This window comes from Adiantum capillus-veneris, chromosome 19 (genome assembly GCF_014529385.1).
Source record: "Adiantum capillus-veneris isolate H3 chromosome 19, ASM1452938v2, whole genome shotgun sequence".
NCBI classification, from domain to species: Eukaryota; Viridiplantae; Streptophyta; class Polypodiopsida; order Polypodiales; family Pteridaceae; genus Adiantum; species Adiantum capillus-veneris.
Genome location: NC_140949.1, coordinates 47,066,312 through 47,340,962, shown reverse-complemented (window position 1 = coordinate 47,340,962; position 274,651 = coordinate 47,066,312). Strand labels below are relative to the sequence as shown.

At 42.2% G+C, this 274,651-nt stretch overlaps 3 protein-coding genes and 1 pseudogene across 7 annotated transcripts; 2 read left to right on the top strand and 2 right to left on the bottom strand.

Annotated features, from left to right (window-relative positions):
• The first annotated feature begins 75,553 nt into the window (after positions 1–75,553).
• LOC147433951 (Protein kinase superfamily protein) lies at positions 75,554–151,753 on the top strand. Of its 2 annotated transcripts, none has more exons than XM_086490571.1 (9): positions 75,554–75,730; positions 75,908–76,070; positions 98,044–98,134; positions 98,207–98,278; positions 123,778–123,866; positions 123,985–124,103; positions 124,228–124,368; positions 125,508–125,584; positions 151,514–151,753. In XM_086490571.1, exons 1-9 carry the CDS (start codon positions 75,616–75,618, stop codon positions 151,658–151,660), a joined length of 1,014 nt encoding a protein of 337 aa, XP_086346697.1. In that variant the 5' UTR covers positions 75,554–75,615; the 3' UTR covers positions 151,661–151,753. The 2 variants fall into 2 exon arrangements, with proteins under 2 accessions (XP_086346697.1, XP_086346698.1); XM_086490572.1 differs by having other exon boundaries at positions 75,593–75,730; positions 75,931–76,070.
• A 9,619-nt stretch (positions 151,754–161,372) lies between these two features.
• LOC147433950 (uncharacterized) lies at positions 161,373–166,184 on the top strand (annotated as a pseudogene).
• Positions 166,185–170,970: 4,786 nt separating this feature from the next.
• On the bottom strand, positions 170,971–199,966 carry LOC147433949 (putative N-acetylglucosaminyl-phosphatidylinositol de-N-acetylase). 3 transcript variants are annotated; one of them, XM_086490568.1, is made up of 10 exons: positions 199,504–199,966; positions 199,356–199,418; positions 173,122–173,194; positions 172,940–173,012; positions 172,797–172,841; positions 172,473–172,553; positions 172,183–172,250; positions 171,590–171,656; positions 171,287–171,441; positions 170,971–171,223 (listed from the first exon to the last, which is right to left on the bottom strand). In XM_086490568.1, the coding sequence occupies exons 1-10, from the start codon at positions 199,610–199,612 to the stop codon at positions 171,154–171,156; spliced, it is 804 nt and encodes a 267-aa protein (XP_086346694.1). In that variant the 5' UTR covers positions 199,613–199,966; the 3' UTR covers positions 170,971–171,153. The 3 variants fall into 3 exon arrangements, with proteins under 3 accessions (XP_086346694.1, XP_086346695.1, XP_086346696.1); XM_086490569.1 differs by having other exon boundaries at positions 172,940–173,004; positions 173,122–173,195; positions 199,358–199,418; positions 199,504–199,962; XM_086490570.1 differs by lacking the exon at positions 199,504–199,966 and having other exon boundaries at positions 172,940–173,004; positions 199,356–199,404.
• Positions 199,967–244,151: 44,185 nt separating this feature from the next.
• On the bottom strand, positions 244,152–249,780 carry LOC147433948 (protein trichome birefringence-like 14). Of its 2 annotated transcripts, XM_086490566.1 has the most exons (5): positions 248,601–249,768; positions 247,552–247,617; positions 246,400–246,459; positions 245,975–246,173; positions 244,152–245,531 (listed from the first exon to the last, which is right to left on the bottom strand). In XM_086490566.1, the coding sequence occupies exons 1-5, from the start codon at positions 248,746–248,748 to the stop codon at positions 244,661–244,663; spliced, it is 1,344 nt and encodes a 447-aa protein (XP_086346692.1). In that variant the 5' UTR covers positions 248,749–249,768; the 3' UTR covers positions 244,152–244,660. The 2 variants fall into 2 exon arrangements, with proteins under 2 accessions (XP_086346692.1, XP_086346693.1); XM_086490567.1 differs by lacking the exon at positions 247,552–247,617 and having other exon boundaries at positions 248,601–249,780.
• Between the last annotated feature and the right edge of the window lie 24,871 nt (positions 249,781–274,651).

Genomic DNA, 274,651 nt, shown 5'->3' with positions numbered 1-274,651 from the left:
ATATATATATATATATATATATATATATATAGTATATATTTTGAGGTGCAAGAATGGTAATGATCAAAAGCTTTCAAGTGTATTTGACGGACGCATTAGATTTGTCATGGTGGTAAATTTGGTACAATCAATGATATTATAGGTCTTTTCACTTGTGGATAGTAGATATTTTGGTTTTTATAAAGAAAAGAAGTGGCTTAATTCATGACGATGTATAAGCGGGGTAATATATGTTGAGCACCTTTCGCAATAGAACATCTCTTGAAGCAGACCCCCTTGGAGGTTACATCTTATAATTATCAAAGAATGTGCTAATAAGATGTTATGCTAGCTATCTATGGAACTAGCTTTTTCTCCTAGTCCAAGCTTATCTGTGGTACTAATCGATGGTTTTCCAACTAGTTGATTGGATTATTTTAAGGACATCTAATAGATTTAGTATGTCTAAGTAGTTCTTCAGGAACATTGGTAGATTTATTTATTCATTCTTTTAATCACTATTTGGTGGACTTTTTAGAGTAGGTACTTGTTGTTTGGTGGACTTTGCTTCACCTTAGCTTGTTTAGACTAGTTTCAAATGCTTTGTCGTGATTCTAAAAGTTTATTCCTTGCATGAACTATCCTTCCTTTCCACATTTCCTCTTCCTAGTTGAGGACCCTCTCTGTAGGGTAGTTTTGACAATGGGAAATCCTTCACTCTATATTAAGATCATAAGTGATGAATATTGGAGCACCAAGAAGCCCTTGGTTGTTTTGCTTCCTTGGTTTTTTCCATCAAATGCAAGACATGGGACTCAATTTTTATTAAACAAGCCTTCTATCTGGGCTTGCACTATATTAATTTGAAAGTATGCTTTTCTTAAACATTGTAGGTTGAATGTTGTGTGTGGATTGCATTGATTGCATGACATGGTTCATGGCTGGGGTTTGTTGTTTTAGCAAATCCAACGCAATGGCTTCTGTCGAAATGCACCACATATACTCATATTGGAACGTGCAATGAATTATGCTACTAGTTAATGCTATAATGGCGGAGTTAATCAAGCCTAGGGGTGAACCATTGGTTGTACTACCACATGTGATTAGAAGCGAGAGCGTGTTCCCTAATCAACAATGGTGTAGCATCAAGCTATGGTGGATGGAGCCTTAGCTTAACCATGGTGTTAAGGTATGGGTTAGGGTTAGAAAAATGAAGATTAGGGTTAGGCTATAGCAAGTGTAAGTGCATTGGGGTAGAGTATAGATACAAATCATAGAACTCAAAAGTGCAATGGATTCATTAGAGAACAGCCTCTTAAATAGCCTTAGTGCTTTGGAATCATTGGCTAGAGAGGTTGCACCTTCTTTCTATTGAACCATGTCATCTTCTATCCTTTCCTAGGTGTCTAGGACTCTTTCCCATGTGGTGCCACAAGTGTGGGCTTACCCTAACAGGGGTTGGGGTGATAGTTTTGAAGTTCTAAGGTTGAATAAATAGGGATCACTCATGCTAATGACATTGTGTGTATACGTGTGTACATGTCAGATTGTGAGAGTGTATGTTTGTGTGCATGAGCACACGCACACAGATGCATACCTATGAGCACACTTCTGTGTGTTCTACATCTCTCTCTCTCTCTCTCTCTCTCTCTCTCTCTCTCTCTCTCTCTCTCTCTCTCTCTCACACACACACACACACACACACAAATTAAAAGTAGAAAGAACCCCAAGTCTATAGCTATCAACAAAAAATATTTTTCTTGATAAGACATGATACCGCCAATTAAAAGGAGCCCTTTTCTTTTCTTTCCTTTCCTTTGCAAGCGAAGTTGAGCAACTTCATTCCTACCAAGTCCCTTTTTTGGTTTGAATCCAATCTGTTGCCAAAAGAGATAATAACAAATGCAATAGGGTGTAGAATTCTTTTAATAAAAGGAGACACGAAGATATGCACCAACGCACCACCAAGCCAACCCCAACATCTTATAGTAGTAACAAACAATCATGAGAGGCTTCTTAGCAACTTCTAATCATCACAAAGCAATAGTCGCTCAACCTCTAGCCCTGTATATCAATTTTATTTTAATTCCACTTTGGTTTTATGGAAAAGTAAAGAGGACGGGAGTATTCAATATGTTTACTGTCAGAATATCCAACATAAATTTTAGATCAATACATATGACTAGAGTTTACAAGCAAGTTTGCTTATATATATATATATATATATATATATATATATATATATATATATATATAATATATATATATATTATATTTTGAGGTGCAAGAGACTCATGCATGCATATAACATCAACAAGAAAAAGCATGAGTGACCATTACCAACTTGAAGTATCATTGCCAATGATGATGAAGCCAAGAATGTTAATGATCAAAAGCTTTCGAGTGTATTTGACGGAAGCATTAGATTTGTCATGGTGGTAAATTTGGTACAATCAATGATATTATAGGTCTTTTCACTTGTGGATAGTAGAAATTTTGGTATTTATAAAGAAAATAAGTGGCTTAATTCAGGACGAGGTATAAGCAAGGGAAGGAGTTTATCTAATATATGTTGAGCACCTTTCCCAATAGAACATCTCTCGAAGCAGACCCCCTTGGAAGTTACATCTTATTATTATCAAAGAATGTGCTAATAAGATGGTATGCTAGCTATCTTTGGAACTAGCTTTTTCTCCCAATCCAAGCTTATCTGTGGTACTAATCGATGCTTTCCCAACTAGTTGATTGGATTATTTTAAGGACATCTAATAGATTAAGTATGTCTAAGTAGTTCTTCAGGAACATTGGTAGATTTATTTCTTCATTCTTTTAGTCACTATCTGGTGGACTTTTTAGAGTAAGTGCTTGTTGTTTGGTGGACTTTTCTTCACCTTAGCTTGTTTAGACTAGTTTCAAATGCTTTGTTGTGATTCCAAAAGTTTATTCCTTGCATGAACTATCCTTCCTCCCCACATCTCCTCTTCCTAGTTGAGGACCCTCTCTGTAGGGTAGTTTTGACAATGGGAAATCCTTCACTCTATATTAAGATCATAAGTGATGAATATTGGAGCACCAAGAAGCTCTTGGTTGTTTTGCTTCATTGGTTTTTTCCATCAAATGCAAAACAAGGGACTCAATTTTTTTAAAACAAGCCTTCTATCTGGGCTTGCACTATATTAATTTGAAAGTATGCTTTTCTTAAACACTGTATGTTGAATGTTGTGTGTGGATTGCATTGATTTCATGATATGCTTCATGGCTGGGGTTTGTTGTTTTCAACAAATCCAAAGCAATGGCTTCTCTCCAAATGCACCACATATACTCATATTTTGAAGGCATGTGGAATCATAGCTAAATTTAACGTATCACCACCAACCTGTTGAATCTTAGGTTGTTGCTATGTGTGGAATGTGCCAACCTTATGATAGTCTTGACTTTTTGGATTAAAAATTGGTATGAAATCCTATATGTTAGAGAAGGATTCTATATACTTTAAATTAGTAATATATTTTCAAAAGATTGTGGTGCATTATCATAGGTGTGCTAACTTTGGGTTTTAGTATGTTTTTTCTAGCTCTGAGGCCTGAAGTATCTTTCATTCAAAAAGCTACTCACAGACAGTATTGAAGTTGAGGAGCCAACTCCTCAAGCTAGATGGAGTTTACCCACAGTTACTGCTAAACAGGTATACAAACACAACAAACTCTTTTCTTTATTAGCAAACACTTTGTACCATGAGACTCATGGAAAGCTTAGCATCAAGGATAGTGATAATGATGATCACATTATCCATCTGTTCGAAGAGCTAGCAGAATTCAGAGAAAAGGCTTTAAAAAGAAACCATCAGTTTGTGCATATAGGGTATATAGCGGTAGGCATCATACCTCTCTTCCGTAAAGGACTTAATGTGTCATGCATAGGAGATTTACTAGACGCTAGGCACAAGAACTTGAATGATCAAACTATTAGCATCCTGCAAGGAAGCCTGTCCAATGGACCTATATATATCGAATGCTTCCCTAATTTCCCTTGTAGTCTATTTGATAGATACTTCAATGAAGTAGTATCTTTGTTAATCAAGACCAATGGTCTTGATATGAAGAATATTGCTAACCACTTGCAGATAGCCTATAGGATGATTGTTCGCACTGTGAATACTTGCATCCCCTCTGTCTACAACTCTGGATATTTACAAAGTTCTGAATCATCCAAAGGACTGAATATAGTTATGAAAGTAGATGAAACTACCATGGGCACTCTACCTAAAATGGTAGAATGGCAGGAAGTCCAATTTCCTGCTGAATGGAAATTAAATATTTCCAAAACTCTGATGAATGAGGTGCAGCACCCTGAGCCTATGAAAATTGAGCGATTGGGCTCTACAGATCAGTATAAGGTTCTGGGTAAAACAAAGTCAAGGCGAGAACTTGCTTTTGTTCTTGCTCCACCACAGACTAATACTACATCGACAAGTTCTGCAGTATCTTCAAGCAAGGGTCGTCAAAGCTAATGTGTATACATCCAGAGACCTACAAAGATTTTGAAGGTCTGTTCAGGTGTAAACTTTGCAATCGTATAATTGCTACCGACTTTGCTATCAATGGGATTGAATGTCTCACCAAGGAGGCAATCAATGACAAAGATATGTCTACAAGCCAACCATACATCTTGCCCTCTTCGAATTCAAGGTTGCAACCATTGGAAGCTGCTTCTAATTGGCACACCAATGCCATCAAGGAACTGGCTGCTTTGCAATACCAGGTATTATCTAAGCTAGCAGTCTTAGAACCTCCAATGTCTCTTGCTCGACAAGTCTTTATCCCTGAATCTAAGATTCAGCAACAACCTGCTATCACTTTGGGTGGCACTAGTGAAGACAAAACATTCCCACGGATGTTTTCTGCAATTCAGCAAGCGCTCGTAATTGAATCTATTGATCAATTCCCAGCCCACATATCTCCATTTATCGACGAGGATCTTGCGGATGGCTTTGATCCTAACTTTCGTTGGGAGAAAATGCACAGGTTCAGACATGAGCACAAAGGCAATAGCTAGGAGAAGAGATTCACAACATCCTACCAGAAGATATCGACTGGATTATCCTTCAAGCCGACTCCTGCGTCGGATATGAAGAAACAGAATTAGATGAGATGGATGTGTAGATACCTCAGATATTTCTAGATCTGACAGCATCTTCTGATGAAGACTCATATATCAGTATTGATGAAGAAACCAGAATTATAAACCTTGTCAATAGAGAAATAGGAAAGATGAAGGTAGAATCTCCTACTTTTTCCTCTACTAATTTGAAAGGTGTAAGCAAAATTGGGGATATGACCATCCTAGACATAGATGGCCTTTCTCAAGAAGAAATCTGGAAAGTGTTTGAGTTTATATATAACTCTGCTCATTATGGCATCTTGTATAAGGATTTAACACAGAGACAATCTGTCTCTATGATTGTGGCTGTATTTCAAGGTATGCTGAGAACATGGTGGGATGACTTAAGTGTGGAAAGCAAAACCTATATTATGCAGGGAGGACCCGAAGGCAGAGAAAACTTTGATAATGTTATTTCTTTATTCTTTGCTGCTCTTGTCATGCAATTCTTGGGTTCTACCAGCAAGATCCAAGATTGTAACCGTGAAGCCTTTTTTCGAAGTAAGCTCTGTGATCTTACCCTAGTAAAGAAATATCAGCATAATGCACCAGTTTCCAGGTGGTTACTTTAAAACTGAGTATAAGCAGTATTATGTGAATTCTTTTCCTGAATCTTTTGCCAATTTAATTAAGGAAAGAATTAAAGCTGTTGGATTACATATTGATGAAAACATCTCTATCGCCCAAATCAATTCTTTCATCAATGAAGTTACAGATCTTGAGTGTGCTCGACTGAGAGTCAAACGTGACATCAAACAAGTCAAGGGATTTAACTCCAACTTCTGCACCAAGGAAACTAAAGCCCAACAATTCGGATGCAAGCAATCTGAAGAATGCAAATGCAAAGTCACACTACATCGAAATAAGTTTGGTAAAAAGATCAAGGTAGTCAGAAAGAAGAGAAAGCTCAACAAGGAAGAAAGACAGCAGGTAAAATGCTACATTTGTGGTAAACCCGGTCACATCGCTCCTAACTGCCCAAAGAGAAAGAAAAAGTTTGGGAATGCTATGTTAAAAGACAGGTATGAGTATGAAGTCGTCTACTGCAATGTCCTACAGAAGAAGGACTTTCCTATCAAGCAGTACTCATTATACGACTCTGATGACTCCGACTCCTCTACTGAAGAATCAAGTGCTGAGCCTACCCCCACTGAAGAACCTATTTTTTATGATGACAGCCTAGCCAATGATAGCTTCACCAAAATGTCCAACATGGTAAGGAAGCCTTATCCTTTCCCTAAGTCTGTCAGATATGATTCTTCTTCAACAGATGAAGTTACAACCAGTACCAACGAAGAATTAGATACATCGCAAAGGGGTTCAAGGCCCATGAAAATGAATTTGTCAAAGAAAGAACAACAACGTTACTGCCACTGCCTCTATTAAGGCCCATGAAAATGAATTTGTCAAAGAAAGAACAACAACGCTATTGCCACTGCCTCTATTAAGGAGTATGGTCGAACAAACTGCTAACATTGTCAATCAACCTGAATGGAAGCAACAAATGAATCAACGATCTACTTTTGTTGGCCAACCCTCTCCACCTGTACAACCATCTGGAGCTACTGAATACACATCTACTTCAACCTCTCTCCCTCGACAACCACCTATGGAGCCTGCTTCTACTGCTGTCCCTCGTCATTCGCCAATGGAGCATGCAACAAAATTTATTCAGGTATACAGTAAGAATGATAAAGCCATTCTAGATGCTATCCAAGCTATACATCTAGATTGTAAAGAACTGAGTCAACGCCTAACCTCCATGGAATCGTAGTTGGCTGCTATTGAGGCAAAAATGGATCAGACCTATGCTATTGCTACTAATCTCTCTGATATGGTACCCATGCATCAGATAGCTATTGAGCCCGTAAGTGATTGGGTACCTAATCACATCATGAATGTTTGTGACGTCATTCACTTTGATGCTAAATTCAATAGAGCATTCTATTCTAAATTTTGGATTAAATTCCCTCACACACAATCATTCCATGTGGATGCATTATGGTGAAGGAGTACGAGCGGAAGTGTGACGCGAGAGAGAGTGCAAGAAGAAGAGCACGACGATATGGTGAACTCGCTCTACTATAATGTGTAGAGCATAGTGAGTTCTTATTAGGTTTTTACAAAAGAATATGTGTGCATACCTGGCGGCCCGCCCACTTACCTGGGCGACCACATTGGGCTTTATACCCCAACAACCTCCCACTTAAAGTCTAATGTGGTACTTTAAGTGTGAGAGAAGCTACTATACAAGCTAATATACAAGAGATGTAGAGAAGTGATGTACTACCCTACACCTAACTGCTTGCGAAAATGCGCAAAGCTCTCTGAGGGAAGTCCTTTTGTAAGTAGATCAGCAGGATTTTCTGTGGTGTGAACTTTGACAAGCTGAAGTTGCTTATCCTCGAGCATTTCCCTGATGAAATGATACTTCACATCCACATGCTTTGTCTTTGAATGATAAACTGGATTGCGAGCCAATTGTATAGCACTTTGACTATCACAATATAACACAGGCATCTCTTCTTTGATTCCCAAATCTGTTACTAGTCGATTAAGCCAAATTGATTCTTTGCATGCCTCTGATGCTGCAACATATTCAGCCTCTGTAGTAGACTGAGTAACACAATCTTGTAATCTAGAATGCCATGATACTACTCCACCAGCCAATGTAAAGACATACCCTGACGTAGACCTTCGGCTGTCTAAGTCACCTGCATAATCTGAGCCTGTAAAACCCTTTACACTTAGCTCCTGACTCCCATAGCATATACGCATACTCTTTGTAGCTTTCAGGTATCTCAATATTCCTTTCACTGCCTCCCAATGTTTCTTGCCTGGGTTTGACATGTATCGACTTACTACTCCCACTGCAAATGCAATGTCTGGGCGAGTAGCAATCATTGCATACATCAAACTACCCACTGCAGACGCATATGGAATCTTATCCATTTCAGCCTGTTCTTCCTCAGACACAGGACAATCTTGTTTGCTAAGTTTCACATATGGGGGCAATGGAACACTCAATGCCTTTCCCTTCTCCATATTGAAACGTTGCAAAACCTTGTCAATATACTCTGTTTGAGATAACCAAATCAACTTCTTTGATCTGTCTCTCTCAATGCGCATACCAAGTATATGACTTGCCTCACCCATGTCTTTCATGTCAAACGATTTTGCCATCTTTGACTTCAAAGCTGAAATTTCTTCCAAGTGCTTGCCAGCAATCAACATGTCATCCACATACAACATAAGGATCAGCCAACTACGACAGTGATCGAACTCACTACGTTTGTAGCCGTGAGAAAGCATAAACTTGTGGAATTTATGGTACCATGCCCTCGGTGATTGTTTTAAGCCATAAAGACTCTTTAACAACTGGCATACCCAATCTTCCTTGCCTTTCTCAACAAACCCTTCTGGCTGCTGCATGTAAATTTCCACATCTAAATCACCATGCAAGAACGCTGTCTTGACATCCATTTGGTGCAACACCGAATCTAATATGGCAACCAATGCAAGAAAGCATCTCAATGTAGTCATTTTGACCACCGGAGAGAAGACTTCATCAAAGTCAATGCCTTGTTCTTGCTCAAAGCCCTTGGCAACAGGCCTTGCTTTGTACTTTGGCAGACTATCATGAGCGGTGATCTTATACCTGTAAACCCATTTACAGGGTAGAGCCTTTTTGCCCCGTGGTAATTTAACTAGCTTCCATGTCTGGTTTTTATGCAGAGTTGTCATCTCTGACTGCATGGCCAATTGCCAATTCCCGGAGTCCTTCATTTGCACTGCTTCCTTGTAACATGAAGGCTCATTGCAATCAGTCAACATGACATAGTTCATAGATGGAACAAACCTATCAGGAGGTCGCGTGACACGTCCAGATCTATGCACAATAGGTGGCTCAGGCTTAGCCACAACCTGTGGTTCCACTCTATCCTGTCCTTGCTCCTCTTGAGCCCTGACATTTTGTCTTGCACGTGCAGGTTTATCTTCTTGGAAGACAACTCTTCTAATCTCCTCAACCCTCTTTGGTTTAGAATAATATTTGGATTCATTAAAGTGAACATCATTGCTGCGGACAACCTTTCTCGATTCGGGATCCCAAAGTCTGTACCCCATCTCACCAGAATTACCATAGCCTAGAAAGATGCACTTTCTACTCTTTGGCTCAAGTTTGTTCCTGAATTCCTTTGGAACGTGAGTATATGCCTCATAGCCAAAGACTCTGAGATGCTTGTATGAGGGCATTTTGCCTGACCATACCATCTCTGGCACTGAATCCTTCTGCAAAACCTTGCTAGGAGATCTATTTACAAGATGAACAGTTGTTGATACAGCTTCAGCCCAAAACCCATTTGGCAGCTGTGCATTAGACAACATACTTCTGACCTTCTCTTGTATGGTCCTATTCATCCTCTCAGCAACACCATTTTGAGGAGGATTGTAAGGAGCAGTAAGTTCACGTTTTATACCTTTTGACTCACAAAAGTCCTGAAAGGCTCCACCATTGTCAGTGCGTAAGCATTTAAGCTTCTTGCCACTCTGATTCTCCACAAGTGTCACAAACGTTTTGAAAACACTAAACGCTTCATCCTTTTGCTTGAGAAAGTAAACCCATACTTTCCTCGAGTAATCATCTATAAATGTCATAAAGTAAGAAGCTCCCCCTAGAGATAGGTTAGGCATAGGTCCACACAAATCACTATGAACAAGTGCCAACTGTGTATCTCTTCTACTGCTTCTATGCTTATGGGGATGCTGTGTTTTCTTACCATACAGACAATGTTCACAGAATTCAAAATCATTAAATGAAAAGCCAGGCAAATAACCAAAACGAGACAAGATTTCCATTCCCTTCTTGGACATGTGTCCTAACCGGCTATGCCACAAAGAAACGTTCGGCTGCTCGGTTACATTGATTACATTTTTAGAGACATTTGATACATAAATCATGTAAAGTCCTCCAGACTTTACTCCATGTGCTACTGTCATAGAACCCTTGGATATCTTCCACATGTTCTGTCCAAAAGTTGTGACGTAGCCAGCATCATCAAGTAAACATGTGTTGATCAAGCTCTTTGTAATTGCGGGAACATGTCTCACATTCTTCAGCGTGAAAGAAGAGCCATTCTGAAACTTCAATTGAACATCTCCAACACCTAAGATCTCACATGTCTGCCCATTGCCTAGCCGAACATGATCTTTAGTGGTCACATAAGAGGCAAACCACTCCTTGTTTGGAGACACATGAAGTGATGCCCCTGAGTCTATAATCCAGTCACTCAGTGCATTTCCATCAGATGCTGTAAGAAGAGCTGAGTCCATTTTATTCTTCAAGAAGTAGATGTCTCCTGACACTAGACTGTCATCCTCTGCAATAGTGTTTGTCACATTTATTTCTTGAATCTTCACTGAGGACTTGTTCTTCTCACCATGGTCTTCAACTTTCTCTTTGCCTTTTTCTGCTTTCCATTCTCTGCAGTCTCTTTTCATGTGACCCTTCTTGCCACAATGGTAGCATTCTATGTCACTCTTGCCTTTAGCACTGCGGGACTTGCTACGAGACTGATTCCTCTTTCCACCTTTGTACTTTTCTTTGGTCCTTCCCCTGACAACTAAGGCTGTTCCTTTGCCTTTGTCCATTGTCTTTCTATTGGTTTCTTCAGTAAGCAGACTTCCTTCTACACCTGCTATGTTCAAACCATCTGGAGGTGCAGAATTACTCAAAGCTGTGCGAAAAGTGTCCCAACTTTCCGGCAATGTGATCAACAGGAACATAGCTCTAACAGGTTCATCAAACTTGACACCTTGAGTTGACAACTGACTATAGATTGTGTTGAATTCATTCAGATGATTGGACATAGGTGCCCCTTCTTTCATCTTCAAGTCAACAAGCTTCTTAAGCCAGTATACCTGTGAAGCTGCACTCTGCTTCTCATAAAGATCACTCAGCTTTAACCATGCTTGATAAGCCGACATCTCGTTTGCTACATTGAAGTAAACGCTTTCTGCCAAAGTCAAAATAATGGTAGAAAGTGCCAATTCATCCATTTCGCTCCATTCATCTTCGTCCATATCTTCTGGTTTTATCCCCTTGAGCTTTGTAGGTTTTATCTGCTTCTTTTGTACCAACACGTGCCAAATCTGCTGCTTCCACAATGGGAAATTGGTTCCATCCAGCTTCTTGATATTGTAAAGAGCAGTGTCCTGTGATCCAGCCATAGCTACGCTTCACAGTAGTTTACTTTCCTGGGAAAAATTCGGCAGAGTTTCCCCTGTAAACTGACCTCTGAACCAATATCAACCTGTCAAATGAACCAAGAAAGCTCTGATACCAGTTGAAGGAGTACGAGCAAAAGTGCGACGCGAGAGAGAGTGCGAGAAGAAGAGCATGACGATATGGTGAACTCGCTCTATTGTAATGTGTAGAGCATAGTGAGTTCTTATTAGGTTTTTACAAAAGAATATGTGTACATACCTGGCGGTCCGCCCACTCACCTGGGCGACCACATTGGGCTTTATACCCCAACATATGGAACTCCGGGTCTGTGATGTCCTATATTAATCAAGATTTGGTCCCGCCTCACTTGGTAGAATATCTACCTTCTGGTATCACAGTTTCTTATGCAAATAATACCAGAGGCATAATTCAAAAGGTAGTTTCTTGTAAGATTGCTTTTGGAACATTTAAGTTTCTAATTACACTATATCTGCACCCCCATCCAAATACCAATCTTACCCTTGGCATAGATCTAGTCTCTGAGATAACACCTTTCTCAGTTTTACATGATCTCTCTATACAATTTCCTGTTCGAGATGTTGCTCACCAGGTAAGCACTAAATCTAGAGGTGCTCTTCTTTTAGGGGGGATGATTCCAACTCTCCCAAATCTACAAGATTTCAGCAATGGTTTCTATCGGAACGAAGTAAATACTCCACAGAATTAGAAGCAATCAGAGAATTGCTTACACTGCATACTAGTGACAACCCACTAGAATTCTAGGATAGAGAAGAGTACTGGGTGTCTCTTCCTGGAGACCCTCCTACTGCAGGACTGAAAGCAACCCAACCAAGCATGTCTTTAGAAGATACTAAACTCTACAATGAGGAGATTGGATAGCTGCTAAAAAATGGATTAATTTCTCCTAGTAACAATGCCTTTGCTTGCCAGGCTTTCTACGTCAATAATCACTCTGAGCAAAGCGAGGAAAAAAGCGACTTGTTATCAATTACAAGCCGATTAACAATTGGCTTGAGCCTCGCAAGTTTCCTCTACCACTTAAAGACGATCTTCTTTGAAGAATTAAGAGCTGTAAAGTTTTCTCTAAATTTGATCTCAAAAGTGGTTTTTGGCAATTCAAAATACATACAGCTGACAGGCACAAAACAAGTTTTATAGTACCCCAAGGAATGTTTGAATGGAATGTTCTGTCTATGGATATTGAACATGCTCCTTCTCTATGTCAAGAACGGATTGAAATAAATTTTGCAGATTGCAAGGAATTTCTACTACTGTATATTGACGATATTTTGGTATATTCCAAAGATGTCAATAGTCATATCAAAAATTTGCATCTGTTCTTAAAGAAATTGCAGAACAAAGGACTTGTTTTAAGCTTAAAGAAGATTGAGCTTTGTCAATCTCAGGTGGCTTTCCTTGGAGTAGAGATTTTCTCAGGCTGTATCAGAATGCAACCTCATGTCCTTGACAAGCTACAAAGTTTTCCTCAGGTTTTTACTGAAAAGAAGCAGCTCCAATCCTTTGTTGGTTGCTTACAATGGATAGCTCCCCAATATCCTCATTTAGCTAAAGATCTCTTCATCTTTAAGGAATTGGAACGCAGCACCCAATTCTTTTGGATTGACTAGATGACAAGGACGGTTCAACAAATAAAGAAGGTTTGCAGTCATTTACCACCTCTATAGATCCCATCCAATAAACCTTTGGTGGTATATTCAGACGCATCTGAAGAAGCCTGGGGTGGCATCCTCTGTGAAGAAATAGAAAATGGCCCTGTCATCTATCGATGGACATCTGGACGTTTCAAAGATCTAGAAGTCAAGTATCATTCTATTCATAGGGAACTGTTAGCAGGAGTCAATTCAGTATTGGCTTTCCACTTATTTTTTAAGGGGATCCCCTTTACCCCTCGTAGTGACCTTAAGCACTTTGGAAAATTTATAGAAGAAAAAAATGCTGGAAAGGTGGGTAATACCCACATTTTTCGATGGTCCTACAAACTCAGTCACCTCGTTATTTCCTACGAGTATGTGCCAGGTCATAAAAATAATATCGCCGATTTACTCTCGCGAATCAAAAAAGGGGAGGAATGATAACTTCAACTTTTGGCAATATCAATGTCCATTTCGGCAATATCAATGTCCACCTCAACAGTGTCCACCTCAACTTTCGGCACCTTTCGGCAATAACAATGTCCACCTCACCACCTAGGCATCCTTTCTTTTTACACCAGCTGGATCCCACTTACTTTCAGCTGTATTGCACCTACCCACTTTATGTAACACACTTATTGTGTCTCTAACACAGATGTATCCCACTACCAATAATATATGTACTATCTTTACATGTGTCAAGTGGTACCTATCCTCCCGAATGTATATAAGGAAGGGTTTCGTTCGTATAAGAGCGTCTTGAATAAGCCTTCTATCTGTAAAGTTTTGAGAAGCTCTGTTGTATTCACAATCTCTAGCCTTCATCTTGTAACCTTCATCTTCTATGCTATACTATATATAAATATATATATCTATCTATGCAAAATTGCTTGTAAACTCTAGTCATATGTATTGATCTAAAATTTATGTTGGATGTTCTGATAGTAAACATATTGAATACTCCCGTCCTCTTTACTTATCCATAAAACCAAAGTGCAAATAAAATAAAATTGATATACAGGGCTAGAGGTTGAGCAACTATTGCTATGTGATGATTAGAAGTTGCTAAGAAGCCTCTAATGCTTGTTTGTTACTACTATAAGATGCTGGGGTTGGCTTGGCCGTGCGTTGGTGCATATGTTCATGTCTCCTTTTGTTAAAAGAATTCTACACCCTATTGCATTTGTTATTATCTCTTTTGGCAACAGATTGGATTCAAACCAAAAAAGGGACTTGGTAGGAATGAAGTTTCTCAACTTGGCTTGCAAAGGAAAGGAAAGAAAAGGGCTCATTTTAATTGGCGGTATCATGTCTTATCAAGAAAAATATTTTTGTTGATAGCTCTAGACTCGAGGTTCTTTCTACTTTTAATTTGTGTGTGTGTGTGTGTGTGAGAGAGAGAGAGAGAGAGAGAGAGAGAGAGAGAGAGAGAGAGAGTGCTCATATGTATGCATCTCTGTGCGTGTGCTCATGCACACACACATACACTCTCACAATCTGACATGTACACATGTATACACACAATGTCATTAGCATGAGTGATCCCTATTTATTCAACCTTAGAACTTCAAAAGTATCACCCCAACCTCTGTTAGGGTAAGCCCACACTTGTGGCACCACAAGGGAAAGACTCCTAGACACCTAGGAAAGGATAGAAGATGACATGGTTCAATAAAAAGAAGGTGCAACCTCTCTAGCCAATGATTCCAAAGTACTAAGGCTATTTAAGAGGCTGTTCTCTAATGAATCCATTGCACTTTTGAGTTCTATGAGGTTTATCTATACTCTACCCCAATGCACTTACACTTGCTATAGCCTAATCCTAATCTTCATTTCTCTAACCCTAACCCTAACCTTAACACCATGGTTAAGCTAAGGCTCCATCCACCATAGCTTGATGCTACACCATTGCTGATTAGGGAAAACGCTCTCGCTTCTAATCCTCACATGTGGTAGTAGAGCCAATGGTTCACACCTAGGCTTGATTAACTCCGCCATTATAGCATTAACTAGTAGCATAATTCATTGCACATTCCACACATAGCAACAAACTAAGATTCAACAGGTTGGTGGTGATACCTTAAATTTAGCTATGATTCCACATGCCTTCAAAATATTAGTATATGTGGTGCATTTGGATAGAAGCCATTGCTTTGGATTTGCTAAGAACAACAAACCCCAGCCATGAACCATATCATGCAATCAATGCAATCCACACAGAACATTCAACATACAGTGTTTAAGAAAAGCATACTTTCAAATTAATATAGTGCAAGCCGAGATAGAAGGCTTGTTTAAAAACAATTGAGTCTTGTGTTTTGCATTTGATGGAAAAAACCAAGGAAGCAAAAGAACCCAAAGCTTCTTGGTGCTTCAATATTCATCAATTATGATCCTAATATAGAGTGAAGGATTTCCCATTGTCAAAACTACCCTACAGAGAGGGTCCTCAACTAGGAAGAGGAGATGTGGGGAGGAAGGATAGTTCATGCAAGGAATAAACTTTTGGAATCACAACAAAGCATTTGAAACTAGTCTAAACAAGCTAAGGTGAAGAAAAGTCCACCAACCAACAAGCACTCGCTCTAAAAAGTCCACCAAATAGTGACTAAAAGAATGAAGAAATAAATCTACCAATGTTCCTGAAGAACTACTTAGACATACTTAATCTATTAGATGTCCTTAAAATAATCCAACCAACTAGTTGGAAAAGCATCGATTAGTGCCACAGATCAGCTTGGATTGGGAGAAAAAGCTAGTTCCATAGATAGCTAGCATAACATCTTATTAGCACATTCTTTGATAATTATAAGATGTAACCTCCAAGGGGGTCTACTTCGAGAGATGTTCTATTGGGAAAGGTGCTCAACATATATTACCCCGCTTATACCTCGTCATGAATTAAGCCACTTCTTTTCTTTATAAAAACCAAAATTTATACTATCCACAAGTGAAAAGACCTTTAATATCATTGATTGTACCAAATTTACCACCATGACAAATTTGATGCTTCCGTCAAATACACTTGAAAGCTTTTGATCATTACCATTCTTGGCTTCATCATCATTGGCAATGATACTTCAAGTTGGTAATTGTCACTCATGCTTTTTCTTGTTCATGCTATATGCATGCAATCTTTGGCATGACTCTCTTGCACCTTAAAATATATACTATATATATATATATATATATATATATATATATATATATATATATATATATATATATATATATATATATATATATATATATATATATATATATATATATAAGCAAACTTGCTTGTAAACTCTAGTCATATGTATTGATCTAAAATTTATGTTGGATATTCTGATAGAAAACATATGGAATACTCCCGTCCTCTTTACTTTTCCATAAAACCAAAGTGGAATTAAAATAAAACTAATATACATGGCTAGAGGTTGAGCAACTATTGCTCTGTGATGATTAGAAGTTGCTAAGAAGCCTCTTATGATTGTTTGTTACTACTATAAGATGTTGGGTTTGGCTTGGTGGTGCGTTGGTGCATATGTTCATGTCTCCTTTTGTTAAAAGAATTCTACACCCTATTGCATTTGTTATTATCTCTTTTGGCAATAGATTGGATTCAATCCAAAAAAGGGACTTGGTAGGAATGAAGTTGCTCAACTTGGCTTGCAAAGGAAAGGAAAGAAAAGGGCTCTTTTTAATTGGCGGTATCATGTCCATTCAAGAAAAATATTTTTGTTGATAGCTCTAGACTTGGGGTTCTTTCTACTTTTAATTTGTGTGTGTGTGTGTGTGTGTGTGTGTGTGTGTGTGTGTGTGTGTGTGTGTGTGTGTGAGAGAGAGAGAGAGAGAGAGAGAGAGAGAGAGAGAGAGAGAGAGAGATGTAGAACACAAGAAGTGTGCTCACATGTATGCATCTATGTGCGTGTGCTCATGCACACAGACATACACTTTCAGAATCTGACATGTACACATGTATACACACAATGTCATTAGCATGAGTGATCCCTATTTATTCAACCTTAGAACTTCAAAAGTATCACCCCAACCCATGTTAGGGTAAGCCCACACTTGTGGCACCACATGGGAAAGAGTCCTAGACACCTAGGAAAGGATAGAAGATGACATGGTTCAATAGAAAGAAGGTGCAACCTCTCTAGCCAATGATTCCAAAGCACTAAGGCTAATTAAGAGGCTTTTCTCTAATGAATCCATTGCACTTTTGAGTTCTATGAGTTGTATCTATACTCTACCCCGATGCACTTACACTTGCTATAGCCTAACCCTAATCTCCATTTCTCTAACCCTAACCCTAACCCTAACACCATGGTTAAGCTAAGGCTCCATCCACCATAGCTTGATGCTACACCATTGCTGATTAGGGAACACGCTCTCGCTTCTAAACCTCACATGTGGTAGTAGAACCAATGGTTCACACCTAGACTCCATTAACTTCGCCATTAGAATATTAACTAGTAGCATAATTGATTGCACATTCCACACATAGCAACAACCTAAGATTCAACAGATCGGTGGTGATGTGAGTGCGTGGATGCGATGCGCTTGTGCAGAGAGTGCGAAGGGGAGAGAGGGGGAGAGAGAGCACCACACAAGATGTGGGTGGAGCTCCCAAATCTCACTGTGTGAGCACCATGTGAGACTGTGAGTGAGAGCTCCTTATTCTTTGGATGTATAACGAATAAGGAAATAAATGTGGGCAGTCGGACACTAGTCGACGAACACAGTGAAAGCACGCTGAGGCACACCGCCTTTACCTAACATTCTCCCACTAAAGGCTGTGTGTCGATAAGTGGCGAGAAGACTAGCCTACAGCTAGTATATACAAGAGGTGAGAGAATACGACTCTCAACCTATGCCCACTGGCTCACTCCAAACATGCTCTAGTGTAGATGCAACATGCATACCACTAGGGCTAGAGTTACAATGACACTCATGATGTAGGTATCGAGTGACGACCTGCATGGCTCCACAATGCACAATGCCAGTGTCAGTCATCGCACGACTGACAACTCCCACTGCAAATGCACCAACTGCATAAGCAAGATCAGGTCTCGAAACCAAAAGTTCAGACATGAGAGACTCGAAAGCCGACGAAACATGCACTATGTGTGCCAACCTATCCCTGTCAGCAACCTCAGTGCCATATGCATCCTCATCAGAAACCACTTGACTATGCATCACCATGTTAGCATCATCTAGCAAAGGCATTCCTGCAAATATGATTGCAAAAAAGCATACACACTTGCAATACACTCTTCCCTTAAGCTTGGGAATGTCCTTCAAGCTTCCATGAGCACAGATCTGGTGGTTGCTCACCGATCTCAAGCGTCCACCGAGAACAAGCTCACCATAGCCAAAAACTCACTTCTCTGTAGCACTCAATTTGTCACGAAGCCAAAGCTCTGATACCAATCGTGAGTGAGGGGATGCAGTGCGCGTGTGCAGAGAGAGGGAAGGGGAGAGAGGGGGAGAGAAAGCACGACACAAGATGTGGGCGGAGCTCCCAAATCTCATTGTGTGAGCACCATGTGAGGATGTGAGTGAGAGCTCCTTATTCTTTGTATGTATAAAGAATAAGGAAATAAATGTGGGGAGTCGAACACTTGCCGACGGACATGGGCGAAGCACGGTGAGGCACTCCGCCTTTACCTAGCAGGTGATACGTTAAATTTAGTTATGATTCCACATGTCTTCAAGATATGAATATCTGTGGTGCATTTGGAGAAAAGCTATTGCTTTGGATTTGTTAAAAACAACAAACCCTAGCCATGAAGCATATCATGCAATCCACAGAAAACATTGAACATACAGTGTTTAAGAAAAGCATACTTTCAAATTAATATAGTGCAAGCCCAGATAGAGGGCTTGTTTAAAAAAATTGAGTCCCTCGTTTTGCATTTGATGGAAAAAAACCAAGGAAGCAAAACAACCGAGAGCTTCTTGGTGCTCCAATATTCATCACTTATGATCTTAATATAGAGTGAAGGATTTCCCATTGTCAAAACTACCCTACAGAGAGGGTCCTCAACTAGGAAGAGGAGATGTGGGCAGGAAGGATAGTTCATGCAAGGAATAAACTTTTGGAATCACAACAAAGCATTTGAAACTAGTCTAAACAAGCTAAGGTGAAGAAAAGTCCACCAAACAACAAGCACTCACTCTAAAAAGTCCACCTAATAGTGACTAAAAGAATGAAGAAATAATTGTACCAATGTTCCTGAAAAACTACTCAGACATACTAAATCTATTAGATGTCCTGAAAATAATCCAATCAACTAGTTGGGAAAGCATCGATTAGTACCACAGATAAGCTTGGATTGGGAGAAAAAGCTAGTTCCATAGATAGCTAGCATAACATCTTATTAGCACATTCTTTAATAATTATAAGATGTAACCTCCCAGGGGGTCTGCTTTGAGAGATTTTCTATTGGGAAAGGTGCTCAACATATATTAGATAAACTCCTCCCCCCGCTTATACCTCGTCATGAATTAAGCCACTTCTTTTCTTTATAAAAACCAAAATTTCCACTATCCACAAGTGAAAAGACCTTTAATATCATTGATTGTACCAAATTTACCACCATGACAAATCTGATGCTTCCGTCAAATACACTCGAAAGCTTTTGATCATTACCATTCTTGGCTTCATCATCATTGGCAATGATACTTCAAGTTGGTAGTGGTCACTCATGCTTTTTCTTGTTGATGTTATATGCATGCAATCTTTGGCATGAGTCTCTTGCACCTCCAAATATATATATATGTGTGTGTGTGTGTGTGTATCTAACTAAGAAAACTTGCTTGTAAACTCTAGTCATATGTATTGATCTAAAATTTATGTTGGATATTCTGATAGAAAACATATTGAATACTCCCGTCCTCTTTACTTTTCCATAAAATCAAAGTGGAATTAAAATAAAATTTGATATACAGGGCTAGAGTTTGAGCAACTATTGCTCTTTGATGATTAGAAGTTGCTAAGAAGCCTCTCATGATTGTTTGTTACTACTATAAGATGCTGGGTTTGGCTTGGTGGTGCGTTGGTGCATATGTTCATGTCTCCTTTTGTTAAAAGAATTCTACACCCTATTGCATTTGTTATTATCTCTTTTGGCAACAGATTAGATTCAATCCAAAAAAGGGACTTGGTAGGAATGAAGTTGCTCAACCTGGCTTGCAAAGGAAAGGAAAGAAAAAGGCTCTTTTTAATTGGTGGTATCATGTCCATTCAAGAAAAATATTTTTGTTGATAGCTCTAGACTTGGGGTTCTTTCTACTTTTAATTTGTGTGTGTGTGTGTGTGTGTGTGTGTGTGTGTGTGTGTGAGAGAGAGAGAGAGAGAGAGAGAGAGAGAGAGAGAGAGAGAGAGAGAGAGAGAGAGAACACAAGAAGTGTGCTCACATGTATGCATCTGTGTGCGTGTTCTCATGCACACACACATACACTCTCAGAATCTGACATGTACACATGTATACACAATGTCATTAGCATGAGGGATCCCTATTTATTCAACCTTAGAACTTCAAAAGTATCACCCCAACCCCTGTTAGGGTAAGCATAGACTTGTGGCACCACATGGGAAAGACTCCTAGACACCTAGGAAAGGATAGAAGATGACATGGTTCAATAGAAAGAAGGTGCAACCTCTCTAGCCAATGATTCCAAAGCACTAAGGCTATTTAAGAGGTTGTTCTCTAATGAATCCATTGCAGTTTTGATTTCTATGAGTTGTATCTATACTCTATGCCAAAGTACTTACACTTGCTATAGCCTAACCGTAATCTCCATTTCTCTAACCCTAACCCTAACCCTAACCCTAACCCCATGGTTAAGCTAAGGCTCCATCCACCATAGTTTGATGCTACACCATTGCTGATTAGGGAACACGCTCTCGCTTCTAAACCTCACATGTGGTAGTAGAGCCAATGGTTCACACCTAGACTTGATTAACTTCGCCATTAGAATATTAACTAGTAGCGTAATTGATTGCACATTCCACACATAGCAACAACCTAAGATTCAACAGGTCGGTGGTGATGTGAGTGCGTGGATGCGGTGCGCGTGTGCAGAGAGTGCGAAGGGGAGAGAGGGGGAGAGAGAGCACGACACAAGATGTGGGTGGAGCTCCCAAATCTCACTGTGTGAGCACCATGTGAGAATGTGAGTGAGAGCTCCTTATTCTTTGGATGTATAAAGAATAAGGAAATAAATGTGGGCAGTCGGACACTGGTCGACGGACACGGAGAAAGCACGTTGAGGCACACCGCCTTTACCTAACATTCTCCCACTAAAGGCTGTGTGCCGATAAGTGGCGAGAAGACTAGCCTAGAGCTAGTATATACAAGAGGTGAGAGAATACGACTCTCAACCTATGCCCACTGGCTCACTCCAAACATGCTCTAGTGTAGATGCAACATGCATACCACTAGGGCTAGAGTTACAATGACACTCATGATGTAGGTATCGAGTGACGACCTGCATGGCTCCACAATGCACAATGCCAGTGTCAGTCATCGCACGACTGACAACTCCCACTGCAAATGCACCAACTGCATAAGCAAGATCACGTCTTGAAACCAAAAGGTCAGACATGAGAGACCCGAAAGCCGACGAAACATGCACTATGTGTGCCAACCTATCCCTGTCAGCAACCTCAGTGCCATATGCATCCTCATACGGAACCACTTGACTATGCATCACCATGTTAGCATCATCTAGCAAAGGCATTCCTGCAAATATGATTGCAAAAAAGCATACACTCTTCCCTTAAGCTTGGGAATGTCCTTCAAGCTTCCATGAGCACAGATCTGGTGGTTGCTCACCGATCTCAAGCTTCCACCGAGAACAAGCTTGAAGGACATTACCATAGCCAAAAGCTCACTTCTCTGTAGCACTCAATTTCTCCCGAAGCCAAAGCTCTGATACCAATCGTGAGTGAGGGGATGCAGTGCGCGTGTGCAGAGAGAGGGAAGGGGAGAGAGGGGAGAGAAAGGACGACACAAGATGTGGGTGGAGCTCCCAAATCTCATTGTGTGAGCACCATGTGAGAATGTGAGTGAGAGCTCCTTATTCTTTGTATGTAAATAGAATAAGGAAATAAATGTGGGCAGTCGGACACTTGCCGACGGACACGGGCGAAGCACGGTGAGGCACACCGCCTTTACCTAGCAGGTGATACGTTAAATTTAGTTATGATTCCACATGCCTTCAAGATGTGAATATCTGTGGTGCATTTGGAGAAAATCCATTGCTTTGGATTTGTTAAACACAACAAACCCTAGCCATGAAGCATATCATGAAATCAATGCAATCCACAGACAACATTCAACATACAGTGTTTAAGAAAAGCATACTTTCAAATTAATATAGTGCAAGCCCAGATAGAAGGCTTGTTCAAAAAAAATTGAGTCCCTCGTTTTGCATTTGATGGAAAAAAACCAAGGAAGCAAAACAACCGAGAGCTTCTTGGTGCTCCAATATTCATCACTTATGATCTTAATATAGAGTGAAGGATTTCCCATTGTCAAAACTACCCTACAGAGAGGGTCCTCAACTAGGAAGAGGAGATGTGGGGAGGAAGGATAGTTCATGCAAGGAATAAACTTTCGGAATCACAACAAAGCATTTGAAACTAGTCTAAACAAGCTAAGGTGAAGAAAAGTCCACCAAAGAACAAGCACTCTCTCTAAAAAGTCCACCAAATAGTGACTAAAAGAATGAAGAAATAAGTCTACCAATGTTCCTAAAGAACTACTTAGACATACTAAATCTCTTAGATGTCCTTAAAATAATCCAATCAACTAGTTGGGAAAGCATCGATTAGTACCACAGATAAGCTTGGATTGGGAGAAAAAGCTAGTTCCATAGATAGCTAGCATAACATCTTATTAGCACATTCTTTGATAATTATAAGATGTAACCTCCGAGGGGGTCTGCTTTGAGAGATGTTCTATTGGGAAAGGTGCTCAACATATATTAGATAATCTCCTCCCCTTGCTTATACCTCGTCATGAATTAAGCCACTTCTTTTCTTTATAAAAACCAAAATTTCCACTATCCACGAGTTAAAAGAACTTTAATATCATTGATTGTACCAAATTTACCACCATGACAAATCTGATGCTTCCGTCAAATACACTCGAAAGCTTTTGATCATTACCATTCTTGGCTTCATCATCATTGGCAATGATACTTCAAGTTGGTAGTGGTCACTCATGCTTTTTCTTGTTGATGTTATATGCATGCAATCTTTGGCATGAGTCTCTTGCACCTCAAAATATATACTATATATATATATATGTGTGTGTGTGTGTGTGTGTGTGTGTGTGTGTGTGTGTGTGTGTGTGTGTATCTAGCTAAGAAAACTTGCTTGTAAACTCTAGTCATATGTATTGATCTAAAATTTATGTTGGATATTCTGATAGAAAACATATTGAATACTCCCGTCCTCTTTACTTTTCATAAAAGCAAAGTGGAATTAAAATAAAATTGATATACAGGGCTAGAGGTTGATACTATTGCTCTGTGATGATTAGAAGTTGCTAAGAAGCCTCTCATGATTGTTTGTTACTACTATAAGATGTTGGGTTTGGCTTGGTGGTGCGTTGGTGCATATGTTCATGTCTCCTTTTGTTAAAAGAATTCTACACCCTATTGCATTTGTTATTATCTCTTTTGGCAACATATTAGATTCAATCCAAAAAAGGGACTTGGTAGGAATGAAGTTGCTCAACTTGGCTTGCAAAGGAAAGGAAAGAAAAAGGCTCTTTTTAATTGGCGGTCTCATGTCCATTCAAGAAAAATATTTTTGTTGATAGCTCTAGACTTGGGGTTCTTTCTACTTTTAATTTGTGTGTGTGTGTGTGTGTGTGTGTGTGTGTGTGTGTGTGTGTGTGTGTGTGTGAGAGGAGAGAGAGAGAGAGAGAGAGAGAGAGAACACAAGAATTGTGCTCACATGTATGCATCTGTGTGCGTGTTCTCATGCACACACACATACACTCTCAGAATCTGACATGTACACATGTATACACAATGTCATTAGCATGAGTGATCCCTATTTATTCAACCTTAGAACTTCAAAAGTATCACCCCAACCCCTGTTAGGGTAAGCATAGACTTGTGGCACCACATGGGAAAGACTCCTAGACACCTAGGAAAGGATAGAAGATGACATAGTTCAATAGAAAGAAGGTGCAACCTCTCTAGCCAATGATTCCAAAGCACTAAGGCTATTTATGAGGCTGTTCTCTAATGAAATTATTGCACTATTGAGTTCTATGAGTTGTATCTATACTCTATCCCAATGCACTTACACCTTCTATAGCCTAACCCTAATCTCCATTTCTCTAACCCTAACCCTAACCCGAACCCTAACACCATGGTTAAGCTAAGGCTCCATCCACCATAGTTTGATGCTACACCATTGCTGATTAGGGAACACGCTCTCGCTTCTAAATCTCACATGTGGTAGTAGAGCCAATGGTTCACACCTAGACTTGATTAACTTCGCCATTAGAATATTAACTAGTAGCGTAATTGATTGCACATTCCACACATAGCAACAACCTAAGATTCAACAGGTCGATGGTGATGTGAGTGCGTGGATGCGGTGCGCGTGTGCAGAGAGTGCAAAGGGGAGAGAGGGGGAGAGAGAGCACGACACAAGATGTGGGTGGAGCTCCCAAATCTCACTGTGTGAGCACCATGTGAGAATGTGAGTGAGAGCTCCTTATTCTTTGGATGTATAAAGAATAAGGAAATAAATGTGGACAGTCGGACACTGGTCGACGGACACGGAAAAAGAACGGTGAGGCACACCGCCTTTACCTAACATTCTCCCACTAAAGGCTGTGTGCCGATAAGTGGCAAGAAGACTAGCCTACAGCTAGTATATACAAGAGGTGAGAGAATACGACTCTCAACCTATGGCCACTGGCTCACTCCAAACATGCTCTAGTGTAGATGCAACATGCATACCACTAGGGCTAGAGTTACAATGACACTCATGATGTAGGTATCGAGTGATGACCTGCATGGCTCCACAATGCACAATGCCAGTGTCAGTCATCGCACGACTGACAACTCCCACTGCAAATGCACCAACTGCATAAGCAAGATCACGTCTCGAAACCAAAAGGTCAGACATGAGAGACCCGAAAGCCGACGAAACATGCACTATGTGTGCCAACCTATCCCTGTCAGCAACCTCAGTGCCATATGCATCCTCATCAGAAACCACTTGACTATGCATCACCATGTTAGCATCATCTAGCAAAGGCATTCCTGCAAATATGATTGCAAAAAAGCATACACACTTGCAATACACTCTTCCCTTAAGCTTGGGAATGTCCTTCAAGCTTCCATGAGCACAGATCTAGTGGTTGCTCACCGATCTCAAGCTTCCACCGAGAACAAGCTCACCATAGCCAAAAGCTCACTTCTTTGTAGCACTCAATTTGTCGCGAAGCCAAAGCTCTGATACCAATCGTGAGTGAGGGGATGCAGTGCGTGTGTGCAGAGAGAGGGAAGGGGAGAGAGGGGGAGAGAAAGCACGACACAAGATGTGGGTGGAGCTCCCAAATCTCATTGTGTGAGCACCATGTGAGAATGTGAGTGAGAGCTCCTTATTCTTTGTATGTAAATAGAATAAGGAAATAAATGTGGGCAGCCGGACACTTGCCGACGGACACGGGCGAAGCACGGTGAGGCACGCCGCCTTTACCTAGCAGGTGATACGTTAAATTTAGTTATGATTCCACATGCCTTCAATATATGAATATCTGTGGTGCATTTGGAGAAAATCCATTGCTTTGGATTTGTTAAACACAACAAACCCCAGCCATGAAGCATATCATAAAATCAATGTAATCCACAGACAACATTCAACATACAGTGTTTAAGAAAAGCATACTTTCAAATTAATATAGTGCAAGCCCAGATAGAAGGCTTGTTTAAAAAAAATTGAGTCCCTCGTTTTGCATTTGATGGAAAAAAACCAAGGAAGCAAAACAACCGAGAGCTTCTTGGTGCTCCAATATTCATCACTTATGATCTTAATATAGAGTGAAGGATTTCGCATTGTCAAAACTACCCTACAGAGAGGGTCCTCAACTAGGAAGAGGAGATGTGGGGAGGAAGGATAGTTCATGCAAGGAATACACTTTCGGAATCACAACAAAGCATTTGAAACTAGTCTAAACAAGCTAAGGTGAAGAAAAGTCCACCAAATAACAAGCACTCTCTCTAAAAAGTCCACCAAATAGTGACTAAAAGAATGAAGAAATAAGTCTACCAATGTTCCTGAAGAACTACTTAGACATACTAAACCTATTAGATGTCCTTAAAATAATCCAATCAACTAGTTGGGAAAGCATCGATTAGTACCACAGATAAGCTTGGATTGGGAGAAAAAGCTAGTTCCATAGATAGCTAGCATAACATCTTATTAGCACATTCTTTGATAATTATAAGATGTAACCTCCAAGGGGGTCTGCTTTGAGAGATGTTCTATTGGGAAAGGTGCTCAACATATATTAGATAATCTCCTCCCCTTGCTTATACCTCGTCATGAATTAAGCCACTTCTTTTCTTTATAAAAACCAAAATTTCCACTATCCACGAGTTAAAAGAACTTTAATATCATTGATTGTACCAAATTTACCACCATGACAAATCTGATGCTTCCGTCAAATACGCTCGAAAGCTTTTGATCATTACCATTCTTGGCTTCATCATCATTGGCAATGATACTTCAAGTTGGTAGTGGTCACTCATGCTTTTTCTTGTTGATGTTATATGCATGCAATCTTTGGCATGAGTCTCTTGCACCTCAAAATATATACTATATATATATATGTGTGTGTGTGTGTGTGTATCTAACTAAGAAAACTTGCTTGTAAACTCTAGTCATATGTATTGATCTAAAATTTATGTTGGATATTCTGATAGAAAACATATTGAATACTCCCGTCCTCTTTACTTTTCCATAAAACCAAAGTGGAATTAAAATAAAATTGATATACAGGGCTAGAGGCTGAGCAACTATTGCTCTGTGGTGATTAGAAGTTGTTAAGAAGCCTCTCATGATTGTTTGTTACTACTATAAGATGCTGGGTTTGGCTTGGTGGTGCGTTGGTGCATATGTTCATGTCTCCTTTTGTTAAAAGAATTCTACACCCTATTGCATTTTTTATTATCTCTTTTGGCAACATATTAGATTCAATCCAAAAAAGGGACTTGGTAGGAATGAAGTTGCTCAACTTGGCTTGCAAAGGAAAGGAAAGAAAAAGGCTCTTTTTAATTGGCGGTATCATGTCCATTCAAGAAAAATATTTTTGTTGATAGCTCTAGACTTGGGGTTCTTTCTACTTTTAATTTGTGTGTGTGTGTGTGTGTGTGTGTGTGTGTGAGAGAGAGAGAGAGAGAGAGAGAGAGAGGAGAGAGAGAGAGAGAGAACACAAGAAGTGTGCTCACATGTATGCATCTGTGTGCGTGTTCTCATGCACACACACACATACACTCTCAGAATCTGACATGTACACATGTATACACATGTCATTAGCATGAGTGATCCTTATTTATTCACCTTAGAAAACTTCAAAAGTATCACCCCAACCCCTTTAGGGTAAGCATAGACTTGTGGCACCACATGGGAAAGCTCCTAGACTCCTAGGAAAGATAGAAGATGACAATTCAATAGAAAGAAGGTGCATCCTCTCTAGCCAATGATTCCAAAGCACTAAGGCTATTTATGAGGCCGTTCTCTAATGAAATTATTGCACTATTGAGTTCTATGAGTTGTATCTATACTCTATCCTAATGCACTTACACCTTCTATAGCCTAACCCTAATCTCCATTTCTCTAACCCTGACCCTAACACCATTGTTAAGCTAAGGCTCCATCCACCATAGCTTGATGCTACACCATTGCTAATTAGGGAACACACTCTCGCTTCTAATCCTCACATGTGGTAGTAGAGCCAATGGTTCACACGTAGACTTGATTAACTCCGCCATTATAACATTAACTAGTAGCATAATTGATTGCATTTAATCTCTTGCATTCCTAATAAATCCACTCCCAAATCATCACTTGGGTTGTGAGAATGCTCCACTACCAATGATAATTTGGTGAGAGGGAGTTGATTTTCCATTGCTCAATGTTTTTTGGATTATCTCCACTAGCTTTTCACTTTCAATTAGCTCTTTTAAACTCACATTACCTTTGCATTGTGCATGTGTGGAAGAAGGCCTTGACAAGAGCTTTTCATAGAGCTCTGTTTGGTGGACACAACGGACTGACATGTAAAAGGCGGATGTACACCAAACCTTGTTGTACTCGCTCATTTTTTTTAAAGAAGCGGTGTAATTCTGCTAATATGGATTCCCAATTGTAATATATTTTGTCATGCCCTCTTAGCTTCTCTGAGTCTACACCCTTGTAAGTGGCCGAATGGCCGTGGGAAAGTCCCCTTAGCTCTTAAGTCAAAACCCTTAGCTTGGAGTAACACATTATCATTAGCTTGAAGAAGTATTGGACGTCGACTGTGAGAACTTCTTGCTGCTACAATTTGTAATCCGCTTGTCTCCTTGTTTGGTAATCAGAATTCAATTCCCTATAGCACATTGTGTTCCTTGTCTCTTGCTCTACAATCTTAGTGTAATCATTCTTGATTTTTCTGTGGTTCGTGACATCTTATCTGTGAGCTAAATCCACTGATTTGAAGTCTTAAATGGTTTCTTTTTTATGTTTTGACCTTGGATAAGCATTTCTATGCTTAAGGGGGCCCTTTCTGTGTAGTAGGTGTTGTAATACCTCTCCTTAAGTTTTGTTGCATTCCAAAGTCGTTTGCATGCCGAAAATGCGTGATGACATAGAGCGGTGAGATCAGACATAGACAATTTTTTCTGACTAGGAAGTGGTTGATTTGCTTTTGTTGTAGTATGAACAGCCCTCTGAGTTCACTTTGGTGAGATTGACACTCTCATTAGGTCTCTGTGTCCCATCGCGAGTCACTTCCTTGCATATTGACATTATGTTAGTACAAAAAACTATGTTGCAAACGTCCGTCGCGCCGATTCGCTAACATTGGCGCCGCTGCCGAGGAAGTCGATCCTCAGGTGGTGAGTGACTAAGTTGTACAAAAAATCCCTTCCAGAGCTTTTGACACCCATTCCGTTTACACATAGACAATAAAGCATCTAGACGTAGGTTTAGTGCTTAGTAGAGATTGGAGTCTCAGACTAGCCAGTGCTACTCCTTATGAGCAATAAAAGCTATGAGTGAAGTACAAGAGAGTATTTCGTTCTTTGATTTTCCCATGCTCAAAAAGGACTGTTTCACCACACACTTCGTTGTTGTTTCTGTATATTGTTAAATTCATTCATGTTTTGCATCTATTTCAATTTATAGGAGTAGGTTAAGTAACAATTTCCACCATCAATTTGGGCCAAAAGGATCAAGGAAAAAACTGTCCAAAACCTTATTTTGGTGCCGAAGACCATGACACAAAAAATTTGTAAAAGTGATGGTGAGAGCCTCAAAGCTGAACCAAAACCAACAAAACTTGCAAAAAGGGGATATACAATCTTGCTAGAGATAGACTGTGCATAATTTTTCCAGCTTGCATGTCCAACATGGATCACAATCCAAGTACCTTTCAGGCAAAGTGAGCAAAAGTTGTTTCCTTTGCTTAGAACGGACTTTCAGGCATCAGAACCTTGAGTTTGGCCAAAAATGGAGTGCTAAAAGATAATCTAAATCAAGAAATTGGGTTAAGCAAAGCAAAACCTTGAGAACTGAGAAAATTTGGGGAAACTGAACTTTTATTTGTCCAAATTCAAAAAGAGGTGGGAATTGGGATCAACTAGAAGCACGGAACCAACATGACAAAAAATCATGACCAGATGCTGCCTAGCATGGATTGTGATCCATGTTCCTACTGGACATTTGTAAGGGATATTGGACCAGTGCACTCCTGAGAACTAAGGGAACAACTTTTCCAAAAGGAGCCACAACAATAAAGTGAAAAAACCCGATCAAAATATCAAAATAGGAGTTGTTTACAAAAAATCGCAAACAGACACAAAATCTTGCTTTTGATTGAAAAAAGTGGGTCAAATCCAAAAAGATTTAGGGAAGAGCATCACCATACCTTCTGTCACAAACTCACCAAAGGTCATGCCAAAATCTTGCCAAGCATAGATCGCGATCCATGCACCTTTTTGGAATTTTGAGCTGATAATTGGCAGATAGAAAAGCGATACCATTTGAAGTACTTTCTCCCAAAGAACCTTATAAAAAAAGGTCAAAAGGTAGACCAAAATGGCATAAAACAGATCAAGGGGGAAAGCATTGAAACAGACCCTAAAATTGATTTTTGGTTGATCTAAAAAACTCCAAAACACTTAAAAATCATATAGCCAGCATTAGTAGACCAAGGACTAGCTGTGTGTCAAGTTTCGGTACATTCTGGCACTGAGGTACATGGATCGCGATCCATGTTCCTCTGAATAAGAATAAAAGCAAAATTTTACCACACAGAGAGGTAGTCCACATGAACATGGTGGCTTTTTCAAAATTGAAATTAGACCTGAATTGTTAATGTTGTGACCGAAATTGTGTACTATAGAAAAACCTTGCTAAATTTTGTCGATTGAAAGCTAGAACTAACAGGAACGGTTGTAACCTCACAGCTATTGACAGATTGCAGGTACTAGAGAATACTACCCAACAAGTAAGATCAAAACGGGGAATTCAGGCTAGCTAATGAGGTAACCCATTTTGGATTTTGCAATACCAATTCTTCATGAATTTGCGATCATGAAGATTGTGCCAGAATAGGAATCCCAACATCATAAACCAAGTGAGCAATCATTCAACTGAGGGTAGCGTGAATCAAATACCACTACATCCTTTAGAACCCTTGTAGAGGAAGGCTTTTATGACACCTCGTCAGAAAGATCATGCAGCCTAATGATTGAGGACTCCAACAATTTGAACCCTAAGGAAACAGCTTCCATGGAGGCGGGTCCTTCTTAACCTGCATCTGACGTAAAATTGTTGTACTTGAAGTTTCAATTTGAAAATGTGCTTTAAGGCCAAAATCTATAAGGATGCAATGGACCGCTACTATGTTAAGTTTGAAAATAAGCCAAGCGAGTTCAGAGACCTTGTAGATGTGGATTATGACGGGGATAGATATTTCAACAGAGAGGGAATGATGTACTTAGTGGTTCACAACACCCAAAATGGATAAGCAAAACGCGGTGCTCAAACACACCAATGAGATAGAGCGGCTTAATACAGACAACACTTATGTGAGGCTATATAAATTCAATAATGGAGAACAAACACTCTATTATAGATGTGATGAACCCTGCATCAAGGAACTGACTAACCACAAAAAACTATACGTTTTTACTTACACAGAGGGGAGAAGTATTCACGTGGTCATAATGGACAAGTATGACCGAAAAAATACTCTCCTATGGATCGTAAGGAGTTAGAACAATATACATATTTTGGGGGACCACTCCATCAATACCTTGTAAATCCAAAAGAAGTGAAAACCACGACTACTCATAGGAGACCAGAAACGGGGCACGTAAGTGCACTGACCCCATCACCCCTTCAATGCACCACACATGGCATGCGTAGCCTCCACATCCGAGCTATCGAACCACCCGCCTTCACGCCACAGCAAGAAAAGGCCTAGCTTAATGAAGCCCCTCACTTTCAAGCATACAGTCTATGTGTCCTGCATCCATTCAACTCGCATCTACGGTCCACGATTTGCACCTAAAATCCACGCACCCTACTATGGCCTTCTGCAGGCCAAAAAGTGGAGTCGCCCTTAAGCTGATACTTATTTTTCCCAAGTTCTACAAAGAAATAGTAGAGATGCCTTGTCTCTTACAATGGGCCCGATTATACACCAAGGTGAAAAGATCACATTGGCATTCTAAGATAAAACAAAACAAAAAAAGTAAAATAAAAACAGCAAAATAAAGAGATCCCATTACAAACTAAAAAGTAGATTTAATAAGCATAGATAATAATAAAATAATTTCTTAAGAAAAGGTAGGTTTAATAAGAATAAGAAAATAAAAAGACATTTTCATGTTAGAGGCCTTAAATGAAAAGATTCTTTTACAAATCAAAATATTGCAATATTTCATATCATGGGATCAAAATTCTATGAATGTACTTCTAACGCTTTTTTGTTTAAGGCTTTTTTAAGCAGTCCAAATAAACAAAGACAAAAAATTAAATGAAGGTACCAAATTACGATGATGGAAAGATCCATTTACAATTTAAAAAGGAAGATATAATGTTTAAATCAAATCTAATGACAATCCCATCATGCTTCTATTTTGAGAAAACATGAGAAATCACTCAAGTCTTAATCAATTCAATCATTACTCAGAGTAAGATGATGGCTTGCATCAAAATTCATCGTCAACATGAAAACTGGAGAAGAAATTATAGCATGCTTCTTTCTAGGGAACAAGAGAAAGCAGCTATTTCATATCAAACCAATCATTATATCAAATTGAGAAGATCACGTGCATCAAAAACTCATCATCATCTAAAAAGTTTCACCCCCATCACATAGTCATTTCCTTGGAAGGCCAAATATTTGAGTATGAAAAATATGGATTTCTCTCTCTTTGTCTCTTGCTCACAACTTGCACGAAAAATGCTCACAACTTGCACAAAAAGAACTTTTGCTCTTCCAAGGAAGGACTGTGGAGGGGTTAAATTTTAGGGAAAAAAACCAAAACACCCTTGTAATTTGTGGAAATTCCCAAAATATCCCTCAAATCTAAAAAAATTCCCAATATACTCTTACATAATTTTGGGATGTATTTACCCCAATTTTTTGCATAGTCTAATGTTTATGATAATGGAGATCTATCTTTTTGCATGTTAGACAAAATTATTCACCAATGAGCTTACAAACAAAGGCATTTGTGCTAAAAAATGATGAACAATTTCATCTGAAGAGTCCTCAATACAAATTAAAATCCTAGTTCTATCATCTTAGATTATGGAGAAACAATCTTCATATGAAGAGTTTCAAAAAGAAATTGTTTTAAGAGATGTTTGCAAGGTCAATTAGGGGTATTTTGGAAATTTGAGGGGTACATTGAGAATTTGGCCAAATATGAGGGGTACATTGAGAATTTTTCAAATTTGAGGGGTATTTTGAGAATTTCCACAAATTACATGGGTATTTTGGTAATTTTCCCTAAATTTTACCGAAGCGAAACATGATGAATAGTTTTTTATGTGAGTTGTGAAATGATGATTCACTCAAATTTTTTCTCTTATTTCTAGATGCACAATGAGATGTACTTTAAGATTTTGTTAAGCATTTAAAATGAAATTGTTATTTTGTCTATTCTGCTTATGATTAATAAATGATAAATTTGGTTTCATTCCATATCATGTACTATTTCATTTTTTGATTGAAAGTTTTGGAACATTAAGCTTATGATGTAAGATCATGTCTATGGATACACGTTCATTGTATGATGACTTAGGCTCTACCAGCTCAATTACTAGAGTTGTTTTTCATACTAAGCTCGCACATTGAGATACTAGTGATGCACACACTCATGCATTGATTGTGATCTCAATTAACCGTGTTACTAATCCATACATTGTTTAACAACAATAGTAAAATAAGTAATGGGATAGATTAGCTTCCTTATATGCAGGATGTATTGAGGCAAAAATTGCTTAATTATTCAAGCAATTAGAATCAAAGATTGCGCATGAGCCCTGTATGAGGAGGCTGATATTGATGTTTTTCTTTTGTAGTTTAAAGATCTTAAGGAGCAATTAATTTTTTATTTTGATGTTATTCTTGACAATTTCCTTGTGCAAACAAATCTTGATGCATTGCCAGATTGGTATTAGACTTTTGCCTCCACTTGGAGACTTATAACACAAAATAACCCTCAAACTCTCAAGTTTGATGGTCTTTTCTTTGCATTGCCAAAAGAGAGAGAAACCTTTTTTTGGGGTTGGGCCTTGTCTTTATATTGATACACCATATCCAATTTAAAAAAGCATGGCTAAGAAGTAAGTTAACCAAACCAAGCCTTACCAGCATACTATTCAACAAGACTTTTTGGATGTGTAGTAAAAGAACAATATTATTATTACTACTACTAAAAGCTATTGCTTCTTTAAGTTTGAGAAGTCTGGTAAGGAAGGCAAGGAGAAGCTAAAGTGCAATAATGATAAGGAAAGTAATCACCTAATCAAGCAATGCCCTAAGCTTAAGGCTAAGGAGGCTTGCAAGAAAGAGGAAAATGCCTTGATTGCATATGCTTCTTCAAATGCAAAGTTGGAAAATGTTGTGTAGGATGATGGGAGTATGAATATAAGCCCTACTAAGTCACATATAGGGCTTATGCATGTTTCAAATGACGTTATGGGACAACCAAGTACTAATGCGTATTTATAGGATGTAACTGATGAGGATAAGCTTGAAAATGATCAGGCTAGAGGTATGCCAAAATGGTTGGTGCAAACTTTAGGTGACCGTAAATCAAATGCACCTTTGTCCTAATAGTATTTGTTTAAGTTCTCATCATGTCTCTCATGCATATGATTGCTATGCTTTGATGGTCTCTAGTGTGTGATGAGAAACAACATCTTGCATTTGTGAAGTAGAAAGTTCAAAAAATTGGTTGGCTACAATGAAATCAAGTATAAATGTATCATCCTTTCATAGCATTGTGCATGGGTAACTCATAATGGTTGGAATGTACATATGTTGGGACATAAGTATGTAGCACAATCTAGTGCTTTTGTTAAAAAGGCCAAGAAAACAAGGTATGGAAGTTTAAAGTGGCTTTGCATGGTTTGAAGCAAGCTCCATATGCTTGTGTGAAAGGATATATGCTTATTTTGCTATGAATGGATTTCAAAATAGTCAAATTGAGAGCACTTTGTCTACCAAGTGTCTCAATGAAGAACTTTCAATAATTTCTTTGTATGTTCATTACATTTTCTCAATAAATCAAATGAGGAAGATATTGCTAGTCTTAAGGCTGATTTGTATGCCTCATTTAAAATAAAAATTTGGGGCTAGACCATTATTTGGGCATAGAGGTTCAGCAATGTGATCGAGGTAAAATATAGCGAGCTATTGTTGCATAGATTAACTTTGAGGACTTCGCTACTCCTCCTATGGAGACAAGGTTGAGTCTTCATGATGATCAAGATTACTTTGCTATCACCCTTTTTAGCATACTATTGGTTTCCTCATTTACATTGTTGGGAAAACTAGAGCAGGGGGCACCCACAACAATGTCTCTCAATAGCATTCAAGACACAAATTCAACACCACAAGCTGTATCAAAAGAACTCCCACAACATGACAACCCAGAGGTAAGTGATCCCTTGGGAATTTACAAGCACACGCCCACCCAAAAGACCACCATGGAAACTAAGAAGCATATACCCTGGCATGGAATTACAACAGACTCCAACCAATGCACTTGAGGAAAATAGATTCCCCCTTCACCAAATGGTTCTTCAAAATCACAATTCTGAAGTGTATACACACCACAAAACAATCGAGCTTCCACAACTTACCCTACACCAAACTGCCTGCGGGCTACCATATCATGTACCCACGAGAAAAAAACTGTATCTCCCAAAACACAACTCCAAAAGGGATGCTTTCAAGCCTCAAAAATTCTTTGCATTTTTTGAAACAAAACTTTTCAAGACCTTAAATTTCAATTCTATGCACCGATACGTGCAAAATCGGCACAAATAGCCAGATGCCCTAGCACAACCACACGTATGCAAGGCTAGTCGAGGGCAAAAAACCTACAGGAGAAAGCATGAGGGGGGCATGAGGCATGCACAACGAACAAAAACCTACAAAATCTTGATATTTTGCTGAACTTTTTTTTGTTTTTACATGAGCATTTGTTATATACAAGTGACACTTCAAAAAACTCGCAGTCAAGGCAACCCGTCAAATGGTGCTACAATGGCGAGTTGCACTACATGTACATGTGCTTGCTAAAGCAAGCTAATAAAACCACAAAAAGAAATCTTGCACACCCTTTTGACACATGGTCATGTCCAGATGTACAAATTTACAAAAAATGGGGTGTTCAAAAATGCGTGCAACATAGTTTGCCACACCCTAGCGTGCTATTAATGATCAGTAGTAGAAAAGAAAACCCTATGCTTCTATGTCTCTCTCTCTCTCTCTCTCTCTCTCTCTCTCTCTCTCTGAATGCAAATGAGCTTATGTTGCCCCATTTGGCTATATATTCCTAATCTACCAGGACTGTCCCATTCATACTTACCTCCATTGATCATATCTTGCTAATCATATCATCCGCATTTCGAACCATTCTTCATTCTAATATCCAATCGACAAATGGCCTTCAATTCTGCAGTTTTGATCCTTTACTCAAAATCCGTCGTGTGCTGAATCTTTCCATATTTGCCATGTTCGAAGCCCTTGCTTTGAAGTTTCGGCATTTGCTTTTAAAAGTCAATTCCGAGTTTCATGGCTCAATTTATTAATTTTTGTTGATTATTTGTCGTTTTTAGCTTTTTAGTAAAGGAAAATTAGTTATACTTATTATTAGTTGGTATACATTTTGCCAAAATTAGTGTAGTCTCTCGTATATACATATTCTTAACCTGGCATTTAGATGGTGTCAATATGGCTAATGGTTATGTCTGCTAAGAGTTAAAAAGGTTTGAAAAACTGTTAAAGGAAAAGAAAAGAAAAAGAAATGATGCTAATATATACAAAATGATCATCTTGCTGCACTTTTCCCCCTTCCTAGAGTGAGTCGCCCTAGACGAACATGTGTTAGAGTGCATGAGAACAAAGTATGTGTCTATGCATAGCCGTATATTGGGGCTCTATGATGCGAATCGAGGATATGCATGTGGTAACAAAATGATGTGCAAGATATGGGTTTTGAACAATAAGTTCAATGGTTTTTGATGGTGAGGTTATGCTGAAGCTGCATGGTTTGAACAGAAGTAATTGTAGAAGACACACCCTTTGTTTGACAGTGGCCTCTAGAAGTTGTGACCCTGCCTTGTCTTGTGATTGAGGGCTCTGTTTTGGTCGCCACTGAAATTGCTTGCATGTGGTCTTCATTGTCAAGGCATCCGGTGAGCTAGTCTGTTTTGGTTTCCATACCCACTTGACTTCGTTTGGTTATCGATGTTGAGATTGGATTGGCCTAGGTTGCTTGATAAAAGCCTTGGGCAGTTTGGCAAGGTCGGGTTTCAGGTGATGCATCGTGGGTGGGCTTGCATTGCCATGTTGTTTGGGTATCCATAATTTCTTCGGATTGGTTTACATAATGGGCTTTTTAACCCAGATTTTCCTGACCATCATTGGAGAACATCACTGGATTGGATCAGGTGTTGATTGGAGAGGTTCCCATACATAGTTTGTTTGTACAAAGGGTGTGGCGAAAGATTGGTCATCTTGCCTGAACTGCAAAGTATTATCATGCCAGTTTGGTGTGGCATGATAAGTGCGATCCACGGTACTCCCAAAATAACTGCATCGTTAAGATCCTCATCTTCAACCACATGAAACTGATGAGGATAAATTGTTCCATCAACAGTTATTGGTAAATTTACATGTCTCAGACTGTCCATTGTGCCTTTGTTTGCCACTTTGAACCCCATAGTATTTGGCATTAAAGGTTCCTTTGTTAATTTCCTAAAAGTGGAGTTGACAACATTTGCTCTTGCCCCAGTGTCCACTAATGCATGCTCAGTGGTGCCATCGTCAAGCTACAGTATAATGCACAAATCCATGCCACCTAACCATGTAGCCTCCATTTGTATGGATACTATTGGAGGGGAGTTGATGCAATTGTTATGTTGAGCCTTTCTCTGAAGGTTTGCCTGTTCCTTCCACTTTAATATTCTGATTTTGGCTTCTTGCTGTGCCTGTTCCCGAAATGTCATGGGCTCGACTTCTGCGATAAGTTGCAATGTATTATTTGGAGTTCTTTTGGTGTCATCGGAAGAAGATATTTATTTAATCTGTAGCCACTCATCCAATTAGGCATATCCTCTCCTGCCAATGTTGCAAGCTTGATGGCACCACTTTGTGATATATCATGTATTACAAAAGGCCCCATCCCTCGCTTTTTGAGTTTTTTGGAGTGTTGTTTGAGGGTATACACCAAAACGTAATCCCCTTGTTGGAACTCCTTGCTAATCACATGTTGATCATGGAAAGCTTTCATTTATCTTTTCTGAGCATATATCCCGGCTACCGCTCTCAATCTGGTTTCATCCAATTTCTCCAGAGTGTCTAGTCTCTCCGACAGCTCGTGTCCCGTCCATCCTAATTGTGTTGCTACTCGTAGTGTTTTAATTAAGAATTCCATGGATAGAATTGCATTAATACCAAACATAAGGTTAAAAGGAGTGGTCTCGATGGAAGTTTTTAAAAGCTACTCTGTAAGCCCATAATGCAGTGTGTAGCTTTTAATCCCAATCATTTCTTGAGTCACTGACTATTTTGGTGAGCACTGTACATAAGATTTTACTGGTGCTCTCGGCTTGTCCGTTAGCTTGTGGGTGATAGGGTGTTGATTTGCAATGGATCACCATGAATTCGTCAAGTAAGCTTTGAATGACGTTGTTCAGAAAGTGTGTTCCCCTATCGCTCACTATTTCAATTGATAGACCATATCTGGTAAAGATATGTTTGAAAAGGAACTCAGCCGTAGTCCGTGCATTGTTTTTCTATGTTGCCTTTGCTTCCGCCCATTTAGTCATGTAATTTGTTGCTACTATGTTATATTATGCGTGTGACCTATATGCAAGAGGTATCATGGGGCAAATAAAGTCAATGCCCCATTTGGCAAAAGTGTGTACTCCCATCATTGGTCTTAATGGCATTTCATCTCTCCGTAGGAGTGGTTTTGTGTGTTGACATTCATCACATCATTTGACATAGGCCTCTGCATCCCTAAATAGGGTTGTTGGCCACCATACGCCTGAGTGAAGTACTAGCTTTGCCATTTTATCAGCAGAGAAATGTCCCCCTGGCTGGCCCGAGTGTGTTTGTTTTAGGATACATAAATTTTTGCTTTTTGTAGCACACAACCGTAGCTGTTCGTCCTTTCCTCGCCTATACAGTTGGTTTTTGGCAATTAGCATATTATTTTTTGCTTCTTCTGCTATAGTTCTCATTCGTGCGTTACCCCATCTCTCTGGGAAGGTCTTGTTTTTTAAGTATTCAGTTATGTGAGTACTCCATTTGGGTGCTTGTACTACTCAAAATAGGGTGGCATGTTCCAATGGAGGTTGCTTTGTACAGATATCACATGATTTTACATAAGTATGGACGTTGTTTTCCATTTGTTGCCAGTAGACTCCTAGTCTCTTTAGTCTTTGGTAGGTTTGCGTTTCTCCATTGTGAAACCCCGTATGTTGTATATGAGCCTGCTTGAGGCAGTATTCGTATTCTTCTGGTTATACACATAGTTTTAAAATCCCATCCTTACCGTGCTTGTACAATTGTCGTGCTAAAAGCTGGAGATATCTTGTTTGATATATTATTGATGGTTGTCTTTCCACCTGTTAATGATCCGATTGTGAGTAGAGGGATGATCTCTTCACTCCACCTCGGAACCATTTCAATGTTAAACAGGTATGAATCTGGAAGATCATCATCGATACCTTCGAGTGCTTCCCCATGGAACAATCTCGAAAGATGACCTGCTCGCGCGCGCGCGTGCGCGTGTGTGTGTGTGTATGTGTGTAGTCTCCTTTTTTATGACTATTGTGAAGTCAAACTCAAGCAATAGTATAAACCAGTGAACAATCGTTCCAGTGTTGCAAGGTTTGTTTACCATATATAACAGTGCTTGGTGATCTATGAAGAAAACAAACTTGTTTGCAAGCAGGTAGTGTGTAAATTTTTTGACAGCATATATCATTCCTAGACCTTCTCTTTCCATAGTGGTATAATTTTTCTCCGTGTTTTTCAACTGCCTACTAGAGTAGCAAATGGAAAAATTCGTTTTCTTCTCTCCGGGCTGAGCTAATATGCATCCTATGGCATATGCTAATGCATAATGAACGTGAAAGATCTTGCTCCAGTCAGGGGCTTGCAAAATTGGAGCATAAATTAATTATTGCTTCAATTTGTGAAAAGCCTGCTCGCATTCTTCGGTCCATTCAACATTAGCAATGAGGACATACAACGGCTTAGCTATTACACCATACATGTATATGAAGCACCTGTAATACCCACAATGTCCCATAAATGCCTGCACTTCTTTCATTTTCATTGGTCTCGGTAGTGCCGCAATTATTTGTATCTTTTCTTGATCAGTGAAAATCCTCTTTTTGGACACAATGTGGCCCAAAAATTTACCTTGTCTTACCATGAAGACACATTTTTCAGGGTTTAAGCAAATATGATAAATTCTGCACTTTTCGAAGGCTTTCCCTAGATGTGTTATGTAATCTCTTCTCAGGTGAGAATGAACACAAAGATCATCCATATATATCTCTAAAAATTGTCTGATATATTCCTTGAATGCATGACTCATTAGTCTTTGAAAAGTGGCAGGTGCATTGGTCAGGCTCAAAGGCATATTACCCTGTATGCAAATATGCCCCACTCTGTTGCAAAAGTTGTCTTATGTTAATCTTCTGCTTTGATCGTTAACTGGTTGTAACCTAAGAACCCATCTAGAAAACTATAGTCCTCCTTTCCCACAACTCTCTCAATATCATGATCTATTATTGGTAGGGGATAGTTGTCCTTGATGGTGGCAGCATTGACATGTTTGAGGTTTACATAGAAACGAAATTTGCCATTCTTTTTAGGTACTACCACAACCGGGGACACCCAATCGGTGTGTTCAATCTCGTAGATAAACTCCACATCCTTCAGTTTGTCTATCTCTTCCTTAATTTTCTTGGCAAAAGTCTCATTGAATGTATAAGGACGTTGTCTGTGTGGTCTGGCATCACTTTTAAGGGGCATCATGTGCCGACACTGGATCTATCCCCTTTAGTTCTTTGTATGACCAAGCAAACACATCTTTATACCATCTGAGTGTATCTATCAAAAGCCTCTCTTCTTCTTCGGTGAGGTCCGTGGCAATGTATGCCGGTTTAGGTTCCTCGTTTAGTTTTGCTAAATTTATGCATTTGGCTTTTTCAGGCCAAACGGATGAAGTTCCAAGCTCTTTTGGGTCTCGTTTGGGTTTCTGCACCACAATTTTTCTATCTTGAATAGTGTACTTCTTGTAGTGGGAAGGTGCATCAAATTTATCATCGTTTGATTTCTCATCAGTTTCCAATTCTGTTGTCCAAACTTCCTTCAAAGCTCGTTTCGATTCATTGTACTTGTTTTTGCGCTCGGTTCTGGACAACTTCGTTGCTTTTGCGAAAATGCTCTTCGTTAATGGTTTTTGTTTGTTCTTCTTTTTCATTTTTGTTTTGTTTGAGTCACGTTTCATGTACCTCTTCAATATCACATCTTTAAGGCAATCGATTGCTTCAACCAACCTTTAGTACTAGGTTTTGTCGGTTAATAGAGATACTGAGTATTGTTTTGTCTTGTTTCGTTTATTTGTGCGTTTATTCCGATTTCTACGCTGTCTTTTAGGATTTTGGTTCGGAAAATCATAGTAGATCACTCGATCTTTACGTTTGATGTTTTGATTTGAGCTACTAGAAAGCTCGTTGTTTGTGTTGTCCTCTAACAGCTTATCCGTGGAGTCCTAGAATGCTTCTTCATCCGTTTGGTCAAGGTCCCTTACTGAGATCTCATCCACTATGCGTCGACAATCTACAACCCCTTCCGTGTCAGGGACTTCCAATTCTGATTTTCGATTTAGGCTGACACTCATCATCTGGAATGGAATGATATAATATACTTCCTCATCATAGAATTTGGTCAGGCTCACCTCATTCACACATACATCAAGAGTGGCCAGTATCTGCTGCCATACAAAAGGTTCAAACATCTCTTTTGGAAAGGCTCTGGTACATATGCCTCGTCTTGTGTTGACCTATCATAAATGCAATCCTCTTTTTTTAAACTACCACCTTCAAAAGCTTCACATGTCCAATTGTGAGCTTTGTTTTGTAGCCAAGCCGATATTTATCCTTCTTGGTCAGTTGTGGAGTTTAGTTCCTCTCCTGGGTTCATTCCACATCTCTATAGCTATGGTCCATGACACTGATCTTCGTAGTGACATCCTTGTTTCTTAGGTAGATGTAGTCATGACCCCAATCTTGTACCATTTTGAGCTGACGCATAAACGGTATGCCCAATATGAGATCGAAATTGCTGCTCTCATCAAAATTCATAATGACAAACGTATGTTCATATGCAATTCCCCAAGAGGTTACTATGATTTGCTCCAAAATGCCAATAGGCCTCTCTAGATACCCATCTACTAATTGAAGTTTCAATTTAGTTTTTCGGAGAGCAGGTTTTCTCCTTTTTTCTACATTGCTTTGGTGGCTATGGCTATTCCGGCTCCAATATCATTGCTATCGACTTCACGTCTTTGTACTCCACGGACAGGGTAGTATTTCCTTCTTCTCCTTCACAATAATCTCCTACCTTGTTCACTGGCACTTGCTCATGTTTAACTTGTATAGAGATTTGGGTATTCGATGTTTTTGGAGAAGCATTTGGTGGAGAATTACCAATTTTTTTCCCACCTCTGTCCAAAGATGAGGTCTTATATACGGTAACTCAGATAGAGTTAACACACAATGCATAGGGGATGACATCAGGTCATGAAGAGTTTTGGTATCCATCATCGTAGGATTAGCCTTCCATTGAGATGGTACTTTCTTTACCTCTGATCTGGTTTCATGGTTGACAATAAATGAAGGTAAAGTCTTCAATGATTGAGGTTTGCTATCTTCTGATATCTCCATACCTATATCACCATACAATGATCGAATATCATTTAGGTAGAGCTCATGTTTGAGGTAGATCTCCGTGATAGGGGCTGACTGAAGCGTTGCACTTTCATCTTTTCTGTTTCTGATATGCTCCCACAAATCCTGTGCCATTGTTCTTCCACCTTAGGAATTGGCAGAGGTGCTTGCAAATACATTCCATTTATCGCATTGGCTACTATCCTCGTATCCAATGGCGTTTCCTTTACAGAATCTGTTTGGTTTCCATCTCCGATTCCACGTTCCTTTAATGTTGGAATTAGGGTTGCAGAGAAACGCACACAGCTCGGAGAAGACGAAGGAAGCTCAAGGCACACAATAGAGAGTGTGTTACTTAGTATGCAATATAAATATTGATAGCCCTAGAGTGATGGGCGTATATACAATGCTCGGGGAAAAAAACCTCCTAAAGAGGGGAAAAATGCCCCGACAGTCCTAGTGTGTTCACACACATCACTACCTTATGTATATGGTAACAAATCCCCCCCAGAGTGATACGGTGAACGAGAGCTGGCACATGAGTAAAGGGAAGTGCCATGCCCTGAGGACATGATCAGTCCACAAAGGGGAGTAAGCCCAAAGCTTTGCGGAAAGCTTCAAGCTTCTCACGAGAGCTTGCCTTTGTGAAAAGATCTGCAAGGTTGTCCTGTGTTGGCACATAAGCCAAGCTGATCTCCCCTGTCAAGAGCCTCTCCCTCACATAGTGGTAATGCACCTCAATGTGCTTTGTGCGAGCATGAAAACTGGGTTCCTCGCAACTGCCAATGCGCTCTGTCTGTCAGTGTGGATAGTGTTGGCAGTGTCGTGTCCAACACCCAAATCAACCATAAGGCGTCTGATCCATACACACTCAACCGTAGCTGTGAAGACTGCCCTGTACTGAGTCTCACAACTCGAAGTGGCCACAGTAGGTTGCTTCTTGCTCAACCATGATATACATGAACGCCAAGCATGAAACAAAAACCACTTGTGGACACTGGCGTGTCAAAACAACCAGCCCAATCTGAGTCCAAAAGAGCTTGTAAGTCTGGCAGCAATGATCCCCCCTTGGGATAAAACAATCCAAGATGTAAACTACCACTAAGGTAGCGGAAAATCCTCTTGATAGCTTGCCAATGCTTAGACCCTGGGCTATGCATAAATCTGCTGACCTGTGAGTGCAAACTGAATATCTGGCCTCGTGTTGAAGACATAAATGAGGCAACCAATAGCAGTTTGGTAAAGAGTGACATCAGCAGGATTGCCGACATCATGTAGACTCAACTTCAAGCCTCTTTCCATGGGAGTGGCAATAGGTTTGCAATCCTCAAGTCCAAACTTACATAGCAATGTCTCTATGTCACTTTTCTGACACAAGGCAATACCACCATCACACTGCTTAAACTGTATACCCAAGTAATGATGCAACAGCCCCAAATCTTTCATCTTGAAAGTAGCATTCAAATCAGCCTTAAATTCAACAATATGTCTCTCATTTGGTCCAATGATCAGCAAATCATCGACATAAAGAACCACAATGAGAAGTACATCACCCTCACGCTTTACATACAATGTGCTTTCTGTTGGACTGTTACGAAAGCCTCGTTTAACCAAATGAGTGTCAGCTTTCTCATACCAAGCAAGAGATTGCTTCAAACCATACAAAGCCTTCTTACATCTGCACACTTTGTCCTCTTGTCCTTTTATGACAAAACCGCGAGGCTGCGTTACATAAACTTCCTCAAATATGTCACCATTCAAGAAAGCAGTAACAATGTCTGATTGATGTACATCCCAACCAAAATGAGCTGCCAATGCACATAGAAAACGTACAGTAGTCATACGACAAGTGGGAGCAAAAGTCTCTTCATAATCAATGCCTTTTTGCTGTGCATAACCTTTGCAACAAGTCGAGCCTTATGGCGATCGATCTCACCATCCGGCTTGCGTTTCAGCTTGTAAACCCACTTCGTACCAATGGCCTTTTTGCCTGGAGGAAAATCACATAAAGTCCATGTGTCATTTTCTATAAGTGCATCATATTCTGATTGCATGGCAGCCATCCAATTTTCTGAATTCTGTGCTTCATCAAAAGACAGAGGCTCCTCAACATCATGTAAGCTAAACACAGCCAAAGCATAACAATCTGATGCATAAGATGCATGGCGAGAGCCTGAACGAGTACGACTAGACAAAGGTGCATCCAATTTACTGTCACGCAAAGTGTGCACCAGCCACTTTGGCATACCTCTAGCCTCCTCATTTTCATCCCTTTCCTCATCAAGTACATCATGTACATCTGCATCAGTAATAGGCTGATCTGTAACATTTTCAAAAACCCCCATAGGCATACGTTTGCCTCATTGGAAATTACATTCGTATTTCCACCACTGAAAAGAGGCAACAAAGTGTCATAAATGTCCTATGAGCTTACATTACTGTCTCTAGTACATGACAACAAGGGCTGAACAGAATCTTTCACAAACACTACATCCCTACATGACAGCAAGGTCTGAACAGAATCCTCCACAAACGCTACATCCCGCGAAACCAGAATACACTTTGTTTGCGGATGGTATAACCTGTAACCTTTGCTTTCAGCACTATAACCAACAAAAATACATTTGACAGCCTTATCATCCAATTTTTTGCACTGTGTTTGTGGCACCAAAGCATATGCGAAACAGCCAAAAACATGCATGTGCTCAATAGAAGGCTTTCGATTATGCCATGCTTCATATGGAGTAATAGACTGCAAAGCTTTCGTAGGACATTTGTTAAGTACATAAGTGGCACACATGATGGCCTCAAGCCAAAAAGAATGCGGCAAAGCTTGACTTTTGACCATACATCGTGCCATTTCCGTCAGTGACCTGTTTTTCCTCTCAACAACACCATTTTGCTGAGGTGTATAAGGCACTGTCTATTGGTGTTTTATCTCACGACTAGCCAGAAATGCATTAAATTCATGAGACATATACTCTCCCCCTCGATCGTAACGGAGGGTGTCCATAGTACATTTCTAGACATTTTCAGCCATAGCCAGAAATTGTTTGAAGCACATAAAAACTTCGGACTTCGCTTTAAGCGAAAATACCCATGCATGCCTGGAGTAATCATCAATGAAAGTCACGAAGTAAAGGTAAATGCCCAAGGACGGAGTTTGCATGGGCCCACAAACATCACTATGCACAAGCTGCAACTGGCATATGGCCCGAACTGAACCATCCTTTGGAAACTTAGAACGTTGCATCTTACCCAAAATACATCCTTCACAAACATGTTTGACAGGTGCTTCAAGAGGCGGCAAAGAAGCAACCATATCAGATTTCTGTAAACACAGCAAACTGGAAAAATTCAGATGATCAAAACGTGCATGCCAAAGTTTTGCATCTGAAATAGCCCTTGAATCTGCAACAACATTTGCAAAATTTAGTCCACACTTGTCATACAAAATGAGCTTATACAGCCCACGGCCCAAAAGGCTAGATGCAACAATTTCATCACCAAAACTGAGATCATGAACTGTACATTTGTCATCCATAAATTTGACTACAAGTCCAAGTCTAGCAAGTGTGGATACAGACAATAGATTCTTCTTGATCCCAGGTACATAAAGTGCATCAACAAGTGTGAAGGAACTACCATTTGCAGCAGTAAGAATAATCTTTCCAACTCCTTGAATCGGATAAGAGGCATTGTTGGCACAAGTGACTGAATTCTCATGAGGGACAAACTCGAGAGAAATAAACAATTCACGATGCGAGGTAATGTGCTTTGTAGCACCACTATCGAAATACCACACATGTGAATCTGTAGCAACCGACAAGCATGCGTCATGGACAACAGGATTGTAAGTGCACTTCGTGCTAAAAGCCCATTCTGCATCAACATCAGCAACACAATATCCTTTCACAGAAGACTCAACAATGGCTGCATTTGTAGTGGAACCAGCATTTGCAGTGGAACCACCCTCTTTCTTCTTAGCCTCTTTGGCCTTCAACTTAGGACATGACTTGATCAAGTGATCATTAGCTTTACAATAATGGCAACGCATCTTCTTTTTGCCCTTATCACCAGAATTTCTAGACGAATTGCTGCCAGCAAAAGCATTAGGAACATAAGTTTTTCCACTCGCAGTAGAACCATAAGAAGTGGCCGCATTGCTGTTATTACCCTTTCTTTGAGAAGCAATAAAAGCCTGTTTAATTGCACGCTGCCTAGTTCTATTTTTTCTAGAAAGTGACTCTTGCAACAACAATGTGCATAATGCATCAAACTTGACAACTTCAAGATTTCCTTGGGTCATCAGTCTCCAAGTACTAGCAAAAGTCTGGTAGGAATCTCGTAAGGCATCAAGAACAGTCTACACAAGGGAACTATCTGAAATGACTTCACCTGCAGAAATAAGTTGCTCATTGATATCCTTAACACTAGCAAGGAAAGTGTCCATGTCATCTTCCTCATGCATAATCTTCAACTCCAGCTCTTTACACAGCAAAGCAATTTTAGCCTCGTTGCAGCTTGCATAAAGACCTGCTAGAATATCCCAAGCCTGTTTTGTAAATTTTGCTGAACGAATGTGAGGAACAATAGTGCGCTTCACAGACAACGCAATCAATGCATGAGCCTGCGCATCCTTTACATCCCAACGAGCTTGTTCTGTCGTAGGCAAAACAACTCTAATAGCAGCAATCCTTGCAGCAAGACCTGCAACATCCTCAACATCGCCTACATCCTCAAGACTAGGACGTACATCAATGCCCTCCACAATGTTCCATACGCCCTTTGACACAAGAACATGTTGCATCATATAAGCCCACATAGGATAGTTGTCCCCATCCAACCTGTCCTTAGCAGCAAACATCTTGAACACATTTGTGTTGTTGTCAGCCATGGTAAATGCTGCACCTGATGTGAAAACTGCCCGAAAATAGGAGAAACGGAGCGGGAACAACACGTGCTATATAGCACAAACCGTAGAAGACCATGAGGCACCTGTTATGTAGAAAATGGCACTAACACATATTCTGCACAAAATGACAAAATAGCCTGTGCAGTATTTCCTGTAGTGGAAACGGAGGCCGAAATGAGCCCAAAATTTTTGTCGACCTGCGAACGCTAGCCAAAGATCACTAAAATCAGAGAAAGTGAGCAGGCATGTGCTGGAGCAGCTGGCGACTAAGCTCAGGAGGATGCAACCTGCTCTGATACCAATTGTTTGAATAGGGTTGCAGAGAAACACGCACAGCTTGGAGAAGACGAAGGAAGCTCAAGGCACACAATAGGGAGTGTGTTACTTAGTATGCAATGGAAAGATTGATAGCCCTAGAATGATGGGCGTATATACAATGCTCGGGGGAAAAAACCTCCTAAAGAGGGAAAAAATGCCCCGGCGGTCCTAGTGTGTTCACACACATCACTACCACATGTATATGGTAATATTTAACTCTTGAATTTTTTCGTGGATTAACACCTTAGTTTTTGGAGCGGTTCAAACTGGTGGTTCCATAAGCACTTGAGCGGCTTGGATGAGCTCCTTGCAGATCTTTAACCTCTCTTTTTCATACACTGGGTGAGGGTACGTTAGCCACCTATCCTCCTGGGTTTGGTCAGGCTTTAACCTAGCATCGTAAGCTTTTAAGATCATGTCCAAGGGTTCAAAGACCTTGTCCACCAAAACATAGCCTCTCGATGGTATTGTTGATGGCTTTGCTACATTGTCTTTTCCCTTAAGGTCTCTTTCCATCCTTAATCGTTTCTCTGTTTTTGCAGTAATTTGGTTTTCAAAGCCGTTTTTTCTTTCTCTCTTTTGGCTTTTATCTTGTCTCGTTTTGCCTTCCAGGATTTCTTAGGATTCTAATAGACAAATTTTCTATCTCTGTTTGGCTGGCTGGGGCGTTCCTTGCAGCCTCACGTGCTTGGGCTCTCTTTACCGCATTTATCGGAATAGTTGGTTTTGGTTTTTATCCACTTGAGCTTGGCACAATTCCGATTTTGTTCGTGGTTGCTTTCCCTTTGTTATCATGGTTTTTTGGACAAAGTGAAATGAGATGGTCATTTGTACACCCCTCACAGAACCCAAAAAGTTTGATTTGTTCTCCTTTGTGTGGACAAATCCTTGCCCAATGATCACCACCGCATTCATAGCATGGTCCTACAGGTGGTGGGAGAAGCTTGTGGAGCCCCCATTGGTTGTCCTGTTCTAAGAGGATATCCCCTAGGTTTGTAGTTCTGGTTTGCCATCAACATAAGCATTTTTTCATCGACCACGTAATGGTTTTTTGTTGGTTGTGCTATGTATGAGGGCTTTGGCATCTCTTCGGGAACCATCTATGGAATTTGTCCCTCCGAAGCATATGCATGCCCTTCAAACCCCCTCTCATAGGTATTTTCTAAATCTTCTCGGTATGAAGCTACCTGGACCATACTTTGATCCTGTCATAAAATCTAATATCTAACCAACCCAAATGATTTTCTCATATTAAATTGATCACTTAATGTGGGAGAATAAATGGGAACAAGTGTTAAGATAAAGATATGTGCTTATAGATCTATCTCAACACGGGGCCAATAGTAAAGGGGCCCAAATGGGAGATGGTCTATCAAGAGCAAGGCTAACCAATGGAGCATAAGACCTTAGGGTTAGCTTCATTGAAGACCTTCAATAATGTGTGTAAAAGTCCTTTGACCTTAGGTAAGCTAGGGCTGAGCTTGAGGTGGGAACCTGACCCAAGCTCAAGGTGCTTGTCGTGCTTGTCCTGCTTGAGGTGCTTGTCATGCTTGAGGTGCTTGTCATGCTTGAGGTGCTTGATTAAGATGCTTGAGGTGCTTGACTTGGTGCATGATTAAGGTGCTTGAGGTGCCTTGAGAAGCTTGCCTGAGATGCTTGTGGGAACACCCCCTACTTCAAGTGCTTAGTCATGCTTGATGACTAAGGGGCTTGCTCATCCAAAGTCAAAAATATCCCTACAAGGAGGGGGGCAAGACTACGAGGGGGGGGGGGGGGGGGATGAGAGAGAATACACACACACGCACACAAGGGAAGCCCCAGCTTGAAGAGGCAGCAAGGACACTTGTCAAGTTCCTCCCCATGTTGCCCTTATGGTGTGCCTCAAGCCTATTGGTTGGCCACCCAAGGGGTCCAATGATAATTTAGGATATTTAATTAATTGATTTTGCATTTATCAAGTCCTCTCTCTCAAAGGGGAAAGGGGGACACTTGTCCCAAAGCTACCCATGTTACTTGTAATGGCTCTTGCTTGTGATTGGCTAGGCCTGGAGGGGTCCAATGAGCTTCAAGCATGAGCTACAAGGGGGGGTCGACCCAAGCAAGCTAGGGGGGTGCTTAGGGGGTATACTCACCCACACACACTCACAAACACTCTCATTGTGTACAATGCAAAGTGCAAGAACTCCCTCTCCTTCTCCAAGCAAGTACATGTTGAGAGCCTACACCAACACTCTTGGCTATGGAGTGCAAATCCATCCAAGATCCATGCTTCAATGCTTGAGCTTGCCATCTATTTCTTCTTCATTACTATGCTATTATGTATGCTAGCACAAGAGTTATGATAAGGGAGGAACTAGCTCTTTCTCGAATGAAATGTTTCTTCTTCCTCTTTGTTAAGGCGGTTACGTCGCTAGCGGAAGCTAAATAGCGAGAACTCAACCAACAACAGAATTTGTAAGACGAGGACGGAGCTTGACCCGCAAGCGCATGGAAACAACTAGGTGGGTGTCAAATCACCTACTCGACCTTCTAATGACAATCACTACTAAGGAAATCAAATCTAAGTTCTAAAATACGCAAGTGACTGAAATCCGTACTACGAACGAATGCTATACGAAACAGGATCTAGAATCATTGAATCGATCTCAAACTCAAGGGGAAGTCTATACACTAGGTAAGAACAACACCCTAAAGACTTGAACTGCAAAATCAACCTATAACCACTCCGTGCGGTAAACGCGTATGAAGACAGGCCGAAATATATAGGTGACCGAAACTTGACCCCGATGGTACTAATGTGTAGCTCTACTCGTTGTGGTTCTATAGATATGCTGCACGCTCAATTCCGACACACGAGTTGGAAGAAAACTCACACCGAAGCTCGTAAGAACTTACCACACATAGAAGCCGATAGCGCGCACTCTTGGTATCTGTGCGTAGCTCTCGCCGTTGCTAACACAATGGCGGTGTTGCTTCTCCAATGGTAGCTCCGTAGCTTGCGTAGCAAGTAGATAAGACTCTCTCTCTCTCTCTCTCTCTCTCTCTCTCTCTCTCTCTCTCTCTCTCTCTCTCAGACACAGTCACGGCGCTCAAAAACTCACTTTGATTAATAATCTGAATTCCTAGGTTACAAAAACTTTGGCTTATATACCTCAGCCTTGGAGGTGAGAACATCTCTAACTAATTACATCAGCAAGTGAAATTACTTCGGGATTACAAGCTGGAAACTCAATTGAGTCCGGTTACTTAATGAATGGTTGAAATCAAAACTAATGTCGGAAAGACATTTATTACAATCAATGGTTACAAAATGATGAGTGTGAGCAAAAATGTGGGTGTGATCCTCTGCTGGCTCAACACTCCCCCCCCTCCGCGTGCATGTCGTCCCTGATATGACTTTTATGCTTGGTCAATAAAGTCCTGTCGTCTTGAGCATCTGCAAATGTGATTCGTATCGTAGGTTTTCGATGGTCAAGGTTGGGCCGAATATTTTGCTTTCGTGGGTGAAAAAGCCGGTGTAGAAAGCTTCTTCGAATGTTTGCATGTGGAAGCTAGGCAAAAACATAATCCTTTGGTATAGGAGGTGTAACACTTTTGGAGAAGGCTGCAATGAAAGATCGTACATCATATCAGACACCGTGTCGGCCGTCGATAGTAGACTCGAGGTCGTGGATTTATCTGGCGCGAACACTTCAATGCAAGCTAAGAGAGTCCTGCAGATTTTCTTGAGCATCTGACATGAAAGGTCAGGAGAGCCAGTAAAGAGCTTGATGGTGCCCGTTAGGGTTTTCACCATGTAGGCTTTACCTATTCTCTCTCCTGCCTTTGGTCCTGGCATCCTGGGATAATTAAGCCAATTTAGCTTCTTTTCTGCAATCCTGCCATGCTCTTTCCAGTTTCTGACTCTTGGCACCGGGCAGAAGGTTGCATCCTCCCGGATCTCCTTTGGTGCCTCCACCAAGTAGACGAGGTAGGCTGGGTATTTGTTTAGCCAACCTTTCCTCCATCTAGGTTGTGAATCGACTATCTTCTTTGATTGTTCCTCCTTTGTGATGTCGCCTTCGTAAAGAGCGACATACTGCTCCCCTTCTAGTCTCTTTTTCGTCTTTAGCACTTCAAATTTCATCAAAGGGAAAGGTAGGCTGGGTTGCATCCACTGTTCATGGAGCACTTTTGTGTCTAGTCCCTGAAGTCTAATGGAGATTAGGAGTCTCCTCTCCCATTCCATTTCCGCCTTGGCACTCTCCTCTGCTGACTTTTCTATTTGGTCATGGAGCCTTTGTTCTTCTTCTTCAGAGATTCTTGAAGTCGAGGCCACCTCTTGAGCTGGGGCTGGATCTTCAATTGTGGTTGCCTCTCCAGTTTCTGGTAGCTCTATGGCTGCTCCACCTGATTCTTCTTGTGGTGTCTCTGTCTCTCTCCTTTGTTGCTCTTGTAGATCTTGGAGCTGTTTGCGGAGGGCCTGATTCTCTGTCCGTAGTGTTTGATTTTCTAATGTGAGCCTCTCCTCTGCGGCCAATTATCCCTCCGCAATGTGCAACCTTTGCACTTGCTCTAATCTTAGCTCTCTTTGTAAGCTTCGGACCTGGTCTTCCAAAACTGGTACGATAGCTCCCTCTTGTTTGGTTCCTGCTCTGCTAGCTCTAGGGGTAGACCTGAGTCTAGTGATTGTTCTTTCTTGGAGCTCGACTCTTTCCCTTAGCTGAATGAGCTCATCCTTAGCCACCTCCAACTCATCCTCTATCCGCTCCCTTGCTTCCTGTGCACTTGTTACTTCTCTTGAAGCCTCGGCTAGTTGGAGTATCAAGCCGTCTCTCTCGTTTTCCGTGTCATAGAGTGATGCTTTATGACTTTCAGATTCAGTCATAGCATTCTCTAAATTTCTCTGCAACTCCGCTTCCCTTTGTTTGGCTGTCTCAATCTCTACTTCCTTTGCCTTGGACCTTTCTTTTATCTTGCTGAGCAGTTCATGCACCATGTGCATGTCTTTTTCATCATCATCTGTCAACTCTAAAGCTCTTTCCGCCACCACCTCCACTGGCTTTGGCTCTTCTAGTATTTTCGGTTCGTCCAGTTTCTCTTCACTTTCTTTTTTACTCTGTCTTTTTCTCCGTCCCTCTCTGTTCATCTTGTTTTTGTAGGGTGATCCCATAAACTGCCTCAAGGGCCTCTTCTTCGGTGTATCCTATCTCTACCAGATCCTCATAATCATTTCTCTTTTGCTGAACTGGATCTATCTTCTTTTCTTTGGTCTCGGCTTCTGGCTTTTCCAAAACATCTGTGTCCACCTCTACTGTGGTCTCTTCCACAATTTTTTTTCGTCTTCTTCGGGCTTGGTACATCAGTCATAGAGGGATGTTTGTCCTCAGCTTCCTTGGCTTTCCCTTTGTCGGCTTGCCCATCTTTCGCTTGAGGCTTAGTAGACCCATCTACTTTCCTTTTTCCCTTGTCATCTTTTTTCAGCTCAGCTTTTAATTGTTGTACCTCCTCTTCAGTGTATGGCTCGACAGGTTGCTGCTCCAAAATAGCCCCTGACTCCTCATAAGCTTTAATATATTGATCGTATTGATCAATATGTGGCCTGGCCGAGCTAGTTCTGACTTTAGTGGGGTCTGGCACCCACTTTTCTTCAAAGTCACCCTTTAGAGCTCTTTCCACTCTCAACTGCTCCACTAATCTTTCCATTCTTGCCGCTTTCTGACTTTTGGTTTGCTTGGGAGCAACCTTCTTCTTTACTTTCTTCTTAAGTGGCTCGTCCACATCCTCTTCAGGTTCTGAAACTACTTCTAGTTTCCGGCGTGCTCTTGTGGATGCCCTCTTGGATACTTCGGACTGTTCTTCCTCCTCGTCGGCTTCTCTAAGCCACTCATTCTGGGAGGGAGCCTTTGGCCACTAATCTCTAGCTCCAATAGCTTCATAAGCTATTCTTGTCAGAACTTCCGCTCCTCCTATGTATTTTGGCTTCTCGTTGCGCATGGCAATTACTTGCTCGTGGATGTGTTGAGCGTAATTCACCTCTTTTGGCATATTGCTCTTTAATGCCCATGTGATGGTGGTCGCAATGGCTGGGGTGGTATCGTATACTTTTGCGGTCTTTTACTGCAAACATGAAGAAATTGGTTGTACAGTCGGCAAAGGGTTGCCGCTCTTGGGTCCTTCATATCTCCATAGATCGTATTCTGTTTCTTGGGCCCATAGACCTCTATGGCCTCCCTTCTTTCCCTGACCGAGCTCCCTTTGTTGTGCAGCTTCAATGCGTCTGCAATTAGCTGTGGAGTGATCTGTACTTCTACCTTCTCTCCATCCATGGCTGTCAATGTGGCTTTTCCATCCTTCTGAATGGATGTTGCCAACTCGTACACTCTTCTTGTATCCACACCTGATGGTCTCGAGGTGAAGAAACTGTGCAAGTCTGCCCTTTCCAGGTACCTGCTGATGTCTTCTGACCTGCTATAATCTACCAATTCCTGTGGGATCATCGGTACATCCACTGCTTGCCCTTGAGGATCTCTGAAAGTCCCCTGGTAGATCTTTATTCCCTCTTTCTCCAATACTACTTCCTCCACCCAAGTTTTGGTTGGCTTGAGGGTTTCTGCTGGAATGTCAAATGGTTCCGCTTCTGCAATAGCATCTTTGATTGTCGGTCTTTTTCTCTTCGTTGCCGATGACTTGGTGGAATCCATGGATCCTGTAACTCCAATTTCAGAAGTTAGCGTCTTTTTAGTACTTAAAGCCGAAATGAAGCTTTTAACTATCCAAATGACTTGAAAATTGAAACATGAGCTATTCAGGGCCTAAGGATGCAAGGTAGGTGAAAAAATATGCAAAGTGGGCTCAAAATCATGCTGGAGACATCATACGCGTATGATGTCTTTTGTGTCAAAATGACTTCATATTGGTTGTGCTTGTAGCTGATAGTGTATACATGATTATCATATGCTTGGATTTGAGTTTGGATCCCATTTGGTCAAGTTTTGGCCAATTTAGTCCATTTCCGGCTCTTGGCAAAATTTTGAAAGGGAATTGGATTTTATGATCCAAATTGGATAAAACTTGGTGGTTCACTTTCAAATGGCATGTAGATCACTTCTGTTTGGTGGTTGAAGCCCTGAGGTGCCAAAATCACATAGTGAGACATCATACGCGTATGATGTCTTTTAGTGTATTTTTGGACCAAATTTCTCTATAAGCTTGGATTTGGCTTTAGATAGGCTTATTCAGTGGATTTATGAAGTTTGGATAGATTTTGGGCTAAAAATGGCTCTGGAGACATCATACGCGTATGATGTCTTTTTCATCAATTTTGCATGGGATTGGTTTTGTGGACTCCCCATGTACTAGTGAAGGACTGTTCCTACTCAAATCTTGGTTTGGACTTGAGTATGTTGGATTTGGGCCAAAAATAGGCTTTAAGTGAAGGATTTTCCCTCAATTGGGCTAATTGGGTGATCCTCTTGACCAAATGGTTCCAAATTTCATATGTAGCATGTATTAGATATATATAATGGATGTATGATGACAAATGAGCAGTTTTGGCTCTGTAAGTGCAAATAGACATCATACGCGTATGATGTCTTTTGTGTCAAAATGGTGCTTTTTGGTTCCAGATAGCTTGTAGATGTGTTTAACAACAATCCTACAAAGTTTCAATGAGTTTGGAGTTATTTTGACAAAATTAGGACCAAAAATCAATTTTATGGCCTACTTTGCGTTTTTTTTGTTTTCCTTGGGTTTTCTAACTCCAATTCTCATGATACTTGGTTCATAGGATGTGATTAACATGTGGAATGAGGCTATGCACTCAAATGTTGAAATGGATGTGAAATTCATGTTGTGAGACATCATACGCGTATGATGTCTTTTCTTGAAATGTTGGTCTTTTTGTGCAAAGAATGCTTTGTGCTAGTGCCCTAAGCCCTGCTAACTAGTTTTCAACTTAAAAAGTCATCAGTTTAGCTAAAAAGCCCCCTTATAGGCATTTTAGTCTCCGAAGTCGTCTTTTTGCCTTGGAGTTGAATTTCTTCAACTTTTCTTCTCGAGAGTTGCATTTCCAGCTCATTGGATATGTTGTGAAGCTATCTATTTGGTTGAACTTGACTTTGGCTCCCCGTTCTCCATCTTTCTCCCTTTGGTTTCCCGAAAGCGTCTTTTCCACCATCGGTAAGTGAATCAGCTTTCTTTTGGGTTTTGCTTGCAAACATAAGTCATCGATAGTTACTTGAAGCTGCTTGTGAAGTTTCATTTCATTCGGTCGTCAATTTCAGCCGTTATGCCAAAATGACGCATTGTGTGTCCGCAGCCAAATCGGTTGTTCCGACCTACTTTTTGTGATTCAAACTTGGAGATATTCTATGGTTGCATTGTCCTTGATGTGGTTGAACTTCCTGTGAAGTTTCGTGTTGTTTCGACAACTTTTTCCTGTTTGCCTCTTGCAGGCTCTGTTGACCTAGGGTTTTTCCAGTCGTTCTTTCTCGAGCTTTGAGTGTTAGAAACCCATCTTCTATACTAGGGTAACCCACCTATAAGTTCTTGCAAGGTTTGGTTAGGCGGTTGTGCCACTACCTAGCATTCTACCCCATTCCCCATCTGCTCTTGTTTCTTGGTTTTGGTCAGTTTTCGCGACAAAAGTTAATGATAAGCATCAAAAACTTATGGCAACGAGTCTACCTCTCATGTCTGGTGTCCTCTGAGCTCTCGTGGAAGTCGTAGAAGGTCGTAGAAGATCTGTGCTCCTGTGGCTCTCTGCTCTTCTCCAAGAAGGTAATAGTGTGAATGAGCTTGAAAGTGATGTGAAAAATACTTGACTTCGGAATTCCCGGTTCACTTGCCACCAAATTTTTCATGTGCTCCTATCTCGTTGTGAGATGCGCTTTAGGATCTGAAATTTCCCAAATCGGACTCCGTTTGAACTGTTTTCTTAGAATTCCGTCCACTTACCAAAATTCTGCCGTTTCGGACTTTCCGCAACTTTTTCAGAATTGTACCCAATTTTTACCATGGGTTTCCCTTGTCATTAGGACCATCACCGTCTATTCTTTTCTTTTTTTCGATCTCATTTCACCTGCTTTTTTTTTTTATTTTTCTTTTACTTTTATTAAGAAAATCATAAAAAATAAAGGAAAATAGCAAATTGAAGCCAAAAAATTCCAAACATACACAATAAATAGCTGGTAACCCTGTGTATATGAATATACACTTATTTGTGATTTTTGGACTTGAATTATCACTTTTTAACTCCAAAAACACTCTTATTTAGTGATATTTACACGTCTAGAGACCCAAATTCATCATTTGATCTCTTCTTGTTGCAATCAAGGTATATAAGGGCATAAATATTATCAATATCCGCAATCAAACATAAAAATTGCAAAATCATGTAAGACACTGCCCTTGTAATATAATTTTTGTTTTTCTTTGTTTTTGTCGCTTGTAGCTGCTTTGTAGCTCCTGTATACCTGTATACCTCCCCCCCTCCTAGTCTGAGTCCTCCTGGACGACTATGAAGTGTCTGTGGGCGAAGCATTGTAGTTGTTTTGGTCATAAGTTCCCAATGCAATTGTAGAGTGATGATACAACAGTCTTTCCAATAAAGCTGCTGTTTGTTTGATTGAAGGATTGGTGGTCGGGTTTTGGGTTGGTTTTGGCACTTCGGTAGTAGAATCAGTAGATGGATTCTTCTTTACCTTGTTGTTCTTTTTCACAATCCAAATCTGCTTCCGCTTCGCTTGTGCTTGCCACAAACTCTTTGCGACCCAAACCTGCTTTGTTCTTTGTGTTGATTTCCTCGCCTTGAAATACCTAGGAGTTTTCGTGGATTGTAATGAAGGGAGTTCCTGTTTACAAATCCTTGGGATCCAAATTTGCTTGCTATAGCTTTGTGCCCTCATGAGCTTTTTTGGAATCCAAATCTGTTTCACTGTCCTTGATTGTCTAGAATCACTCTGTTGTCTGGTATTGAAGACTCTGTTTTCCACCTTTGTGTTCTCTGACACAACCTTTTTTGGTCTCCATACCAACTTTGACTCAGTTTTTTCCCAAGGTTGAGCTGTTATATTATTGCTTGTCTTTCTTATCCAATGTTGAGAATTCCTCGTCGAAGAGTAATCCGGTTGTATAGAAACTTTTGGTTGCCATTGCTTCTTCTTTTTCTCTGGTTGTTGTTTACCTTTGTTCTTGGATTCTTCCTTTGGAGTTGGCTCTGCTCCTTTGGTGAACTGAACTGATAGACTTTCACCTTCGTATTTGATAAGCACTGATTTAGAACTCCAGTCAATCATTGCATTGTATTGCTTCTGCCATGGTTGTCCTAGCAATAATGGATGTTGTGTAGCTTGGTCTTCAACCACGTAAAACATATGAGGATACACATACTGGTTAATCTGTATATGTAAAACTGTGAATCCGACAGTTTTGATTGAATTCTCAAAGTAACTCTTTAACTCTTGCTTGGCAGTTTGTAATTTAGTGTCATTTGTCAATTGTCTATACAAACTGAGTGAAAGTAGGTTAGTTTGAGCTCCTGAATCCAATAGTGCTCTGGCTTTGATTTGGTTGGTTCCTACTTTGCATTCAATGATGGGTTCTTCTTTGTCATTATCCATTTCTGTTATACTGACTGCGTTTATTAGTATTGCTCCTTCATTGCGCTGTTTCTGACGCAGTAGTCTTCTTTTCTCCATTCTTTCCTTCGCCTCGGCTTGCGTTTCCTCCACAATCTTTTTCTTTTTCTAGACACGCAGCTTTTCTTGATGTATTTTGAGAAGAATGTCTTGGGTTAGCGGCAAAAGATACTTTTTCACTCTCTATCCACTAATCCAATTGGGCATTTCTTCTCCGTCTAATGTAGCAAGCTTGACGGCTCCACTTGGTGATAGACCTTTAATCACCAGAGGTCCCATCCCTCGCTTTTTAAGCTTCTTAGCATGCTGTTTCAGAGTGTAAACTAGGACATAGTCCCCAACCTTAAACTCTTTAGTCCGCACATGCTTATCAAAAAATTCCTTTTGTTGCCTTTTTTGAGCGTAGATAGAAGCTACTGCTTTTAGGCGAAGCTCGTTTAGCTTTTCCAGGTCATCTATTCTATCAGTTTCTTTTTCGAGTATAGTTCTCAGCATGAAGTACGGAACCACGTCGTACCCGTCCTTGTCGCAAAATTTCGTTGTGGGACCATCCGGAATTGCACAAACATCTAGGGTTGCTAGAATGTGTGTCCATTCTAATGGTTCAAGCGTGTCCTCTGGAAAGGGTTCTCCTATATAAGTTTCGTCTTCGATAGCCCTTTCTAAAACATATTCTTCTCGCCTCACACTTCCACATTTCGAGGCTCCACACATCCATAACTCCTTGGGCTTACCTAACCAAGCTGGAAATTCGGATCCAAAAAGTAGCTGAATCAAACTCCTCTACCGGTGTTCGGTTCACATCTTTGTAGCTATGGTCTCTCAGGTTCACACGTGTAGTGGTTTCCATATTTCTCAGGTATATGTGATCGTAGCCCCAATCCTGGACTATTTTCAACTATCTCATGAATGGTCTTCCCAGTATGATATCATAGTTATTCTCCTTGCCAAAATCGACAATAGCAAAAGTATGTTCGTATTCAATGCTGCAAGAAGTTACTACGACTTTCTCTAATAACCCCATAGGTTTCTCCATGTGTCCATCTGCTAATTGGAGTTTCAACCTAGTCTTCCTTATTGCTGGTTTCCCCCATTTTTTCCAGATTTCTTTTGTAGCAATGGCTACCCCAGCTCCGCTGTCTAGTATTGCCATCGTGTTCACTCCTTGGAATTCAACTGGTAAGGTTGTATTCCCCTCTTCACCTTCGCAATACTCTCCGACCTTGTTTAAAAGTACAGGCTTAGCGTTCTTTTGTGGTTTGCTCAGCTCTTGTATACCCTCTTGCAGTCTCGATGTTGGGTCTTTTATCCCAAATTTCTCCAAGCATTTTCCTACAGTGGTCCACATATGTGGTCTTAGCCTCAAAAGCTCAGCTAGAGTGATAGTGCATGTCACTGGTGTTGACAAGATCTCTATCAATCCTTGCGAGTCCATGACTTTTTCTGATGAGATTCTTCGTGAGGGAAGTGCTCTAATCTCGGATTTTGCTTCATACTCTCCTAAGTATGAAGGTAAGGTATTCAGTGAATGAGGTTTGCTCTCCATTGTTCTAACAGAGTCCCCATCTCCCCAGTAAGATTGCAGATCCAAGTCCACTTGAGATCCTGCCTCAAATTCCACTATGGGACGATTCCTGATGTCCTTTTCCCAATTTGTCTGATTAGCTTGGCAACTTAGCTCGTTTACAAAGTTTGCCTCTCTCACTTGTTTCCAAAATTCATTGTAATCCTTATCTCTTCCGTAAATCCTCTGTATGACTGGATGAAAACTCTCTATCTCCTGATCGGTTGTGTTCAATACTATGCGGTCATCCTTGTGTGTATTTTCAGGCTTTTGTGCACTGGGAGTCTTTTCAGCTACCCGTGAAATGATAGTCTCTTGCTGAATTGGGTTTTCCGTTCCACAATTCATTGTTTCTCTTGGTGGTTCTAATAAGGCTTGTGCAGTCTCGATCATTCTCTGACACATTTCAAGTCTCTGCTTTTCCAATTCCGCGTTTGGGTATGTCATCCACCTCTGTTCTCGTGTTTGGTTGTTCTTTAACCTAGCTTCGTAAGCTCTCATCAGTGCGTCCAATGGTTCGTGTACTTTGTCAACTAGCACTAATCCCCCTGAGCTTAAGCTCGTTGTTTCTTTGATACTCTTTTGTTTCGTTCTTTCCGGGCTCATCTCTCGTTTCCCGTTTTGACTCTCAAGTTTTTCTAATCTATCTTTAGTTCGCTTTAGTTCCTCAGCTAGAATAGCGTCTTCACGTTCTTTGCTCAACTTCATGCGTGCTTTTCTAGCTTTCCATGTGTTTCTCTGACTCCGCGGTCCTTGACTAACCACTTCAGTCGCTAACTTTCCATTCTCAGGTTCTCTAGTGGTTTTCTTAGCTTGAGCTCTAGTAACAACCTGCGTTGGTATCAGAGTTTCATTTTCGGACCCACTGCTGGTAGGAATAGTTTATAGTATATTCAATGTCGTCTTTTGCACTTTGTTTGGATTCTTTGAACAATTCTTAATGAAGTGAGTAACCCCACACTCAGTGCAATAAGCGTTAATTCTAATGATTTTCGTATGTGGACAAACATTCATCAGATGGTCACCTCCACACTTGTAACATGGTCCTAGTGCTGGTCTAGGTCCCACTTGATTCGTCCTTTGTGGATAGGATGGTCTTTGTCCTGTTAACCCTCCATGAGCTATGAACATTAATGTTCTTGCGTCCAAATTGTATCTCTCTTCATCAGAAGCACTTGTAACTGTTGGTGTTCCAACATTCCCAATCATGCCCCATGGTTCTGGTTGTTTGGGTTCTTCTGGTGGGTAATACACAGTTGGAGACATGTGTGCACCAGATTCTTCATAATAGGCTTGAACAGGCACTAAGGCTTGTTCTTCCTGATTCTCTAAGGTTGGTGCATATCTAATGCCCACTGGTCTTGCTCCTGGTAAAGGTGGTTGTTGTCCCAATACCGGTTGCGGTCTTTCTATCCCCATAGGTCCTGGTACATTTCCCATTGGGTATCGAGGTACTGGATGTACCTGAGGTGGTGCTAATTGAGCAAGAGGTGCATACTGACGCTCCCTCACATACCCTTTGTTGTAATAGCACTCCTCTGTTGGATGGTTTGTCCATTTTTGTTCAATAGCACACCATTTCAGTGGTTTTGGCAATGGTTTTTGGTATGGTGCCATCCTTTTTAGAGCATCTTCTATCATTTGCTCTACATTTGGCATGGTTGTTGTTTGAACAATTTTTTTAGTGGTAGTTTCGCTCGCTACGGAGGAAGAGCTACTGGATGCAAAATCTGTATCCGCTGACACCTCTCCATAAACCGTACAGTTATCCACTAAGTACAATGCTTCTCTCGTTACTTACTCGAAACTTGTACAAGCTTTCCAGTGCAAGTCCTTCTTGAGAGTGTCGTTTCTCAATCCTTCAATAAAGAGAACAGATAGTCTGTTATCTTGTGATCGTTCACGTACTGGACATCTCTCAATGTATTGTTTGAAGCCAAGTGAAGCTTCCTTCACTTTTTCGTGTTCTCTCTGTTTAAAAGCATATATTTGTGAGACCGTATTGTGCTTAATCCCTCGTTTTGAGAATTCCTCAGCAAACTCTCTTAGCAAATGGTCAATGTCATGGAATCCCCCTCTGTTCAGTGGTTGAAACCATGTCAATGCCGTACCTTCTATAGTAAGACCAAATCCCTCGTATTGTGTATGGAAATCTGTTATCTGCTCAGCTCTTAAGACTTGCTTAAAGAGTGATACATGTGCATACGGATCTCCTGAACCACCATACTTCTTTGGCATATACTTGGCTACTTGAGATGGTCTCATACGTCTATGGTCTACTACCAATCTCATTGCTCTTGTGTCCCGGCTAAAGCTTTCTCTAGCATCATGGACTTCATGGGTTACCCTTGTCAATTCCCTTGCCCTGAGTCTACTACTAGGAGGTAAATGTGATGGTTCCGCTTCGAACCTTGGACCTGGAGTGGTATATGTGGGGATTGGAACTGCACTACCTCGATTCGTATCCATTGACTCTCTGGAATGTAATGATCCCATTGGTCCGAGCTTCGAGTACTGAGGTTGACTGAAAGAGTCAGCAGCCTGAATTCTTTGTCCTCCTGTTGTCATTGGGTTTTGCACTCCATTTGTTGGTGCTGGTCTTTGTGAGCTAGAAGTAACATAATACTGATGTAGTGGTCCCCCAAAGTATGTATATCCTTCTAATTCTTTCTTGCCCATTGTTGAGTATTGCCTCCCATACTTGTCGTAAGCGGCAATTTTCACTTTCGATCCCTCTGTGTAGGTAAAGACATAAAGTCTTTTTTGGTCTGTCAACTCTCCAGTGTAGGGTTCTTCACATCTATAATACAGATCTTGCTCCCCATTATTATATTTGTATAGCCCCACATAGATGTTATCAGTGCCGATCCTTGTAGTTTCATTCTCTCTTCTTAACCTCGCATCAGGGAAGTTCATTATTGGTGCTTTCTCCTCAAGTTCTTCATCTACTTTGGCTTTGGTGCCCATCAATCCCCACTTGTCCACAATGTTAGGGTTTAGGACTACCAAATACATGGTACCCTCGTCATCTAGATATCTATCTCCGCTATAGCTCATAGGCACTAAGTCCTTGAACTCACTAGGTCTATCTTCTATCTTTACACAATAGCGGTCCATTCCATCTTTGTAGATCTTGGCACCTTGCTCATTGTCGTACTGGTATTTTATGAACAATAGCTTCATTGTGGCGGAAGGGTTTGATGGTCCTGCTGCCATATTTTCTCTGTTGTTCAGGTTCAAGTGTTCCAAGTGTTCGGTGAAAATCTCGTAAGATGAAGTATCAGAAACACTTCCTTCAAAGATCGGCTCTAATGGTTGCACCCAACTTTGGTTTACACTTCCCTCGGTTGATATGACACTTGCTTGTTCCCCTTGTTTTGGTTGGTTATTCTGGAGATTCCTGCCCGATCTCAAATTCATCAATTCCCCTAAAGGACTTTAACTTTTCCATCTCGGCAATTTGTTTTCCCAAGTTTTTGTGGTCAGAATTGATCCAAACTGATTGATACTTGGTCAATTGTTTAATCTTGTCAGTTGGACAACTTCTGTTTCATCAAGTGAGAATTTTGTTGCAGTTATGTTGAAAAAGACATTATACGCGTATGATGTCTTTTTTCACAGATTTGTACTATTTTGGTTATGCTCACTCTCAGTAGCCCCCTTATGCTCTGCCCACTCACAAAATTCAGTTTGAACTCTGTTTGAGCAAGTTATGGCTAATTTAGGCTTTTCTTGGCAATTTTCCGCTTTTGACTTGTTGTGGGTCAATTGTGATCCAAATGGGATGAAACTTGAAATATAACCTCTAGACAGCTATTACAATGGATCTGTGTTGGCAAAGTATCAAAATATGTCCAAAATTAGGTCAAAGACATCATACACGTATGATGTCTTTTTCATCAATTTGGGTCAAGACTTGATATTTATGCTTTCTACAGTGTTTGTAACAATCTTGTCAGGTCAGATATAAAAAATAAGCAGTGGATGTGCTAAAAGACATTATACGCGTATGATGTCTTTTGTCCCAGATTTTGACTATTCTTGGTTTTAAGCCTTCTCCAATGTTTATACTTGAGTTTCAAGTGTTTTTGTCAGGTTTGAATGTAAAAACAAGATCTGAATCCAAAATTTCCTATTCTTTGCGTTTCTTGGACTCCGACTTGTCTTTTTTGGGTTTCTTTGAGTGTTAATGCTCTTGTTTTTAGTTGAAATTAGGGTATAACCCCCCTTTTGAACACTCTGGTAAAGTTAAAATTTCTGTTTTGGTCTCTGTTTGGTCATTTAGACATCATACGCGTATGATGTCTAAAGTTGCAGATTTCCAGTTTTTTGGCACAGAATCCTTCCTAAAGCTTTCTTAAGTGCTCAGCAACACCCAGATACACAGAAAATTTCTCTGACTTTTGTTTATTGCAAGTTTCACTACTAACTCAACGGTTTAGTGATCTAACATGCAATCAACCATATCAAGCAAATACTCCAATGATTACTAGCTCTAGATCAGGATCAAATGAAGTCCTACCTAAACTATTCCTAATCATAAAATGGGTTTGGTAATTGTGATTTTAAAGAGATCCACTGCCGCTCATGGACTAGTAAATTCTTCTTCTATCAACAACTACTCAACACCAACAAAACAACAAACAAATCTAAGCTAAACTAAAAATATTGTCAACACGGAAGACCCAGGAATACCCCACTTCCTAGTATCTCTCGAGATCTTCGAAGTCCACCACTCCTAGATCTTTTCTAACTAAAGTATACAAAGTAGTTTATACGACTCACCTCGTAGGATTAGTCTAAGGTCACCTACTTAGGGCTCTCGTCCCCGGCAGCGGCGCCAAATGTTAAGGCGGTTACGCCGCTAGCGGAAGCTAAATAGCGAGAACTCAATCAACAACAGAATTTGTCAGACGAGGACGGAGCTTGACCCGCAGGTGCATGGAAACAACTAGGTGGGTTTCAAATCACCTACTCGACCTTCTAATGACAATCACTACTAAGGAAATCAAATCTAAGTTCTAAAATACGCAAGTGATTGAAATCCGTACTACGAACGAATGCTATACGAAACAGGATCTAGAATCATTGAATCGATCTCAAACTCAAGGGGAAGTCTATACACTAGGTAAGAACAACACCCTAAAGACTTGAACTGCAAAATCAACCTATAACCACTCCGTGCGGTAAACGCGTATGAAGACAGCCCGAAATATACAGGTGACCGAAACTTGACCCCGATGGTACTAATGTGTAGCTCTACTCGTTGTGGTTCTATAGACATGCTGCACGTTCAATTCCGACACACGAGTTGGAAGAAAACTCACACCGAAGCTCGTAAGAACTTACCACACATAGAAGCCGATAGCGCGCACTCTTGGTATCTGTGCGTAACTCTCGCCGTTGCTAACACAATGGCAGTGTCGCTTCTCCAATGGTGGCTCCGTAGCTCGCGTAGCAAGTAGATAAGACTCTCTCTCTCTCTCTCTCAAACACAGTCACGGCGCTCAAAAACTTACTTTGATTAAGAATCTGAATTCCTAGGTTACAAAAACTTTGGCTTATATACCTGAGCTCAGCCTTGGAGGTGAGAACATCTCTAACTAATTACATCAGCAAGTGAAATTACTTCGGGATTACAAGCTGGAAACTCGATTGAGTCCCGTTACTTAATGAATGGCTCAAATCAAAATTAATGTCGGAAAGACATTTATTACAATCAATGGTTACAAAATGATGAGTGTGAGCAAAAATGTGGGTGTGATCCTGTGCTGGCTCAACACTCTTCCCTACCCTCATTCCCTGCTAGCTCTCTCCACCTTCGAAGGTGTTTGAGGTCTTGGGACTGAGGCTTGGTATAGTTAAAGCTTTCTTCAAGTTTAGGTTATGCTATGATGGTGATGCATGAAGCTTTCCATCTTCATTGCTTCACCTAGGTCACAAGGAACGCAAAGAATGTATTGTAACAAGTCTCTCTTTATGGGAGAAATCATAATACAAATGCCTATTGGAGGGGGGACCGGCTCCACATAAATCCGGTCCTCAACTGTTGTCATGTTCTCTAAATTCTCTCTCTTGCAAAAGTATTGTCCATGCCAAGTTAACTAATTGCTATAATTATGTTGCTATCTTCAATTATGTCTACCCGCTATGCTCACAAAATCATTTCTTGAAAGTACTCTCATTAAATTCTGCTACTCTCAAATTGAATAGGCAAATTCCATTACAGATCCAATAGGTTGAGACATCCTTACCATGGCCCTGTTTTCCTAGGGTAAAGGAGGTCGATGCCCCAACACAGGTTGAGGTTTTCCATGCCCTTGGATTGCACAGTTGGGTTTTGCCTGCCCGAATTCATTGTGGGCTCACTAGTGGTTGAAGAGGTGCTACTCATCCCTTGGTCTGTGTCTTCTGCCACCTCTCCATATGCCTTGCAATTGTCTACCAAATACAACACCTCTTTCGTGACTTGCTCAAAAGTAACACATGTCTTTAGGTGCAAGTCTTTTTTGAGAGTGTCATTTCGCAATCCTTCTATGAAAAGAACTGACAATCTCTCATCCTGAGGTAGTTCTCTAGCAGAGCAACTTTCTATGTATTGCTTGAAACGAAGCGAGACTTTCTTCACCTTTTCCTTCTCCTTTTGTCTAAATGCATAGATCTGGGAGATAGTATTATGCTTAATTCCTCTCTTTGCAAATTCCTCAACGAATTCTCGAAGAAGTTGCTCAATACTCGGAAATTCCAGGTTGTTTAAAAGTTGAAACCAGGTCAAAGCAGTTCCTTCTAAAGTCAATCCAAACCCTTCATATTGAGCATGGAAATCAGTTACTTGTTTCGTCCTCAACACTTGTTGAAGATTGAAACATGGGCATACGAATCTCTTCATCCACTATACTTTTTGGGTACACATTTTGCCAGTTGAGATGGTCGCATGTGCCCGGACTCTGCAACCATCCTCACCACCCCTGGTCCTCCTGGTGTGGTCTCTCTAAGTTCATAATCTCCCCTTGGCACTATAATTGGTATCCTATCGGCTATACGCTCATCAAGTTGATCTCCTGTAATAGTCGGAGGGATTCTAGTTGTGTAAGTTACGTCAGGTGGCACACTGCCCCTATGTGTGTTCATAGAAGTCCTAGACCCCATTGATCCCATAGGCCCTATGTTTGGAAATCTATCGTTCAAGTCCAAAAGAATCTTCCACTGTAATTCAATGCAAACATGGGCAACTCTAGGCCTCTACTCCATCGGCAAAATCTGTCCCACTCAAAAACTGTCTGTATCTCTCGTCTAGGGGTAGAGATATTACACACAACTATCGAATTTACGAACACCATAACCATTGAGGTCACTTCCCTTTACAATTCCCCCGCAACAGCTTAAAAACATTGACTAAAAGGACTTAGTTATATATGAGCAGTCACATTTTGGTTTGCCAAAGGAAGGATTGGGGGGGGGGGGGGGGGGGATTCTTTTTGCTAAGTCCTAAATGATGATGAGTTTTTGATGTGAGGTATTCTTTCAAATCAATATGTGATTTGGATGATATGAATTTTTAAATGAGGTGCTCTATGTTGATTCTTTAAAACGAAGCATGATGGCATTGTTAGCAATAAAACCTCCTCCATGTGCTTGATCTCCTATAACATGCAGAGCATGCACCATATATTGAGTGGTCAGGGATTGGAGGTTGTAGATCAGTTCTAGCATGACACTCTAAGGCTCTATAAATGTCATAGTGTAGTTTTAGTTTTTTTATTATAAAAAGTTAGCATTGCACGTTCAAAGACTCTATCAACCCCCCTTCCCCTCCCCCCCCCCCCCCTCTCTCTCTCTCTCTCTCTCTCTCTCTCTCTCACACACACACACACACACACACACACATCTTGATCATGTGTCCTTCTCCACCTCTGTTCACCGACATCGAATTAGAGCTGGTGAGCATCCTCATCTTCCATAGCTAGCCATAGGTCGATAAGTTCCATCGTGGGAAAGACCTCCTATGTGTAGGAGAAGAGTAAATTTGACCTGCATAAAAGTGCTTACAGCTGGTGTCAACACAGTGGCACCCTAGCTTCCTAGAGCTTTTTTCATCTCCTAGTTTGGTTTCTACAACCTGCTCCAAACAAAAACACCATTGGTGCAATTATCTCCAAACTGCATGTAGGAATTTTGCCATCTATTGTTTTGAGAGTTCATATTTAAAAGTTATTTTAAGATTTTGGTCTCCTAATTTGGGTCTTTTGCCTTGATCAAGAGCCTCTTCACCCCAATTCAACGTCTCGATCCCCTCCTTGGAAATTTCCTTATCAGAAAATTAATTGCTTAACGTTTCAACATTTATTTATGTCCAACTAGTAGAACTTGAAGTACACACATTTTAAAGATTCTGATATTTCTTGTTGTATTATGACTTTAAAAATGGCATCCAAAGTGTATAAATTCAATGACATGGATTCCATACTTGGTAGACAAAGATTAGAGGCTATTTAATGTGAAAGAACTTATGGATGACTGCAAAGGTTATGGGCGATTTAATGTGAAAGAACGTATGGATGGTTACAAAGACTCTTAGATTGGATCCCGGTATGTTTGTTGCTATTACATGACCTTTATTTGATGAACATCAACGATAGGATGGGCTCTTGGTATCATCTTAACTGCTCTTGAGGATGATATTAAACATTCTTTTGATGATCTGGATTTTGTCTTCATTGGTTGGACTACACCAGAGAACCTTTTTAGAGCTAAAATCAATATTTAATATAAGTTTAAAGATAGATTTATATGATTTAAACATGCAGTCTGATGAGAATGTTGCATCCCTTGTCAATCGTTTGAAGAGTCTTAAAACTCAATATGTTAAAGCGCTTGTCCTTGATGAAGATCTTGATGCAATTTTAGTCAAAAGTTTGCCTAATAAATTAATCAAATTGTTATTGTACTCAAGGAAAAATATCCATTTCTTAAACTGGATGGAATAGTCAGTTCTTTACAAGTAGAAGACAATAGATAATTGCATGGAGGTCTACGTGGTGGTAGTCCACATCTTGTTTTGTCCCTTGCTTATGTTGGAAAAGTGACACCGACAAATTTCTGTTCTATCTATAGACAAATAGATCATAAAGTGAAAGACTATAACTCTAAGAATTGGTGTGCGCCCTGTGTGGAAAGACCAATCATCTATCAAACAAAAGCTTCAAGAAAGCTAAAGTGAATTTTGTAGATGGTGGTGATAATGAAGAAGTTACAGCTAACATGGTCATGAATTCAACTATTGCTAGCTATGCAGTCTAGCATATAGTTGTTTTGGTTTCAAGTTCACTCTCCAAGTCATTTTATTTGTGTCAATAATGTGATGGGTTTAAATAGTTCCCTGGCATGCTTAGTCAAGGGTAGGACCACCCAATTTGTCTTGGTTAATTGTCATGTCTTGTGGATTGAGTTTATGTTGTCTACCCTTCCATCTTAATTCTTGTTTGTGGATAAGAATACACACACCCTATGTTATGGTTTGGGGGGGTTTCTAATTTATGTGTCTAGGTGGATCATATTTACTCCAATTTGTCATATTCATTCATCAAGCCTTATTTGGTAGATAGGCTTAAAGGGGGGGAATGTTAGCAGGCACCATTGGTTGAGTGGTTAAGAATTGGATGGTGTAGGTTCAGGATTTATACAAGTCATTGTAGAGCTTCATTTTTAATATAGAGATTTAGTATTGTACATTTAAAGAAACCCCCCCCCCCCCCCCCCCCCCCCCCCCCCCCCAAAAAAAAACTCTCTCTCTTGTGCACCTTGATCGTGCTCTCCTTCTCCACCTTTGTTCAAGAAGCACTATATGATATCTTCTAAGATTTTAGAATCATTTCTCTTGGCTCAAATGAGTGATTAGGCTTGACAGGTTGAAGATGAGTTCATAACTTTTTGAAAGGAAAGTGACAACGACATCTCTTCCTGTATTTATTTTGTTTTTTTGCAATGCTCACTTAAAGTGAGCTAATCTATATTAGCACAAAACAATCACATACTCAGCTTAGTCACTACAAGTGCTTTTAGGACCACCACACAATATCATGGCCTTTACAAGGGGCCTACCCATCCTTACAACTACATAATAGCACATCCTTTACGGGGGGCCTACCCATCCACAAGTACACTACAACAAAACAACACCATCAAAAGGACATTACTTGCCGTCAAGTTGCCACTGACACCACACCTTCTACCACAAGGCATGCATTGACTGAAGCAGGATTGCCTCTTTAAGAACTAGCTTTGAAGGGACCTCGCCTTGCCTCCAAAACCTTATTCAAACCTTCAAGACTGCAAATAGTCTAGTTTAGGAATTTATGGTCTTACTATCATTTTTGTTTCATTTTTCCTTTGACATGAGTCTTTTCTTCTTCGTATGTGTGGTACTTGTGTGTGTGTGTGTGTGTGTGCGCACAACCACACGAGAGAGAGAGAGAGAGAGAGAGAGAGAGAGAGAGAGAGAGAGAGAGAGAGAGAGAGAGAGAGAGAGAGAGAGAGAGAGAGAGAGAGAGAGAGAGAGAGAGAAATGAAATGAAATGTTATATTAACGTCTTCAAAAGGCCAAAGTGACCTATGAGACCAGAAAGTTACAATGTGGTGGATCTGATACAAAGTCAGAGTAACAAAAATGACAAAATATATACTATGGAATCCTAAACTACTAGCTGTGAACTAAGCAGCTAGCTGGGATAGCTAAATCACAAGAGATCCAGCATCAGTCAGATCTCATCAATCTCCTCCATGGTCAATAGTCTGATCGAGCGTCGTGCATGTGAGGCCAAAGTGATCCGAATCCTTTGATGTAGCCTCCGTCAATGCTGTGTAGTCCTACGCACTCGTGGGCATCTGGATCTCCCCAACTCGGTCGCTCGTCCATCATTGTGCCTCTGGTGTGAGGCGATGAGCTCTCCTATGGTAGTAGCTCCTCTGGGTGTCCAATGTCTTCTCTAAAGAAGTATGTGATCCATCTCTGGAACTGGCTAGCCTCTCCCCTCATCATGCTCTCTTTGTGTCTGTGAAACTCAAGAAAAAACAGACCCAGGCATCTCTGTTCCTTGCACCTCATGACTCTAGAGAGTGGTCCAAAGCCCTCTCTGAACAAGCAGTGGAAGCGGCCTCGTATCTCGTAGTAGACGGGGCAGTGGTATGTGTAGTGCAACTTTGTCTTAGGCTCCATGTCACACAGGAGGCATGTCCTGGCCTCTGCTGGTACTCTGCTGTACCTCCCAGTCTCGATCCGTAGCTAGTGAAGATGTGAGTATTTGGCCAATAGCACATCGTATCCCATGAGACAAGTGGGTGTCCATGTATTTGGGCCTCGTCACAAAACCATCCTCCATAAGCTGGAGAAGATGCCCTCTGTAGAAAGCCATCTTCGTGCCCAGCTCCTGTGCTGGCTGTATCCATGTCCTCCTGGTGTCTAGCTGAGTCAGGTCCTGGCGGATGAGCCTGGTGATCTCGGACTGTGTAAGAGTCAGAGAGGGTGCATCAGTGAGTACTGGAAGGGGGGCAATTTGTCTATGCTCAAGTAGAGACATATCTGTCTATGATCTGTCTAGGATAGATCATAATCTCACTCTAATTAAATCTATATGAATACACAATATGTATAGTGTGAGCGGAGGTTGCTCATGTATAGTGTAAATGAAGTTGCTCATTATCTTTGCCTATCAAACATGTTTGTAGTTTGAACATTGCATCTTCAAACACAAAAAAAGTCCTTATGACTGCATTTGCCAAAAGCAAGTAGATAGTTCTTTCACGTTGGAGGGCCTTGTACTGTAAAGAGCACCCTTTTGAAGAAGATGGCAAACCTCATAAACCCTTCAACAATAGGTCAATGCACATAGGTTGTGTGAGCTGGCAATAATAGCTCTCCTTTAGGAGAATATTTATTCGCTGCTAATAATTGGTTCTAACCTGTCAACTGGTGCTTCTCTTGCATAAGGGCTGGTTGAAGCACCCTCAACAAATCACCAACATCGAAAAGTGGATGGATCCATTTTCAAGGCGGCCAGATCTCGAGCAGATATGGGGCTATTGTTTTTCTTTTCAAGGGCTCTCTAAAGGCATCGTTAGCGGGCCTCTAGGGGAGCCCTCTAAGTATCTCGCCTCTGGCTAGAGCACTATGGCCCGACTTTTCACATGGTGATTCGTGAGCATGAGTTGGACACAAGTTGTATGCTAGCCATTTTGTTCCTTAATGTACCATGGATCTCGTAAGACTCTAGTTCTATAGGGAATTTTCACTTGCACTTGTGTTCGCCACACAATCTACCATTCAATGCTACTAGTTCAATATAGTACTAAATGAAAAAGATGATGACCATTGGCTAGTAAAGCACTCTTGGGTACGAGAGAGAGAGAGAGAGAGAGAGAGAGAGAGAGAGAGAGAGAGAGAGAGAGAGAGAGAGAGAGAGAGAGAGAGAGAGCGAGCTAGTTGTGTTTCCTCCATGAAAACGATTATCTTGCTAGAGGAGGGGTGACACGCTAGGCAATCGCCATCATAAAAAATATACCCTTTATGTAAATGATACAAGTCCCATACATATGGTATAGCTTCCATATACACATTTGATAAAAATTAATGTGTTTTTTTGAAACATCAAGTGAAAATGTTTATGATTATCATTTTAATTGGGCATGCCTCATGATTTTGTTACTTCTATGGAAAAGAGAGTAAACAACCATCTTAGATATTGCAAACTCAAGCAATGATTTGTTGAGTTAAGAGAAAATGCTACACATCTAAAACTCATGATTACTTTGCACTCACTCAAAATAATTTCACCCTAGTACATAGTAAGCCGAAAACTTGCAAATAACATTTTCATAAAAAAAGTTAGGAAAAATTACAAAATACCTTGAAATTTGTGGAATTTTCCAAACACCCCTCTTTCAAAAATTTTCAATGTACTCTTGCATCATTTTGGGATGGATTTACCCCAAGTTTTGCATAGTTTAATGTTTAGGACAATGGAGATCTATCTTTTAAAGCCTTAGACAAAATCATTCACCAATGAGCTCACAAATAGGGACATCAATGTTCAAAAACGATGAACGGTTTCACATGAAGAGCCCTCAACATAATCTAAAATCGTAGTTCTCTCATCTTATATTGAGGAGAACTAATCTTCCTATGAAGAATTGCAAAAAAAATAGATTTTAGTTATATTTACGAGGTTAATTAGGAGTATTTTGGCAAAATTGAAGGACATTTTGGGAATTTTTGGCCAAATATGAGGGGTATGATGGGATTTTTTCAAATTTGTGAGTATTTGGGGAATTTCCACAAATTACAAGGGTATTTAGGTAATTTTTCCAAACAAGGTGGAAAATCACAATGGCCTAGAAACGAGGATGAGAAAGAGTGTATTGACCCACTACTTAATGACCCGCTTTCGAGAACAAACGCTGACCATCTCTCACGTTGGCCTACACGAGACAACCTTAGTTAATGTCCCTCTAGCAAGAGATAGAAAGAAAGAATTTTTTCTTACCATTAACTTGCCATGCGACACTTATCAGCAAGCTTTATCTAACAATAGACAATTTCTGTCAAGAGTCTAATTTTGTACTAAGCCCTTATATAGGTTAAACAAGTGATAAGATCATGAGGCTTGCCTATTTGAAGAAATTGAAGCTATCTCAAGTGCCATCGATTACATTTTAAAGTTCAATATTTAGAATATGGGAAAGCTATCTTAAAGTATGAAAAATACTTTGTATTCAACGATAGTCTTCATTGAAAAACTAAAATGTAAACATCACACCAACTAAGGTGTGTGTGAGAGAGAGAGAGAGAGAGAGAGAGAGGGAGGGAGAGAGGAAAAAAGCAAAAACTTTTGGAAGGATTGTATAGTCTTATCCAATGATAGTTTTGTAACTTTTGTTTCTCTAGCAATAATGAAATTTTTAAGAATAGCATTGAAATGTTAGTCTTTCAACCAAGCCAAAAATTGTGAAAATTCACTATGACTTACATAAGAGTATTGAGAAGAATTTCATAATTAGAGACTTCTTTGTGAGTAAGAACAAGTGAAAGGGTCACGATGGTTTTCAAAAACAATAAGAAAGTGATAAAATTGTTAGGTTGAATTAAACTGGTATCAATGTTTGGGAAAGGATTGCCTCAACTTAACCTTGAGCCGATTGAAAATCGAGACTAGCTAGCTGCAAACCATGGTAAACAGAAGAAAAACTGATGAAATATATGAGAAAGTCGTCCAAAAATTATGTAAATCTCAAAATTTTTGCTAGTATATCCGGTTTTGTTCTTTGTGAGGAAGAAACTTGATCAGCAATCGCTTAATAAAAGAGACTTTCTCGGACGTTAACACTGACTGGAATCAAGCTATAAAATGCAAGAAATGTAAATCCATGTGAAGTTGTGAAATGAAAGGTGAAATAAAAAGAACTAATTAATATATGTGTGTGTGTGTATAATTTATTAGAATTATGCAAGGTGAAGCTTCATTTTGGCATTCTAAAACAATAGAATGCAAAAAAAACATATATGTATGTGTGTGTAAAATTTACTCAAAATATGCAAGGTGAAGCTTTACTTTAGCATTCTAAAACAATAGAATACAAGAAAAGTAAAGACATGTCAGGATGTGAAATGAAAGGTAATTCTCCATCATGCACTGAAAACTATGAAAGTCTCCCTAACCCAACACAACACTAAGGGTTTCTTTTAAAAAGCCAAAAATAGAAAGTGACAGCAGCATTTTAAAACATGTGTTATATTATGTTTTTTTGGAAACAAAAGTGTAAAGATGGACTATTTAGATCACAATATATTTCATGATAAGCGATTTCTTTGTGAGAGAGAACAATAAATAGTGACATTAGTATTTGAAAACATGTGGTATCACAATTAAATATTATGTTAAAAAAAAAGTGCAACAATGAATTATTTACATCAAAATATAATGCAAAAGCACACAAATGTCAACACCCATGCATAAAAAAAAAGTTTATTATCATTAGCCTGCCATGTGGCAATAATCCGCAAGCTTCTTCCAATGGTCTAGATATGCACCCAATATCCAACGCTTTACTAAGGACTACTTATGTAGTCCAAAAATTACTTGCTGCATCCTCTTTTTGTAGCGAGAGAGAGAGAGAGAGAGAGAGAGAGAGATACCTGGCCTAAGTAATGGCCATGCAAACAGCAACTCTCTTTTCTTTCTGCAGTCTGGGTCACACGTCCTCCCTCCAACTCTACCCCTGCCACAAAGTTTGCAGGAGAGTTGGCAACAAATCGCTCATCAGTACGTAACATTGCTCTTTACGGAGCTCCCCTGTTTTCCATTTTACCAGATGCATGTCCAGGAATTGTGTGAACTCGCTGGGATTCTGGTCCAAACAGAAAATTTCAATCAATTACGTCTGCATAGCTGCCTTGGTAAAGGACTTTGTGAAAAATGTCCCTTTTCTTGGATTTACAGTGGCATCAACATCATCCTTGCAGGGGGATCCTGTGAGAGAGTGGATAATAGGCGAAGGGGGTGCTTCGAAAATCACTAAAGTCAGCTCAGTGGGAGGCGGGTGCATCAACAACGCATCCCAATATCAAACTGATGTGGGCTCTTTTTTTGTCAAGACCAATAGGCAAGTGGAATCCTTGCCCCGTTTGGATTATGCATGAGAAACCTATATGTTTTTGATATACACATATTTGAATCTACCGTATCTGTTTTCAAGCATTGCTCCCACATTATTCGATAGTGTCTGTTATCAGATTTCATTGCATCAAAACAAATCCTCTCATAGTTTCATACTCTTGTTGGTTCTAGACATGCTGGAATATGTTTCTTTCCTTTGGGTAGAAGAAAATACCGTAAAATGATAGAATACTTTTCGAGTGTGTGCCAGAACAGGTGCATTTTTATTTGTTGCCAAAATTGCATGCCATACATCAATGATGTTGGGGTTCGTGGGCTTTAGCCTATGTCTTGGTATGTATCACCCTTAGTCTACTCTACTGAATGCTTAGGTGGCAGGAATCATTTTGCTAGCATGTGGAAAAGGTACCTTGGGTGTTTGGGTAACCATGTGGGGCATTTCTAGAGGGTGTGGATTCACTTAGACTTAGTAAAAAGGTTCATAAAAGGGCCTAAAAGAGTACCCACCAGTCCTCTAGTAATTTAGGCTGATTTGGGGCCTCTTATGATGTGACGTATGATGCCATATGAGATGCTTCGGCTAGCTCTATACAATGAGTCTCTTTGTACTCGTCTTGAATCAATCTAGTTCTCTTTGTCTCCAATCTGTATTGTGTGATTAAGTAATGATTAGCATGTTAATACCATGAATGGTTCTGTATTTGTGGTTTGCTAAAGGCCTTATTGCACTATGGGTAAAGGTCGTTCAAATTTCTTTGCTTGACAAGGGTCCAAGGGCCTTGAAAGTCTTGTGAATAGAAACACATCATAGTCTTTAAAATGCTTTTTTTCAAATGTGCATTCACCTTTTTGGATGAGAAAGTGTATTCATAGGAGATCGATCCATGTTATACGTATTGAAAAAAGATTTTTTCATTTAAAAAGTCTATAAAAATTCATTTCACTATCTTGTTATATTCTTTTTATTTTCTTTAATGAAAAAACACTAAAATAATTTTTATGTTTTAAATTTAAATTTTATTGTTTTCATTTCTTTCTCATTTTATTTTATTTTTAAATGTTGATATGCAATGTGCACCTTTCACATTATTTAAGTCGAGTTTTTTGTAATATGTAAACTACTTCTAATTATATATGTGTAATAGATCATAAAAAAAATTACCAAAATATCTCTCTAGTTTGTGGAAATTTCCAAAATACCCCTCGAATTTCAAAAATTTCCAAAATACCCACATTTATCAAAATTCCCAAAATATCTGTGGTTGTGATAGTAAATTTCTCCAAAAATGAATTTTTTTGTAGATCTTCATAAGAAGACTGATTGTCTATCATACAAGATGCTAAAACTACAATTTGAGTTGGTTATGTAGGCTTTGGAGATGAATTGCTCCATTATTTTTAGACATAATTTCCTTTTTTGCGAGGTAATTTGTGACAAATTACATGCTAAGCACTCAAAAATGGATCTCAAGCCAAAAAAGAATAAAGATGAGAAAATCTTAACAATCCAACCAAAATAGATACAAGGATATTTTGAGAATTTTGAAATTTGAGGGATATTTTGAGAATTTCCACAAATTAGAGGGGTATTTTGGTAATTCTCCCTAGATCATACAATTTTATGTTTAAACACAATAAAAAATTCCATGTGATTATGGACACGGATTTAAACTTACTCTCCTTCATCTCCCCTTAACTTAGCAGTCCTTCGTGTCTCCTCACCTTGTTCTCCAAATGGTATTGGAGTTTGTAGCATGATTAGCATCCCATAATCATTAACTAGATCTTTAATCAATGATGGGAGTGCGATCGTGCTAGCTAGCTAGGGTGGATGGAAGAGAAACATCGTGCACACAAGTGAGTGTGTTGGATAGATTATAAGTCAAGCGAATTAGGTTCCAAGATCAATTAAGGTTCCAAGATCAATTAACTTGGACTCATAAACACGATCTTGAGTATTTGCTAAGCCATCACAAACTCACCATAAACAAGGGAGATGTAATGCAAAATAGACTTGTTTTATTCATTCATGAAATGAGCTTTAAGTAGCTATACAACCTTGCACCACTGCATGTGGGATAATTCCACATGTCTTCTCCTTGACTTATACTCTTGTACTCTAGGACAAAGCTTACACTTCACAATTCTCCCCTTGAGGTTTGGACTAGGAAGAAACTGAAGAAATTGATATCTCTGGTACACTCTAATCTAAGAGCAAAAAGAACATTTCCAATCCAGTAGACCATCCTCAATCCAGGAGATAAACTATCTCTAATCCAAGAGACACTCAGCATCTCCCCTCAAACAGATGTAAACAAATACAATTGAAGAGGAAAGAAAAAAAAAAAGCTAGAGAATGTCGTCGTAGACGAGAAGGCTATTGCTGCCTTCTTCATCTTCATCTTTGTCTTCTTCTTCCAAATACATTTTAGGCCTTGGATTTCTGTTGGTGTTGCCGTTGTCCCTTTTGTAACACTTCGAAGGAAGGTGACCCTTGTTCCCGCAAATGCTGCAAGTCTTCGATGCTAGACAATTCTTTGCTATGTGCCCTTCTTTGCCACACTTGAAACAAGTTTTGTTACTAGAGCCAACTGCAAAAGCTCCTCCCCTTGAAGAAGCATTCCTCCCTTGCTTCTTCTCCTCGGACATTAAAGAGTTGATGACATCTTGAAAATCTGGTGTTGGATCCTTCTCCTCAACGATGGTCATGATCTGGTCAAAGCTAGGTGGTGAGGCTGCTAGAAGAACTGCAATTTTTTCCTTCTCTGGTACTGCGCTGTTTACATAAGCTAGTTGTGTGGTCATACTTTTGAGGCGATTGACCAAGCTTGCAATATCTTCGTTATGTTCCATTTGTAATTTGTATAGATCTTTCTTTCAGCTCACTTTACTCCTCTTTTTCTTAGCTCCAAAGTTTTTTTCTAGTGGTTCCTATGCAGTTGATGAGGTATCATAATTGTCATGTAGTGCAGTGATAATGATTTCTAATGTCTGCTCGTTCTTGGATTGATTTTGTGCACTCATAGCTCTTGTTAGTACTTGTGCACCAGCAGTGGATGTCGGATCATCAGTGAGTGTTGGTTTGATTACTACCCACAATTGTTTTTTCTTTAAGTAGCCTTTCAACTTGGTTTGCCAAGTATGGAAGCCCTCCCCGTTAAATTTCCCAAGCCCCTTCTCTTCCATTGCGCTAATAGAGGGGTCTTAGCTTAGGAGACTCTCCTAGCCAATGTCTACCTCTTTACACGAGCACAAATACCCCTTAGGAATGATAGAAATTCTATTTGGAAGTTATTGTGCTTGGCTGCAAGATTTTAGGCTTTATTGAGAGAGAGAGAGAGAGAGAGACCGAGGAAGCTAGGGACATGCTTGGGGGGGGGGGGGGGGGGGGGGGGGGTATACCCCCACACACACACACCCTCATTGTGTATTCTGCAAAGTGCAAGAGCTCCCTCTCCTTCTCCAAGCAAGTAGAGAGGTTGAGAGCCTACACCAACACTCTTGGCTATGGAATGCAAATCCAACCAAGAGCCATGCTTCAATGTTTAAGCTTGCCATCTTCTCCATCTTTATTACTATGCTATTATGTATGCTACAAGAAGAGTTATGATAAGTGAGGAACTAATTCTTTCTCCTATGAAATGTTTCTTCTTCCTCTTCCCTACCTTCATTCCCTGCTAGCTGTCTCCACCTTCGAAGGTGTTTGCGGTCTTGGGACTAAGGCTTGTGACAGTTAATGCTTTCCACAAATTTTATGTTATGCTCGTGATGCATGAAGCTTGAGAGAGAAATTCCTGTGATTTTGTGAAGCTCCTCTTCATAAAGTGTCCTCTGCTTTGGATGCTTGAATTGAAAACTTTCTTTGAATGCTTGATATCCTTGATTTATGGTCGCCTTTTTGAAGCTTAGGGCCTCTGCCTATGGGAATGTTCCCTTGGTGGGTGTGAGCCGACTTCTCAGCCGGTGTCGCCACAGGAACGAGCTCTTTTGTAGGCTCTGATGCGATAGGGCAGGAATGCCTCCTTAGAGAAATTTGTGGCCTTGGAGGCTTGGCACAAGGGGCTTACAAGGCGACAGCACCAGGCAGCCACGGGAAGAGGGGCACCGTAGGGAAGGACAAAGTCTTTAAGTGGGTTGAGCGCGTGGGCGCCGGATGGCCGGAGCAGGCGAGAGCGAGTGCGTCGGTCGTGGACGGTTTTTGGGTGAAAAGGCAACAAAAATGCCATCGGACGGTGCTTGTCAAGGAAGGGGCGGTCGGCCATGGTCCAATCGGACCCGAAAAAGAATGCAATGCGCTTGAGCGCTTCACTTGGAGTCCGCCGGGCGGCTGCGTGTGTGAGCGGCCTTTTAGGCTTTGACCGCCTTGCGTGGGTTCCCACCAAAATAGGACTGGCCTTGGAGTTAGTTGGGGCATTTTTTTGACAAAAACTTGGTGGGCATTAAATGCCTTTTAGGCACAGCTTGAGGTCTGTTCAAAGTGTTAATCGATGAAGCCTAGCTCAAAGTTGGTGTGTATGGGCTTGATTGAAAGCTCTCGAGACAGGCTACGCGCACACACCAATTGCAAATGCCAATTTTGCTAAAATAAGGAGCAGCTATTGAATGCAAATTGCAAGTTTCTAATGGCAAATTAATGAACTCTGACGCTAATTAAGCTTCCAATTAGCTAGTGAGTAGTGGCCCAAGAGATTTTAACTCAAGAACTAGCCAATGGAATACTTATTAGGTATGCGATTTAATGTTTCTTTTAGTGCTAGGCTTCATTATGGCTGAGTCTGCCCTTGATCTCTGGAGTCATGACAGAAACTCAGTACGCTGAATTATGTGTTGATGTATGCTCATGTGTGTGTGGGTGTGGTGTGTGTTGTGTTTGGGAGCATATGTTAGTACCTAGTTCTACACCCACTATTGGGCACTGACGACGTTAGGGGGGATGTCGTGGTATTTAGTCAATGCTACGCATGATGAGCTGATGGTTATATTGTCTTGTGGGTGACTACCATGGGTCTATACCTTGCACTTTCCTTAATAGGTGAATCAAGGCTTATCTTGGATTCATCTAGGTATATTTTTTTGTCGTATAGCAGACATGCAGACTTCACATTGTGAAGTTTTCGTCCGAGTTACGACCAGTTGATATTGTGCTAATTCTTTCTATCTTTGTGGTGCGTATGCCCTATCAACTCCTCATTTTTTGTGCTAATTTTTCCGATTTAATGTTTCTTTTAGTGCTAGGCTTCATTATGGTTGAGTCTGCCCTTGATCTCCGGAGTCATGACAAAAACTCAGTACGCTGAATTATGTGTTGATGTATGCTCATGTGTGTGTGGGTGTGGTGTGTGTCGTGTTTGGGAGCATATGTTAGTACTTAGTTCTACACCCACTATTGGGCACTGACGACGTTAGTGGGGATGTTGTGGTATTTAGTCAATGCTACGCATGATGAGCTGATGGTTATATTGTCTTATGGGTGACTACCATGGGTCTATACCTTGCACTTTCCTCAATAGGTCAATCAAGGCTTATCTTGGATTCATCTAGGTATACTTATTAGGTATGCGGTATGCAATAGAAGATCAAATCTAATGAATCTAGCTAATGATGATTAAGGAATGCTAATTGTACAAACACGCAAATGCATAATAGCAAACCTAGCTAGCATACTCGTGGCTCTGATACCACTTGCTGGGAATGCGATTGTGCTAGCTAGCTAGGGTGGATGAAAGAGAAACATCGTACACACAAGTGAGTGTGTGTTGGCTAGATTATCACTCAAGCGAATTAGGTTTCAAATAATTTAACTTGGACTCATAAACACGATCTTGAGTATTTGCTAAGCAATCACAAGCTCACCATAAACAAGACTTGGACACTGCTTTTGCCAAGGTTAGGGAGGCTGTAGAGAAATCTCAAGAAGGCAGCAGATCGACACTGTCGTGATTTGAAATTAAAGGAAGACGATTGGGTGCTCTTACGTTTTGAGAAGACACGCTTGAGAAAGAAAAAAGGAAAGGAGCTGCTTTTTCCAAAGCTTAGCATGAGATACTATGGACCTTTCCAGATAAAAGAAAAGATAAATGAGGTCTCCTTTAGACTGAAGCTGCCCGATACTTTGAGAATTCACAATGCTTTTCACGTGAGTCTCTTGAAGCCTTTTAAAGGCGACGTGCCCGATGATGGGGAGCCAGATGAGCAACCCGAAGTGGAGGAAAGCGAGGAGATACTCGTTCCAGAATAGATATTGGCACATAAAGATAGAAAGATTAAAGGTAAAGTGATGAGGCGGTTCTTGGTTAAATTCAAGAACTATCCCGCATTGGATGCGAAGTGGATAGAGGAGGACCTAGCAGATACTCCTCAGATTGTGAACCTTTACCTTGAAGCATTCGGTTTAGCATAGTCTACTTCGATAGAACCCGATTTCAGCATGGGTGAATCTAGTGCAGCGGGCGGGCACAAGAGGGGAGTCACTCCGCTCCTTTGTCAACAGATTGCTCCGATTTTTGATAGAGTCATTGATGTCCCTTTGGGTTTCAGGGATACTGTTGAGCTGACAGTATTGTGTTGTATGACTTTATGAATTGGAATAATGATACTGATTGATTTGTACTTGACTTCTTTAAGTGTAGGAACTAATAGACAAAATGATTGCAGCATTTCGGTCTCATAAATCTCTATAGACATGATTGCAATATGGCATGTGTGAGGTCCTGATTGGATCTAGATGCGATTGCTAAATATGTTGTCGATTAATCATGGTCTAAGATTTGGAATGAATTTTGAATGTAATTTGTCATGTGATGTCTTGTGATGTCAAGTGATGTCCTGTGATGTGACTGTCCATTGGTACATGTGCTAGATGTGTTGTGCCTAGTGTGTCGGTACTAGCAGTCAGTGTTTGCTAAGACAGTTTATGGCCTTCGTCTATTTGGCAGGCGTAATTGAGGGCGATTACAATGCTTTCAAGAGGGGGGTATGTCACAAAATGGTGACGTGGCCCGGACACACCCCGACTGGCGGGCAGTACACGTGGCAACAATAGAGAAGTCCCGGAAATTCCGGTGCAAAACATGCTAACAAGCTGACGTGGCACCCGTACGGAATCTCTGTGAATTGCGGCGCAAAAAGCGGGCAGCATACGGAAATCGTGCTTTTGCGCCGGCTGAAAATTACTGGCAGCTTTTGGGATTATTGCTTTATTTTTAGAAGCTTTTGAATGACAGCTTTTGGGGCTCTGCTTTTGGGCATCCTTTGTAACCAATAAATAAGTGGTTAGGCACTCACTTCTCAGAGCATCTGGACGCAGAGTCTGAGAGTGAGCACCTACCCACTCTCTGTGTACTTTTAACACAGATTAATACAAAAATAAATACCGAAAGGGGCGCCAATCTTTGGGGACAATATCTCCAGGCACGGAACTACGCCGGGCCGTGTCGACTCAAGTGTGAATTGTGAACTGTTTTGAAGTGAATCTCTGTTGTGTCGCGGTAGAATCTTGACTTGGGGTGTCCAAGTTTGTTACACAGAGATCAAAACATGAAAAAACGTTACCGGGGAGTCTCGGAACTCGGAACGCAACTCGACCTCAAAAAGCAACTCCGTGGAAGAGATCTCTAGGCGGAGAACCTTCTCTTCCAATCCTACACACAAAAGAGGTGTGTTCTCGAGTTCCTTCTATTGAATCAGCCCTATCTACAACGTTGGCACGCTGAAAACAAAGAAAAAGAGCAACTTGTCGCGATGGAAACACTCTTCGTAGGCACTTCTCCACGATGGAACTCGCCTACTTGATCTTTGCAACATCTCATGCACTTGGGGCAGCCATGGGAGTCATTGGCGGCTCCATCTTTGCGGCTTAAATCTGCAGAAACAGGGGCTGGTCTGTAGCATTTTGTCACGTCACATGGCTGTGGGTGCCACGTGGACATGCTTCATCGACTTCCAGAGCCAATTTTGTAGCTATCCCTAGATAGGAGTGTCTAGAATCCTAGGATGATTAGTTCCGGTATTTTGTGAGCATGTTTGCAAGGCGTGCATGTTTGGACGAGTCCATTAGATTAGGTTTTCGAGCTTCGGAACCCTCTTGCATAAATGGATTGTACAAGCGTTTTGATAGATGTTGTTACACTACGGTGGACATCTGGCATGACGTGCATGTAGTTTTAGGTTAGAGGAATCCAACGAGCCATTCCCCTCCTCAATCGGATTTTCGGGTGGCCTGATGTGCAACTATTTCACCCAGAAAAGGACAAGTTTATTAATAAATCATTTCAAATGATTTATTTTTATAACTTTGTCTGCCAAGTTTGCCCTACCTAAGTCCTAAAAAGTTCATAAGCAGTATTTTGCCCTATAAAGGGAGCAGATCAGCGAGCGTTTTGGGTTATTCTCAGCCAGGGCTAGAGATTAACTAACACCAGGCATGCGCCAGCATTTTCCTACAGATCAGCCCTAGCGTTTTGCTTTCCTTCACAAGCCATCAGCCCCGAGTAGTAGATTAGCCCAGCGTTTTCAGTTTTCAGCCCTCTTTCTCGCCAGAGATTGCGTGGATCTACGAATGCTATCTTCCCTGTTGCAGCCCGGACCTTCAGCAGCCGATTGAGACTCTTCTCGGCCATTCCCTCGCCGCATTGAGTGCTCCCACTGCTGTCCATTATCGGCTTCATCATCATCTGCGTTTACAGTCCTGCTTTGCACGTTAATCTGCTGCGTTTTTGCAGCTAGCCTTTAGCCCTTCATTCCTCTCACACCGGGAGTGCAAATCAGCCCAGATCTACCCCTTGGTGGCCATTAACAACCCCTCATTGAGACGGATCCAAAGGTGCATCAAATCAGCCCCGGAGGTGCTTCATTTTGAAGAGTTACCGTGGTGACATTCTCCATTCTCCATTTGAGGTATTGCATGTGTGTTCATTCCATTTACGCAATCAAAAGCAAATACCACATCGGCAACGGTGTGGGGGGTCCTTGAGAGGGTTGGTCGGGACCCCATCGTGTGTCATTCTCTCTCTCCACATCTCTACCCCTCTCATCCTCTCTCTACAAGGAAATGAAAGGATCCATCATTCAAGCTAAGTAGCACACATTCAAGCAAGGAAAGAAGTAAAGATTTGTGGAAGTGTAAAGTCTAGATCTTGTCACCATTTTAATTGCGCTGCATGTGACACGCTGGCTTTTCTTCCTCCTTCAGAGTAAGAGAGAGATTCACTTTTATAGCTCCTGGCAATTGGTAGAAATAGATGTCCTCCCGGCGAGAATAGGACTGAGAGAGGGGCGCCTAGATGAAAGAGAGAGAGAGAGATTTCTTTTTCTCTGCCAAAATAGAGAGAGAGAAAGGGGGCGCTAGGGTTTTTGCTGCTTTTTTCTCCTGTGGCTGCCCACTTATGAAGTGGGCCGCCGACCACTTTTCAAAATGGTATAAACCTACTAAAAACTCAATAAAACTTTACAAGCTGAAAACAATGCTTACACAATCACAACCCAAGCGTCTCTGGATGCAGTCTAATGCACAGATGCAATGCTAACACAGACCTCTTTACGGAAAAGCATTTGCTTTTGCGAAAAGCAACTAGCTTTCTTAGAAAGCATTTGTATTTCCTCGAAGTTTCCTTTGAACCCATCTTCATTCAAGTGCTTGCTTATTCAGAATGTGACGATGGAATATTCCCTTTCGGATGCTCCCGTCACCCACCTTGTGATGCATGAGGAATACCCATCACATAGTCCTTTTTCACCGAACTTGTGGTAAAATCTTCTTCGCGATGCTCTATCACCCATCCTATGACACATCAAAGATGTTTGTTCCGGATGGTCGAATACTTCTTCCCGATGCTCCTTGTCACCCATCCGATGTGACACATTAGAAGTACCCGTTCTTGGTGGCCCTACAAATATCTCCGTTCTTAGTGCTCCCGTCATTACTCTAAATGACGCACTAGAAATATATGTGCTCGGATGTCTCCATTGAGAAAAACCCTCTCACATATATGATATAATTTCAATAATTCATGTAGGATTTATTTTCCTTCAAATAAAGCCAATTTAGCAACATGCCTCTTACTTATAAAGAGTTGTTCTCAACTATAGTCCAATTGAACCGCCCGGGAAGAATTCGGGAAAAATTCCTCAATGCTAAAGGAGCTGGTCCTTTCTCAAGAGAGAACTATTTTTTCCCCCCAATAGTTCAATACTTACCTTATCGGTTTGAAGATAGATGGTGTCACAAACGGGAGCGCATAACAATATAAAATACATTCGGATAAATAGGATTTATCACTTATTACTAAAGCCAGAGGATATAGAGAGAAATAAATAGAGAGAGAGATAGAGAATGAGAAGATCGACACAGTACTGGGGACGAGAAGATGGGCTGGTCCCCCCCCGTAGTAGTATCTTGATTATTGAGGAGAAGTCTATACAAGCACTTGAACCGAACGTATTACCACGTTCGTTCTAGAATAAGACTTGATGGTTCCTGGAAGCCTTAGCTTCCGATTCCTAGGGCAAAACCCTATTCCAAGGAACTTCTGTTCCTTATTCCAAATCCTTGAGAACCAAGGTTCTCGCCTCTGGATCTCACCTTCCAGACTCAGGGCATGACATCCCTGCAACTCTTTTCTAACTCTGTTTCCAGAGTCCTCTTCCTGCAGATTAACTCCGCTTTCCTGGACACGAAGTCCTTCCCTTGGGAATTTCAACTTCTGGATCACATCTCGAGAGTTTACCTCTCTTCGATCCGTGGATCTGCTTCCCAAACTTGGGTACGAAACCCTTGGGCTGATCTGGCACTAGTTCCTCAGAGCGCTTTTCTCTTGTAGAGGCTCATGCCTTCCTTTGCTCCTACTCCCTCACGAAGAGGAAGTACACCTGCAATCAAATACTCAAAGATCATAACATGAAAAACGTTACCTTCAAAGTCTCGACGCTTGAAACGCAACTCCGTTCTCGAAAAGCAATTCCCCGGAAGAGATCTTTACATAGAAAAATCCTCTCTTCCAATCCTACACACAAAAGAGGTGTGTTCTTGGGTTCCTTCTCGTAAATCAGCCCCGTCTATGACGTTTATGGGCTGAAAACAGAGAAAAACAGCAACTTGTCGCGATGGAAACACGCTCCGTAGGCACTTCTTCGCGAGGAAACTCGCGCACTGGGTCTTGGCGACATCTGGTACACTTGGGGCAGCCATGGGCATCACCGGCAACGTCTTCTTTATGGCTGAAATCTGCAGCAGTATCTCCTCCTTGCAAAGATTGGTCCTCCTCTCTGAGTGAGGGCATGTGATGCTTTTATAGCTCCTAGCCACGGGCACGAATAGCTGCTCGCGTAGAGATCGCGGCCGTTTTTTTTTTTAATAAATAAATTATTATTTAATTTTTAATTTTTTTTTCGCTTTTCTGCCAGAAAAAGAGAGAGAGAAAACGTTGACTGATCTGTTGCCTTATTTATCAGATGGCTGCCTACTTATTAAGTGGGCGGCCGGTCACCTTTAAAAATGGTATGAATGTGTCCAAAAACTCAAGAAAACCTTATAAGTTAAAAACAATGCTTTCACTGCACTTGCCAGGCGTCCCTGGATGCAATCACACGCACAGTTGCAATGCAGACATAGACTTCCTCGCGGGAAAGCATTTGCTTTCCCGAAAAGCAATTCCGCTTTCTCAAAAAGCATCCGTTTTTCCTCAAAGTTTCCTATGAACCCATCTTCATTCAAGTGCTTGCCTTTCCTTGTGCACAATTCTAACACAGTTCGGAATTTCCTCCCGACTATGGATATTCCCTTTCCGATGCACCCGTCACCCACCTTGTGACGCATCAGGAATACCCATCACCTAGTCCTTTCCTACCGAACTTACGGTACAATCTCCTTCGCGATGCTGTATGTCACCCATCCTATGACGCGTCAGAGATGTCCGTTCCCGGATGGTCGGATACTTCTTTCCGATGCTCCTTGTCACCCATCCGATGTGACGCATCAGAAGCACCCGTTCTTGGTGGCCTTACAGATATATTCCTTTTTCATAGTGCTCCCGTCATTACTTTAAATGACGCACTAGGAATACTCTGTACTCGGATGTGTCCAGTGAGAAAAGCCCTCTCACTTAAAATTCCAATAATTCATTTAGAATTATTTTTCTGTAAGATAAAGCCAATTTAGCAACAGATGGGGTACTCAACTCCATTAGGAGAAATTCATGTCTTTCCTCTAGTTCCTGGAGGGTATCTTTCACCAATTAGCAATCTTACGAGTCACGTAGGTAACTTGTCATTCACATCTTCCAACAGATCGGAAGTTTTATCTGAGAATCTGTTAACTCAATTCCGCCTTCTCAACCTGGAGAAGGATAATCTTCTTAGAAATCAATTTAAGTATCCGTGCTTATGCGTAATCTTGCACGTATAGTCTTGAGGATATTAAACCTTTTAATTTTCTCCCACATAGAGCATGTCCCAATCATAGAGCATTCATCTTGTGTGAGCATGTCTTCCTTTGGCAAACAGAGTCTGCTAGCTCACTAGAGAAAGTTCTTGTTTTGGGCCTTTGCTCACGTAGGCCGATCGTTCCGATTTGAAGATCCTTTGTGCACTGCGGCACCTCTTTTTGTGTTGTCCTCCTACGGGTAACTACCACTGATAGTGTTGTTGTGACGCCCGATTGATGTATGTTCCTTGTGGAGGTCATCATGAATGTTCACCTTGCAAGCATCAAGGAGGGCTTGCAAAATCTTAGATAGAGAAAATTCTAGCCTTAGCATTCTTTGAACGTACGTTCGAACTCGGTTCATATAAGAGCTTAGGGATGTTCTTTCATATGTGGTGAAGGTAGTTCTTCCCGTCTTGGAAGGGCTGACAGATCATTCACAGACGAACTAGCAGTCTTACAGTATGCTAACGGTACTGGTGATGTAGTAGAGCCACCCAGACAAATACGCGCATGTATTAACGTGGTAGACTGTACGGTAGTACTCGGATTTTGCGTTGACAAGTGCCACGTGGGAGCAGTACGGATTTTCACACAATGCGCTGACAGGATGACGTGGCAGCAATACGGATTTCCATAATTTGCGCTACTTGTTTTTTTGGGCAGTTTTTGGAGCCTGAAGCTTTTGGGACTTATTTGCTTTTAAGTTGAAGCTTTTGGAACTTTTGCTTTTGAGTTTAACTAATTTTGGGGCTCTGCTTTTGGCATCCCTTTGTAAAAATAAAAGAGCCTTAAGGGCCTCACTTCTCAGAGCATTTGGACGCAGAGTCTGAGAGCGGAGGACCCTGCGGGAGTTGTACTTTGCTCGAAGATTAATGTAAAAGAAATATGGAAAGGAGTGCCAGTCTTTGGGGCCAATCTCTTTGGGCACAGAAGTACGCCGGGCCGTGTCGACCAAATTGGATTGTGATTTTCAAGTGAATCTTCCTCGAATCGCGACAGAATCTAGACTTGGGGTGCCCAAGTTTGTTACAGTGGTATCAGAGCACGGCCGATTTCTCTTCTATTGGGAAATCCGATCCTCCTTCTCGCGACACTTATGGATTCCAACAAGAATTAGTCGACTTCTTCTGCATCTGCTGATGCAGGAGGAGACCATGCAGAAGATTTCAACGATTTAACAGAGGAAGAGTACGGGCCACCTCGGCCTACTCAGTATGAACTTCAAGAGATGCACCGTCAACAACAGGTTGACGAGTGTACAAAACAGATGATTCAATTTGCAAAAAACCCTCAGTTTGTAAAATTTTTGTCTCAGCAATCCATCATTGAAGTGCACATTCAGTGGCAGAAAACCACCGAGCCACCAATCAAACCGGCAATCAAGAAGCCTCCTATCCAAGAATGTTTACTGAAGAAGAACTCTATGATGCGGTCCAGGCCCAAATCAATCAGCTTCTGGACCCGACGAAGCGATCGGAAAAGCAACTGAAGCAACGTAACAAAGGAACTAATTTCTTGGGTTACTTGGGTCAAAAATCCACTTTTGAAAACGCCAGAAAGCAGAAGAAGCATGTACGCTTCGAAGGATTGCTCAATTTGTCCTCATCTTCTTCTGACAGCTCGGACAACTCATCTTCTTCTCACTCGAGTGATGAGGACAGAAAGGGGAAGAAATGACAGAAAGATCATACGTTTTATGCAAAAAGAAAGCACTTTTACAGAGCCAATCAATATGATTTTCTCGACGACAAAGGCAAAAAGCCCAAAGAATTCAAAGAGGGAGGACAAGCAGTGTAAAGTTTGAGCACTCTTCAGGGTTTCGAGATGCTCGCAAGGCTTTAGCCTTTGTCCAACAGTTTGACAAAGCATTTTCTGGAGGCCACTATACAAAGCACTCCAAGATCAAACGAGCGGCGTCCTTTCTGAAAGGCAATGCACGGACATGGTGGTCCACTCTGTTGTTAAGGAAACAAGCGCCGACAAAGTGGTTGAAATTTAAGAAACTCTTTATTTCTTCATGGCTCACACAAGAATACGAACGAGACGTGATTACTGATTGGAACCATGTTCGGATGGTCAAGACAGAATCTTTCGATTCTTACTGTGAAAGATTTTGGGAAATTTTTCTACCCGTTTCATCCTATACGAAGATTAATTTTAAGGAGCAGATTGAACGATTTTGTTGTGGGCTTCCCAAAGAAATTCGAGACTACTATCTCGAAAGAAAGTCAGAGTCTATACAACAGTTGATGGGACACGTGAAGCGAGGATTTGCTATACATTCTGGTAACTTGACTTACCCATGAGATTAACCTTCAACAAGTCAAAGCAAAAACAATCGAGGAAGAGATAGACAACCTTCACTCATAGAAGACCAAAGAGATGAATATTTCAAAGCAAGAAAGTGTTTTGAATGTGGAGAACAAGGACATATTGCTACACGGTGCCCCAAAAGGGCACAAGAATCAGGATGACTGGCACATTGAAACGACAGCAGGACGAGGTGATACTCGTTTCAGAATAGATTTTTTAATTAGCATTATTTTGCTTTATGAATTTATGAAACAAGACTTTTTGGAAGATGAATTTTAACTTTTGAATAAAACTAATGTTTTATGAAAGAATCTGTTAATTCTGAAAAAGGAGCAGAATTAAGAATGGAATGGAGTAGTGATAGCTCTCGAATGAACCTGATATCGAATCATGAATCACGACTAATTCAATGGAATGAATGACTGGACCACTCTGTTCAATATGAACTTAGTGATGGATGGGGATCCCGGGAAATGATTCTCGCACACGACAATGCTTGAGGCGACAAATTCTCACACACTACAATGCTTGAGGCGAACGATTTTCGCACACGACAGTGCTTGAGGCAATTGACTACTTGCACACGATAGTGCTTGAGTCGAAAACTCTCTATAGACATGATCGCAATATGGGATTAGCTAACCCGACATCAATGAGGTCCACGAAATGCATCTAGATGTGGTTACTAAATACGTTGCTGGCAGTCATGGTCTCAGATTTGCAATGAATTTTTCTATGATTGATTTGTCATGTGATGTCATGTGCAGTGGTGTGATTGTCGTTTTGTAAATGTGCTAGATGTGTCGTGTCTAATGCTAAGACAGTTTATGGCCTTTGTTTGTTTTGCAGGCGTAATCGAGGACGATTACAATTCTTTTAAGAGGGAGGTATGTCACAAACTGGTGACGTGGCAGAGCCACCTGGACAAATACACACACGTGTTGGCATGGCATGCAGATGTGCTGACGTGGACAGACAGTACTGATTGTTCGCAAATCACGCTGACACATGATAACGTGGCCGACTGTACGGCAGTACTCGGATTTTACATTGACAAGTGCCACGTGGCAGCAGTACGGATTTTCGCATAATGCACTGACAGGATGACGTGGCAGTAGTACCGTAATTTGCGCTACTTGTTTTTTTGGGCAGTTTTTGGAGCTTGAAGCTTTTGGGACTTATTTGCTTTTAAGTTGAAGCTTTTGGAACTTTTACTTTTCAGTTTAACTAATTTTGGGGCTCTGCTTTTGGCATCCCTTGTAAGAATAAAAGAGCCCTAAGGGCCTCACTTCTTAGAGCATTTGGACGCAGAGTCTGAGAGCGGAGGACCCTGCGGGAGTTGTACTTTGCTCAAAGATTAATATAAAAGAAATACCGAAAGGGGCGCCAGTCTTTGGGGCCAATCTCTTTGGGCACGGAACTATGCCGGGCCGTGTTGACCAAAATGGATTGTGATTTTAAAGTTGTGAAGTATTTTAAGTGAATCTTTCTCGTGTCACGACAGAGTCTAGACTTCGGGTGCCCAAGTTTGTTACAGGTACTGGATTGCTTATGGAGAAGTGTATGCTGCAACCATAACTTGCCACTTTAGTGGTGAACACATCTCAAATAGAGATTCTTGTGTCGGGATATCATTGCGCGCAAAAAGGCGCTCGAGAGAGGTATCTCAAATGCCAATCCACTTCCTGAAAAAGAAGTTGGTTCATCTCATTCTATTTAGCAAAAAAAAAGTTCGATTGGTAGTCGACTTACCTTGACAACAAGGTCTGCATCTTCATGCATCATCCATGTATCCAAAGGTGTACATGCTGTGTTAGAGCTTGGGTGAACTTTGGAGATTTCCCTTCTTGTGAAGATTCTTAGAGCGAACACGCTCAACCTGATGATCCCTTGACTCGATCCTAGAGCAAACCCGCCCATCAAGTAAACTGGGATTTCAATCTTGGAATTCATTGAGCATAGGCCGCAGCCTTCACTTACTCCTTTCCTCATAAAGAGAAAATTCATTCACTAATGCGAAGATATCTTCCCTTACCGGGTAGGAGGTGTCCAAGTAGAGGGTACTCAAGCTTAGTGAAAGCTTTTCTTTGCTTGAAAGCTCGGAATGATACAGCCGTAATGTCCTACCCGCAGAGAACTACCAGATACCAGAGCAATTAGTGACCTTCTGGATGGTTGAGCAAACAAATTCATCACATTTGTCCAATTTAAATTTACTCTCATAAACAGTCTAGAGTGATCGGTCTTGATTGGACATATCTATTTCTGTGCAAAAGAGCAAATAAGCAAAACGCACTATTTGATTTCCTCAGAGATGTAACTTTGATCAAAGACATGCCCTCTCGCTTAAACTTGAGGGTCTTCTATTCAAAAACTATCTCCGGATAACAACGTATCCTTCAAGGAGAGGCAACAAAAATTTGGTGTTTCATTGTTCAGTGGTTCCCATCGCACTACAAGGGGATTACATTCTTTGTAAACTGAGGTGTACACTTTTAGCTTGCATGGCTGACTCCACCATCCGCTGCAAAGTATCGTGCAGATATATCTGCATGCATCTACGAAGTTTTGGTAAAAGTCCTTCGTTGAATTTCTTTATTTTTTCTTCCTCAGAGAGTTTAAAAAATGGAGCCACCTTTGAAAGAGTGAACTAATACTTGTTTACGTATTCGATGACTTGCTCGTGCTCTTTTTGGGAAAACCTATCCCAATCTTCTCTGATGTCTCCCTCAAAGTATAGAGGACAAAAATTTCTTGGAGAACTTAGCCTTGAATTGAATCTAGGTCTTTTCTCGAGTTCCTTGTAGATCTTTGGTATTCCATCAAGTACTCGCAGTTCCCTGAGATGCTTGGTCACATGCCTCACCTTTGATGCTTCTGAGAGATTGTCATTTGCAAAGGAACCATTTGCAAAGGAAACTTCAAATTGTCCAATGAAAGTGGTAGCTTTCGGGACGTCTCTACTTTTGTCAAAAGCATCAAACTTGACTGCAGTGTTCTCAGGTCTAGAGACCTTCTTTATATCCTTCCCGAAATGACCGGATTTCTTGGCAATGGTTCTAGAGTGGATATTCAAGGGTATTTTGCAAGAGGAGTGAGGTGGAACTGTGGATGATAGGGAAAGTTCTTTCTTATTTCTCTGAATTGAAACAAGTGGATTCGGCTCACTTCTCGTTTTTGAAGGATCTCGAGCATTCCGCTCCTCGGATTCTCTAGGTTCTTGAATATCATGCTCTTGTTGCCTTCTCAGAGAATCCCATGTCTCATCGACTTCTGCAGAGAGAATTTCTTTTCCAACTCTGCGAGCTTTTCCTCCAAGTCTTGAGGTTCCACCTGCTTGCTTCTCTCTTGGCTTGTCATGGCTTCTTCCCGTATCTTCCCAGAATGGAGGAGACCATGCTCTGATACCAATGTCACAAACGAGAGCGCATAACAATATCGAATATGACGGATAAATAGAATTTATCACTTAATACTGAAGCCAATTGATATAGAGAGAAAGAGGTCGAAGATCGACACACTATTGGGGACCAGAAGATGAACTGCCCCCCCCCCCCCCCCCCCCCCCCCCCCCCCCTCGTAAAGTACCTTGTATTGGGGAGAAGTCTATTCAACCGAATGTATTATCATGTTCGTTCTAGAATGAGTTAGAGAGAAAATTAGTAGATTCTGGAGACAAAAAATCAATGTGGGTAGAGGATTTAGCTCTGACAAAGATTGGCATGAACCACCTTTCTAGAGAGAGTCTTTGATTGGCCAAACAAACGCAACGATTAGTTTCGTCTATGACGCCGATGCAAAATCCGTAACCCTAAAACCTGTCACAATGGGGGGATAAAAGAAATACCTAGGGGGTGCTGATTCTGGTTGAGGTGTAAAGGACAACACATTGTCTAGGACTTGCAATTCAAACTATAGTCCCCTATGAATTTTGTGGGTAATGTCACAAATTGTTGACATGTCAAGCCACTGAAGAACAAAGCCAACCTTTAGATGCCGGCCGAGGGGCTTAAACCCTAAAAAGAAGCAACAAAAGAAGTAAAAGTTCCACCAACTTTTGGGACCCTGTCCAATGGGGCCCAGAGGACATAAAGGCATTAAAATAAAGTTGGATCCACAAAAAAAAAAAAAGAATAGCGTAAGAATTGATGACGTGGCAACATGTGTAGATTTTCGCTTTTTGCACTGGCTTGCTGACGTGACAGCCTGTACGGATTTCCGTGATGTACATTGGCAGCTTTTGAGCACCTGTTTTTGGTTCAAACGCTTTTGAGTTTGCTGCTTTTCATGTAATTGCTTTTGAGGCCAAGGGCCTTTAAATATGTGCAAAGGGTCATTCTCTGGCATGCATCAGTACGAAGGTGCAGAGGGTGGAGTATCGACATTGTATTGAGTTCAAGTAATGTAAAGATTTACCGAAAGGGGCGCCAAGGTTTGGGGCCAATACTCTTTGGGATCAAGTTCCGCCACTCCATGTTGCATCTGCTCTCTCTATCTTTTTTAGTTCAGTTGTTATTGAAGTGCTAAAAGTCTGTTCAGTCTGTTCTTTTCCGTTGGCACGTGGTGCCCATCTTGTGATAGTGGTGTCAGAGCTTCAGGCGTGTGCTTTTCTGTAAGCATACCGGTCCCACCAAAGAGCAGCCAGAGCAAATTGGCGCTTCCAAAGTCTACTGGAATTGAATTTGAAGAATCTTCGTGTCCCGACCTGACTTATTAGCCACTCCCACCCTTACTTCATCGCGCATCGGGCGCGCTCCCGTCTTCATCGCTCATGTCTTACAGGGCATAAGCCATAAAGAATACTTGCAGAGAAGGATCAAAACTTTTTTTCAAGCTGCCGTTTTTCTCAGAGGCAGTGCCATGTAGTCTATAGCTACCAAGCCGCATGCTCCAAGGACTTGGCAAGCTTTCAAGAAAAATTTTGCCTGAAGTTATATGGTTTCTGACAACTTCCTTCGGAGTGCAACTTCTAGCAGAGTGGGGTATCCTGAAATGCTTGCCATGGAAACCCTAAAAGATTATAACTTGAAATTTCTCGACATCTATTAGTAGGTGTCTCTTCTTGAGCTGATAACCTTGGAGGTCCCATGTGATTGCTTGGGACTACCATTACCACCACAAGAACACTATCTGCCGAGGTCTGTTTCGACTATTCGAGAGCTTATGGACCATGTTGCGGTCGGCTACAACCTTTTGAAAAGAACCCAACCCTAGTTGTTGGTGCAGGTTTCAAAATGGAAAGCAAGTCGAATTTTGAGCTCGATTTGTCAAGATTGCTTTTCAAGTTTGAATTTTGTGGGAGAACTTGTTTGATGATCCTCTTTGGAATTTGTTTGAAATGGATGGTATTTGTTTTGAACCTGTCTCGGTGCCGATTTGAACCATTTGAATCTGGTTTGAATACTGGTTTCAATGCTTGGTGATTTACTCCCGGGTGGAGTAGTGAGAAATTATGTTTGAGAATGCTTGCACCTACTCATGGCTCGGACCCTTGTGGTTATTTGGGGGGCGGGAGTATTGAATGCTCAAAAAATATTGTTGTTGTTACTCCGGGCCCGGACCTGGATGGTTATGCGGGAGGAGTATTAAGAAGTGAGCAGTGGTTACTCTCAGCACCCTCAAATGACGCAAGCTGCGGTCTAGGGGGCGTTTGGTTGTAAAAGGCCTCTATATCTCCCGGCCCGGACCTTTTTAGGTTACGTGGGAGGAGTGATGAGGGAGTCATTGAATATCTCCCGGCTCCGACCCTGTTAGGTAATGCGGGAGGAGTGTTCATCGACGGCTTTATGCTTTTATGTCTTGTAACATGCATATGTGAGCATTTGTGTTGCATTGTGATGTGCCAACCATTGAATATTCCTTATTGGATGAGATACTTTTGGAAAGTCAACGACCCAGGATATCAAGAGTTCCGATCTGGAATGAAACTCCTTATTGGATGAGATTCTTCTGGGAAGCCAATGACCCAGGAAATCAAGAGCTTTGATTTGGAATGATAAAACTAATTATCCCTCGGAATGACCCTCAGAAATTTTTGAGCTAACTTGAGTTGTTTTGCAGATGTCCTGTAATCGCGGACGATTATTTTCTTTCAAGAAGGGGGGATGTCACAAATTGCTTACGTGTCAAGCTACTGAAGAACGGAGCCAACCTTTAGATCCCGGCCGAGGGGCCTAAACCCTAAAAAGAAGCAACAGAAGAAGTAAAAGTTCCACCAACTTTTGGAACCCCGCCCAATGGGGCCAGAGGACATAAAGGCATTAAAATAAAGCTGGACCCACACACACACACACACACACACACACACAAAGAAAAAAGAAAAAGCTGATGACGTAGCAACTTGTACGGATTTTCGCTTTTTGTGCTGGCTTGCTGACATCGCAGCCTGTACGGATTTCCGTGATTTACGCTGGCAGCTTTTGAGCACCTGTTTTTGGACCAGATGCTTTAGAGTTTACTGCTTTTCATGTAACTGCTTATGAGGCCAAGGGCCTTTAAATATGTGCAGAGGGCTTATTCGTTGGCATGCTTCAGTACGAAGGTGCAGAGGGTGGAGTACCGGCATTGTACTGAGTTCAAGTAATATAAAGAAATACCGAAAGGGGGACCAAGGTTTGGGGCCAATACTCTTTGGGGTGGAATTCCGCCACTCTGTGTCGCGTGTGCTCTCTCTATCTTTTTAAGTTCAGTTGTTATTGAAGTGCTAAAAGTTTGTTCAGTCTGTTCTTTTCCATTGGCACGTGGTGCCCGTCTTGTGACAGGTAATTGAAATTTAAGAGCAGTGAAGATTAAGAGTCTTGCTGAGGTTGTACATTTATTAAGAGGATATTGACCTCATGTGTTTTAGTTGAACGGCCACAAGCATGAGTACAGCACAACTGGCCATCCTACCATCTTTTTTTTTTTTTTTTTGTGTGTGTGTGTGTGTGTGTGTAGAGCTGAACATTATTGGCAAAGATTTCTTTTAGAGAGAAGGCCTCTAATTAATACTTGTGGAGCATATTACCATTGGGTATAGGCAATATTTGTGGAGTATATTACTGCATAAAGATGTTGCCCAATCCTTGAGAGAAATTTTAATCCAGAATTTTGAGTTGTAAACTGGTTTGTTGTGCATATCATTTTTCTGAGGTATAAAAGGAGAAACTAGACATTATATATTGTTTGAGAAGTTGATTATTCGAGTTGTCAACTTTGAAACGAGCTTTTGGTGCATGTTATAAAGGAACATAGGACCCGCTATGTTTGAAGCAGAGGCAGTTGGACTTGATGCAATGCATTTAACCAACACCATAAGAGTGCCAAAGCCGTTTAAGGTGAAGGATGTTTGGTTGTTTACTGCTTAGTCACGTTCCAGCATTGCATTTTTAAGTTTTTTCATATAACAGGCAGGACCCTTACCAGGAAGAGGATCCTACATTATTATGGAGTACATTGAATTTGGTGCTTCAAGAGGCCAGGTATGTTATGCTTTCATCCTTTGACGTCCTAGCAAATAACAGTTATGTACACAGAGTGCATCTTCTACACTCGATCCACCACTGTATCTGCATGTGCACTTGCCTTGTGAAATGTGGCAGATATTTAGATTTAGATGTATTAATGTACTTTTTGAAGTTGTGAATTTTATAAGGAAAATAGAAAGATTATTAGATACACATTCATTGATTCTTTTTCTCAAGTTGCTAATATAAAGCTCATCGAGCACATAGTAGATTAACTATTTATGTGCTAGTTTGATGGCTTGAGTTCTTCAGTTTGATGACATGAATATTTTTTTAGTGGGCCATTCATAGTAAACAAGGCATCTTTTTAGGTAAACAGATTTTGTAGCTCCCTTTTATTCATGCATACACGCTCGACCAGATGTTTCTTGGTGTAGGTATCAAAGCAACAAATTTGGTCTGCAACGTGACCATGCTTGTTGAAATCTTTTGAACAGTAGTTTTGAGTAATTATGTGTACATTGATAATTCTGCCCACCTTTGCTTGAGGGCATCTGCCACCAGAAGGTGTTTCTTGCCTCTTATTTATTTGATTATTTTTGCTTTCTTTCATTTCCCTCAAAAACTCGTGATATGGGCAAGTGGAAAAGACCTTGAAGTGTCACAAAATTGATGACGTGGCATGATCTAAAAATTGTTGACGTTGTGTCTGTACAGCTCCGCACTCTGTGCCGCAAATCATGGGCCATGTGGCAACAAATTTTTGGTGGCTATTTTTGGCAGATTTTGGAGTGCCAGCTTTTGTAACAGTTGCTTTTGGCTAGTGGCCTTTAAATATGTGCCTTGTGTGGGCACATAGAGCACAGAACTCTTTCCTGATTTGTACTCTGTTCTTACCAATACAAAAAGGGAGTATGGAAAGGGACGGTAGACTTTGGGGCCAGTTGTAGCAAACCAGCTTGTACAGTCAAAAATGTACATAGTTTTCTCTACATAAAGTTTCTATATGATGTAACAAACCAGCTTGTGCAGTCAGAAATGTATATAGTTTTCTCTATAGTCAGCAATTTATAAAAGTTTTCTCTGTATAAAAGTTTCCATTTGATATAACAAACCAACTTGTAGAGTCAACAATGTATATAGTTCTCTCTATATGAAAGTTTATAGAGCCACGCTCATTATTGCCATTAACTACATGTTTCTTATCAAAAGCATAAAAAAGCTGCCACCTAGGAGAATGTTGGGCACAATAACGAAGTAGTAAGACAACATACATGGAAAAAATGGCTTCCGCATCGTGGCCTTTTATAGAAAAATTTAGAGGTTATAATTATATATCAATATAAGATACAAAATCTACATAGCCTTAGAAATTAATAATCGAGAGAAGACTGCTCTGATATAAGTGTAACGGGCTTTCTAGATACCCACACTGCCCCCATTCGGCAGGCGTTCCCGGCGGCCATTGGTAACTGTTTTAGTAAAAATGTCTGAGACGCGTGTGGCATCTCAAAGGTTGTTTCTGTGACGAAAATGCCTGTATTTCTTCTGTTTAAGTATACCTTTTGAAAGTCAGAACTGTAACGACTACTAACGAGGACATCATACGGTTGTAGACTCAGCACAGCGTACGAAAATCTTATACATTGTGAAAGGTTGCTGACGTTGGAGAGTGTATGGATTTTCACGTTTTATGACAGAGTTAGAGCAGTGCCAGCTTTTGGAGATCAGAGCTTTTAGAAGTTGAAGCTTTTCACTACTGACTACTTTTGGGAGGCCAAGGGCCTAGAATGCTAGCTTTTTTCTCTGGCATTCCGATTGCAGGAAGCAGAGGAGAGCACCCAATCTTGTACCTTGTGGAAGCAATATAAAATATTTCCAAAACGTGTGCTAGGGTTTCGGCGCGAGTGAATTTGGGGGTGGAAGTCCACCACGTTGTGTCTCTAGCATGGGTTTTTCTCTCTGTGTTCAAGTCGTTTTGAAGTGCTAAAAGTCTGTTCTAGTCTGTTCTTTCAGTCGGCACGTTGTGCCGCCCCGTTACAGTTCCACAATTAGATTTTCATCTAGTCATCTCATCCATATCAGAGTTCTTGGTATTCTAGCGTAGCAATGTAAGCCATCACACCCAAACCGTGCTATCTTTAAAGGGGTGTCTCGATGCACTAAGATCCAATACCTAGGCAATCTCATCCAGCTTGGAATTATTGATGCACCTGATTCAAATGCTTCATAAAAATGCTTTACACATGACACAAAGTTTACATGTGCAAATAGGTAATGTAAAACATCTAGATACAAAGAAAAACTAAAATCATTCGGGGTTGGCTATTATTAGTCAAACTTGAAGAACGATTGGTTTGCCATCTTGCAATAAATTGATGGTTCTGTTCAGGTTGCAGCATTGTTCTTGTCGTGCGAAGGCATGCCCAAAGAGCATTGCAATGCCTAACCTCATGATGTGGAAGTGTGCCTTGCCGTGGTACCCTTGAATGATGACAAGAAGGACATCAATGTGCTTGAGGAACCAGGGTTTGGGGCCAATGCTCTCTTGGGGTGGAACTCTGCCAATCCGTGTCTCGTGTGTCGTGCATCTCTTTCATTTTGCTGTTTTGAAGTGCTTAAAGTTGTCTCATCTGTTGTTTTCTGTTGGCACGTGGTGCCCTCCCGTTACAAGTGCAGATAAGTGGAACTCTACTCGCAGAAAGAGCCGGACAGAGCTCTTGAAAAGAAGGTGAATCAGTTAAAGAAAGGCTCGAAGCACTCTTGGAAGAAGAAGAAATCAATGGATTTCCCCGGTTATTTGGCCGGAAGTCTACTTGTGATGTGGCAAGCAGATTCAAGAAGCGTGTTCGTTTCAAGGAAGACCCATATTTTTCTTTGTGTTTAGAGAGTTCCAATAGTTCGTAGTCCTCTAGCTCCAGTGAGGATGAGAAAAGGCGGAAGAGACGGAGAAAAAGCGATAAATTAGGTCTAGAAGGCATGTGAGGCCATCTAGCAGTTCAGTGGAGGAGAGCTCGTCCTCTTTTGACAATGAGAAGAGAACAAGAAGACCAAGGAGTTCAAGGATGGGGATCAAGCCATCAGATTTGACACGTTTTCAGGCTACCAAGACACTCATCGAGCCCTTGAGTTCATATAGCAGTTTGACGTCGCCTTCTCGGCAAGTCGGTTCTCGGAACGCTCCAAGGTGCAAAGTGCGGCATCTTTTTTTTTTTTTTCCCGAGAAAGAGATCTTTCTATTAGTTAATGAAATTGCCCATAGGGCTACAACCACCTCTACAAGAGAGGGCTACAACAATCATGAGGGGGAGACTCTCCCAATGAAAAAAAAAACATATGCAATGAGGCTAAATCAAGAGATGGGAGGAGGAAGAGCCACACAAGTGGACGGTAGTGCCATCTGAGCACACCCTGGACCATGGTGAAAAAAGGCCCAGGACGCCAGAGTCGAAGGAAAGCCTCTTTGCGCTCCTGCATGCGGTCGGAGCTGCCCTGGAGTCTCTCGAACTGTCCTCTGAGAGTATGGATCAGCTCTACCCAAAGATCCCGAACAGTCTGTGCTGGTGGTATAGGGAGAGCCTCGAAGATGCACAAGCAGCAGGCCGGCCAGATGAACCAGAGTTTCAGGCTGCAGATGAGCTCCCAACACTCCTCTCTCACTGCACCACTCCTGTGGAGTAAGCTCTGTATAGCAAGCTGGAGCGTAGGTCGACCCCTTTGCATCACTATCATCCTACAGGTGGAAGATAGCTCAAACTGAAGTGCCGGGCCCGTGAGAGTGGACCAAGCAGCTGCCCCCCAAGTATACTGCCGAGCTGTGGAAAGAGCTGGCATCAGCCAAAGAACATGAAGCCAAACCTGCTGTGCCAAAGGACAGTCCCAAAGACAGTGAGGTTGACTCTCCACAAGATGGTCACAAGTTGCGCATGCTGCCGAGAGACCACTATGTACAAGCCAACTCCCAACTGTTGTAGCTCGATGTGCAACTAGCCACTGGAACAGAGTGACTCGCCTCGAGTGTCTGGAGTCCCACAACCTCTCCCAAAAAGTTGACAAGAACTTAGGTGTGAGACACTCCTCTTGCCAATGAGGTGCTGCAGAGCAGGACGAGCCTCTCTCCGTGCTGCCAATATGTGACGTCCCACTCGAACAGTGTATTGAAAGAAAGGGACACCTAGATGATCTGCTGAGGAGAAAGGGTCCCTCCAAAACCACTCTCCAGGATCTCACTGCACTCGTGCTAGTGGACAGCTCTCCCAAACCCATAGTCTCCAGTGGCCAGTCTCTAGAGCACTCTGCCACCTGTGGGGCCTCTATTGAAACTCGGTGTAAACGACCCACCCTCACCTTGTAGCTCTAAAAACAGGGAGGGTACAGTCTCTGAGCAAGCCCGAACTGCGATGAGAACCTCGAGTTGCGTGAAGGCCCCCATCCATCCGGGCGCTACTGACTCGAGAGTTGCAAGCCACTCAGTTGGTACTGCCTCTGAGATGTCCTGGCACATGCTTTGCACCCCTCTCATGCTGTGTAGCTGGATGCCCCGAAGCTCCTCTGACAAGCCTGAGAATTGTAGCCAGTCACCTAAAGTGCATACTGGACCCTCTGTCATGGGACCCCAGGAAACATGAGGCCTACTACCAACCAAGTGGCCTCTCTGAGTGCTAACCATGGGGTTCCAAACCAAAGGCTCTCAGGCGCTCCTCCGTGCAAGTAGGCTATCGCTGCTCCAAGCCTCTCTGCAGTTGCTCCCAGGATCGGAGCAGACTCACAGCAACGGTCCTCCAGTCTCCTGCTCAAGCCAACTCTACACATCTCTGTGAAAATCCATGTGGTCAAAGGTTGCCAGGGGCCTCCAACCTGAGGCACTCTAGCACTAAGCCGTTGAAGCAAGAACTCCTTCTAGGGCTCCTCTCCTGGAAGGAGTCCTTTGATGATAAACTTCCCAAGAAGGGCTCTGCTCTGCTGTGTTGGGTCTATGATCCCCAACCCTCCCTGAGAACAAAGAAGAATGATGACTTGCCATGCCACTTTGGCCCGGGCTATTTGAGTGTCACGCCCTGACCACAGGAAGTTCCTGATCAGCCTTTGACTGATGCAAGAACTTGAAAAGATCCAACAAGAAGTGATGTACCACATAGTAGCCAACAACACCTTGTTGGCCACTACGACTCTGCCTGCCAGAGAAAGTCGTGCGGAGCTCCAATGCAACAACTTCCTCTTGATGGACAGGAGGAGGGGAGCAATCTGCTGCTTGGGAGACAAGTCCAAGCCAACCTGACAGCCTGCTCACACCTGTGAAGGTTGGCCTCCTGGCCATCCAAGTACAAGGCTGAGTCATCTGCAAACTCAACATCAAGCAGCTCATCTCCCCGAATAGGGAGCGCTAAGCCACATAAACCAACTTGCTGTGAAACCAGAAACCTGCTCATCGCCTCAGCATAGAACAGGAAGAGGAAGGGGCAAAGAGGGCAATCGTGTTTAACCGATCGTGTGAGCATGAAATGATCACCTCTACCTCCTGACAAAAGTACCTGACTGTGTGCCCGTCTGTACAGAGCTGTCACACCTCTGACCCAAGCATCTGAGAAGCCCATCCTGTGGAAAGTGCCCTCCAAAAAGTCCCAGTCAACTCTATCGTAGGCCTTCTCAAAATCGAGAAGAAGTATCGTGAGATCCTCACCACGGAGCTGCGCGAGGGCAGAAGCCTCCCAAAAGGTGAAGATGTTGTCAAGGATACTACGCTCCTTGACAAAACCTGTCTGTGTCCCATGTATAATGCTCTCTAGAGGTGGCTGAATCCTCAAACTCAGAGCCTTGGCAAGAATTTTGTAGGATAGTTGAGGATGGTGATGGGTCGCCACTGTTGAATCTCATCCAAGGAGCCACCCTCCTTGGGAATGAGGTAGATGAGGCCCTCATTCATGCTGCCAGGCATCTCTCTTGTGTGCAGGATGTGCTGAAAAACGTTGCAGAGATCTGAGCCAAGTAAGTCCCAGTACTCCAAGAAAAAGCTGGGAGTCAAACCATCCTCACCTAGACAGCTACCACGGGGAAGTGCTCAAAGAGCTGCGTGTAGCTCCTCTAGCTGAAGAGGCAGCTCAAGCCTCTGGTGCATCTCCTCAGTCACAAGACAAGGCATCTGTGCCCACACCTGCTCTCTGCATGCATCCTGACGCTCTGGCTGAGGCTCTGCCGCTCTGCAGACAATAGATCATGGTAAAAGTCATTAGCAACTGCACGCATGTCCTCTGGCTCTGAAGCAACTGACCTGTCGGGCCTCCTCAACTAACTGACCTTGGCATACGTATGCCGGGGTTCCACTGCCTCAAAGAAAGCGCCTGTCACTCTATCACCCACCTGGGTCCACTGAGGTGCCTGTCGATGGAAAGCAAACTCATGGCGCCTCTCCTCTGTGCTGACAAGCTCCTGGCGAGCCTACTGCAACTGCTCCTCCAACCAGGACTGTCTGAATGCTGCTCCTGCATCCTCTGCAAGGAGGCAACGCCCTGTTGGAGACGCTGCTCCTCCTCTGTCGTTGCAGCCAGGCGAGTCGTGAACTCTTGAAGAAAAAGTCGACTATGCTGAGCAAGTCCTAAGGCCACTCCGTCAGTAGGAGAATCCTGCATGTCTAAGGTCTCTGTCCAAAGAGCCACAACTCGCTCTCTGAGCGCAGAGTCCAGCAAAACCCTCTCATGGATGCGTAGCATCGTGCTCCCCCCCCTTCCGCCTATCTGTCTCACTGTGAGGATCACTGGTGCATAGTCTGAAAAGGAAGTCCCAGCCAGAATGCCAACTGTCCCACCCAAGTCACAGAAGTGGTCACTAGTGTAGAAGCGATCTATCCGAGATAGATTCACTCCTCCCACTTTGCGTCTGAACGAGAGAAGGCCATGTTGTCTGGGGGCCTCACAAAGCTAGAATGCTGCCTCACATCAGAAACCCGGAAAATCATACAAAACCTCTCCCAAGCTGCCAACTCAACTCCATGCATAGTAGTATGGCTACCTCCAATCCTGTCTAAGGGGTCCTCCAACATGTTGAAGTCACCCCCAATGCACCATTGCTCTGCCCGCGGCAGAGACTGAACAATCTAAGACCAAAACTCTGCACGTGCACTCGCCACATTGGGCGCATAGATGTTCAAGAAGCCCACGAGGCAACCCTGAACTTGAATAGTGATCCGCTGAGCCCTGCCTGGCACAATAGTCCCTCTGCCCACAATCGCCTGCTGCAAAGAATCCGCAATAGTCATATATACCCCGCCCTGGATGCCTCCAGGTCCAAATGTAGCTGACCAAAAAGTCTCATATCGTCCACGCAAAAGCTGACCACAACGACTAATTCGGCTCTCACACAGATGATGCTCCTGTAGCATAAGAAGGTCAATCTCTCCTCCAACAAGGCATCGCTGAAGCTCCTGAGGCAGTCGGCCCCTCTGATGCTGAAACTGGGGCCCACCTAATCCTTGCACGTTCCATGAGACGATCCTCATGGGGAGCAGAAAGAACTGATGTTGCAGCAGTAGCTAACGGTGCTATCTTCAAGGCAAGCTTGGATGGGGAGTAATCTGCATCCGAGTGTCCCCGAGATAGGCGTGACTGCAAAGAGTATCTGGCCCAAGCCCAAGTAGAACGAGCCCTGCACAAAGCAACCTCCTCTGTCCGGGAGTCCTCATGTATGTGTACATAACATAGCAGGCTCTGCGTGTCAGCAAAGAAGTGAACCACAATGTGTCTACATTCTATTGCTTCTGGAGGTGTCACAGAGAACTTGGCCAACGGCCACAGAGTCTAAAGCAAGTAGAACGAGCCGTGCGCAAAGCAACCTCACCTGCCCAGGAGTCCTCATGTATTTGTACATAACATGGTGGGCTCTGCATGTCCAAAGAAGTGAACCACAATGAGTCTACATCCTGCTGCATCTGGAGGTGTCACAGAGAACTTGGCCAACGGCCACAGAGTCTAAAGCAAGTCTGTAACCCCTAGTGTCACGATTGTGACTATGTTGCAGTATTACATCTACTCCTAGTTGTAGATACGCGAAGTGCCATGCCAAGGAGGACCCCTACGCTTGGATGGTCACGACCCTTTGCTCAAGAGACCCTTCGCCAAAAGCCACACTCCTTCGACGACTCGTCACACCCCTTCGCTCTATGGTTACGACTCTTCGTCCAATGGTTGCAGCTCTTCATCAAAAGGATGTGTCTTTACGTCTAAAGTCGTGTCTCTTCACCATGAGATGTGTCTTTTCATTTGTGTCTCTTCGTCTCCTATATAAGGAGCCTATTGTACTCTGTTTAAGTCTTAATCATGAGTTAAGTACTTAATTAAGGATTAGTACCTAGAATCCTTACAGTGGTATCAGAACAAATTTTTTCCCGGGACCCGAAGGTTGTGAGCCTCTCACCCTCGCCGCTACCCTCTCTCCCCCTTCCCAGAGTTGCATGGAAGTAGAAGAAAGGTGGTACACCCACACCCACGAGCATGAGGTAACATGAATTTTTCTATTCCAATTACATAAATAACAGATAAAGACGCAGATGTGTGTGTGCGGCATGCCACGTACCCGGTGGTTTTTTGGGAAAATTTCGTGCTGGTGATTCTTTGCGTACCCCATCCCTCGGGTGGTAACCCTTCGAACCTGCCCTCTCACCCCTTCCCGCGAACGGGCACATCAACGGGCACCCCTTCACTTTGCTGGCACCCTTTCGCATATAGAAGTACTTATTTGCTGGTGTGGCGCTCTCTCTGCTAGCGGCTGAATACCTTCTCTGGTTGCTGCTCATCAACAGGCACGCCTCTTCGTGAAAGGGCACCATGGAAGGACACCCCTTCACTCACGTCGCACCCCTTTCTCCCAAAGTTGCTACTCACCAAGCGATGGAGTCCCCAGCAGGCTGCCTCTTCACACGGGCTGAAAACTCCTCACGCTAATTTGCTGAATCGCTGGCTGAAGCGTTGCCTTCTTTCGCTGGAGTTTTTACGCTAAGAAATCAGCAGCGTTACTTTTAAACCTACATTAACACACCCTAAATTTATTAAGCCCCTAAGTGGCCGACCAAAATTGGCTGCCTGCCCCAAACTTACCCACGTGTGAACATTTTGAATCCTTCAGAGTCCAAACCAGCCAGTAGCGCAGCAGATGTCGCACGTTTCAGCCCTCTTTCACCCTCTAGCGTTGGCTCTCTGGCTCCCCTCTGCGGGCCGTCGGAACTGCACCCATGGCAAATGACAAGTTCTGGGTACCCATCCCTTTCCTCATACATAGATGAGGTTCCAGAGGAAAGTTTGCCAGAGAACCACCTTCTTGGCCACGATATAATTGTTATTCCGACACTCAGACGGCCGAAACAAAACCCGTCCCGGTTCTTGAACCAATTCTGGAGCCGAAGTATATACTAGTTCCCTAGCCGGCATACATTCTTATTATAGATCCTCCAGAACCCGTACTCGCTCTAGAACCGGTACCCGTTCTTGTGTCTCAAGTCGTGCCGACACTACAGGATTACGTGGTTTATGTCACCTATTGCCAGGAAACTGAGTTACAGGTGTGGGTGGTGTGGCACATCTACTAGCGTGCAAGTCTCGTCATCTTCCACACTTCGAGTACATCCTTGGGCGGTACCCTACTCCTTGACAGAGTGCAGATTAGACACAGTCAACAACATTATCTTCCTCCAATCCCTGGTGCGTGTTCACAGCGAGCTTCTAGTCTCGGATTACACAGCCCGCTCTAAAGGAGACACCTCCCATCGATGAGGTTGAAATCTCCATGTCGACGTCCAAGGAAGAAGATGGTCAACAGACGCAGACGCTTGCCCTTCTCAAAGCTCAAATGGAAGCTATGCAACAGACTTTCTCAGCATGTCTTGCTTCCATCAACACTTGCTTGGACAAGTTACAGATGCAAACCTTTGAACCGACCAAATCGGAGGTTTTGCAACCAAAATTTTCTCACCCAGAGCATGGTTTTTCAGAGACGACTAGACACAAAGTACCTTCGTGCGAGCAGCGAAAGTCTTCGCATGAATATTCTTGGAAATGCTACAGTTCTAAGCAACCAACTTCTTATTCGAATCATCAGCAACAAATGCAGCAACATGAAGCTTCTAAAGGATCTCATCTTAAAAAGAAATCAGCCATATCAAGATGGACGGACTTAGTGGCACATATATCCGACCCTAGTCGAGTACTCGGTCGTAAATGCCGCGACGCTAGACAAGATCCCCCTCGCAAGCCATGCCCTACATTTAAGTCTTTCTTATCTGATGGTGGTAAAGTCGAAGATTTATTGATCCTTTCCTTGTGCAAGAGGATCCTTCAGAGGTCTAAGAGGCAACAACTTCCTCAACCTCCCCCTTCTCAATTGGAAGCCTTAATACCCGCTGAGAAAGTTGAAGATTCAAAAGATCCAAGTTCTTATGTGACAACCAGCAAGCACATAACCCCTTCTTTGGCCGTGATCCAGGTAGGAAAATTCGCCTCGTCATTGCCCTTGCAGAATACAGTCTTTGTCTCTAAAGAGATACCAGATGCTATGGTGAATGATAATTCTTCAAACTTGAAGACTCCAATCCTTGCCTTCAGTGGTGCAAATGATATAACAGATACAGACTCTTGCAGCACGACTTCAGTCGCTGCAATTATCTTTGGACACAACTTATTTGAGTGATAAACCTTTTTAGATGGATATACCTCCAAACACTACTCAGTCTCAGTCTACAAAATCCCTTCAGGAGGATTTTAGTGTTCCAGACAAACCAATGGGATACCTTGCGGATTTCAACCAATGGTCATCACTCAACAGAAAACTCAAGTCAGTTTACCAATAATTTCACTCGAAGCAGATACAGATTCAATCTTTTATTGGACAAAGCTCGAAGTTACAAATGACTTTGACAAAGACACTTATCAAGTTGCAGATGTGATATACTTTTGACAAAGATGAGACAAGTTGCAGATATGATGAGTTTTCAGATTGGAAAAATAGTTATGGTCAATAACAGTGTCATGACATGGGACTTAACAGAAAGAGCTTTGGATGCAGAAGCACAACGACAATACATTTCCTTCTCCCGGAGTTTCTACAACTACCCTGGGTTTTATTCAAAGAGGGAGGGAATGTCACGATTGTGACTATGTTGCAATATTACATCTACTCCTACTTGCAGATACGCGAAGTGCCATGCCAAGGAGGACCCCTGCGCTTGGATGGTCATGACCCTTCACTCAAGAGACGTGCCTCTTCGCCAAAAGCGACACTCCTTCGACGACTGGTCACACCCCTTCGCTCTACGGTTTGCGACTCTTCGTCCAATGGTTGCAACTCTTCGCCGAAAGGATGTGTCTTTACGTATAAAGTTGTGTCTCTTCACCATGAGACGTGTCTTTTCATTTGTGTCTCTTCGTCTCCTATATAAGGAGCCTATTGTACTCAGTTTTAAACAATTCAATCAATAAAACATAGAGTCTTCTGAATCTTGTTTTTGAGTTCAGTTCAAGTTTCTTATGTCTTAATCATGAGTTTAAGTACTTAATTAAGGATTAGTACCTAGAATCCTTACACCTAGGTCTCCCATGTGATGAGAGAACTCTAGGGCGTGTTTGCAGCCAGACCACTCAGCCTTGTCCTTGCCGCATAGGGGAAAAGAGAAGCCAACTGCTGTGTCCAAGGCCTCTATCCCCCTAGGTGCAAGGAACAGAACATGAACTCTGAAAAAGGCTACCTCAAGGTCTGGTGAAGTGTCGCCGAGAAACCGTGTAAAGTCGTAGGTAAAGAAATCCCAACGACGACGAATGTCGAAGCTCGTCAGACCACAAGGAACTGCTGCAAAGGGGGACGTCTGCACCAGAAGAGGGGGTCGCAAGAAAGGCTGTCCCTCTCTCGCCAAACGACTCGTGGCAAAAGCGCTGCCAAGAGATCTCCTAGCAGCCGAGGAAGGCCTTGCCCCCTGGGACGGCTGCGGGGGTGGAGCGGGAGGAGGTGAGGGAGAAGGGGGGCGCGAGGGAGAAGGGGGACGAGGGGGAGCGGCAGAGGGAGGAGGCCGAGATTGAAAGGAAGAGGGAGAAGGTGGAGGGGGGGCGGGGGCGGGGGGGGGGGGGGAGCGGAAGAGGAAGGGAACTTGGGGGGAGGAGGGACTGTTGAGGGCGAGGCTGAGGTGGAGGCTGGAGCAGGGACCTCGTTCTGCTAAAGAGGGTGGAATCGGCTCAATGTCATGACATGGGACTTAACAGAAAGAGCTTTGGATGCAGAAGCACAACAACAATACATTCCTTCTCCCGGAGTTTCTACAACTACCCTGGGTTTTATTTAAAGAGGGAGGGAATGTCAGGATTGTGACTATGTTGCAGTATTACATCTACTCCTACTTGCAGATACGCGAAGTGCCATGCCAAGGAGGACCCCTGCGCTTGGATGGTCACGACCCTTCGCTCAAGAGATGTGCCTCTTCGCCAAATTCCACACTCCTTCGACGACTGATCACACCCCTTCGCTCTACGGTTGTGACTCTTCGTCCAACGGTTGCAGATCTTCGCCAAAAGGATGTGTCTTTACGTCTAAAGTCGTGTCTCTTCACCATGAGACGTGTCTTTTCATTTGTGTCTCTTCGTCTCCTATATAAGGAGCCTATTGTACTCAGTTTTAAACAGTTCAATCCATAAAACACAGAGTCTTCTGAGTCTTGTTTCTGAGTTCAGTTCAAGTTTCTTAAGTCTTAATCATGAGTTTAAGTACTTAATCAAGGATTAGTACCTAGGTCTCCCATGTGATGAGAGAACTCTAGGGCCTGTGTCCGCAGCCACTCCAACACTGAGTCTAGAGCCTGGTCCCTGCCGCATAGGGGAAAAGAGAAGCCAACTGCTGAGTCCAAGGCCTCTATTACCCTAGGTGCAAGGAACAGAACATGAACTCTGAAGAAGGCTGCCTCAAGGTCTGGTGAAGGGTCACCGAGAAACCGTGTAAAGTCGTAGGCAAAGAAACCCCAACGACGACGAATGTCGAAGCTCGTCAGACCACGAGGAACTGCTGCAAAGGGGGACGTCTGCACCAGAAGAGGGGGTCGCAAGAAAGGTTGTCCCTCTCTCGCCAAACGACTCGTGGCAAAAGCACTGCCAAGAGATCTCCTAGCAGCCGAGGAAGCCCCTGCCCCCTGGGACGGTTGCGGGGCTGGAGCGGGAGGAGGTGAGGGAGTAGGGGGGCGCAAGGGAGAAGGGGGAGAGGGGGAGCGGCAGAGGGAGGAGGGCGAGATTGCAAGGAAGAGGGAGAAAAGGGGGGGGGGGGGGGGGGGGGGGCGCGCGCGGAAGAGGGGGGGAACTCGGAGGGGGGGGGGGGCGGTCGAGGGCGAGGCTGAGGTGGAGGCTGGAGCAGGGACCTCGTTCTGTTGAAGAGGGTGGAATCGGTTCCCCGTGGGAACCCACTGCTGCTGGGCAGGAGCCTGGAGACCACTCTGAGTTTCAGGCTTGCGCGATGGCCCCTGCGGACGTCAACCACGAACCTGCTACCATCCCTCCTCCGCTTGAGCCTCATGCTTGGAGGGTGGCACTGCCTGCGTACTCTGTGACTCTGTCTGCTGCTGTTGGCCAGCCCTCAAGGGCTGGGGTTGGTGGGCTTGTGGTGTAGGTCGGGGTCTCCTCCGTGGACAGGCCTTCGCAAGATGGCCCATCTGTCAACAAATGAAACATTGATTCGGGAGGCCCGAATACTCCACGCTCTGTCGAAACCACCCCCACTCACTCGAGGAAGTAGGATGACCTTCGAGAGAGTGTGAGTGTCCCTAACCAGAACGCGTACTGAGGGGATGCCGGCCGCCTTGGCAGCTACTGAGGCTGTTGTGCGCGGTGTCTCCAGGACAGTCCCAATCTCTGAGCCTATCCTGGACAAAAGTGATAGGTACTCCCTTCTCAAACCAGGAAAGCAGACGGAGATGGGAAGGTTTGCCTCCTCTACCAGATTATCTGTAGCTGGATCAAAACCATGTCTCCACTGTTGAAAGTGGGCACGAACTGCTCGGATGGCCAAGGGGCTCATCCCGATGACCTTGGACGCCATCTCGGAAGTCTCGAACTCTATGTGGCAGTAGCCGCGTCCGAGGAACTGAACATCCAAGATCTTGCCCACCTCTGCGAGAACACACAACTCTCCTCTGCTGGGTCTGGTGCCAAGAATCTTGCAAATGACGGAAGTCGTCTGAAGGCGTTCCACCTCTGCGGCTAGGCTCGCTTGCTCTATCGGTGATGGGACTACATTGGAGTCCCTTTGTGGTGGAGCTTGAGCCTCCATCTGTCTCTGCTGCTGTAAAGAAAGGGCAAAGAGGCATTGGCGAACAGAAACCTCCTGCTGGACCGAGCACGTCGAGTGCTGTCGAACCAGTCAAGCAGGAAAGAAGAGGACGAGGAGGAGGATTAGGGTTAATTTGCAAGTGGGCGGGGGAGCGGGCAGGTAGGCGGGTAGGGCAGGCGGGCAGCGGCTGGAGAGGCAGGCGGGCAGCAGCAGTAGGGCAGGCGAGTGGGCGGCGGGTAGGGCAGGGTAGCGGTGAGCAGGTAGGGAGGGGGCGCGATGGCGAACAGGGGGCGGGAGAGCAACAACGAGCTCCTTCGTCTTCCTGTGAGTTCTTCCAAAGGGTGGCATCTTAGTTAGATAGGAAATGCACAGACATGGTGGTCTACTCTGTTGTTACGCAAAGAAGCACCTATGACGTGGATAAAAATTCAAGAATATTTTCACGACAACTTGGATATCGGAAGAATGTGAAGAAGATGTCATCACGGCTTGGCATCATCTGAGAATGACTAAGAAAGACACGTTGGATGACTACTGCCAAAGGTTTTGGGTACCTTTTTGCCAGTGTCCTCGTTTCGAAGGATCAATTTGAGGGACCAGATTGAGCGGGTTTGCTGCTGTTTGCCAAAAGAGATGCGACAGTACTGTCTGAAATAGAAGTCTGACTCTATTCAGAGACTTATGGGACATGCTAAGCAAGGTTTTGGAATGCATGCCGACTTATTGACTTATCCTACGGAGAGGTTACTGTCCACCTCAACAAGGCAAGAGTCTTTCAGTGACGAAAACGAATCACGAGAAGTGGATGAAAGTTCATCAAGTGACTCGAGAGAAGAAAGGGAATCAGATGATAGTGTATCCAAGGGTTCCGGAACCACGTAGGGAACCAAATGCGAGTTCATCAGAGGATTCCGGAGAAGAAAGGGAATCAGATGATAGCGCATTTGAGGGTTCCCACAAAGCAGGGGAATCAACTGATGGTTCCTCAGAGAATTTAAATGATTGAGAATGAGGTGCCAGGAGACAGGGGAGGCCAGCAGAGCTAGCAATAGGTCAGAGGACACAAGAACGGAACAAAAAGGTAAGCTAGGTCCACCGGATGATTTGGTCAAGGGTACTTTTTGGCCCTCGATGCAAAGTGGATGGAGGAGCAGAACATCGCAATTTCTCTTTAGAGAGAGCTTCACCTTGAAGCTTTTGGGTCATTAGCAATGTGTATGCCAAAAGTCAACAGGTTGAATAGGTTGAATCTGTTGTGATGTGGACTGCACAAGAGGGGAGCCACTCCACTCCTTTGTCACATATTGCCTAGATGGAATAAGTTACTAATTTCTTTTTGAGATTTTAGAGGTACTGACAGGTTGATTGTTGATAAATTGGCTTTATATAACAGAAAAAATCATTCTAAATGAATTATTGGATTTTTAAGTGAGAGGGTTTTCTCGCTTAGGTCACTAGAAAAATAAGTCTAAATGAATTATTGGAATTTTAAGTGAGAGGGTTTTTCTCACTAGAGACATCGGAGTACAGATATTTCTAGTGCGTCGTTCAGAGTAATGACGGGAGCACTGTGAACGGGAATATCTTTAAGGCCACCAGGAATAGGTACTTTTGATGCGTCACATCGGATGGGTGACAGGGAGCATCGGGAAGAAGTATTCGACCATCGGGGAACGTACATCTCTGATGCGTCATAGGATGAGTGACAGAGAGCATCTCGAAGGAGATTGTACCGTAAGTTCGGTTCGAAAAGACTAGGTGAGGGTATTCTTGATGCATCACAAGGTGGGTGACGAGGGCATTGGAAAGGGAATATTCCATAGTCGGGAGGAAATTCCGAACTGTGTTAGATTTGTGTACAAGGATGAGCAAGCACTTGAATGAAGATGGGTTCAGAGGAAACTTTGAAGGTGAGATTCAAAGGCGAGAACCTAGATTCTCGAAGATTCGAAATAGGGAACGGAAGTTCCTTGGAATAGGGTTTTGCCCTAGGAATAGGAAGCCGAGGCTTTTGAGTACCATCAAGTACGAACGTGGTAATACGTTCGGTTCAAGTGCTTGTATAGACTTCTCCTGAGTAATAAAGATACTATTACGGGGGGGGGGGGGGGGGGGGGGACCAGCCCATCTTCTAGTCCGAGTACTATGTCAATCTTCTCACTCTCCATCTCTCTTGCTCTATCTATTTCTCTCTATATGCTCAAGCTTCAGTATTAAGTGATAAATTCTATTTATCCGAGTATATTTTATATTGCTACGCGCTGCCGTTTGTGACAGTAATATCAGAGCATGGTCTCCTCTCTTTCTCTGTAAAGGAGGACGACTTTGGGAGAATACGGGAAGAAGCCATGACAAGCCAAGAGAGAAGCAAGCAGGCAGAACCCTAAGCCCTGCAGGAAAAGGTCGCAGAGTTGGGATTTTTTTTTTCTCTCTGCGGGAAGTTGACCAGACTTGGGGATTCTCTGAGAATGCGACAAGAGTATGATACTCAAGAAGCTAGAGAATCCGAGGAGCAAAATGCTCAAGATCCTTTAGAACTTAGAAAAATATCCATAAACATCAATCAAGAATCATTGCAAAGAAATTCCTCATTTCGGAAAGGATATGAAGGTCTCTAGATCTCAAAACACGTTTGATACTTTTGACGGAAAGGGAAGATGTCCCGAAAGCTACCGCTTTCATTCGACAATTTGAAGTTGCTGTTTCGAACGTCAATTTGTCAAAAGTGTCGAAGGTGATGCATGACTGCGAGTGCTTGGTGGTACACCAAAGCTCTGCAAGGAATTCAAAACAAGACTTGGATTCAATTCAAGGCTCAATTTTTTTCCCTCTACGCTTTCGAAGAAGGCATCAAAGAAGATTGGGATCTGTTTGCGCGATAGGAGCACGAGCAAGTCACGGATTACGTGAACACGTATTGGTCTACTCTTCCAAAGGTGGCTCCACTCTTGAACCCTCTTTGAGGAAGAAATTCAACAAAGGACTTTTGCTCAAATTTTGTAGACGCATCTGCAAGATACTTTGCAACGGATGGTGGAGTCAGCAATACAAGCTGAAACTGTATACCTCTATGTACAAAGAAATCTAATCCTCGCAGTGGGACGGGAACCATTATAACACAGAAACAACGAATTTTTGTTACCTCTCCTCGAAGGATACGTTGTTATCTGGAGAGAGTTTTGGAGTACAGGAATTCAAACTAATTCCTGAGTTTTTGAACAGAAGACCCTCAAACTTTAAGTGAGAGGGCAGGTCTTTGATCAAAGTTAAATCTGTGAGGGACTCGTAAATTGCGTATTACTTTTACGCACGAGGTATAAATATGTCTTAAGCAAGTGTCACAAGACGGGCACACGTGCCAAGAGAAAAGAACAGACTGAACAGACTTTTAGCACTTCAATAACAACTGAACTGAGAGAGAGAGAGAGAGACGACACGTGACACGGAGTGGCGGAATTCCACCCCAGAGAGTATTGGCCCGAAACCTTCGCGCCCCTTTCGGTTTTTCTTTATATTGCATCAACACAATACAAGCCGGAACTCGAGACTCTGCACCTTCTCTAGGAAGCATGCCAGAGAATGAGCCTTAACCTCATATTTAAAGGCCCTAGGCCCCAAAAGCAGTTTACAATGAAAAGCCTTCAAACTCAAAAGCATCTGGTCCAAAAGCAAAGCCAAAAAGCTGCCTGCGTAAATCACGGAAATCCGTACAGTTGCCACGTCATCAGCCAACGTAGAACGCGGAAATCCGTATAGCCTGCCACATCATCAGGCCAACGCAATTTTCAGAAATCTACCATGTCATCAGTTTTTGCGTGTGTGCGGATCCTGCTTTATTTTAATCCTTTATGTCACTTGGGGGCCCATCGGACGGGGTCCCCATAAGTTGGGAGGACTTCTTCTGTTACTTGTTCTTCTTAGGGTTTAGGCCCCTCGATCGACATCTGTAAGTTGGCTCCATTCTTTAGGCTTTGACACGTCAGCAGTTTGTTACAGCAGGACCGATCACTCTCGAGTTTATGAGAGTAGGATCAAGTTGGAAAATTGTTCTATGAGATGAATTGGTTTGCTAAACCATTCGGAAGGTCAATAATTGATATGATATCTGGTACTTCTCCCAGAGAGTACCTACAACTGCGGGTAGGACATTATGGAGAAACCATTCCGAGCTTTCACTAAGCATGAGTACTCTCTACGTACACACTCCTTACCCGGTAAGGGAAGATAAGGTAGTGCCTTTTACACAAGTGAATGAACACTCTCTTTATGAGGGAAGGAGCAAGAGCCAGCTATGGTCTATGCTCGTGGAATTCTAGATTTGAAATCTGAGTTTATCTAATGAGTGTGTTTGCTCTGGAACCAAGTCGAGGAATCACCTAGTTGAGCGTGTTCGCCTTGAGAATCTTTCGAAAGGAAGGAAATCTTCCGAGTTCACAAATGCTCCAATACAACACGAGTATTATGTACACGTTTGGGTACATGAATAACGCATGAAGATGCAGACCTTGTTGTCAAGGTGAGTCGACTTGCCAGTCGAATTTTTTTCTCCTAACCCGAATGAGATGAGTCGACTTCCCTTTTAGGAAGTGGATTGGCATTTGAGATGCCTCTCTTGAGCGCCTTTTTGCGCGCAATAATATTCCGACACGAGAATCTCTGTTTCAGATGTGTTCGGTTGCTCTGAGTTTCTCTACTGAGAAGGGGTATTTTGATGCTCGATGATCATCAAGTAGCAAGTTATGATTGTAGCATATGCTTCTCCATAAGTAGGTCAAGTACCATTAGCATACTGCTAGAATGAACATGAACTATTTTGTTCGTGCATGTAATGCTCGGCCAACTGTTCCAAGACGGAAAGAAAGACCTTAACCACAAATGGGAGAACTTCCCTGAGATCCAAAGTGTGTTCGCTGTATTGTGAACCAAGTTTGAACATACGTTCAGAAAATAGTATGGCTAGAATCTTATCTGCCTAATATTTGGCAAGGCGTCATTGATGCTTGCAAGGTGAAACGTTTTTGATGGCCTCTGCAAGGAAGAGACGCTAATGGGCGTCGGGAAAGCCTGCTGGTGTTAATATCCGCAGGAGGAAAAGATGGAAAAAAGTGCCACCGTGCACAAGGGATCATCAGATTGGAACAATCGACCTACAGTGAGCGAAAGCGAAGAACAAGAACTTTCTCTGGTGAGATGGCAGACTCTATTTGCGAAAGGAAGCCATCCTCACATGAGATTAATGCCCTATGATTTGGACATATCCTATGTGGGAGGATACAAAAGTTTTAAATACTCAGGACTAATAGCGCAAGATTACGCGCACGGACAGATACCAAGATTGATTTCTAGGAGGATTATTCTTCTCGAGATTGAGAAGGTGGAATTGAGTTAATAGATTCTTGGATAAGGAAAATTCCGATTTACTGGAAAGACGTGAATGAGGGTTGCCTACGTGACTCGTAAGATTGATGATTGGTGAAAAGATATCCTTGAGGTACTAGAGGAAGGACATGAACCGGTAAGGTAAGTATTGAGTTTTTGTTTGATTTAAAATTTTAAGTTCTCTTTTGAGAAAGGACCAGCTCAACTCACCATTGAGCAAGATTTGAAATCTTTCCGGTTTCTCCCCGGGCAACTCTAGTGGACCTCTACAGTTGAGGACAATTGTTTATAAGTTAGAGGGATGTTGCTAAATTGGCTATATGACACAAAGAATATTTTTTTTAAGTGAGGGTTTTCTCACTTACGACACTAGGAAAAATAATTCTAAATGAATTATTGGAGTGAGAGGGTTTTCTCACTGGAGACATCCAAGTACAATTATTTATAGTGCGTCGTTCAAAGTAATGACGGGAGCACTGTGAATGGGAATATCTGTAAGGCCTGGTTTGCTTGATTAAAATGTGAAATGAAAGGATATGAATTTGATAGTAACAAGATTTAGTAGATCAAGACATCCATGAGAAGATCATGATTTGTATTTGAGACCCTCGACATAAATGTGATTGATGAGTGACCGATGTCTTTGTAATAGTGCTGGATTGGTGGTGTCTGGTGCATGGGTATATAGAGTCGGTGTCTACAGAAGAAAGTTTCTTTCCTATGGCTACTTTGCAGGCGTAATCGAGGGCGATTACAATTCTCTCAAGAAGGGGGAATGTCACAAAGTGATGATGTGGCGTGCCGACACGGAAAGAATTGGCCGAGAGGACAAGAGAAACTGAACTCAAAGAAAAGAGGAAGTTTGGAACTCAAAAAGAATGGTAGAGGGGCCTAAACTTAAACAGAATAAGGGATTGTAAAAATCCTAGTCCCACTTAACTTAAAGTGTAAGGTGTAGCAGAAGTGAATGTTGAACTTTGCTCAAGATGAGTGCTCCGAATTGTGCTCAAGGGTTCCTTTTACTTACGGAAGTGAGAGAGTGCAAATGATCACAAACAAAGTGATTGACACTGTGAATGAAGGGCTGATACTGAGAGATAGAGAGAGAAGAATACGACACCAGAATGATGTCAAACCCTCCTCCAAGGGCCCCACTCTCTATGGCAAGAGAGGTCTATGCTATTGATTGCACAAATCTGGTACAATGGTCTTGATGCAATGGACTTGCCGACGACTATGATGACAGCGACGAGACGGGCTGAAAACTGAAAACGCTAGGGGCTGAAATCTGCAAATCTGCTGAATTCTGCAACTGTGTCGGCGAGGACGGTGATGGTGACAACGCGACGACGATGCGCTGAAAACGCAGATGCTGAAATCTGCGAACAGCGGCTGAAACTGAAAATGCTGGCTGATCTGACCGTGCGGCGAGGATCTGGTGCGGGAAGGTGAGATCTGCGAGGTTTGGGGCTGCTATTGCGGAGTCTAAGTGCCGAAGATAGTAAACGTTGATGGAATGGCTGATCTGATGCTGGGAAACTGCAAAACACTAGGGAAATCTGCAACTTGCAAAAACGCCAGGCTGATGTGGTACTGCTGAAAACGCCAGGTGCACATCAGCAAAAACGCCAAGGCAGATCTGCTGCAGAAAATGTTGGAAGTCTTGATGGCTGAAAACGCTAGGGAGTTCCGCCGGTCTTGCTGAGAAGGTGCATTGCCAGATGCTGGATCTCTGTTGCCTCTTCTGCCAGAAAGTGCTAGCGCTAGGTTTCTTTTATAGAGCTTAGCAAATTTGCCCTACCCAGTTTCCCAACAAAGTCACTTATTAATAATAAGTGAAAAATGGCTAAAATAGGGAAAATGGGTTCTGTGCACTGTAAAATTCTCATGGTGGCTACTGAGTGTAATACTGATGATCATGCTGTGTGCAATCAGAGGATATGCAACTACTCTAAGTGCCTGGACATGCATGGGCTGCTCACAAGCTCACAAAGGTGCCAGAACACTTCCTAAGCTGACCTGAATCCTGGACCTGAAGTAGCTTGTCCACATGCACATGATGCAATGGCTGATCTGACACTGAGAAACTGCAAAACGCTAGGGAAATCTGCAACTTGCAAAAACGCCAGGCTGATGTGGTACTGTTGAAAACGCCAGGTGCACAATAGCAAAAACGCCAAGGCAGATCTGCTGCAGAAAACGCTGGAAGTTTTGATGGCTGAAAACGCTAGGGAGTTCCGCCGGTCTTGTTGAGAGGGTGCATTGCCAGATGCTGGATCTCTGTTGCCTCTTCTGCCAGAAAGTGCTAGCGCTAGGTTTCTTTTATAGAGCTTAGCAAATTTGCCCTACCCAGTTTCCCAACAAAGTCACTTATTAATAATAAGTGAAAAATGGCTAAAATAGGGAAAATGGGTTTTGTGCACCGTAAAATGCTCATGATGGCCATTGACTGTAATACTGATGATCATGCTGTGTGCAACCAGAGGATATGCAACTACTCTAAGTGCCTGGACATGCACGGCCCGCTCACAGGCTCACAAATGTGCAAGAACACTCCCTAGGCTGACCTGAATCCTGGACCTTGTCCACATGCACATAGGGTTAGATGTGCACGTGGCATAAAGAGCATCGGCTGAGGAGCCTAACCCTAAAAACTCAAAAGCTTGAACTCTGGCTGGCAAGTTCGCAAATTGCGCTGACTGCTGATGTGGCAGGGCTGTACGGGTTGATGACGTGGCATGATTGTGCAGAACTTTTGGATTTTGCCTTGCAATGCTCACGTGGCAAGATTACGAATTTTCGTAATTTGTGCTGGCAGAGTTTGCAACTTTTACACGTGGCTTTTGGGGAGCAGAGCTTTTAGGGATAAGTGCTTTTGGGGTCTGATGCTTTTGAGCTTTGCTTTTGGGACATCCCTTGTATTGTTTATAAGTGCCCCTAGGGTCACGTCTCCGCAAAGCATCTTGACACAGAGTCTTGGAGAGAGTTGAACCTAATAATGAAGAAATACCGGAAGGGGCTTTGGGGCCAGTGCATTTTGGCTCGGAACTCCGTTGTGCTCTCTCTCTCTCTCTCTCTCTCTCTCTCTCTCTCGTCAAGTACAGTAATTTTGCAGCTTCTATTCGTGTGTTGCTATTGATTTTCTTGCTTGGAGTGTCCAAGCGTGTAACAAAGAGAAAACTGGCCGCTAAGATTTTTGGTTTGAAGCACTCCATGTTTTTTAAAAATCACCCCCTTTCTCCTAAATAGAACTTATACTTTACTTTTTCTTTATTTAATCATGACTCTCATCCCCCAATCCTTTAATTTTTGGCCATTTTGGTTTAATTAAATGGAATCTTGGCAACTAATACAATCGTCCCCTCATCGTATTGCCTGGGCATAATCATGGTGTTGGTCTTTGTTAAACTCATTTCTATAACAAATTTACTTTTCATCGTTTTTATGTAATATGACGATCCCGCATACATCCGAGGGCCGCGTTAGTCAAAAAAAATTTATAGGGTTAGATGTCATTAAAAAGCATGTTGTTTTTGAGAACACTGAAAAGTATGAAAAGCAAAAAACCGTGCAACAAGTGGAAAAAAGCAATTTTTGCTAAAATTGAAGCATGGTGTCATTACGTCTCGTATAACTAGAAAATGACCTTGCTTGTCGTCGAAAAGCACAAAAAAAGAAAAAAAAAAGTTTTTCTCGAATTGAATTGCAGCTTCGCGAGATCCAGTAATAATACAATCTGGCTTTGCTTCTCGCTAAAAAACATCGAAAAGCACAAAAAGAAAATTTTTCCAAAACTGAACCATGAGTCTACCAGACCTAGTAGAAATTGGAAATAGAGTTACTTTCCACTTTGAAACACTATACGACTGTTCAGAAAGCATTTTATATATAAAAAAATGTTGGAGTTAAAATTTTGTGCACTAGAAAAATCATAGATCTTACACTTTGTGTTGCGACTATTGTTTGAGTTCAAGTTTGTAAGATCCCCAGCCCAGAGACTGGGGCGACTTGATAGTTAGGCCTTCCTTTGTTCTTAGGCTGCATTGACGACACCTTACTCCGGTTCAGAGAAGCAAGGATACGAGCAACAGAAGTGAGAGAGGTCTCTATTCTTCAAGGTTATGGATGTAAGGTTCCTACAAGTGAGGTTGATAACCCAAAGGTTATGATGGGAGCTAAATTCCTATTACAACTAAACTAAGGCCTCAACATACTTAGGATCTATAGGACAATGCCTTTTTTCCCATGTTTAAGAGGCACAGGTGCCATCCATAAAGTCTTAGATATGGTATGAAACTTATCCTTTACTAATAGCTAGTCTTGTGAAAAATATCCAACTAATCGGGTCCATCCGTCCGTAGTCATAGTCCCAATTGGATACTAGTCCTTACTTTTCACACCGCACACACTTATTCCTCTTGTTTTTAATTACTACCACATTGTTTTACATATACAATTAGGATGCCTTTATTAATTTTTGTCAGAGTTGCATTCATACAACCCTTCAAACATCACACAAACAATTCTTTTTCAAACAAGATCTAATAAAGACAACCCTATCTTTTAACAAAATAAAATATCTGCGGATTTTCTTTTTCTAACCGACACAGCCTTTGCAAAGGTTTTTTATTAGCTAACCATGAAAAATCCTCTCCTTTTGCTAACCACTAGGGGTTCTTGTTCACTACAAGATACAAGAGCTGCTAACCACATCTTATTCTGTAGTATTTCCTTGCTAATTGCGGGATTTTCTTGCTAGTGGCGAGCTCCAAATGGCAAGAAGATGCTCTATCAGCAACTTCTTTCTATAGGAGTCTCTTTCAATAGTGATAAAAAGTTTGACTTAAAGCCAAATATTACTTTCCTCAAATAGCTCTTTTAACTTGATTTAGAAAACACATGCTCGTCTCTCGTGATCAAAAGCACATTCTTGGCTGTTTTTGGGACATTCTAAGCATATCGTACTAAGGTTACATATGTATACATAATGCAAAAATTGACAAATTGACCTAGTAACTGCATGTAGGTGAGGATGTCCATCAGCAACTTCGTTCACTTGTGCCGCATGTTGAGTGTTCGTTGGAGCTTGAGGCATAGGGTTGGAACTTCACGACTCCTCGGGGTCGCATCTCTCACGTAGTGCATAGAAGGCAAAAGGGGGGTAATGCTAGAATCAATCGAACACCAACTCAATGGTTAGTTACCTTGTTAAGCACGGTCGGGCCGGAACACTACTCGGGTGGGTGACCTCCTAGGAAGTTTTGACTTCGAGCAAATGGTGTCTCTCGTGCACAGCCTATGGTGCCAACAAAGTCTTGGTGACCTCATGCCAAGAAATGGCCATGCCTTGGTCACCGCCTTAGTTGGTCGCCTAGGAGCGAGTTGTGGGGGGATTGCGAGCTTGGCGTGCTCTCAGTGCTATGAATGTCTTGTGTTTGGAGCTTGGGAGATAGCCTGTGATTGCCCGGGCATACGGAATGATCAGTTGCATCTCCGATCTAGATGAAAAAACCATAACCCTAAAACCCGTCACACCATATTTGGATTCTGACAAGTAGTTGGTTAGCTCCTAACTTCCAATGGTGTCCTGTCATTTAGCATCATGCGTGAGTAGTCTTTAGCAAGGGCTTAGGGTGTCATTACATTTAGGAAGCACTTCTTAAACATTCACCATGCCAAAAAGGCCAGCTATGGGTTCTGTACTGTGTATTGTGTAAGTTTATGGAGAAGATGGACCTACTCAAGCTTCAAATTACAGCTCACCTACTTCATCTATCTTTGGCCTGCTCAATTCTCTCCATGCTGTATGATGTAATTCCTCGTTTTCAAAATTATCTTCATTTTTTGTTTGTCAGGCAGAGCTTGGAAGAAAACTTGCAGAGATGCATAAGGCTGGAAGTTCTGAAAAGGGTTTTGGTTTTCCTATGGATAATACTATTGGCAGGTGAGGCAGGCCTGCAGTAATTATTTGAGTCTTTTATTGGCTTTCCCTAATACTGAGTACTACAACTTCACTGCAAAATGTATGGCCAATTTAACCAGAGAACAACTATTGCTGGCAGTACGCCTCAACACAATCCCTGGACAGATGACTGGCTGAGTTTCTACAGTGAACACAGGCTAGGTTACCAATTGAAACTTGCTCAGCAACAATATAGGGACAATGATGTGTATTCAAAAGGTAAGCAGTTGATGACACTGTTTAGGTGCTACTAAATAAAGAGCAACTTGCAGCACTCAATGATGTATCAAAAAATCCAACTCCACTCCTGCCAACTTTTCTGCAATGGTTCAAATGTGTGCAGGTCAAAAATTGCTGCAAAACATGCAGCTACTTTTCAAGAATGTGGATATATCTCCATGCCTTCTGCATGGAGATCTTTGGAGTGGCAATGTAGCAGCTGACAAGGAGGGGAACCCAGTTATACTTGATCCTGCATGCTACTGTATGGTTGCAACATTCTGAAGTAAATTTGAATCTGCATATCTTTATGTGATTAAGTTTTTAGTATCAGTTCCTTTGGTCTTACACTGCTATTATAAACTTGCTTGAAATGTCATGACTTGAGTAATGCATCATTATGGTTCAAGTATGTTGCAACCATTTTTTTTTGTAGGAGAGTTCCTGATGAGCATTTAGGTGAGCTTCAAAATCTCCAGTAAAATGAGTTGGTATCAGGAAATAAAAATTTGTAGACACTGGTATGTCATAGACTGCTATATGATTGAGTATGTTACAGTCTACAGAAGGTCTATTTAGTTGGGCAATGGCATTGGCTATCTTGAATGAATGTTCTTATGACCTGTTGAATTTCTTGCTTAAGGTTGAGCAATAAAGCCTAACACATGGCTTAGATTTGTTGTGCTTGTAGATCGTTAGAAAGCAAAGAGTCTTCTTTGCCTTGAGCTCTTAGAACATTAAATGTTCTGTGCATGTGGATGCATGCAGGTGGAGATTGTCACCATATTTTTTACCATCGGATTTTACCTTCCATGCAGCTTAATGAATTGAAAAATTGGAACCCTCTGCATTCACATGCATTTCAGCGCAATGAAATTTGATCCTTACCCATTTGCCCCGTTAGGGCAATGTAACTAAAAAATGCATCCTCCATAGCAAGCTTTCAGCATAATTTTAGTCCAAACTTTGAATTATTAAAGCAGCAAATCTCCCGGGATACTGTTTCAAGAGAAGGTATTTTGAGGTTTTATGTAGAGCCATCTTTAACTGACTGCATTCCATTGTAAGAATTGAAAGATCCTATGGTTGTTTATTCAAAGCTCAGTGAAAGTCGAGCACCTTTTTTGAGCGAGTCAAAGACCCCTTGTAAGGCTAGGAAGAGCATTCATATTGTTTGGAGTACCCTTGCAAATAGAATTTTATCTATGCCCGTCTTGCTGAGCCACCTTTACTCTAGTCATTACAACAACATGAGCAAGTAGCTGCCCAGCAATTGTGTGCAAGGAATCGAATAAATCCAGACGTTCCAACCCTAAAAATTTCAGAACAAAGCAGATTTTTGGCAGTAACAAAGAGCTATAACATTATTCGATACTAGGCTTTAATGCTTTTTTGTATGGACAGATGGACACAATGAAGCCGAGTTTGGGATGTCGTGGTGTGCAGGTTTTGGATCTTCTTTCTACAATGCATACTTTGAAGTAAGTTACTTCACTTTCAGGGATTTTTGTAGAATTTGGAGCCTTTGACTTTCAAATCATGTGGATTGTATGATCTCTTGCTTATTCTTGCCTGTAATAGTAGTTAGAATAAGTCGTGCTCATCACAATTGCCATCACTTCATGCTTTTGGGACATTGCGATCAGACACTTTTATGAGCCCAGACAAAGGGGTGGCTATTCAATACTTTGGTAGCTTTCGAGGCGTCTAGATAGCTGGCTGAAGCAGGAGACAGAGGATCATGGTATGCACAGGTGACTTAGTGGCTCACATATCATGGACTAGAAATGGATGTCCCCACCACCATTTCAGTATAACCGGGTTGCCTTGCATATTCACCTCCAGCACGATGAGAGGAACAGAGTACTAAGACGGGACCTTGGCAGCTCTATACACTCTCAGCCATTCAATCTCTACCACGAAAGAGCTAAACTTTACAGAGATTACTTCATGAGCATATGGATTTATGCAGACCCACATAAATGGATTTCTATAACATGCCGCTAGGGTGGCAGGTGGTCAGATCAGAGTATATTCACACCTCTTGAGATAGAGGTGGGTAAGGCAGCTCGGACTCCTAGAGCAGAGAGGATCCATAGATTATGTTCGGAGAAGGGGGAGAGTGAGAGGTACTATGCCCATAGATGTAGAGCATATTCTATTATCAGACAGAGATATCCCACCTGTTCGGAGAGCCACTCTCTCTATGCCAGCTCCTAGAGTCGGCAGACCAGCACAAATTGGGGTGGTTCTACAAAATATTCTGTGCCACAGGGCGATCTCCTTACAGCTCCATACCACATGCAGGAGAGGACAACAGTTACAGATTACCAGCTTCTTTCAGAGTTCCCCATACCGCACCCGCACTCGCCGATGGGAAGAGAGCCTTCGAGCTAGCAGGAGACTGAGAGCACTAGGTTACTGCACACCTAGACACTATCATGTAGAGATGACAGAGATTTGAGCCCAACACCACACAGAGAGCCGCTCAGATTCAACCAGTTTTAGGGAGCTCTCTATTCCCCCTTGTTGATATACACCGTTTTACACCCCCCTCCATAAAATAGGATGGAGCTAGCTAGATTATGCATATCATGCTCGTCTTGCATTCTAAATCCCTAGTTGTAAAGCTCAATTCTCATCTATATTACCCTCTCTCAGCTATTGTATACTCCAATCAGTCATCCTTTCTAGTTAAGTTCATGCTACTTTGTGTTAAGTGTCACAGGGACGGGCACCACGTGCCAATGGAAAAGAATAGACTGAACAACTTTAAGCACACACCTGAAGCTCTGATACCATTATCACAGGGACGGGCACCACGTGCCAACATAGAAGAACAAACTGAACACTATTAGCACTTCAAATAACACTGAACTGAGTGAGAGAGAGAGAAATGAAATGAAATGAAATGTTATATTAACGTCTTCAAAAGGCCAGAATGACCTATGAGACCAAACTGATACAAAAGTGGTGAATCTGTTACAATGTCTGGGTACCTTAGTACTAAAGTACTAAGTGTGAAAAGTGTGAAAGTGTGAAAATAAATGTAAATAAATGTGAAAAACTAAATACAAAGTATTAAATAAACTTCTTAGGAGCATTCTGGGTGTCTGGTCAGAATGCTTCTAATCCTTTGTTGTAGTCTCCTCCGGTGAAGTGTGCCTCTGCATCTCGGTCGTGGTCGTCTCGATTTCCTAAGCTCAATCGCCCTGTCAATGAGGGTGCCTTTGGTATGAATGTGGGTACTCCTTTGTGTTGGCTGCTGGCCTCTTACTTCTCCTTCCACTCCTGCTTCTCTCGATCCAAAGAAATCTGTGATCTGCCTCTGAGGCTGTAGTGCTCTTTGTCTTCTCATTAGATTATCCCTGTGTCGATGTAGTTCCAGTAGGTACAAGCCTAAGCATCTTTGATCTTGGATTGCATGACTCTATCTAGAGGTCCAAAGCCTTCTTTAAATAGGCAGTGGAAACGCCCGTATCTCATAGTATACGGTGCAATGGCATATGTAGTGTAATTCTGTCTCCGGCTCCATTCCGCATAACTTGCAAATTCTGCTCTCAGGTGGGATCCCCCTGAATCTGCCAAATTCAATTTCCAGCTGATGTGAGGATGTACGAATCTCTAACCAATAGCACATCTCAAACCATGAGACAGGCGGGTATCCATGTAGCTCGGGCGAATCACAAATCCATCTTCAGATAGCTATAGGAAGTTTTCTTTGTAGTCGGCCATCTTCGTGCCCAATTCTTGTGTAGGGTCTACCCATGTCCTCTTAGTATCCAACTGTATAAGATCCTGACGGATGATTTTATTAATCTCCGTTTGTGTAATTGCCAGTGATGGAGCCGCAAGAGAGTATTGGAAGGGAGGTAATCTTTCCATACTGAACCCGTGTCTCTGAAACCACGAGGACAGTTGCGCATACCAGCATGATGTATCCCCTTTCATTGCTAATTGTCGAGAAGATTCAAGGGCCAGTCTAGTATATCGGCAATTATTTGTATCCCACAAACCATGTATAAAGGACACTGATCTGGTAAGAGCTTCAATTTCTATCGGAGGGGTAGCTAGTTCCGCTCGGGTAATCGCGTGTGGTACGGAGGCCTTGGCTCTAATCATTCGGGAAATCATAGATACCAAAGGTCTCTCCATTGACTTCCAATTATCCTGATCCACAGATGGTCTCCAAATCTGGACCCCATAAAGCATAGCGGAAGCCACCACCGTATCAAATAGCCAAAGTTTTGTTCGTGGTTCCTGAAACTGCACTTGTGAACACATCCTCTCCAACCCTCCCAAGGCCGCAGAGGCTCTGGACAATCTAGCATCCGCCGCTTTCTTAAGAGTAAACTTTGGTCCTGCAAATACCACACCAAGGTATGTGTATGCATCTGTGTACTCTACTGTATCCTGGCCATATGCAAATGTAGGTGCCGATCTCCTAACCCACTGCGGTGTGGTGTTAAACACCATAACTTTGGTTTTTCCCAAGTTTACCGACAGTCCACTGTCCTCTGCGAATTTATGTAATGCATCTAGCTGCCTCTGCATTCCCTCTGGTGATTCTGCTATCAATACAATATCATCTGCATACAACAACAAAGGGATCCATGACCCTGCAAGTTGAGCACCTCTGTCACCCTCTCTATGAATGTAATCTGATACCTCATCTATGTACATACCAAATAAAGTAGGGGACAGTGGGCATCCCTGCTTTACTCCAACAATGGAATGAACAATGTCGGAATCCCCTTCTGGAGTACGTACATAACCAGTTACTGACCCGTATAAGGCCATGATCCCCCAAATAATCTCTTTGGGGACCCCTAACTCTTGCATCTTGTGCATCAATCTGGCCCTTGGTACTGTATCAAAAGCTTTCCGAAAATCCACAAAGCAACAATACATCCTTCTCCCGCTTGCTCTTCCTTCCTCAATAATGGCTCTGAGCGTAAGAATATGATCTAAAGTGGAATAACCCCTCCTGAATCCAGCTTGTTCTGATGCCCGTATGCCCTCATTCTCTGCCCATCTACTGAGTTTTTGTTCAAGAATGGATGCGTACAGTCGGGTTAATGTGTGACCTACCATAATGGTACGGTAGTTCCCGGGTATCATAGGATCTCCTGACTTGAAAATAGGTACGATAGTAGATAATTTCCAAGATTCAGGTAATCCTTCACACATGACCCGATTAAACAGACGAGCAAGGACTTCTGAAAGTAGATCCCTGGCATGGATCAGATGTTCTGCTACTAAACCATCATGATCATATGCTCTTCTTGTCTTCATCTTATCAATGGCTTTTTTCACCATTTCCGTAGTAAAGAAAGTACTAGTAGCAGGGCATGGCTCTAGCGGATCTGGTAATGGAGGCTGTCCAGATACCATATATAATGATGTTACATATTGACCCCAAATCTCAGGAGAAGTAATTGTCGGAGGCGGTGAGTGCTCGTGAAATAAACGTCAGGCCTCATGTGAGTCCTGACTCAAGAAGAGCTGATATAAATCCTTCTCCAGTTTGGCTAAAAATGCCCTTTTCTTGCGACGTACTATACGCCGAAGAGCAATCCGAGACTGCTTATATGTGATGATCCCAAGTGCCAGCTCTTTCTGGACCTGGGTTCTCGTCTCTCTGGCATCTGCATTCCTCGTCATACCAACTGTTTTGAGGCATGTTCCCAGATCCTCTCTTCTGATCAGGTTGAGTATGTGGGTATGCCTCTTGTGCTGCTCCATGTAGTATCTCTGTTAACTGAGAAGTAATCTCCTCTACAGTATATACTGGCTCGGCTGCCCACATCCTATCATAGATCTTTTCCACATAGACTGAATCAGTCTCTGGCGTGAAAGTATATCCTGTGTGTGTCTTCTTCCTTTGCACTTGAGAGGCATTGTATTGGAAGGAGATTGATAAGGTCAAGAGAGCATGATCCACTGCAATCCCAACCGGTCTGGGTCCCACCTTAAAGTCCTCGATACTAGAAATAAAGCTTGGTGACGTCATGACATAATCCACTGTACTGGCCCCATGCCTGTGCGGGAAGCATGTGAATCCCCCCGATAAAGGGAAATTCTTTAGACCATTAAGTATGGCCAAACCATGTATAGTTGCCATCTCCATGAGATGTCTCCCATATTCAGTGTGTTCTTTATCCTGTGAGGTTCTAGTAAGCCCCCTCTGTGATAAATCCACTTCTCTGAGCATTTCCTCAGAAGTATCATAGAATATTGCTTGAGAGTTGGCCGTTCTGGCATTAAAGTCTCCTAAGAGAACGATGTCTCCATCTCTAGAGAACTCCCATATGTCATTATTCAATATGGAGAAAGGGGACTGTCCTTTAGGTGAGGAGTAGACTGATGTACTTGGAGGGAAGTAGCATATAGCGATATATAGAAATCTACCTGTCTCGGCTCTCATTCTCACCCACATATACCTTGCTTGCTCATCTTTCCTGATAATCTGTAGTAGTGGTTTCAGCTCCTCTTTAAATAAGACTGCTACTTCTCCTGAACCCCGGCTACCCCGTAGAGATCTCTTGTCTGGTCGACCAGCTGTTTCCCATAAATAACCCTTCACATGTGGCATAAGCTGTCCCGGTATCTGGTGCGTCTCTGAGTAGAAAACTATGTCTCTGTCCCTAAAGCTGTCTTCAAAGGCACCTACATCTAGCCTAAATGATCCATTACAATTCCACGCCGCTATTCGGAGCGTCGCCCCATAGGTCTCGCATTGTCATGATGAGCGTTTTTCCAGAACCACTACTTTCCCTCCTCTATAAAAGGCAATTTTCCCCTTTTCCCTTGCTGCCCTAATCTCTGGCATCAACTCTTGCATGTGTGCCACTTGTGCCAATGTAAGGTTATCTCCCAGGAAAATACCGGTTTTCTTAAGAGTTGTCCTCTTCTTTAGAAATTCTTTCCTTATTTCTATATTCGGGAAGCAGAGAATAAGTGCCCTATCCTTTACGTTTCCCTTCTCATCGATTTCTTTCTTGCCGACTCTCCATGCACTTGTGTGAGTGGGCTCTGTGATGCCCATGCGTTGTAGCAGTTCCTTCACTTCTTCATCTACATTCTCTTTGTCTTTGACTCCTGTGACCCGCACATGCAGAGCCCGATTCTTCCTTTTCTGCTCTTCCTCAATGGTCATATTAATAATGGTGGAGGTAGGTGTGGTCTCGGGCATCTGGGCCTTCCCTTTCTTCGCATCCTCAATCCATTTCTCTGCTTCATCAACCTTTTCTCATGTCTTAAAAAGACGTTCCACCCATGAGATGCCGTTTTCAATTTTTGTTCATCTCCTTCCCGTAGAGCTTTCATATGATCCTTCATGTCCTCGAGCTCCTTCATCACCGAAGGTTGGTCGTCTCCCTTCTCCTTAGTTGCAGATTTGCAAGACGCAAGTTCTCCTTTTAGCTCCTCGATTATTGCATCTTTTTCCCCCATGTGCTTTTCCATATTTGTTCTCCATGCTTCAAAACTTGCTACTGCCTCATCGAGTTTCTTTTGCATAACGCATTTTGTTACATTTACTTCGGTCTTGATCAGGTTTCTTAATTCCGTTTTCAAGATCTGAATTTCCTCATTCTGTATCCCCCGGATCTCTCTCCTTAATTCTCTCATCATGTCTCCATACATGGAGTTCCTGTAGCTCTCAGCGCTCGCGTGCATTTCCTTCCTGATGTCATCCCTCATATAGTTTAGCTCTAATTTGAGCATCGCCTGGATCTTCTCCATCATTAGCTCATCATGTATCCTTGGAGGTTTTCCCAACTTGTAAGGATCCTGGTGATAGTACAGTATCTCTATTTCTCCGTTTAAATGTAGCTGTTGTTTTTTTTGGGGTGGTGTAGCTATCTTCACCCGGCCCTTCCCCTTCGGTAGGCGGATCCATCGAACCCGAGCCACAAATGTGGCGACCCTTGCTACCTGTGTGAATGTTGTTGCCGCCTACGCGTATGTTGATGCCGCTCGTGCTCTCTTGCCGACGTCTACGCGTATGATGTCTCCATCGGCATTGTTTTCACCCGCGTTACTGACCACCAACTGCTGTTGTCCAGCTTTTATGTAGGGGGCAGCTTCGCGAAGGGGTGCAACAGCAGAGAGCAGGGGGGTGCTGCGTGCAGGGGCGGGGCTGCAGGGGGCAGCGCGCAGAGGCGGAGGTGGCGCGAGTTTTGAGTTCGCAAGGGGCGGGGCTGCAGGGGGGCAGCGAGCAGGGGCGGGGCTGCTTGGCGGGCAAGACCGGGCACGAGCAAGGGGGACTGCAACGCGCAAGGGGCGGGGCTGCAGGGGGGGGCAGCGCGTAGGGAACCTTAGCGTAGCATGTCCCAGCGCGTAGCAAGTGCAAGTCGAACCTTAGCATAGCATGTCCCAGCGCGTAGCAAGTGCGAGAGAGAGAGAGAGAGAGAGAGAGAGAGAGAGAGAGAGAGCCTGCTCTGACGCGCTCCCCACCTGTCTTGGCTCCTGCTACTGCCGCGAACCCTAACAGTGTCAGCTGTTGCGCTGTGCTGTGCCCCGCTGTGCTCATACTGCACTAACTGCTGCGTCCCTACATGACCTACTCAGGCTGCGCGCTGCTCTGCAGGTTGCTCTGTCCGCCATGTGCTCAGGCTGCGCGCTGCACGGAGAGAGAGAGAGAGAGAGAGAGAGAGAGAGAGAGAGAGAGAGAGAGAGAGAGAGAGAGAGAGAGAGAGAGAGAGAGAGAGAGAGAGAGATGAAATGAAATGTTATATTAACGTCTTCAAAAGGCCAAAGTGACCTATGAGACCAGAAAGTTACAATGTGGTGGATATGATACAAAGTCAGAGTAACAAGATCACAAAAATGAAATGACAAATGTCAAGATAAAATACTACTATGGAATCCTAAACTGCTAGGTGTGAACTAAGCAGCTAGCTGGGATAGCTAGATCACAAGAGATCCAGCATCGGTCGCTGGCGGATCTCATCAATCTCCTCCATGGTCAGTAGTCTGACCGGGCGTCGTGCATGTCGAGCCAAAGTGATCCGAATCCTCTGATGCAGCCTCCGTCGATGCTGTGTAGTCCTCCGCGGTTATGGGCGTGTGGATCTCCCCAGCTGAGTCGCTCGGTCGATCAATGTGCTTATGGTGTGAGGCGACGTGTAGTAACTCCTCCGGGTGTCCAGTGGCAGCTCTAAAGAAATCTGTGATCTAAGTCTTTGAGACAGGCTAGCCTCTCCTCTCATCAGGCTCTCTCTGTCTGCGTAGCTCGAGTAAAAACAAACCCAAGCATCTCTGATCCTCGTGCTGCATGACTCTGGAGAATGGTCCAAAGCCCTCTCTGAACAAGCAATGGAAGCGGCCTCGTATCTCGTAGTAGACGGGGCAGTGGCATGTGTAGTGCAACTCTGTCTCAGGCTCGATGTCACACAGGAGGCATGTCCTGGCCTCTGCTGGTACTCCGCTGTATCTCCCAGTCTCGATCCGCAACTGGTGTGAAGATGTGCGGATCTGGCCGATAGCACATCGTATCCCATGAGACAAGTGGGTGTCCATGTATCTAGGCCTCGTCACAAAACCAACAACCGTAAGCTGGAGGAGATGCTCTCTGTAGAAAGCCATCTTCGTGCCCAGCTCCTGTGCTGGCTGTATCCATGTTCTCCTGGTGTCTAGCTGAGTCAAGTCCTAGCGGATGAGCCTGGTGATCTCGGACTGTGTAAGAGTCAGAGAGGGTGCATCCAGTGTACTCGAAGGGAGGCAATCAGTCTATGCTGAACCCATGCGCCTGAAACCATGATGTCATCTCGCCATACCAGCATGTTGTATCTCCTTGCATGGCTAACTGTCGAGAGGACTCAAGTGCAAGGCGAGCATATCTGTCTCTGGGAAGTTCCCACATGCGGTGTATGAAGGTGACAGATCTGGTGAGCGCCTCAACCACTAGTGGGGGGGCAGCTAGCTCTGCTCGGACAATAGCACGTGGTACAGAAGCCTTGGCTCTAATGAGCCGTGAGATCATAGAGACTAGAGGCTTCTCCATGTCCCCCCATCCATCACTGCGGCCTGTCCTCCCGTGAAGATCCAATGAAGGTCCCCAAATCTCAGCTCCATAAAGCAATGTAGAAGCCACCAGAGTGTCAAAGAGCCAGAGCTTCGTCCGAGGCTCCTGAAACTGAACCTGTGAACACATCCTTTCCAATCTACCCAATGCTGCATGGGCTCTCATTAGTCTAGTCTCTGCTGCCCTCAATGAAAATGCTGGCCCACTAAAAACCACTCCGAGGTAAGTGTATGCATCTGTGTACTCCACTGTCTCCTGGCCGTATGTGAATGCTGGCGCTGACCTCTTGATCCACTGTGGGGTGGTATTAAAAACCATGACCTTGGTTTTACCAAGGTTGACGGACATACCACTTTCCTGAGCAAACCTATTCAAAGCATCCAAGTGATGTTGCATTCCCTCCGGAGAGTCGGAGATCAACACAATATCATCAACATATAACAATAATGGAATCCATGTCCCTGCCAGTTGTGCACCTCTATCACCATCTCTCTCAATGTAGTCAGAAACCTCATCCGCATACATACCAAATAGAGTAGGAGAGAGCGGGCAGCCCTGCTTCACCCCAATAGTGGAGTGAATCGGTGTGGATAGACACTCTGAGGTGTGTACCTGCCCCACTCCTGACCTGTATAATGCCATGACCCCCCAAATGAGCTCTGTGGGCACTCCCATCTGCTGTAATCTGCGCATCAATCTAGCTCTAGGCACTGTGTCAAATGCTTTGCGGAAATCCACAAAGCTACAATAGATCCGTCTCCCACGCGATCTACCCTCAATGATGGCTCTGAGTGTCAAGATATGGTCAAGATGTAGCTGACGAGGAGTTGAACTCAAGACCTGTTATTCAAGAGGGAAACGGCATAACCGATCTACCACACTTGGGTGATAGAAAGGTTACACCATTTTCCTCTTTTTATTAGCACACCCACACACACCCGAGAAGAAGCGAGTTTTAACGTCGTAGGAAACTATTCCAAGAGACCTTAAAGATCTAGCCGACGAGGAGTCGAACTCAAGACCTGTTATTCAAGAGGGAAACGGCATAACCAATCTACCACACTTGGGTGATAGAAGGTTATACCATTTTCCTCTTTTTATTAGCACACCCACACACACCCGTGAAGGAGAGAGAGAGAGAGAGAGAGAGAGAGAGAGAGAGAGAGAGAGATGAATGAAATGAAATGTTATATTAACGTTTTTATTAGCACACCCACACACACCCGTGAAGGAGAGAGAGAGAGAGAGAGAGAGAGAGAGAGAGAGAGAGAGAGAGAGAGAGAGAGAGAGATGAATGAAATGAAATGTTATATTAACGTCTTCAAAAGGCCAAAATGACCTATGAGACCAATTTGTTACAAAATGGTGAATCTAATATCATGTCTGGGTGCAAAAGAACTAGAACAAAGATACTACTACAAGAATCCATCCTCATTTGCACTCTGGATGTCGAGAGAGTATGGCTCGAATCCTCTGTTGTAGTCTTTGTCGATGTTGTGTAGCCCGTTCCCTCAATCGTGGCTGTTTGGATCTTCGTAGCTCCAGTGCTCGGTCGATGAGAGTGCCGGTAGTGGTTGAATGAGTGTGGGCCGAGCTTTGCAGTGATGGCTGCTCCTTGGGTTGTCCTATATCTAGTGAAAAGAAATCTGTAATCTGTCTCTGGGACTGTCTCTCTCTATCTCTATCTCTCCCCAGTAAAGTGTCTCTATATCTGTGTAACTCATATAGCCCAAGATATCTCTGATCCTCAGAACTCATGACCCTAGAGAAAGGACCGAAACCCTCTCTGGATAAGCAGTGGATACGGCCCCGTATCTCATAGTACATTGTGCAATGACATATGTAATGTATCTCTGTCTCTGGCTCTAGCTGGCATAAGCGGCATATCCTGCTGTCTATTGGTATCCCTTTGAATCTACCAATCTCAATCTCCAGCTGATGTGAGGATGTGCGTATCTTATGAGGATGTGCGTATCTGACCAATGGCACACCGCAAACCATGAGACATATGTGTGTCCATGTAGCTGGGTCGAATCACAAACCCATCTCCTGTGAGCTGGAGAAGATGCTCTCTGTAGAATGCCATCTTCGTGCCCAACTCCTGTGGTGGCTCTATCCATGTCCTCCTGGTATCCAGCTAGATCAGGTCTTGACGAGAGAGAGAGAGAGAGAGAGAGAGAGAGAGAGAGAGAGAGAGAGCATGACACACGAGACGGGGAGTGGCGGAGTTCCACCCCGAGAGAGCATTGTCCCCAAGCCTTGGCGCCCGTTTCGGTATTTCTTTATATTGCTTGAACTCAGTACAACGCCAGTACTCGCGTTGTGCATCTTCACCTCTGCACATATTTAAAGGCCCTTGGTCTATGAAAAACAGTTACATGAAAAGCATCAAACTCAAAAGCAACTGGTCCAAAAGTTGCCAGCACGTTTTGCGAAAATCTGTTCTGTTGCCACATCATCAACATAATTTGTGGGTGTCCGTACAATTGCCATGTCAGCATGTCAGCGCAAAATTCAAAAATCCGTACTGTTGCCACATCATCATGTTGATTGCCAAAGACTGTGTGTGTGTGCGCGCGCGCGAGGTCGTGCTTTATTTTAATGACTTTAGGTCCCCTGGGCCGCATTGGACGGGGTCCCATAAGTTGGTGGGAACTCTTCTTTTTTTTTCTAAAAAGGCCACTCGGCAAGGCTTTGTAAGTTGGTAAAACTTCTTCTGTTGCAGCTTCTTCTTTTTCTATTGCTTCTTCTTTAGGGTTTAGGCCCCTTGGGCGGGATCTGAAGTTGGCTCCGTTCTTCAGTAGCTTGACACGTTAGGAGTTTGTTACATCTCCCCTTCTTGAAAGAAAGTAATCATCCGCGATTACAGCATATCTGCAAAACAACTCAAGTTAACTCAAAAATTTCCAAGGGACATTCCGAGGGACAATTAGTTTTCTCATTCCAGATTGGAGCTCTTGATAATCTAGGTTGTTGGCTTCTTAGAAAAATCTCATCCAATAAGGAGTCTCATTCCAGATTGAAGCTCTTGATATCTTGGGTCATTGACTTCCTAGAAAAATCTCATCCAATAAGGAATGTTTGCAGTGGTTGTGGCACATCACAATGCAACACAAATGCTCACATATGCATGTTACAAGACAGAATGAACAGTGCCGTTGAGCACTCCCCCGAGACAGACGATGTGCTGTATGAGGCTACTCAACGACTACCTTGTCACTCCCCCTGCAAATTGTAACAAGGGGAGGGCACCATGTGCCAACGAAAAAGAACAGGTTGAACACTATTAGCACTTCAAATAACATTGAACTGAGAGAGAGAGAGAGAGAGAGAGAGAGAGAGAGAGAGAGAGAGAGAGAGTGCATGACACACGAGACGGGGAGTGGCGGAATTCCACCCCGAGAGAGCACTGACCCCAAACCTTGGCGCCTCTTTCAATATTTCTTTATATTGCTTGAACTCAGTACAATGCCGGTACTCACGCTTTGCACCTTCACCTAGAAGAGCGCTAGAGACTGAGCCCTCCGCACATATTTAGAGACCCTTGGCCTATGAAAAGCAGTTACATAAAAAGCATCAAACTCAAAAGACTCTGGTCTTCAAAAGCTCTAGCGCCAAAAACCTGCCAGCGCAAAACAGCGAATTTCGTACAACTGCCACGTCAGCAGTCCAACGTAAAACACGACAGTTCGTATAGTCTACCATGTCATCAACGTAAATTGTGTGTGTTTGTACAACTGCCACATCATCTTCTTTTTCGCAAGAGATTAAGTGTGTGTGTGGTCCCGCTTGATTTCAAGGGCTCTAGGTCACTTAGGCCCCATTGGACGGGGTCCCATAAGTTGGTGGGAACTCTTCTTTGAAAATAGGCCACTCGGCAAGACTTTGCAAGTTGGTAAAACTTCTGCTGCTTCTTCACTTTGGGTTTAGGTCCCTCGGCCGGGATGTGAAGGTCGGCTCTGTTCTTCAGTGACTTGACATGTCAGCAATTTGTGACACAAATAACCTAAAAAGATCCGGGCCATGAGCTCAGAGGACTGGTACAACCAAACGCTCCCGAGGCCACAGTCTGCGTCTCTTGGAGGTTCAAGCATACAACCAAACGCTCTTCAAACATCCCATCTGTGTCGTTCGGAGGTTTTCCAACATACAACGAAACGCTCCGCAGACATCTTGTCTGCGTCATTTCGAGGTTGAAACAATACCAAAACAACATTTCTCACTACTCCTCTCGGGACTAAATCACCAAGCATTGAAACCAACATTAAAACCAGAGTCAAACATTTCAAATCCGCACCAAGACAGGTTCAAAACTGATATCATCCATTTCAAACAAATTTCCAAACAGGATCATCAGACAAGTTCTCAAACCAAATTTAGAAAACTGCTAATTCAAAGCGAAAAAGCATTCTCGACATCAATCGAGCTCGAAAGTCAACAGGGCCTTTGTCCTGAAACCTGCACTAAAATTAAGGGTAGATTTCTTCCATGAGGTTGTAGCCGACGGCAACATGGTCCATAAGCTCTTGAATAGTCGAAACAAGCCTCGAAAGATCGTGTTCCTGTGGCGGTGATGATAGTCCAATGATATAGCAATCACACTGGGCCTCCAAGGTTATCGGTTGGAGAAGAGACACCTGGTGATTCGGTATTTCTTTATATTTGATGAACTCAATACAATGCTGGTACTCGCGCTCTAGCACTTTATCGGGTGAACGTGCAGAGCACAAGTACCGACATTGTACTGAGTTCAAGCAATAAAAAGAAATACCGAAGGGGTGCCAAGGTTTGGTGCCAATGTTCTCTTGGGGTGGAACTCCGTCACTCCCCGTGTCGTGCATTCTCTCTCTCTTTCAGTGTAGTTTTTATTTGAAGTGCTTAAAGTTGTTCAGTCTATTCTTTTCCATTGGCACGTGGTGCCTATCCCCGTGACATTAAGATATTAGAGGTGATACCACAATTGGACATTGGTTGTCTCATAGGCTGAGTTCTGCTTCTAAGACGCTAGAATAATCTCTCTCTCTCTCTCTCTCTCTCTCTCTCTCTCTCTCTCTCTCTCTCTCTCTCCCCCCCCCCCACAGGAGCCTCGCACCAAGCTATGGCTTTATGATACTCTGGTTGCCTTAGCTATGCTATATGGAGTGGAGATATGGGGACCCTGAGTAGATCAACATAGTTGTCATCATGGACATTCCGATGGGTGGTGAGACATGGAGAAGCCACTTATCTCCATGATCTCCAGGATGATAAGGCCTCGATTCCCCATGCGATCATCCGAGCAGAACTGGCTGCCCCTCCTTTGGTGGTTGAGGTTCTTACAAGATCAATGACATTCATACATAGCTTATGGGAGCTCCCATGAGATCGCTATGCTTGGCTGGCCTTGGATCCTCTAGGCACTTGACAGCACATCATGTTGGTATGCACAGATGGCAACATGGTTTGAGCTACATGGTTTCTCTATGGACAGGCGCTCCCCCTTTGGAGGGAGGTTGTTACAGGCTTGGACACTCCAAGAAAGAAATCAATAGCAACACACGAACAAAAACTTCAAACCACTCAACTTTGAGAGAGAGAGAGAGAGAGAGAGAGAGAGAGAGAGAGAGAGAGAGAGAGAGAGAGAGAGAGAGAGAGAGAGAGAGAGAGAGAGAGAGTCGACACGGAATGGTGGAGTTCCGTGCCCAGAAGCACTGGCCCCAAAGAGTGGCGTCCATTTCGGTATTTCTTTATTATTGATCACATCAAGGTACAACTCCCGAGGGTCCTTTGCTCTTAGACTCTGCGTCCAGATGCTCTGCAGAGTGAGGCCCCAAGGACTCTTATAAACAGTACAAGGGATGCACAAAAGTAGAGCCCCAAAAGCATCAGGTTCAAAAGCACTTTCACGCTAAAGCTCTGGTCCCCAAAAGCTAGCGTTGAGAGCTGGAAAAGCTGCCAGTGTAATTTACAGACATCCATACAGTCCTGCCACGTCAGCACTGCAGCGTGAAACCGGGAAATTTGTAAAGTTTGGCCACGTCAGCAGTCCGTACAATCTGCCACGTTAGCATGTCAGCGCATTTTACGGAAGTCTCTTTCAGGGTTCAAGCTTCTGCCTTTTAGGTTTTGGGTCCCACGGCGGGTCCTTCATAAGTTCTTCAAGTGAGTTCGGTGAGTGTCTCTCGTCCACTCGGCCATTTCTCTTCCAGTTGGCCATGACATGACATCACTTTGTGACATTTCCCCTTCTTAAAAGAATTGTAATCGCCCTCGATTAAGCCTACAATAACAGCCGGAGGACAAAAACTTTCTTCAATAGACACCAACTCTATGTACTCATGCTTAGACTCCACAAATCCAACATTTCTACAAAGACATCAGTCACTGATCAATCACATTTTGTCGAGGGTCTCAGATATAAGTCCTGATCATTGTAACCGTTTAGCAATCACATCTAGATGTGTCATTGATCTTTTCACGGATGTCTTGATCTACTAAATCTTGGGTACTATCAGATTCATATCTTTTTATTTCACATTTTAATCAAGCAAACCATGCTCATGACCATCCCCACAAGACAGTACATCTACATAGCATGCAGTTCACAAATCACACACTTAGTTCACACTAAACATTCAAATCACATTCACGTCACTATCCCTGTCGAGATCTATCATGATCTATTGTAACATATTTCGTAATCTCATCCAGATCCGTTACTGATCTCTCGCAGATGTCTTGATTGACTAAATCTTGTTACTATCATGTCCATCTCATCTCTCCAGAGAACAAGACCGAAATGTTGCAGTCATTTTGTCTCTCAAACATGTACTCAAACACTACTCACATGAGAGTGCACATATAACAATTCATTTCGGGAATTCCAAGTTTGAAGTACTTCTTTCATAAAGTCATTTAGCAGAATACTGTGAGCCCCATTTGTATCCCTAAATTCCAAAGGAAGTCAGTGACTTTATTCCATCTAGGTAATCTGCGAGAAAGGAGCGGAGTAACTCCCCTCTTGTGCAGTCCTAGTTGCACCAGATTCAACCCGCTCATCTCCGAGATCTCTCGGAATAGTCGAAGCTAGACCGAAAGCCTCAAGGTAAAGTACTTGTACTTGAAGAGTATCTGCTTGGTCCTCCCTCTCCATCCATTTCGCATCCAATTGCGGATAGTTCTTAAACTAAGAACCACCGTATCACTTTACCTTTCAATTTTCTTTCCATGTCAGCTACAATATCTGTTCTGGAATGAGAATCTCCTCGGTCTCTTCCACGTCATCAGGTTGCTCCTCAGGCTCCCTATCCACTAGCACCTCACCTGGATTTGGAGAATTCTCTGATCTACCAACTGATTCCCTTTCCTTTCTTTCCTTGTGCCCTAGGACCTGTGGGTAGCTTCGCTAGCCTCCCCTATCCATTGGCATTTCAGTTTCGATCATCAGAACCCTTAGATGCACTATCATCTGATCCCCTTTCTTCTTCGGAATCCTCTAATGAACTTGCATCTTGTTCCCTTAGTTTGTCGGAACCCACGGATGTGCTACCATTTGATTCTCTTACTGCTCCAGAATCCTGTGATGAGCTGTCATCCGGTTCCCCTAATTCATTCTCTTCACTTGCAGACTCTTGACCTGTTGAGGTGGATACTATCCTGTCTATAGGATAAGTCAGTGAGCCGGCATGCATTCCAAATCCTTGCTTAGCATGTCTCATAAGTCTCTGAATAGAGTCAGGTTTGTGGTTTAGACAATACTCTCGAATCTCTTTTGGCAAACCACAACAAAACCGCTCAATTTGGTCTCTCAAAGTAATCTTCCGAAACGAAGACATTCGTAAATAAATATCCCAAAACCTCTGGCAATAGTCGTCCAATGTATCTTTCTTAGTCATTCTCAAGTGATGCCAAGATGTGATGACATCTCTTTCATAGTCGTCTGATATCCAAGTTGACGTGAAAATTTTCTTGAATTTTAACCACGTCGCAGGTGCTTCTCTGCATAACAATAGAGTAGTGCATTTCCTTTTAAGTAAGATGCCGCCCTTCGCACCTTGGAGTGTTTCGTGAACCATCCTCCAGAGAAGGTGACGTCAAACTGTTGTACAAACTCAAGGGCTCGAAGGGTGTCCTGGTAGCCTGAAAACATCTCAAACCTGATGGCCTGACCCCCTTCCTTGAACTCCTTGGTCTTCTTGCTCATCTGCTCACTCTCAGAAGAGGACGAGCTCTCCTCCTACGAATTGCTAGATGGCCTTCCATGCCTTCCAGACTTTTCAAAAATCGTCTTTTCTTGCTTTTTCTCTGCTTCTTCCGCCCTTTCTCATCCTCTCTGGAACTAGAGGAAGATGAACCGTCAAAACTCTCTGAAGACGAAGAAAAATCTGAGTCATCCTCAAAACGAGCACGCTTCTTGGATCTGCTTGCCACCTCGAAACTCGACTTCCGGCCCAAATAAGCGAGGAAATCCGTTGATTTCCTCTTCTTCCGAGAGTGCTTCAAGCCTTTCATTTTCTAGTTCATCTTCTGATCAATAGCTCTGTCTAGCTTTTTCTGCGAATACAGCTTCCGCTTTTTTGCACTCGTCTGTCCTTTTAGCTTTCCTTCCAACCTGAGAGGAGAATCAATGGCCTCGCGCCATCTCGAGTGAATCTCAGCAATCGGCTAATTCTTTTGGTGTTTTGCAAATCTCGGGTCTCTGGAGTACTTGATCAGTCTTTTCACACGTGTCAACGTGCAGTTTAAGTCTGGGGTCAAGACACGAAGATTCTTTCATAAACAAAAATCTCATCCGCTTTGTCAAATTCTCCTCGAGAACTTGTGTGTGCTGTAAAAAGGGATCAGATCCTTCGTAGTACGTAGAAGAAGAATCTTTCTGAGGATTGGACACTCCAAGCGAGAAATCAATAGTAACATACGAACACAAACTTCAAACCATTGAACTTTAATATATATATATATATATATATATATATATATATATATATATATATATATATATATATATATATATATATATATATATATATATATAGAGAGAGAGAGAGAGAGAGAGAGAGAGAGAGAGAGAGAGATGGCACGGCAGAGTTCCGCGCCCAGAAGCACTAGTCCCAAAGAGTGGTGTCCCTTTCTGTATTTCGTTATTATTGATCACATCAAGGTACAACTCCCGAGGGTCCTTTGCTCTCAAAATCTGTGTCCAAATGCTCTGCAGAGTGAGGCCCCAAGGGTTCTTATAAATAGTACAAGGGATGCACAAAAGCAGAGCCCCAAAAGCATCAGGTTCAAAAGCACTTTCACGCAAAAGCTCTGGTCCCCAAAAGCTAGCGTTGAGTGCTAGAAAAGCTGCCAACATAATTTATGAAAATCCGTATAGTCCTGCCACATCAGCAGTGCAACGTGAAACCCGGAAATCCGTACACTCTGGCCACGTTAGCAGTCCGTTCAATCTGCCACGTCAACATGTCAACGCATTTTACGGAAGTCTCTTTCAAGGTTCACACTTTTGTCTCTTAGGGTTTCGGGCCCACTGGGTTTCGGGCCCACTGCTGGTGCTTCATAAGTTCTTCAAGTTAGTCCGGTCAGTGTCTCTCTTCCACTCGGCCATTTCTCTTCCAGTTGGCCATGCCACGTCATCACTTTGTAACAGAGGTCACTAGGCTTATACAAGATGATTTGTTTTAGTTGGATACCCAGAGGACATGGATACAACTTATATATATATATATATATATATTCAAGGGGTCGTGGCTCGGACGGCACCGGCTCAGGAGGGCCCGGCTCGGACGGGACCGGCTCGGGCGTGGTTGCGTTCCATGGGTCGACGGTCGTGTTGCGTTTCGCGGGTCTTGCGTTCCGGGTCCCTAGCCCCACGTAGCCTCAGGCTCCGATATATATATATATATATATATATATATATATATATATGTATATATATATATATATATATATATATATATATATATATGTATATATATATATATATATATATATATATATATAGAGAGAGAGAGAGAGAGAGAGAGAGAGAGAAATGAAATGAAATGTTATATTAACGTCTTCAAAAGGCCAAAATGACCTATGAGACCAATCAGTTACAAAATAGTGAATCTAATACCATGTCTGGGTACAAAAGAACTAGAAGTGGAACAAAATACTACTACTACTACTACAATCTAAAACTACGTGGGTGTAGCAGCTGATACAATAGGTACCCGGTAAACTGGAGAGAGAGAGAGAGAGAGAGAGAGTCATCTTCACCGTTGGTGGCTCCTGTTGCCTATCTATCAGAGCCTCCACAATCCTCTCTCCACTTAGCTTGCTAGGGCATTTTTACTCTCTTTAGGAGAGGTTTTCTACCTTGGACTTCAGTCTTTTCCGTTTTGCCATGTGTCTACTTGTATCTCGTTTTACAGTTTTACGTTTGATGCCTACGAGCGTGTTATGTAAACATTAATGTACTTGCTTTTAGAATAGGTACCATTTGAGCGTTCGTGGAGATTTTCAAGGGATAGGATTGGCCTCTTTTTCTTGCAAAATAATAATTAATTATTATTATATATATACATATACATATACATGTAGATATATATACATATATATACACACATATGTACACATATATACACACATATATACACATATATATACATATAACTAAGGGCTTCCGAGACAAAGCATCTGCCACCAAGATTTTTTGACCTTGAACATGGACAATCTGGAAGTGAAACTGTGACAGGATGTTAGCTTATCGCATCTGCTTTTCCGAAAGCTGCTTCTGTGACAAGAATTAACGTAAACTCTGATGATCCGTAAAGACTGTAAAATCAGCTCCGAGTAAATAGTGTCGCCACTTTGTAAGAGCATGGATCACTGCCAATAGCTCTTTTTCATATATCTGTGCTACCAATTCTGGCCGTGAAAACATCCTGCTTTCATAAGCAATAACATGACCTTCTTGCATCAAAACTGCTTCCAAATTACGACCACAAGCATCATAATAAACTTTGAATGGCTTTTGCAAGTCACTGCCAACACTGGTCCGGTAGTCAATTTTTCTTTGAGCGTCTGAAAAGCGACTACCTTTGTTGGTCCCCACATGAAAGGGACTTTTTTTTGAGTCAGTAAATGCAAAGGTGAAGCTATCTCTGCAAACTTCCGAATGAACCGCCGATAATAAGAGCACAAGCCCAAAAAGCTTTGAACTTTGTGAACATTGCTTAGGTCAGGCCAATCACGGATAGTCTCGATTTTGGTTGGGTCCATCTGGACTCCTATTGAGACAATGCGCCCAAAGAAATGTATCTTCAGTAAGAAAAAATTACTCTTTTTGGCATTGATAACCAATCTATGCTTCCACAACACCTAAAAGATCTGTAGCAAATGATGTTTGTGTTCTGCTTTATTCTTAAAGAAAATGATAATGTTGTCAAAGAAAGTGCCCACAAAAGATCGATATTCTCGGAAAATCCTATCCATCATTCTATTAAATGTTGCTGGAGCATTTGTGAGTCCAAAAGGCATCACCAAAAATTCATATAAACCAAAAGTTGTCCGAAAGGTTGTCTTGTAGACATTTCCCGGAGTGATTTGGATATGATGATATCCACTTTTCAAATCAATTTTGCTGAAGCAAGAGGTTCCCTGAAGTCTGTCAAGAATATCATCAATCCTTGGGACAGGGAATCGGTTCTTGATGGTGATTTTATCGAGAGCTATATAATCAATGCACATTCTCCAAGATCCGTCTTTCTTTAGTTCTAGCAAAACCGAAGAACAATAAGGTGATGTGCTAGGTAGGATGAGACCCTTTTCTAGAAGTTCTTTTACTTGGTTCATTATTTCTTCATTCTAGGCTCGGCCAGCTCGATAAGGTGGCGGGTTTGGTGATGTACTTCCAGGAATCAAATCAATCGTATGGTCCTTAGGACGAGGTGGAGGTAACTCGCTTGGAAGGCCTTCAGAGAAGCAATCAGCATGTGTGTGCAGAAACTCTTGTCGTTCCTTATCCAATTCAGACATATTGGTTCGTTGTTCATCATTCAATTCTTTCAAGTAGATCGAATAAACAAAAAGACTTGATTTCATTAATTTGGAAATGGTTGAAGCCAATACAATAGGGACGGACTGGCCCTTCAATTTTACATCAAGCACAATTTTCCTACCCTTCTCATTCGTCAAAGTCGCTTTCTTAGCCCGATAGTCAACCACGGCGTTGTTCTCGTGGTACCTAGGGATTCCTAGGAGAACGTCACACCCTTCCAAAGGCATGATGTAAAAGTCCTCATGCCCTAAATACCTCTGACAATGCAATCGAAGTTTGCCAATGACGAGCATAATGGCAACATCCCGTTCCGGTGCCACTAGAACTGCCTCCGCCTGTGGCCCCATTTTGTTGGGCGTAATTCCAAGTCGAACCGCCAATTCGGGTGAAATGAAGTTGGCCTTGGCTCCTCTGTCAAAGAAGATGAGGGCTTCCTGATCTCGTACTTTGCCCCAAGCACGGCAAAGTTTTGTGCTTTCGTCCATTTGATGCGAGTCCGTCCCCATACAATCTGGTACGAGTCCTGCTTTCATCTTTCCTTTTCAGCCACGTTCTTCAGCTACTCTGGAGCTCTTTGGCCTATCTTCCGATTGTCCTCGCTGTGCCTTTTTGGGGGCACCTTGCAGAGATATGTCCTTGTTCTCTGCAATCAAAACACTTCCCCTCCTTGAGGTAGTCTGTTCTCTGTTCCTTGGTCAACCGGGGGTGTGCATCCTGCTTTTTCTGAAACTTCCTCCTTCTTCTATTATCATTTGTTGAATTCTGTCCGGTCCTTGGTGGCGAAACTTGATCAGTGGGGTAAGTCAGGTTACCCGAATGCATAGCAAATCCTCGCTTAGCATGTCCCATGAATTGTTGTATGGACTCGGACTTCTGCTCAAGGTAGTAATCTTGGATCTCTTTGGGAAGTCCACAACAAAAATGCGCGATTTGCTGCTTAAAAGAGACGACCTTAAAAAAAGAGGCCGGTAGAAAAGCATCCCAAAATCTCTCACAATAAGCATCCAAAGTGTCAGCCTTGGTCATCCGAAGATGGTTCCAAGCAATCATCACATCTTGTTCGTACTCCTGAGTCAGCCAAGAAGAAATAAAGAGCCGTTTGAATTTTAACCACTTGGTAGGTGTTTCTTTCAGTAAAAGAAGAGTGGACCACCACGTTCGTGCATTTCCTTTTAAGAATGATGCTACCCTCCTCATTTTGGAGTGCTCTGAGTAGTGCCCTCCAAAGAATGCTATGTCAAACTACTGAATAAAGGCTGAAGCCTTCGGAGCATCTCGAAATCTTGAAAAGGATTCAAACTTTACTAACTGTCCGCCTTCCTTAAATTCCTTGGTCTTTTTTCCCTTGTCCTCAAGAAAATCATATTGGTTGGCTTTGTAAAAGTGTTTCTTCTTTGAATAGAACATGTGGTCATCGGAGTCCGAACTCTTAGAGGAGGATGAATCCTCGTCAGAACTATCAGAAACAGGTCGAGATCTGCTCTTCTTTGCCTTCTTCTTGTTCTTTCCAAATTTCTTCGTTTTTTCCCCTTTCTGTTCGCTTCGCTCGAATCAGAAGAGGAAAAGCTATCCGAACCGTGAGAAGAGGATGAACTGGACGGTCCTTCGAAGCGTACATGCTTCTTTTGTTTTCTTGCACTTGCAAAAGAAGATTGACGGCCCAAATAACCGGGGTAATCAGTCTCCTTGTTGTGTTTCTTTGATTGTTTCTTCGTCCCCAAACGTTGGTTGACTCGTCTTTCGACGACATCATCAAGTTCTTCTTGATCGAACATCCTTGGGGTAGGAGGTTTCTTGAGGGCCGATTTTATTGGTGAGTCAATGGCTTTCTGCCAATGTGTATGCACTTCATCAATCGGATCCTTTGCAAACTGGAGGATCTGCTTTGCGCCCTCATCAACCTGCTGTTGACGTTGCGTCTCCATTAGCTGATACTGGTAGGCTGAGTTGGCCCGTATTCATGATCTGATAATCCATTCGAATTTCTTGTGTTGTATCCCGTTCTCGAGGTGGCAGGAGGAGTCGTCTGATTCTTGCCAGAATCCATGTGTCACGAGAAAAGGGATCGGATTTTCGATAGAAGAAAAATCGAATGAGCTGTGATACCATTGTAACAAACTTGGACACCCCAAGTCTAGAATCTGGCACGACACATGAGAGAGAATCACTTTAAAACACTCCACACTTAATTCACAATTCAATTGAGTCGACACGGCCCGATGTAGTTCCGTGCCCAGAGAGATTGGCCCCAAAGACTGGTGCCCCTTTCGGTATTTCTTTTTGTATTAATGCTTGAGAAAAGTACAGTTGCCCTTGGGTCTCCTCTGCTCATTGGCTCGTCAGCACATAAATGAGCCAAAGAGAGCCCAGGGGACTTATTAAAAGGCTCTTGGCCTTGGGAAAAGCAGTACATGAAAAGGCTTCAACTCAAAAGCATTAGGCTTCCCAAAAGCGGCCAGCACACAAAGTGGGATTCCGTACAACTTGCCACGTCAGCACAACCAGCATGATATGCGGAAATCCGTACCGCCAGCCACGTCAACACTTTCAGTGTAATTTACGGCATCCGTACAGCCTGCCCGCCAGCCAGCCATTATGCTCTAGTGTCCCTAGGGTCTTGTCGGCAGGTGCCCTGTAAGTTGGGACACTCATGGACATGCCACGTCATCAGTTTGTGACAATTGCTGGAGAGGTTTATCTCCTTTCTGGGAACAGACATAGGAAGTGTGTCCTGATGGTGGATCCATGGTAAAATTTTTCACTTTTTCTGGAGTGAGAGATCGGAAGAAAGCATTGCACTTCCTTCAATAGCTCGACAATATTGATTCACTCAGGAACTACATAGAAGAATCCAAAATCTCTTGAGCAGCTGCTTGTCTCAAAGGCAATGCTATGCAGTGGTGGAGTTCTATAGCTACAAAGCTTCACACTCCAAGGACTTGACAAGCTTTCAAGAATATTTTTGCCCGAAGTTACATGACCTCATTTGAAGTACAGCTCCTAGGAGAATGGGGTAACTTGAAAATCATGGCCGTTGAAAACATGGACGACTACAATCAGAAGTTTTTGGACAACTACCTCCCAATTTCTTTCTTCAAATTGATAACCTTGGAGGACGAGTGTGAGTGCCATTATATCGGACTGCCATGGCTCTGACAAAGGTACGACTGCCAGGGAGATCCTGCTCTACAACTCGCACACATTAGAATCCCAGGGAAGTCCCCCTGGTCACATATTTAAAGGCCCCACGCCCTAAAAGCATCAGATACAAAAGCTGGCATCAAAAAGCTCAGCTCCGTAATTTTCAAGCGGCCATGTCAGCCTCTGCAATTTCCAGGACTTCCATGCAGTCAACCACCTCATCACTTTTTGGCAATGGAATTGGTCCCCTTCAGTTGGCCACTTACAGGCGCTTTGAAACAAGTCCTCTTTAGTTGGGCACGCCACGTCATCAGTTTGTGACATGATCTTTCAGACTCCCAGGGCAATCAGGAGTGCGACACTCTTCATGGCTGCAGGTGGACAAGTAGAGGTGGCGGGATCTTATGTATGCTTGGGAGTCACCTTTGCCAGCCCACCCAAGCGCTTCACCATGGCACAGGCGGCTATGGATAGACTCATCAGAGGATATGCGGCCTTGGCCATGCTAGAGAGGAGATGTCATCAGGCACACTTTTAGGAGCCCCGCACCAGGGGGTGGCTCTTCGAGACTTGGGTCACCCCCGCTTTGATGTATGCTGCATTAGTATGGGCTCTTGGACTATCAACCACCTCATAGACACAGATTGAGAGACCACAAATATGTATGATATTGCGCTTGTTCCGTAGTAAGCCCCCAGTACCAGACGACATTATCAAGCAGAGTTACCTACTCCACCCATGCTAGTCGATGCAATAGTTTTCCTCATTCAGAGGATGAGAGAGATGCCATCACATAAGAATCCCATGCAAAGCCTTGGAGGCTTTCAAACAGATTTCATAGTCAGGTGAGCAGGATTCTTGGTACTCGCAGGTGAGAGAGTGGTTTGGAGCACATGGGCTAGACATGGATAGATAACCACCCTTCCGGTACAATCCGGACTCACCCTTAATCCAGCTCTCACAAAGTGAGACGAACACAGTACTCAGACAGGGTCTATGGCAAACTTTAGATCAGAGAGACATGGATGGCACCTAGACAGCCTCTTCCCTTGAAGATGTTGTATTATAGTGAGCACTTCTTGACCATGCCAGATAAGGGGTTCATTCAGAGACCACGGTACATGGACACATACGTGCCACATAGCTCATGAGTGGCGATTGGCCAGCTCCGGGTATCATCACACCGGCTACAGATAGAGACAGGAGCTGAGAGGTTCTGCTAGCTTTGCACAAAGAGGGTGATTGAGGACGTGGAGAACTTTGTCTGCAAACGTATAGCATATGAGAGTATTAGAGATAGATATGAGGCTCTTTTTACACGACAACCCACCCTACGATTAGTCTAGAGATCAGTGCCAGTTTGGCCGTTTTTTAGTGGAGATATATAGGCATAGAGAGACACTGCTGGCACATGTAGTGGCACTAGAGGGTGGCAGACAGTCAAAGCTTGCAGACTTCTTCGAAAGGACCACAACCCTACCACCACCCGTCACATTGACATGGAGAGGAGTCACCCTACAGCAGGCTTAAACGGTTAGAGCTATGAGACGCCTCCGAGCTCCAGGATACAAAGCCTGAGACTCCATCGCATACAGATTGGGAAGATCCAGGTTCGCCATAGCAGGCAGCCTAGGAGAGATTTCTCAGATGCTGCAGACCCAGCCCTGATCATATGCGCAGCTCTAACACCACAGCTACCCATGTACCAAATCTTACAACCCCAATTTGATCTAGGATGGAGCTAGTCAGCTTGATGCACTTAATGAATGTAATTCCCTGAGCATATAGATGTGCACCCATATCCCCCCCCCCCCCCCCCCCCATATACCATGTAACTCGTATCCTGGCCTCCCATACACCACTGACTCTCCCCCTACCATAGGACCACACATTTTGTTCTTTTGTACTTTTGTCCTTTCCCGATGGACACATGTATGTTTAATTTGTCTCATAGGCCGACTTCGGCCTCTAATAGACGTAAAACGCTCTCTCTCTCTCTCTCTCTCTCTCTCTCTCTCTCTCTCCATCCACCTTTGAGGTCTATCGGGATTGTTCCTATATATTAAAAGGTTATCTCTTGTTCTACAATTCACAGACATACAAGTGTGCACGCATGCACATTTTAAATTCTGTTTACATATATATATGTATGTATGTGTTATTGTGCTACTCAATCTCATCCTAACGTATTAGCACATCTTTAATATATTCTGCCAGGTGATACCAAAGCAACCAGGTTTTGAGCAGCGAACTGATTTGTACAAATTATACCACTATCTGAACCATTACAACATGTTTGGCTCCGGATATCGTTCTTCATGCACTGACATTCTCGACAGCTATATGAGGCTTTTGAACATATAAGATGACACTTATTCTTCATATTGGCATGCAAGAAACTGCATGGAGTTCTTATATGATTCTGCATCTTTGTATAAATAGAAAATGATGTTTATATACTGTGTGTGTGTGTGTGTGTGTGAGAGAGAGAGAGAGAGAGAGAGAGAGAGAGTCGGGTGGACAAGGCATATTGACTGCAAGGTCTTGGGTTCGATCCTTGGTACTGTCCGCTGTGCCACCTAAGCAGTGCATGCACAGGTCAACTACGTGGACAAGCAATATAGGTCGCCTGATAATTCTTGTAAGGTTTTTTGGGAGTGTTTCTACTACGCTCCCTCTTCTTCTTCTTCTTCTTCTTCTTCTCTCTCTCTCTCTCTCTCTCTCTCTCTCTCTCTCTCTCTCTCTCTCTCTCTCTTGCTGCTTCTAGTTCCCCCTTCACGCTCGCGCTGCTGCCACCACCCCCCCCCCCCCTTTCGCGCCACCTGCCTGGCTTCCACGCCATGGTTTAGGTCCTTTGGGCTGCCCATTGACATAGTCTCCCTCCATTGGGCTACCCATTGACCCCCTTTCACATGGCCTCCCCAGTGGCTATAGCCCACCTAACCACTACCGGCACTCTCATCGACTGAGCACTAGAACTACGGAGATCCAGACAGCCCACGATTGAGGAGGAGGGCTACACATCATCAACGGAGACTACAACAAAGGATTCGAGCCATACTCCCTCAACATCCAAAGTGCAGATGACGATGGATTCTAGCAGTAGTAGTATTTTTGTTCTAGTTCTTTTGTACCTAGACATGGTATCAGATTCACTATTTTGTAACACATTGGTCTCATAGGTCATTTTGGCCTTTTGAAGATGCTAATATAACATTTCATTTCATATGTGTGTGTGTGTGTGCGAGCGCGCACGCGCACTTATCATCCAAGTGCTGAACTTATTAGCTCACAAGGTTCTTAGATCAACATATGTGTACACACCTTCTCATGTCTGATAGATCACAATTCATCTCTTAGCATTGTTCTTACCACCCTTAAAAAGATTCTCTCTCTTTCTCTCTTCAAAAGATTCTCTCTCTCTCTCTCTCTCTCTCTCTCTCTCTCTCTCGGGACTGTAGCAGCAAGCAGCGCGCTGGGCCTGTGGGGCAGCAAGCAGCGTGGGATTGTAGCAGCAAGCAGCACGGGAGTGTAACAGCAGCCCAGCCTCTGTCGCGGGACTGTTGCAGCAGCCCAGCCTCCCTCTGTTCGTGCGGCACCACAGCAGGAGCAGCAGCCCAGCCTCTCTTTGTTCGCACGGCACCACAGCAGGAGCCCAGCCCCCCTCTGTTCACGCGGCACCACAGCAGCAACCCAGCCTCTCTATTCGTGCGTGTCACAAACGGGAGCGCATAGCAATATAAAATATACTCGAATAAATAAAATTTATCACTTAATATTGAAGCCAGAGGATATAGAGAGAAATAGATAGAGAGAGAGAGATAAAGTGAGAAGATCGACACAGTACTCGGGACCAGAAGATGGGCTGGTCCCCCCCCGTAATAGTATCTTTATTACTGAGGAGAAGTCTATACAAGCACTTGAACCGAACGTATTACCACGTTCGTTCTAGAATAAGACTTGATGGTTCCTGGAAGCCTTAGCTTCCGATTCCTAGGGCAAAACCCTATTCCAAGGAACTTCCGTTCCTTATTCCAAATCCTTGAGAACCAAGGTTCTCGCCTCTGGATCTCACCTTCCAGACTCGGGGCATGACATCCCTGCAACTCTTTTCTAACTCTGTTTCCAGAGTCCTCTTCCTGCAGATTAACTCCGCTTTCCTGGACACGAAGTCCTTCCCTTGGGAATTTCAACTTCTAGATCACATCTCGAGAGTCTACCTCTCTTCGATCCGTGGATCTGCTTCCCAAACTTGGGTACGAAACCCTTGGGCTGATCTGGCTCTAGTTCCTCAAAGCGCTTTTCTCGTGCAGAGGCTCATGCCTTCCTCTGCTCCTACTCCCTCACGAAGAGGAAGTACACCTGCAATCAAATACTCAGAGATCATAACATGAAAATCGTTACCTTCAAAGTCTCGATGCTCGAAACGCAACTCGGTTCTCGAAAAACAATTCCCCGGAAGAGATCTCTACATAGAAAATCCTCTTCTCCAATCTTACACACAGAAGAGGTGTGTTCTTGGGTTCCTTCTCGTAAATCAGCCCCGTCTACGACGTTTATGGGCTGAAAACAGAGAAAAACAGCAACTTCTCGCGATGGAAACATGCTCCGTAGGCATTTCTTCGCGAGGGAACTCGCACATTGAGTCTTGGCGACATCTGGTACACTTGGGGCAGCCATGGGCATCACCGGCAACGTCTTCTTTACGGCTGAAATTTGCAGCAGCATCTCCTCCTTGCAAAGATTGGTCTTTTTCTCTGAGTAAGGGCATGTGATGCTTTTATAGCTCCTAGCCACAGGCACGAATAGCTGCTCGCATAGAGATCGCGGTCGGTTTTTTTTATATATATATATAAATAATTTATATTTTTTCAGTTTTTTTTTTGTTTCTTTGCCAGAAAAAGAGAGAGAGAAAACGCTGGTTGATCTGTTGCCTTATTTATCAGATGGCTGCCCACTTATTAAGTGGGCGGAATCTGTCCAAAAACTCAATTAAACCTTATAAGTTAAAAACAATGCTTTCACAGCACTTCCCAGGCGTCCCTCACATGCACAGTTGCAATGCAGACATAGACTTCCTCGCGAGAAAGCATCTGCTTTCCCGAAAGGCAATCCCGCTTTCTCAAAAAGCATCTGTTTTTCCTCAAAGTTTTCTCTGAACCCATCTTCATTCAAGTGCTTGCTTTTTCCTTGTGCACAATTCTAACACAGTTCGGAATTTCCTCCCGACTATGGATATTCCCTTTCTGATGCACCCGTCACCCACCTTGTGACGTATCAGGAATACCCATCACCTAGTCCTTTCCTATCGAACTTACGGTACAATCTCCTTCACGATGCTCTATGTCACCCATCCTATGACGCATCAGAGATGTCCGTTCCCGGATGGTCGGATACTTCTTTCTGATGCTCCCTGTCACCCATCCGATGTGACGCATCAGAAGTACACGTTCATGGTGGCCTTACAGATATTCCCGTTCTCAGTGTTCCCGTCATTACTTTAAATGACGCACTAGGAATACTCTGTACTCGGATGTCTCCAGTGAGAAAAGCCCTCTCACTTAAAATTCCAATAATTTATTTAGAATTATTTGCCTTGGTGTTCCAAGCGAGAAAACCCTCTCACTTATAAATCCAATAATTCATTTAGAATTATTTTTCTGTAAGATAAAGCCAATTTAGCAACATCCCTCTCACTTATAAACAGTTGTCCTCAACTGTAGAGGTTCAACTGAACTGCCAGGGAGAAACCGGAAAGATTCCAAATCTTGCTCGATGGTGAGTTGAGCTAGTCCTTTCTCAAAAGAGAACTTAAAAATTTAATTAAACAAAAATTCAATAATTCAATACTTACCTTACCGGTTTATGTCTTTCCTCTAGGACCTCGAGGATATTCTTCACCTTTCATTAAAGTTACGAGCCTTGTAAGAACTCGTCATTCACGTCTTTCCAACAGATTGGAAGTTTCCTCATCCGAGAATCTGTTAACTCAATTCCACCTTCTCAATTCCGAGAAGAATAAACCTCCTAGAAATCATTCTAGGTCTATGTCCTTGCGCATAACCTTGCGCTATTAGTCCTGAGGATATTAAACCTCTTGTGTCCTCCCGCATAGGGCATGTCGAGAGCATTAAGCTCATGTGAATCTTCCTATGGCAGAACAGGTGTGTCATCTTACCAAAGTAAGTTCTTATTCGGGGCCTTTGCTTTGGGTAGACCAATTGTTCTGATCCAAAGTTTCCTTATCTAAGACTCTGTTAATTTGATTCTGTCTTCTCAAATTCGAGAAGAATAATCTTCCTAGAAATCAATCTAGGTATTTGTCCTTGCGCATAATCCTACGCTGTTAGTCCAGAGGGTATTAAACCTCTTGTGTCCTCCCTCATAGGGAATGCCCAAGTCATAGAGCATTAAGTTCGATGTCTTTCTTCCACAATTTGCGATCACCTTAAAGAAGGTTCTTGTTCCAGGCCGTCGCTCAACGTAGGCGGACGGTTCCAATCCGAAGATTCCTTGTGCATGACAGCACTTCCTTCCAATCGTTTCCTCCTGCGAGTTATTACCACGAGCAGTGATTTCCCGACGCCCATTAGCGTCTCTTCCTTACAAAATCATAAAAAATGATTCACCTTGCGAGCATCATTGACGATTTGCAAAACCTCAGGCAGATAGGATTCTAGCCATAGCATTTTCTGAACGTACGTTCAAACCCGGTTCACAATAGAGCGAACCCTCTTTGATTCTTAGGGATATTCTCCCATTTGTAATTCTTACCATTTTGAAACGGTTGACGAATTATATTCTTATGAACAAAATAGTTCAAATTTATTCCAGCAGCGTGTAAATGCTACTTGACCAGCTCATGGAGAAACATATACCGCAACCAAAAGTTGCTACTGTAATGGTAAAAGCACATAGCGTACTCAATGATCAACGACCATCGGAAAACCTCTTCTCCGTAGAGAAACTCAAATTCCTTCTACCAAACACATCTCAAATAGAGATTCTCGTGTCGGAATATTCTTGCGCGCAAAAAGGCGCTCAAGAGAGTATAACAAACTCTCGTCCAGTTCCTTGGCATAGGTCTGCATCTTCGTGTGTTATCCATGTACTCAAAAGTGTACATAATTCTTAAGCTGTGTTAAAGTTTCGGTGAACCTGGGAAATTACCTTCCCTTCGTAAGATCCTTAGAGCGAAGACGCTCAACTTGATGATCACTTGGCTCGATCTTAGAGCAAAACCCGCTCATCAAATAATCTAGGATTTTAATCCTTGGATTCCTCAAGCACAGGCCGTAGTCGTCACTTGTTCCTTCCCTCCTAAAGAGAGTGTTCATTCACTTGTGCTAAAAGTACTACCATATCTTCCCTTACCGTGTAGGGGGTGTGGGCGTAAAGAGTACTCAAGCTTCATGAAAGCTTTTCTTTGCTTGAAAGCTCAGAATGGTTCCTTCATAATTTCCTACCCGCAGTAGCAGGTAATCTGTTCGAGAATTACCGGATACCAGATCAATAGTTGACCTTCCGGCTAGTTAAGCAAACCAATTCATCTCAGAAAACAATGTTTCAGTTTGATCCTGCTCTCATAAACACTCGAGAGTGGTAGTCCCAGTAAGACATAACCATATCTTGTGCAAAAGAGCAAACAAGCACAATGCACTTTATGATTTCCTCAAAGATGTAACTTTGATTGAAAACCTGCCCTCTCACTTAAAGTTCGAGGGTCTTCTATTCAAGAACTCAGGAGTTAGATTGAATTCCCTTACTCCAAAATTTCTGTGTTCAATGATTCCCGTCCCACTACGGGGATTAGATTCTATGTACACTAAGGTGTACACTTTCATCTTTTATTGGTGACTCTACCATCTGCTGCAAAGTATTTTGCAGATGCGTCTACAAAATTCGGGCAAAAGTCCTTCATTGAATTTCTTCATCTTTCCTTCCTCAGAGAGGATCGAGAGTGGAGCTACCTTGGCAAGAGTGAACCACTACTTGCTTTGACTCACTCGTGTTCCTATTGGGCAAACCCATCCCAATCTTCTTGGATGCCTTCCTCAAAGTGTAGAGGAAAAAAAATTTGTCGAAAAATTCAGCCTTGAATTGAATCCAAGTCTTGTTGTAAGTTCCTTGCAGAGCTTTGGTATACCACCAAGTACTTGCAATCCCCTTGAGGTGTTTAATCACATGCCTCATCTTCGACGCTTCTCAGAAATTGCCGTTTGCAAAGGCAACTTCAAACTGTCGAATGAAAGCGGTAGCTTTCGGGGCATCTTCCGTTACGTCAAAAGTATCAAACTTGACCGGAGTGTTCTGAGGTCTAAAGACCTTCTTCATATCCTTCCCGAAATGACGGGATTTCATGGCTATAGTTGTGGATTGACGTTTATGGATATTTTCTGGATTCTGAAGGATCTTGAGCTTTCCGCTCCTTGGATTCTCTAGGTTCTTGAGCATCATGCTCTTGTCGCCTTCTCAGAGAATCCCAAGTCTTGTGTCGACTTCTTGCATAGAGAGAGAAAAAAAAATTTCCAACTCTGCGAGCTTTTCCTTGCAGGACTTAGGGTTCCGCCTGCTTACTTCTCTCTTGGCTTGTCATGGCTTCTTCCTGTATCTTCCCAGAGTCGTCCTCCTTTACAGAGAAAGCGAGGAGACCATGCTCTGATACCATTGTCACAAACGGGAGCGCATAGCAATATAAAATATACTCGAATAAATAAAATTTATCACTTAATATTGAAGCCAGAGGATATAGAGAGAAATAGATAGAGAGAGAGATAAAGTGAGAAGTTCGACACAGTACTGGGGACCACAAGATGGGCTGGTCCCCCCCCGTAATAGTATCTTTATTACTGAGGAGAAGTCTATACAAGCACTTGAACCGAACGTATTACCACGTTCGTTCTAGAATAAGACTAGATGGTTCCTGGAAGCCTTAGCTTCCGATTCCTAGGGCAAAACCCTATTCCAAGGAACTTCCGTTCCTTATTCCAAATCCTTGAGAACCAAGGTTCTCGCCTCTGGATCTCACCTTCCAGACTCAGGGCATGACATCCCTGCAACTCTTTTCTGACTCTGTTTCCAGAGTCCTCTTCCTGCAGATTAACTCCGCTTTCCTGGACACGAAGTCCTTCCCTTGGGAATTTCAACTTCTAGATCACATCTCGAGAGTCTACCTCTCTTCGATCCGTGGATCTGCTTCCCAAACTTGGGTGCGAAACCCTTGGGCTGATCTGGCTCTAGTTCCTCAGAGCGCTTTTCTCGTGCAGAGGCTCATGCCTTCCTCTGCTCCTACTCCCTCACGAAGAGGAAGTACACCTGCAATCAAATACTCAGAGATCATAACATGAAAATCGTTACCTTCAAAGTCTCGACGCTCGAAACGCAACTCGGTTCTCGAAAAACAATTCCCCGGAAGAGATCTCTACATAGAAAATCCTCTCTTCCAATCTTACACACAGAAGAGGTGTGTTCTTGGGTTCCTCCTCGTAAATCAGCCCCGTCTACGACGTTTATGGGCTGAAAACAGAGAAAAACAGCAACTTCTCGCGATGGAAACACGCTCCGTAGGCATTTCTTCGCGAGGGAACTCGCGCATTGAGTCTTGGCGACATCTGGTACACTTGGGGCAGCCATGGGCATCAACGGCAACGTCTTCTTTACGGCTGAAATTTGCAGCAGCATCTCCTCCTTGCAAAGATTGGTCTTTTTCTCTGAGTAAGGGCATGTGATGCTTTTATAGCTCCTAGCCACGGGCACGAATAGCTGCTCGCATAGAGATCGCGGTCGGTTTTTTTTTTTTTTCCGTTGCTCTGCCCGAAAAAGAGAGAGAGAAAACGCTGGCTGATCTGTTGCCTTATTTATCATATGGCTGCCCACTTATTAAGTGGGCGATCGGTCACCTTCAAAAATGGTATGAATCTGTCCAAAAACTCAATTAAACCTTATAAGTTAAAAACAATGCTTTCACAGCACTTCCCAGGCGTCCCATACATGCATAGTTGCAATGCAGACATAGACTTCCTCGCGAGAAAGCATCTGCTTTCCCGAAAGGCAATCCCGCTTTCTCAAAAAGCATCTATTTTTCCTCAAAGTTTCCTTTGAACCCATCTTCATTCAAGTGGTTGCTTTTTCCTTGTGCACAATTCTAACACAGTTCGGAATTTCCTCCCGACTATGGATATTCCCTTTCTGATGCACCCGTCACCCACCTTGTGACGCATCAGGAATACCCATCACCTAGTCCTTTCCTACCGAACTTACGGTACAATCTCTTTCACGATGCTTCATGTCACCCATCCTATGACGCATCAGAGATGTCCGTTCCCGGATGGTCGGATACTTATTTCCGATGCTCCATGTCACCCATCCGATGTGACGCATCAGAAGTACCCGTTCCTAGTTGCCTTACAGATATTCCCGTTCTCAGTGTTCCCGTCATTACTCTAAATGACGCACTAGGAATACTCTGTACTCGGATGTCTCCAATGAGAAAAGCCCTCTCACTTAAAATTCCAATAATTCATTTAGAATTATTTGTCCTTGGTGTTCCAAGCGAGAAAACCCTCACTCTTATAAATCCAATAATTCATTTAGAATTATTTTTCTGTAAGATAAAGCCAATTTAGCAACAGTGCGGCACCACAGCAGCTCTCTCTCTCTGGCGGGACTGTAGCAACAACCCAATCTCTCGCGCAGAAGTCCAACCTCTCCCATCGATTGTAACAGCACAGCATCAGAGACTCATCCTGTCGACAGGACTTTAATCTCTCTCTCTCTCTGCAGCAGCTGCGTGCCCATCTTTGAACACATGGCGGACTGCAATGACTGAGGACATACAGAGCGCGCAGCCCCAGCAGGTCAAGTAGGGTTCTCTCTCTCTCTCTCTCTCTCTCTCTCTCTCTCTCTCTCTCTCTCTCTCTGTCTCTCACAGCAGCCCTACGCGTTCCTTCCTGAGGGTTCCCTGCAGCCCTGCACGTCCAGCTTGAATTTTATAATGGAAAATGATTCTTTGGGCCACACCGTAATGGATCAACGTCAAGGCCATGAATGCTTGATGGGTGTTGCACAAACTGTCACACTTGAAGAAGACCCTGCGCAGGACACGGAAGCCGCCAATGTCTCACCTGTTTGCAAGCCGCGAGCAAAGGCAACCTTCATGCTCACGAATAGGCGGATGGCGCAGATGGAGAGGGAAATGAAGGAGTGGAAAACAGAGATGGAAGGATGGTGGAAGGAGAAGGCCAACCTCCTTCAGATGGTCTTCAATGAAAGCGCACAGTGGAAGAAGGAGAAAGAGAGCCTTAACGCAGAAATATAGACACTCAAAGAAGAAGTCTCAGCCCTCAAACAGGAGAACCCAAACGCCGAGATACGGGCACTCAAAAAAGAAGTCTCAGCCCTAAACAGGAGCTTGCTGATAGAGTAAGCAATGGACTAGAGGAAGGCGAATTTCAACCCTCGGTAATAGATGAAATCAAGGAAATTAAGGAACAGGAAAGGATGATTACAGAGGAAGAGAAATTGAGTGTGGCAAAGACATCTTCATGGGCGGAGATGATAACAAGGACACAGAAAAAGGCGGACGAGGCTAAAAAATGGATTGAGGTCGCCAAGAAAGGGAAAGGTCAAGAAACTCCTTGTAACTGACGCTTATCAACATGACTCTCGAAGAGGAACAAAGAAGGCGGATGCGAGCATTGCATGTGAGAGTGACCAGTCTCAAGGACATAAACAATGTGGAGAAAGAGGTCACAAGCCTTACATCCATGATGGGGATGGAGAAGCCTTTGCACACAAAGGCATGGGAGAGTCTTCAAAGGGGAGAGCTCTCATACTACGTTTCCCCTCGTTGGAAGAGAAGAAGGAATTCTTGAGGAAGAGGCCTACTCTCAAAAAGACAGGTATTTTCCTCGGTGATGACCTGACTCTCTCACAGCTTGCACATATGAGAGAGGTAATGCCAGAGATTACAGCGGCAAGGGAGAAGGGAAAGATAGCCTTCTATAGAGATGGACGGGTGGTGATTTTAGAGCGGTAGACTGCATGACGGTGCGAGACCTATGGGACCACACTGAAGATGGCTACCTGGAATTGTAATGGGTATATGAGGTTGGACATGGGTGCATTTGAGGAGAGTTTCAAAGACAAGGATATTGTGTTCTTCTTAGAGACTCATCAGGCCCCTGGACAGGTAATGCCACATGTGGTGGGATACAGATGGGAAACAGCTCACAGGACAAATGCAAGATCTGAGCATGGGAGTAGAGGTTCAGGAGGAGTAGCAGTGCTATTCAGAGAGGAACTACAACCATTACTGCATATTGTATGAAGAGATGATCATGCTAGATATATGTGGGTGAGACTGAGAGCTGACACAGGTCGATTCCTATATATTGCCATATGTTACTTTCCTCCCAGTACATCAATGTATGCCGCACCCAGAGGGCAATCGCCTTTCTCTATCCTAGATGATGACATTTGCGAGTTTTCTAGGGATGGTGATATCATTCTCCTAGGGGACTTCAATGCCCGAACGGGCAACTCGCAGACAGTCTTCTACGACACTTCAAATGAGATGCTTAGAGAGCTGGATGTGGGTGAGTTGGGACTTGACAGATGCTCAGATGACAGAGAGCAAGCGGAGTATGGGAGATACCTCATAGAAATGACGACTACACATGGATTAGCCATACTTAATGGCTTCCAGCGATTTCCTGGAGCAGCCGATGTCACATGCTTTCCACATAGACATGGGGCCAGTACAGTGGATTATGTTATGACACAACCGAGCTTTGTCCCCTGCATTCAGGATTTCACAGTGGGAGCCAGGCCAGTGGGCATAGTAGTAGATCATGCTCTCTTGACACTATCCGTTAAATTTCAGTATAGTACAACCCAGACATCAAGAGGCAGGTCACACACCCGCTATACATTTACACCAGAGACTGATTTCGTTTATTCAGAGGAGATCTGGGACCGTCTATTGGAAGGCACAACTGGCACAAATGGTACAGGCCTCTCAGTGGAGGAGTGCACCACTCTACTGACTGAGACACTGCATGGGGCTACATCAGTGGCATACCCACACACTCAGTCGGGCAAGAGACAACATTCTGGGAGCATGCCCCAGAATAGTTGGTATGATGAGGAGTGCAGAGAGATGAGAGCCCAGCTTTAGAGGTAGGAGTCATCACTTACAGACAGTCTCGGATTGCTTTCCGGCGCCTTGTGTGACGGAAGAAGCGAGCTTACCTAGCTCAGATGGAGCGATACTTGTATCAGATGTTCTTGAGTAGGGACTCAGGAGAGGCGTGGCGACTCTTCCATGAGCACTCCCTCCCCCAGTGATTACTTCACCCGAGGTGTGGGGCCAATATGCGACATCATTATATACGGTTCCTGGACAGGAACCCCTTCCAGACCCTACCAAGCCTTGCCTAGCTACGAGCACTTTCTTTACACCTGAGATGGTACAAAGGGCCATCGACAGGATGAAGACCAGGAAGGCATATGATCATGACGGTCTAGTAGCGGAGCACTTTATACATGCCAGGGATGTGCTGATGGAGGTTCTCGCAGTGTTGTTCAATCGTGCCGTGTGTGAGGGATTACCTGAGACTTGGAGGTCGTCTAATATTGTGCCCATCTTCAAGGCTGGTGACCCTACAGAGCCTGGAAACTACCGCACTATTATGGTTGGAAACTACCGCACTATTATGGTTGGACACACATTGGCACGGTTGTATGCATCTATCCTGGAGCAACACTTGAGTAATTGGGCAGAGGGCGAGGGTGTACGAGCAAAGGGTCAAGCCGGCTTCAGGAGGGGTTTTTCCACTCTTGATCATATTCTGACACTCAGGGCCATCATTGAGGAGGGCAGAGCACATGGGAGACGGATCTATTGTAGCTTTGTGGATTTTCGTAAAGCATTTGACATGGTACCAAGAGCTCGATTGATGCACAGACTACAGGAGATGGGGGTGCCCATAGAGGTGATTTGGGGGATTATGGCTTTGTACAGATCAGTGATGGGACATGTACGCACTGCGGAAGGGGTATCAGATTTAGTTCACTCTACTATTGTAGTGAAACAGGGCTGCCCATTGTCTCCTACTCTATTTGGTATGTATGTTGATGAGGTGTCTGATTACATCGACAGAGAGGGTGACAGAGGTGCACAGTTGGCAGGGACGTGGATCCCATTGTTGCTATATGCTGATGATATTGTGTTGATATCTGACTCACCAGAAGGTATGCAACGACAGTTGGATGCACTACACAGTTTTGCAGAGGATAGTGGATTGTGTGTAAACCTAGGTAAAACCAAGGTTATGGTGTTTAACACCACACCGCAATGGGTCAAGAGATCAGTACCTACTTTCAAATATGGTCTGGAGATTGTGGAGTATACAAATGCTTACACTTACCTGGGGGTAGTCTTTACTGGGCCGAGATTTTCCTTGAGAAGAGCAGCAGAGACTAGACTAACTAGAGCTGGTGCGGCTCTGGGAGGAATGGAGAGGATGTGTTCGCAGGTTCAGTTCCAGGAACCTAGGACAAAGTTAAGGCTCTTTGATACTTTGGTTGCCTCTACTATGTTATATGGGGTGCAAGTTTGGGGACCTTCTGTAGGCCAGGAAAGTTGGAGGCGTATGGAGAAGCCCCTAGTATCTATGATCTCTCGGCTGATTAGAGCCAAGGCTTCCGTACCACATGATATCATTCGAGCGGAATTAGCTGCCCCCCCTATGGAGATTGAGGCGCTTACTAGATCAGTCTCCTTTGTACACAGTCTGTGGGATACTACCAAGGACAAATATGCAAGGGTGGCTCTAGAGTCCTCCAAACAATTAGCTCTTAATGGGGATACATCATGCTGGTATGCACAAATGGCATCATGGTTTCATACACATGGTTTCACCATGGACAGGTTGCCTTCTTTTCAATACTCTCTACAGGCACCCTTGAGGTCTTTGACGCGGGTAGAGATTAATAGACTCATTCGTCAGGATCTGATCTAGCTGGACACGAGGAGGACATGGATAGAGCCGATACAGGAGTTGGGCACAAAGATGGTTTTCTATAGAGAGCATTTTCTCCACCTTACGGGGGATGGGTTTGTGATTCGACCTAGCTATATGGACAGGCATCTTTCTCATGGTGTGCGATGTGCCATTGGCCAGATACGCACATCCTCACATCAACTCGAGATTGAGACTGGCAGATTCAGAGGGACACAAGCAGATAGCAGGATATGTCGCTTAGCCATCTAGAGCCAGAGACAGAGGTACATTACATATGTCATTGCACAGTGTACTATGAGATACGAGGCCGTTTTCATTGTCTATTCAAAGAAGGTTTTGGGCCTCTATCTAGGGTCATGAGTTATGAGGATCAGAGATGTCTTGGGCTATATCTACTTGAGCTACACAGGCACAAAGAAACTTTACTGAGGAGAGTTGAAGAGAGACAACCCCAGAGCAGATCACAGATTTCTTTACACTAGATATTGTACACCCAGAAGAACAAACAGAGGAGCAACCAACATTGGAGAGGTCTACCCGCACTACTGGCATTCTCATAGACCGAGCATTGGAGCTAGGGAGATCTAGACGACCCCAATGGAGAAGAGGAGCTACACAATTTCAAAGGAGGCTACAACGAAGGATTCGAGCCATACTTTTTCGTCGTCCAGAGTGCAGATGAAGATGGATCTCTATGAAGATAGATCTCTACTTCCCTCCCAAATTGTCTACACATTGTATAGCTCAGTTCTTACATTTCACGCCTTTCGCCTTTCACACCTATCCGCTTAGTTTAGGATTCCGCAGTATTTATATCTTGTTATCCCTAGTTTAATTTATTTTGTTAATCTGACTTGGTATCAAATACACCGCATTGCAACTTCCTGGTCTCATAGGTCACTTTGGCCTTTTGTAGATGTGAATATAACATTTCATTTCTCTCTCCATCCATCCATGTGCTATTCTTCGCAGATTTTTCAACCCATAGCCACCCATGCATGATACTACACGCTCATTTTGGTGTCGCCATGTACATCATCATTGTACCTCTTTGAGCATCTAGCTTCTCATTTTAGACTTGGGCAGCGTTCAGACCGCCCAAATAAGCGTTTTGTCAAGGGGTGTGTTCTACATGCGTGGCAAGAACTATTCACAAAATGCGAGCTTCCCTCACGTATGGACCCGCAAAGCAAATGGCAACCTCAACCCCGCCGGCTGGAATTTAAGCTCTTCCACAAGAAGCCAAGCCCCTTCCCTCGATCATTCACATACTCATGTCGAAATAGGGCCTTTAGTTCCATCCCTCGATCATTCACATACTCATGTATTACTCCCACCCAATTTTTTTGTTTGGTAGCACTTATACTCTGTCAGCTTTTTGGCCTGCCCCAAAGGGGTGAGGTCTTAGTGATGCTTAAAGGTTATAATTTAAACAAGGTAAAAGTTCACTATGGCCTACATATAATGCTATTGAGAGGAATTTAATAATAATGAGAAATTGACACTAGCATTTTTTTTTTGAAATTGTTACAAAAGGGGGTTAGTATTAGAGCAGCCCCCAACTGTAGTGTGTATCACCCTAATAATAACACATTCCAGAATAATATCATGTGGTTACAATATGCCGATTGGTATGCCGCTTGCCTGGGTTCCACCGATCGTGAGTTCAAAAATGGGTTTCCACTGGCCCTCGTGCCACATTATTTTACTATTCTACTTTAGCACAACAAGTGTGCGCGCGAAGGTGAGAGGAGATCATTTTGTGGGTGGTTTATCACATAGGAGCGAAGGTAGAAATGCAGGTGACGTGGCCCGTTCCTCTCATGGGGAAGAATTTTATCGCTTTCAATATCATACCATAGTATTGGCCCCTCCACCTTAGAGTATTACACTTTTTGGAAACAAGTGTAACAATGACTTATTTAGATTACAATATATTTCAAAAGCATAAACTATAATGACTAAACCAATATTCAAATGCCCTCTTTAAAGAGAGAGGTACACAAATGTCAACACCTCTCACAAAGACCTAGAAGACATCAAAAAAAAAAAAAGGTTTTTCCCATGTGGCACGAATATGTAAGCTTTATCCAATGGTCCACAATTACACCAAAAATCCAACACTTTAGGTAGGCTTTACATGCTGGTTATGACGACAGCCTCAACAAGGAAAGAGGGGTGTGCGAATGCGCTCTTGCCAAGGTCTCCTCGTGTAGTCCAGAAATGCACAATTTTTCGACTACATAAGGAGTCCTTGGTGCAATTGTGGACCATTGGATAAAGTTTGCGGATTAGTGCCACATGGCAAAAACCTTTCTTTTTTATTATTTATCCTAGGTCTTTGTGCGAGATGTTGACATTTGTGTACCTCTCTTTAAAGAGCGTCATTGAATATTGGGTCACACGGTCTTTCTCGTCCTTTTTCACCTTTTTTTTCGATTTGCTACAATGCTTCCAAGTGATCTTTTAACATTATATTTTATGTTTTCAAAATATATTGTGATCTAAAAAGTTTATTATTATTATTATTATTATTAAGCAATATTTAATTGTGATAACAAATGTTTTAAAAATTTAGTCACTTATTTTCTCCCACAAAGAAACCATTTATTATTAAATTCTTCTCATAGCTTTATGTAGACCATAGTGAACTTTCACCTTGTTTGATTGGGTGAACAAGTGATAAAATCACAAGGCTTGCCACATGGAGATATGATTAAAAACATACCTACCACTTGGAAATAGTAAGGATTCAAAACAAATTTGCTATTGCATGCAAATGGTTGGGGGAGGAGAGCCATTGATAGATATACTTGTTATTTCAAGTGGCATTAATTATCATTATTGAAATCTAATATGTCATCTAGATCTTCACATATATGTAAGAATCTCAAAACACTGTCTAGGTTCTTGGAATTCCGACTGCAATCTTTTCGTCTACATGACACTATCTTTTCTTGTAAAGCAAATCTTGGCTTGCATGCAAAGTGAGTCAACTTGGTGTTTCCATGTTCATAGAGTTTTGACCTACAATCCTTTCTTTGGTTTGTATCATGCAAAGTGACTCAACTTGACTCGCCATAAATCGATGGCTACAATTTTGTTTAGCAATTATACAAAGTAAAAGATCATAGCGCATATAATTCACACAGAAGCTTATACCTGCATTCTTCTCTCAACCACTAAATTTATGTAATCAAGCTTCTCTTTCAAGAGGAAGAGAAGAGTGAGGCTAGATAAGCCACTTAAAAGTGAATTGTCTTAGGATGCTTCAAGAAGACAGTCCTTGATGAATAATTTGGGTCCAAACAAATACTTATTTGCACAATTTAAGGACTTTAGGAATTGATAATGACAAGATAAAGGTGACTTTCATATTTGTTTCACAAGGACTAGAATGTGACCTGCTATGCAACCAATTCCATAATAGACATGAGCAAAAATCATGGTGACCTAACATTCTAAAATGCCATGGCCCTGGCCATTTCTTGGTGTATGGCCTAGGACCATGATAGCCCTCTCTAGAAAGCTCTCAAACCACGTTGGTCTACCATCTTCCTTGAAGAGATCCCAAGTGAGATGACACTTAAGTATGAGAATAGGAAGATGTGATCCCCAAAGAATGATCTTCTACGCTCAAGTCAAAGAGTGTCCAACGGTGATCATTAGAAGAACAAAGCCGATAACTATGCTCTTGAAGCAAAACATGGCTTGAATGATGCGATGCTTTGCTTCCCTCCTTGAAGAGGGCTTGGGCTTCATGGTTGCCAACCCAAGCGAACAATAGGATTGCTCTAACATGAGTGAAAATGGGGACATCAAGGTGAGCTGAAGCGACAACAAAGCAAGGTATTGTGCTGAAGAGGGTATTTGCAATGCGAAATGAAATACATTGCCCATTGTCATCCATGTCACCATATGATACAATAAGCTTTTTTTGGTGCCAATATGCTTTTCGAGGTGCAAGATCAATTAATCTAGTTGCCATACATTAGTGTAGACTTTCCAAGCGAAAAGTATTACCAACCAAAATGGCTTTAAGATACCAAGATAAGAGTGACTTTTTTTCAGCCAAGAGCAAGTTGAGTGGCATATGGCCAATCACTATGGGCCAAAAAATCGACCAAAAATATCCACTTTCCAAGAGGTATGGCAATGGACAATGGACAATTGTAGATGAACGCAATTCATCAATCATAAATGCCTCGAGTCCAAGGTTGAGGTTGCTTTTGAGCAACAAAGTCAACCAATAACATAGCCTTCCATAGGACAACAATCATTTGATAGTAAGCACAAGGCTTCCTTGTGATGCTTAGTTTGCCAAAAGAAATCAGGGATTTCTAACATAAAAGCATCAATAGTGCTTGTGAATGCAACGATGGAAAAAAGCATTGAATGTAGGCAATCAAAATAGGTTGCACAATCCACAATCAACCAAACATGTAAAAATCAAAAGCAAACCGATACAATTTGTGCCATCTATTTTGAAGATCCGAGTCCAATTGTTGGGAAGTGGTGCACCAAGCAAAAGGATAACTAAATGATGATCAAGGTCAACATGCTATATAATATGACTGCACCACAAAGAAGTATGCCAATCCATGACATTCAAAGTAAGCATTTTTTATTCACAAAAGTTGGCATGCAAGACCCCCGCAAGGCGTACAAATCTAAAGCATGCATCGTTACGAGGCATAAGCATGGAAGCATCAACATAGGCTTGTCCATTAAAAAAGAAAGTACCAAAGGTAAAAACAACCCATGCAAATGATTCGTAGAAGGAAAATGATCAATGTAAAGTACCGTTGATGGGAGGCAATTACATACAAAACTCAAAAGACATCCTTGACACATTAGACGTCGTAGAGACCAAACATCAAGAAGATCACCATCAATAATGCCTAGTGATGCTATGATCATATGACCAATAGACCACATTTCGCATATGAGAACCAAATCCTGTCTAACATTGTTTTCACAATCAAATCCATGTGATCAAAATCAAAGGTTTTTACAACGTTGCATAACAAGAAAATCTTGACATTCTATTTCACATATTCTATTGTTAAATAGACATTACAATATTATCTATGGTATGTCAACGGGGTATATAGCCATACTAAAAGGAAGCGAGCCATCATATAGAGCTCTTTTGATATGATGAACAAATCTTTTGGCCAAAACTTTGTAACTGACAGACATAAGAGTGACTGTTGACCATTGTGTGAAAGGCTCACATAATGCATGTCTAGGTAAGAGTTTCAAAAATTCCCTCTTTCCAATAGAAAAAGGCTATTTGGATGAACAACCTTTATCTATGAAAGCACATTGTCTAGCCCTTTTTAGCCGTTTGTGTAGTTATGATGTTCATTAACCATGTAAGTAGATTTTTCATGACACAAAAAATTGTCTCAAAGAAGTGACAATACGTCAACTAATGTAGAGAGCTCTTAACATGTAGATTTTGCAACTTGCAAAAATTCTTCATTACAACCCATACACCATTTGAATCACCAATGAGAGCTTGCATTCGGATTACTAATCTTCATAAAGCCACATCAATATCATTAAACATATGAACCAGCAAAAGAGACAATGCTATGAAGAAGGCCCACAAAATCATCACGACTCAAGTAATTTTGATTAACATGAAGCAAGCCAACTGCAAATTGACAAATATACAACCCCAATCATGAAAGCGGACGTTCAAAGATCTGCCTAGGATAATCAATGCATTTTACATGTGAATTCAACATATTGCTTCATGTCAAAAGCATACCATCTATTCAACGAGACACAATAAGAAGAATGCACAGTAGGGAAAATGTGTTACCAAGAATGATTTGACAAATTTTTCATTATTCCAATGACCAAGAGCCACATACGAGATTTTTTCACGAAACTCTTTCACCAACAAGCATTTTGAGACTGAGAGAAGTACTATCACTAGAAATATGAGCACTATTAAAATCACCACCCAAGAAGGAACTATGCAATCATGGATAAGCAAACATTTACCTCAATTAAGCGTTACCACTAGAGGGATACACACACACACAAAGGTGAGAATAAAGAAAGCCTTATTTATGTTTTCTAAAGGTTGAAGATGCCCTATGAGATAGAACGGTGCACATGTATGTATCCTCTGGGCATTCTGGAAAGAACAAAAGCGTTGGAAATAAACGTACTACAGAACAAAATAGACTGACGTGTGGGTGTGTATGTTGTGCATGAGGGACGCACGAGACGGAGCTCTAACTCTACTGGATGTGATGTAGGGGAGTACAATAATAATATGCAAAAGACCAGGTAAGTTCCATTATAGCTCATACGCGAGCAAAGCCATCATTACCTGCGTACTATCCATCACAGCCTTCTCTCTCTCTCTCTCTCTCTCTCTCTCTCTCTCTCTCTCTCTCTCTGAGAATGGCCAGAGACAAACCTGCAGACAGAGCTCCGAGCTGCTTCGGGGAACCTGCGAACTGCTTGTGGAGAAAATCGAAGTGCCTCTGAGAGCAATCGAGCAACGCAGACTGCTTCTTTTATTTTATTCACTTGGTAGCTTTTCACGCGCAGTTCTTTTTTATTTAGAGCTATTCATTGCAGCGATGTTTTTAAAAAAATTTAAATCTACTGCCTCGTGGTGGCTTCTGCGTTCGCATTACCGCTTCAAATATTTCAAATGTCCAACACATAAATAAACCCCTTAAATCTGCCAAAATCCAGTACTTACATTTGAGTGTAAATAATTTGCCAAAGCTTAGCATTTAAAGTGTGTGCAATGTGTTTCACCAGAGTCATCCATGCTTGCATTGGGCTGCAATGCCTCTGCTATGTAGAGAACCTATGGAGAGTATTCATGTAAGAGTAGTGGGAAAACACTACAAACAAACGTCGGTACCTGTAAGAAAGTGCTGTTAGCGCATTTGGCAGATTCCTTTGAAGAGAAGGCCAAAATTCATACCATAACCATTGCGTTGCATGCCTTTGCATGGCCTGAATGGTATGTCGAGGAGCTCTATTGAAAAATTGGTGGCTCTGACTTGTAGTCCGGTATGTCCACATTGACCATAGCCCATAAATCGGTCCACTGTATTTCTTAATGATACTAACACTTTCCTAAACAAATTCAAGCATCCTTTGTCAGTAAGCTCAGACCACGGAGAGTTCTTAAAAACAACTTTTGTCAATCGGCAGGGCATATATAAGGTAATAACCAATAAAGACACGGCTGAAGAATATGAATCATGTTGGATGAGAATCATACCAGTTTCCAGGCTTCTACGCAGAGATCCTTTTGCTTATATGATTTTGCACAATCCAAGAGAAAATCACTGCCACACAACTACACTCAGTGAAAAGATGGCGATTAAGTATCACGGTTTCCCACATGAACAGGTGGATAGTATGTCCCCACAGCAGGTCTACTCTCAAATTACTGTCCGTACCACTTTTCTTTTAACAAAAAAAATTTGAGTGTATTGTTAAGACACCATAATACTAAGGATGGAGTGAAACATTATTAATTCTCGGCATACCATCCTCATCATGTGGCCCATGTCTTAATGACAAATTTGCCTTACTCGAAGGGAAAAAAATGATGAACCTTGAAAAAATGACGGAGCGTTACAAAACACACAGCTTAAAAATTCACCTAAAGAACAACAGTGCAAACTTCTATTTTTAATACTTATACTACTAAGGCAGACATAAACAAAATTCGAGCCTTTCAGACAAGAAGGGAAGATCTTTAATTTGGGATCTACGCAACAATACTACCCATTTTACAACAATAATACCCACTTTACAGTCTTGTGTTTAACAGAATGGATAGTTACAAAATAGAGCTTTAAAGAGTACCAGACACCTCGGTGCACAGCGGTATGATTTGGATGGCCAGAAACTCCGTAACTGTCAAAAGTTATTATCTGTAAAAGAGCAAACCTAGTCATGCAAATTTTGCCAAATGTTTCAAGCAATCAACAATGATCATAAGCCCCAACCGTTCAAGTTTTATAAAAAGGAGAGTCTAAATCTTAAGAGTGCATGTTTTCCTGCAGCTCCTTTTTTCTGACGTATACCACTTTGTCAAAACGACCTTCATGATGGTAGACAAGGCTAACTCAATGGTAGAAAGGACACTAAATTACCGTGTCAATATTATGGTTTGTCAACGTCCTTTCTAACACCTCCGATATCAAACTTGCGCTCCAAATTACACCCTGACCATCCTGTAAGACAACATACTATGACCATCCTGTGAGATGGCAGACACGGCACTTATATAATATCTTACTAGACAGACATCATGCATGCAAGCCAGTGACAAAGCATGAATCGTGGGTAAACTGCGCAGTAAATGTGCACTTAATTGCTTTGAAGAAGTCAGATACTCGACACCTTGAAACCTCATCTCACTAGCGCAAATCTGTAAGTACTTTCTGTGGTGACTTTTACGAAGGATAGTACTTTACTTGAAGCGCTGGATCATCCAAGATGTCAACATTCTCTGTTGGAACCTGCACTCCTCAAACAATATTGGTTTAGCCAATAATTGCAGGGAAAAAATAGAGTTGTGAAGACTCAATGGGCAATGACCTGCTGACAAGAAAGCTACCTTCAGAAAACAGCAAGCAGATAGCATTTCTTGTTCTCTAATGGCACCCAACCCTTCAGCATTACCTGTTTGACTTTACAGAAGTAACATTAGGATCTCTTAGCATATCCAGATAGTAAAAGCTGCTTATACAAAGATTACAGCTTATCGAAGGAATTCTTTTACTTTGAAAGACTAATTACCATTTGAAAGACAAAGTACTCTGACATGGTAGCAGCCAAGAGATGCCAATGACAAAAGAGTTGGAGCAAAAAACCTGAAAACACTCAATAATTTCAATTGATTAGTTGTTGCTACCATGAAAATAACAAATTCTTTAACTTTCAAAAGTCATCTTCATGTCTACTTGATTATTGGCAAGAAGGTGTTTTTTAGCCCAAAGAGTACATGATTATACACCGAATAACAAAAGCAAACACATCCAAGACCTGCTCGTGTGTATGCGCATGAGAGAGAGAGAGAGAGAGAGAGAGAGAGAGAGAGAGAGAGAGAGAGAGAGAGAAATGAATGAAATGAAATGTTATATTAACGTCTTCAAAAGGCCAAAAATGACCTATGAGACCAAACTGTTACAAAATTGTGAATCTGATACCATGTCCGGGTACAAAAAGACTAGAAAAAAAATACTACTACTATAGTCCATCCTGATCTGCACTCCGGATGTCGAGAGAGTATGGCTCGAATCCTCTGCTGTAGTCTTCGTCGATGCTGTGTAGCCCCTCTCCTCAATCGTGGCCATCTGGATCTCCGTAGCTCCAATGCTCCGTCGATGAGAGTGCCAGTTTTTGTCGAATGAGTGTGGGCCGAGCTCTGCAGTAATGGCTGCTCCTCTGGCTGTCCCATGTCTAGTGAAAAGAAATCTGTAATATGTCTCTCGGACTGTCTCTCTCTAGCTCTCCCCAGTAAAATGTCTCTATATCTGTGTAACTCAAGTAGATATAGCCCAAGACATCTCTGGTCCTCATAACTCATGACCCTAGAGAAAGAACCGAAACCCTCTCTGAATAAGCAGTGGAAATGGCCCCGAATCTCATAGTACACTGTGCAATGACATATGTAATGTCCTGGTATCCAGCTCGATCAGGTCCTGACGAATGAGTCTAGTAATCTCCACCCGTGTAAGAGACATCGAGGGTGTCTGAAGAGAGTACTGGAAAGGGGGCAGCCTGTCCATGGTGAAGCCATGCATCTGAAACCATGATGTCATTTGTGCATACCAGCATGAAGTGTCCCCCTTAAGAGCTAACTGTCTGGAAGACTCAATGGCCAGTCTAGCATATCTGTCTCTAGTAGCATCCCACAAGCTGTGCACAAAGGAGATTGATCTGGTAAGCACCTCAATCTCCATAGGAGGGTAAGCTAGCTTTGCTCATATGATAGTGTTGGGTATGGAGGCCTTGGCTCTGATAAGTCGAGAGATCATATATACCAAAGGCCTCTTGTCACTAGCGTGTGACTACTATTTATCCTTTTTATTGATTTCTTTCTTATTATCTATTTACTTTCACTTTTTGGAAACACCCCTCAGGAAATCTAACTGCCCTGCATTGCATAGCTAGTGTGGAACTATCCAAAGGGAGTCCAGGCCTGAGGGCAAAAGAGCACTAAGGTTGGACAAAGACTATGGTTAGCAAAAGTGGGGTCATTGACTCGCCAAAGTGGAATTCTTTGCTATAGAGGCTACATTTCAATTTTGGGTGTGGCTGCAGTGTACAAAGGGGGTCAGATGACCTAGCAAGATACAATGGCAGCATCTCCTAAAATTTAGGGAACTGCTATTTTGGGACCTGAAAATGTGTTTGCGTCATTACCTCCGGAATGACAAGGAGAACATTTTCTTACTCTGCCGTGAAGTCAACTGGGCAACCGGTTGGGAGATTTTTAGGCGGCAACCCCGAAATGGGAAAATGCTTGTAAATGCACCAAGTGGCACATTCTGGTGCACTTTCCAATGCAAGGAGGAGTTGGCACTGAATTTAGAGAAGGAAGGCTCAGTTTTCAGCTTTTGTCACAGATTAAGAGCTACGGAGTGCTTCCTTTCCCTCCTATGTACAGTGCAGTGCCAGAAGTGATGCCCTGCACGCTACACACTGCCCTCTCTCTCCTCTATGGCAGTATGTTATGCCCCTCTAGTGGACTTTTCAATTGACCAATGTACAGTTGTGTGGGTTCATGCGCGATTGCCGAGGCAATAGCCTCTTGCACAGGTATTGGGTTAGCTAGCGGCTAATCCCCCGCAAGTACAAGTGAATTCGGAGAGGTTTCACGCTAGAAATCTCGTCCGATTCAAAGGGCAAGTAGCCCTACAGGTGCGGGAGCTCGAGGAATTGCTACGGATGCGACCGGCACGCAAAACGGAGCCCGAAACAGTGAATTACAGCCTGCTGTGTATTTTTGCAGGTTTAGGGTTTTGGCCCTAAACGGACCCTAATACCCCCAGGAGGTTCGGGGACGCAAGGGGACCGCTGTACAGGTGATCTGGCGCATTTTCAGGGCTGAAAACAGAGAATTGAGCGTGCTGCAGATTCTCGCCAGGTTTTGCAAAGTGCCCGTATGCGTCGGGAAAGTCAGTCAATGCGTGGGAATACTGACTGTGAAGGGTCCTAGTACTTTCAAGACACAACAAAGGGGAGATGGATACAGGCTTCTAGATTGCACCTGTATGAGTAGACGGACACCAGATTGGCCCCTAACTTAGGCACCCCTTTCGGTATTTCTTTATTGTTCAAAAGAGGGAATAAACGCTGTGGTTCCCTACAAGCTGCTCCGCACAAACTCGGCTGAATTTCCACTGTTCCAGCCCAATTTCGACAGCATAACTGTACTAGAACCCTTCACAGTCAGTATTCCCACGCATTGACCGACTTTCCCGACGCATACGGGCACTTTGCAAAACCTGGCGAGAATCTGCAGCACGCTGAATTCTCCGTTTTCAGCCCTGAAAATGCGCCAGATCACCTGTACAGCGGTCCCCTTACGTCCCCGAACCTCCTGGGGGTATTAGGGTCCGTTTAGGGCCAAAACCCTAAACCTGCACAAATACACAGCAGGCTGTAATTCACTATTTCGGGCTCCGTTTCGCGTGCCGGTCGCATCCTTAGCAAGTCCTCGAGCTCCCGCACCTGTAGGGCTACTTGCCCTTTGATTCGGACGAGATTTTTGGCGTGAAACCTCTCCGAATTCACCTGTACCTGCGGGGGGATTAGCCGTTAGCTAATCCAGTACCTGTGCAAGAGGCTCTTGCCTCGGCAATCGCGCATGAACCCACACAACTGTACATTGGTCAAATGAAGAGCCCACTAGAGGGGCATAACATACTGCCAAAGGGGAGAGAGAGGGCAGTGCGTAGCGTGCAGGGCATCACTCCTAGCACTGCACCGTGCATAAGAGGGAAAGCAAGCACTCCATAGCTCTTAACCTGTGACAAATCTGAAAATGAGCCTCTCCCAGCTTAAAATTCAGCACCAACTCTCTCTTGCATTAGAAACTGCACCAGAATGTGCCACTTGGCACATTTATAAGCATTTTCCCATTTCGGGGTTGCCGTCTAAAAATATCCCAACCGGTTGCCGAGTTGACTTCACGGCAAAGTAAGAAAATGTTCCCTTTGTCATTCCGGAGGTAATGACGTCAACACATTTTCAGGTCCCAAAATAGCAGTTCCCTAAATTTTAGGAGATGCTGCCATTGTATCTTTCTAGGTCATCCGACCCTCTTTGTACACTGCGGCCACATCCAGAACTGAAATGTAGCCTCTGTAGCAAAGGATTCCACTTTGGCTAGTCAATGACCCCACTTGGCTAACCATAGTCCTTGTCCAACCTTAGTGCTCTCTTGCCCTCGGGCCTGGACTCCCTCTGAACAGTTCCACACTAGCTATGCAATGCAGGGCAGTTAGATTTCCCGAGGGGTGTTTCCAAAAAGTGAAAGTAAATAGATAATAAGAAAGAAATCAACAAAAAGGATAGATAGTAGTCACACGCTGGTGACATACCCCCCTCTTGAAATCTCAAACGTCCTCGTTTGCATCTATGTCGTTCATGCTCCTAGTCAACACTGATGTATTCAACACCTGTCGACACATGTACGACACATACATGCTCATTGTCAACCCTGGTGTATTCAACACCTCGTCGACTCATGTATTGCCTGCGTGTGAACCCTATCCCAATGACATAGTGGTAGTTGCGCACTCTACCATTGCTTTGAGTCACTAACTTTCCAATGACAAAATGGTAGCTGCACATTTTGCCACTGTCTTATAGTACACGTTGGATCCCGTAACACTTTCGAGCATACCCAAACCGACAGTTTAAGAATGCAGTTACACATGTACTCTTCAATAGAAGCAATCACTGTATCCTTGACAAACTGACAAGAAATACTCACTTCTATAGCACTAACCAAACTTTTGGACATTCCATAAGAGCAATTGCCAAATTAACAATCTGTACAGCTCTAACATTCATGTAACAGGTATTTCATTTGAGCTCACTTTAAATACCATGTACATCATTTGTTTCAGAAGCCATTGTCACACTGACAATCCATGTAGCTTTGAAACTCAAGGGGTCAAGGTAGGTTGCAAATCGAAGGCTTCCAGGTAAAGTGATAACACAGTTGGTGACTCTGCAAGTTCACCTTCTTCCATCCACTTAGTATCCATTGGTGGATAGTTTCTGAACTTTACCAAGTAATGCCTAGCAACCTTGCCTTTCACTTTCCTTTCTTTGTGTGCCAAAATCTGTTCGGGGACCAAGATCTCGTCAAGTTCCTCGACTTCCGGCTGATTTTCAGTTGGCATATCTTCTGGCACATCACCCACATAGGGTCTGAGAAGACTCACACGAAACGCATTGTGAATCTTCCAACTGTCAGGCAATTTCAGCCTATATGCAACATCACTGATTATGTCGCACACTTGAAAAGGCCCATAGCAACGCATGCTGAGCTTTGGAAACAATCTTTCCTTGCCCTTTATCTTCTTTAACCTTGCCTTTTCAAAGCGTAAAAGCACCCAATCACCAAGTGAATATACCACTTCACGACGGTGACGATCAGCTGCTTTCTTTTGCTTTGCCTGAGTCCTTTCTAAGGCCACTTTGACCTTCTTGTACATTTCATCCATGTCCTGAACATACTTATCTGCTTCAAATATCTTGTCCTTTGTATGCAGTATGGGAGGAACTTTCTTGCCACCTTCAACTATCTCAAAGGGTGCCTTGCCAGTTGATGAATGCATTGTATTATTGTATGCATACTCCACCAATGGCAAATACAGCTCCCACTTTCCTTTATGCTCTAACACATAACACTTCAGCAGATCTAGGACAGTAGAATTTGCCTCTTCTGACTGCCCATCTGTTTGAGGATGAAATAACGAAGAGAATTTGAGCGTGGTCCCCATATTCTCAAACAAGCCTCTCCAGAACAAACTTGTCATGCGTGGATCACGATCGCTAACAATCGACTGTGGCATGCCATGATACTTGAAAATATTGCTCATAAACAAGCATGCCATCTGATCTGGTTTTATCTTCTTCCTGACAGGAATAAAATGAGCCTATTTGCTGAATCTGCAAATAATGGTGCAAATACCATCGTTTCCTGTCTGCGTTCTCGGAAGATCAAAGATAAAATCCATAGCAATACTTTCCCATGGTTTATCTGGAATAGGTAGTGGTTGCAATAACCCTGGTGCCTTTTGCCTGTCAAACTTGACCTTTTGGCATATTAGGCATTCTCGCACAAAGGCATCCACATCCCTTCTCAATGTAGGCCAATAGAAGAATGTCTCAACCGCTTTAACTGTAGCATCGATACCACGATGCCCTGCATACGGTGGGACATGACTCTCTTCCATAACTTTGCGTCGCAATGGCTTTGTGACACACAATCTTCCATGCATCATCATGAACCCGTCTTTAACAAGATAGTGTTCATGACGTTGTCCATCCATTAGCTACTCGAAGACCCTTGCAAAATCTTCATCATTTGCATACTGTTCTCTCATATCATCAAGTTCAACTTGGCCCATTATCTCTTTCTGTTGAGCCGCACTAGCCCTGTACGGAGGCTTATTTGGTGGGCTATTGCTTGGCAACAAATCTATCGCATGGTCCTCGGGTCTCTCTGGCGGTAATTGAAACGGTAATGAATCGGAAAAACAGTCACTATACTGTTGTAAAAACATTGACCTTTCTTTATCTAGCACAGATAAATTTGATTCATCACAATCTGACACTTCACGTGCAGAAACCAAGTACGCAGAAAGATGCTTTTTCATTACAAAAGTAATAGTAGAAGCTGATACAGTAGGAATAGACTCTCCTTTAAGCTTTACATCCAGAATGTGAGTCTTTCCCCTGCTCTGTACAGTGATCTTTTTGTTGTAGGCATCCATGATTCCCTGTACACGAAATAACCAAGGAATACCTAACAACACATCACATCCGTCCAGTGGCATGATGTAAAATTCTTCAGCATCTACATAGGACTGGATATGTAGGCGCAATTTTCCAATGATGGGTGTCACAGCCTTTGTATGGCCAGGACATGCCAAACCTGCCTCTGCTGTATACCCCATCTCTTCAGGTCTGATTTCCAACTTTGAAGCCAATTCTGGGGAAATGAAGTTGGCTTTGGCACCTGGATCAAAGAAGATAAGCACTGTTTGATCCCTAACCTTTCCCCATGCTCTGCAAAGCTCACTTGCATCTGAATTTGGCTTGTCGCCCACCATATCTGGCACTAGACCAGCCATGGGCTTCTTTCCTTTCTTGTCTTCCTTGTCATCAGAATCAGCTGGCCTTTTCTTTGTAGGACAATTGTAAGCAATGTGGCCAAGCTGCTCACATATAAAGCATTTGTTCTCTGTCCTCAGGACCTTCTTTTGCTCTTCTGACTTGCGAGGAAAACGCCTTTTCCATTTCTTTGCTGGTCCTTTTTCTGATTAAACCGTAGCTTTGTCTTTCCCTGCGTTGGCTGCCTCCTCTCCCTTTAGGAGCCTCATTGGGAACGTGCTTCTTGGCTGAATTTTTCTTGCCTGATCCTGCCTTGACGCCAGTGTTAAATTCACAATCTTCTCCCTTGAGCAAACCATTGCCAGTGTTTGCTACCTCGATGAGCTGCGTCAAAGTAGTGACTTTTGTCTTCGTGCAGTACTTTCTTAATCCTTTAGGTAGGCCACAACAGTATTTTTCAATCTGTTCTGTCAATGGCACAAACCTATAGGAAGTTACTGGAAGTAGAGCTTTCCAAAACTTCCGATTGTAATCATCCAGATTTTTGCAAGTGGCAGCATTTAGCTGGTGCCATTCTGTCATGACATCTGCTTCAAAGTCATCAGATAACCATGCTGCTGCAAAAATCTGCTTGAAGTAAATCCATGTGGACGGAGCTTGCCCTTGAAGCAATAAAGTTGTCCACCATTGTCCCGCATTCCCTGTCAAGAAAGTGGCTGCCTTGCGGACCTTTGAAGCCTCTGTAAAGTTTTCCCCTGCATAGGCCTTGTCAAACTGCTGGAGGAATGAGAGAGCCTTCTTCCTGTCATCAAACCCTATAAAGGTCGTGAAAGACATACCTTTGCCACCTTCTTTGTACGGAGTTGGCCTCTCCAGCGGCGTTAAATTGTCATATGGAAGTGACTGAAACATGGGAACACTATTAGGGTTCATCTGTGTTCCTTGGCCGCTATTAACTTGACCTGGAAATGCCATATTTGGCTGCTGATTTGTAATTCCAGCCATACCAAAATTTGTCTGTGGCATCCCAAATTGGCCCTGAGTGCTCTGAAACCCTGGTTGCATACCCATGACACTGTACATGGGGTTAGGCATCATCGTTTGAGCACCCCCGAACACTGTTCCTGGCGTGTAAAACTGATTTGCAGGTGCATGACCAGCCATGCTCTGGAATACGGATCCACATCCAAAATAGCCAGGGTGTACTGAAGGTGGTGGGAAGACCTGTTGCATAGCCTGTAGGTTGCTTCCCTGCCGATTAGAACCAGCTATAGGCTGCTGAAAGGTGGCGGGCTGAACTGGTACAGCTTGAAAGACTTGCATCTCAGCCACCTGTTCTTGCACCTTAGGCATAGGTTGTGGAGACTGCATGTTCTTCGTCAAGTGTACAGGTGTTTCATTGACTGTGCGGTATGAATCACCTGTGCTCGAGCCTTAACAGGCTTTTGAATATGATCCAGTGACCCAACTTGCTAAGACGGAACAGGAGGTTGCAGAAAGGCTAAAAACCTTGGATTCTGCATTACTTGTGTGAACATAGCCACAGCAGTAGCCAACTGGGTCCTAAATATATCATCATCTGTCTGTGGTGGTCTTGAGGACTCACCCACTTCATGTGTCTATTGACCTTGTGAAGAGGAAACCTCCTCAATCACATTATCTGGTCTGTCAGCCATAATTGCAATTCCCTGTGTCTGGTCTATGATCCCCTGTGTCTTCAAGCCCAAAACTGACCAAGGCTCACTTCTATGGGAAAAAGTGATTCAATCCCGTCGTTGGAACCATGAAACCGGCCTATTCAATCCAAAAAGGACGGTAGACTTTACTTCAAACCTTGAGTTAGCTTTCACCCATTATTAGTCGTCTATTTTACCTGTACTTTCAAGACACAACAAAGGGGAGAGGGATACAGGCTGCTAGATTGCACCTGTATGAGTAGACGGACACCAGATTGGCCCCTAACTTAGGCGCCCCTTTCGGTATTTCTTTATTGTTCAAAAGAGGGAATAAACGCTGTGGTTCCCTACAAGCTGCTCCGCACAAACTCGGCTGAATTTCCACTGTTCCAGCCCAATTTCGGCAACATAACTGTACTAGAACCCTTCACAGTCAGTATTCCCACGCATTGACCGACTTTCCCGATGCATACGGGCACTTTGCAAAACCTGGCGAGAATCTGCAGCACACTGAATTCTCTGTTTTCAGCCCTGAAAATGCGCCAGATCACCTGTACAGCGGTCCCCTTGCGTCCCCGAACCTCCTGGGGGTATTAGGGTCCGTTTAGGGCCAAAACCCTAAACCTGCAAAAATACACAGCAGGCTGTAATTCACTGTTTCGGGCTCCGTTTCGCATGCCGGTCGCATCCTTAGCAAGTCCTCGAGCTCCCGCACCTGTAGGGCTACTTGCCCTTTGATTCGGACGAGATTTCTGGCGTGAAACCTCTCCGAATTCACCTGTACCTGCGGGGGGATTAGCCGTTAGCTAATCCAGTACTTGTGCAAGAGGCTCTTGCCTCGGCAATCGCACATGAACCCACACAACTGTACATTGGTCAAATGAAGAGCCCACTAGAGGGGCATAACATACTGCCAAAGGGGAGAGAGAGGGCAGTGCGTAGCGTGCAGGGCATCACTCCTGGCACCGCACCGTGCATAAGAGGGAAAGCAAGCACTCCATAGCTCTTAACCTGTGACAAATCTGAAAATGAGCCTCTCCCAGCTTAAAATTCAGCGCCAACTCTCTCTTGCATTAGAAACTGCACCAGAATGTGCCACTTGGCACATTTATAAGCATTTTCCCGTTTCGGGGTTGCCGTCTAAAAATATCCCAACCGGTTGCCGAGTTGACTTCACGGCAGAGTAAGAAAATGTTCCCTTTGTCATTCCGGAGGTAATGACGTCAACACATTTTCAGGTCCCAAAATAGCAGTTCCCTAAATTTTAGGAGATGCTGCCATTGTATCTTTCTAGGTCATCCGACCCTCTTTGTACACTGCGGCCACATCCAGAACTGAAATGTAGCCTCTGTAGCAAAGGATTCCACTTTGGCTAGTCAATGACCCCACTTGGCTAACCATAGTCCTTGTCCAACCTTAGTGCTCTCTTGCCCTCAGGCCTGGACTCCCTCTGAACAGTTCCACACTAGCTATGCAATGCAGGGCAGTTAGATTTCCCGAGGGTTGTTTCCAAAAAGTGAAAGTAAATAGATAATAAGAAAGAAATCAACAAAAAGGATAGATAGTAGTCACACGTTGGTGACACTCCCCACCACCTTCAGTTTACCCTGGCTATTTTGGAGGTGGATCGGTATTCCGGAGCATGGCTGGTCATGCACCTGGAAATCAGTTTTACACGCCAGAAACAGTGTTCGGGGGTGCTCAAACGATGATGCCTAACCCCATGTATGGTGTCACGGGCATGCTCCCAGGGTTTCAAAGCACTCAGGGCCAATTTGGGATGCCACAGGCAAATTTTGGTATGGCTGGAATTACAAATCAGCAGCCAAATATGGCATTTCCAGGTCAACTTAATTGCGGTCAGGGAACACAAATGAACCCTAACAGTGTTCCCATGTTTCAGTCACTTCCATATGACAATTTAACGCCGTTGGAGAGGCCAACTCCGCACAAAGAAGGTGGCAAAGGTGTGACTTTCACGACCTTTACAGGGTTTGATGACAGGAAGAAGGCTCTCTCATTCCTCCAGCAATTTGACAAGGCCTATGCAGGGAGAAACTTTACAGAGGCTTCAAAGGTCCGCAAGGCAACCACTTTCTTGACAGGGAATGCGGGACAATGGTGGACAACTTTATTGCTCCAAGGGCAAGCTCCATCCACATGGATTTATTTCAAGCAGATTTTTGCAGCAGCATGGTTATCTGATGATTTTGAAGCAGATGCCATGACAGAATGGCACCAGCTTAATGCTGCTACTTGCAAGAATCTGGATGATTACAATGGGAAGTTTTAGAAAGCTCTACTTCCAGTAACAGGTTTGTGCCATTGACAGAACAGATTGAAAAATATTGTTGTGGCCTACCCAAAGGATTGAGAAAGTACTGCACGAAGACAAAAGTCACTACTTTGACGCAGCTCATCGAGGTAGCAAACACTGGCAATGGTTTGCTCAAGCGAGAAGATTGTGAATTCAATACTGGCGTCAAGGAAGGATCAGCCAAGAAAAATTCAACGAAGAAGTATGTTCCCAAAGAGGCTCCGAAAGTGACTCAGGAGCCAGCCAACGCAAGGAAAGACAAAGCTACGGCTGAATCAGAAAAGGGACCAGCGAAGAAATGGAAAAGACGTTTTCCTCGCAAGTCGGAAGAGCAAAAGAAGGTCCTGAGGTTAGAGAACAAATGCTTCATCTGTGAGCAGCCTGGCCACATTGCTTACAATTGTCCTACAAAGAAAAGGCCAGCTGATTCTGAAGACAAGGAGGACAGGAAACGAAAGAAGCCCATGGCTGGTCTAGTGCCAGATATGGTGGGCGATAAGCCAAATTCAGATGCAAGTGAGCTATGCAAAGCATGGGGAAAGGTCAGGGATCAAATAGTGCTTGTCTTTTCTGATCCAAGTGCCAAAGCCAACTTCATTTCCCCAGAATTGGCTTCAAAGTTGGGAATCAGACCTGAAGAGATGGGGTATACAGCAGAGGCAGGTTTGGCATGTCCTGGCCATACAGAGGCTGTGACACCCATCATTGGAAAGTTGCGCCTACATATCCAGTCCTATGTAGATGCTGAAGAATTTTACATCATGCCACTGGACGGATGTGATGTGTTGTTAGGTATTCCTTGGTTATTTCGTGTACAGGGAATCATGGATGCCTACAACAAAAAGATCACTGTACAGAGCAGGGGAAAGACTCACATTCTCGATGTAAAGCTTAGAGGAGAGTCTATTCCTACTGTATCAGCTTCTGCTATTACTTTTGTAATGAAAAAGCATCTTTCTGCGTACTTGGTTTTTGCACATGAAGTGTCAGATTGTGATGAATCAAATTTATCTGTGCTAGATAAAGAAAGGTCAATGTTTTTACAACAGTATAGTGACTGTTTTTCCGATTCATTACCGTCTCAATTACCGCCAGAGAGACCCGAGGACCATGCGATAGATTTGGTGCCAAGCAGTAGCCCACCAAATAAGCCTCCGTACAGGGTTAGTGCGGCTCAGCAGAAAGAGATAATGGGCCAAGTACAGGAGCTGTTAGAAAAGGGGCTGATTCAGCCCAGTTCATCCCCATTCTGTTCTCCAGTGTTGTTGGTGCAGAAAAAGGATGGCTCATGGCGTATGTGCATTGACTACCGTGCACTGAACAAGAATACCATCAAGAATAGGTTCCCTATACCTAGAATTGATGATATTTTGGACAAATTACAAGAAGCAGCTATGTTTAGCAGGATAGATCTAAAGAGTGGGTACCATCAGATCCGCATTAGATCAGAGGATGTGCACAAGACTGCTTTTAGAACAACGTTTGGCCTTTACGAATTTTTAGTGATGCCCTTTGGTCTCACAAATGCTCCTGCTACGTTCAATAGGATGATGGACAGAATTTTCCGTCCACACCAGCAGTTCGTTGGTACATTCTTTGATGACATGATAGTCTACTCAAAGAATGAAGAGGAGCATAGGCATCACTTGGCCATTGTGTTCAAAGAGCTACGCAGTCATAGGTTGCTCATCAATGCAAAGAAAAGTGAATTTTTTCTGGAAGAGATCCACTTTCTGGGACACATTGTCTCAAAGGATGGTGTCAGAATGGATCCTGCAAAAGTTGAAGCGATCAAGTCATGGCCAGATTTGAAGACGGTGCACGATGTCCGAAGTTTCTTGGGACTATGCTCCTATTACAGAAGGTTTATCCGAAATTTCGCTGAGATTGCTTCACCTTTACATGCTCTTCAAAAGAAGGCAGTCACCTTTAGATGGACACAGAAAGAGATTTCAGCTTTTAATCTCTTAAAGGAAAAGATGACTTCAGATCCAGTCATTGTGTTGCCAGATCTTAGGAAGTCATTTGTGGTCCATTGTGATGCCTGTGGTAGTGGCATTGGTGCAGTGCTAATGCAAGATGGCAGGGTAGTAGCCTATGAGAGCATAATTTTGCAAGGGCCAGAGATGACCATGCAGGTCTATGAGAAAGAGTTACTGGCTGTGATTCATGCGCTCTTAAGTTGGAAACACTACCTGCTAGGTGCAGATTTCGTTGTCCAAACGGACCATCAGACCTTGCGATACTTCTTGACACAGACAAAGTTACCTGAGAAGCATATGCGATGGGCAAATATCTTGTCCATGTTCCATTTTCAGATTGTGCATGTGGAAGGCAAGAAGAACGTTGTGGCTGATGCCTTGTCAAGGAAGCCACAAATTTCAGCAGTGTCAATTCCTTATCATCATGAACTTGATGATATGAGAGAACAGTATGCAAATGATGAAGATTTTGCAAGGGTCTTCGAACAACTAATGGATGGACAACGTCATGAACACTATCTTCTCAAAGATGGGTTCATGATGATGCATGGCAGATTGTGTGTCACAAAGCCATTGCGACGCAAAGTTATGGAAGAGAGTCATGTCCCACCGTATGCAAGGCATCGTGGTATCGATGCTACAGTTAAAGCGGTTGAGACATTCTTCTATTGGCCTACATTGAGAAGAGATGTGGATGCCTTTGTGCGAGAATGCCTAATTTGCAAGAAGGTCAAGTTTGACAGGCAAAAGGCACCAGGGTTATTGCAACCACTACCTATTCCAGATAAACCATGGGAAAGTATTGCTATGGATTTTATCTTTGATCTTCCGAGAACGCAAACAAGAAACGATGGTATTTGGACCATCATTTGCAGATTCAGCAAGCAGGCTCATTTTATTCCTGTCAGGAAGAAGATAAAGTCAGATCAGATGGCACGCTTGTTTATGAGCAATATTTTCAAGTATCATGGCATGCCAAAGTCGATTGTTAGCGACCGTGATCCACGCATGACAAGTTTGTTCTGGAGAGGCTTGTTTGAGAATATGGGCACCACGCTCAAATTCTCTTCGTCATTTCATCCTCAAACAAATGGGCAGTCAGAAGAGGCAAATTCTACTGTCCTAGATCTGCTAAAGTGCTATGTGTCAGAGCATAAAGGAAAGTGGGAGCAGTATTTGCCATTGGTGGAGTATGCATACAATAATACAGTGCATTCATCAACTGGCAAGGCACCTTTTGAGATAGTTGAAGGTGGCAAGAAAGTTCCTCCCATACTGCATACAAAGGACAAGATATTTGAAGCAGATAAGTATGTTCAGGACATGGATGAAATGTACAAGAAGGTCAAAGTGGCCTTAGAAAAGACTCAGGCAAAGCAAAAGAAAGCAGCTGATCGTCACCGTCGTGAAGTAGTATATTCACTTGGTGATTGGGTGCTTTTACGCTTTGAAAAGGCAAGGTTAAAGAAGATGAAGGGCAAGGAAAGACTGTTTCCAAAGCTCAGCATGCGTTACTATGGGCCTTTTCAAGTGTGCGACATAATCAGTGATGTTGCATATAGGCTGAAACTGCTTGACAGTTGGAAGATTCACAATGCGTTTCATGTGAGTCTTCTCAGACCCTATGTGGGTGATGTGCCAGAGGATATGCAAGCTAAGATCAGCCCGAAGTCGAGGAACTTGACGAGATCTTGGTCCCCGAACAGATTTTGGCACACAAAGAAAGGAAAGTGAAAGGCAAGGTTGCTAGGCGTTACTTGGTAAAGTTCAGAAACTATCCACCAATGGATGCTAAGTGGATGGAAGAAGGTGAACTTGCAGAGTCACCAACTGTGTTATCACTTTACTTGGAAGCCTTCGATTTGCAACCTACCTTGACCCCTTGAGTTTCAAAGCTACATGAATTGTCAGTGTGACAATGGCTTCTGAAACAAATGATGTACATGGTATTTAAAGTGAGCTCAAATGAAATACCTGTTACATGAATGTTAGAGCTGTACAGATTGTCAGTTTAGCAATTACTCTTATGGAATGTCCAAAAGTTTGGTTAGTGCTATAGAAGTGAGTATTTCTTGTCAGTTTGTCAAGGATACAGTAATTGCTTCTATTAAAGGGTACATGTGTAACTACATTCTTAAACTGTCGGTTTAGGTATGCTCGAAAGTGTTATTGACCACAACGTGTACTATAAGACAGTGGCAAAATGCGTAGCTTCCATTTTGTCATTGGAAAGTTAGTGACTCAACGCAATGGCAGAGTGCGAAGCTACCACTATGTCATTGGGACAGGGTTCACACGCAAGCAATACATGTGTTGACGAGGTGTTGAATACACCAGGGTTGACAATGAGCATGTATGTGTCGTACATGTGTCGACGGGTGTCGAATACATCAGTGTTGACTGTGAGCATGTACGACATAGATGCAAACGAGGACGTTTGAGATTTCAAGAGGGGGGTATGTCACCAACGTGTGACTACTATTTATCCTTTTTGTTGATTTCTTTCTTATTATATATTTACTTTCACTTTTTGGAAACACCCCTCGGGAAATCTAACTGCCCTGCATTGCATAGCTAGTGTGGAATTGTCCAAAGGGAGTCCAGGCCTGAGGGCAAGAGAGCACTAAGGTTGGACAAAGACTATGGTTAGCCAAAGTGGGGTCATTGACTAGCCAAAGTGGAATCCTTTGCTACAGAGGCTACATTTCAGTTTTGGGTGTGGCTGCAGTGTACAAAGGGGGTCGACCTAGAAAGATACAATGGCAGCATCTCCTAAAATTTAGGGAACTGCTATTTTGGGACCTAAAAATGTGTTTGCGTCATTACCTCCGGAATGACAAGGAGAACATTTTCTTGCTTTGCCGTGAAGTCAACTGGGCAACCGGTTGGGAGATTTTTAGGCGGCAACCCCGAAACGGGAAAATGCTTGTAAATGCGCCAAGTGGCACATTCTGGTGCACTTTCCAATGCAAGGAGGAGTTGGCTGAATTTAGAGAAGGAAGGCTCATTTTTCAGCTTTTGTCACAGGTTAAGAGCTATGGAGTGCTTCCTTTCCCTCCTATGTACAGTGCGATGCCAGGAGTGATGCCCTGCACGCTACGCACTGCCCTCTCTCTCCCCTATGGCAGTATGTTATGCCCCTCTAGTGGGCTTTTCAATTGACCAATGTATAGTTGTGTGGGTTCATGCGCGATTGCCGAGGCAAGAGCCTCTTGCACAGGTACTGGATTAGCTAGCCGCTAATCCCCCGCAGGTACATGTGAATTCGGAGAGGTTTCACGCCAGAAATCTCGTCCGATTCAAAGGGCAAGTAGCCCTACAAGTGCGGGAGCTCGAGGAATTGCTACGGATGCGACCGGCACGCGAAACGGAGCCCGAAACAGTAAATTACAGCCTGCTGTGTATTTTTGCACGTTTATGGTTTTGGCCCTAAACGGTCCCTAATACCCCCTTTAGGTTCGGGGACGCGAAGGGACCGCTGTACAGGTGATCTGGCGCATTTTCGGGGCTGAAAACAGAGTATTCAGCGTGCTGCAGATTCTCGCCAGGTTTTGCAAAGTGCCCGTATGCGTCGGGAAAGTCAGTCAATGCGTGGGAATACTGACTGTGAAGGGTCCTAGTACAGTTATGCTGCCGAAATCGGGCCGGAATAGTTGAAATTCAGCCAAGTTTGTGCGGGGCAGCTTGTAGGGAACCACAACGTTTATTCCCTCTTCTGAAGAATAAAGAAATACCGAAAGGGGCGCCTAAGTTAGGGGCCAATTTAGTGTCGGTCTACTTATACAGGTGCAATCTAGCAACCTGTATCCCTCTCCCCTTTGTTGTGTCTTGAAAGTACAGGTAAAGTGGACGACAAATTAAATGGGTGAAAGCAAATAAGGTTTAAGTTAAAGTCTACCGCCCTTTTTGGATTAAACAGGCCGGTTTCACCTCTCCATACGTCTCCAACCATCCTGCTCTACAAAAGGTCCCCATATCTGCACCCCATACAACTGAGGCTACTAAAGTATCAAAGAGCCATAACTTTGTCCAAGGTTCCTGGAACTGAACCTGCGAACACATCCTCTCCAAGCCTCCCAAGGCCGCATAAGCTCTAGTCAGTCTAGTCTCTGCTGCTCTCCCCAAAGAAAACCTCGGCCCAGTGAAGACAACCCCAAGGTAAGTGTATGCATTTGTATACTCTACAATCTTCTGACCATATGTAAAAGTCGGTGTTGATCTCCTGAGGTGTGGTGTTAAACAACTTTTACCAAGGTTTGCAGACAATCCACTATCCTCTGAAAAACTGTGTAATGCATCCAATTGTCACTGCATACCCTCTGATGAGTCAGAGATCAACACAATATCATCAACAATGGGATCGACATCCCTGCCAGCTGGGCTCCTCTATCACCCTCTCTGTCAATGTAATCAGACACCTCATCAACATACATACCAAATAGAGAGAGCTTTTTAATGTCTATGTGAGGCCGAAGTCAGCCTATGAGACAAATCAAGTATACATGTGTGTATGTCCTTTGTCTATCGGAAAAGACAAAATAGTGCAAACTGGTACAGAATAAAAGAAAAGGACTTCTGGTGAATGATGAGATCTATGGGGGGGTGGATGGAGCTCCAGTACTAGGGGTATGTGCATGTCTATAAGCTCAGGGTAGTACTACCATGCAAATGCATCAATCTAGATTCTAGCTAGCTCCATCCTGTGCTAATGGGGGGGGTGTAGAATGTAGTACATGGGAGGGTCAGGAGCAAGGGCTGCCTTGATGAACGCCGTTGGGTGAGCCATCATCTGGGCTCGTCTCTCCTCAGTAGCTCGATGTGCTCGGGCCCGGATCTCCTTGATCTGTCTGCGGTGGAGTCGTGGGGGTGCAGTGGAGTCGTGGGAGCTGGCATCTCGTAGCCCGCGGGCGTTGTCTGGCCCGGCTCGCCTCATCCTACTGGGTCACTCCCCTCGGTGGGTCTGGGAGTGGAAGAGGTGCAGCTCTCTGAAAGAAATCTGTAACAGACTTGGACACTACAAGTCAAGATTCTACCGCGACACGATAGGAATTCACTTCAAAACAGTTCACAGTTCACAATTGATTCGACACGGCCCGGCGGAGTTCCGTGCCTAGAGATATTGGCCCGGCTCGCCTCATCCTACTGGGTCACTCCCCTCGATGGGTCTGGGAGTGGAAGAGGTATAGCTCTCTGAAAGAAATCTGTAACAGACTTGGACACTCCAAGTCAAGATTCTACCGCGACACGACAGGAATTCACTTCAAAACAGTTCACAGTTCACAATTGATTCGACACGGCCCGGCGGAGTTCCGTGCCTAGAGATATTGGCCCCAAAGACTGACACCCCTTTCGGTATTTCTTTTTGTATTAATCTGCAACTCAAAGTACAAGGGAGTGGGAGGCTCTCACTCTCAGACTCTACATCCAGATGCTCTGAGAAGTGGGAGGCCTACCCACACTTATAAAGTTTTACAAGGGATGCCAAAAGCAGAGCCCCAAAAGCTGTCCATAAAAAGCTGCCCATTCAAAAATAGGCTTACAAAAATAAAACAAAGCTTTCAAAGGCTTCTAAATTAAAGCAATTTAATCAAAAGCTTTTTAGGCCTTGCGTAGCAATTGCGTAGAGTCAAACTCTGCTTTTTTTCCGTACATTGCCTACCACGTGTCAGTTTCGTACAGCCCCGCGTTTTGCGCCGCAATATGCGAAGATGTCCGTACAGTCATGCCGTGTCAGTCTCGTGAATTTCGGGAGCAGCCAACACGGGGACCGTGTGCCAAGGGAGAGTGTATGTGTGTGTACTGTGGGCACGCCACGTTACCTGTTTGTGACATACCCCCCTCTTGAAAGCATTGTGATCGCCCTCGATTACGCTGCAAAATAAACAGAGGCCATAAACTGTCTTAGCAGACACTGATTGTTAGTACCGACGCACAAGAAACACACATCTAGCACATGTACCAATCGACAGTCACATCACACGACATCACATGATAAATCACATTCAACATTCATTCGGATCTCAGACCATGATTTATCAGCAACATATTTAGTAATCGCAGCTAGATCCACTCAAGACCTCATAGATGCCCAATTAACTAATCCATATTGCAATCACGTCTATCGAGATCTTTCAGACCAAAATGCTGCAGTCATTTCGTCTATCAGTTCCTGCACTTAAACAAGTCAAGAACAAATCAGTATCATATTATCAGGAATTCCAGTTCATAAAGTCATACAGCACAATATTGTCAGCTCACAGTATCCCTGAAACTCAAAGAGACATCAGTGACTTTAATATCAAAAATCGAGGCAATCTGTTGACAAAGGAGCGGAGCAACTCCCCTCTTGTACATACCCGCTGCACCATCCAGGTTCGGGCAGGGAGTCACAACAACAATACTCCCCCCATAAATAACCACAAGGGTCCGGGCCATGAGTAAAAACAACACTTTTCAATCATTCAATACTCCCCCCGCAAATAACCACAAGGGTCCGGGCCATGAGTATGAACAAGCATTCTCAAAATCGGCACCAAGACAGGTTCAAAACAGATACCATCCATTTCAAATAAATTTCAAACAGAATCACCAAACAAGTTCTCAAACAAAACTCAAATTTAAAAAAAAACCAATCTCGACATCAGCCGAGCTCAAAAATTCGAATGACTTTCCATACTGAAACCTGCACCAAAATTTAGGGTTAAGTTCCTTCCGTAGTCGTAGCTGACTGCACCATGGTCCATAAGCTCTTGGACAAACACTGTTCCTGTGGCGGTGATGGTAGTCCCAAGACATAGCAGTCACACCAAACCTCCAAGGTTATCAACAAGAGACAGACAGATGTCTAGAAATTTCAAGTTAAAATCTGCTAGGGTTTCCATGGCAAGCATTTCAGAATACCCCACTCTGCAAGAAGTTGCACTTTGAAGGAAGATGTTAGAAACCATATAACTTCGGGCAAAACTTTTCTTGAAAGCTTGCCTAGTCCTTCGAAGTGTGCGCTTGGTAGCTATAGACATCAACATCTGCATGGCACTGCTGTTGAGAAAAACAGTGACTCGAAACAAATCTTGGATCCTTCTCTTGCAAGTGATCTTTTTGCCTTATGCTCTGTAAGACATGAGCAGTGAAGACGGGAGCGCGCCCGATGCATGATGAAGTAAGGGGCGGAGTGGCTAATAAGTCCAAGGTCGGAGCACGAAGCTAAAATTTCCAATAAGCTTTGGAAGTGTGATCTTGCTCTGTCTGCTCTTTGGAAGGACAGGTATGCTTTCAGAAAAGCACACGCCTGATGCTCTGATACCTCTGTCACAGGGCGGGCACCACGTGCCAATAGAAAAGAACAGACTGAACAGACTTTTAGCACTTCAATAACAACTAAACTGAAAGAGAGAGACGACACCCGACACGGAGTGGCGGGAATTCCACCCCAGAGAGTATTGGCCCCAAACCTTGGCGCCCCTTTCGGTATTTCTTTATATTGCATCAACATAGTACAAGCCGGTACTCCAGACTGCACCTTCTCTAGGAAGCATGCTAGAGAATGAGCTCTTAGCACATATTTAAAGGCCCTTGGCCTATGAAAAGCAGTTTACATGAAAAGCCTTCAAACTCAAAAGCTTCTAGTCCAAAAGCAATGCCAAAAAGCTGTTAGCATAAATCACAAAATTCCGTACAGTAGTCAACGCAAAACGCAGAATTCCGTACAGTTTGCCACGTCAACAGTCCAACACGAATTTCGGGTTTTCCGTACAATTGCCACATCATCAGCTCTTGGTGTGTGTGTGTGGGTCTTACTTTATTTTAATTCCTTTGTTACTATGGCTCCATCGGACGGGGCCCCCATAAGTTGGTAGGACTTCTTCTTCTATTGTTGCTTGTTCTTCTTAGCGTTTGGGCCCCTCGACCGACATCTGCAAGTAGGCTCCCTTCTTCAGGGCTTTGACACGTCAACAGTTTGTGACAAGTATTTTGCTGTATGACTTTATAACAGGAATTCTCGAAAATGAAAATGATTGATTTGTACTTGACTTGTTTGAGTCCAAGAACTGAAAGACGAAATGACTGCAGCATTTCGGTCTCATAAATCTCTATAGACATGATTGCAATAAGGATTAGTTAATAAGGCATCCATGAGGTCCCGAATGGATCTAGCTGCGATTACTAAATACGTTGCCGATTGGTCATGGTCTGAGATTTGGAATGAATTTGTATGTGATTTGTCATGTGATGTCCTGTGATGTCAAGTGATGTCTTGTGATGTCTTGTGATGTCCAGTGATGTGATGGTCGTCTTGTACAAGTGCTAGATGTGTTGTGTCTAGTGTGTCGGTCTTACAGTCAGTGTCTACTAAGACAGTTTATGGCCCCGGTCTGTTTTGTAGGCATAATCGAGGGCGATTACACTTCTTTCAAGAGGGGGGTATGTCACAAACTGGTGACGTGGCAGGCCCCCGGACATAAACACACACACCCTACAGCAAAAATGCCACGTGGCAGCAGTATAGGCCTCGAAAAACTCGTCGACGGGCTGATCTGGCAGTGCTGTACGGATCTCCGCAAATTCCACTGACATGCTGACGTGGCAACGTACGGAAATTGCGTTGGCTGAATTTGGCAGCTTTTGGTTACAGTTGCTTTTGAGTTTGAGAAGCTTTTGAGTTTAACTTTTGGGGCTCTGCTTTTGGGCATCCCTTGTAAGAATAAATAAGTCCTTTGGGACTCGTGTGAGTACCCGCGCACTCTCTTGTACTTTGCACACAAATTAATATAAAAAGAAATACCAAAAGGGGCGCCAGTCTTTGGGGCCAATTGTCACAAGACGGGCACCACGTGCCAATAGAAAAAGAACAGACTGAACAGACTTTTAGCCCTTCAATAAAAACAGAACTGAGAGAGAGACGACACGCGACACGGAGTGGCGGGATTCCACCCCAGAGAGTATTGGCCCCAAACCTTGGCGCCCCTTTCAATATTTCTTTATATTGCATCAACACAGTACAAGCCGGTACTCCAAACTCTGCACCTTCTCCAGGAAGCATGCCAGAGAATGAGCCGTAACCTCATATTTAAAGGCCCTTGGCCTGAAAAGCAGTTACAATAAAAAGCTTTTAAAACTCAAAAGCTTCTGGTCCAAAAAGCAATGCCAAAAGCTGTCAGCGTAATTTACAGAAATCCATACAGCCTGCCACGTCATCAGCCAGCGCAAAACACGAAAATCCATACAACGCAATTTTTTAAAATCTGCCACGTCATCAATTTTTGCGTGCGTGCGTGCGTGCGGATCCTGCTTTATTTTAATCCTTTATGTCACTTAGGGCCGCATCGAACGGGGTCCCCATAAGTTGGTAGGACTTCTTCTTCTGTTACTTGTTCCTCTTAGGGTTTAAGCCCCTTGGCCGACATCTACAAGTTGGCTCCCTTCTTCAGGGCTTTGACACGTCAGCAGTTTGTTACATCTCCCCTTCTTGAAAGAGAGTAATCGTCCGCGATTACAACATATCTGCAAAACAACTCAAGTTAGCTCAAAAAAAAAATCCGAGGGACAATCAGTTTGCTCTTTCTATTAAGGAGTTAGCTTCTCCTTTCTGCTCTTTTGATCAAGGAGTTAGCTTCTCCTTTCGGCTGTTTTGATCAAGAAGTTAGCTTCTCCTTTCAGCTCTTTTGATCAAGGAGTTAGCTTCTCCTTTCTGTTTTTTTGATCAAGGAGTTAGCTTCTCCTTTCGTCCAGATCGGAACTCTTGATATTCTTGCATAGTAAAATTACTAATTAGCCATCACACCCAGACCGTACCGATCTTCCAAGGGTGTCTTGATGCACTAAAATTACATACCCAATTAGGAATATTCAGTAGTTGACACATCACAATGCAACACAAATGCTCACATATGCATGTTACAAGACATGGAAACCTAAAGCCGTCGATGAACACTCCTCTCGCATAACCTAACAAGGTCCGGGCCGGGAGATATTCAACGACTCCCTCATCACTCCTCCCGCATAACCTAAAAAGGTCCGGGCCGAGAGATATAGAGGCCTTTTACAACCAAACGCCCCCCAGACCGCAGCCTGCGTTGTTTGGAGGTGCTGAGAGTAACCACTACTCAAGACTTCTTAATACTCCTCCCGCATAACCATCCAGGTTCGGGCCGGCAGTCACAACAACAATTATTTGACAAGCATACAACCAAATGCTCCCCAGGCATCGACCTGCGTCGTTCCGAGGTTCAAACAATACCAAAACAGTATTTCTCACTTCTCCACCCAAGAGTAAAATCACCAATCATTGAAACCAGTATCAAACCAGAATCAAACAATTCAAATCGGCACCAAAAGAGATTCAAAACAGATACGATCCATTTCAAACAAATTCCAAACAGGATCACCAAACAAGTTCAAACAGAACTCAAACTTAAAAAGCAATCTCCACATCAGTCGAGCTCGAAAATCGACTGACTTTCCATCCTGAAACCTGCATCAAAAATTTAGGGTTAGGTTTCTTCCATAAGGTCGTAGACAACCACAGCATGGTCCATCAGCTCTTGGACAGACAGTGTTCCCCTGGTGGCGATGGTAGTCCCAAGACATAGCAATCGCACGGACCTCCAAGGTTATCAATTCAAGAAGAGACATCTACTCAGAGATGTCGAGAAATTTCAAGATATAATCTGCTAGGGTTTCCATGGCAAACATTTCAGGATACCCCACTCTGCCAGAAGTTGCACTTCGAAGGAAGATGTCAGAAACCGTATAGCTTCGGGCAAAAAAAAAATTCTTGAAAGCTTGCCAAGTCCTTGGAAGTGTGCGGCTTGGTAGCTATAGACGTCTGCATGGTACTGTCTCAGAGAAAAATAGTAGCTCGAAACAAATCTTGGACCCTTCTCTTGCAAGTGATCTTAATGGCTTATGCCCTGTAATACATGAGCGGTGAAGACGGGAGCGCGCCCGATGTGCGATGAAGTAAGGGTGGGAGTGGCTAATAAGTCCGGGTTGCAGGACGAAGATACCTTGAATAAAGTCTAGTTTGCTTTGTTTGCTCTTTTGTGGGACCAATATGCTTTCAGAAAAGCACGTGCCTGATGCTCTGATACCATTGTCACAAGACGGGCACCACGTACCAAAAGAAAAAGAACAGACTGAACAGACTTTTAGCACTTCAATAAAAACAGAACTGAGAGAGACCACACGTGACACAGAGTGGCGGGATTCCACCCCAGAGAGTATTGGCCCCAAACCTTGGCACCCTTTCGGTATTTCTTTATATTGCATCAACACAGTACAAGCCGGTACTCCAGACTCTACACCTTCTCTAGGAAGCATGCCAGAGAATGAGCCCTAACCTCATATTTGAAGGCCCTTGGCCTTACAGTAAAAAGCCTTTAAAACTCAAAAGTTTCTGGTCCAAAAAGCAATGCCAAAAGCTATCAGCATAATTTACAGAAATCCATACATCCTGCCACGTCATCAGCCAACGAAAAACGCGAAAATCCGTACAACCTGCCACGTCATCATGCCAGCGCAAGGTAGTTTTCGTACGACATACGGAACGTCTCGTTCCGTACTGCCGGTCCCGTACCGTCCCATCCGTTTCGTACGTTCTGTACGGTTTGTTTTTTTTTTCTATAAAAGCAAAACTCACAATTGTGAGCGGATTATATTGAGCAGCCCAAAAAAAATTAAATGGCTGTTTATAGCCATTGGCAGCTCTTGACTGTTGACTAAGGGCCATTGAGGGCAACTTTTGGGGCCGTTTTGGAGCGCCAATTCAAGCACTTAAGCCACATTCAAACATTGGATTCTATGTGCTAGGGCTCTACTTCTCTTATGCTCTCCCTCTCCCCCACGCTCTCCCACTCTCATCAAGAGTCATCATCCATGCTCTCTCTCTCTCTCATGCTCTAGCCTCTTCCTATTTAAGCAAAGCCTCTCCATCTCGTTCTCCAACACTTCCAAGCTCTCAATGCTCTCAAGCTCTCAATGCTCAATGCTTCCATGTTCTAGCTCTCAAGTGACAAGCTCTAGAGACTAGAGTCTTGCCTCTCCATCTTCTCTCCATTGGGTCTCTCCCTCTCAAGCTCCCATTGAAGATCTCATAACGTCAAGTTTCTTTAAGTGTAAAGTTTAAACCCAAGGGCCTAAGCCTTAGACGTAAGAATTCTTTGTTTTTTTATTTTGAACGTACGTAACGTCATCGTACATCTTAATATTTTTTAGTTCGTTTAGTACCGCACATCATTGTACGTGTACAAAACGTACGGGACCGTACGAGACCACTATGTGCCAACGCAATTTTCAAAAATCTACTACGTCATCAGTTTTTACGTGTGTGCGGGTCCTGCTTTATTTTAATCCTTTATCATGGGGCCCCATCGAACGGGGTCCCCAGAAGTTGGTAGGACTTCTTCTTCTGTTACTTGTTCTTCTTAGGGTTTACGCCCCTTGGCCGACATCTGCAAGTTGGCTCCCTTCTTCAGGGCTTTGACACGTCAGCAATTTGTTACACCAATACCTCTTGGCACAGAACTACGCCGGGCCGTGTCATCTTTTGTGAACTTTAAAGTGAATCTCTACTGTGTCGCGGTAGAATTTAGACTTAGGGTGTCCAAGTTTGTTACATCCAGCCCCGGTTTTCTACATATCCATTGTTTCTGTTAGTCCTCGATTCTTGTTCAAAAAGAAGGATCATTGTGTTACCAAAGGGAGTTGGTACATCTTGCACAAACATCTCTAGAAACAGAAGTAGTTTTCTATTCACGAAGTCAGATTCGGATTAAGAGTTCGATGAGGTGGTTTTTGTTACACTTGTTTTACACACTTGGTTCACCTACTTTCACCTTCATCAAGGACTCGCAAAGACTTGCGGATGGATAGCACTCTTGTCAGATTTCTTTCTTAGCACCACCAGGCTTAGGCATCTACTTCCTTGGAAGAGCCTAGAGGATCTATTCAGTCTTTGGAGGTGGAAGACAAGTCAAAGGTTGTTCCTCTTTGGGATACTCTGCCACGGACATGTGTATGTTAACTTTAGATGATAGGACGATCATCTTGCTTACCCATTTACCACCCGTGTAGTGCTTCTTATTTACCCTTGATTACTTGGCTATATGTTGATTTGACGTAGGAGGAGATTGTTCCTGTGTTGTTGGATAGAAGGAACACTCACACACTCTAGACCAAAAGGGGGCTTTGGGCCTTGACTGGGCACTCATCCAACTCTCAAAATCTGAAGCAAGGATGACAAGCACCAAAGGATGAATCTACTGGAACTTCAAGAAAACCGCCATACTCGAAAAAAAATTCCCAACAAGTCTCCTTGAACTCATATAGAATCGAATTCTAATTCTGGCAATAAAAGGACACTCACTTGCACTGCAACATTTTTGTGCACACTTCATTGCCATGAGGTTGACCTGGAAATCTGAACGGGGTTGTTTGAAACTCCAACAGCTCTCTTGCTCGATTTCTAGCTACAACGGGTTCTTCTAGCTTCCTTGTAGAGCCTAATTGGAATCTCATTGTTTTAACACAAAAATATCCTTTGGCGTTCACAACAGTGAAACATTGAAGGGTCTCTACGTTGCACTAGCACTTTTGTGAATATAGATTACCTGTAGTATGCATACGCTACAGGGGAACTTCTACGACTACTTTTCCAATTGCTTCTTCTCCCAGAAAGTAGCTTGCAGCAGAGAAAGACTTACATGGACTCGTCATCTGGGTGAGCAACAACCAGCAGCACATTCTTTCTTTTCTTGCTTGATGCTGCGGAAACAAGATAAGAGTTTCATGGTTGTGTCGGGAGAAGAAACCAAGAAATAGTTCGCTAAGTAACATAAGCAAAGAGAACCTTGGACTGATGGGAGGGGATGTGGAGATGGCGAAAACGCCAGCAGCATCAGGAAAGCCAGGAGCCAAGTGAGAAGTGCAGCAGCCCCGGCCAATAACAGTATTCCCATCTTCAAACACAAGCTCTTAAGATGCTCTTCACATGCTCATGAATGCGGATTACTCATCGGACCCTGTGGAAGTGGCGGGAAGCATTGGAATTTGAAGACTGGCCTTGGGCTGGGTTTAGATGAGGGTGCCGGCAGCGCTGTCTGTTTAAAACTGCCGCCGCTCTCTGGTTCACAAGAGCTGACAGCGCTAAATCTCAGGCCGGCTTCAGACGAGCCAAAGCAAAAGCGCGAGGGCAGGTGGCTCACATGGTTAAAGCCAAGGTCCAGCTTCTCTGACTGGCAGAGCGTGAGCAGTTTTTCGGGGGGTGGAAGAAAATTTAGGGTAAGGGGGCCAACTTTAGGCCACCTAAGCCGCGAGGGGGCTCCTGATCTATGTGTTGCCCGAAATACATTGCTGAGGGCCGCATTTGAAAGAGCACCACTATTGCTATCTCTAGAAAAAATATGGTGATGAAGCGATCTCTGCAGAGAAAGTATGGCGTCGACGAACATTTCCTTTGTAACAAAAGTGGGTGTGAGAGGGAAGCCACTCCCAAGGGGAGATGAGCCAAAGCGGCCAGCAAAGCTTAATCACAGATCCAACGGCCCAAACCCCCTAAACAGACGTGCTAACTAGCCTAGCAATAGCCAACTTGTGACCCATTATTGGAGAAAAGTTTTCTTAAACTTGGGGAGTCCGGGTCCCATTACAGGGGGCCGGTTTTTTATTGGCCCCTTTACCCTAGAAAGAATACAAATGATAATAGGCTACGGGCTCGGTTGAAGATAGAAATGCTGCCGGTGTTTTCCACTGAAAAAGAGCACGGCAGTTTTATCTTCCAAGAGGGGGGGGGGGGGCATGGGCACACGAGGGGATCAATGGCCCACGTCTTTTCCGGGGAGAGCTGGCATCGTGGGCCGTTGATCTTGCGGCACACTCCGAATTTACTAGTTTGCCCGAATTTACATAGCGACGGGTATATCATAGAAGAAACCCTTCTCCCAATGCTTTCAACGAGCACGCACAGGTGAGGTGGTTAAGGTGATAGGCTTTCAAAGGTGGCGTCTGGGGTTCAAATCGAGGGGAGGGGGGTTCACCACAATTTGACACAAATATTGAATAAAGTGCAAGCGGTGTGATCTGCAACGCTTAAGTGAAACACAATTCTCGCGAAGCTCGGACGCCATCCGATTTGTCCTTGTTTACTTTTTTTGCCCATGTTTATTTTTTTGGTCTGTGTATACAGAGCGGGTTCAGACTGCACACTCGCCCTCCAAGCCTCTCTTGTTTTGTTGAAGCGTGTAGTTCACAATGTGAATGGATAGCTTATGGCGCAACCAGGAGAGAAAACCGTGGATTTTTTCATCTCATATGCTAGCAGGCAATTGAACACAGCAGAAAAGAATTATACCATGACAAAAAGAGAAGGACTTGGAGTGGTTTATGTCGTCAAGAAGTTTAGGTGTTACTTATTGGCAAATAAGGTTGTCTTCTTTCTAGACCACCAAGCACTACTTTATCTTGTCAACAAACCGTGTAATATAGGAAAAATTGTGAGATGATTTATCATCTTACTAGAGTTTGACTTTACGGTGGTGGTTAAGAAGGATGCCACACATCAGAGAGCTGATCACTTATCAAGGATCGCCTTAGGGAAACCTCCCAAGGAAATTGATGATGATCTGCTAGATGCGTATCTGTTCTTCGTCAAGATGATACCTAAATAGTTAAAAAGTCTAGTTATTCTGATGACAATAGCACAAGTAGATTTGTAGATTCCACTTCCTATAACACCATGTATGATCGAGCAATCGGCAATGTATTAGTTACTAACAGGAAGATTGTATTAAAAAAACAGAGATGAAAGAGTCTTTCAATATCTCAAGAAACCAAAGATTTCATTAACGTGATCACGAATATGTGAACACATTAATAACGTTGAGTGATCACACATGAAAAACACGTGATTACATTAAAAATTAATGTGACCCTCCTAGTGACCTGCAAGAATCACTTGGGCCGGTAAGCCTGCGAAGCCTTTTTATTTTCTCGGCAAGACAATCTGTATATAGTAATTTATATTTGAATATGTAGTTCTTATGCCTTCAGCTGTTAATGCAAGCAATGGATCAAAATGCCGACACAAATGGCACGCAATCAGGGAAGAAAAAAAAAGCCCCCGACAAAGAGTGGGAGATATCTCACAACATATGCGGTCGATATGTGGAGTGTCAATGTATACTTCATCACAAAATCATGCGGGGCTCCATGTATTAGGGACTATTTTTTGGTAGCTTTAAAAAGAGTTGTCGCAATTGCTATCATTTTTAGGCACCTACAGTTGCAAAGCGTTTGAGAGAAGAGCTCACGAAGAAGGGTGGCAAGAAACATCGGGTAGAGGAATCTGTTATATGGATGTATATCAAGAGTAGCCAGAGCTAAATATCAATCATGATAATCCTGTGGTGACACCAATGAGCACTATAGAACAACATGTGCCAGGAATATAATACCAAGCAATGCTTCTTTTAAGCGCCAGAACAAGGTTGGGCTTGGGCAAATGAGACAAAGACCAAAGTTTTCGAATGCAGACGCTAGAAGGGATACAAAATAGACTTGCAAAGTTTTTTTTTTTCACTCAGAGTGCAATAGTCATGGTTGACAGTCATCATTAGAAACATGCATGGAAGAAAATCGATGAGCACGGTCCAAGATTTTCAGCCCCTTTGTATCACACAATACGGAATGATCTCTTGGACAAATGTTTCGACGAAGTAAAAGAGCGTGTTTCCAAAATAATTCTTGGGAGGAATATATCGCTTTCAAGATGCATGGTTGATCAAATGTTCAAAGAAGACCATTGATCAATGTTACGTTGGTTTGTCCAAGGAGAGAGATGTTCATAAAAGCTATTGACAATTCTGATGCTATTAAAAGTGAAAAATTAAGATCTTGATTAATATAATTAAAGAAATTGACGATGAACATGTCGTCCAAGTAGTCATGGGCAATGTAAAGAATTGTAAAAATGTTGGTAACATAATAAAAAAGTGCTTTTCACACATTTACACCAATGGTTGCAATATGCATAGTTTAAACTTGGTGCTAAAAGATTGGTATACTACTGAAGAAGCTACATGGTTTGCCTTGACATAGCATGGCAAGTTGTAAAATTCATCTTGAAACGACAAAGAGTGCTTGATTTATACAGGATGCGCATGTCAATTATGTTGAAATTTCATGTTGATACTTGATTTTGTTAGGAAATATGAGATAGCTAAGTAGATAATTGAGTAGATTACTTAATGGAGAGAAATAATTTTCACACGAGAGATTATAGAGTAGAGAGAGAGAGAGAGAGAGATCACACGATATACGTGGTTCACCCAATGTGGGCTACGTCCATGGAAAAGCAGTCACTCAATGGCTTTGGTACTTCAAACAAGAAGTAAGTTACAAAGGGATTATACCCTTTGGAGCTCAATTCAACAAAATTTTAAAAAACCTAAGGAGTTGAAAGAGTCTGTAGTAGAGGAGTGGTGAATACCATTCTCTCCAAAACAACGTAAAGTTTTGTCTAAGTACTTTCATGCAAGGTGGAAGAGTGATCACAGTCCACTTCATAGTGTGGCTTACATGATGGATCCTGAATATTGAAATTTAGATGTGATGTTAAATACAAAGGTGGTCAATGATTTCTATCATGTAGTGTAATGGAAATGGCCTATGAACTTTGAGAATAGCGGGATTAAGAGAATTAAAGTGAGCATTTTTGTGAGATCACTTTGAGAACATAGAGGGTAAACTTAATTGATGGTAGCAACATAAACATAATACTTAATTAACTTGGCATGAACAATACTTTTGCAAAAGAGAGAGTATTAGAAAACATGACAATAGTTGAGGACCGGATTTACTTGGAGCGAGTTCCCCCTCCAAAAGGCGTTTGTATTATAGATTCTCCCATCAAGAGAGAGACTTGATACAATACAATCTTTGTGTTCCTTGTGACCTTGGTGATGCTATGAAGATGGAAAGCTTCATGCATCACGAGCTTAACATAAACTTTGCAAAAAGCATTAACTATCCCAAGCCTCAGTCCCAAGGCCTCAAACACCTTCGAAGGTGGAGAGAGCTAGCGGGGAATGAGGGTAGGGAAGAGGAAGAAGAATCATTCATAGGAGAAAGAAATAGTTCCTCACTTATCATCACTATTCTTGCTTAGCATAGCATAGTAATGAAGATGAAGAAGATGGAAAGCTTAAGCATTGAAGCATGGCTCTTGGTTGGATTTGCATTCCATAGCCAAGATTGTTGGTGTAGGCTCTCCACTTCTCAACAAGCTTGGAGAAGGAGATGGAGTTCTTGCACTTTGCACTCCACACAATCAGAGAATGTGTGTGTGGGAGAGTATACCCCCCTCTCATGCTTGGTCCACACCTCTCTCTCTCTCTCTCTCTCTCATTATTTAATTATTTCATTTGGACATGTGTCTTCTTTTTCCTCTTTGAGAGAAAGAACTTAATTATTTATTTTTATGCATCTAAATTCTCATTGGACTCCTTCAAAGGGGAAATCCAATGCTCAAAATAATTCCCAAGGCACTTCCAACAACAACAATAACAACAACAACAATCGGTCCAAGGAGAAGGGAGTTTACAAAGGTAAAAACAAACTCTCTCCTGAAGAGCTTGAAGCTTTTCGCAAGGACCATAAATGTTTCAAGTGTGGGGAGCAAGGACATGGCTATCGTTCTTACCCCAAGAAGAATACTCGCAATGAGACTCCTAGGGCTTCCATCATCGAAGCTCCAAAAGAGGATGCTCATTGCAAAGGATCATCACTCTCCTATGCTTGGGGAAAGGTAAGAGAGCATGATGCCTTCATCTTGTTTGACCCTGGCTCTACTCTCAACTTCATATCAATAGAGTTGGCCACCAAGTTGGGCATTCAAGCTTTTGAGATGGGAGATATAGTAACAACTGATGCAGCTTTCAAGGGACAACAAGCCTTCGTTACTCCCTTGATTGGGAAGTTGAGGCTTCATGTCCAAATCTATGTCGACAAAGAAGACTTCTTCATCTCTCCTCTCTAACATCAGGATGTTATCCTAGGGGCACCATGGTTTGATCGCATGGCTGCCAACATGAAGTTCCCTGAAAAGAGAATTTACTTCACCTACAGGGGAAAGAACATGTATATAGATGCTAGTGAGTGTGGTCGCACTATTCCACTTGTAAATCCTCTTTCTTTTGATAAATCAATGAAGAGCTCAGTTTCTGCGTACATGATTTATGTCAAAGAGTCTCTAAAAGCTAATAATGTTTCATCAAATGAAAATGATAGGAATCAAGAAGAGTTAGACTTGTCTACTTTTCTAAAAGGATTCCAAGATGTGTTCATCAATGATATCCCTATGGACCTACCTCCAAAACGAGGGGATGATGACCATCGTATTGAGCTCCTTCCAGGAAGCTCACCGCCTAACAAACCTCCTTATCGAGTCTCACAAGCTCAACAAGAGGAGATTATGAGGCACGTACAGGAATTGGTAGACAAAGGGATGGTGAGGCCTAGTTCCTCTCCCTTTTGTTCTCCGGTCCTTTTAGTGCAAAAGAAAGATGGTACATACCGTATGTGTGTGGACTATCGAGCACTAAACCATATCACTATCAAAAACAGATTTCCCGTGCCTCGGGTAGAAGATCTGTTTGATAAGCTACAAGGCTCTACCTACTTCAGTAGGATTGACCTTAAGAGTGGCTATCATCAAATAAGGATAGTGGATGAAGATATCCTAAAGACCGCGTTTCGCACAACATTTGGTCTTTATGAATATCTAGTCATGCCTTTTGGCTTGACTAATGCACCAGCTACTTTCAATCGTCTCATGGAGAAAATTTTTAGACCATATCGTAAATTCACTGGAGTGTTCTTTGATGATATCATCATCTACTCCAAGTCTTTGGAGGAACATAAGCAACATCTCCAAGTGATTTTTCAAGCCTTGAGGGAGAACAAACTTTTTCTCAACCAAAAGAAAAGTGAATTCTTCCTTCAAGAGATTCAATATCTAGGTCATATTATCTCTCACGATGGTATTCGTATGGATCCATCAAAGTTAGAGGTAATAAAATCATGGCCTAACCCAAGGAATCTACATGAGCTAAGAAGCTTTATTGGTATGTGTGCATACTATAGACGCTTCATAGCAAAATTCTCTCAAGTAGCAGGACCACTACACAACTTAACAAAGAAGAATGTTAAGTTTGTATGGACTGCTAAGGAGCAAAATGCTTTTGAAAAACTCAAAGAGAAGCTTACTTCCCAACCAGTCCTCGTGCTTCCGGATCTCTCAAAACCATTTGAGGTCCAATGTGATGCTTGTGGTGATTGCCTTGGAGCGGTTTTGCTTCAAGAAGGGCATGCCATAGCATATGAGAGCCGAAGGCTCAATAGTGATGAACGAGTCTTGGGCATTTATGAGAAAGAGCTTTTAGCTGTTCTACATGCCCTAGACACATGGAAGCACTACCTATTAGGGACTCCATTTATCCTACAAACCGACCACCAAAGTCTCAAGTATTTCATGACGCAAACCAAGCTTTCCGACAAACAAATGAGGTGGGCAAATTTTCTTTCGCAATTTAATTTCCATATTGCTCACATAGCTGGTAAGCACAATCAAGTTGCCGATGCACTTTCACGACGACCAAAAGTTAATGCGGTGTCTATAGCTACTCACAATGATCTATCCTCTATGATAGGTGAGTATGCTACTGACCCTGACTTTAGAGACATAATGTCAGCCCTTGCTTTGGGGAAGAAAGAGGAACCATTCACCTTGCAGGATGGTTATCTTCTCCACGGCAATAGGCTATGTGTTACCCATTCCCTTCATGAGAAGGTTATGCATGAATCCCATGCTCCTCCGTATGCAGGGCATAGAGGTATTCAACCTACTCTCCGAGGAGTAGAGACGTATTTCTATTGGCCTACCATGAAAATGGACATACAAGAGTATGTTTCAAAATGTGTAGTATGCCAAAAGACCAAGTATGATAGAGGGAAGCAACCTGGATTACTCCAGCCATTGCTTATTCCAAATTCACCATGGGAGAGTATATCCATGGATTTCATCTTTGGATTACCCAAGTCTATCCATGGGAATACAGGAATATGGACAATAGTCGACAAGTTTAGCAAGCAAGCACATTTTATTCCTGTCAAAAAGACTATTAAGGCACATCAAATGTCAACTCTCTTCATATCACAGATTTTCAAGCACCATGGATTACCCACATCCATCGTGTCAGATAGAGATCCTAGAATGACCAGTAATTTCTGGAAAGGTCTCTTTGAAAATCTAGGAACAAGATTGAATTTCTCTTCGGCCTATCACCCACAAACGGATGGGCAAAGTGAGATAGCCAATCTTACGATACTCGATCTACTCAAGACTTATGTTACCGAAGTAGATCAACGCTCACAATGGGAAAAGTATTTACCTCTAGTAGAGTATGCCTACAATAATACTGTACATACTTCTACGGGGAAAGCACCTTTCAAGATCATAGAGGGAGACCTAAAAGTCCCTTGCTACTCAAAGTACATGGGAAGATCTTCGCCGCCGATGAGTATAGCCGTGACCTACAAGAATCTTTTCAAAAGATTAGGGAGGCTATAGCCATCTCTCAACAAAGGCAAAAAGCTGCTGCTGATAAGCACAGAAGAGCCTTAATGTTCAAAGAAAATGATTGGGTCTTACTCAAGTTTCCTAAGGCTCGATTAAGGCAAACGACGGGAAAAAATCCTACCGGCCATCAAAAGTATTATGCTAAACTAGCAAAAAGATACTATGGTCCTTTCCAAATCTTGAAGCCCATCAATGAGACGGCTTATCAACTCAAGTTGCCCAACCATTGGCTTATACACAATGCCTTTCATGTAAGCCTACTTAAGCCCTACAAAGGAGAGCCACCAACTGAACCAATTATTGAAGACCCTCCCGAAGTTGAAGACCAAGAAGAGGTACTACAACCCGAAGCTGTCCTTCGGCATGAAGACAAGGTACTATGACATGGTAAGATAATCCGACGGTATCTTATTAAGTTCAAAAATTATCCTTTTGAAGATGCTAAATGGATGCAAGGAGTACAACTTAAGGATAGTATGAACCTTGTCAATGCTTACAATGCTACATTAGAGTAAGCAAATGTACAACTCTCTTTTAAATGACTCATGTTTTTGTCTTATAAGACTAATCCTCTTTTTAATTGTGCACAAATTTAACTAGTATGCATGCTTAGAATCATGTTTGTGATGACGACGTCTCTCAAACACTAAGCAGAATTTGTCACTCTACTTTGGGAGAATGAAATGGACTAAAAAGCAGACATGCTTGCGGCAGCTATGTCTCCCAAGCACCAAATGGATTAGTCATCCATCTTGGAAAGATGTCGTAGGGTAAAAAAGGGATCCTCTACCCGCTAAGTACGATTGACTAATGACTAAGCCTTTATCTCTTCTACCTCATAGTCGAGGACGACTATGATTTCAAGAGAGAGGTAATGTCATAAAATCTAATATCTAACCAACCCAAATGATTTTCTCATATTAAATTGATCACTTAATGTGGGAGAATAAATGGGAACAAGTGTTAAGATATAGATATGTGCTTATAGATCTATCTCAACACGGGGCCAATAGTAAAGGGGCCCAAATGGGAGATGGTCTATCAAGAGCAAGGCTAACCAATGGAGCATAAGACCTTAGGGTTAGCTTCATTGAAGACCTCCAATAATGTGTGTAAAAGTCCTTTGACCTTAGGTAAGCTAGGGCTGAGCTTGAGGTGCTTGACGTGCTTGAGGTGTTTGTCCTGCTTGAGGTGCTTGATTAAGGTGCTTGAGGTGCTTGACTTACTCCATGCTTGAGGTGCTTGACTTGCCGCTTGATTAAGGTGCTTGAGGTGCCTTGACATGCTTGCCTGAGATGCTTGTGGGAATACCCCCTAGTCCAAGTGCTTTGTCATGCTTGATGACTAAGGTGCTTGAGCTCCTAAAGTCAAAAGCATCCCTACAAGAGGGGGGGCGAGCCCTTTTCCTAGGGATTAGAGGGAGAACTCACACTCACACTCACAAGGGAAGCCCCAGCTTGAAGAGGCAACAAGGACACTTGTCAAGTTCCTCCTCATGTTGCCCTCATGGTGTGCCTGAAGCCTATTGGTTGGCCACCCAAGGGGTCCAATGATAATTTAGGATATTTAATTAATTGATTTTTCATTTATCAAGTCCTCTCTCTCAAAGGGGAAAGGGGGACACTTGTCCCAAGGCTACCCATGTTGCTTGTAATGGCTCCTGCTTGTGATTGGCTAGACCTGGAGGGGTCCAATGAGCTTCAAGCATGAGCTACAAGGGGGGGTCGACCCAAGCAAGCTAGGGGGGTGCTTAGGGGGTATACTCACCCACACACACCACTCTCATTGTGTACTATGCAAAGTGCAAGAACTCCCTCTCCTTCTCCAAGCAAGTAGAGGTTGAGAGCCTACACCAACACTCTTGGCTATGGAGTGCAAATCCATCCAAGAGCCATGCTTCAATGCTTGAGCTTGCCATCTATTTCTTCTTCATTACTATGCTATTATGTATGCTAGCACAAGAGTTATGATAAGTGAGGAACTAGCTCTTTCTCGTATGAAATGTTTCTTCTTCCTCTTCCCTACCCTCATTCCCTGCTAGCTCTCTCCACCTTCGAAGGTGTTTGAGGTCTTGGGACTGAGGCTTGGTATAGTTAAAGCTTTCTTCAAGTTTAGGTTATGCTATGATGGTGATGCATGAAGCTTTCCATCTTCATTGCTTCACCTAGGTCACAAGGAACACAAAGAATGTATTGTAACAAGTCTCTCTTTATGGGAGAAATCATAATACAAATGCCTATTGGAGGGGGGACTGGCTCCACATAAATCCGGTCCTCAACTGTTGTCATGTTCTCTAAATTCTCTTTCTTGCAAAAGTATTGTCTATGCCAAGTTAACTAATTGCTATGATTATGTTTCTATCTTCAATTATGTCAACCCGCTATGCTCACAAAATCATTTCTTGAAAGTACTCTCATTAAATTCCGCTACTCTCAAATTGAATAGGCAAATTCCATTACAATCTTTGGCCTTCCTAGAGAGGAAGGGTCTAGTTCTAACTACCAAAGCATTCTTTGGTTTATGGTCCTTAAGGTATAGCTTAATCTGTTTGAGAATCTTTGCATGATTCTCAGGGTTGTGATTAGTGCTCATGCGGCTGTCTTTCTATAGGGAATACAGTCCTGAAAAAAGGAACAGTATAAACATAAATAAAAGTAAAAACACTAACTGTAATTTTTGGACCTACAAACCTTAAACCGGCAAAGTCAAGGACTATAATAGCCGTGAGCAAGGGACCAGAAATAGAGTCTACGAAGGACCACCTAACACCAGTCAACCGGTCAGGGGATTACAGACTGTGGGTCCAACTTAGAACTCAATTTCGAAGAAAATTTCCAAAAGCCAGCATCCCGGTTTCTCTATAAAGAAAAACCTTATGTATAGGATGTGTGTGTAGCTGTTAAATCTTAGATAATAAGACATAATTGAACTTTTACATTCAAAAGACAATTGACAATGGAACAAAGAATAGATAAGTACAAAAACAATTCAATATTATAATCATTTAAGTACAATGTTTGTAGGAAAGAGGTCCTCTTTCAATATGCAGATAGTAAAAGAACTTCCCAAATCATAAGTGAGTGTTCCATCCAGTGTAGGACGGCTTGCCAAAGTTAAAAAAACCTTCCAAGATAAGATATAGTCCTTACCTACATCCATCCACACAAGACAACAATTCAATTAGCCTTGGATGTGTTTTACAGGTATCGATGGATTATACCAGTTGTTATCCATGTCCATCTTACAAACTTTTTTCAACCTTCACAAGCTTAGTCCAAATAATTGTGATTTCTCTTATTTTTTAAGAATTCCAAAGAATTTAGTAAAAGAGTATCATTTTGTCATTACCCCTTTTAATCCAAGTGTCAAAATCCCCCCTTCATTTATTTTCAACAGTTTTATCAGTTATGAAAGCTCCATCAAATGAAGGTTTTTTAAGATTATACATTTATAGTTTTTATAAAAAGATAAGCATATTAAGGCTTGTTTTTAGGTTAGAAGCCTATCACAGTGAAGTGGATTCCAAACCATACATCTTTAATCATATACATCTCCTTAAGCAGCACCAAGTAACAAGGAGTGCTGCTAAAAAGCCAAGCCATACTCCATACCTTGAAGTTTGAAAGAAAAAGGTTTAAACTATGTTTAAAGTGCTAGTTCCATAATAATATCCAAAGCTAACATATTAGCAACATCCTCCTGAGTATATGTAGAAAATACCTGAAATGAATATCCCATCCTTTCTAAAAAAACCATGAACGACCACAGTGTGTAGCCTAGAAACCTAAAAGAAGCAGAACCTTCCAATACCCATAGGGTGAATTTCTTATTTTTTGAATTTCCACAACAAGATGCAAAAGCAAAAAACAGTAAATCAGCCCGAGTTAGGAATCAATCACAAAGAGTAGTAACCCAATGCCTTTTCAACAGCTTTCCTTACCAAGGTGAATCCAAAGTAATAACCCCATTTTCGTCTTTTTTTTATATAAAAAACCAGCCACCAAATCGCAAATATTAGAACCTCATAGTGTTAAGTCCTCAGCGAGAATGAGATGCAACCAGAAATTATGATATGCAACCAAAAAATTATGATATGCAACCAGAAATTATGATATTCATACAGTAAACACCATATTGCCATAGCCACTAAATCATGTTATGATGCACCATTATGGACATTTAGTATAAGCCAGGTACCGACATTGTGACACTAATCAATTTGGCCAGAACCAACAATAAGCTGGTGTGTGGAGGGTAGAGCACCACACATCCCCTCTTTTTCTCAATCATCAAAAATATAGACCTGACACGGAGTAATAATTAATCAATCAGGGCACAAAACCCTACCATCCTGCAAACAGAGATTAGTAAGCAAGACAAGAAAATAACCCAATTTGTACTGGTTACCAAGGCGGAAAAAACAACCCCTAATCATCCATATGCTCTGACCACCAGCCATATGGTGTAATTTTAAAACCATAAGCGGTTATTTTAATGCACCATTTGGTAATCATACAACGCTGAAAAACCCCATGCCTAGTTTTATAAAGATTGCAGGAGGAGACCACCAATATTTTCAACAAAACATCCTCCTTACAATATTTACAGAGTATTAACCCATGCGAAAAGAGACCTAAGCATGCAATAAATAAAGCAAAAAATAGTAGTGACCGACCTAAGTAACTTGAGTAGAGAGCTCCATGCTTTGTATCAGAAACGAAGTAACTAGTTTCAATCAATCAAGCAAAGCACAACCAAAACTAAGTGAGGGGCAGAGATGTGCCCTCCCCTTTAAATAGAGCAGGGAGGGAGGTTTCCATAACTCAAATCGCGCAGATATCCAGGTGTTTAGGGGGAGCTCCAGTAGTGCAAACGAAGCCGCCTGCACGGTGCCATGAGGAGGTAGCCAGAGTATTCACGGCTATACCCGGTAGTATTACCCATAGGAGGTGGTTAACAAAACCTAAGAGGTAAGTGAGCTCGGGCACTCCCTCAAGTGAGGTGGAGTGTGTGTAGTCCTTCTAGCCACTGCCTTATCAGGCTAAACAAAGGTTTTTTTTTAAATTCTCATAGAGGAGGCTTAAAAATATTTTGAAGCTCTCTTTTTATAAGAGAAAAAATATCAAGGACTAGTAAAGCAGCCCAGTGTGTGTGTGTATAATTATCAAAAAGACCAATCCCAACAGGTTCCGATCCAAGGGCTAGGTTTACGTGTGGTCCCCCCTTTTTTTAACTAAGAGTACTAAAGTAACATAGTGTGTGTGTGTGTGTGTGTGTGTGTGTGTGTGTGTGTGTGTGTGTGTACCCACCCTAATCCAGGAGCCATACACAATGGGTTGGTCGTAGGCCCATTGTGTATGGGCCTACTACCTAATTAGAGAAATGAGATTATCTTGTTTAAAGTGTAACCCAAGCCAACTATGTTGGGTGAGATCTTGTGTAATAGTGTTACAGATCTGGTTTCTATTAAACCCGTTAAGACAATACTTTCTGATTAGTTGATAAACCTCCTCCCATGCAAGAAAAGAGTTAGAGAAAGAATAGCAGATTAAGTGTAGCAGGCTGATGCATGAGCTAATAGCAGTCTTGTGAGGCCTATTGCTATTCTTTTTTATGAATTCCACAAGTGGTAGTTTCAGGAGATCCCTTTTCCAAACAAACCTTAGGTCATACCCATCGACAGATGGGATATGAAGGAAGATAGAAAGGTTAAGGAATTGGACAGATGTGCAAACAGCCCCATTGGGTGTGATGATCTTATGGAGAGAAGTGGGTTCAATTTTAAGGCAGTGAGGATAAATTAGATAAATTTATTTGAGGAAGTCTCTATTGTTGACACTAAGTAAGTCATCCATATATCTATAGGTATGTATGAACTATGAAAGCTTATTTTTGTAAGACTACATGGTTTTGAGACACCACTTGTATTAAAAAAAAGCAAGGTAAATATTACACATAAATGGAGAGCATGAGAATCCCATGGGGATGCCTAGGCATTGATTAAAGCAAAGACCACCTGAAACAATAGTGCAGTTACTCAGCAGCCAGGAGATGTAACAGTAAAGCTTAGCTTCATTTTAGTGTAAGGAGTGAGATACTTTAATCCACCTGGGTTTATTGGAAAGAGAGATGTAAAAAAGTTTCTTTTTTCTAGCATTGGAGAAAGCCATTTTAATCACCTTGGCAAGAATAGTCTTAAGGCCAAGATTCCCTTCCAGGGGAATATTTTTGTAACATTGTGTAATGTCAGCAGTAAAAATATGGAAGATTTGCTGAGGAAGATTAAGCGAGACTTCTGCAAAGTTTTTTGTTAGCCAAAAGGGATTGTATTGAATATGTAAGAAGTCTTGGCAGATTTTCTATTTAGTGGCACAAATAAGCTCAAATTCAGATAATATAAGGTCAAGGCATAAAGTAATATCCTTGGTGATATCAGTAAAAATACTATTGGAGGCATCAGATATCCATCTGAACTTATTCTTATGGAATTTATAAGTGGGAAATAAAACAGGTAACTTAGTGTTCAGAACAAAGTAGCCTAGATTCCCTAAGTGTTTAGCAATTTTATTGGTAACAGTTTGTAGTGGAGATTTAATATTACAGAATTCCTTACCAGTTACGAGCGGCCTTCCAAGCAAGGTTTTTGCATATAATAGTGGGACAGTTAGAGCTTTTGTCAAGCCCGACAACAAACCATTTATTAGAGATTTTTTTGAAAATCAAAAGTTAGCTGAGCTATAAGCCAGGAATCATCAGAAGATAGCCATTTTTTAGGTAGTTGTGATACTTTTTGAAGGAAGCATTCCTTTACAACTTCCCTTAAGTCCGGTAGGACTGTCATCTCCAAGTGGAGAGCACTGACAAGATCAATGAGGCAGCTTTGTATAGATGATAGAGCAAGTTAGGGGTTTTTGGGAAAGTTAGGTATATGATTGAGCCCTTTGGCCAAAATTCTACGTACTTTAGTATTCTCAATAATGCTAAGATCACAGGTGCACACATGGTTACCATAAGCCTCAAAATTCCTGCAAAAGGTGGTAAACTAAAAGCATGTACAATGGGGAACAGAATCCTGCCGAAGAAAGTCGTTGCTGTAAATTAGCTTCTTAATGGTTGATATTTCCATCCTATGAGAATATTGTCAAGTAATTTGTGATTGCCAAAAAACAGATCAAAGCACTCACAGAAAAGATTTTTTGGTTGAATCCAATCAGGAGTACATTGTGAAAGAGACAGTGTATGTAGATGAATCCATTGTCTGGCTCCACTTTATTGAGAGTTCTTCTTCCGCAAGGGCTTGTAGTAACCTGCAATATTACCAAGGTTTAAAATTCAGGGAAGTTCTTGATGGGGGCAGACCTGCATCTTCTTCTTGTATAGCTACGAACTCTTCCCCAGTTAGAGGATGAACTAGGTGTTAGAAAGGAAGTGAAGGAGTTGGGGGTAATCAAAGAGTTGGATCTTTTGAGAGCAGGGAGTCATCCTCATCAATACAAGGTTTAAGTAAGCTAGTGATGATCTTAACACCTTTAAAATTAGCATAAGTAGTCAAGTAAATTCCGGGTTCATCAGATTTTGACTCCTTCAAGATATCTAGCATTAATCCACGGAAGATGTTAAAGGCAATCTGCACAATAACAATTTTCTTAGCTTGGCCACCTAACTAAGAGTAAATGAGGGAGAGGTGAAAATCCACAGTTTTTTCTAGGAAGAGTAAGTCCAAATGGTTGAGAATAAACCAAATGGTATGATCGAACCACATGATGGTTGAGAATAAACCAAATGGCGTGATCGAACCACATGATGCTGGATTCACAAGAGGCTTTAGGATCAAGAAATCTGCAGGCACATTTTGCATAAGGTCGAAAGACATTCCAAATGGATTCAGTGTAAAAATCTGGATTACTCTTGGTAAATTCCATGTTTCCTTTGGTATGGATGTAGAGGCCAGTATTGGAGGGGCACTTGGAGTGGTCAATGAGATTGAGATTGAAGGGTGCTTTGATAAGCTCCCCTTTGTCCAGAAATTGTCCTCCTTTTAGAATCTTGAGTCTGCAGTCTTCTACAGTAGAGGCAGGGAGGTTGGCAAGGTAGACCCAAGTTTCACTCAAAATGGGTGCTAAGAAAGCTTTGTTGGGTAGGACCCAAAGCTGATGGTCAAACCCAAGGGATTCAATTTCAATTTGTCTAACAGGTAAGAGAGGAAAAACTTTGGATATTTTAGGCACCATCTCCAAGAGGTTAGAGTCATTGAGGGAGCAAAGATTACTCTGAAATTCCTTAACTGCTTCAAGGGTAGCACTATCCCGACAAAAGATTCCACCAGTTTGTGAAATAGTTCTTGTTGGTATTGTGAGGAGAGTAGGGGAAGCTGGGTTATGTAATGGGTGATTAAATTCACCCCTTCCATGGATTCTTTATCCAAAGTAGCTAAAATTTTGACCTAGTTCATTAAAAGACAGCATATGTAAGACATATAATTTCCTGCCAGAGGTAAGAGCCGAATCATAAATTACTTGAGAAGCATCCAAGCTGCTAATACATCTGAGTACAAGAGATGTGGCCACTGAGAGGGGCTCCGAGGACAATTCCAATCCTAGTGAGAGAGTCTGCAATTTTTCAAAAAAGTGAGATGAGGTTCACTTATACTTACCATAGTAAGTAATACAGTCTTTGGCCTTCCTAGAGAGGGGAAGGGTCTAGTTCTAACTGCCAAAGCATTCTTTGGTTCATGGTCCTTAAGGTATAGCTTAATCTGTTCGAGAATCTTTGCATGATTCTTAGGGTTGTGATTAGTGCTCATGCGGCTGTCTTTCTATAGGGTAAACAGTCCTGAAAAAGGAACAGTATAAACATAAATAAAAGTAAAAACAGTAACTATAATTTTTAGGCCTGCAAACCTTAAACCGGCAAAGTCAAAGACTATAATAGTTGCGAGTAGGGGACCAGAAGTAGAGTCTACGAAGGACCACCTAACACTAGTCAACCGGTCAGGGGATTATAGACTGTGGGTCCAACTTAGAACTCAATTTCGAAGAAAATTTCCAAAGCCAGCATCCCGGTTTCTCTATAAAGAAAAACCTTATGTATAGGATGTGTGTGTAGCTGTTAAATCTTAGATAATAAGATGTAATTAAACTTTTACATTCAAAAGATAGTTGGCAATGGAACAAAGAATAGATAAGTACAAAAACAATTCAGTATTAGAATCATTTACGTACAATGTTTGTAGGAAAGAGATCCTCTTTCAGTATGCAGATAGTAAAAGAACTTCCCAAATCATAAGTGAGTGATCCATCCAGTGTAGGACGGCTTGCCAAAGTCAAAAAAACCTTTCAAGATAAGATAGAGTTCTTACCTGCATCCATCCAAACAAGACAACAATTCAGTTAGCCTTGGATGTGTTTTACAGGTATCGATGGACTATACTAGTTGTTATCCATGTTCATCTTACAAACTTTTTTTAACCTTCACAAGCTTAGTCCAAAAAATTGTGATTTCTCTTATTTTTAAAGAATCCCAAAGAATTTAGTAAAAGAGTATCATTTTGTCATCACCCCTTCTAATCCAAGTGTCAGAATCCCCCCTTCATTTATTTTCAACAGTTTTATCAATTATGAAAGCTCCATCAAACGAAGTTTTTTTAAGATTATCCATTTATAGTTTTTATAAAAAGATAAGCATATTAAAGCTTGTTTTTGGGTTAGAAGCCTATCACAGTGAAGTGCATTCCAAACCATACATCTTTAACCATATACATCTCCTTAAGCATCACCAAGTAACAAGGAGTGCTGTTAAAAAGCCAAGCCATACTCCATACCTTGAAGTTTTAAAGAAAAAGGTTTAAACTATGTTTAAAGTGCTAGTTCCATAATAAAATCCAAAGCTAACATATGAGCAACATCCTCCTGAGTATATGCAAAAAATACCTGAAATGTATATCCCATCCTTTCTAAAAAAACCATGAACGACCATAGTGTGTAGCCTAGAAATCCAAAAGAAGCACAACCTTCCAATACCCATAGGGTGAATTTCTTATTTTTTGAATTTCCACAACAAGATGCAAAAGCAAAAAACAGTAAATCGGCCCGAGTTAGGAATCAGTCACAAAGAGTAGTAACCCAAGGCCTTTTCGGCAGCTTTCCTTACCAAGGTGAAGCCAAAGTAATAACCCCATATCTTTTTCTTATATAAAAAACCAGCCACCATCAAATCGCAGATATTAGAACCTCATAGTGTTAAGCCCTCAGCGAGAATGATATGCACCCAAAAATTATCAACGAAATGTATGATATGCAACCAAAAAGCCTTTCATTTAGAGAGTAACCACCATATTGCCATAGCCAATGAATCATGTTATGATGTGCCATTATGGCCATTTAGTATAAGCCAGGTACCGACATCGTGACAATAATCAATTCGGCCAGAACCAACAATAAGCTGGTGTGCGGAGGGTAGAGCACCACACACCCCCTCTTTTTCTCAATCATCAAAAATACAGACCCGGCATAGAGTAGAAATTAATCAATCAGGGCATAAAACCCCGCCATCCTGCAACAACAGAGATTAGTAAGCAAGACAAGAAAATAACCCAATTTGTACTAGTTACCAGGGCAGAAAAAAGCACCCCTAATCATCCATATGCTCTGACCACCGGCCATAGGGTGGAATTTTAAAACCATAAGCAGTTATTTTAATGCACTATTTGGTAATCATACAACGCTGAAAAACCCCATGCCTAGTTTTATAAAGATTGCAGGAGGAGACCACCAATATTTTCAACAAAACATCCTCCTTACAGAGTGTTAACCCATGCGGAAAGAGACCTAAGTATGCAATAAATAAAGCAAAAAATAGCAGTGACCGACCTGAGTAACTTGAGTAGAGAGCTCCATGCTTTGTATCAGAAACGCAGTAACTAGTTTCAAGCAATCAAGCAAAGCACAACCAAAACTAAGTGAGGGGCAGAGATGTGCCCTCACCTTTAAATAGAGCAGGGAGGGAGGTTTCCATAACTCAAATCGTGCAGATATCCAGGTGTTTAGGGGGATCTCCAGTAGAGAAAACAAAGCCGCCTGTACGGTGCCATGAGGAGGTAGCCAGAGTATTCACGGTAGGGTTTTACCCAAGGTAAAAAAAATACTCAAGTGTTGCGACGGGATATACCCGGTAGTATTACCCATAGGAGGTGGTTAACAAAACCTAGGAGGTAAGTGAGCTCGGGCACTCCCTCAAGTGAGGTGGAGTGTGTGTAGTCCTTCTAGCCACTACCTTATCAGGCTAAACAAAGGGTTTTTTTTTAAATTCTCATAGAGGAGGCTTAAAAATATTCTGAAGCTCTCTTTTTATAAGAGAAAAAATATCTAGAACTAGTAAAGCAGCCCTGTGTGTGTGTGTGTGTGTGTATATCAAAAAGACCAATCCCAACAGGTCCCGATCCAAGGGCTAGGTTTATGTGTGGTTTCCCCTTTTTTTAACTAAAAAGAGACTAAGAGTACTAAAGTAACAATGTGTGTGTGTGTGTGTGTGTGTGTGTGTGTGAGAGAGAGAGAGAGAGAGAGAGAGAGAGAGATTGAGAATTAATGTGTGGTAATGAGTACTCAAAAGAAACATTAAGCGCTTGATCAATAAAAAGGGGGTTTTTAGTAACCAGAATACCTATAGTACCATAGTGTGTGTGTGTGTGTGTGTGTGTGTGTGTGTGTGTGTGTGTGTGTGTGTGTGTGTGTGTACCTGTCCTATCCCAGGCGCCATACACAATGGGTCGGTAGTAGGCCCATTGAGTATGGGCCTACTACGTAATAAGAGAAATAAGATTCTCTTTATTAAAATGTAACCCAGGCCAGTTATGATGTGTGAGAGCCTGTATGATAATATTACATATCTGATTTCTATTAAACCCGTTAAGGCAATACTTTTGAATTAGCAAAAAGGCCTCCTCCCAGGCAAGAGAAGGGTTAGAGGAAGAGTAGCAAATTAAGTGTAGTAGGCAAATACACGAGCTAATAGCAGCCTTGTAGGGCCTATTGCTATTCTTTTTTATGAACTCAATGTTAGGAAATAAGACGTAGCTAAATAGATAATTGAGTAGATTACTTAACGGAGAGAGACATATTTATATACACGAGATTATAGAGTAGAGAGAGAGAGAGAGAGAGAGTACACACGATATACGTGGTTCACCCAATGTGGGCTACGTCCACGGGAAAGCAACCACTCAATGGCTTTAGTACTTCAAAACAAGAAGTAGTTTACAAAGGGATTATACCCTTAATGGAGCTCCCGCCTTGCTTCACTCTCACCACCTCACACTCACCTTGTTGCATCAACTTCACACTATGAAATGTGTGTAGAAATGGCCTCCTTTTATAGGCCAAAAGGGCTGCCCTCTCTTATGAGAGACAACCATGTGTAGCCGCCCTTGTGCGAATAAGTCCAAATCGAACCCTCCAATCTGCCCATGTGTGGCCGCCCTTGAGAAGACAAGTGTGCTTTTGAATTCGGCCACCGACCATTGAATTCGGACACCGGTCACCGGCCATTGACTTCCGACCACCGGCCATCGGCCATTGACTACCGGCCACCGGCCAACCGACCGGTTGTTTTCCGACCACTTTCCGACCGCCGTCCGGCCATAATATTTCGGTGAAAAATAATATTCCGGCGAAAAAACAAGTCTTGGGGGCCTCCGCCCCCGAGGCCTTTAAAGTTGCCCCTAATTCTTGTCCGTGAAAATTTTGGTTTCTGGTGAGTGATTTTCCTTCACGCACGATGGCTTCTCCTCATAATGGGGGCCTTACAAATGTGCGCTTTTACCACAGAAAATTACAAGGGTAAATCAGGCTCCATACTTAACAATCTCCCACTTGGAGACTGATCTCCAAACCAAACCTGTGACTGCTTTCCATTATGGCTTCTTATCCTTGAATGCCGATTGAAGATGAGCAAAAGCTCAACTTCTCCTTGTTGACCACCTTTGTAAACATGTCTGCAGGATTTTCACTTGTATGCACCTTTCCTAGCTTTAGTTGTCCCTCTTCCAAAAGAGTGCGTATGAAGTGATATCTCACCTCAATGTGCTTTGTCCTTGAATGAAAGGCTGAGTTCTTCGCAAGATGGATAGCGCTTTGGCTATCACTGTACAAGACACAATTGTCTTGTTTGAATCCAAGCTCTTCTAAGAATCTGTGAAGCCACATAATTTCTTTGCTTGCCTCCGTCATTGCTACATACTCTGCTTCCATGGTAGAAAGTGAAACCACTTTCTGCAGCTTTGAAGCACAGCTTACTGCTATGCCTCCAACCGTGAACACATAGCCAGTAGTGCTCCTTCGAGTATCTTTGTCACCTGCCATATCTGCATCAGCATACCCTTCTAGAAAAATATCAGTTCCTCCAAAATACAAAGCATTTGTTGTTGTCCCTTTTAGATACCTAAGTATCCACTTCACAGCTTGCCAATGCTCTTTACCTAGGTTGTCCATGAACCTACTCACAACTCCCACTGCATGTGCAATGTCTGGCCTTGTCCAGACCATAGCATACATTAGAGAACCTACCGCTGCAGCATATGGAAATTTAGACATATAGGCTATCTCCTCTTGTGTCTTTGGACACATATCCTTCGTTAGTTTAAAATGACCAGCCAAAGGTGTAGAAACTGGTTTTGCATTTTGCATTGCAAACCTTTCTAGTACCTTCTTGATGTAATCTTCTTGAGATAGCTTTATTGTCTTCTTCGTCCTGTCCCTTGATATTTTCATACCAAGTATCCTCTTTGCAACACCTAAATCTTTCATTGAAAAAGATTTGGACAGCTTTTCTTTTAGGTCTTTGATGTCCTGCATGTTAGCACTTGCAATCAACATGTCATCAACATACAACATTAGGATGATGAATTTCCCATCTCCCAAATTCTCCGTGTAGACGCGGTGATCCGAGTTGCATCTTGTGAATCCATGATCCAACATCCATCGATCAAACTTCAAGTACCATTGTCTTGATGCTTGCTTTAAACCATACAAGCTCTTCTTTAATCTGCAAAACATTTTCTCCTTACCTTTTACTTCATACCCCTTTGGTTGAAGCATGTAGATTTCCTCCTCTAAGTCACCGTGAGGGAATGCCGTATTTACATCCATTTGCTCGAGATTTAGATCATGAGCAGCCACAAGGCTTAAGAAAAGCCTAATTGAATTCATTTTTACAACAGGAGAAAATATTTCATTGAAGTCAATACCTTTCTTTTGAGAAAAAACTTTTACCACAAGCCTAGACTTGTACCTTTTCTTCCCACCTTCTTCTTCCTTTAGCTTGTACACCCATTTGTTTTGAAGTGCCCGCTTACCTTTAGGCAACTCAACCAACTCCCATGTTTGGTTGCGATGTAGTGAGTCCATCTCCAATTGCATGCTCTTCGTCCATTCTTCTTTGGATTCATGTTGCATAGCTTCTTCATATGATTCCGGCTCTCCAGAATCTGAGATCAAGAGATGGTTGAAGGAAGGAACAAACCTTTATGGAGGTCTACTTGCTCTTGTAGATCTTCGGGGAATAGGTTGAGGCTCCTCATTTGGTTGACGTTGTTGCACATTGTCACCGTTTGCAGTCCTTGAATCTTCACCGTCCTCAAGCTCCATGTACTCATCACCTGTTTCTTTTGTTTGTTTTCTTTCCAAGTAATCTTTGTACATATTTTTTTCGTTAAAAATTACATCCCTACTCCTTAAGATTTTACCATCTTCAGGATTCCATAGGCGATACCCAAAGTCTCCTTCTCCATAGCCAATGAAGAAGCACTTTTTGGACTTTGCATCTAATTTTGATCTTAGGCTTCTATCTATGTGCATGAAAGCCTCACACCCAAACACTTTGAGAAATGCATAATTCACCGGTTTACCTGTCCATGCCTCTTCTGGAACTCCCCCATCCAATGCCGTTGAGGGTGACCGATTGATTAAGTACACAGACGTACTTACAGCTTCCGCCCAAAGCTCAAGCGGTAGGCCTGCATGTAGCCGCATGCTTCGTTCTCGTTCCATGATTGTCCTGTTCATCCTTTCCGAAATCCCATTTTGTTGAGGTGTCCTTGGGGTTGTCCTTTGCCTCCGAATGCCATTGCTAGCACAAAAGCTTTCAAAAGCTTGGCTGCAATATTCGCCTCCATTGTCGGATCTGAGGCATTTAACCTTGGTATCTGTTTCATTCTCCACAAAGGCTTTCCAGCTTTGAAATATGGAAAATACATCGGATTTATTCTTCATGACATAAACCCATGTTTTTCTAGTTGCATCGTCTATGAATGTTACGTAGTACAATGAGCCACCAAGTGATGGTGTACTTGCAGGACCCCAAACATCAGAATGAACCAACTCAAGTTTTTTATTTTTTCTTTCATTTCCTGATTTTTGAAATTTTACCCTCTTTTGTTTACCATAAACACAATCTTCACAGAACTCTAAGTCCACTTCTTTCAAACCTGGTAGAAACTTCTTTGTTTGAAGGATTTGCATTCCTTTGGCACTTATATGCCCAAGTCGGTAGTGCCACACCGCACTGTCAACTTCTGTAGTTGCTGCACAAGCTGAAGGTTGCGTGCTAACAGTACACAAGTAAAGTGTACCGACTTTTTCACCCTTGGCAACCACCAAAGATCCCTTTGAGATCTTCCACCGTTTGTTTCCGAATGCAATGTTGTGACCTTCATCGTCCAATTGTCCTGTAGAGATCAAATTTTTGCGAAGAGAAGGAACATGCCTAACATCTTTAAGCTTCCATTCATTTCCGTTAGCAGTTTTGACAGAAACTGTACCTTTGCCGACAGTCTCACAAGCTTCATCATCTCCCAAGTATACATACCCAAAATTACCTTTGGTGTAGTCTTGGAAATGTTGCTTGTGTGGTGTCGCATGGAATGAAGCCCCGGAGTCTACTATCCAGGAATTGGACACATTGTCTAATGAGAGAATTAGAGCACCTTGATGTACTTTACCTGCCACATTGGCCTCCGATGTTGGCTTGTTGTCTTGAGACTCTGTCTCCTTCTTCTTCTTGGACCAGCAATCCTTCTTGACGTGGCCCTTCTTGCCGTAGTTCCAACATTCAAGAACTGACTTTGTGCGTGACTTGCTCCGCCTTGAGCGATCACGACCCTTTTGGTTTTTGAACCTCTCCTTAAGCCTTCCTCTTGTTTCCACTGATAGTGCAACACTTGATGATTCTCCTGTGCTTCTCCTTCGCATTTCCTCGCTTAGGAGAACACCCACAACATCATCAAACTTAAGAGTATTTGTGCTAGAGATAGAATTACTTACAGCCATCACAAGGCTGTCCCAACTATCCGATAGAGATGATAGTATAAGGAGAGCTCGCACTTCAACATCGAAATTGATTTTCACTGATCGAAGTTGACTTATGTTTGTGTTAAAGTCATTTAGGTGTTCTGCAACTGAACCATTCTCTACCATCTTTAGATTGAACAAGCGCTTCATAAGAAATACCTTATTGGATGCCGATGGTTTCTCGTAGAAGTCGTCAAGTGACTTCATCAAGTCCTCCGTGGTCTTCATCTCCGAAACATTGAAGGCCACCATTGACGCCAAGCTTAACCGGATTGTTCCCAGTGCCTTTCAATCAAGGACAATCCATGCTTCATCTGCCATTGTTGCGGGCTTCTTCGCAAGACCGCCTAGTGGCAAATAGAGGTCCTTCTGGTAGAGATAGTCTTCAATCTGCATCTTCCAATGTTGGTAGTTTTTACTGTTGAACTTCTCAATCTTGAGCTTCCCTTCCTCCGCCATAACTCCCACTCAATTCAAGGAATCCTTTCCTTGAGATAATTTAGCTACGAGCAAACCTTGCTCTGATACCAGTTGTTAGGAAATAAGACGTAGCTAAATAGATAATTGAGTAGATTACTTAATGGAGAGAGACAGATTTATATACACGAGATTATAGAGTAGAGAGAGAGAGAGAGAGAGTACACACGATATACGTGGTTCACCCAATGTGGGCTACGTCCACGGGAAAGCAGCCACTCAATGGCTTTAGTACTTCAAAACAAGAAGTAGTTTACAAAGGGATTATACCCTTAATGGAGCTCCCGCCTTGCTTCACTCTCACCACCTCACACTCACCTTGTTGCATCAACTTCACACTATGAAATGTGTGTAGAAATGGCCTCCTTTTATAGGCCAAAAGGGCTGCCCTCTCTAATGAGAGACAGCCATGTGTAGCCGCCCTTGTGCGAATAAGTCCAAATCGGACCCTCCAATCTGCCCATGTGTGGCCGCCCTTGAGAAGACAAGTCCGCTTTTGAATTCGGCCACCTGCCATCGGCCATTGACTTCCGACCACCGGCCACCGACCATTGACTTCCGACCACCGGCCAACCGACCAGTTGTTTTCCAACCACTTTCCGACCGCCGTCCGGCCATAATATTTCGGTGAAAAATAATATTCCGGCGAAAAAAAAAGTCTCGGGGGCCTCCGCCCCCGAGGCCTTTAAAGTTGCCCCTGATTCTTGTCCGTGAAAATTTTGGTTTCCGGTGAGTGATTTTCCTTCACGCACGATGGCTTCTCCTCATAATGGGGAACTTGAAACTATAGTGCAGTTATTCAGCCAGAGATGTAGGAGCAAAGCTTAGCTTCATCAAAGTGTAGGGAGTGCATGGAGTAAGATAGGTGAATCCACCTAGGTTTTTTGGAAAGAGATATGTAAAAAAACTTCTTCTTTCTAGCATTGGAGAAAGCCAATTTAATCACCTTGGCAAGAACAGCCTTAAGGCCAAGATCCCCATCAAGGGGAATATTTTCGTAACATTGCGTGATGTCAGCAGTAAAGATGTGGAAGATATGCTGAGGAAGGTTAAGTGATACCTCCGTAGAGTTTTTTGTAAGCCACAAGGGGTTATATTGGACTTGCAAGAAGTCTTGGCAGATTTTCTATTTAGTGGCATAAATAAGCTCAAATTTAGATAAAATAAGGTCAAGGCAAAAAGTAATATCCTTGGTGATATCAGTAAAGATACAATTGGAGGCATCAGATATCCACCTGAACTTATGCTTATGGATTTTATAAGTGGGAAAAAGCACTGGTAGCTTACTGTTCAGCACAGAGTAGCCAAGCAGCCCTAAGTGTTTAGCAATTTTAGTGGAAATAGTTTGAGGTGTAGCATTAATATGACAGAACTCCTTACCAGATACTCGATTACGAGCGGCTTTCCAAGCAAGGTGTTTGCAAACAATAGTGGGACAGTTAGAGCTTTTGTCAAGCCCGACAACAAACCATTTATCAGAGATATTTTGAAAATCAAGAGTTAGCTGAGAAGTAAGCCAAGAGTCATCAGATGACAACCATTTACTAGGAAGTTGTGAAATTTTATGAAGGAAGCATTCCTTCACCACTTCCCTTAAGTCCAGTAGGACTGTCATCTCCAGTCGAAGAGCACTGACAAGGTCAGTGAGACAGCTTAGTATAGTTAATAAGGCAAGGTATGGGTTTTTGGAAAATTTAGGAATATGATTGAGCCGTTTGGCCAAAATTCTACGTATTTTAGTATTTTCAATAATGCTAAGATCACAAGTGCAAACATGGTTACCAAAAGCCTGAAAATTTTTACAAAAAGGGGGTTTTTCTTGGTCTTGGTCTTGCCTCAAAACACTCAAAGCCTACAGACACAAACATATCTAAAGCCTGCATCCTGGTCCTCCCAGTTTCCTGGGAGCGCCTGGTGTTTAGGGGTGTGTGTGTGTAGCTGTTACACTAAATGAATAACACACCAATGAACAAGATTTTCAAAAAGACGACTGGCTAAAGATGTCAGGGCAAAGATAAGTACAGAAACAATTCACTCTTTGAATCATAACTGTACAATATAGTAAGAATGAAGTATCATCCTAAAGGAATTTGTACAAAGGTATCAAAAACTATCCCAATTGCATCATTAAATGTTTCCAAATTCGGACTGCAGTAAGTTAAACCTCTTTAAGCCAAGATAGAATTCTCACCTGCATCCATATAGTCAAGACAACAGATATGTTAGACTTGGCTCTATATGGCAGGCTTCAAAGAACCTATTAGTTGTTATCCATGTCCAACTTAAAAATTATTAGACTAGCTACTATCCTGTATATTTAGAGTAGATAATATCTTAAGTTTTTTTTGCATTTCAAAGTAAATCTACCAAAATTGCTTTTTATAACAGTTCTTTTTTTATAAAACAACTTTTAACTTGTGAAAGAAAGTCGTCTGCACCATATCATTCAAAGTATTCTCTTAGCTAAACATTGCATGAAAAACAACCAAAGTAATTAGAAAGTTTTTCTTCCAAGCTTAGTGAGCAGGCCCGAAGTACATTCGTCCATTTTGAAGAATTCCAAAACCTATTTAGCGCCAAGGCCAGAATTTAAAATTTTATTTCAGCTAAACCAAGTGAGCAAATCTGCCTAGATTTTAAAAAAAAGAAGATATTTTTTCAGATATTCCAAAAACTTCGACTACTCAGTGTACCAAAACTAGGTAGTAAAGTGCCGTCAAAAAGATGAGCTAGCTATAAAAAGATTCGGATATAAGCTAGATATCCAAGACCCAAAAAGGCCAACTACTAATCAGTAGTCAAGGAGTAGGTAAAGCAAACCAGTAACCCCACCGAGACGTGTTAGCCAAAACCAGAGCCGGAGCTGGTCAACCAGATGTAGTAAAAAAAGAACCAGTTTTAAGCTAATAAACGAAGTAACAAGCTGAAGGCTCAATGATTTGTCAATGCAGTAGCCTCCCCAATATCATACCATACATAGGTAGTAGAGCAAGAAAAGGCCAGCTTAGTATTTCACAAGGTCATGTCAGAATCTAAGCAAATGCTTTGGTATAAAAACCAGTTTATGTCAGAAGCCAAACCAAGAAAAAGCCAAACCATGTTTTAATCTTGCAAAACCATAGAGGCCAGTAAAAGGACCTTACAACAGTTTAGAGAAGAAATTGCTAGAGTAAGAGAGGTGTCAGAGAAGTGCCAGCTAGAGCCAGAGCCAGAGCCAGAGCAAGAGCCATAGCCAGAGCATCAATGTTTCAGACTTTTTGCAAGTTGAATGTATCATACCCAGATAAGTAACTTCAACTTTTCAACTTCAAATTTTGATATCATAACCAGCAACGTCATTATGCTCACCATGAGTATCAAATTTAATGTAAAGAAACATCAAATTTTCAACAGTCTCCATGATAAGTTTCCATGTTAAAAACCAGTAATGCCACCAAGTTTTTAGAAAAAGTACCAACAAAAAGCAGATCGGTGTCGGTCAGAATTACTGCCAAGTATGTATGTATACAGTCTGCATACATTTTAAGGCAGTACCCCTAAGAGCCAGATAAATTAGAATGTTTTATGCATGAAAATTGTCAGATCTTAGCCAGGTAACTAATGCCAACCAGTAACCAGTCCCTGGTTGTAGGTAAATCAAAGCCAACAAGCATACCATATAAGTTTACAGAAAAAAATCCTATTTTGTGCTTCAAGTCATCAGTGAGCAAGTAGTTTCCCAAGTCCTACTGCAATAGTTGTAATAATGCCAGCAAATATCAGTAGTAAAAATACATTATCTCTTTGCCTTCAACAACCAAAAAGGACATAGAGCATCCCCCTTTTTGCAATCAAAGTTCCAAGGTAAGAACAAGAAGTTGTACTACAGTTAAAGCAGTCTCCCCCATATTACAATATCACCAAAGTACAGTTAGACCAGGCCAAATCATCCAATATTAACTCCCCTTTTTTTAAAATGTAACATAATCAACCGCAACTATCAGAATATGCAACATTAAAAAACACCCATCTTTTATACATTAACAGAAAAAAACTATTGTCATGGAATATTGGTAAAAAGAAAATGTGGAAAAATTGCAAAGTAAGCCCTAAAGATAGTGAATAGAAAACCTTGAAGTAGAAGCCCTCCAACAGTCAGCACAGTAGCAGCCAAAAAAAAGGTTGTTGCTACAGAGCCAATCATCAACTAGTCTTGTAGACTATCCTCCACACCAAGAAAGTAAATACCAAGACCTCATCTAAGTGAGGGGAAGAGCCCCTCACCTTATATGGTAGAGGAGGCAGGGAGGATTGCCAAAAAGTACTGATATGCGGGGGTGCTGCATCAGCCAAGAATCAATCATCCATAATAAGTGTGTAGGAGGTATAACAGCTACACATCCCTCCAGGTGACATAGGCAAAGACCTCGAGCCAAATAACCCTAATCTCCAGCGCGGTTAGCAGAGCAGGTGTTATGCACGCCGCAACATAATGATACAAAAATGCATTGATCATAAATAAAATCTCCACACACACCCACATAAGGGCCCTAAAAGGGTTTTAAGTGTAATTGGTAGGAGCTAGGGTAAGAGGCGATACCAGTATGGTAGCATTTTACTCAACCATGCAAAAACTAGGTTAGCAGTACCAACTTTGAGTTTTTTTTCCTTCCACGTGGAAATCTTTAGTCTATGAGTAGGTTTACTATGGTCAGCTGCTGTGACAAAGTGTGTGTGTGTGTGTGTGTGTGTGTGTAGCTGTTTAAATCTTAACTAATAAGACATAATTGAATTTTTACATTCAAAAGACAGCTAGCCAAGGAACAATGAATAGATAAGTACAAAAATAACTCAGTATCAGAATTATTTAGGTATAATGATTGTAGGAAAGAGATCCTCTTTCAATTAGACCAGTAGTGAAAAACTTCCCCGTTCTTCAGTGAGTGCTTCATTTAAGTAAGGTTGCTTGCCAAAGAAAAGAAAACCCTCCAAGATAGGATAGAGTCCTTACCTGCATCCATCCAAACAAGACAACAATTCAGTTAACCTTGGATGTGTTTTACAGGTATCAATGGACCCTATCAGTTGTTATCCATGTCCATCTTACAGATTTTATTTACTTTAGACAAGCTACGTTATTCATTAGAACTTGTATGATAGCAGTCTTTGCTTTTTTACATCAAGAAATGAGTGTTACCTTTTTACTTTTTGAACTGAGCTATGAAGCCCATCAAGAGTCCATATCTCAATTTAACCATCATGAGATCTTATTTTTTTAAAAAAACCATAGCTTGGTAACTATGTTTTGCAGTAGTAACCTTATACTGACCTTCTGGAGTAACAATCTCAGGGTGTCGTTGGTATTCCTTTACAAAAAGAGAGGTCAAGAACGACTTAAACTATGTAAGATGCCCAATGGTATCAGAAGAGTTTAATGAAAAAAACTCCCTTTTTACAACAATTAAAATGATAGTATGACCAATCAACAGAGTATCGAAAATTCCATCTATGCTAAGTGGGCTCATAGATTACCAACCATAGTTTTTTTTTCTCCAGCCTAAAGTAACGGCTATATACTTACCTTCAGAATGCCAAGTAATTAGTATCCCATCAAGGATGGTAGTATCCGGCCTTGCTTGAGTATGATGCTTTAACGTCTGAACAGTCATAGGTTTTTCAAAAAAACCTCATCCCCTTATCTGATGTGAATTCCCAGTGGTGGTGATATTGTACATAACCCCAAGTGTGGCAACATTTTATCAAAGAGAAAGACCAACAGTTTTCATACTTGCCAGTCATGCTCCCCCCCCCCCCCCCCCCCCCCCCCTTTTTTTATTAAAAAATATTGAATATCCAAGAGATTTCTACAGTGGTTACTACTAGAGCTACTCACACCTGTATCGGCAATTTATTAGGTAGGTATGATAATCAGTAAGTGAAAATATCAACCCTTGGCTGCTAGCACACAACCTATTTTCTTCTGCTAGAAACACAAAGTCCTAGCCAGTGTTTCGACAGACGCTATCACCAAATAAACAACAAAGTCCAAGACTTAATCCAACAATGCGATGGCTCAACAAAGAATTTTTACAGTGTGAAATGCAGCCTTTATTGGCTAGTTCAAAGAAAACCATTGCCTGACACACCTGTATCAGCAATATTCCAGGTAGATATAATCACCATTAGTGAAAACCACACCCTCAGCTGCTCGTACAAAGCCTATCATTACTTGCAACAAGTAGCCCCAATATTACAACCAGTAATTACAAGCGCCAATCTTACAACTAGCTGTGCTCAACTTGCAGCGGCTCAAAACAAAGCCATAACAACCAGTAGCTACAAACCTGTCATGGCTTGAAATAGAGCCAGTACAACAACCAGTATTAAACCACAATCCGCCCACGTTTTCTATAGCAACTCAGCCCCCCTTTTTTTTATGTATAAGAGGTCTCAAGGTACAAGCTGAACATGCCCCGGCACAGTATTTTAACTTCAAGATCAATTAACAGTATTTACACCAGCCAGCTCTCACTCGGAGCCAACCATGCATATTACCATAACTGAAAAAGCTAAAGCAGGTAAAACAAGGCACCTGAGATGTTTGAGCAGCAAGCTCCATCGCTCAACAAGTTCAGACAGTAACGATACAGACCAGAGAGAAAAAAACCTAATCCAAGGCTAAGTGAGGGCCAAGGTGTGCCCTCACCTCTGTTTAAATATGTAGGTGTGCAAGTTTCCAGAGAGGTGGGGATGAATGCGCCTAGCCGCCCCTTACTGTGCAAATCCCACATTCGGCCCGCGATTGCCATTGCCTGGGAGGTCCATAGTCAGAGAGTAGAAGAGAGTAGACAGGGCCGCCTACCCCTTATAATGATATCAAAATTTTCATGCTTCGATTATGCAAGGGCCTAGCCCCACTACAAGGAAAGTATGGCAGAGCAAAGAAAGCTCTATAGTTCCAATAGGGGGGGGAAAACCGAAGTGGGGGGAGATAATTGAACTAAAGCAAGAAAAAACCAGTACTTTAGTGTGTGTGTGTGTGTGTGTGTGTGAGAGAGAGAGAGAGAGAGAGAGAGAGAGAGAGAGAGAGAGAGAGAGAGAGAGAGAGATTGAGAATTAATGTGTGATAATGAGTACTCAAAAGAAACAGTAAGTGCTTGAATGCTTTAGCTCTTGACTTGCAATTGAAAGGAAGAGCCAATACAAGGGGTCAAGAGACAAACTCAAATATACAAAAGGGAAGTGTAAGAGTGTAGAGTGCATGTTGTAGAGTATCTGGGCTTGGAATATTGTTCAATTTTCCTCGGACGTGTTTTTCATATGTATATGCACATGCATGTTGAATAGAAAGTGTGCATCACTGAAAACTAAATGGACAGGTTTGTTCTTTATGGTTTAGATGGAAGTGTCTATACTTTATGTGAAAGAAACGTTTTATATAGACTTTTTATTGTTCTTATAGACACCATGCACCATGCACACTTCACACTTGTACACCAGGACCTCTTGGTCACTTGTATATCTATACATAGATGCACAATGCACTTTCACATAACTACTTCTCGTTCATATTTTCACATTTATCTAGGGTCTTGGGTTTTTTCCTTGTACTGCCCAAGGATTTTTCATCTAGAGCTAGAGACCTTTGTTTGAATGGGGGTGTTGGAACTATATATGGATCACTCTACCTAACTTGGTCTCGCCTATATATAAGTATCTTGTCCTCAATATGAATCAGTCTTTGGGAGGGTACATGGTCTCTCTCTCTCTCTCTCTCTCTCTCTCTCTCTCTCTCTCTCCAGTTTAACATGATCAATGCAGTATTCATCAAAATTATTAGAAACATATTCTCCACCATTGTCATTGCAATTTTTTGTGATGCAATGTCCAATATGAAGTTATGCAATCTTTTGATACTGCTTGAAAATCGAGAAATACGTTGATTTATGTTGCAAGAGGAAAACAATGATGAGTCTTGAGGAATCATCAATGAAAATCATGATAAACCAATAATGAGATTTGGATGGAAGAAAGAGTCCACAAATGTCCGTATGGACAAGGTCAAGCAAAACGTTGGAATGAGTTGTAGTAGAAACTCAAAAAGGCTTTTGAGAATGTTTACCAAATATGAAAAAATTGCATACCCACATATGAGGATGACCTTGCTCCATGGCTTGTACAAGATCATGCCCGTATAGATCAACTAATCTAGAAAAATATGAGTGACAAAATGACAATGCCATATGCAATTTTAATCAAGATCCCCTAGAATTAACAATGTTTGCAGCATCTTTGTTTAAAGATAGTTCGAATATATTAATTTTTTTGGGAGCAATAGCTATACTATGACCGTCTTTCTCGATGTGACACTTTGTATGATCAAAACCAACAAAGAGGTTAAGACCAACAAGCCTTCCAAGAAAGAGAATATTTCTTTGAAGATCTAGAGCATATAAAACACCTCGTAAAATTTTGGTTGAAGAAAGAGTAACAAGATATAAATCACCAATACCTTTAACTTTACAAGTTGTATCATCACCCATGGAAACCAGTTTCCAAACAAAAAGAGGATGATAATTATGTAGCCATTGAGATTGATATGTCATGCAAAATCAACAATAAAAAGAGATCTATCACGAATATGAAGTATCCTTTCTTCAGAGACTAAACAAAAAACACAATTTGTTTTTGAAACAATGTTGTCATGTTGAGCAGCATATATTCTATTATGATCCGGATTGAAATGCCTTTTAGAACATTGATGAGTTGGATGATCAGTCTCTCCAAAATATTCACAAGGACAAGAATCCCTAGATAAATGTTGCTATTTATTTGAAATGTCATTTTCTTTACCATATTGCTTTGCCTACCAATCATCTGAAGTGTGACCATTTCTATTACAATAAGAGAAATGTCTAGTAGGAAATCTGAGATGAGAGAAGTTACCACCATGACAACCCTTACGATTGAAGTGAAGGAAGGGATTCCTCGTCATGGTGTGTCCTCATGTGAGATGCATGGCATCGTTCATGTCGTATATGTCATTGAGAATACTCCATCAAGGATGTTATAAAAACTTGATTAAAATTAATCCCATAGATAGTTCCTTCATTCGAAGAAGTGTTATCTTTTTTTACATGAAGAGGCTGAGCTGGAAAATCATAATTACCAAGAACAATATTTGAAATCTCATCACTCTCAAGTATTAGAAACATCTTTACTTTCCATGAAAGTAAGGAATAGATCTTTGTCTAGAAGAAAAACCATTGACGATTATAGAATTCGACATCTTCGAGTGAGAGAATAGGTTCAAAGATGAGATCGTAGAATTTTCACACTATACATGAGACGATGAGATGGTAGCACAGTCAAGTTATTTGTAAAAAGAGTATCACAAATGCAAATATCAATTCTTAGAATATAAAATATTCAAGTTCACAAAGTGCATATGGACCAAAAGATGCAAAAAGTAAACGTTAAAAATAAAGAAGCCCTTGCTCTCTCTACCCTATCTCTCTAGTCTCTGTCCTCTCTCTCTCTCTCTCTCTCTCTCTCTCTCTCTCTCTATCATATTGCACTCAACTTACTCCTCTCTAATTAAGTGTCGGTAGAGAGAGGGATGATTAGGTATCTACCTCCCTCCAAGTTGTGGTTGTAAGTGGAGCCAGTGGTTTGTGTTGTTTCTGAAGTCCGCAAGCTAAGCGTTTTTGCGTTTGAAAAATGCTGCGGACTTTAAAAACGGCTTTTTTGTAAGCCGTTCACGCATGTGAGCTTGCATGTAGCTTCCATGGGTTTAGGTAGGTAGAGAGCGGGATGATTATGTATCTCACATGCACAAACGATTGCGGGAAAGTTGTTTCTGAAGTTCGCTATGTTTTTGCATCTCAAAAACGTTGCAAACTTTGGAAATTCTTTGTCTGCGAGCCGTTTGTGAATGTGAGCTTGCAAATAGCTTGCATGTACGGGTTGTAGAGTGCTTTGAAGAAGAGCTTCTTTATTGTGCTCCTTTCTTAGCATCTCTTCGCTGTAAGAAAGCTCAAGACCACCACAATATGTGATGAATGTGGGGATGCAGCCGCTTGGGTGAAATGTATGTGACCAATAAAGACGATATTATAACCTAGTGGTCATGATCTTCATGCACTGTCCGATCGAGGTGCACGGGGATCGGGCATGACTAGAGAATCTAAGGTAGTCTACACTAGCTAGCTAGGACATAGCTTAAGATGAACAAGAGGCAAAGGGATTTTGTCCGCTACATGGATTGTTATGTAGACGTAGGTGTGCAGATTTGTCACACCCACAAATATAAGAATTCACCAATAAAGACAAGATTATAACCCCATGGTCTTCATCTTCCTGCGCCTCTAGACCAAGGTGTATGGGAATCGAGTATGGCTAGAGAATGTGAGGTAGTTTACTGTGTGATTTATGGTTGATTGCTACGAGAGAGAGAGAGAGAGAGAGAGAGAGAGAGAGAGAGAGAGAGAGAGAGAGAGAGAGAGAGAGAGAGAGAGAGATAATTTATGTTTAATTAGTGTTCAAGGTATTCAGAATCATTATGAGCACTGACAATGATGTGGGGCCGTCCGACCGAGACGCCTATCTTGCAACAAGGATCTTATGTCGTTGTAATCAATGCAAACATGATGTGCAACGGACAAGGCACATTTCTTTGCAGCACGTTCACAAGTTTGGCGAGTTTGACCATCTATTATAGATCAAGTTGTTGTCAATTACACCTTGTCGGACTCTGATGCTGGCCAACAAGCAGCGATAGTGCAACCTAATAGACGTATTCGCAGGCGCTTTACTCAAGTAGCATATGTGAGGCTGCAAAATATAGTCTCTTCAAGCTTGGAGGGTGACCATGTGGAGCACATTCCCAACCAAGCTATTTTTAAGCCCGACATCAACAAAATGATGGAGAGACGATCATGGATTCAAAATGGCTCATCTACGATGACAAGAAACGTGAGGTCGACACGCCCTTGTATGATGCAGCATGAGTGTCTAGATTGAAGGCACTCTTGGTTCTTCTCAACATGCAGTCAAAGTTTGGATGGATTGACACTAGCATCCTTGCAAATTTTGCGGCATGGAAACATATTGACAACACGTGGCCGGATTTTGCTAAGAAAGCTCAAAATTTTCACCTTGGCCTAGCGATGGATGGCGTAAATCCATTGGTCTAAGGTCGATAATTTACAGTGTATGGCCAGTTTTCATTGTCAACAACAACATTCCCCCATGGTTGACAACTAAGAAGGGACATCTATTTTAATCTTGATTATGTCAGGGTGGTATAAAGTGAAGAACATGTTAGGAAATATGACATAGCTAAGTAGATAATTGAGTAGTTTACTTAATGGAGAGAGATGATTTTCACACATGAGAGATTATAGAGTAGAGAGAGAGAGAGAGAGAGAGAGAGAGAGAGAGGGAGAACACACATGATATGTGTGGTTCACCCAATGTGGGCCACATCCACGAGGAAGCAGCCACTCAGTGGATTTAGTAGTTTAAAACAAGAAGTAGATTACAAAGGGATTAGACTCTTTTGGAGCTCCCGCCTTGCTTCACTCTCACCACCTCACATCAACTTCACAATGCTTCACAATCTGTTATTGTGTGTAGAAGAGGCCTCATTTTATAGGCCAAAAGGGTTGCCCTCTCTCATGAGAGGCAGCCGTGTGTAGCCGCCCTTGTGTTGACAAGTCCGACTTGGACTCTCCAATGCGCCCATGTGTGGCTGCCCTTGAGAAGACAAGTCCATCTTGAAATCGGCCACCGGCCATTGAATTCGGCCACCGTCCACCGGCCATTGACTTTCGACCACCAGCCATCGTTCATTGACTACCGACCACCAGCCAACCAACCGGCCGTTTTTTGACCACTTTTCGATCACCGCCCCGACCATAATATTCCGATAAAAAAGAATATTCTAGCAAGTGATTTTTCTTCATGCATGATGGCTTCTCCTCATAACAAGGGCCTTACAAATGTGCATTTTTAATACAAAAATTTACAAGGGGTAAATCAAGCTCCATACTTAACAGAATATGGATGTGTATCTTCATCCACTATTGGAAGTGCTGCAATAATTGTGGACATGCATAGAAGTGGTGGATATGAGCCGACATACAGGTCGATGCAATCCTTTGATCATAGGCATTTTAATGTGGACAATGCATGACTATCTCGGGCTAACAAAATGCTCATGTCAGACTCAAACTCATGTGACCGGGTTTATTGTCATGTGTATGAGTGCAGGGCTTCAATTGGTTTATTGTCATGTGTATGGGTACAGGGCTTCAGACAAGCGTTCATCTCACTCCTTTGTTTTCTCCGTCTACTTCAAAGCGATCAACATGCTTCGAGAGCTCTGTGTCAACTAGACGGTCTACACACTCCTCCAAGCATACCGCTTTAGTGGTGGAGGCAATGGCTGCTGTGGAGGAGGCACCACTAACACTTCCACATTGCCTCGTAGTCGTTGAGGCTCCTTACCTCCCCCTTCTTTGCCCGCCCCCACACCGGCCACGACGTCGCCCTCTACTCCGATTTGCACGACTTTCTGGCACTCCTTGCTACACACCACTAGCTACTCCTTCAAGACTCACCCCACTTGACACTCCTCGCTACACACCATTAGCTACTCCTCCAGGGCTCACCCCACTCGGTGTTAGGTTTAATGGCCATGTGGCCGAACGCGGATCACTAACTGCCGCTAACCCTAAGTGTACAGCTATACACTTGTGTGAGCCACTAACACTAAGTACAATGTGTATTGTGCCTTAGTGCATAAGATAAGAGAAGAAATAAAGGGGGCATACAGTACGTTGGCTCTGATACCAATTGTGAGTGCGCGGATGCGGTGCGTGTGCGGAGAGTGAGAAGGAGAGAGAGAGAGAGGGACAAAGAGCAGGACACAGGATGTGAGCTCTCACTCACATTCTCACATGGTGCTCACACAGTGAGATTTGGGAGCTCCACCCCACATCCTGTGTCTTGCTCTTTGTCCCTCTCTCTCTCTCCTTCTCACTCTCCGCACACGCACCGCATCCGCGCACTCACACTCGGCACTCCTTGCTTTGGAGCCCGGACTCTCGTGGAGACACATACAATCATGACCCCTCTTGAGACACCACTCAAGACCCCTGTCGAGATGCCTACAGTGACACTTAGGTTCAGGCGGCCTAAGGACTTTCCATACTCGATCAACGTCAATGACGGATTGACCTTGAATGAGGATGGCAAGAAGGTGATTACACACATGCGCGGTTTGTGCTCTCAGGGTTTTTGGCACTACATATTAAATAAATGGTCAAAAGTGCATGAGGAATTGAAAGGCAGAGTCGTCAACATATTTTATGACGAGTTTCCCATGGAAAATCGGGATGAGCACTTCAACGAAGACTTAATGAGGGTGCAGATGCGCAAGTACTGCAAACACAAGCACTCCAAAGTGAAGAAATCAATCAAGCATGGGTGGAGCAGACCAGCTTGGCTAAGTAAAGAAGATTGGAAGATTGCAAAGCGGGAAGCGCGCAAGAATCTTGACAAGTGGAAGCAACAAAAGGAGGTGGCCAAAGCGCGAGTAGAGGCAGGGAGCTCACACCATTGGGGAGCGGGGGATGGACATCATTTGAGGCCGACTTTGTAAGTGTTGTTGCATTATTCCCTAAGTTTAGTAGTTTCGGGTATTTGTAATATTAAATTTCATGTAGTTGTTTTCTTTGTATCTCCTGAACAGTGGTCGATGATCGGGCGTGACCATACGAGCACGAGTTTGTGGGCAAAAAGGGCTTAAACGCCCTTATGGACATTCTGAGCTCTCGACCTGGCTTGGTAAGTACTTAAATTTAAGCTCTAAAATTTATTCTATTATAGTAATAAGTTGTTAGATTGTTTTATGTTTGTATGTTTAAACTTACAAAAAAAATTATTGTTTTTTTTGCAGAATCCGACAAACACACCGTTGGATTGCGATGAGACATCAGATTAGCCAACGTCATACTAGCCCTAGCTAGGACTAGCTAGTCTTGGTTCTATACATCATGTATATTAGGAGATGGCGTATATTCATCAATTTTGTAGATTGTAAACAACAATGTAAATTGGTTCTACAGCTTTTCATAATGGCTTTTGGTCCTACAGTTTTTGTAGATTGTGAACAGCATTGTAATTTGGTTCGACAATACCTTTCTATAAATTGTGAACAACAATGTAATGCTATTTGGTACCACAATGTTGTTGTCACTTCATTGTGCTTTTGTCAATTCTACACTTTTATCAATTAACACTGCTTTTGTCAATTCTATGTTTTTATCAATTCACACTGCTTTGGTCAATTCTATGCTTTTGTTTTGTGTTCAATATATATGGTTGATTGGGTGGTAGGGTATTGTTTGCCCTGCCACCAAAAAAATTTATTCTCGGGCATCGCTATAGACATTGCTATTTAAAGCTCTTCCACGTCGCTATCAGGGTTGCTATTATGGACATGCAACATCGTTATGTGCGTCGCTATATAGCAACGCCTATAGTGACGTAGAAAGTGACATTTTCTTTTTGACGCTTTCAACTGCGTCGGGTATAATTTTTTCCTAATTTATTTTGTTGCTACAGCCGTCACAAGGCTCATGTACGAATAAATATTATATATATATATATATATATATAAATGACCAAGAAGATCAAAGTATAAATGTGCATGTGTGAGGTGTATAGTGCCCACAAGATTACAATGTTGCATATAGAGTGATACTACAGAACGAGAATAGTTTAGTCTCCAAAGAGTGTGGCTCAAGTAACCCCAAGATCCAAATATAAAAGAGTGAAGTGTGATTCATTAAGTCCTTTGGTGACGATATCTACAACTATCTAATCACTAGGGAAATGTTCAATCATGATTGTGCCTTTCTTTACTTCATAGTGTACATAATGATAATGCATTGCAATACGTTTTGACTTGTATGCTAGACATAGTCTTTAGCAAAAATGATGGCACCTTATCACATCAAAGCAATATCTACAAGCATTTGTCGTAACTATTCTAACTCTTAAGCTGCTAAAGATGCAGCTACATATTGAGTCTTTGTGTTAGAAACTACTACACATCATTTCTTCATGTTGGTTCAAGAAACAAGACAGCCATTGATAAAGAAATAATTTCCACCTTTAGAGCGCATAGATAAGTGAGATCTTGTCCAATCTACATTTGTATATACCAATAGATAAAGTGAACTCACGAAATTGGAGTTTTGGTAGCGTCAGTAAACCAATTCAAGATCTACAGTGCCCTTCAAGTACTTCACGACCCACTTTGCTACAAACCAATGCTTAAGACATGGGGAAGCAAGATGTCGTCCAAGAAAATTTTTATTAAAGAGAATTTCATAATGAGTATTTAATCAATAAAAATGGAGAGATCCAACAAGGTTAGCATAAGGTTGATGTGATGCCAATCCTCTATCTTGTTGCACAAATTGAAAGTTTTTGATGGAACTCACAAGACAAGGAGTAATAAAAGAATGCGCAAAGGACACAAAAAATTTCTAAATAATGTCTTGAATGAAATTTGTTCAAGGAAGTATCAAAATTTCCTTCTCACAATGATATCGAATTTGAATACCAAAACATGATTGTATGTCTCCTAGATCCACCATGTCAAATGTAGAAGACAAAACCTACTTTACTTTGTTGAAGAAGTTGAGATTGTTGGTATCAACCCTATCTCAGTTGGCTACAATTATTGGATTGTGATCCAACTTTGATGAGCTTTTGAGGTGAAATTTTATGAGGTGACTACCCACTGTGTGTAGACAACAATGGAGTTATTTGTGTTTCAATTTCTTCAGCTAGATAGAGTGCATATGTGATGTAGTATTGTTTAGCTACTGCAACTCACCAACACTAGTAGACGTGCAAAAGATGAAGCTGGTGATGGAGTCTGCGTGGTCCTGCAAGCAGATGTTAATTGTGAATTTTTTAGTTGGCTGGATTCATTTTCTGTCTTGCATATGATCTATTGATGTAGTTTGGCCTCCAGCTCATGCAAATTCTTTAACTTTATGCAAGACAATGTCTCCATAGAAATGCATGTCCAGGAGACAAGGCAACATCACCAACTATTTAGATGGCATCATATTTTTTAAATTATTTTTCCATCGAAACATTGGGAAACTAGATTAGAGAGAGGCATCATATTAATAAGCACATAGGAGCCATTCAAATTGATGACTTCAATGGCCTTGTCAGAAAGAAATCTGTTTGTGACGTAACGATGTAATAGTTGAAGAGCTACAAGGCAGCAACCAACACTTTCTCTAAGGAGTGCACTTTGTGGTGGTCTTGATCGCATGTGAACAGGCCCCTCCATATGCAGATGGTCTCCTCCATGGACAAGGTAGGAACATTCACCTGATGGAAATGGATTTGCAATATAGGGTCCTTGATATACCGTTGATACTCTTTCCAAGTAGTGGCTCCCACACACTAGAGGTCACCTCCTGTGATTACAACTTTTAGGAGGTTGGTGGCATCCATGGTGGCAGCCACAATAATGTGAATCTCATGGATGAAGAGTATGACATCATGGTTGCATCCATGAGCGTAGTGAGGTGGTCCTTACGCTTCTTCTTTAGCTTTTTTAAAGACAACTGTAAGCTTTTGTGCATCTTCTAAAATATGGACCAAAGGCACAACATCATTTGCATAAAATAGAAGCATGATCATCAGATTCCCAATCATGACCTCCTGAAGGCCTTCTTGTTTCATAAGCCCAAGTATGTGTTCCGAAGTCATCCAAGAGTAGGCCAAAGAGAAAGTGACAATGGGCATCCTTGTTTGACACCAATAGTGCTTGTTAAATAATTTAAAACCCCCACTCCATCGTACACACTCACCATATCATGAGCATATCACCTTCTTGTAATTGTGAGAAGTCTCATGTGGCATATATTCACTTAGCACTTGGATCTCTCCATACATCTCCAAAGATTCTCTCAGAGAACCATGCCAATAGCTTTCTTGAAGTCCACAAAGCAACAATACAATCCTTTACCTTTCAATCGGCTTCCTCCAAAGAACTCAAAGAGTAACAAGGTGAAAAGGTTGCTATGATATTTTTGGAAATCCCCTTCATATGAATGTTTGTTCTTTTTTTACCCATTCTTATATCTTCATTTTGATGACACATCCAAACAGTTTTTGCATAGAAGCAAACCACGATAGTCTAATAGTTATATACATTATTTACGTCTCTCTCTTTATGGAAAGGTTTTCTCCAATTTGTAAAGGGGAGAGAGAGAGAGAGAGAGAGAGAGAGAGAGAGAGAGAGAGAGAGAGGAATAGAAAAGGTTTTCAACACGCTTTGAAAGATCAAGATTCTTTTTTTTGTGAGTTGAGATTAAAAAAGCCAAAATAGTCCAAGAAAAATATAACTCCCTTGTCCAGAATGTTTGAGCTTAGAGTGCTTCAAGTCAAGTAATACACTTGTATGTATGACATTATGTTTGCATGTATTTTTGTTTATGCATGCCATTATTGCATGGGTGTTACATGAATGCTAGATATATGTATGATAGTATGTGTGTACGCATGTGTGATGGCCCTTTCCCAAGTACCAAACTCAATGCGGTTGTAGGACCATTCAGTATGGGTCCACTATCTCATTAGCATGATGTGTACGTAAGTAAATTCTAATGGCATGCTAGTGGTTATCTTTAATAACAACCTTAGTATAGTGTTGCTTGGTTTCTTCCAAAATGTGTATAAGAACAAACATTTCACTTCAGTAGGAGTTTTAAGACTTTGTGAGTCTGTATTAGACAATCTTTTTTTTTCATTGTCCTCCAATAAAAGTTTTAAGGCTTTGTGAGAAGTATTAAGCAATGTTTCTATGAATATTTTTATTGTAATAGGAGATTTAAGGCCTTGTGAGCAAATATTCTAACACATGTTTTGTCACATGTTTTCAATTGGAAGAAATTATTCTTGACTGAAAGTCAAATTGGTAACTCCTACATCCTAAAACTAGTCATGTCAAAAGACAATAATGAATGTGTGTAGGAATTTCATCAGAAACAGATTCCACACCACCCAAAACCTACTTACCTCTTTAGAGGATTTACTAATAATGGTGGACATAAACATCCTTTTGCACTAAAATGTATTCAAGAGTCAATGTCCATGCTAATTCAAGAAAGTTAACTTACCCTTGTGTCTTTATGTGTGTGTTTTTGGTAAATTTAAATTACTTATCCACAAAAGAAAATATTTACATGCTCAAAGACACAGGAATCTTGACCTCAAGACAATGAGTACAAAATTTCTTTTGTATTTCATACTTCAAAGTATGAATGACATGTGCATTGTAGTTTTTCTATATATCAAGAACTTACTAATACAAAAGAAGGTGCCATTGCTCTTGATCTTCAATGTGGAACTATAATTGAAATTTAAGAAAGGAGACAACTCTCATGTGCATCCATGTAAACAAAGCAATCAAGCAATTGGTTTTAAATATGTTTCACAAGTTTTGTTAGGTCTGTCAGTTGTTATCCATGTCAAACTTAAACACACCTAGATTAACTACTATTTTAAGCAGTATCAATCTTTTGTGATCTATATTGTTAGGCATAAAACTTACATTATCTACGATAAGCCATCAAGAGGTAGTAATTTCTTTCTAAAGCATGTTAAGGTTCTAAGTGTTCTTGTGTATTCTTTACATTTCAATTTTTTTGGTCATATAGACCAAAAAAAACGTACTACAGTAGGAAAGTCAGAGGAGAGCTAGATACATATGTTTGCGAGGACTGGCCTCCCTTGTTCAGGCCTAGGATGTGGGGATCAGGATGTGAACAGTGTGGTGTTTTGAGTTAGTATGGTTCTCATGGCACAGTTTGTGCATGAGATAGCTATGTCATTTCTTGTTTTTTGCAATATATATTTTACTCACCGATTGGTGAGTTTTGCAAAAAAAGGAAAAAAAAAGGAAAGCTAGATATATACACCAATTAAAATCCACAACACTTAAAATCTTGTTCAAGAAAAGAATAGATATTTTGTCCACAACCTTTGAGCCTAGAATACTTCAAATCAAATGACGCACATGTATTATGTATCTCTTTTTATGCATACAAATATCTCATATACTATACTATGGAGGAGATTGACATTGTCATCACTACATGGGTGTGGCACAAATGTTACACATATGTAGTGCTCGTTTGTGGCTACATAATAGAATCATATAAAAAATACACACAAAGACACAAGGGTAATTTAAGTTTCTTAAGTTGATCGAGACAATGACTCCTAAGTACATTGATATGTCAATTCCCATGAGGCAAGCAAGTAATAGGTGATGTAGACAAATAGGCAGGTATTAGGTCGTGTAGAGTCTGTCTATGGTGGGATTCCTACACCACTAATTTTTGTTTTTGACATGACCAATTTTTAAGATATAGGAATTACCAATTTGGCGTTCACTCAATAAGGATTACGCTTCTAATAGAAAACATATGACAAAACATGTATTAAAATACTCACTCACAAAGCCATAAAAATCATACTGGTGTACAATGTTCATAGAAGCATTGTCTAATACTAACTCACAAAGCCTTACAGTCCTACTAGCACAATGTTCATAGCTATACTTAATACAAACTCATAAAGCCTTTAAAACTCTTGTTGGAGTAAAAATGTTCACAAATCATTTTTTATTCTTATATAGGTTTCTTGAAAACCTAAAAGCAATCCATAAAAACCCTACTGGAGTAGAATGTTCATAGAAGCGTTGTCTAGTACTAGCTCACAAAGCCTTAAAACTCCTATACCGGTACAATGTTCATAGAAACATTGCTTAATACGAGCGCACAAAGCTTCAAAACTCCTTTTGGAACTAAGACCAGGAATATTTGTTGAAACTTTAGGAGTTGGAAACACAACCATAACAGCCTACATTATGGTTCAGCATTTTCTCATGAACCATGCATAACAGTGAGCAAACACCAATGTTAAGCAAAACAAACAAAACTTTACCTCATGAACTAAGACTCCGAAAATGTCAGTCGAGGGGTGATTATTGAGCTATTAAAGATGATTATTTCTCCCATCTCAAATACATACCCAAGTTTCTCTACAATCCAATGATCAAAGAAACTGGTTCTGAGGAGTATTGAATAAATCACTTAGTTTGCTGAAAGCTTAGATGGTCCACACCCAACCACCCCTTGAGCATGGAGATGGCTTGGTAGATTTCTTATTTACAGTGTCTGACAATCTATGGCGCCGCAATTACATACTCTGCAGAATCTCTCCTTTCAGGCCTTTACAGGGCCCCATTTGCATAAGGCAAAGGGCAACCCACCCTCAACATGTTTTAACATCTCAATAAAGAGGGGAGGGGTAAGGTAGCTTTGTGCGTTAAGTATTCACGCGTGACACATGGTTTGGTCGTTTGATTAAAGACTGGCATGCTTGAGATGAGTAGAAAGGGCCCACAACTGACTGAGAAGGCAGTTCTGCTCATCAAGGACAATCCTCAAATTCATCAGTTCACCTGCTCACACATTTTGCAATGTATTATGCAAAGGTATCTCTTCGTCGAAAAAGAGCTTGGCATAGAGGACTTCATTCCAAACATCGGGCACCCCCGGTAGGCACCAATGAAGGCAATCTTGTCCCTTCTGATTCGGCCGATACTTTGAAATATGGGCTTCATCTCTAAATAAGGAGATGTAGGTGACGTTTAGTAAATGCACTCTTGTGCCCATTAAAGCACCCTCTGCAATAGGGTCCCTTCCCATTTGACCTGTCACATTCTTCTCTTCAACCGGAACAAGGTTGTTATCACAGCGGCCGCCTGAATCCCATTCTCCTTCAAAAAAGTGCCTCGGAGCAAGAGACCTCATATAAATCTGGGCCCTTGTTTTGTTGTTCACAATCTGACCATCCAACCAAGACATTATCTTGGTAAGTGAGAAGTTGCGAGCATATCCAATGTCGCGAAATCGGCGCTCTTTGATAAGCTCTCCATTCACATGCATCACCCAATTGTTGCCATTAATCTTTCCTTTGTTCCAGTGGTGCCCTGTATTCAATACCAGAGCATCCATAATTCCAAGAAACTTTTGCACGAACATGGCAGGCCTATCAAGATGCATGGCATAAGAAGTGTGAGGGTCGGTTCTATTGATTGGTTGGATGTCACATAGGCTTGCTGACCAATAGTATATTATGGTAGTGTTGGTTTGCAAGAACCGATGAGCGACTCCGTCAGCTCGAACAGCTCCTGGTAGCTTCACAAGGCCATATGTTGCACTCACATCTTCTACCACGGCATCATCCTTCCCTCCCGTAAGCATGCACATCAGTGATTGGTACTGCTGTCGTCCAATGGAATCACCAACAAATGCGAGAACTTTGTCCCTCATCCTGCAGTGCAGGAAAACATGTATGCATTAGAGGCAGCTTGGGTAGCTACAAAAATGGTAAGAGCGAAAAGCCTTCACATAATAGATCCAATACAACATGTGTGTATCGCTATCTGGTATTGTGTTATATCTCTAGACATCAGGATGGGCACCTGTGCAGTGTCTGGCCAGCGTGAACCAGCACCTTAGGTTAGGGCAGTTTACAGTACTTCCTAACTGCCCTAACATAAGGGCCTGGTTCACACTGGCCAGACATTTCTGAGGCGTCCAGCCTTGTGTCTACGAACATAACAGATGGGCTGATTAATGGAGATCTGAATGCACTTGCTAACCAAGTGCTTTCCTCTTGTATGTGCGTGGTGCACCACCCACATGTAGGTATATCGAAAAAATGCGTGTGAGAGCACCAATGTGTAATCGTGTGTGTGCATTCATGTAAGTTACCTCGAGAAAAACTCTTGACTATTGAAGACCGGTAGATCACAAGCATGTGGCTGCCACCTATACGTCTCATAATCAAAATTGGGGCGGTCTGGCATCAATCTGCATGCCCACATCCCTGCTAGCCATCGCTTGCACTTGTTCCCAGCATAGAGAGGCCTTTTGTCACTCTTAACCCACTTTCCAACCGTGTAATCGCAACCTAGAGAAGGAGAAAAAAGCAAAAACTCAGATATAATCGATGCCAAGATTCACATTCACACATGTTTTAAAGAGAGCCCTTCCATTTTATACAGTACATTTGCCTTATAGGTCGAACTATCCTTCAGTAAAATCTATAGGTTAGAACACCACAACTAGCTTGTGCTGTAAGCCATACACAAACAAGGCCTACAGACGCAGTGCCATTATGGTCAATGAGAACTCACCTTTGTGAAGTCTTACCGAGCCTTTTTTTGCAACCAAAGTAGGAACAGCGTCCGATCGCTCTGTTAGAAGAGAAAACCAAATTAATTCATGCAAACCCTGAATATGGTCTCATAGATAAAAGGAACTGCATCAAATATATTGATGTGATTGCCCATTAAGAACATTAGTTTATGAAGGTGATTCAAAGGTTATAAGGTCTGATAATAATACTCATTCATCTGCATATACTCCTAGGACATTAATAAGACTTATTACAAGCAAACAGAGTAAAGTTAACTGGTTGTTTTCAAACATTATTCATCGACATTGTCAGAGAAACAATTTTATCTCACTTAGACGTGAGCTCAAACTTATGCTGGACGTAGCATCCAAGCACATGACAGGGCAGGCCCTCATACATAACATGAAGCTTATAGTAGGAAATGTGTAAACATCGGTCGACATTCAAACTGCCGAGAAAAAATCTCAAGATAAACTAACAAGGGATCCCATCGCATGAAATGCAAATTTGCACGTGTATTACATGCATAAAACATTTCCTCAGGCAATTAACATAAGATGGGTAAATGATGCTAGAATGTCACAGGAGGTCTCTCTTCAAATATCAGCGGAGTCTCATTTTCTCAGATTTGTTCTTCGTCTCTAGCTTGATGTGTAAAGTTGTCTCCATTTGAGAGAAACAACATTGTTATAATACAGATTTGTGCATAAGATATTTAGAGGGTGCTTTGCACTCTAAACACAAAGAAAACAAAGCAAATTTCAATGCTTCCCATGTAGGTCGACTAACTATGAAAGCTAATAAAACATACAAATATACGCCTATCTCACTTCTTCACTAAGGCTTGTTTTATAAGCCAAAAAGGTAAAAGAAAAGAACCTAGTGTACCACAAAACCAAGCCAAAGGTGATGTCTGCCTAAAGCCCGAGTGCCATAATGGCTTGGAGGGTCCACTATTAATAAGCACCTATATAACCTGCGTTCATAGTGTTGTTTTCCAACCCTCTTGTTAATGTATCTGTGTTAAATTCCTTAAATTTTCAAAGACAAAAAACCCCTCCGGCTGAACTCCCGTGGTATATTAACATTGATTATACAGTGGACCCCCAGAGCATTATGGTAAACAAGAATTTATCAAGTCTGAACTCACTTGTTTGGAGTCCCACGGACCCTGTTTCCGCAAGCGCATGGGGAGCAGCATCCGATCGCTCTTGCTCTGTTAAACACAAGAAAACCAGACTACTCATGGAAGCCCTGAACATGGTCTCATAGATGAAAGGAACTGCATCAAATACAATGATGTGATTTTTCGTATGAATTATAGTCAAGAACGTCGGTTTATGAATGTGATCCGATGCCTATGAGGTCTGTGCTAATACTACAGCTGCGCATACTCGCAGGCACGTTGTTAACAGGGCTTACAAGCAAACAGGGTAAAGTCTTGGTTGTTTTCAGACAGTACTCATTGGCATTGGACCAGAGAAATGATTTTATCTCACTTAAACATGAGCAAGACCTTCCAAGCACGACAGGCCCCTCATACATGCCATGAATCTGATAGGGATCATATCAACAGATCATGCATCAATCGAAACTTCAAAATGTCAAGAAAAAATCTCAAGATAAAACACAGGTTCCCATCAAATGGCATGCAAATTTGGAAATGTACTACATGCATAAAACACTTCTACTCAGAAAGTGGACAAAAGATGGGCGAATGATTCTCCATCAAAATGCTAGAATGCCACAGGAGTTGGTTTCTCAGCCAAAACTCAATTTCTCGGATTTGCTCCTTCACGTTTTCTAGCTAAATTTAGTCTTTCACATGATCTTCCTCACTTGTCCACGACAAACGTATACGCGGCGTGGATGACCTAGAGTGGTGATATCAGGGACTGGTGACAATGGTGCAACTAGAGTATTATGCAAATCGCCCAAACGACGTGAATAATTTTGACTGTCAACATTAACCTCCAAGCTGATTACCTATTAAGAGGTTTAACAATCCCCTCTTCAAGTCATGAGGTGCATAGGCATCTGAAGAAAGCAACTTGGATTCATGGGAAATAAAGGCTCCAAACACACAGAGCAATTACCAATGAGTGATTTTTTCTACAAGCATTACAGAGAGAGAGAGAGAGAGAGAGAGAGAGAGAGAGAGAGAGAGAGAGAGAGTGTGTGTGTGTGTTCAGGACTTACCAGATAAGGGTTCCATAAGCACTTGGTGTGTGCCATCGGAGGCGGCGGTCGTGCTGCAGAAGAAACTCAAGCTGATGGAAGAGGAGATGAAGGCGGCAATGAGGACGCATACTGTCACTACCATCCATATCAACAGCCTTCTCATCATGATCAATCTTCTGTTCCCTCAATTATGCTAAGTTGCAGCTCATGACCCTGGCGCATTCGTCTCAATATTGCGCAGACTGACTCAATTGTGCCTCAACTGCAAGCACCACTGACAAGAAATATTGTGCCACTGGCGATGATCGCAATTGATCGATTTCGATTTCAACCGATCTCGGTCGCAATTGGTTGTCTGTAAACACCTTCCCTCTCATACAAGGACGTGCTGCGGATGCTGCAGCTGCTCTCTCTCTCTCTCTCTCTCTCTCTCTCTCTCTCTCTCTCTTAATGCTTAGCTTAATCAGAGCCCAAAACTCGATTAATTACAAGGACTCGCTCTCTCTCTCTCTCTCTCTCTCTCTGTGTCTGTCGAAATGATTAGCTTAATCAAAGCCCAAAAAACGCAATTGAAGAGCAATACAGACTTATTATTCTTTTTCCAAAACAGAGAAAGCTATTTCCCCCGACTCCAATTTTGGGGGAAAATTTCATTCCTCACAGAGCCCAAAAAGGAATCAAATGACCAAAATCTGCTGGCCCATATGTCCAGAAAAATATACTATTAAAAAAAGTTAAAAAGCAAAACTTAAGAAATGCCGTGATATTTTAATTATTGCTGAAATATATAAATGTTTTTCTCTCTCTACGCGTTTTTTATGATTGTCGTAATTTAAGAAAGCAAAGCACTGTTTGTGAGTTGCAACGTAATGAGTTGCTTCTCTGCGCGAAAATGTCTGGCGTGAAAGAGAACCACGAAAATGTAGGCCTAGTCACGGCCTACGGGCTGCTGCTAGAGAGAGAGACTTGGTTCTAGAGAGAGACAATCGAAAGTGCGCTGAAGAGAGAGAATCATGTGCTCAAGTGAGAGAATGGTGGGTTGAAGAGAGAGAAGTTATTAGTGAGGGGTTGCAGAGTGACCAGACCGAGAGAGAGAGAGAGAGAGAGAAAGCTTGAAAGTTGGGGCCGATGAAGCACTGGAGGAGAGGGAGAGAGAGAGAGAGTGTGTGTGATGGCGATCATGCGCTCACTGCGCCCACAGTACTGGTGCATGGAGGACATGCGCGTGATGCTTTAGAGAGAGAGAGAGGAGAGAGAGCAGTTGAGAGCTTGACATGTACAAAGTGGTAGTTGCCGGCCCTTCCATTTACAATTGAAATTGAGTTGATGAGACACATTTTTCAAAAGCCTTACGCGTTCGTAAGGTACAGCCGCTCAGGCGTCGATGTCCAAACCCCTCTAAGCGGCCCGTCCCACTGTCCAGACTCCACAGCCAAGCACAAGGAGCACTAGAGGCTGGCCCTCGGGAGTAAGTGACACGACCATGGGAGGGTGGGATCTGCGGTGAGGGGATTACGAACCATAGGTTTGGGATGCGGGTACTCAAGATTACTTTTTGGAATCTTGGGAGGGTGGAATCTGCGGTGAGGGGATTACGAGCCGTAGATTTGGGATGCGGGTACCCAAGATTACAAAAAGTAATCTTGAGTACTCGCATTTCGAAAGTAATCTCAGGTATCCCCTTTTGCATCCGTGAAATTTGAACACGTGTCTTCATCGTTGTGAGGCACGTGTCCTAACCACTTCACCTTGTGCGTGCTTCAGAAGAATGTAGACCAAGGTTTACTTAAAACACGTGTGCAAGGTGGAAGCATCAATAGTAATCCGAGATTACTTTTGATGTCGCTGCCAAGATCTATGGTCCATAATCCCCTCACCGTACATCCCACCCTCCCATGCCCATATCACTTAGTCACAAGGCTAAGTTAGGCCTGTGATGATCGAATTTGAGTCCTCTAGGTGGATACCAACCTCATCACTATTGACACGCATCCCCTCAAAAAGGGGTCTAAGGCTCAAATTAGATTAAACAACATGGGCTTGATTTCCATTGTTGCATCACCAAGTAAATTAGGGACTAAAATGTAATGTACACTTGACATGCCCACATCGACATGTGACGCATATTAGCCTAGTGCCAATTCTTTCATGTGGGAATCATGATGTCTTGAGCTCACCCCATGCAATGTGAGGACTCTAAACTAGGGAGTCGATGACCTGGGGGCGTCATTTTCTCCCTTTGAACAATTGGATGGTCAAGCTCATCTAGCGATCTAGGATTGCTACTTGCCTCCGGACGTTGAGAGAGGAAAAAAAAAAGACCAGAATATTTAAGGAGCATTTAGAAGACGCAGTGGCCCTTCTTTCCCTCGTTTAATTCACAAGAGGTGGAGGCAAGAGCTTTTCTTCGAGGTCTCACCACACATTCTCACCTAACGGCGATCACTGATCTGGATAGGAAATTGGATACATCTCCTGAATAATTTGCTTCAAGCCTTCTTGGTCAAAGAAAAGAGTAACAAAAGGTGTTGATCCAATCTACCCCCATGCGAGAGTATTTTCCTCTTGTACGTATTTATTTACAGATTTCTTCAATGCTCAAAATGATTACAAACTATCCGTCCACACATAAAATAACCATCGCTCATAAAGAGCTCTTTGATAATAAAATATCCATAAACTTGCTATCTTTTTCGCATAGTCCATAAACCAAGTGTGCCTTTGTCACATTCAACTAAATAAATAAATGTTAATCGATTTCCATTACATACTGAATATAATTACAAGTCGAACAAGCACTTATAGGCTGATTTTTATTAGCAAGCTTGGTCGGATGATTATTTTTAAAATCTTTAATCTCACATAAAACTTTATTTGTAGAGTACATAGCGTGAGAAGTAATAGGAGGGTAGAATAAAGCTCAAAATATTTTCTAGTAAACTAGACAACCTCTATCTTAGGTACAAAGGTGAAGAAAACATCAAGAAGAAGAGAGTAGGGATTTCACTGACGTGATCACGAATTTCGTGTGAGTACGTTAATAACATGAGTAATTACACATGAAAAAGACGTGATTACGCTAATTATTAACGTGATTTTCATGGTAGCCTGCAGAATCTACTAGAGCCGGTAACCCCGACAGGCCTTTCCCAGTGAACCCATCGGGGAAATTTAAAAGCCCGACGGGCCCATCGAGAAAATGAAAAGGCCCGACGAGCTAAATTGTATATAGCAAAACCTCTACTACCTTTGGCATTTTGACTTGGCAAATCCGTGGGGAGTATATCCGAACGTTGGGTACAATTATCTCCTTGTGAATTGACCTAAGGTTACAAAGTCACGTCCTTTTTCTTGGCCGAACGTGATTCTTAATACAGTAACTACTTCTAAAAAAATCTAAATCCTTCACCAAAGACAAAGATACGATGCCAAAACAATTGAATTTTTGGAGAGACTTGATCATTGCGACGAAGCCACTAGTCCATGAAAAGACTGAAGTTGGTTTTAGAAGATGAGCATATTTAAATAATGAGTTGATAGTCAAGGGTTGGATGCCCTATACTAGTGTACTAGGTATATAAAGATCCTTGAAATCTTGCATTTTACACCATCATAGGTTTGAACTGATAAATTAATCAAGACCTCAACAATGTATTTGCCACTTTTAATTGCACCAGAACCGTCAACCGCTTTTGTGAACCTTACTCCCCTTCTTGGACAAACCAGCGTCACATTGATCAATGGTCTTCGTTGAACATTAGACCAACCGTCGTTGAAAATTGTGCATCTTGAAAGCGATATATTCCCAAGAATTATTTTGGAAACACGCTCTTTGACTTCGATGTAACATTTGTCCAAGAGATCATTTCGTATCGTGTGATATGAGGGGCTGAAAATCTTGGGGCAAACTCACCGATTTTCTTCCATGTATGTTTTCAATGATTACTATCTACCATGACTAAAGCACTCCCATTGAAAAACATTGCTTTGGCGAGTGTACTTTGAGCTTCTTCTCGCGACTGCATTCGAAAGCTTGGTTGCAATGATTTTTGACGAATTTGCCCAAGTCCACCCTCATTGTGACGCTTAAAAGGAACACTACTTGGCATTTCCTCTCCTTGCGCAAGTTGTTCTATAGGGTTGGTTGGTGTCATAACATGATTATCATGATTGATATTTAAGTCTGTCTGCTCTTGACATGCATCCATATCAGATTTATGTACCCGCCGTCTCTTGCCACCTTTCTTGGCGAACTCTTCTCTCAAACGCTTTGCAATCGCAGGCGCTTGAGGATGATTGCATGTGTGATAATTCTTTATAAGGCTACCCAAAAAATTGGTCCTAATACGTGGGGTCCCGTCTGATTTTGTGGTGAAACAAAATTTATATTGCCACTCCATATATCGACCGCATATGTTGTGAGCAAACTCCCACTCTTTGCCAAGGACTTTTTTTTTCTTTGCCTTCTTTGTACCACTTGTGCCGACATTGCTCTATTGCTTAAATTTAATGCTGAAGGCATAAGAACTAGATATTCACTTATAAAAACAATTTTTCACTTTCTAATATATATTTGGAAAACCTTCATCAAGAAAGCAATCAAATTTACACATTGTGCGATTTGCAATGCACTTTTGTCAATCCACATATCGAGCACATAATCTTGTGAGCAAATATACACATTACAATGCATTCTTTACCTGACATCATGCATACAACAACGCTTTGAATTTGCCAATGAAATTATAAATATGAAAATTAGTTATACACCCTCTACGATTTGTTGACAATAAGACACATCTAAAAACTTCACATTGTTCGTATATATAGAGGTTTCGGGTTTTTAAATTTGCTCAACTATTTTCACATGCTACAAAGAATAATCAACTTATACATTGAAACGATGATAATCATTTGCAAAACACAAACAAAAGCAATAATATCTATGATTGGCCATCTCATGCACTAACAAAATCTTTTATAATACACAATGCACTCCCTATCTAAACCAATGTATACACCAATACTATGAAACTTCAATACAATTACACAATTGAGGACTACTTTTATCCAATCAAAGATTGTAGTCCCCTTATGCATCCAATTCAATATATAAAAGCTATTTTTACCCAATTAAAGATTATAGCTCTCATATTGTGTAGTGACAATGAATTAAAGAAATCGATGTTGAACATGTTTTTCAAGTAGTCATGGAAAATGCAAAGAATTGTAAAAGTGCTAGCAAAATTATTTAAAAAAAGTAATTTCCACATATTTTTGCCAATGTTTGCAATACACACAATCTAAACTTGGTGCTAAAAGATTGGTATACTAGTGAAGAAACCACATGGTTTGCCAAAATAGTTGACATAGCACGACAAGTTGTGAAGTTCATCTTGAAACGCCAAAGAGTGCTCGATTTGTACAGGATGTGCATGTCAGTTATTTAAAAATTACCTATTGAAACTCGATTTTACATCCACTTTTATAAATTGAAATCGCTCCTACGCAATAAGTACGTTATGCTTGACACTTTCAATTGCACGGCTTTTGACGAATGGCAGTTTGAGCAGACCGAAAAAGTGAAAGAGAAAATTACTTGTTTACGTGGATCCATAAACAAGACTGCTTGATGGCAAAGTGTGGATGACCTGGTGGTCAGTCCAACAAAGTTTGAAAAATCTTGAGGGGTTAAAAGAGTTCGTAGTAGAGAAAGAGTAGTGAATACTATTCTATGCAAAACAACAAAGAATTTTGTATAAGTACAGTCATGCAAGGTAAAAGAGCGCTCATAGTCCACTCCATAGTGTGGATTACATGCTTAATCCACAGTATTGGAATTTAGATCTGAAGTCAAATACAGAGGTGGTCAACGATTTCTATTACGTAGTCAATACGTTCTACTCCAATGTTCAAGATCGGATTGATTGTATTAGAGAAATGAGTGCATTCAAACTCAAAGAGGGACCTTTTGCAAATGATTTTGTACAGTCAAGGGCAAAAGAGAAACCTGCATGGAAGTGGTGGATAATGAATGGTGGGGAACGTTACTCGACCCTACGTCCTCTTGCAATGAAAGTTTTGACACAATGTGTAGCAAATTCAAGCTTAGAGAGAAACTGGAGTGTGTACAAGTATGTTCATAGCACTATTCAAAACAGATTATTGGCAAACAGAGCAAAAAAATTTAATTTATATTTTTTTGCAATGAAAAGATATTGCATCAGAAAGAAATGCCTAGCTAGGTGTATGATTGTCAAATGAAGATGAAGGTGAGTTCAATGTTGGTGTATCTCAATGCACTGTAGACAAAATCGAAGAGAACCTTACAAATAGATGTGAAAGATTAGATACAGGAAAATCAACAATACTCAGACTCAAAACAAGACAATAACTATACAAATTCAACATAGTTTGAGCAAAGAATCAAGATTGCAATTGTGAAATTCAAGAGCATGTATTCAACGTGTTTTGATTATATACAATGCTTCTTGAAAGCAAAATAACAATATCTAATGTTATCAATTGTTGTGTTCTGTGTGTGCTTCTTCATCACTAAGTAGATTTCTAATAGTGATAGGGTGTCTTGGCGAGCTTGCTTGAATTTATACTCTTTTGCTATTTTGAACATATGATATACCCCTTGTGAAATCTCTTGAGAGATTCCACATTGGCTATTGTACTGCATTAATCAACTTAAGCACACTAGATGATAATAATGGCCACATGCCAATGTAGAGTATCCACTCCATCTATCAAAATTCTTATAGCTTATTGGGCACTGAGAAGATAAAGATGCATCTAACTGTGAAGCAAAAACTATCTCTGGATGCAAAACAAGGTGATTGATGTGTGTCCCTTGTATAGGTGGAGGATTCACTCATTGTGTTAAATTTTGAACCTCCTAGCTTAAGCAATGAATACTTTTTTCCATTCGGGCCTGGGACGCTTGAGGTGTTTGGGTTACTTCAAGCAGCTATGTTATTTTTACATTTTTCTCTGCCAGTTGTATCGTCAAAATATCTTTCTTGTTTTTTAAATTTAGGTCGGCATCTTCAACTATCAGTGCCAGCTTCTCTCGTGTGAATGTGACACAAATCTCTCTTATATTATGGGTGGCCATAGTTGTCTCCTTTGACAAAAGGTCTACTGAGATCGTTGCTGGACAAAATGTACATATAACATGTTTGCAAAATATAGCGCACAATCTACATTGTGTAATGGATGGCCAAAAACCTCCAAATAGATTCCCTCAGGGTTATCTTTGATTTCTTGGTGCAAGCACTTCGAAACTTTCTAGCATCCTTTCCTTATTTTTGTGTCTTCACATGGCCATTTAAAAAATAAATAAATCCTTTGTCACTTCTTTTTGGATGTCTTTCCATTATGCGTGGTTTGGATTTGCCCATTTCGATAGTCAACGAGCTGTGCATGTCGCTTATTATGCCAACATATCGTGCGCTAGAGATTTCATGCGTTAAAAAGCATTAACAACCAATTGATGTTGATCTAGTGGCACCGTTTTTTGTGTACCACATGCATGCTCTTCATAAGCCATGGTATCTTAGAACATTAATTGCCACATAGACAAATATTAAATATTTTTGACAAACATTTACACTCTCGATTCAGTACTCTCAAAGATATGCAATTGACTAGATCCAAATATACTTCAAGTGATGTGAACCACAACATCACGATCAATTATAGACTTGAATTCAAATAAAATACCCAAATGGCAAGTCAATAGCAATTTACAAAATACTCAAGCCGGATAAAAAGATGACGTAAGTTCAATGATTAGGGTTTGTCTTTAAATGCTCTTTAAAGAATAGCATTATGCTTAATTTCATCCAGGTGACCGACCACGTTTTGCTGAATTGCTCTCATAGCATCTTGGTTGGGGTGGTAAAATACTTCTTCTGGGTAGTACATTTTTCTAGCTGCACTCCAAAAGTCTATTAACATATCGTATATAAAACCTAATGCATAAATGCTGGTAGCTTTTGAGAATGCATCTGAGCACTATGGATCATATGTTTCCAAAGAATCCACGACCTCTTTGCGAACTCATGTTCCCCTATTTCCTTTGCCTCTAAAACTGTAAAGTCAGATTGAGTTGCAAGGTGCACCAAATTGTTTGATGCGTGCTTGACTGGGGTTCTAAGCATCATGTCCCAACGAATAATGCCAATACGGGGTTTATTTGCGCGAGTACCATCTAGCATTACATTGTAGGAATGTAAGTCGTTGTGCACTATACCAGCAGAGTGAGCAGCTGCAACGCCATCAATCAGAGCGTGTAAAATAGCTAGCATCTACTCAATCACTTCTTTGAGCCATGCAGTCTCTATCTCGAAAATTGTTGATAACTGGTGGCAAATTCCTCCAGCCGTACTGAAGCATGTGCATGTAGCATCTAAACTGTCCTTGCGCAAATGGCAAATTGCACATCATGTCTCCCAAGGTGCCCCCATTGTAGTATGAGAAAATTGTGCTCCAAGGGGCCTAGGTGGTAAAGCCAATGCATGTAACTTGAATGGAGGGGTGAAGTGTTTGCATGCCTTGCTCTGCCTTGAAGCTATCAAATTTCGCTTCTGCCCCTCACTTGTAGCATTTTCCTACATACATGATATGCTCTGGAAAGAAGGTAATGTTTTTAATAGTGTATAATGTGCATACACCAAAAGAGCCTGCTCCAATCCTAGCACCTTTTACCAGGGCTTCGTGAGGAATGCCGATCAATGTGCATACTTGGCATTCAATGATGTGCGCATGATTGTGTTAGTGCCATTGGCATCTAATCAACCACCCATGTGCCCTTGCGCATCTTGCACCATCTTGAGTTGCTTGGGTAAAGTGGACTGGTCTTGCGCTTTAACCCACTTCATCTTTATCTTTTGCTCCTCCCATTGTTTATCCCACAACTCTATTTTTGCCATATTGCAAGTAAAAGAAAAATCTCTGCAACATACTTTCATATCGCCAAGCACCGTCCTGATCTTGGGGGGGGGGGGGGGGGGGGGGGTTGTCGAATTCTCTCATCCTTGTAGGCAGCAACAACTTGTACTGGCCTTCAGTACGCAATCTATGCTCTGTGTTCTCCCAAATAGTGCTAGTGAGATCTTTAATGAAGATGTCACTTTGCTATATTTGTGAATGCGACCATCTGCGCATGAGGATATTGCCAGTATACACTCCTTTCGAATAGCACGCATAATAATTTTCTTTTTCTCGAGCATCATTTTCACACTGGACAATAAAAACAACATATTAAATGAAGTTTCAGGGCGCACCGACACTCTCACACTAGTTTGGACAAACCCTAAAGACTTCAAAAAACCGTGTAAGATTAGAGTAATACATGTTGATAACCATTTTCACTTCAAAAAGTTGTGTTTGATCTTATAATATGTATTAAAAACAATTAACACATAAGGAACCCACCCATATCAAACAATATGGGTTAAAAATCCTAAACATTTCAAAAAATTGTGCTAGACAATAAGACGTGGGTTCACATTTTGCACGTTAACAAGGTCAAAATAAAAGACATGTGCATCGTATTTTCAGTTACAAGGTAAAGCACACAACTAAAATGATATAGTGGATCATTAACCCATTAAGTATTATGAAGCTAGAAAAATCGTGAAAATTTGGCGCAATCTAATTAAAAAATTCATAAATTGAATATAATGTCTCACATCCAAAAAGATTTTGGGACGATATCAAGGCAACACTCAAGATTTGTATGTATTGCCAATATCAATTAACAAAGTAATTCAAGGTTTTAAACTCACAAATATCTCATAAATTTTAGCCCATTTAAAAATATTAGTAGTGTATAATTTCCTGAAAAAACATTGTTATGAAATATTTAATGAAAGTGTGTATATAATTTTTTATATTGAGTTTATATAAGCTATTTGTAGACAAATAGAGAAACATGAAGAGTATGAATTTCAATGAAATATTGACCATTGTTTTGCAAAAGATGTTATTCATTGGGGTAGACAGTATTGAGGTTGTACAAAAGGGATATGTTCAAATTTTTATGACTACTATAAATGTATCATTTTAATAAAGCAACGATGATTGATTTCATGTATCATTTGAACAGAGCAACGATGATTGATAAAGAATTCAATACATAGTTGCTACATTATTAAATTTTCTTTTGAATATGATTAGATATGATAAATTTTGACAAATACACTTAAAAATAGCAATTACAGACAATACCAAAATTTGTATATGAAATACTCTTCACGGCCATGTCAATGACTAAGTATTTCATATACTTAATACTTAAAAAATATAATATATACATGCACATATAGATTATATGACGTTCATAAAGCCGGGTTAATGACCTAAACGCCACATTTATGCAAAAACAAATGCTTCTATCAAACGACACTCTATCGTCGCGTTATCGATCGAGTGCCGCTCGAATCTAAAGAGTAATAATAGTTTGCATACGAACATCATATAGCCGCATTACCGATCGATGCCATATGTTTTTTTTTGCAAGGGGAAGGGAAGTTGACTCACCATAAGGATACCAATATCGTCGCATTACCGATGTAGTATCCAAACATTGAGCCAAAACTTATCACAAGGACATCATATTTCCGACGTAACTAAGGTGATGCCCTCGTGGTAAGCACCGTTCAGTAGAACAGCTTACTCACACCCCCACATTGTGTGGTAAGGTACCTTATTATTGTCGTACAATACGACAAAAGGCACGCTACCACACAACGCACACACAACACAAACACTCGAGTTGTGTAGTACTCTGCTATACTATCGCACACTGCAACGTAGAGCACGCTCCCACATGACCCCCTCACTCCCTCTCTCCTCTCAACGTACCTGCGTAGGAGGTCTCTCTCTCTCTCTCTCTCTCTCTCTCTCTCTCTCTCTCTCTCTCTTCTGTGTGTGTGTGTGGAAGGCTCACAATATAACACCTCGCAAGCCTGGGTGGGTCCGTCTATATATTTAGTTAGAGGACCGTCAAGCTTTTATATTTTCTCGGTGGGCCCTCCGAGAAAATATAAAAGCCCGTTGGGCTTTTTGTGGGTTACCAGGTCGTCCTAAACTAGCTTATTTGTGATTATGTTAAGTGTGTGATTATGTTAAGTGTGTGATTATGTTAAGTGTGTGATTATGTTAATATGTCAATCACTCCTTGTGATCACATAAAATTTGACATAAATACATAAATATAAAATCCCTTAAAGAGAGGCATATGAAAATTTTAAATAACAACCCCAAGAGACCTTCATGATAATCGTATGTATAAATTGTCGCTATTAAGTCATCAGCTTCTTTTAAAGGAGGGTCCAACAAAGAAGGCAGATAGGGTTGTAGAAGGGATAAAGCTTGATGAAATTGAAGAAGATGTCGATACGCTTTTACGTCATAGGAAATATCCCAAGAGACCGCAAAGATCTATCATACAAGCCTACAATTGTCGAGCTTTTACTCAAGAGGGAGCCGAAATCCCCAATCGACAGCTAATTGCAAAGAAGAAGAGGAGAAATTTTGATTTAAGTTCGTAGAAAAGGGGGGTGGAGGAAGAAGAAGCATTCTAGAAGTTTTATTGTCGTAGGAATAATCCCAAAAGATCTCTCTAATGATGAGTCTCCAACATAGCTATTCATCATGGGAACCAATCCCAAGTGACCACAATTACAGCCCTCAAATTCTGTGTGTGTGTGTGTGTGTGTGTGTGCGCGCGTGCGCTACATTTGGGTTATTTTGTGAGCGCATTGGGTGCGGAAGCAGTGAGTAGTGCGTGCGAAGTGTGAGGGAGGAGAAGCAAGAGACATGTTGTGTAGGTGGAGATACTCACCACGATATAAGAGAGCCCCTTATTTTCTATCTAAGAAAGAATAAGGCGTGTGTATAGATGGTGGGCGTTTGGATGTCTTTGGCACATCCTGTTGGGATAAGAGGCACACCACCTTTACCTCAACAATCTCCCACTTGAAGGAAAATGTGTCGATAAGTGGTACTACTATCGGACCTAGTTGTATGGAAATGAGGTATAGGGAGGAATCTTGTCTCAACCTATACCCACTGGCTCTCTTGAAGTCGATGCATGTTGTTGTTTATGCTCTAGCGGTGTGCGAAAGCATATATACCTGCTAGAATCAATACGCATACCTTGCATGTATCCTCTAATGACGTGCATTGCTCCATGATGCATCATGCTAGTGTTAGTCATCGCACGATTGACAATTTTCAATTGGAAACGCTCCCAGTCTCGATACTAATAGATCGTACATGAGAGTCCCAAAGGCTGATGACAAACGAGTAATCTCTGCCATCATTTTTGTGGCAATTGCATCAACGCCATGTGCAATGACCTCTACCAATCAATTCGTAGTAGGTATCTCAATGCTCATTGTATCTTTGTAGCAGGGCTACAGTGTCACTGGCACAAGACAAGTAGTTAGTTGCAGCTGGGCTGGAGTTCACACTGGATGGACTCTCGCTGGGCAGTAACATGTAGCAAGTGGTACAAATGGTGGTCTAGTGGACACCGTGGCCAGATCACCACCACCTCAGTTTGGAGATAGGCTTAGCTCAATTGGGATATCTACAAGCCGTTGGTGGCTCTTTATGGATACATATTGGTTTCAGTCGTCGGAGAGATTATCATCATCTTCTTCTTATATAGTTTAGCGTCTTTGTCCAGTGTCTCGGGTCCATACACTACACATATGCACCATCCCCACACATATGAGCCTCGACACCCCATTGTACCTATGAATTCTTGGCTAGAGCTGGGTGTGATACCATGCCTACTTAGTACTCTTTACATCCACCTTGGATGGCTTAGTAGATAAATGGTACAATCAATTTGCAGAAAGCCACTTTATGACCTGGGCCACACTATGAAGGAAGTTTTGTGAAGCTTTCAGACCAGAGGACTTCTAACCTGATGCTCCAGCTGAATGAGACTTTTGTAGAACTCAAGACCGGAACCAAGTCTCTGGTCTCTAAGCTTCCTCAACAACCAGGTGAATTCATGGTTAAAAAATGCGTAAAGAAATCTCTTCCCAAAACGTCCCAGCAAAAACTCCAAGAGAGTCTCCGACCTGACACCACTCTGGAGGAGTTTGTCGCAACTACTCGGATAGAAGGAGCTAGGAAGCTGTTTATCGACTCTCCTCAGGTATAGACTGCTTCTGTACTCTTGGAAAGTCCACTTGATCCTTTAACTTCTTTATGCAAGGAATTAGAAGCCCTAAAGTTACAGCGAGCTCTTCAAGAGGAGAGGTCCTTCTCCATTAGACAGGAGAAGCCTCCACATCATGAGGCTTTGGAACAGATCAAGCGCAAGAAGCTAGAAGAGCTCAAGTCCCAGCAGGAGGCTAAGGCTATGGTTTGGTGTAGCTCATGCCACTCTCCAGGACACCCTCCGCATGCATTCCCCCTTCGGGTTTTTTGCCACTTATGTGAAAAGTCTAGACATGAGGACAAGGATTGCTACTACCTCAAGGGATTGTGACAAATACAACAAAGTCTTGGTCCTACTCTTCAACAAGGGCCACCACATGCATCCAACATGGTTTCCCACTATGGAAATCCAAACCACATGCCACCTTTGTTGATAGCCCCTCCTATGCAAGGTATGTAGAGTACTTTTCCCTCTCAGATCTTTTATCATGCCCATGCTTCCCTTGTCCCCTCAAAGCTTCTACGCCTCCAACTCCAACTCCATGCACCAGGAGCAAGGACCACCTCACCCATTGAATCAACCCATTTTATGCTACAAATGTAGAGACTATGGACATTACCAAAGCAAATGCCCTCTGCCAAAAGGTCCCCTCCCTGCTGTCATTGCCTCTTGAAGGTAAGGATCACTACAATAAGGATTGTCCCAAAATTTGTGCATCTACATCTTTGAACCCGAGTCAAAGCTAAAATGAATTTACCTTTCCCAAGATCGATCTGATAGCAATTAGCAATATCCCTCAGCCGCCATCGTTTGTCCATGTGGCTGTCTCTCAAAACAACTTGCAATTGGTAGAGGAGCCCACAGGTGTCCTCACTCGAGCCCAGAGGGCAGCTCTCGATCTCAACATTCCAAAAAGTTCCACTATTACACCCACTAATGGATCCCTCACTTCCAACTGACAAAAATATGTCACCTAGTGCAAAGTAAAGCTCCTCATCTCCGCTCTCAGATATTGATGAAGCTTTCTTGGAAACAGTAGCCAAGCTCCAGCAGATCAAGGTACCGAAAGAACCACTGTAGAAAAACAAAATCTTACAAAAGATATAATCTTGAAGAACACCTTCCAACAAGTGTCACTCTATGACATGATGCATCTAGATGCGAGTTTTAGAAGTGACACCCTTGCAGTTATTCAGTCACTTTACCCGAGAGCAGGTCCTAGTGGCGGGCACCTCCCAATGCAACCATCAGAGTCCTATATGATATCCTATCCCGCTGCTCCCCTCACTAATTATCAAAGCCCTCGTCTCACCGTGTCCATCTTGGGGTAACAATTCTCAGGAGTGATTGTGGATGGTGTCTCTGGCATCAACTTGATGCCTGAGTTCATCATGGTGGCCTTAGGCCTGCAGCCTACCCCGTCTTGCTCCCTTCACAATTACATTGGCCGGCCAGAGGGCAATCTACCATGTGGGCATAGTGGACAAGGTGCCTCCACTGGTACAAGAATTACCTTTAGCTTGGATTTTGTTGTTGTTCGTCTCCCACAAGTTGAAGGAGAATTTCCTCTACTCATGGATAGACCATGGCTATGACACACTAAAGCACTACATCATTGGTTAAATGACGCAATGTGGATGCATACTCCTGGATCCCCAATGAAACCCATTTGCCTTGAAGGCTGCATGGATCCCGTAGTGCAGTATAGTTCTTTGTCACTAGAAACCAACCCTGGATTGAAACAGCCTACTCCATTTGATGGGTCAGACGAAGATGTGATGGAGTGGTTGGAAGCTACCAAGTCTATGCCTTGTTAGGGAGTCTCTATTCAACATGTACCAATTTTTCTACAATACTCGATCCCAATGAGCCAATTGCACCAACAGCCAATGGAGAAGACCTACAGGAGTATCCAGACACCTCAACCTCCACCCCATCTGTGTCTGACTCTCCGGCCAAGCCATATTCATCCTCTGTGTATGTGTCCAATGCACTACCCTTCACGAAGTCTCTTCAAGGTGGCTTACAGTAAAAAGATGTTGATTTCAAAGTGGATGACACACCAACTCTTGCTGTCTTTCTACCCCTAGACGTGGCAACTTCTTCACCTACAATGCAATCTTCAGTAGTGGCCTCTCCAGACCCCATAAAGGGAGCAAACTTGGGCATTTTTTATACCCACCCGACTCTACTAGGCCAAATGCAGCACAAACGATCATATTTACTCTGGTCTAGGTCAAAAAACAAGATCAAAGTAGCCCCTTCTACAGGAACAAACTATGATTTTGCAAGAAATTGGTTTGTAAATACTCTATTTTTGTGCCTCCTCTTTCTTGGCTTCTTCACCCCTATTTACCCCTCTCTAGCCCCTCCCTCCCTCCCCCTCTTTCTATATTCACCACCTCTATTTACCACCTCTCGCCCCTACCTCCCTCTTTGAGTTCCTCACCCCCTCCCTCCCCACCCCCTCTTGCCCCTACCTACTCTCACTCGCCCCTACCCACCCCCTCTCTCCCCTACCCTCCTCACCCCCCTCCCTCCCCACCCCCTCTTTCCCCTACCTACTGTCACTCGCCCCTACCCACCCCTCTCGTCCCTACCCTCCCTCACTTGCCCTACCCACCCCCTCTCCCCCCTACCCTCCCCACTCATTCCTATCCAAACCCCCTCGCCCCTACCCAGCAGCCCTTGCCCTCCCTTCCCCTCTCGCCTCCTACCCTCCCCACTTGTCCCAATCCAAAACCCCTCGCCCCTACCCAACTACCCTTGCCCTCCCTTCCCCTCTTGCCCATGTTCACCCCCACCTTGACCCTCTCTAGCCCCTCTCCACCTCCTCCCCTCTTGTTCTCACCCTACGGCTTCGAGTTTGTAGTACCTTGGTCTAAATAGATTACAAGGTTAAAAGAGCTGCAATAATCAGAATTCGTGGTCAGAAGAGGTGATAGACTGCCCTTTCTTGTAGCACTGGGTGGTGATCAGCAAATGTTGGCAAAATTGAGGTTGTTTTGAATGCATACTCAGCCATTGTGTCGCACTGGTTTTGCACTGCTTTGAGTGTGTAGGATGGTGAGCTTCCAGTTCTTCCACCTTCAGTGCTTGGGCAGTAGCAATGTTCATAGCCCCAAAATTAGAGGATTTTTTGAACCCTTCTCAATTAGTATAGTAGCAGTTTCTTTTTGCAGTCCAGTATCCTATCTCACCGGGATGGTGAGTGCTCTTATGGCGGGCAACCTATAGTAGGGCTACAATGTCACTTGCATAGCACAAGCAGTTAGTGCAGTTGGGCTAGAGTTCACACTAGACGGTCTCATTGGGCAGTGACACGTCTAAAGTGGTACAAATGGTGGTCTAGTGGACACCGTGGCCAGATCACCACCACCTCAGTTTGGAGATAGGCTTAGTTCGATTGGGATATCTGTTAGTCGTTGGTGGCTCTTTAGGGATACATATGTGTGGTTGATTTTAGTTGTCAAGGAGATTATCATCATCTTCTTCTAGTATGGTTTAGCGTCTTTGTCTAGTGTCTTGGGTCCATACACTACATGGTGCACCATCCCCACACATCTGAGCCTCGACACCCCATTTTAACTATGAGTTCTTCGCTGGAGTTGAGTGTGCTACCATGCTAGAGTCTGTATGGGTTTCTTTGAGTTAGTTGAGTCCCATATGTTCAGGTTTCACTCATGAGTCTTGCTATTGTTGCTCTGTTCTTCATTGTCTTCTGTGTTTTCATTCTGTGGAGTGAGATCTCATGCACACTGCACTAAGGAGCACCCACTATAGAGAGCACAACACATTATCTCCGCTACAATCACCACCATAAATAGTTACATATGGATGTGTCAATCTTGACTACAAGGTAGTCATCACTTCCTCATCATCCATAGGGACCATATCCACATGTCTTGGAATTAGCATATCATCCTCTAGCATGAGCATGTCGAAGAACTCCATATCACTCATCTCCTTGGTATTAGGCATCTCTATACTAAGAGGATCAATCTATTGTGTCTCGCTAGAGCATTATTGTTCTAACTCTGCATCTACAGACATATTGTGCACATCATCTAGAGATCTGTCTTGTCTCTCACTAACATGTCTGCAACACAATCAAGACTATGCCATCTCGTACCTCAGATACATGCATGGGGTAAATCAAACCACTCCAAGATCCTCTCGCAAATGATTAGCGAACCGCAATCATATCTCAAAGGATTGTTCTCTAACCAATACTTGACATCCACCATCTCATAATTGTCTCACCAAGATCAAACTTTTTCTATCACACATGACAAATTGTGTATGATGCACCATTGGGAAATGACAAAAATACATCTCCTACACCCTCTAAGTCACACAGTGGACCATCAGAGAAAGCTGCACAAAACCAAGTCTCCCACTGATGTGCGTCAAACACCAAAAGCTAACCTTCTTACCGCAAGCTTGACCCGATGAATTTGTATAGCTACGGTGCTCCTAATGCAATGAAACTTACTACGTGGAATGTGCAGAGTATCCTCAACATCCCTATGTGCTCAAAAGTCATTTTTGACCCTTGGGAAAAATCACGCCTAAGATGAACATCATGTTTATTGCAAGCATAATATGTGGATTTCATGTAGCTACAATGCTCCAAATGCGACAAAACTTGCTACCTAGAATGTGCAAAGTATCCTCAGCATCCCCATGTGCTCAAAAGTCATTTTTTACACTTGGGAAAAATCACACTTTAGATAAACAACATATTTTGGGCAGGTCGGTTTCAGCCTCTAAAGCACTCTATAGCTTGCTTAGGATGTGCTCTATCTATTCCTATGGTCAAAAACCAATTTGGATGTGTGTATGGTGCGTAAGGGACAAGAATAGCTCCTAGAGGACACAACTAAAACCACAACTTCATCGCAACAAACTTACATAGAAAGAGATAGCTTTGACCTGCGAGCGCGTTGGTATGCTCGGATCACAAGACTGTACTGCAATGTACGCTCAATTTCATTATCCAAAAACTTATCAAACCCTTACAAAAGTTGGCTTTTATACCTCAGCCACAAGGTTTAAAATGTGCAATGTCCGGGTGCCCAAGACCTTTGAGGCTCCACAACTTACTGTATCTGCAACCTAGGCACACTAACTAACCTATTTTACAGTTTGGGGCTCTCATTGAGCTCGTAACACGTTACAATTATCAGAATGGCTGAATAAATTGAGAGATTATAATACATGGCCATTTTAATGTAAAAAACATGTAGCTCCAATCTTCACTGCTTCTCCGTATTTATCTTCGATGTGCATTCATAAGGCTTCAATCGTTAGCAGCTCTTGTAACTGACGGCATCTCAGTTAACATACCCCCTTCCGATTTTAGTGCCCGTCCTCGGGCACTATTGAGAAGTGTCCATGGAGGCTGTGGGGGTACTTATTAGCATGGAAATATTATTAAAGTACTGAAGGGATTATTTGCTGATGGATATGGAAATAAAAGGTAGAAAATACATGAGGATAGCAAGATGGAACATTGGTTTGCCTGTTGTAGTCCACTCAAGGTGCATAGGTGGAAGCAAAAAAGAGTGCCTAATGAATATGTCTAATGATGGGACATCCTATATGCATTCACAAAAATGCATTGTCAACAATATGATGTGCAAGAAGGATTTTTGAGGTTCTTCAGAAAGAAGGTGTAGCTATAAAATCATATGTCATGGCTTTACCAGTTGGCACCCTTTTAAGAAGGGTTTTCGTTGTCGAGGATATGTGTGCTCTCATCTTACTGTGCATTGTGTGTAAGTGTTGGACTCTACGTCACTCCACCTGATTATGTTAATAGACTTTGACTCTTTTTCTCATCTCATCGAGCATGAGTGACACAACCTAGATATGCTCGACTCTTCCAACTTGAACGTAAGCCTAATAATTACAGCACTTAGCACATAGTTTATTACAACTTGAAGCTTCATGACTAACACTTTTCTCATTTAGTGGCTCAATCGCCCGACTCTTACTATGCCAAAGAGTGTTTTTTGCACCCTTGCGACTTGAATTTTTACCTTAATACAAACATTTCGTCAGGTAAAAGTAAGCTCGAATCCTCAAAGAGAGGATTATTGAAGGACCAAGTTGGCATTGAGGGTTTCTTTTTCCATACATGTTTAATGTTGGAATCTGCAGCCTTGTTGGTTGGATTGTCCTTCTTTGACTTTGAAGACTCCATTGGTTGTTTGGCTGTCGATTTAGGCCTTTGTAAGGAGCCTTTGATGGTGTTGTAGGCCTCTGTTCACAATTGGCATTTGTCTATTGACTCTGAGCATTGGAAGACGTAGGAATCCAAATCTCTTGATGACCTTTCTAACTCCTTTCTTGACTTTGCTTAGCTCTAGGTCTTTTTGAGCTCTTGATATATTCATGTCGTTCTGTCTCAATTGCAGTTGGTATTTGGTTGACTGGTATCCAAATTTTTGTATAGTTTTTGTAGAACATTTGTGCAAGACGAAGATTCTCTGAAATCCATCTTTGTTTTGTATCCTCTTGAGAGTTGTGGTAGACATGAGTAGCGTTCAATGTAGTCATTTTGTACATTTGTTTCTTAGGTATCCTGGGATATTGTTGAGATTGATACCTTGTGGGCCTGCTTTATTGGGAGGGTTTTGATTTCACTTTGTATGCCCTGATTTTTGGTTTTGGTACCCATATATGTATGTAACCTCTATAGTACTCCTACTCGTTTAAGCTTCATTGTGATGCTATCTATCCCATGTGTTTGTTGATGTTGAGTTGCCGTCTTCAATCCACACTGGATCACTGACTTTTACTAACTGCTCGAAACAGACAGTTGCTTGACTTTCTTTTGCTTTCTTGAGTACTTGGGCTGATATACCTTTCCTTTTAAGGGTGGCTCCCTAGAGGTTTTGTTTGGGTCGGCAATTAACTTGGAGTTTTGAAAGCTTAACTTGCCTAAAGCAGCTAATCCATGAGGGTCCTTTGATGTAGAGGCATATGTTGTCACACCTTTTGTGCAAGTCGGTTGAAGGCTGACTTTAGTTTTACCTTTGTCTGTAAGATCTATTGTTGGTTCTTGTGACATTTGCAACTCTCAATCTAGAATTAATGGTATCTGTATTTGCTACTTGCTAACTATTGGACATTAGAGTAATAGCACTATTTCTTCTTTGTATGCTTTGTGTTGATCTAGCCACTGATGTCCAAGGATGACATCTACATGCATGTCTTTTGAAGACTTTACTTGAAACTTTATCTGATCTTCATGCTTTTGGATGCTAAGAATACTTTTCATGGAGTGATCTCAATCACTCTCTTGATGTTATCTGCAACCATATTGCACTTTGCTTCTTTATCCAGTAGAGCATTGCACCTGACACTTGCTCCATTTGCATTGTTGAGGACTATAGGTATTCTCATTGTTGGTTCTTTTGAAGATCCTTGTCCCGCTTTTGCCATGGTCTCATCTTGATCTAGCCTAGTCTCTATGGAGGGTGACTTGAGGCTCTGTTTTCCATTAGGATTTCTATATGTTGACTCTGTTGGCAATGATTGACTGACCTTTGGACTTCCTATTTCTTCTTGGTTCTTTGCAACCCCAAACTGCATCTTGTTTGAACTCCATGCTTCTAGAAAATTTTGGGCTAGTGGCATTCCCAATATGATGTTATCTATTATATCTTTTGTTGTGATCACATGGAATTGGGCTATGAGGGTCTTTGAACCTATTTGAATGGCGGTGGAAATTATTCCCCAACATTTTGCTCATTTGTTTCTAGATATTTTAATGAATTCAAGAGCATCTTCTAGCTTGGTTTCCACATTTTTTCCAAGTCTGAAAGGACATGAGATTATTGTCTAGCTAAAAAGCTAGCTTTACTTCACTTGCTAGCTTTTCTTCATGTTCACTAGTGATGTTACACTTGATCTTCTCAGGATGTCTTTTTGAATTGACTAATTTTGTTGTGTTTGTGTCCTTGGGTTGAACTTTTTCTGCATCTTCTTTGCTTTGACCACCTACTTCAGTTGATGTTGACTCATTTGACTGTAATACTGCACCTTTTTCTTGCAACTGTTGAGCATTGTCTACCTGCATCTGAGTAACCTTTGATGTTAAAGATCCAGTGTACTTTCTAACAGAATCTCTTTGGAGGAGATTTTGGTGGTGACCTTTGTGTAGTCTTCTGAGCTTTAGCTTCTGTTGAATTTGAGCTATCCTTCACTTGTTCTGTCAGCTTGAGACTCTGCAACATTTTGAGATAATCTTAACTTCAGTTTTACCATCCATATGAGTTTGTACAGGGTCATGAATTTGCTGGTATTCATTGCCATCTGCATCTTAATATGCATGTATGAGAGCTTAGTCCCATGCAATTGCTTGAACACTATGGGATATGTTGGACTTTGACTTTGACTTGTGGAAGTCAATTGAAACTTCTGTTCTTGGCAATCTTCATATCGGCACTTGGCATCAGATTTTGAGGGAGTCTAGGTCAAGTGGGAACTTCTCAACAACCATACGGTCTTTTAATGGCTTCTGCTTTGAAGGGGTTTGCTGGCTAGAAGTTCTAGGGCTTCTAACTGGTGTCGCATTTCCTGGTACAAGAGCTAAAATTATTGGATTTACAGCTCCCCCCTTCCTAGGGTGATCACTAAAGTTTTCTCCATTATGAGAATTTAAGACTATTTGGCTCCATTTTAATCTCACTTTTTGGGACTGTGAAGATACAGTGTGGGTAGCATTATTGATGTTTGGCATTTGTAAACCTTGTGTATAGTTTCCTATGTACCTCGTGAAACCTGACAACTAATTCCCCAAATCAAGTTGTAGATAGCATTATCTTCACCTTGATATTGTCTATGCCACGGGTCTCCTATGACATGAGCTTCTGTGGTTTCAGACCCAAGGCATCATAGCTTTTAGACTCTTGTCTATATTTGTGGTTGTTTGGTCAAAGTATATGCTCCTTTGGTTACAACGACGAAGCTTGATTTTTGATGGGGGAGAGTTTGGCTTTGAACATATTTCTGGGTTTACTGGGGTGATATCATTCAGCTCTGGAGAGGATGGGCTGTGATAGATTCTTTCCTCTGAAATGAACCATCCTTCCTGGTCTATCACACTGGGCATAAGTCTATGAGCTAGTATCTTGGCCTTTCAAATACTGGTCAATACTTTTTGTACAATTTCCCTTCTTGTCTACATAGTGTGCATATGAATTATGTGTGCCATACAATGCTAGCAGCATTCACTTTGATGTGTCCCTTAGACTCGTGAATGATTGCACACTAGTGGTAGTGGATGTAGAATCACTTGCAAACCTAACACTCTTTTCAACCTTTGGTGGTAACTAGACGTTTTAATTGAATTCATGTAGGAATTTGTTGTTGAGAAGATCAATTTTAAGCTTTTCAGGGGCCTGTGCATCTTTATGCAAAATTGAAATAGTTGTTCTTTTACTGGTGCTTCTAATGGTAGTACGGAAGCATTTGATTGCACCAAAAATGATGAGTTAGATGGGCTTAAATCAAAATTTCCATTTCCAATTTGCTATGTGCTTTGCTCGGTAGTTGTTGTGTCCCTATTATCCGGGTTTCTTGGACAATCGTCTGGAAAATTTCCACCTTTTCTTCCACAATCTGAGCAATTTATCAAAGATTAGTTTTTGTCCACTTCATTTTTTTGAGCTTAAATTACAAGATGCTCGGGAGTTTGAAACCTTGAAAATTGCTTAGTTAATGGGTATCGGTGATAGACGCATTACAAACCTTAAATTTCCTCTTGATATCTATGCAAAATCTTCTTTTGATCAAAAGTTATATTCAAGTTATGAATTTTTTGTTAAAAATGCACTAAATTTTTATGATTTTTCTATCTTAAAATTTATCATCGTAATACTAATTTGGTATCAATTTTGGCAAAATATCAATTTGACTGTGTTCTTCACCTCATAACCGAGAACATGATGCAAATATATTCTATTGTAACCTTGTTTTTTGAAGTGTAAATAAGCAAAATGTAAACTCTTGTCTTATGATCTAACACAGGTTTTTGAAGTGTTCAAGATGATTTTTAGCCCGTATTTTTCGAACGACTAAGTCATTGAGTCAATATATTTCAGTTATGTTATCGTCATGGTTTGTGCAAACTATTGTGAATCAGTGTTTATGATTTCAGATAGTTGTTTGAAGTGTTATATGTCTTTAACTTGATATTTTGATAGTTTAACATGTGTAGACCATCGATGTGCTATGCAGTTGTATGTAAATTGTTTTTTTTTTGGTCTAGTGCAAAAGTGACACCTGAACAAAGGGAAAATTATCATGCAGCTATTTGAAAGGAGTGCATACATGCAATTTTTCTTTTGTGCAGATGCCCAAATCCAACAAATAAATGAAAGTGACATCTTTATTAAAGATTTCATTAGCACTATTTGGGAGAACACAAAGCATAGAGTGCAAGGAGAAGGCCAGTACGAGTTATTGCTGCCAACAGGGATCAGATAATTCGATCCGCACCATAAAATCACAATAGTGCTTGACACTATGAAGGTGTGTTGTAGAGACTTGAAAGAAGATCTCCCTCCCACTTGCAAAATGGCCAAAGTAGAGTTATGGGACAAACAATGGAAGGAGCAAAAGGTGACGATAAAGTGGGTAAAAGTCCAAGATCAATCCACTTTGCCGAAGTGAATCAAGATGGCACAAGATATTCAAGGGGCCATCGACGGCCAATCAAATACCTCACATTAGCGACGCTCACAGTGCGACGCTCAAAAGTGAAAATCCACGGCGTCGCTATTCTATTTGTTACATAGTGATGCCCATAGTGACGCTCATAGCAATGCGGACATGGGTAAAAGATAAATCGAGAGCACTCGAAACTCAGATCTCATATATGAGTTTTCGGCGCTCAAGCAAAGAGGTAACCCGCGCTCTCCCTCCCTCTCTCTTTCTTCTCCACACACACACACACACACACACACAAAAGGAGAGCCAGGTATGCTCCTTCCCTCTCCTCTCTCTCATGTTCCCTTCCCCTTTTTCTCTCTCTCCCTCTCTCTCTCACACATACACACACGCACACACATTGTGTCTTTGAGAGAGAGAGAGAGAGAGAGAGAGAGAGAGAGAGAGAGAGAGAACACATGCATAAACAACAAACACATACACACACACACATGCATAAACAAAGAATGCATACACACACACATTGAGAGAGGAAAAGAGAGAGAGAGAGAAGGATATAAAACACACAGAGAGAGAGAGAGAGAGAGAGAGAGAGAGAGAGAGAGAGAGAGAGAGAGAGAGAGAGAGGGAGGAGAAAACAAAGAGAAAGAGAAAGAGGGAGAAAGAGAGAGAGAATAAAAATTCAAAGAGAGAGAGAGGGGGAGAAGACGAAAAAGACAGGTAAGGGGAGAAAATAAAGAGAGAGAGATTAGGTTAAGATTTAAATTAGATTAGGTTAGATTACATTTAGATTTATGTTTATGTTAGATTTAAAATTAGGGCAGTATTAAAGATTCGCTACCTGTGTTAGATTTAAGTTAGATTACATTTAAGTTTAGGATTTAAGATTGGATTAGATTTAGGTTTATGTTTAGTTTAATATTAGATTAGATTTAGATTAAAATTAAGACAAGATTTAAGATTACCTAGATTTAAGTTAGATTACGTTTAGGTTTAGGTTAAATTTAAGATTAGATTAGATTTAGGTTTATTTTGAGTTTAAGATTAGATTAGATCTAGATTTATGTTCGATTTAAAATTATATTAGATTTAGGTTAGATTTTAGTGCGTGTCAATGAAGGCGTGCTTTGCCCAAAGAGCAAACACTAGTTACACAACAATATGTATATTCCCATTAGAATCTGATACCTATTAACTCACACAATAACCATATTCAATTAGCCGCAAATCACCACATTCAATTAGGTTAGACTTAAAATTAGATTTTGGATTGAGTTTTTATATTAGAGTCTACCTTTGGGATTACGGTAAAAAAATTAGAGTTAGACGAACGGTGATCCCTCTCTTCCTCTTTACGGATGCGACCTTAAGTTGGAAAGCTTTCAACGGCATGATACTCAGATTGGAGGCCAACATGTAATGTGCTAAGTAATCCCTTGAACAAAGATCTTCTGTGAAGAGATGTTAAGATGCTGTGAATTGCTACAGCTAGAGAAGAGGCAAAGGGGTTTTCTCCACTACATACACTATCATGTAGATGTGGGTGTGTAGATTTCTCGTACCCAAAAATATAGGCATTGACCAATAAAGACGAGATTATAACCCGGTGGTTCCGATCTCCGTGCACCTCTAGACCGAGGTGTGCGGGGATTGGACATGACTAAAGAATGTGAGATAGTTTATAGTGTGAACAAAGAGAGAGAGAGAGAGAGAGAGAGAGAGAGAGAGAGAGAGAGAGAGAGAGAGAGAGAGAGAGAGAGAGATAAAAGACGGAGGATGCCAATAGAAGATTAAATTTATGTCCAGATTATAAGGTTTTTACCTTCATTATGAGTAGTGACGAGGATGTGGGGCCGTCCAACCGAAACACCGATCTCTCAGCAAGGATCTTATGTCCTTGTAATCAATGCAAGCATGCTGTGCGACGGACAAGACGCAACACATTCGCGAATTTGGCGAGTTCAATCCATCTATTATAGATCGAGTTTTATAACTTGTCGAACTCTGGCGCTGGTCAACAGGCAACAATCTTGCAACCCAATAGACGTGTTCGTCGCAGGCGCTTTGGTCAAACAGCATAAGTAAGGCCACAAGATATAGCCTCTAACAGCTCAGAGGATGATTATGCAGAACAATTCCCAATGAGGCAATGTTTCAGCGAGATCGATGAAATGATCAAAACGATCATGGA

Excerpts from the sequence above, each read along its gene's own strand:
- LOC147433948 (XM_086490566.1), bottom strand. The coding sequence starts at position 248,748 with ATGATGAGAAGGCTGTTGATATGGATGGTAGTGACAGTATGCGTCCTC. Across the intron at positions 246,460-247,551 it reads GTCCGTGGGACTCCAAACAA|AGCGATCGGACGCTGTTCCT; the intron begins GTGAGTTCAGAC and ends CTCTTCTAACAG. Across the intron at positions 245,532-245,974 it reads AGTCAAGAGTTTTTCTCGAG|GATGAGGGACAAAGTTCTCG; the intron begins GTAACTTACATG and ends CCTGCACTGCAG.
- LOC147433951 (XM_086490571.1), top strand. The coding sequence starts at position 75,616 with ATGGCCATGCAAACAGCAACTCTCTTTTCTTTCTGCAGTCTGGGTCAC. Across the intron at positions 98,135-98,206 it reads GAGTGCCAAAGCCGTTTAAG|GCAGGACCCTTACCAGGAAG; the intron begins GTGAAGGATGTT and ends TTCATATAACAG. Across the intron at positions 98,279-123,777 it reads TTGGTGCTTCAAGAGGCCAG|GCAGAGCTTGGAAGAAAACT; the intron begins GTATGTTATGCT and ends TTTGTTTGTCAG.
- LOC147433949 (XM_086490568.1), bottom strand. The coding sequence starts at position 199,612 with ATGGGAATACTGTTATTGGCCGGGGCTGCTGCACTTCTCACTTGGCTC. Across the intron at positions 173,195-199,355 it reads CCCAGATGACGAGTCCATGT|TTTTTTGCTCCAACTCTTTT; the intron begins AAGTCTTTCTCT and ends AGTGTTTTCAGG. Across the intron at positions 171,442-171,589 it reads GCGTAGAAGCCTGGAAACTG|GAAAGTGTTAGTATCATTAA; the intron begins GTATGATTCTCA and ends GAATTTGTTTAG.